The sequence below is a fragment of the Lathamus discolor genome, chromosome Z, assembly GCF_037157495.1.
Source record: "Lathamus discolor isolate bLatDis1 chromosome Z, bLatDis1.hap1, whole genome shotgun sequence".
Lineage (NCBI taxonomy): Eukaryota > Metazoa > Chordata > Aves > Psittaciformes > Psittacidae > Lathamus > Lathamus discolor.
In genome coordinates this window covers 61613139-61901496 of record NC_088909.1, presented here as the reverse complement: position 1 = coordinate 61901496, position 288358 = coordinate 61613139, and the positions used below count along the sequence as shown (strand labels likewise).

Sequence of the window (288358 nt, the reverse complement as noted above, 5' to 3'; positions counted from 1 at the left end):
AACTCTTCCTATTAAGAGAAATATGAGTATGATCACTACAAATGAATACTATTTAGCATGAAAAAGAGAAAATCATTGATTTACGTACAGAAAAGGGGTTTTGTCTGATAAAGTTGTTTAACAGCCTCTGAGCCCTTTCCCCCTTTTTTAAGGAAAATTAGATAATTATTACTGTGGATATTAATTCATAATATTGCTACTTGCATTATTAGAATATATGGGAGTTCCAAGATATGAAGCAAATTTTCAATAAGGATATTACTGTGCAAACATAAGCAAAAAGAGATCTGAGTCCAAATTAAAGGACAATATAAAGAATTTTCTTCCTGATGCTGTGACAGATTTGGTGTCTTGCTATTTATGGATAGTATAGACACATTATTTGTTCTCTGATATTATCAGTCCATATATTCTTCAGAAGAAGATGGCAATGATATAAGGTAGGAATCCTTTGTTGTGACACACCAAGCAGTTAACGCTCCAGTGTACTATGAAAAATATTTCCATCCAATGTTTAAAACAAGTTGCTATTCAGAAGACCAGGTAATCACTACTGATGGGCTCTGCATTTCTCAGTAGCTGCTATTGTACACTACCAAGAAACTTTGAAAACTAGCATCCTCACTAATCAAACACTTAAGCAGTATTGCTGCTACTGCTTTAACCTTTTTTAGTTTTGCAGTGAAGCCACATCAGTGGTTTTCTGTGGGTATTACTGTGTGTACTGGATTTGAAAGTAGGTAACTTCCCACAGCATTTTGTACTAGGGAAATATAGCAGTATGTGATAAAACCCTTGCATGGTGATGATAAAGCAGTATGTGATGTTTCATTTAGGTCGCTCACAGTGCCAAGCAAGTGTTCAGTCGCCCATCGCAGCTTGCTCAGTAATGCAACTTAGGGTGCACACAGAGGTCATTTGTATTTCTTCTAGATTAATTCATGCCTAACCTCTGCAGTCTCTCCACATCAAATTCATAATAAACACTTTCAAATGTTCATTACTGTAGGCAGCATTGTGGTAAATTACGGATATTCCCACTTCACCTCTTAAAAATAAGACTAGCCTTAGTGGTCTAGTATTCCTGCTGGTTCCTTTTGCCAAAATAACTCATTTCCATAATGCAGAATTTCTTGTTACTGAAAGCTTGCATTTTTTCTGCTGATCACATTGTGAACCTCTTAACTGTAAGCTATTTGTATATATGGGTAATTCACAAAGTGCGCTAACATTATAATCATAAATGAAATTCTTAATATGTTTCATTTTGCTTACCTGTAAAGGCAAAACAATTCAATTCCTTAGAAGGCCTCAGTATGAATAGATCCACATAAAAGTTTCTGCAGGAAAGAGAAATAATGGAACATGCATGAGGATTTTTTGGCTTTTTTGGTGTTATTTTCTTATCTTCCATGTAAGAAACAGTTGTGTCCCATGAGTCTGTGCACATACTTGAGAAATTTTTTATGTTACACATTGCAAAATTGCCTTTTATTGTGCATTTTATTGTGTAATAAAATTTTATCTTATTACAAAAATGCATAGCAATGCAGAAGAATAATTAAGGAATAACTGTTCTGACAGCAGTACTCCTACAGCATCAAACTGCTAGAAAGCTAAATTACAACGCCTTGACGCAGTTCTCTGTCAAAGAAAAAAATAAAGACATAGAGTGCTAATTTGTGAAAGTAAACTTTTAAAATGAAGGAAAAAGGAAATTGAAAATCATTTATAATCACTACTATTTCCACACACACTATTTAATGGTTTTATAATACTGCCATATTGGATATATGATATATCTTAAGGTGCATTAAATATCTTGGTTTCACTGAAGTTACTGTATGTTTCAAAACATATGTTCTTTGTTAGCTCTTACTCATTCAAAGTTTGATGTTAGAAGAGATTTTGAGAGGCTGCACGCTGGATTAAAGAGTCTCCTCTGCCAGAGAAACTACAAATAGAGAGACATAGCTAGCTGTACCACTTTCCTAAAAATGACTCAAAACATAATGTTGCAAACTGAGAGGCAAGAATGTATTTTACTCTTCTTGAGACCAGCAGTTACAGCGCAAATCGGTTTAGGTTCTAAGCGTTCTGAATGTACTCTGAAAGTGAAAAGAAAATCAGAACTCATACTAAGGACTTTTTAGGAATTGTTCTCAGTGCCTCACTTAGACTTCCACTGAAAACAATGAAAATATTTCATCAAACAGCTTACAGTGGTTCTGTATTGAGCTAACTTGGTGACCTAAAGCTCCACATTCTTCTGACTTTCAGCCCCAGATACTTTTTTTTCCCCATACAGTTATGCTCAGAACAAGGTTATGGTAATAATGATTCACAAAAGAGGAGAGTAATGAAAGAGAAGCAAGACATGAAAGCAACCAAACCATTACGTAACAGGGTCTGTGTTTCCAAGGACATGGTGATGAAGGTGAGAAAGGAGGACCTGCCTGATGAAAAGATGCAACATCAGAAAACCACAGCATCACTATCTCCTCACCAGATAAATTCTCTTCCTTCAGATCCTTTAGTGTCTGGGTTCCCAGACCTGTTACTCTGGTTTTGTCTTTCTCATTACTCTTTGTTAATTGAAAAAAAGACAAGATGATGCTCAAAAACAAGCTGTCAGGCAGGCTGTTGTAGGAATGCATAGCCTAAATACAGCTCCTCTGGTCTCCCAAGAATTAACTCTTCAGTCAAAAAATAAAGAACATCCAAGCTTGCCAAGTGTAATCAACTCTATTCTGCCTTTCAGAAAAGACTCCTGCTCCCTGAATTCCCCTGCCTGTGCATTTCTCAGTTTGCTTCCTCAGTGGAAGTTGCAAGCAAAGTCAAGTTTAATGGGTCTATTACCATCATAAAGCTGTAGGATTTCAGTTTTTTTTTTTTTAATATGTGTATTTTACTATTGGTGCTCCTGTTTTATCCCAAAAGAGTTTTAAATTTTTTCAAACAGGACCATTGTAACTCAGGTACTTTGGGAATCAGCAGCAGTAATGCACACAAGAAAATATTATGGGAAGGGTTCAAAAGGAAATCTCCCTCTTCAGAAAAGCCCTCTGAAATCTGTGCAGTGTGAGCAGGGAGAATCTCAATATTCCAAGATTTTTGGAAGGCACTATATGAAGTAAAATTTTGGAATTACATTGGGCTACCCCCTACCTTTTTCTTTGAAAAATATTGTTCTGAAGCTCAGATAAAGAATGAACAGAAAGTAGGAGAAGCAGCAGAGTATTTTCTGTGGGACCCCCTGTTATGTGCAAACTGCATGCATCTCCTCTCTGGGGAGCACTGATTCTCATAATGTCACTGTGTAGCTTCAGGCTTCAAATGCAGCTTGGAACAGCTGCTTTCTCTGTTCAAACAGAATCAGCATGTTGACCTGCAATATATCAGTACACATCTACAAAAGCAAGTTAAGCTGATTTTGTGTTCCACATAGCCTCTCGGCCCCACATGAGACATAAGCAGTAGATGTGAAGCCTAGGTTTTCAGGAATAAACAGTTAAATGAAACCTGCTAAAATATGAGTTGATGGTTGGTGCCTGTCCAATGTAATCCAAACCAGGAATACCCTAAAACCATATGGAAGCACCTCTGACATATATTGCTACATTGTCCATGGTTAGAAAAAATCTACTCTACTCCTACTCAAAGACCTTTCTACCTGCATCTGCGGACATGTTATTGCAGAAAGACGATCCATGTTTTAAATCCTTAGAGATTCTTGGCACTATGAGAAATTTACTTTCCTGTTATTTTCCATGTTGTCTAAATAAATGTGTTTTTCCTTACCCAGCATGCTAAATCCCATATCCTGTTTCCCAAGTCTGACTCTGAAAAGCTGTGGACTTTCAAGTACTTACTGCTGTCTGAGAATTTGGTTGCTGTGAACAAGTATTTCCCAAGTTCTTTACTAAATTTCCTTCAATTAAAGAACTTCAAGGAGTATTATAGCAGGGCTTCCACAGCATACTTAGGTTATATGCTGTGAGTGGTGGTCATGCACCTGAAATCCCTGAAAGTATACTAGTTAACACAAGAGAAGGGAAAGGCATATAAGTTAATTTTCTTTTCTTGCATTAATTTTTCAGGCAGCCTCTGTTTCCCAACTCCAATACTGTGCCCACTCGTCATAATTCTCTTACACTCTCAACCTCTTGTCCCTTTCTAGCTTCACTGAATTTGGGATGTGTCTCTCAGTCATCATCTTGCTACACTACTACCATGATAACTTTTCCCATTCTGCTGAGCTTGTGCTCTCTACTTCATCCTGTCTTGGTCTTCCTTTTGCTCCCTGAGCAGAAAAAGTTAAGTAGTGAGATTACTTATATATGTGGAACAGACACTAATGTTGATGACCCTTCAACAATAGGTGCCTGTACAAAGGGATTTACCCCATAGCTCAAGGCTGCATACTTGCAGCTGCAGCCTGCCACCACTTGCTGCCACGTAATGGATCTACAACAGACTCTCACACTCTGCCACAGCAAAAGAAATAATGTAATGTTAGTTTAATATTCACCTCCGCTATCATTTTTATTCTTTTCTCCTTGCCTTTGACACAGCATCTTACACCAAGAAATTAATTTCTCATGAAAGAAGAAAAGGAAAAAATCTGAACACCGTAACCATAAGTCCCCACATGCCCCAGTGGCATTAAATTTTATTATTATTTTTTTATTCCCCTGCTGTCTTCACATATGCCTTCAGGATTATGATTAGCATAGAGTAAGAAAAACCCGTCTAGCTTTGAACTAGTAATGTTAGCTATTGTAAATCACTTACAGTAACACAGAATTCAATGTCAACAAGAAAAGTATCCCAAAACTGAGCAAATGGTTGATTGGATAGATTATGCTGCCACAGCTAAACTGCTAGAGGGAATATCTCAGCTGTGGAGAGCTTTGCACTCTAACCATCAGAAATAGAAAGTGTAGTGAAGAGAAGGTGTGAGCGTTTTGACATTACCAGATTATACAAGTTGGTGTATAGATAGAGGTATACAAATGTCAGCAAATATATTTTCTACTGTAGATGAGGACAAAGTAATTTGCAGGCTACAATAGCTCTCACCCCAGAAGGAAAACTTATGCAAATTGGTGGATAAATGAATGAGATAAATATTCACTTGAAAAAAAAATTATAATATAAATAGTAAAAAAAATGTGTATACAGTTATCCCGCATGTGTATATGAATACATACTTAATTTGCAAATGTAATTGTAGTGATTGTATATGCAGATGTATGAGAAAATTACACAGTAACTTGCTACAGGCATGCATAAGTAAACACATCTCAGTATTACTAATTTGTTCATGTAATATATACATGAAATGCAAATGCAGTCTTGTAAACCTGCTTGAACTAGATGGTAGCAGACTGTTAATTCAGCCTACAAAAGGGCTACCTTTTACTTTTGTGCTTTATTTTCAGAAAATTAAGACTCATTTCGTTAAGAGCGGATAGGTTATCCAGTGTGTGTATCTTCTGTTCTAAAATGGAAACAAGAATGAACCCATACAGGTACGTAGACAACTTTGGCCCAGTCATGCAAAAGCATACAAGAAAGAGTTCCTGGGAGCTTTTGCATCCAGCAGCGTACTGCAGCACTGCATCCTTCAAGTTTGTTTCTGATACAAGACTGACTAGACTGTGGAGGGTAGTCGTAGGAGATCAGTGATGCTCCTGACCTTGTGTAGAAGACTGCATACACGTAAGAATGTACCAAAGTAACAAAGACTTGTTCTTCCATTAGAGGAGATTCTTAGTAGATTTCTTTTACTCCAATATAAGTAAGAAAATAATCAGACTCAGAATATCTCAAATGTACATCTGGGGTAAGCCGACCAGTGAGTGGCTTTGCTCTGAAGTGTTTCATGTAAGATATTGTCAGTGTTGGAAGATGAAATATATTGTGTAAATACCAGTCTTTTTAAACTGTGTACTGCTTCTTTTAAACAAAGCTTAAAATTTCTGTTCTTACGTTACCTGCAAAAGTGCAGTGGAACATATTACTGCTTGCATTCAATGGAAAAAGCACATTGATTTTTTCAGGTCTTACAACTGGCCCATGCTTAGCTTCTTATTTCAGTATGTTTTTATCTCAGGCAAGTTACAACTTCAATAGGAACAAATGCAGATTTCCAAAGGGCTATAGCTGTACAACTTACCTATGAAGTCATGTGAAATGCTATGATTTGGATAGCTAACACTGAATAATATTTTGGAAATAGTAAAAATACATCTCACTTAAAGCCTTATTTTACTTGTAACAAAGTTATGAGAAAAATGTGGAAGCATAGTTTTTCAGAGGAGTCTTATTTGCCACCTGTTCAGTTGCTGGTAACTATTTAGAACAGATTTTGCTGTTCTAAACATGCTCAGTTTCAAAGGGATTGCTTGGAGAATAAACAACTACCTTGTGGGAATACTGATGGCATAATCAGGCCCCTAGTGGATTTTTTTAACTTGCATCTGAGATATGTAAACTACACCTGGAGGTTTGTATTCATGGTTTCAAACTCTAATTGCTTCATAGGCTTCATGATGTTTTTACTTAAAAATCTTACAAGCTCAATTATTTATGTGCTTGACTAAGTCTCCCAATTTGTCTAACCCACCGATCTGTTTTAGAGAAATACGTCATCCACAATTCAGGTTAGAATAACCTCATAGGCTACTGTAATTGATGGCCTCAGAATTACATCTGATGTTGTTTCACAGCCCCAAGCCATAAACATGCTGAGTGGCAGCACTCTCTGTCTCTTCCCAGTCCAACCCATATCTACCTTGCTCCATTAGAGAGGAATTCTGTCTACACTATTTACTTTGGGAATCCAGCTCTATATTTAAGATGGAATCCTGACATTTATCATTACAAACAGTGATTAAAATATAATTCATTCAGTCTGAAACTTTGCCAAGGGCCATCTTCTGCCCAAAAAATATAGAAACAGCTTTCTAACAGAGGATAAAGATGAAAGGAAATCGCATTCCTGAAGTCCATTGGGGAGTGTGTAGAAAAGTTTGAAAAAGCTATACTGTTCTTGTACAGTTCAGTCTTAGAGATTTCCCTTATTTTTCTTTCCTTGTTGTACATTACTAAGGATATTTACTTGAAGACAAAGTCTTTGTTTAAGTATTCACCTTTCTGTTTCTACTTATTAAAAATCTGAAATCCTAATCTTCTGTTTGTGACAGCACAGCAGGACTGCTGTGGAAATTATTACGCTGCCAAAACTCAGAGGACTATGACACCAGGTAGAGAATAAACAGCAGAGGCGGATGAATTGTTAGGAAACAAGGATCCCTTTTTATCTAAATATTTTCATTAATAGAGAACAAGGGAAATGGAGGAAAATACATGATAGGTTTCTGAGGCCCAGCTGTTCTTTTAATCAAGCATTCAGGAGGACGCAGTGTGAAAAGGCCCTGCCACTCATAAGAGAAAAGTTTTGTGGTTGTTGTGTGTCTTGTTAGTTTTGTGTTTGTTTAGTATGGGCCTTTAGCTCCTATGATTTATTTACATACCTTGATATTTTATTCTTTGAAGTCCACAGGCAGCAGTTTCAGGAACAGTTACAGTCATTTGCTGTGCTGTGTTGCTAACTGACCTCGAGAAACTTCGGTCAAGGACACAGTATTGACAGTTATGTTCACAAATCCTGAGCTCTCTAAAAATAAAGAAACTACAAAACACTGAAATCTTCAACCTTTTCTTTCTGACTTCTTTGCTTCTACAATAATGTGTCATGTTTCAAACTTCTTTTTCGTAACTGTGAACATATATCAGACAAAAGTTTACTTATTCATTTGGCATTTAATCACAGAGAATGGGGACTTTAGTGTAAACTCTGAACATAAAGTGATAATGGGCAGGTTTTAACCCCTCAGTAGCAACCAATTACTGCTGGGTAATGGCTATACTAGACTTCCACTGTGTATTCTTTTGTTAATAGAAAAGTCACTGAAAAGGAAAATGGGCTGAGCTAATAGCCATCAAGAGTAGTATAAAACAGGGATACATAACAATAAAAAATTAAAAACATTATTTCAGGTACTTAAATTTATATGCAGAGCTTCCTGCCGAATAACAGAACAGCTAACTCTTCATTTGTCCGCTTTGCCTTGGCTGACAAAATAAAATAAAGCAATTGCTGGACTCAGTGATCTTAAAGGTCTTTACCAACCTAAATGATTCTATGACCCTATGATTCTAATGAACTGACTGGAAATGGAAGTTCCAAAAGTCCAACTGACCGTAAGTCTAGCAGACAGGTGGCATGAAGAAGCAGAAAAGAAGGACATGGACAACTTTTAATAAAAAAGTAAGAAAAATGCAGATTGTAAGGTAAATAGCACAAGAGATTGTAAAAAAGAAACTGAGATTTTAGCTAGTACTAGCCAACATATTTTAAAGCAAAGAAAGATGGTAAGAAGGATGTGTGTCCAAAGCGTACGCTTTATTTTCAGGCACCAAACATTAATCATACAGTGGATGTAGTTGGAAAGGAGTGTGTGACAGATTTCACAGTGAAGGAGAGCAGCTGCCTTGCAAGAGATATCTTCACAAGAAGAGATCATTATCACTGTGGTCCAGACACAGCTGTAAAATACTTACTCAGTATTGCTCATGAAGTATAGGTTAGAACATCAGATAAATTTATGCACAAAGAACAAGAGATAGTACTTTACCGGAAATTTTCATCTCCCATTTTATGGGAGAAAACTTTCAGGTTGAAAATACAAAAAAAAAAAAAAAAAAAAAAAAAAGAAAGAAAAAAAAGGAAAGACATGCACTCAGTTGGACAAAACCAGGCATTTGAAAGATATAAGCCTTACTCTAATTACTAGTCATGCAGTAGTACTTCCCAGTGGAGCTACTACTCTGTACACTGGAAACTGACTATATCAGGTCAATCAGAAAGCAAGTGATGAATCTCTAAAATGCTGAAGAAGGCAATAACATTCTAAACATGAATACCCAGATGTAATCTGGATCTGTGCTAGTAACTGAGCTACTCCCTGTTTTTTCACTCCAACTTCTTAGGGGTGTGTGTGGGGGGGGGGAATACAACTGTAATGTTTGCTTGAGTCAGCTGATGGTGAAAGCACAGCAGAGCAAAACTAATGAAGAATGAGCAGTCTGGAGCAACTAGATCTCGCAGGGAAGAACTCTTTCATTTGCATGCTTACAGCACAATGCAGGTTATGTCATGCCTGAGTGCTCTGTGGCCAGTTCATCTATAGTTAACTGAATGGCTCTACGTATGTCAGAGGAAAAGAAACATGGTGCCATAGTTTATTTTACTCGGCCTCAGGATAGCTGAACAACAATTAGTCTCCAACTCAGAACTCAAGCAAGACCTAACCCTTGTGAAGACTGCTAAAGTAGAAAATTCAAAGAACATAAGGTTCTTCCTCGTGTGCATTTACAAGATGTGAGAAGGGCAGAAACCACACAAGTGTTAAAACCAGGCACCTCTGTGTACACAGATAAGAGATTTAATAGAACTTTGGTGTCATAATTAAGTCCTAGTCACAGAAACATAGGAAATGACTTGGTAACATCCATTACTGAGTTCCGCTTTGACAAGTCTCTGAAAATACAGGCTTGTGCCTTCTGCCTGTATAATTTTTCCTTAACCTATCTCATATAGGTTTGGTTTATGAATCAAAAGTTTCTTAGCTGTCTCTCCATTACCCTTCATCTGCTTATGTTTTATGCTGTTTGGTCCTTGAGGGGACTGGATTAAGTATCTGTCTCTCTTCTTACATAGGCTAAGAACAGGGAATGGCATGATCTCTACAAAGATGTGGGACTAACATTTACACTAATGGTTGCAGAATGCAACAAACAGGAATTATCAGACTGTTCTGGAGGTGATAGACAAAAACTAAGAGACTTTCACCCATTCTCCCCAAACAGCGCTTGTTTAACAGTGCTGCTGGGAATAAAAAGTGATAATATTATCTATTAGATTATTTTGAGGTGTGAGGATAGGAGGGAAGGGTGTGCTTCTCTCTGTCCCTGTTTCTTTGAGGTGAAAAGCTCCAAAGCAATACTTTTCAATTTGGAAGCTTTACGGTATTCTACAAAGCATTTGTAGTCAGAGGTTAAACATTCATAATATAAAAAGGCAGGTTAGGTTTCATCTTCAGAGTAGTCTTCTTTCTTAGGGGAAAGGTTCTGGTGGTCTCAAGGCCACTAGGTGAACAGTGAAGTCAGAATGGGAAGCCCGACGCATAGAAAAGTCATCATGGTTACCTAAGCTACAGCTCAGACACTAGCCAGGCATTTCCCTATGTATGTTAACTTTTCCAGTTTGATAATGGGATGTTTTCACAGACAGCTGATATTTTCAAAAGCAAATCACAAATCATTTTGCACTGAAAAACAGTGGAAAATTCATAGAGGATTTTTATTTTGTCATAGTAATAATAACATTAATGATAAAATGTAAGCAAATAATACATGCAGGTATCAGTCCAGTTAAATGAGAATATTCACGTTTAAAAGAAGCAATAGAGCTGAAGTTAAAAGATTGAAAAGTGCTGTTCTTGGGTTTTGGCAAGGAAGATCTTATACTGCTATTTTTACTTGGAACATAGCACAGAAATTTCAGTCTCAGCAAGGGGTTAGGAGGACAGAGGGAAGCTACAGTATTTCATCAAAATGCAAGTTTTGTCTTCTGAACATCATGAATGGTTAAAATATTTTTCATTCATGTCCAATGCATTCAAGCATGTATAAAGCCAGAAAAGCCTTAATTTCTAATATGCACTCAGATTTGGGGAAAGAAGGGTATAATCAGTTATCAAATAATATGGTGTTCAATAGGGTGGAGCATCATTTTACTGAGTTTAGCCTTCAAAGGGCCTTCCTTCAGAAGAAAACCTTCGATTGCACCATAATACACTGGTCACTTATAGCTTTTGGCATATATTAATGTTTTGTTTTCTCTTTTCTTCAGAACCAAGCAATATTTTAAATTAATGGGATATTGGCTTAGTCTTTCCACTATTGTTCAAAAAAAAAGAACAAAAAAACTAAACACAAACAAAAGCCCTTTGAATTCTTGTGTATGGTTACAGCAAGTGTCCAGTCATTAATTAGTCTCACATTGCACTAACATGACATGAGGAAGCAATACAGACACTCCTTGCTGCAAAGATGACAGTAGAAGATGGTTGACTAGAAAATATATGTGTTTAAATGAGGCTGGACTGGCTCAGGAAGAAGTAAAGGTAAGCAGTTTTTTTCTGTATTTATAGCACATGCAAGTACTCTGTATTCAATTTAATGCACCTGGTGCAAAGAAAGAATAAAGCAACATACTACAAGAGGAAAAAATATTGTGTAATAAACAGACTGCCTGTTAACAGAGATTATCTTGATCAAAATCATTTATAACTTTTGTTGGTAAACCCCTGTAAAGTATTTCTTAATGCCAGATTATTTCGAAGCTAAATGACAGATTGTTCACAGCTGCATATACTTCATCACCTAAATGAAGGTTAAAGCAGATTTGAAACCGTCATTATGAATAATGCTTTGTTTTCAAGGAGCAAAGTGAATAATGCAGTTAGCCTGTATAAACCTGGAATAGGAAATTTTTCAATCAGTTGTGTCATTCTTCACAGAAAAAAAAAAAAGGACAACAGTTTCTTGAGATGGAGAGAGGTTGTGAGCATGAATGGGCTCAATTCCTTAGAGACTGCCATCCAGATGCAAGGAAAGGAGAACACAAAATTTTTGTGGAAGTTTCTCAGGTGGCACTGTGACGACATTGTCATGCAGACTACATCTTCACAAGTGTCAGTCAAGGATCAACAAAAATTGGAAATGAAGTAAAACTAATGATAAAGTTGAAATAAAGACAAAGCAAATTTAATTTTCACAACTTTCTACTCCAGAATGTCTTTCCATTGCACTCATAAACCTTTTTACTATATAAGAATTTTTGAAATAAACAACCTCCAAAAATCCAGTCTGTGAGTTTATACTGGTGGTCCTGTGTTTGATGCATTTAGAGATTCAATAACACCTTGAATATTAGAACCATGGATGTTCTAAGAGTTGTATCTTCCTTTTAACATTCACATCTAATAAATATTTATTATATAGGCAAATCTTCAGTCTTCAGTCAGTGAAAAGGTCATTCTGTACCTAGAATAAAACAAGTTTTATTTAAATAAAGATAGTGGATTAGTTATTTCCATTTGAAAATATTACGCTTATGTGTGTGTAATTCTAAAGAAAACATATATAATATAAATATATTAATTGTATATTTGTGTGAGTGCATTTTTTCCATGTATACAACAGTATGTCTACATACATACATACCTATATGTTTATATAAAACTTATTTATAATCCATAGATGTTATGGTGTAGTGGCTAGCATATTAGAAATAAGAATAAGCCCTTAAAAGCGTCTTTTGCAATCACAGTCATGCAGTGTACATTGTAATGAAACAGTTTGACCAATGTGAATAATGTGAATGATGTAAAATTCTATGCATAGTTTCAGTTGTTTTTCAAATTAAAATCTAGAGGCCTGTAGTCCGCAGAATAGACATTCCATCCCTGTGGCAAAAGTAACTGTGCCACAATATGCTTCAGGCATCTGAAGAACAACCAGAACAATAATACTGATTTGCTCTGAAACAAGATACTCTTTTCCTTTCAAAACCAATACTTTTTGAAAAAATACAGCTTGAGGTAACTTTGTTAAAAATCTGCATCAACATACCCAATGCCCTGCTGTAATTTAGAGAACAAGTATCATGTGCTACAGATCACATCAGTATCTACCATGTCATTGATCAGTCAATGATCTAAGTTACCAATAATGTCCTTAGACCTTTTCTGTGAACTCTGAAATTGATGGCTGATTGCATAACTGCTAGAGAATAACAATAACTAAGTATTCTTGCCCCAGTTACAGCTACAGGTTGGGCAGAAAAGTGATTTAGAGCAGCCCTGCAGAGAAGGACTTGGGGGTGTTGGTCGATGAGAAAATGAACAAGAGCTGGCTTCAGTGTGGCTCGCAGCCCAGAAAGCCAACCGTATCCTGGGCTGCATCAAAAGGAGTGTGACCAGCAGGCTGAAGGAGGTGATCCTGCCTCTCTGCACTCGTTAGACCCCACCTGGAGTACTGTGTGCAGTTGTGGTGTCCTCAACATAAGAACATAGAGTTGTTGGAACAAGTCCAGAAGAGGGCCATGAGGATGATCAGGGGGCTGGGAGCACCTCTCGTATGACGACAGGCTGAGAAAGTTGGGGCTGTTCAGCCTGGAGAAGAGAAGGCTGCATGAAGAGTCATAGCGAGTCATAGCAAGTCATAGCAAGTCATAGCAGCCTTCCAGTGTCTGAAGGGGGCCTACAAGGATGCTGGAGAGGGACTCTTCACTAGGGACTGTAGTGATAAGACAAGGGGTAATGGGCTTAAACTTAAACAGAAGTTCAGGTTAGCTATAAGCAAGAAGTTCTTTACTGAGAGGGTGATGAAGCACTGGAAGAGGTTGCCCAATTGAAGTGGTAAATGCTCCATCCTTGACAGTGTTCAAGGCCAGGTTGGACAAAGCCTTGGGCTCTGAGATGTCCCTATTTGTGACAAGTTGCAACTAGATGATCTGAAGATCATCTATGATCTTAACCATTCTATGGTTTTATGATTCTATGATTATTGTCTAAAATAGTTAAACCAAAGTGAAAGGATTACTGTCTAAATACCTAAGGCCATGAGTGCCAAGTCCTGGAGTACGGCATAAGCTCAGAAAAAAACACCTTTCCTAGACCTCTGCAAAGGACATTTAATCTTATCACCCTGTTCTTTCTGAGATAAAGGGGGTTTGTATATACGAAAGTTGTGCTATGAAGTGTGATAGCTTAACCATGTGTCATGCACCTGGTCCAATATTTGCAGCTCTCATGGCTAAATATGATGAGTGCTTTTAGAGTATAAAATTTCATAAATTCAGGGCGTGAGATGTTGGCGGTTGGAGTCTGATTGTGTTTATGTAAGAGATGAAAGAAGACTTCATAAACACTGTTTAAGGAAGTGGAAAATACATTGTTGTGGTGTTTATTTTTTTTTTTTTAATCTTCATATCATACTTATCAAGATCCAGATCCAAGGACACAGGCTTTAGTGTTTCCCTCTGTTATGTTTTCTGTAAATCACTGGAGATTAAAATTTCCTCCCTATCTTGCTCTCTCTCTGTTGTTTTTTTTTTTTTTTTTTTAAGGGAAAGTTAGTATTCTTTAGAAATTACCAATTGTTCTTCCACTCACAAAGGCTCTTGTGCCAATTTGGGAAATCATGCTGAAGTAAAGAAAAGACTAGTGACTTCTGTGTGTTCTTTAGAAACATTTAACAAGTAGTTTCACTAAATTGCTTTTCATTGTCCTTGGTAAATTTGTGGGCCACACAAAGTGAATGAAGTTTGTGGTTCTGAAACAGGTCAGGCATAGACCTATGCAATTTTACCCCAAATTTTGATCTCTCTTCCTTTATGCACACCTCATCCTCTCTCTCTCCCCTCTCTCCCTCTGCCTCTTCCTCTTTGTCTCCCTCTATGCCCTCTCTCCCTCTCTCCTCCCCTCCAACTTTTTACCCATTTGGCATGCCAAGGCATCAATGCACATTTATCTCTAGGGAAAACTAAGTAAAGATTTCAGATTCTGGCTAGGATCATCTTTATTTCAAATGTCAAAGCTTTAGAAATTATTGATTCATGTGTTATTAGGTACCACAAAACAGAATATTTTTTTATGTATAAAAAGGGAAAGTTTACCCTTATATTTTTAAATTGTAATTGTGACTACTTAAGTTAGGATTTGTTTGCTTGTTTTTTTTCAGCTTCCTCTTCCCTTTTAAAAGAAAACAAGTGTTATTTAATTATGTCAATAATAAATCAGTGTTCCCTCCTCCTCCATCCCCAAGAACGCAGAAGAAACAAAAAGTCTGCAGTCACCATGTTCTTTTGTAATTGAGCTCTCGCTGAACTCTTTGTAATCTACAGGAGACTTTGCCTATGATATCCACTTTTAACATGATGGACAGGGGTAGAGCAGTTGATGTCAGAATACCTGGACTTGTGTAAAGCATTTGACACTGTCCCACATGGCATTCTTGTCTCTAAATAGGAGAGACATCAATCTGATAGATGGACCACTTGGTGGATAAAGAACTGGCTGGATGGCCACACACAAAGAGTTGTGGTCAATGGCTCGATGTCCAGCTGGAGGCCAGTAACAAGTGGTGTCCCTCAGGGATCGGTGTTGCGACCGGTCTTGTTCAACATCTTTGTCAGTGGCATGGACAGTGGGATTGAGTGCGCCCTCAGCAAGTTTGCCAATGACACCAAGCTGTGTGGTTCGGTTGACACGCTGGAGCGAAGGGATGCCATCCAGAGAGACCTTGACACGCTTGTGAGGTGGGCTGATGCCAACTTTATGAAGTTCAACCACGACAAGTGCAAGGTCCTACACCTGGGTTGGAGCAATCCCAGGCACAGCTACAGGCTGGGCAGAGAAGAGATTCAGAGCGGCCCTGCAGAGAAGGACTTGGGGGTGCTGGTCGATGAGAAAATGAACATGAGCCAGCTTTAGTGTGCTCTCACAGCCCAGAAAGCCAACCGTATCCTGGGCTGCATCCAAAGGAGTGTGACCAGCAGGTCGAAGGAGGTGATCCTGCCCCTCTACTTTGCTCTTGTGAGACCTCACTTGGAGTATTGTGTGCAGTTCTGGTGTCCTCAACATAAAAAGGACATGGAACTGCTGGAACAAGTCCAGAGGAGGGCCACGAGGATGATCAGGGGACTGGAGCACCTCCCGTATGAAGACAGGCTGAGAAAGTTGGGGCTGTTCAGCCTGGAGAAGAGAAGGCTGCGTGGAGACCTCATAGCTTCCAGTATTTGAAGGGGGCCTACAAGGATGCTAGAGAGGGGCTCTTCACTAGGGACTGTAGTGTTAAGATCAGGGGTAACAGGTTAAAACTTAAACAAGGGAAGTTTATATTGGACATAAGGAAGAAGCTCTTTACTGTAAGGGTGGTGAGGCACTGGAATGGGTTGCCCAGGGAAGTTGTGAATGCTCTTCCCTGGCAGTGTTCAAGGCCAGGTTGGACAGAATCTTGGGTGGCATGGTTTAGTGTGAGGTGTCCCTGCCCATGGCAGGGTGTTTGGAACTAGATGATATTAAGGTCCTTTCCAACCCTAACTATTCTATAATTCTATGATTCTAACCTAGCTCTTTTGACCAGTGCAGATCTTTTTGTGATGATGTTTTCCTGAATAATTGTGTATAAACATTCTCATTTAAATATGCAATTTGGAGGCTTGATAAAAAAAATAGTATCTTTCCACCTTTATCCAGGGCATCATTTTAGTATCAGCAGTATAGTGCTCTCTGGACACTTTCAATCATAATATGGGAAAAATGTAATTTCCAGCCATGTTTTGAGAGAATTTGTGTTTGTTTCCTGTCACCTGCTGTCATCTGAGTTTTTCATTCACATATAAAAAACAGTTCCCAGGAGTGTTTGGACAAACAATCATTAGTTCTCTGCTGCTCTGAGAACTTTTACCCTAAGTATAAATATTTTTGCTGATAAGACTGTTATTTTTCATATGCCCAGTCTTGAGCTGGACACCTCAGTTACAATATATCAGGTCCAGGAGACAGAAATTTTCTAAGAGCTTATTAAGTCTTTACTTTTACAACAGCAAGCAGCATTTCTTTATCACATTCAGCAGTAATCAGGCTTGTCCTAAGATTTTTGCCCAGCTATCTGAGAGAAGCATTCAGCAGAAAAGCATGTGTTTTTATGAGAAAAGTCTTTTTGCTTGTTAAGCAAAGTTTGATCAAAATACGTCTCCATGGTTTGGTTATGTGCTTAGATATGAGCAGACTGTCCCCATGCCACCTACTCACCCCAGACTCCCTCTTGCTCTATAAACCCTTCCACTGAGTGCCATTATGCCTTTTGGATAGAGACAAGTTGGTCAGAACTCAGGCTTCCTCAGTGCTTCTGAACTCAGTCAACAACCCAGTCATAACTCCAGCAAATGCTACTGCTTCTCCAGCAAGTGTTACTGCTTCTCCAGGCCAAGGCAACCTTAAAAAATGCAACCCAGAACTCCTGGAGCAAATGTTAATAAAATCAGTACTTAAGCCTTTCTCTGAGTGTCATGGGGAAATCTGGTTTTTGTTTTCATGTGAGCTAATGTTTTCCATCAAAAATGTACTTCTTCATCTCCTGTTCCTAAAGTACAGGAACCAAAGCAACTGCCTTAGAAAATTACCACTGTTAAAGAAAACATTTAAGCACTTGTTTAAATGCCATTAAAATCAATGAGAAATAGCTACGTCTTCATAAATTCAATCCATACTGAATGTATTATAGTCAACGCTTTGCTCTTTCCTAGGCCTTGTCTTTGTTCATAAACCAGTTAACATTTGCCAGACTTAAATGTTCGTAAGGCTCCCGTCTCAGAGAAAACACACCAAGTTTCTTCTTTTCTCCTCTTCACTTGTATCTTCCTTATGTTTGGATTGGGTGAGGCATCATCGGTCTTTATAAATCAGAAGAACACATTTAACCCTTTCTCACCATCATCAACGTCTCAAAATTGGTGGCTGGTTCAGCTAATCACTGATAGTTTTTGCCAACTCAAAGTAAGTACTGAATTTCAGATACAAAATGAAAACTTATGGGTAATATGACCACCTCTCCTTTAAGTTTTATACTTCACAGCTTCCTTTAAGTTGTCCCTATATCCTTTAGTGAGCCCAGGACTTGGGATATAAGATTTCTGAGTTCATATTGTTTAATTACAATGCACAAATATAAGTTTAAAATTCACACTGCTTATGCTGTCATGCTGTAGGTCTTTTTAGGCCTTTGCCTTACAAAAATAGGAGCCTGTGTTGAGGCTACTTTAGTTTGATGCCCATTTTTATTGAAAAACAACCAATGCAATTCACGTTTATTTCATTGTCTGGGTTAGTTCTAAGATATTGAAACTTAGATAGAGAATTCTTACAGTCTATTTAGATCATATTTTTTCTCATAATCACCTTATTGCTTTTATAAAAGAACCTTGATTTTTCCATTCAGTAAAGAATTTGGTGGTTTTGGTGTTTTGTTTTTTTGTGTGTGTGTTTTGTGGTTTGTTTAGTTATTTGGGGTTTTTTTGAACTGTTCTTGACATTCACCAGATATCAAAGGCAAATATGCCTGATTCTGTCAGCTTTCCCATTACCTGGGAATACACAGGACAAGAACTCATTGCAAACAGGTTCAACTTCACCTACTTCAGTTGCAACCTGGTTTAGCTTAAGAGAACTGTGCCTATCTGTCTATTCTTCACAAGGGTGAGCAAGAAGATATCCAGACACCAAAATCACATGCAATGTCCTACATTTCTTCCATTAAATGAGTGAAAATTTTCACTTTTCACATGGCACTTCGAGATCTAAAATGTCCTAGCATAAAAATTTGATTCTCTGTTTAGATAATAAAGAGAACTGAGGGCTGCTATCAATTTCCTCATGTACCAATTTTAAACTCGTATCTCTTTTCTCCTACCAATGGAATGATTCATTACCTTACAATTAATTTTATTAAAATCTATTATAGAAAAAATAAAAGCAGACATTATATTATTATTATTTTGCTTTCTTTTTCTTCTTTAAAAGAGAACTCAGAGACTGTTATAATCTATCTAGTGAAGATGACCTTTTTTCTAATTATAAATTTGCATTGAACAGAATATATTCTAGATTTGAATTGAATTTACAAAGGAATAACTAATTTTTTGAAATGAAGGGCAACCTGAACAAGAACTAGTTCAAAGGATACAGCTAATTTAAACATCAAAGAAGAGAAGGGTAACTTTGCTTCCTACTCACTGTGGAAAATGGGAACTGACATTTCTTTCCTGCTTCAATTGCATATAGGAAATCCTGAAAACCTTACAAGCTTCTATCTTTGTCAAATTTCTAACTCTTCTCTCAATTTTTTTAATAGGTGCGAACTAAGACTCCAGATCTGTTCAAGGCCTACCCAAATAAGGGATTTCAGACTTCTGTGAAGCAGCTACATTCTAGTTCCTTTTCAGCATCAGAAAACAGTGACAGTGAAGACTTTCATAATAATTTTGGAGTTCTTTAAAAGGAGTCTTTTAAAGCCCTGCTTTATTCCCCCAGAACCTAGAATAATAGGCACTTGGATACTTTCTGGATTTTTGAAACATTATTTCACTATTAAATATAAAAAGGGTTGGGTTTTAGTTGGTTGGTTTGAGAGTTTTTCGGGTTCTTGAGTTTTTTTTCAAAGAAAATAAATTTTTGAAAGGAGGAGGCTTGTGTCTCTTGTCTTTAACACTCAGAACCGTCTTTCAGCCCAAGAGAACAGGTGTCTTCCCTACAACTCATTCCATCCTCTGGTGGGAAACAATATCCAAATGTTAGAGTACAGTGCTTTCACCTTTCTTCAGGTCTTCAGAATTAGTGTTTTGGAGGACTAGTTTAGATGACTCAAAAGCTGTCATTTGTCTCTCTGTTCCTGTGTAAAAGCATTGCTATAAAGTAAGCAAAAAGAATTACTGCCCTGTGCAAAACAAATATTCTAATGTAGATTTATCAGTTTCTTACCACGGTAACACTTCTTTTCTGGATCACATTTTACTGTGCTGCTGTACTATCCAGCTTCTTGATTGACAAGATTGTAGTTTAATTTAGGGGTGGGAGGCAACTGCATAAACTGGCAGCATTTCAAGTGCATTCCCTAAGGTCTTAGTCCCTAACTCTTGTTCTGTGCCGTGAGTTTCTGCAAGATGGTTATCACAGCTGGGTCAGATGGAGTTTGATACAATCCATGCTTTTCCTCTGGGAGAGCTCCTACAAACATTGGAAAAACAAGAACAAGAACAAGCAATTAAGTTTCCTTTCAAAAAAAAAAAACAGAGCTGTAATGTTTCTTCTACTCTAAGAGAACCTAAGGAATAGCAAGTTCAAGAATCTTGTGTATTGTGCACCCTCACCTGTTCTCTCTCTTAGATGATCTGCAGCCAAGTGGATAGCAGTCACTGTAACAGCATAACTATTACTTTTGAGATTTTGAGCCAGTGTGGACAACTTCTACCTTTAAAACATGTATAAAACAAAACAGATTACAGAAAACAATGTGTCAAGGGAAAAATCACAGCACCATCCAGTTCAGGGAATGAGGGAACCATTCTGCTCACCTATATTATTAATCTGTCTAAACACCCCACCATTCTGAGCTGAACAATGTGCCCTCTCCAAACCCCTGAATTTTCTGTCCAGATAAATATCTACACAGCATATTAAAAAATGAAAAGCGAGGAATTTTCTCCCTGAACCTATTAAAAGAACACACTGCATCTGAGAAGAAGGTGTTTCTAACACCACTGAACTCTGCAGAAGTCCCAAGAAATTCAGCAAACAAAAAGTTGGACTGCGCATGCTCAAGTGGCTGTACTGCCATGTCAGGGCTTTATTTTGACTACATAAGATAGTAAAGCCTGTCTTTCAGCGAGGAAACCTATATAGTGCTTCAGAACCAGTCACAGACTGAAAATTAAACAGCAGAGGTAGGGGAAATATAAATATTCTAAAGTTCAAGGACTACATCAGTGTGGCCAAAGCGCAGTTCTCAGATACCTGGATACACAAGTAAGACTGTATTTTCAAATCTGGAGGAAAGCTTGTGTGCCCATGAGTTTGAGTACTTTTTCTCTCTACTAACTAGCTAGACCAACCAATCTAATAAAAGATACCACCTTACCTAGAAATTTTGCCCTGCCACATATTCTGACAGCATCATGGCTACAATAGCTGTATCACTAAATAGATGTTATTCAAAACAACTATTTCATTTGTGCTCAGGGAAGAGTTCTGTCTTTCCTCTCTAAAGGAAAAGTGGTTAGTGCAAACTAACAACACGAACATGCATTTGGATTAAACATATCTGTATCTGAGGGTAAACAAAATTCTCCTGACTTGCTTTCTTCCTTTTTCTTCTGCCAGTACCTTTACAGTAAAGCGACTTGAAAAATCCCCAGTAGAAGTTTTCTGAAATTCTCCTGTTTATGTCTTAACAGCATCAGCATCAGCATCAGCATGAAATTCTCCTGTTTATGTCTTAACAGCATGATGAGAAGAGGGAGAGAAAAGTGCCTCTTCCTGTCAGATTTGCCAATTTTCCACAATGTAGATCCAGACAAACAACAAAAAAATGGGAGCCTGCCCAACATATCTAATGCTATACTGATGCTAGAGCAGTACTACAGAAATTACAGGAAAACCCCAACAAGCACAAATTCTAAATTATGAAGACTTCATAGTTTTTATATTATCTAAGAACAAGTGGGATGAAAGCAGAAGAAATGGTATGGATAAACAGAGCAGGAGGCAGTCAGATGTCTCCTTGTCACAGCTGAGGGTCACAGGCTCAGCAAAACCAGCAGGAGCAGCAGGTAGTTCTGAAGATCTTCCTGGCACATTTCCACTGTCACTTGTTTGCTAGATCATGCTGTATGAAACAATAAAATACCCTCACAATTTACAAGAAACACAAGTGTTCTAATGAAATAACCTGTACTAGCCAGAAATGGTTTTGCTTTGAAACTCGAAAGACTTGACCTAAGACATGGAGGAGATAACTGCAATGTTTCCAGTGATTCTGTGGGCTTTGAATCAGCATCATAAACTGTGGGAAAGAAGTGCACGGAAGAAATATCACCCAATGGCCTGCCTGGGAATCTACTCTCCCAAGCACTATGATTGTCACTGACCTTCACAGGGGCAAGCAACAAACCAAATTTTCATACATCTGGTTTCAGTTGATCTGTTTTCAGTCAATTTACTTCTCTTGAGGGCAAACCTCTTGCAAAATAATAAAGGCAAAACATATGAGAGACTCACAGAGGAGAAAGGGATTTCTGTAAGAATCACATATATGGAAAACTGTATTCACATAGCTGTGAAGAAAAATGCATTCTGAAGCTAGTTGGGAAAGTAAACAACTTCAAATGTGTCTGTCCTGTAAGTTTGCAGGCTTACAGGCTACCCATGAACAAATATGAGAGAGAAATCAGATCATACCTAAATTTCTATAAGCAGAGACCTGCTACAAAGATGGGCTTCTTGTAAAGAAAAAATCATATGGGAAAAATCAGGATCTAAATAGTGGGGATGCAGACTCTACTGCCTGGAGCAGTTTTTCGTGTCGCCATATCAACAGCAGGTTGGCTTCTGCTTTTGCCAGATAGACCTATGTATAAATTGAAGTTTATAGTTCATTGAAATCACTTTCTATTGCCTTTGGTTTTGTGTGCTTTACTCTAAATCCTCTCCTAATAGAACAAAGCAATTATAATAAAATATACCTAAAAATATAATCCAGAGTAATAATTATGAGGAAAATAAAGACAGCATGTTGTGGTTTAAGCTCAGCCATAAATCACACTCTGTCACTCTCCCCACTTTCCTTCCCCCGCTCCCAGACAGATGTGGAGGAGAATCGAAAGAATGTAACTCTCACGGGTTTAGATAAGAGCAGTCCAGTAACTAAGGTATAACACAAACCACTACTGCTACCATCAATAGTAATGGTAAGGGAAATAACAAGGGAAGAGAATACAGCTGCTCACCACCCTCCAACCGGTAATAGCCAGCCCGACCAAGCAGTGATCTCACCCTTCCGGATAACTGCCCCCAGTTTACATCCTGGGCATAACGTGCTGTGGTACGGAATACCTCTTTGGCTAGTTTGGGTCAGGTGTCCTGTCTCTTCTTCCTCCTGGCCTCCCCTCCTCCCTGGCAGAGCATGAAACTCACAAAGTCTTTGGTCAGACTAAACATTTGAGCAGCAACTAAAAACATCGGTGCTATCAGCGCTGTTCCCAGGCTGAAAGTCAAAACCACAGCACTGCATCAGCTACTAAGAAGAAAAAATGACTGCTGCTGCTGAACCCAGGACACAGCAGAACCAACATAATGCTAGCTCTCAGAAAAAAATGGATTTGTGTTTTTTTTGAGACACAAGAAGAAGACAGCTCTTTCTATTATTTATAAAAGCCAGTGAGAAATTTGAGATTCTTTTCAAATATGTGTATTACATTGTCAATATAATACATATATTTTTATTTTGTATAAATAAATTCTCAGAGTGCACCCTATAGTATATTAGCTAATATGTATAGCACCAATTTACTGGCAGACATTTACAAAGATCTTCTGGACTCTTTCTTAACTGAAAAACCAAAAGAAGAATTTAAACTTTTAAACAATGTCTTTCTTTCATTCCATTTTACCAAATAACCCTGCTAGAGGACCTAAAATAATAAGCACTGCATAAATGCCTGCACCTGGAAAGTGGCCTCTGTTGGCAAAAAAAGGTAAATTACTCTGCTGAGATATCCTCTTTAGCATGCTATTACAGCACATTATTTTCTATCACATGAATATATAGAAATCCTGCTGACACTTATAGCTCTTTACGTATGAAAGGACAACATATACAACTTTTTCAATCAAATGGTTCACGTAATACTCAGAACTAACATCTGTTGGTATAGTATAAAATAAATAGATATCAGGAAATTAATGGAATCATTAATGACCTTTTTCAGTTTCATTGATAACACCTGTTCTCCAAAAATATTTCTACCCATACTAAATAATATTTCAATTTAATAATATTTCCCTTCTTTCTAGCTGTTTTTTCCAAGTTCACATGTTGATCATCTCTTAATACCATATTGAAGTACTGTTGAAACAATTGTCTTGTCATAAACAAATTACTTATTTCAGTCAAAAAAATGAGAAAGAGGAGAATGAATTTCTGAATACCAAGAATTTCCTTTCAAGTATGTTTCCAACAATGGATATCAGGTTATTTTAAAATTTTAAATTTCAAAAATTTTTCTGCTGTACATTTAGTACCTTTTCCATTATCACTCACTGGACCAGTTCTGCCCTCAATTACACCAACACAGTCCTCTAGAAGTCAGGATCATTACACCATTGTAAAGCTCAGATGAGATCTGGTGTGGCCCTTCTTACTCTTTTTGACTGTATTACAGACCTTCTGTTTTCCTTCCTTCCTTCCTTCCTGCCTCCCTCCCTCCCTCCCTCCCTCCCTCCCTTCCTTCCTTCCTTCCTTCCTTCCTTCCTTCCTTCCTTCCTTCCTTCCTTCCTTCCTTCCTTCCTTCCTTCCTTCCTTCCTTCCTTCCTTCCTTCCTTCCTTCCTTCCTTCCTTCCTTCCTTCCTTCCTTCCTTCTTCCTTCCTTCCTTCCTTCCTTCCCTCCTCCCCCTTTCTGTCCCTCCCTCCCTCCTTCCCTCCTTCATTCCCTTCCTTCCCTCCCTCCCTCCTTCCCTCCCTCACTCTCTCCTTCCCTCCCTCCCTCTCTCCTTCCCTCCTTCCTTCCCTCCCTCCCTCCTTCCCTCCTTCCCTCCCTCCTTCCCTCCCTCCCTCTCTCCTTCCCTCCCTCCCTCCTTCCCTCCCTCCCTCTCTCCTTCCCTCCTTCCTTCCCTCCCTCCCTCCCTCTATCCCTCCCTCCCTCCCTTTTTTTTTATTCTTTCTTATTTTCTTTTCTTTAAACTCAGCTTCAACTTTTTTCTAAGCTCATTTTGCCCCGGGCTTAAGTTCAGTTTGGACAGTCTGATCTGAGAAATAAAAGCAAAACAAACACTGTTTGTCTCCTTTTGAAAGTTATTCAGGCATCAGGGGCTAGGTCTTGATTAATACCCTCTTTTGAAGCCATTGTTATCTAAGGTCTTATACAATTTGTTTTGGAATTTTCCTTGTGTTCAAAAGTTGTGTTGAAAACCTATGAAGATAACACAGCACTACTGTAATGAGGTGAGACTGTGTCACTACTAACAAAAGGGTTAAAATGAATTATTTCATACTCTGCCAGTGACCATCAGTGTTAAGGGAACATATGAACATTGAAAGTTTGATTCAGTTGCCTAAACACAGGCATCTAGTGACATTTGAGATGCCCTACTCCTTCCCACATGGCATTCATACACAAATGCTAAAGGCACAAGCTTTCCTTGTTTTCTTGGGGTATCATATCTGACAAGCTTATGGAAACTCTCCAGTGTCTGAAATGACATGAAAGAATTTTGCTGAGGCAATTGAATCAAGCACTAAATGCCTGTGTATTCTGTCACTAAGTCACTGCCACAAAAAATTAGCTTTCACTTTGTTGATAAAGAACACACCTGCTAAATACTTTGAACATACTTTGGAAAATCTGCTTAATATGAATATTACATAGTCTGCAAAGCATGAACATGAGAATAGGGAAGTCCCAGTACCTTTATGCCCCATGCTTTGTTCTCTTGGCTGGCAAATTATAGCACATTCCCATGGGGACAAATACAACTATGTTGTGGAACCGTGTAAAAACCAGGCGGCCAAATCATCTGCTGCATAATTAGATACTTTGCAAATGACATTTGCAAAGTTGCTCCTGTTTCATGTCATAGTGAATTGGTAGGTAGTGAATTCATTTGGGTTTTAATACAGTTACTGAATGTAGGCATTACAGGCTTTGGTTCCACCAACATTTGCAAGATCAGAGCACAGCCATATGTAAACTGCTTCCCAACCATATGTATTGTAGAATGTTTACAAATTAAAGTGAAATATTCTGAACAATTTAGTTTATACTATGAAATATATTTTCGGTTTAGCTATATCATCTAATGCTTACTTTAACCTTGCTGTAGCATTTGTTATGAATATTAGGAATGCATTTTGCCCTAGTCTTTCAGAATGAGTTTCCAAGTGATCTGTTTCCATTTAGTGTATGAGAAAGCTTCTTGTGAGACAGTGTTTGCAATACATAGACAAAACACAGTGTCTTGCTCTGTAGCTGTCACTACTATAAAGGCTTCAACCATTTAATACGAATAGCAGGTTCATTATGTATAGCAAGCTCTGTCACCCTGTCTAAGTCGCTATGACAAGCAGAGTTTCTTTTTAGCTTATTTTCTGGTTAGTTTCCATGTCCATAGCAAGCTTGTTTTCACCTCAGCTGATGACTCCCTCCATACTATCCTTAATACCTTACACGAGCTGGCATGCTCTTCACTGCTCGCTGCACCAGCCAGCCTGTTTTTGGAGGCACTCCACCCCAAGCTAATCAAGTCATTCCTTTCCTGCCTCTTTGCTACAAAGAAGAACTCTCAGAGATCCAGTTCTATTTGACGTTGTGTCCTGATGTACAATGATGGCTTGTAATTCCAAGAATTATTAGTAACATTCAACATGGGTTTAGCGGGGTCACCTAAGGACAGACTATAATCTAAACACAAACTCCTTTCTATAGTTGCTTTATTTTATTCTCAATGTTACTTATATTTCTCTGTGCTAATGTTACTATGACTATACTGACCTCTAGGGGTTTTCTTTCCATCACAGAGTCTTTAGTTTTGTTGGCTATAGAATAGTGAGGTCAGTTGCCTGTTCAAGTTGTGCCAGTGGAATTATATTCTCTTTTTTTTTTTCCACATTGCAGTTTCTTTAAAAAGTAAGACAGAAATGAAATGAACATTACAGTGACAGGACAGAAAAGCACACCCATCCATGTCTGCAGGGCTCCAAGTGAGATGCAACACTTTTATCTTCAGAGATAAAACAAGTCTTGGACAAAATTGGTACACTTTCAAGGCTTGCCAGATGCAATGGCATATAAATATAACAAGAGCAAAGTTATTCTTAAATCTTTAATTGTAGCTCACAGTCATCCTGCTATGTTTATAAGATTACCACTAATTTTTGTTCCGGAGACCTTGTTCCTTCTAAGAATCATTAACAAAATTTTTAGGAAGAAGCACTTGGATAGTTTTCAATGACAATTCACCTTTGTCAAAGATGGGCGTTTGTCAGACTGGCTGCTCTGAATGATAAAAAATTGACTTCTGAACTATGAAACTGATTCGTTATATCAAAATGCTTCATTCTAATAGTACAAATCCTTCTAAAAGGACTTCTGGTATATATATTTAATATTGTCTAGTAGTGTTCATCAACAACAGGGGTATTCAGCAAAAATATGGTAGCCTTAGCACCTCTCAGTAGCATGAGTTTTCCTAGAAAAAAGTCCATAACGTGAACACTAGAGCAGTAAGATTTCATTCAAACACTATAGGTCAGCAAAGGCAGAAATGAATGTTTCCTACTGCTTACAAATGTACTGAGACAGTCTTAATTACAGGATTGCATATAGATACATACAATTCTGTGTTTTTAACATGGATACAATCTCTTCCTTAGTGTACTCTACTTCATATTTGCCCAAATAAACAGTCAGTTCACAACTCACCAAAACTATTAGTCATGAGTGAAAAACAAGTTTCAAGCCATCATCACTTTTAACAAATCAGAAATGAGTTCTGAAAAACCTTAATGAATTCTAATTCTCACTGAATCTAAGTCTCATTGTTTTGATAAACAGTAAAGCAACTTTGACTCTTACAATTAGTGACCACTTATAATCAGAACAGAGGCCAAAAAGTTATTGTCTAAATTTGGAAAAACATACTGGCTTCGTGCCCAAAATAAAGCACTTCCAATTTCTGCTTTTGCTTAGACATCTGGAATCACCAGATAATCAGGAAATCCGCAGAAAGAAAATGGGAAATCCTATATTCTTCATCTGTGAGGAAGGGGAATTCCACTGTGGAAAACCGTACCAGCTATCAACAGGACTAGATTTAGTATATAAAAATAACATTAAAATTATATTTAAACTAGGAAAGCTTAAATAAAGGGCAGAAACAACAAGAAGGCATTTCTTAGCTGTCAGTTAACTTTGAACTTACTATAGTGTAGTATGACAAAATTCATAGCTGTTTTATAAATCCCACGTAAAACAGCCTCAAGCAGTTATATCAGGGAACATTACACCTGGAGAGAAATGCTGTATTTCAATCAAGGACTGGACATATATAATTTTCCTCATCAAATTTAAATTCATGGTTCTCCTTCTTTAGATTCTTTCAATGCTGTTTTAAATTTACTTTCTGTTTCCTCAAAACGTAAATAAACTTTGTATACTGATTGATTTTCTTTTAAAATTTCATTTGGGGGCTTCTATTCCAGGCCTGTATTTACACAGCCTTTTCCTCCCCTGCCCCTGAGTTCTCTGCATTGAATTATTTTATATTATATTTGGGATGATTCAGGTCCCAGATTTGCATGGTTGGCAACTCCTTAATCTTTTTTTGTTGCAGACAGATTCACTTGTGGTAGGCAAGCAAAGCACAAGCAATAATTCTATACAAGCCAATATCTATACACAAATATCTATATTCAAACTATGATTTCTGATTTCTTCTGTTGAACACCAAGGTGTCCATGCAGCTTCCATCATCCTATTTAAATTATAGCCTTTGAAATTCTGAATAATTCAGAATCATCCTTTTTTACTACCAATCATCAATACAAGCTCAAATCCTGTGTACATTTTTGGTAGAATGTCTTATAGAAATAGATACCTGATGAAGCAAATTCTGTCAAATTTTCCCCACATCATCCTATGAATGAGGTGGATGTTAATTTTTCAGGAAAAGAGCTACAAACCTTGTGGCTCCTACAAGAATCTTCCTGATGCTGTCAAGTTTAGAAGCTTCTTTTAGAGAGCTGCTCTGTAACAGCCTACTACCAAAAAGCAGGGTTAGTAGGTAAATAAAACTATTTCCTGATCTAAAAATGGCTGCAGAAGAAGTAATTCTATTTAGACCTCATAGTGCATTGGAGCAGCCTAGAAATGAAAAAATAAAAATTAAAAAAACCCAGTGATGGATGAACTGAAATGCAGCATTGTAGAATTACAGACTGGTTTGGGTTGGAAGGAGCCTGGAAGATCATCTAGTTCGAACTAGACCACAAAGCAGGCTAAAAGAAATAATACTGTTCTTAGCTGAGGCTTCATATTTTGGCATCCTTAGTAAGATATGATAGGTCTTGATAGGCAAGTGGAAACAAACTTCATTAACAAAAAAATAGAAAGAAAAAGGAAAAAAAGACAAACCCTGTGTGTTTCTGTGAATTAAATTTAAGCTTATATGGGAAAGGATTCTAGTGCTCTGGTGCTGTTTGCTTTGGCTGCTATTACAGAAAATATTCCAGTGGTGAAATCAAAGGTTAAATGAAAATGGCAGGAAGTTATAAAGGTGAATTGCGTAAGATGCTGCTGAATAACAGGAGTTTACAACTCCAGCTATTTCTTCTGTTCAGAGTGCTTGGAAGGGGTTGTAAATAGTAGATTGTAAAGGACAGATTTTAGATTTTAGTGTGATAGATTTTTAAGACTGAGATGATACACATTTACAGTAGTAATTTTCATTTAGAAGTGTAAATGGAGGCATTTCATCAGTGTGAACAACAGGGTATTGTATGTTGTTTTTTCTAGACTTGAGCTTCTAATAAGTTCCTTGTGTTAAAGCAGTTTGGGGAACAACTGGAGAAGCTTGTATATGGCTAGTACAACTTGTTGAAATTGTGGAATGAAATAGCTAAGCAAATTTATTTATGCTGCTATATCTCTGTAGTTTGCATAATGAATATGTAGCATGGCTATTTTCCATAGACTTCTGTACAAAACAGTCCAGAGTTTAGTCAACAATAATTCAAATAATGAATTTTCCACATACCAAAAATGCCATGAGTATATTCTGAATCTTTGTTTTTATTATATAATGTGAGTACAACTTGGGCAATCCATATGCAGAGTACACACTTGATAATTAAAATGTATCCTTGTGAAGCTTTTTCAAATTAAGTGCACACAGTTAAATTTCTCTTTTCTGACATAAGACATGTCACATTCAGAATTGTGGCTCAGTGTATGGGAAGAGGAAAGGAACAGGGATAATCAGGTCACATTACTTTGGAAAAGGCTAAAGTGCCAGATTATAGCTTAGCACTGCCATCTCAAGAATGGACCCCTCACTGTATAACTCACCTTTTAGTACAACACAGTGTAGCTCTGCTTTGTGACCTGGCTGTTCCATGTGACTTAGCTCAGAGATGGTTAGTGGATCACTGACTGGGCCACATTGCATGAAGCTATGTTGAAAGGAGGCCACCACTTGTTTCTGGAGATGAATGAGCCAGCTAATGAGTGGTGGTAAGCTGAAAAGCCACTACCTCTCTGACTTTCAATCTCAGTATGTGAGATATGCTAAGCTAGCATGACAAAGTAATTAAAAAAAAAAAAAAAGACATGCAGAGATCACACTGTTAAAAGGAGCACCTTTTTATGCTATTAAATGCAAAATTGCACCTTTTGAGATGTATGACAGCTATTAAAGAGCTTAGAAAAAATAAGGGAATATTTACCACTGAAATCAGTAAAAGGAATTATAATAAGCAAATTCAGTTAATTTACTAGTCATCTGTAAAAATGAATACATAAAAAAAGAATCATTGTTTAATAATCACTACTAAAAGTAAGAATGCAATATTAGCACTCTTTAGCATCTGGTTTAATTCCAGTTATCATGGACTTTGTGACTATAGCACACAACCATTTTATAATAAGCAAGACAAGGGCAATTTAAAAAGTCCATACAGAAGTAGTTGTAAACAGTTACAATGAAAATTATCAAAGAAGGTTGTCTCACAATTGTTAGTTCAAGTTCATCATAATTTTAAATATCCTAAATGTCTTTTGATGCATTCATTTATATAAATTTCACATGGGCTGAATGAAACTAAGATTCGTGTTAGTTCTAGTGATGGTATTACCATAGCTACACTGTCAGGAATTAAAATTTCTTTTAACAAGCTCAGATTCTAGAGAGGACCCTTCATTTAGAAATTACACAGTGGGCACAATTTAATTTAGAATACCACATTTGTCTCCTGATAGGAGTGTTTCATATTCATTTTTTTTAAAAACAAAATACCCCCAAGCAGACAACAAAACAGCAAAAAACCTCCAGCAAACAACAAAACTAACAGCTCTTAGTTGTACAGAATTTAAACACATACATTGTTGTATCAAAACATGACTTGCTGGAGACTGAGTACTGAAAGAAAGACTATTATTATAGTCATTTTGTAACTAAAGAAACATGCAGTGAAATAATTCTCAAGACAGTCATCCATTTTTTTTTTCCAGGTTACATATTCTATATGTACAGTTCATTAAGCTAAATATGCTCAGAACTGGCATTTACCAACAGTCATTAACAAGAAGAGCTGGTCTGTAAGTACTTATCATAAAGCAGTCTGCTTACGTAGCAAAGTGTGGCATATGAAAATATAATTTAGCTACTCAAACAAAAATGATATTTATAATATTGTATATTTGGTATACAGATCTTATAAAAATCATGTGTAATCATAAGGTTTTGTTCTTTATTGTGTTTTATTCCATTATCACCACAACTACCTTCCAGTTTTCTGCTGAAGTATAGACCCCTTTTTTTAAAGGTGAAGCTGTGAAAGTACACACTTCCTTCATTTAGCTCCCTAGGCAGTGTCAGAGAATGATTTTCAGGCTGTTCATTAAATAGTGTCTGCTTATTACTAATTCTAATTTGGACCACAGCAACACAGAGTTTTAGGCAGCACCTAGTAACATAATGCCTAGAATTACTGACTAAATTCCTCCTATGCTTACAGGAAGAGTAAAAATGCTTGTGCAAATCAATTCTGAGTGTGCAGTATTTGTGCTACTTTCTACTTCGGCCTTTGGATGAGCACAAGAGTATGCTATACACAGTTACATACAATACAAGTACGCATACAAGTTACATACTATAAAAGCAGGTCTGGCAGGCCTATCAAATAAAGATTCTGCATGGCTGTGTCCTTATTTTTTCCTACATTATGTACTGTTAACCATAGAAAAGTTGCAATCATGGGAAGTTTAGTACATCTGCAGGTCCTGAGGGAACTGGCAGATGAAGTGGATAAGCCAGTCTCCATCATATGTGAAATGTGGCAGTCCACTGAAGTTCCCAGTGACTGGAAAAGTGGATTGGATGGACGGACCACTCAGTGGATAAGGAGTTGGCTGGATCGTCACACTCAGAGAGTCATGGACAACGGCTTGATGTCCAAGTGGAGACTGGTGGCGAGTGGTGTCCCTCAGGTGTCCGACGCTGTTTAGCATCTTTGTTGGTGACATGAACAGAGGAACTGAGTACACCATCAGCATGTTTCCCAGCAACACCAAGTTGTGTGGTGCAGTCACCATTCTGGAGGGAATGGATGCCACCCAGAGGGATTTTGACAAATGTGAGAGGTCCGAACCTCATGAAGTTCAACAAAGCCAAATGCAAGGTCTTGAACCCGGGTCAGGGCAATCCCAAGCACAAATAGGGGCAGAGTCTGGATTGTGAGCAGCCTTGAGGTGCTGGTCTATATGTACCTCAACATGACCCAGCAATGTGCACTTGCAGCCCAGAAAGCCAACTGTACGCTAGGCTGCATCAAAACAATCACAACCAGCAGGTTGAGGGAGGTGATTCTCTGCCTCTATTCCCCCACCTGGAGTACTGCTGTGCTGCCCCCAACATAAAAAGGATGGGGACCTGTTGGAGCAACTTCAGAGGAGGACCATAAAGATGGCCAGAGGGCTAGAGCACCTGTCCTATGAAGAGAGTCTGAGAGAGCTGGAGTTGTTCAGCCTGGAGAAGAGAGGGCTCCAGGGAAAACCTATAACAATCTTCTAGTACCTAAAAGGGGCCTACAAGAAATCTGGAGAAATCACTACAAGGGCATGTGGAGGTAGGAAAAGGGGGAATGCCTTTAAACTGTCAGAGGATAGATTTAGATTAGATATTAGGAACAAATTCTTCCCTGTGAGGGTGCTGAGGCCCTGGCACAGGTTGCCCAGAGAAGCTGTGGCTGCTCCATCCCTGGAAGTGCTCAAGGCCAGGTTGGATGGGGTTTGGAGCACCCTGGTCTAGTAGATGTCCCTGCCTATGACAGGGGAGCTGGAACTAGATGATCCCTCAGGTTCTTTCCAACCCTGTTCTGTGATTCTATGATGCCACATTTCAATTCATTCATCTACTGGACATTCTGCAATTGAATGCCTTTGAACTCTGAAACTTGAAATTGGCAGTTTATTAATCTGATTTGCTTTTGCTCTAACTAGTGTATGTATGGTTTTAGAAAGATTCATTAATCTCCTGAAATGAATGAGAGCATACTTAAACATGTGTTGTGGTTTAACTCCAGCCAGCACCTAACCATCACACAGCCACTCATTCACTTCTGTCTGACCCTGGTGGGATGTTGGAGAGAATTGGAAGGGTGAAAGTGAGAAAACTCATTGGGTTGAGATAAAAACATTTATTAATTAAAAAATTTCATAATAATAAATAAAACCAAGAAAGATAATTAATGCAAATAAAACCAGTTGCCCATGACCAGCTAACCAATGCCCAGCCAGAGCAGTGATCTCCCTGCCAACCTCCCCAGTAGTGTTATTGCTGAGCATGATGTCATATAATATGTAATATACCTCTTGACAGTTGAGGTCAGCTGTGTCCTCTCCTAGCTCCTTGTGCACTGTTGGCCTATTCATTGGTGGAGTGGTGTGGGAGGCAGAAAATGCTTAGACTGTGTATAAGTACTGCTCAGCAAAAAGTAACACATCCCTGCATTTTCAACACTGCTTCCAGCACAAATCCAAAGCATAGACCTATACTAGCTACTATAAAGAAAATCAACTCTATCCCAGCCAAAACCAGCACAATTTGCATACACTGTTGAATCAAGGTTGAACCAAGGTGTATGAAACGAAAAAGGTTTAGTTCTGATCACCTGAAAGACGTCTGCATGATCTTCTTTCTGAGCTACTTCAGTCTGAACTAATTGCCTCTTTACCTGGAATTGGAGGGGGCTGCTCTGCACTGTGTTCTTTGCCAGTTCAGCAGAGCCCAGGCTGGATATACTTTGACTACTTACTTAAACCAAGGGCTTTCCCTAAACAGTGCTGGAAGGCCCTTCAGCAGGCATCTTGCTTAAGGATGGAACAGAGTATGGACTAACACATTTGTGTTGCATATTTTAGAGTTCTATTATGCCAGTGGCACTTATAAGTATGTATTTTCTCAGAAATTTATCTCTGACAGTTTGTCTACTGTGCTGCAGTAACAACACATTTGGGCCAATCTGACAACTCTACAAATAGAAAATTCCTACTGAATTCATTGTGAAATTATATATGTCCCAAAAGGCAGTGAACAAGAATGAAGGCTTCTATAGTGTTAGCACTTAACTTGGCTCTTCTTTTTCTTCTGTGCTTTAAACAGAGCTGGAGCCAACAGATAGTAAAGAATACTCTTTTCCTACCTTAGCAAAATCTTTTTGATATATTTTTGAAACATCTAACATGTAAGTCAGTCATTCCAGGTCACAACTGTGGCAATATGAGCAAGTTCCACTTTTAAAGTCTCTCGTGTTCATGAAGGAAATAGTACTTTTTTCCAAGAAATACAAAGCCCTTCATCAGTAGCCTCATAATTGCTTGGGTAGCATTCTTTGTATTATTCGAGGGATATGAATCTAGCATAAGTTAACTGAAACCTTATTAGAAGGGATGTCATATCAAAAACTCTAACTGTTAAGATAGAAAAACAAGTCTGCATGAGGTACCTACAATCTGTGTAGTACCCTTAATCTGAGCGACTGAATCTGTTTTGCTTAGACAACGAAGAACTATTGAACTACTTTGCTGAACTGATGTTATCAAATAACTCAGTGAATGGTAAGAGTCAGGAGGGGAAAATCAGAACCAATTTACACATGGTTTAACCTATAATTATTGTTATAGTTCATACTTTGTTTATCCACTTTTTATAGAAGTGAGAAGGGAAGGAAACTACTATAAATTCATCTCTCCTGTTCATAACAAACTGTGATCAGCCTCAGAGTTGGCTTTTTTTGCTTCCCTTTTTCACTCAAACTGCCCATACTCACAGGCCATTGTTAGAACTCCACATTAATTAACCAAAGGGTAAAGGACGTGAAAACCCTCTATGAGTATATAATGGCACAACTAAACTAATGCTTAGGTTAAAAACATTTAGTGCCTTTTCAGCTGAAGGGAAAACTAACCTGAAAAGGTCAGGTCACTGATAAAAGTTGTTGCATAATTGTGTACATTCCTGTTCTAATGAAAGTTTTGATCTATCTTTGCTTGTCTGGGTCCAGCATGGAAAGTAACAAGCCAGACAGTGTTGATGATACTTTGCAGCCAAACAAGTTCTCCTAGCCTCACCTAATTCTTTTACAGTGGTTAATTTTTTTAGGAGCAGAAGGGTTATATACCAACTCTGTTCGTAACCCTTTCCCATCTGCTTGGTATTTTAAAATTTGTTAAGGCTCAAAAGATTTTAAGACTAGTTCCTCATCAGAATAATGAATACAAACTAAACTACAATGTTGAAGTCATGTCTATGGTAGCCTGTCTGTGACACCCAGACTTTACTATTAATATAACTGATTAAAAAATGTCATGTCGTTTGGCTTTGTTTTTATGTGATAGGTCTTATTATACAGTATGATATAGAGCAGTGGGAGGATTGAGATGTTATACTACTGACAAAGAACCATGTTATAATGGTCTTGGGTTAGTAGAGAAACCTAAAGCATTATTAATCTTATTTAACAAATCCCTTAAACATGTAAGTATAGAACAAATTTTCAAAACCATCCATAAAGACACTCTTCTTTGCATTTAAACCTGTCTTTAATCAGGCTGTGCTACAGTGAAGTGAGCAGGAGGGTACAGAAACTACCCTTGTACTCATTTCATTCATAACTTTGGTGCCGATTCTTGTAATAATAACTCTTCCTGAAATGGAATGTAATCTTTTGCATATAGTAAGCACTGATGCAGATCAAGGCAAGTAGTGATTTATGACAGTGGCAAAGTTTAAGTCTACTGTCACAAGACAAGAAGGGCTTTGATCTGATTTATTCCTGCTTTCTTTGAGACTAAAGAACTTCTCTAACAGAGGAATAGGAACGAACAGAAGGAGGTTAAAAAGCAGGAGTGCTGGTAGTTTAACAGATACTTCTCTGGGATGGATGGGGAATAGAGACTTTCCTTATTCCTTAAAGTTAGCAAATTACCACAGTACAATCCAGTAAAGCACTTTAGCATGTGTAGCACTTTAATAATGTAAATAGTTTAAATTGGTGGAGCTTGCATTCTTCAGATGACATAAATTCATAAGCTCTTTCCTGGAGTAAAGAAGATGTTTATTATTTTTCATGTTGACAAAGGGAAAAGTTATGATTGTCTCAAACAGCAAAAATGCTAACCTCACACTTTAATCAACAATGGAATAGTCACGGCAGTGTTGTGCTAAACTGCACACCAGAAGACATTTACGTCAACTTGAATATTTTTGCTTGCAACAGAAGGTTTCAATCCAAGTAGTATTTAGTGTAGTACTATTGCAAATCCTTACTCTAGCTCCTAAGCACTTCGAACTGTGATAAAAAGTTATGTTCATCTCTACTGAATTCTAGTTTGTTGGGAATAAAAAACAAGAACTTCTAAGTAAATAATCCCCAAATTTATAGTCCTCTGTGCTGAAAAAGGACAAAAGATACAGTATATCGTTATTATACAATTGGACATAGAGAACTAAGTTGGGCTAGCCTCTAGGCCAGGTTAGGACATCAGGAAAAAATGGGAGAATAAAGGCAGAAAAGAGTCCTAGTGTGCAAGTTTTAATAATTGGGCAACTTTAAAAAAAAAAAAAAATAATAATTGCTAATGATCTCTTCCTAGACAAAAATCACCTTCCAGTGAAATCAGCAGAAGAGTCTCGATGATTTCAAAGGCAACTGGGCCAATCTCTTTCCTAAAATCTTGCAGGGTCTTTTTGTTGTATTTTTTTCATGCTGTTACACCACTTGACCAGCTCAGGCTGGCTCCTATGATTTTTGTTGCTGGCAATTTGTCCCAGACATTCAATGCTATTGAATATCTGCCAAGAAGAAACCTCACATAAAAATCAATGCTTGAGTCAGACTTAAGGAGAAAGAGTGAAAGCCAGGTGTTTTATTAACACTGTATTGTAGCTCTCTATATTTACAAAGTCATGGGGTGCAGATCCTACCTCTGAGATCCCTGCTACTACCAGCAATTACCCCCACACATAATATGTATATTAACTCACTTAAGCGAGATGTTAACTCTGACTTTTTTTTGCTGCAGTTTGGAATAGTCGCCTGCACCCGCAAACTTAACTTTGAAAATTCAGAATTCCCTTATGTTTAGTAATACATATAAAATATTTTTAGCTACCCTCACAGTTAGTAATTAACTGTAGTTGTCTCAATTGCTTGATTTTTTTTTTGTTTTTGTTTTGTTTTCAATTATAAAAAAAGATCAAGTGGGCTGCTCAAAAATAAGAAACTATAAAGGTCACAGGTACTTCACCGTCCTGTTCTGACAGTGCTAGCTTTTAATTGCAAAGTGGGGTTTGCCCTACCATAGGTAAACGTCTGACATTTACATAAGTCAATATATGTATACTATGTGCAGTACCAGAGAAATGGGCTTAATAGCGCAGGCATCAATATATCTTCACAAAGATTAATTTTATTTCAAATAAAACTGTTTTCTTCCACCATTCTCCTTTCTTGCACTGGCAGAACCAAACAGTGGTTAAAGCTGTTGCAGGATAAAAAATTTCCTACTATTCACATTGCTCACTGTTTGCTCAGCTGTGGTGCTAGCTAACAAAAGATAGTCATTGTAATCTGTGGTCCAATGAGAGGCTATGGGAATAACTTTTTCATTCTGTTGATACTGTTGGAGATCTTGCCCTTTTGTCTTTCCACTGCCAAACAAAACTCTCATATCCAGATGAAGTAGCATTGCAAACAGAGCTAACTGGTCTCACTGGCTTTATGACACAGTGATAAGACTGTTTAAACTCCGCCAAATGTGCAGTAAAGATGCACCATAAACCCTTCAGACAAACAGATTTTAAGTGCCTTCCCAGTTTCCCTGTCTTCAACAAAGCAAAAAGCTTCTCTGACTAGTACTTGAAAAATAATCATGAAAGAATCATCTTACTAAAGTATGGACATCTATACGGTATGCTGCACATGGTAGTGACATACATTCATTAGAGGAAACTATGTAATCTGATAACACAGGCTTGGCTTTTGTGTAATTTACAGCTTTGAAAAATTTTCTAAGTAGTAGCTGCCTGCAGTAACACTGAAGCATTCAAATGTTTCAGCCTCAAGCACTCACTGTTAGACAGGTGCATATTTACTGCAGTGATTAAGTTGCATTTGCAATACCCTCTGTGTCAAATGATGAAGGGCTGAGGGCTGTCCTACACAGCCCCTCCAAACTCTAACAAAAGTGTTGTTCAAAATCAAATGTCAGCAGTACTACAAGTATGTGTAATATGAGTGTTTTACAATAGCATGCCTCTGTCTTCAAGCAGCACAGAAATGGCTTGGCAACAACCTGACAGCCAAACCAGACTCTTTGGAATTTCCTTGTTACAGCATCATAGCTCTTTGTATTTAACAAGTCATGGGCTGCAGCTCCACATCTGAAAACAAATGGAATTTTTTAAGCAAACTCTAGCACAAAAGGGGGTGTGTGAGACACAAGAGAAGTATATAACCAAATTCTGAAATCAGAATACTTAGCACTAAATTATATTCTATACTTTTTTCTCCAGTAAGCTCCCCACAAGCTGAAACTTTGCTTTTCTTCCCAAAGAGGTACTTCTGTGGCAGGAGGACTGTTACGTAAGCTATCTCCTGTAAAAATCTTGTGGAGATAAGGCTGTAGTTTTTGGCACAACATAGGTAGATCAGTTCAATAATTAATGCAGATATTATGTTGGATATAATGTTGAAATTGCCCAATTATATCAAGGTAACATGACTGCTCTACCTTCAGAAAAATCCTAGTGGATTTTAATAATTCTTGTAAATTACGTCATCACAAGACAATTTGTTAAAAGCATGTTGATCAGTTACATAGGTTTCCCTTCCACTAGGAGCATGTATGTTTTGGAGTCAAGAAACAATTCATATATTTGGAAAGAAATTGCATATAGTGTCAGTCAGGACAGAAAGTGGCCTAGTGTATTATATGTATGTCTTTGTCTCATATACTTGCTTAATGACCAGTGAAGATAGGAAAGTATTAACTATATGTAGCACTCAACATGTATAATTATACCATCTTCTGAGCGTTTCTGTGTGACTGTTGTTGTGGCATGATGGTGGTATTAGTGTTCTACTAATTAAGAGTAACTTGTCTACTGAAATGAGCAAAAAGCCACAAATAAACACTGTTTTACTAATTGCACAATAGACAACCATACAAACCTCATTAATTAGTAGCGAAAGTAAGGCTCGCTTTAGTTCTGCATGAGAGCTCTTTACAGAGATCTTTTTAGAGAAAATGAGTTCTTAGGTCTCACTCAGCATGGTCTAACAAACAGATAGATGGTAAGAAAGCCACAAAGCTGCATCGTAGGCCAAAGCAATTTGAACAAAAACAGACTAAAGAACTTTTCAGTAATGAAGATAATTGTCTGGATCTTTTGCCAAGAAATATACCAATATTTTTTGTTGTATATTTCTTCCTTGTCTTAACAATATAGATGCTTAATGCATGACAAGAAATGATGATATAAGGATAATTCTATGCATATAAACTCGACTGGAGGGCGTATTCTTTCCCTACCTTATCTGACTTATGTTTTAGAAGTATTTAGTTTGCTTTCTTTTTGTTATGAATGTGCTTAAAGTGAAGTAACAAAAGTATGAAGTGCATATCAAGTTTTCTCTCCTTCAAGCATGGGTTTTGAGAGTCAGGCCACAGCTCTGACTTCTGCTTTCTAAGGGCTCCTGATCAGAGCAGGCTGATAACTAAAGCTGTTGGAAAAGCCAGTTGTATATCCACACCTGTCTTTTTTATTCTTATTACCATCATAGCCCATTGAAGTGATAGTACCTAACCTTGATTATTGCTATGGTACTACACAAATGCAGAACCAAAATCACTTACTACTTTCTACTTAAATTAGAGAAGCAATATCTACCGACTTCATCTGTGGACAAGAAGTATTTTTCAGGGTGTCTGGTCCAACCTAAATAAGCATCTTATCTAAGACAAGCCTATATTTGTGTTCTTTACATACAATTCTGCATTCAGACCCTCCAGGCTCATACTCTTTCTCTACTAGGGTAGACAAAATAATGCAAAAGCCAGCCTTATGCTTGTCGCAGTTTTAATGTCCCTTTGTTCTAAAAACAAACATTCCCCTTTTTCCCAAGTAGTCCACTGCACAATTTTTACTTCCTGCTGGGCAGGATTCCTTCAGCTGCCATTGAATCTAGTTTAAAATTGATTCCCAGAATTTTTACTTATTTCCTGAAGTTCTGGGGTCTTTCCCTTTAGATATCAATGAGATAGGCAATTCTATTAATCAGGGCTTCCAGCATTTGGTGTTGAAAAACTTGTCTTCTCTATAAAGTTACAAAGTCGGCAGTGGCTTACTTGGTTTAGCCACACCCTTTAAAAAAGAGCAAACACATGGCATAACCTCAGTTTATACAAACATTACAGTATGAAAAAGAAAAAATCCAAAATTTTATGTATGTTTAAGTACTAAAGGAAACAGATGCATTTGCAAGCACTTTTCCTTTTTGGAAGCTAAAACAAGTGGCAATGATTTCACATACAGATACCTGAGCTAGTGGCTAAAAGTCCCCTTCCTTGCAACCAATCCACAAGAATTACAAAGCAGCACAGCAGAGAAACTTGACCTTCACAGAAAAGTGGTTAAGAAAAGGATGTTGCTAGGAATGTGAGGTCTGCATGTTGTTTAATGCACGCAAAACAGATTGTTATTTATAGAGCATTAAAGCAGTATCCAGGTCTCTAGAGATTATATACAAAAGGGAGAAAAATGACTGGATGCAAAGAAGACTTGCTTCTCTGAAAGTCAGTTCTGGAAGTCTAAGCTTTCCATTTGAAATGATGGATCAGCTGCAATAGTGCAGTTTGAGGCTTTTTGACCGCTGATAGAAGTCATATTTGCTAGTCTGGAAGTTTGCTGAAATAAATATGCTTTGTTTCAGTTTGACATTATTCTGTCTGCATGAGGTTCTACAGTGCTTCTGTCAAAAAATAGTTCAAATTCTGTATTTTCCTATTCTTCTCTTTTAAAGTTAATATGCCATACCCATCTCTTCTATACTGTGGCATACAATGACAATTAGGCCAAAGAGGCATTGTAATGCAGTATGAAAACAATAACCACACAGAGAACCCCTTTTAGTAGATTTTTCACAGAGAGTTTTGATACCATTCTGATGTAAAACCAGTTATTAGTGCTCTAGACCTGCACAGCTCTGAGAATTCTATTACAGTTGTTCTTATTGAACACTCAGTGAAAAATACAAAGTTAATTTCCTTGTAAGACAGAAAAGGAATTTGCCCTGAGGACCTCAAAGGAATTTTAGATGTGACAAAAGACCACGCAGGTACAATCTACAGGTGTATCAAAGCGTTATTCCTCTCAGCGAGAATATCTTTGTCTCTCTGAAGTGACAAATTCTGTAAAAAATGTCTTGCCCTTATATCTCAGAATAGCATACTTTCATTTATCTTCTGGACAATATCCCATGGAAATGAAAGGCTACCTGCATTTTAGGACAACAGAGATGACCTTTATAGTTTGCATTATAAAGCCCTGCCATTCAGACTTTGATGCTTTTAATTTAGGATTTTCTATATAGTAGAATTTAAAAAATGTGGGCTACTGTCATATTATACCAATGTATTTGATGACTTGGGCTTATCATCCAGAAAGTTTAGCTTAAAATTTAGTGTTTGATGATTTCATTAGTGACAAACATTACAGAAGAGTTGAGTGTGAGTAAAACCATGCAGGAAGAGAAACTTCACACTGTGGAATATAACAGAAATAAAAATTCATTACCTTGAGTTGGTGTGCAATCATATAGTCACTTTGCCCTCAGTCTTTATATTAAATTTTAGCTAACATAAAAAAATTGTAACTGTAGATTGCAAACACACAGAAGAATTCAATTTTTTAATTCTAAATTTCTGTATATTAAAAAACCCAAAACTATATTGTTATTACAATTATGAAAATGTTATAACTACATAGATGTGCAATTCTACACTTTAAAGCAAAAAATCCCCAAAATTATTATCAAAATGCAGAGGCTAAGATATAAGGCATTTACAACAGAGAATAAGAACTATATTTTTATATTTCGGCATCTTGAATTAAGAAACTAAAATCTACTGTTCGGCACTGAAATATATGCTGTAATTTTAAGTGCCATGTATTTGAAACTGCTATTTGATTTTCATGAGTATTCTTCTATCTTTTACTAGCAAGACCAGAACCAGTTCCAAAGGTACGCTCTTAAAAATGCTTCAGGATTCAGTCAACTTCAATGCCATGAAATTCAGTGTAAAAATTCTCCAATCTTTTTCAAGGAGGGAACACTAAGTTTAGATTATTTCTAGTTTTCTACCTAGCAATTGCCAAATATAAGAGATAGAAGTAAAGACATACCTCGTAAAGATTATAATGTGGCAGTACAAATCAGTATGTTGCTGCAACCAAAGCAACTTCAACCCATCCTCAGCCTCTACTTTATATACATTACTTACTGGTCTGTAAGCATCTCTCTTCCCACCTTGCAAGTGGAAAGCAAAAGCCCTAAACTTGGTGTCCTCTCTGTAAAGATAAGCAATACTGCTCTGAATAGAAAATACATTTTCTCCTCTTTATGCAGAGTTTGGATTTTCTTCTGCTTGTATGCTTTAGAAATCATCCAGTTATTTATCAGAGATGAATAAATGGTAAAAAGAATTTGAATACTCAGTTTAAGTTGAAAATGCAATTCCACTGTATACATGTCTTTTAAAGACTTCTAATTTGTAAGAGGTTACATCTGGGTGTATGAGAGAAAACAGCTTCTTACAGTTTTTGTGTTAAGTTTAAATCACTATTTTCAGTGTTAATCCAATGCAAATTTTAATGAAAACTTTAAAAATAGATATTCAATGCTCTAAACATTCGTTATTTATATGATTAAATTTTTTTGGATTACTTTAAAGTTTTAAAGCTTTCTAAAGTATTGCTCCAATTATTGTGAAATTACCAGTTCTTCCCTGATTCTCCTGTTCATCTACTGTTATATTTTTCATTTCTAGGATCACTAAGGTTTCTTAATGCCAAGTAGATTTCTACTTTCAAAAGCTGTGACAGTAAAACATTAATCAGTTTTCTCTACTAAGGCAGGAAATCTTTCCAGGATATAAATGAGAGAAAAATGTGGGGATAAAAAGATCCCAGTCCTTTCATACAGTGACATTGCACTGTTTACTCAATACATGATCTTTGAATACATATACAGTAAGGAAAGCAATAAGTGTTTATGGTCATAATAAAACTTCAAAGTGTGTTTTGCATCAAACACTTTAACATTTGAGACTGTTTGAAGTATGGAATCTTTTATAACCAGAGCTAATTCCCAGACACATATTGATAGAATTACAGATTGTGTTGGCTAGATAAGGTTTTAGCTCTTGGTAAATCTTCCTTTAAAATTCGTGAGCATTAAAAAGAGTATTTAAACAAAGAAGAAATGTTAGTTTAGGACCTTACACAACCTTCACTAGGTTTGACAACCACTCAATTTGCAATGACATTGTGAGCAAATTACTCGGTGCTGAGAGACTTCCAGTACCTTCCCCTGTTGGGAGTTCATGACAACAGAGAAATATCCCACAATAAATTCATTAAGAGTTACAGATAGCTTATCATGCCATGAAGAAAAGGCATATGTCCTAATACCATGGGACACACTATTCAACGTTAATAAATTATCTGAGAAAAACAGTGACACTGAAGTGACAAAGTTTTCTGTTTAAACTACGGTTATCCAGGAGAATAAAAATAAGCTATAAGGAAATAGAGAAGGAAAAGGGTCACCGGGTAATAAAATAGCAGAGGAAATGCGGTGTAGATAAAAGCAAAGTGAGGCACAGGGAAAGTATAATCCTAAATTTACATATACAGCATGTGACTGCGAGTTGAGTAATAACAATCAGGATTGGGATTTTAAGTTTATAATAGGTTATATAGTTCTGGGAAAACATTGCGTCAGTTCTTGATGATAGAAAAACAAAGTAGGGAACAGAACAGAAAAATCTCATAGTTTTACCATATATAACACAGTATTACAATACCTACCATTTGAACATTGTGTGTATTCCTTATGATTCAAAGATGTTAACCATCTTTAAAGGATATAGTAGAACCAAAGATTATAGAGAATTGGGCAAAAGAATGACCAAAGATAAGGAATAGTTTTCTGTGTAGATATATCATCTTGGAAAACAAATAACTGAGGAGGGGTATGATTAAAGAATATAAATCCATGCATTAAATGGAAAAAGCAAATAGAGAATGATTATTTAATGTCTTTCCTAATGTAAGAGTGAATGTGCAATAAATGCAGTTATAAAGTGCTTAAGAAAAAAGAAGCAGGTAGGTTTTTTACACAACATGCAGTGGAACTCAGTGCCACAGGATGTTGCACCACCCACCTCATATTAGTCTAAAAGAGATTAGACAAATGGACAGGAAATATCTCTCAAGGACAATTAAAGAAAAGATATCACTTTTTATAGTGCATCTGAACAAATGACACGTGAATTAGCTGTTACTGCTAGCTGGGAAATATTGGAGAACTATGGCAACAATATGCTGTCATACTTTTCCCAAATATTTCTCCGATTGTGAATACTGAACATAGGACTCTGGGCTAGATGAAGCATATGTCAGAGTGCAGCCATTTCTTGTCCTAACAGTGATGACAATACCAGTGACTTCCATACAGCTTTGCAATGTGGGAGACCACAACTGTCCAAGCTTAGTAGCACATGAGCTAAGTTAATGCAGCAATGAAGACAGCCCCTGAGAATCTGATGAAAGCTTCATCCAAGAACTGCCATAAAGTATCAGCTTACACGTACAAGGTCAGCTGAGAACTTTAATAACATGACAGTAATGTTATAAAGTGCACATTATATAACACTGTTGTTTGATTTTAAATCAATTATAGATAATCAAAAGATAGTGTCAACAGAATGGTTGATGGTTCCAGAGGCTAACTGAATGCTATTATTTTCTCATAATATCGTAAAACAATCCTATTCTGCTCTTAAAACAATTATCACAACAGCCAACACTAGCCTCCAGCAACACAAAGGCAGGAACTTTGTACACTATGTTCTGAAATAATAGCAGCCTTCCAGTATCTGAAGGGGGCTTATAAGGATGCTGAGGAGGGACTCTTCATTAGGGACTGTAGTGATAGGACAAGGGGTAATGGGTTCAAACTTAAACAGGGGAAGTTTGGATTGGATATAAGGAAGAAGTTCTTTACTGTGGGGGTGGTGAGGCACTGGAATGGGTTCCCCAGGAAAGTTGTGAATGCTCCATCCCTGGCGGTGTTCAAAGCCAGGTTGGACAGAGCCTTAGGTGACATGGTTTAGTGTGAGGTGTCCTTGCCCATGGCAGGCAGGTTGGAACTAGATGATCTTAAGGTCCTTCCCAACCCTAACTGTTCTGTGATTCTATGAAATGTCACAAAAGCCTCTCACCATAATGTGAGCCAAAACAGTCACTTTTAATCCCAGTTATAACTCTGATGTATTTTTTAAGAATTATATTACCATAATAGTAGAGAGACTAGACATAATCATTCACATTTCTGCTAACGTCTTAAGTTAGCGAGAAATTTTGTGCAACAGGATTCAAGCAGTAACTCAAAGGTGCTGCTGCTGAGACCCCCAGTCCTCAACACGATGAAGCTTACAAGTTTTGCTTTAGACTAAATTTACTCTGCCCCTCTGAACTTAATATTCACAATGCACATACAGCCCAAAGCTGCACAAAGTTGTTGCTTTGAACCTGACATCCCCATTAAAGGCTGGTGTGCATCTTGAGCACAGATTACAAGAATTGCTGTTTGTGCATACCAGAGCTGCTTGTGAAACAAATTGATGTGTAGTGTAGGAGGCTACAAGTAGGGAATTCTCTTTATTGTTGCTCCACTCTTTACAGTTTGTAATACAGAGAATTCTTTAACTGCTCATTGAAACCAGTTAAGGAATTGTATTGGTTAAGTATGAGAGAATCAAAGAATTGTTGCTAGTGGAAGGGACCTTTGAAGGTCTCCTTTCCAAAACCCCTGCTCCAGCAACGTCATGTACAGCTGCTTATTTGGGACTGTGTCTAGATGCTTACTGAGTATCTTTAAGGTTGGAGACTCCACAACCTCCCTGAGCAACCTATTCCAGTTCTCAGCAAACCTTACAGCAAAAAAGTGTTTTCCAGTGCTCATATGGAACACCCTAAGTGTTTCGCTTAGTGCCCATTGCCCCTGTCCTGTCACTGTGCACCACTGGAATGAACCTGACTCTGTCTTCTTTGCAACCTCCCTTCAGGTATTTAGAAATATTAATACTAATCCCCAAAGAGCCTTCTCTTCTTCAGGCTAAACAGCCTCAGTTTGCTCAGCCTTTCCTCATATGTGAGTTGCTCCTGTCCCTTAATTATCCTTGTGACCCTTTGTTGAACTCTTTCCAAAATGTACTTGTACTGGGGAGCCCAGAAATGGACATAGCTCTACAGGTTTGGCCTCACCAAAGCTGAAGAAAATGGAAGGATCACCACCCTCGACCTGGCAACACTTTGTCTAATGCAGCCATGGATACCATTCTTTGCAGCAGAGACATATTACTGGCTCATGTTCAACCTAGTGTTCACCAGAACTCCAGGGCCTTTTCTGACAAGCTGCTTTCCAGCTACGTGCCCTCAGCATATATTGATACATGCGGTTGTTCCCCCTCTATGTGACAGACTTTGCATTTCTCTTTCTTGAACCTTCATGGCAGCTCATTTCTCTAGCCTGTCAAGGACCTTCTGAATGGCAGCACAACCCTCTGGCATATCAGCCACCCTCCCAGTTTGGTGTCATCTGCAGACTTGCTGAGGGTACTCTGCCCCATCATCCATCTCATTAATGAAGATGCAAAACAGGTCTGGACCCAGTATTAACTCCTGGGGTACAGTGCTAGTCACTGGCCTCCAACTAGACCTTGCTTTGCTGATCACCATCCTCTGGGCCTGGCCATTCAGCCAGCTTTCCATCCATCCCACCATCTGCTCATCCAGCCTGTATGTCAACATCTTGTCTATGAGGAGCTTATGAGGCATAGTGTTGTAGGCTTTTTTTTCCTGTCCCCTCATCTATGAGGCCAGCCACTTCATCACATACTTTTATCAAGTCGTTCAAGCATGACTTCCTCCTTTTGTGTTTGAGTTTGCTCAGGAGCTACATTTTTGTCAACAAAGGACATCTGGCATTTTTGCCTGAGTTTTAATTTGTTGGGGTGGAGTTTTCTTGAACTTGGGAGATGATCCTTGAATATTAACCAGCTTCCCTGGGCTTTTATACCCTCTAGGGCCTTATTCCACAGGACTCTTGCAAGCATATCCCTGAATAGGCCAAAGTCTGCTCTCCTGAAGTCCACGGTTGTGGTCATGCTTTTTGCCCTGCTCACTCCTTCCTCTCTGGGTCCTGAATTCCATCATTTTATGGTCACTGCAGCCAAGCCACTCCTTGTTGTTGAGTATGAGGTCCGTCACAGCACCTGTCCTTGTTAGGTCCTCAGTCACTTCAAGGAGTAAATTATCGTCAATGCACTCAAGGAACTTCCTGTTTTGCTTATGTCCTGCTGTATTGTCCCTCTAGATATTAGGGTGGTTGAAGTCCCCAGGAGGACCACCTGTGAATGTGAGGCTGTTACTGTTTGTCTGTAGAAGGCTTCACCCACTTCTTTCTCTTTGAATAGCAGACACCTACTATGCTGTCACCTTTGGTTGTTAGATTAGTCTTTTCTCTAATCCTAACCGATAAACTCTCCAACAGCTCCTTTTCCATCTTCAGGCAGAGCTACATACACTCCAGGTGTACACTCACATAAAGGGCAAATCACCCACTTCTTCCTTTCCTGTAACAAAAATGATCATAAAATTGCTATGATGTAAGAAAGTTCAATAGCCTCAGCCTATACTTTCAGAAATATCTGCAGCTCTCAGGGTCTTGCATTTTCAGATAGCAGCTGTTATCTTCAGACCAAAAAGGGAGTAACTCACAAAGTATGATTCTTGTCACTGTTTTTTTGTACATCTTCTTCATTGTTCTGGAATTTCCAGTACATGACCAATCTGGTGAGGAAAGAGTTCCTTCTGTAGGTTTTGGGGTTTTTTTGTTGTTTTTTTTTTTTTTGCTTTTTAACTCAACATGGTTATGGAAAGCCACCTTGCTTCCTGCTGCCTGTAAGTACGTTCCTGTACTTACAGGCAAGGTTTGGTTTTGTGGGGGTTTTGTGGGTTTTTTATTTCCTGAGCTGCCAACTGCCCATGCATAAAACTCAGGATATTTGAAGACAAGACTACAGAAATTCCTAGCTATTTTGTCTGTACATTTGTTCTTTTTTTCAGCTTTCGAGACAATGCTGCATTGCTCAGGGGAAAGATGTTTACAAAATTGTATTGGTGACTAAAATGATAGCCAAGGCTGCTGGATGAGAAGGAAATTATAAATAGGTGTCCCTGAAAAAAAGCAAAAAATAGAACTTCGTGTACAAAATTCTGTTCTTTTCTATGCCACATGACTCTTGAGTTATTAGACTGATTTCTGTGGCATTCCTCCAAGCTTAAACCAATATATCCTGAGCAGACTTCACCTCACACTAATTAGCTGGTTTTCTTTAAATGTCGTGTTCTAGGGAATGCAGTCAGTTGAATATGCAGCTATTTTCCCAATTTTTTTACGCCAGTTTTGGAGAAATATATAACCTATGAAAATTATGGTATTATACTTTTCCAATAAGGCACGTTTGAAATACTTTTGACTGTCAGATTTTAATATCACATATCCTCATGACATATTAAACTTGCATTTGTTGAAAACCAAGTGGTGATGACAGGCCAGAAACTTGATAACATAATACCTCTTGAGATCTCTACTATATATTTACCTTGCAGAAAGTTTTGTTTGGGAAAAAAAAAAAAAAAGATAAAGAAAGGAGGAAGTGGTTGAGGAAATTCTTTTTTAGCCACTGAAGTACTATTAATGATATGGAAAATTTTTCCATCTCCCTCTTTACAGACAAAGGTTGCTATAGTAAACAAACATCTCTCTCCAACTCTCGTGCATGTGTTTTCTGTATGTCCAGTCCCAGTCATCACATTAAGTAATGAAAGTCATATTCTGCCTCTTCTAAGATTCTCCAACTGCAACCATTAAGCCAGTTCTCAAAAGTTTCCTTTTTGCTGCAGTTAATAGTACTTTTTTGTTTGCTCACTGTGAGAAGCATCTTTACTTTCTAGTTTTATTACACTCCCGAAAAGAGAGTTCACTGCCTGTTCTTATTCTGCAGGTAGCAAGATATATTTTACCTTGGGCTTTAAATAAATTGTTTTTCATTTTTACCTTACTGTTGAAATTCAGAAATTAAATTGAAAAAGCTTTATGAAGGCTCTGAATCTAAGGACTTTTTTAGGAATTTATATCCCAGTTAATTATGTACCTTGATTTAAAGCAAGCTGTCTGCATATTTTGACTAAGATTCAGCATACTGTTAAGTTTTCAGTATAAAGGATCTGATTTGATTCTCATTAATGCCAGCAGTATTGACTGGCTGGTACCAATGAAAACACATTCTGATTCTGCAGAAAGCAGTAGTCTTAAGAAGAGTGTGATTTATTCACTGTTATGTCAAAAAAGATCAACTCTAGTTACAGCATTGAAGTCATTAAGACTTCAATATTTTTCACATTTATATGTAGATTATTAGATCATTTTTTTAAAAAGGACACTTATATGATCTTTAAAATCTTCCCATGAAATTTTCAGTTCATTTCATCTTTTTTTATGCTGAAAAGACAGGAAGTCAAATACTGACTTCTTGCTGAACAATGACTTTTACATCTGTATGTATTTTAGATAATAATTCAAGTGTATGCTTGCCATGACACATTACAATTAAATGGACACAGTGTATTTCTTGAAGTTTTATGTCCCTTTGCTTTGTGTGTAGTTTCACTGTGAGAACTACTTTATGCTTGAAGATCCCCAGAGACTTTTAAATACTATTCCAGCTTTACAGATGGGCAAATTGAAGTCAGAGCTGCTAAAACTATGCTAAAACCATACAAATACTAAGCAGCAGAGCAAGAACTAGAACATACTGGTCTTGACTGCCAGACTTCTCCTCAAACTAGAGAGAATGATGCAAAAAGCAGATTGAAAATAATAAGCCAGAACAAAAAAAGCAGAAAATGATCTGAATAGATGAGTAGTAGCACTACTGACCGGGTAAATTATATTGTACATGCACAGCCAGAAATCAGTATGTTCAGTGAATGAGTTTATCAAACAGACAGAACAATCCATTGTGGTATGTCTTGATTGTTAGTGGTGCTGGCAGCTCAGCTGAACCTTACAGGGTAATTAGCTAAGGATAAATTAATCTGTTCTCAAATGTGGGCAGCTGATCTTTCCCAGGTTGTGAGCCTTGCTTAAAAGCATGTTTGTTTGGTTTTTTTTTTTTTCTTTTAATGATTCATTTAGTCTTCCTTAGAACTTGAGTAAATAGTTGCATCTGCAGCTATGTAATATTACTTTAACATTTTTAAAGAATTTTTCTGAGTAAAAAAGCTGCATATGTTGGATTAATGTCAGACCATTTTCCAGTTAATACCGGATCTTTAGATTCTTCATGCTGCAGGAAATATCACATAGCTAGTCTCAAGGAAGACAAATATTTAGTTTTTGCAATACTGTCCTTAAATGGCTATGTGTAGCTTAGGCAAAAATGGTTTGGCACAAATTTCTTTATTTTACTCAAGCTGCCATAAATGAGGTTTGTTCACAGTTCACTGTTTTTTAAAACTTGAGGTCTTGTTTCTTTTAAGCTGTCCTGGAACATACCTGGTTTCTGGCATATGTTTCTGTTTCAATGGTTCTGCTTTAAAGGCATCTATTCCCAAGTACTCTTTGTGACACCAGGTCTTCTAGCTCTGCCTTATTAGAGCTGACAGGCTAAAAATGTAATTGATATTTTAACTTTCTGCAAAGTATTTTTAAAAGGAAATAAAAAAAAGAGAGAAACCACATTCAGGATACTTATTTTCTTTTAAAACCTGTTGAAATCACTTGCCATTAGTCCAAACCAGAAATGACACTGTTCTGCATAAAGAACTAGTATAACTGCCACCCTCATTCCCCACATACACCTTCATTAAAAAATTAAGGTTTATTCAAACTAATAAACATTTAAGCTGATTTTTTTCACCACATGAATTCTGTTGTGCATCCCATAGAAACCTGATTTTCAAGTATTTCAGTTCTTAAATATGGGCTATTTTATTTGAACAAATTCTTGCTGTACACATAACCTGCTGTAGATACACATCCTGGTATGTGTCTGATGATGGTGGATGTAGTGTTGGTTAGAGGACATTGACCTTTCCTGTAGTGCTTCATACCTTGGGATGAAGGTTGTTCATGGTTGAGGAAAACTGAGGAGGAGCGCATCAGCGCCTGGCCTCACAGTGGAGTGCACCATCTCACCTGTAGTCTGAGCAGCTCCCAGCTGCACAAGGCTGTCAGAGAAGAAACAGAAGCAAAAGCACCCTGAAAGGATTCTCTCACCTTGCATTCCAGGTCACGTCCTTTCTCGTGGCTGGTTCAAGCCCAGCAGCTCAGGGTCTCCCTGGATTGTGGCAGATTCAGTGCCACTGCAGCCAGGTGCCCATGGCCGTCTCCTCTCCCCTCTGAGGCACCTGGCTGTGTACCTGCCTCCTCCTCCTTCCTGTGGGTTGGCGAGCTTTGCTGTGCCTCAGGGTTCACTCCTCACTTGGTCATTTCCTCACAGTAGTCCCCCCACCCCCTGCTGCCAACACCTTCCACAGTGCTCCCCGGGGAGGAGGGCTCAGCCCCTTGCTCCATCAAGAGGCTTCGACCTTCGCAGCAAGGACAATCCGAGCTTATGGCCTCCTCTACTGACAAGCCACAACCTTGGATAGGAACACAACAGGCTACATGAAAGAAATGGTGAACAAACAAAATAAAAAGATATGGTAGAAATAAAATAGATATGGAAACTGCAGCACCAAGGGGCTGGGGAGTGGGAGCAATTCTGAGGTAAGGCAAATACCCCCAGGCCTCAGCTGCTGTCCCCACTGCCATGGCAGGCAGTGGTGGCTCCATGGTGTTGGTTAGCAGCGAGCTGTGGGGAAGAAGGCATGTCTGGGCACTAAGACATCCATCTCTGTGAGTGCTATAGCAGACTTCAGCTGCCTTTGGCAAACCTGTCAGAGTATTCCTGTAAGATTCACAAGACCACTCCGGCTCCCTTTGCAGCGCCTCTTCCCGCACTTCAGGTGTGGGTGAGATGGGTCTCATGGCAGGACGCCTGAGCCAGAACAAGCAAGAAATCACGAGCAGTGGCTTTTGCACAGGCACCCCACCTCTGCCCTCATGCAGGGGAAAAGCCCTCCACATTGCCTGGTTTGAGAGAGGTTTTGCACATGCTCATCCAGCTTTTTAAAAGATGTCTACTATTCACCAGCAGCTTTCTGGGGCTGCAGCTCAAGTGCTGAGATCCATAGTGATTTTGCTCATTGATTTTGCTGTAAGAGAGATGTTGCAGTAGTTTCCCACTCCCCTGAGCAGTGTGCAGAAATCAGGTGTCATGTTTTCACGAAAACCCAAACTTAAATGAAAACTACTAGTGAGTTGCAGGCTTGGAGACTTATCTCACCACTGGTGGTGTGTCTGCCTGAATGACCACTCAGTATCTCCTTCAAATAATTCACCTTTTTGCAAAGTTAACAGCTTCCTACTAAAGCACATGCCTAGGCTGTTGTCAGCCACGAAACTGATTTTCTTTGAAGTTTGTGTTTGTTCTGACGGAGCAGCTTGATTAATGGCAGCCCACTGTCACTGAACATAGCAAGGCCAGGAAAGGCAACATGCTCCTTTGGTTCAGGGTTGACTGGTGAACCAGAAAAAGCTGCAGTGAATGTAGTTTTCCTTTTACATGGGGCTTGCAATCAAAACTGTTTCAATGCATATTGACTAATAGCAGCAGGTCAGACAGTTAATAAAACCTCTGCTTCAGAGGAGAGATTGGGTTAGAAAACAACAGCACAACCTTAGTTTTCTTAGCCTGCAAAACCACTGCCAAGCTGATACTTTCATATATCACTCTGGATCAGTGAACTGATTATGAAACATAATCAACAAGGAAAACTAGATAATATGTGACTTGTAATCAGGATCTTCTACAACAAGGCTTATGAGATTAATTTTTTTTTTCTAAGATATGAAATGGGTTTATTTGGGAATGTTTAGTTAGTAATATGTGTTTATTATTATTTCTTAATAATTATTATTTCTTAAATAAAATCATCATGGTGACATGGGATAAGAGGCTAAAAGGTTAATTCAAGCTGGGAGGGAGCTTTAGAGGTCTCTAATGTGCTGCTTAGAGCCATAGTCAGATAAGGCTGCTCAGGGCTTCATCCAGCTGGAATACATAACCCTCTGAGGAGGGAGGGAGCCTGCACAATTCCCTTGGGAAGCCAGTGCCACTGATTGCCTGGGCTTCTAGTGGAAGGGCTTTCTTACAGCTAGTCTTCACTTTTCTTGTTGCTTACCCTTCTGCCATGCCCCTCTAAGAAATGCCCAACTTCATCTCCCCTGTAGCCCCTCATACGCTACAAAGGCTGCTGTTAGGTGTCACCTGAACCAGCCCTTCTCCAGGCTGAATCAGCCCTGTCTTTCCCGTACTGAGGCCTCAAAATGGAACGCAGTATTTCAGTGTGCTCTAGTGAGGGCTGAAGAGATGAGGAGTCTCCCCGGTTAATTGAATGGGCATGTTCTTGTTCATACAGTCTGGGACACATTTGGCCTCTGTACCTGCCAGAGCACACTGCTGGCTTATGCCCTGCTTGCTGTCCATCCTGACCCCTGGGACATTTCCATCAGAGCTGCTCCTCAGGGTGGCAGTCCCTAGCCTGTATCACTGCAAGGGGTTATTCAGTCCTAGGTCAGGACTGTGTGTCTGTTCTTGTTGATTTTGTAAGGTTCTTGTTGGCCGTAACTCCAGCTTGTTTAGGTCCTCCAAGTGGCAATTCTTGATATAGAACTTGGTTCAGGGCTACTGAAAGCTAAGAAAATTAAGTGTCCCTTGCTGTAAGAGGATTTTAGCAACATTTAATAAAGATTATGACTTAAAGAGTGTATGGGCCTCCTGGAATTGAGCTTTAATTCACGAAAGCTCGGACACCATTCTGTATACAATTTCTTTAAGCTTAAAATCAATCTTTGTGCAGTACGACAAGCAGATCAATGTCACCTCTGTTCAAAAACTTTTTTAATTTAGAATAATTGGAATAATTAACCTGTAAAGAGATAAATAAATACATAGCATTGTATTTCTTAGCTTATGAAATATTAGGTCACTCAGAAATGAGAGACAGAGTATTCCTTCTCATAGTTGCATTTTCCTTTAATTTTAGAGACATTACTACATCTTAATGTGATAAGCTGTTTAATATTTATATCCCCTTTGATCTGCACAATGATACAAGTCTGTAGATATCCTCAGGTACTGAAGAAGGACCAGATCATTAAAGAACAAAGAAGAATTTTTAGGTATCAAGTTCCTTTTTATTTTGTGAACCAATTTTGATAATTTTCTTCATTGTTGGCAGACAAAAATGTGGTCTGTACTGTCTTTAAAATCAGATAAAGAGAAGGCTCCAGGCAAGTCTGGGAGATGTTACACCACAGGGAGGGAGTGGATGACTTTTGAGACAAATACAAGTCTCAGCTAAACCATACAGAGTTCACAAATCTCACCCAGGGTTACGTTACACTAGTAACTACCTATGCTGTTGGCAGTGTAACAAATAAAAGAATTTAAAAAATACTGGCTGAACCCCTGCATAGAACAGGTATTTCCAGACACAGAAGTATGTAGAGTTAGTCAAACTCTTTTAGGTGATATGTCTAATTTATGAAAACAGCAAAAAAGTATTTCTTTCCCTTCCCTCCTCTCATCTTCCTCCCCACTTTCTTTCCTCAGCAAGCTGCTTTTAATTTCCTGGAGGTTTTAGGTTCAAGTGCTTCAAAGTAAGAAAGGACAAAGTAGAATCTAATCAAAAGCTGTCATGCAAGGCACAGTTTCCATTAATTCCACTGATAGCTGAATATTGCCTGTGTTTTGGCTAGAGCATGAACAAGTCAAAGAATCATTGTGGAAATAATTTCAGTAGCTTCTAGACTTTACTTGTGCCTTTGAAAGACATAATAAAATTTCTAATCACTCCAAACAGATGGAATCCCAAAAGTCAGAATCAAGAAACCAATGCTGCCAAGACAAGATCATTTGTATTTCTTTCTCCACCATGATTATTTTCAAAAGTGTTTTTGTTTGTGGTTTCTTTTTATTACTGTATGTGTTATTTATGTTATACTGAATAAGGAGCTTTGACAGCCTGTTCATTTTCTATTTTACCTCTCTCATAGTCCTTTGTGCTAAACGTTCTTCCATGGTGGTCTGTCTCTTCTGTATCTTAAGTGTTATAATTTATAAATGGAAATCTCTATAGGGTTCTCATTATAAAAAACATTCTTGGCAAAGTATTTGTAATGGTGAGTGTGGCAAAGTTGCATAGAATCCTGAAGTATACTATGTCTCTGTGTTAGATCTACATGAAGTACATTAGTTCACCCATATGGAAACAAAGATGTCTCTTACCTTGAGCACTGAACACAACTCTTCCTAAATTTGCACCAGGCCAAAAGATGACAATACTCAAAGTGTTAATATTGCTGGTATAAGAAGATTCAATGGTACTGGTCTCTGTCACACATTATGTTTTACTTTGCATCAGCCAACCTAGAGAAACATTCCTGCAGTGTGAATCTGCTTACTGTATGAACCTGCATACTGCGCCTGAAACACTGTATGCAATTTTTTTTGCAGGTCATAAAATACTAGATTTCCTTACCCTGTGTCTTCTCAAGAAAAAAACCTAAAACTAACATTATTTGTCTGTCTTCTGTTATCACCCCAGTTATTGAATCTGAGCACATGTTTATTCTCACTTGCCCATATGAGCAGTTGCTACCTGGTTTAAAAATTAAATTCAGTCTCTGTTTATAATCAGCAAAGACAAGTCCTTAATAGTGAAAGCAGAATAAGATGATTGGACCTTTGGTTCCATCTAGATCTCTCCATTGACTGGAGATGGAACCTACATAGATAATATGAACTTTTATGTCTACCTTTCAGGCAGCTAAAGTTAGGTGAGATTGTCTTAATTGATTTCTCAGTGGATTAGTTAGTTTTTTAATCTGGAAAAACTGTATTTAGAGTTCTTCTTTTATTAATAAACCTTATTTTATATAACCAGACTTTTTATATATATATGACTACTAAATGAAGTTAGACTTACTTGCTAAAACTCATCTGTATGGATCAGGTAGGTACCTGATATATTATTTTCTTTAGTCATTCCACTCTGTGAGTCACATGTCTGTGGCTTGTGTTTTAGTCCTATTTAGGCAATATATGTAAATTTATTATGTAAATTATTTTATTATTTATTGTATGTGATGGAAGTCTCTCGATGCAAGTGAAAAAACAGTATTATTCTGAAATAAACGCTAAATCACTGTTTATTAAACATTACAGGATGTTGTGCTCTAGATCATCTTTCAGACCAACATAAAAACTAAGATACTTATTATTTATGGACATTTAAGTTCTTACTGTTATTTTTTTTTTCAGTGCTATAAGATACATGTATGTATATCCTGGTCTCCTGTCTTCATTCTACCTCATTCTATTTGCTAAAATTACCCTTCTAGTTCTATTAACGTGTCTCAATTGCTATTATGTAGCATACAAGGCACTGAACTTATGCGACAGCTGACTGCATACAGTGAAGTGATATTTAATTCTTGTAGATGTTATGAAGATAAATTGGTTGTTTTATGATTCTGTCTTTACTGCTGCCTTTTGCCCTAAAATGATCTGTGTCTACCCAGCCACCATGCCTTGACATCTAGGGCAGACCTCAAATTACTGTTCCTGAATACTGATAGCAAAAGATAATCACTGTGAAAATGTGCAGACACAGCGACCACAAAACCTGATACCTAATTTTCCTCGCAACCCTTCCATAAGTTTCTCCAAGTACACGCTCCCAAATACACAGTCCTCCCCTTTTGCCGTACTCTGATTCATCCTAGCTTGCCAGCAGAGACCTTAAATTCATATGGGACTTCACCATTTTCAGTCCTGTCACCGGCTGTCAGTTTCTCTGCTTGCACTCTTCTGTCTGTTATTAAGTAAAACAGAACTAATACTCTGTCTCAAGTAAAAAAAAGCAATTAATCTGGATTTTTTTTTTTCACATAAAAAGGAAGATTGTATCAGAGTCTAGGCCCTGCACTAGCCCGATATGAAGGCTTTAGCTCCTTACAGAGAAATTCTGAACTGTACAGTGTTGTGTCAGTGTAGCAGGAACTGGTACCAGGATCAATCAAACCAGCCAGCAATGCACAGAAGCGACGACAAAGCTAAGGATGACAGTAAGTGATCAGGTGCCACCACACTGATCTGCCTTTTCCTGACAGTCTGATCAATGTGGACACCTTCAAAGGGTTGTCACACATCTGCAATGAAGAGGTCTCCTTGCTTCTCCTTATAACCCCGCAGTCTCTTCTACATTTGGTACCAGACAAACTGACAGATACAGCTCTGGTAATAGCTGCCATTTGGCAAAGGCACAGTCAGATAACTGCTGCCTAAAAGTTTAACAGCTGTCAGTTCTTTAGGGAAGAGCAGATCTTAATAGTAAGCATTTAACAGTGCTGTCCGGGAAGCTAGGGACCAGGTTAGGAAAGCTAAGGCCCAATCAGAATTAAACTTGGCTAGGGATGTTAAGGATAGCAGGAAGGGATTCTACGGGTACGTAGCAAATAAAAAAAAGACTAGGGACAACGTTGGCCGCCTGAGGAAGCTCTCAGGAGAACTGGCTACACAGGATTTGGAGGAGGCTGAGGTTCTGAATGACTTCTTTGCCTGAGTCTTCACCGGCAAAGGCTCTGACTGCACCACCCAGTTCTTAGAAAGTAGATGCAGGGGCTGTGAGAATGAAGACCTTGGGCCCACTGTAGGAGAGGATCTGGTTCGAGACCATCTTCAAAATCTGAATGTGCACAAGTCCGTGGGACCTGATGGAATCTATCCATGGGTCCTGAAGGAGCTGGCAAATGAAGTTGCTAAGCCACTGGCCATCATATTTGAAAAATCATGGCAGTCAGGTGAAGTTCCCAACGACTGGAAAAAGGGAAATATAACCCCCATTTTCAAGAAGGGGAAAATGGAAGACCCGGGGAATTACAGACCAGTCAGTCCCACCTCTGTGCCTGGTAAAATCTTGGAGCACATTCTCCTGGACAACATGCTAAGGCACATGAAAAACAACAAGCTGCTTGGTGACAGCCAGCATGGCTTCACTAACGGGGAATCCTGCTTGACCAATTTGGTGACCTTCTATGATGGGGCTACAGAACTGAGGGGCAAGGGTAGAGCTGTTGATGTCATCTACCTGGACTTGTGCAAAGTGTTCGACACTGTCCCACACAACATCCTTGTCTCTAAATTGGAGAGACATCAGTTTGATATATGGACCACTCGGTGGATAAAGAACTGGCTGGATGGCCGCACACAAAGAGTTGTGGTCAATGGCTCAATGTCCAACTGGAGACCAGTAATGAGTGGTGTCCCTCAGGGGTTGGTGTTGGGACCAGTCTTGTTCAACATCTTCGTTGCTGACATGGACAGTGGGATTGAGTGCACCCTCAGCAAGTTTGCCGATGACACCAAGCTGTGTGGTTTGGTTGATATGCTGGAGGGAAGGGATGCCATCCAGAGGGATCTTGACACGCTTGTGAGGTGGGCTGATGCCAACCTTATGAAGTTCAACCATGACAAATGCAAGGTCCTACACCTGGGTTGGAGCAATCCCAGGCACAGCTGCAGGTTAGGCAGAGAAGAGATTCAGAGCAGCCCTGCGGAGAAGGACTTGGGGGTGCTGGTTGATGAGAAAATGAACATGAGCCGGCTTCAGTGTGTGCTCGCAGCCCAGAAAGAGCGTGATGCTGCATGTTGAAGGAGGCTGCATCAGAAAGAGCCTGAGCAGCAGGTTGAAGGAGGTGATCCTGCCCCTCTACTCTGCTCTCATGAGACATAACCCGGAGTATTGTGTGCAGTTCTGGTGTCCTCAACATAAAAAGGGCATGGAACTGTTGGAACAAGTCCAGAGGAGGCCACAAGGATGATCACGGGACTGGAGCACCTCCCATATGAAGATAGGCTGAGAAAGCTGGGGCTGTTCAGCCTAGAGAAGAGAAGGGTGCGTGGAGACCTCAGAGCAGCCTTCCAGTATCTGAAGGGGGGCTATAGGGATGCTGGGGAGGGACTCTTTATCAGGGACTGTAGTGACAGGACAAGGGGTAACAGGTTAAAACTTGAAGAGGGGAAGTTTAGATTGGATATAAGGAGGAAATTCTTTCCTGTTAGGGTGGTGAGGCACTGGAATGGGTTGCCCAGGGAGGTTGTGAATGCTCGTCCCTGGCGGTGTTCAAGGCCAGGTTGGACGAAACCTTGGGTTAGATGGTTTAGTGTGAGGTGTCCCTGCCCGTGGCAGTGGGGTTTGAGCTAGATGATCTTAAGGTCCTTTCCATTCCTACCTATTCTATGATTGTATTCTATGATTCTAACACAGTCACAGCAGATTTTCAGTCTAAACTCAAGTCAGTTAAAATACAGCCTGAGGGTCAGCTCTAGCCTTTTGTTTGATTGTCTCCAGCCAGGCACCTTTCGGCAAGAGGAGAAGGAAAACAGCTGTTTAGGCAGGTAACACGTTGTCATCCTCTGTACAGAGCAAAGCAAGACCCCATTGCCTGCATGATTCCCAGCCAAACTGACTGTTCCCATGGGGATATGGCATTCCACAGCGGGAGCGGAATACCTTTGGCTGTTGAGAGCAGAGCCATTCTGTTCTAGAGCATTTGTTTCTTTAATCTCTTGATTTGACAGGCAGGATAGTTCATCATCTGCAGAAATGCATGCAATAATACAATGATTTGCTGTTTTAGAAATCCTGAGATATGCTGCCTGTTCTACTGATCACGGCCAAAGGTCAATGTATACATGGGGCATGACACCAACATACTTATGTGTGGTTCCACTGCTGCAGGTTGAATCACTACATACAAACTGGCAGTTAGTTACCTATGATTAGTTTCCTATGAGGATACAGCCTACATAACCCTTTGAAAAATTTCTAATGGAAGATGATATAAATTATTTGTTCAACTGCAAAAATCCACAGGAAAGTAGAAAGAAACATAAACTATACTGTGTATTGAAAGCACAGGCGTATCTGTGTGCACCATTCACACCATGACATTTAAGATTAAGCAAAGCCATTGGTTATGTAATTAGTTAGCAGAGGCAAACATCCTGCCTGGAAAAACAAGAACAAAAGCTGATTTGTTATATCTTTGCTATTCTCTTTAAGCCAGCATGCTGCTCCAAATACAGCACTGCTGTACCAGTGTTCGTGTTCCTTCCTCACTAACAAAGCTGAAGTCATGCTGTAGAACAATTCTCTTGTAGTGACATCAGATGCAAATGGGCTCAGAAGTAACATATTTGTTTGAAGAAAGTCCCAGATGCTAAAATTAGCTGTATAACTGCATTTATCATGAAAGAGTATGCAAGTGATGCCATGCTGCTCCCTGGTAGACTTATGTAATAGGTTTTTCTATCACTAATAATTCTGATCTTGGGATTCTCTGATCATCTGGATATAACACCAAACTTAAGACTGTCTTCAGGCAGAATTAACTGGGTAGAGATGTAGAAAGTTCCAATTACTTACACTAGCTGTATGACTGCATTTGTTATAAGAGATTACTGTGTCAGTGATGATGTGCTGGTCCCCACGGGACTTGCCTAATACATTTCTCTGTCACTAATAATCACGATTTTGTGATTCTGTGAGCAGCCAGGTATGACACCAAACTTAAGCATGTGTTCAGGCACAACTAGCTGTAGAGAAGAAATTTCACTTTTGATTGCAGAAATAATAGTGTTCATACACTTTCACATATAAACACTGCTGCTAAGGCTACCTTACTTCAAATAAACTTATCCTCATTAGATCCAGTGTTCTATTTAAACACAAAAACACAATAGGCAGTGCATATTTGGGCAATCATTGAATGCATTGAATGACGCTTAACCACCCATCAAGTACAATAATCCCCTAGAAATGCATCAGCTGAAATACAGTATTGCTTTTATAGACCTGAAATCACAAAGAAATAGAGGGAAAACAGTCTACGTGGGCACTGGTCTGAATAGGGTACATCCAAGCACAAATTGCTGTTTATAGAAACTATTCTGGAGCCATTACACAATTGGATGAAGTGTCTGAGGTATGCTCAGTAATCTCCCTATGCAGGGCTAGTTCAGCAGTATAGTAATATGGCACAATGTGTTAGGTTTTCAGCATTTAACTAAAAATCTGATCAGTCTATATCTGTATAGATTCCATAATCATGTGGAAAGATCTGCAATAGGGAGCTATATTTGCAGGAGTCTGGGAGAGATAGCCTGGTTTAAATGTGGAGACAACTTGTTAGTGCTAAAGTTACTTCTTTTCCTTATAAACTCAGATTGCGTCATGAATTGAGATCAGGAAAAGAGGAGAAAGGAGTGATCTTACTCAGATGTTAATAGGGACTTGACCTTGACTTTCACCATTGTTTATATTGACACAGAAAGCAGAGTCAACATAATTCAAAGGAAAAATCAGTTGAACAGCTCACAAATCAGGCAGTTCTCAGGTTACTACTGAAAAAGAGTTCTCTCTTTGTGTTTGTATTCATTTGAACTACAATAAACTCAAACTTTTAAAAGAAAATAGTCTTGGGTTGAAAAAGACACAATAGAGAAGAACTAGATAAACACGGGCTACAGTTATCACACTGATTAATACACATCTATGTGGGCATTTTGATAGCCTTTAATGAACTGCATACATTCTACATGTAGATATTACTGCCTTGTATCTGTTACCTCGTACCAGGGCCTTGGTTAAGACTTCAGCAGTCTGATGCAGGTCCAAATTCATGATAAAATCAGAGATAAGGAAGATTCCATTATTACTTTTCTTAGCATTTGCCTTCTCCGTTTGACAGTGGTCAAAGATTAACAGGAAAAAAAACCTTCTTGGATGTACTTTCTGAGGCTCACAAATGCAAAAGAATTTCTTGGAACTGGGTCTGCTTAGATCCATTAGACACAGACTGGAGACAAAGTGGATGATATAACCCCATGCTATTTAGTCATTCTGAAGGAAGATATATATCTTGGTAAGAAATCATTCCCCTCATTCTTTTCATTATCTTGCCTTTCCCTAGAGGTGAATTATTAGTGGCTTATTAAAAAAATACAACAAACCAAACAAATGGCAAAACAAAACAAAAACCACTTTTAGTTTGATTTGGACATTTTCATAAACTTAAATGTTAATTAAGAGTGAACAGACCAATTAATTAACAGGTACACAGGACCAGCTGTCTACAATAGCATAACGTATTTTAGTTACAACCTCTGTTCTACATTTGGCAGAGTTTTATGAGTATAAAACAGTAGAAGGATTTCAGGACTAGGACACATGTTATTCCAGGCTTTCTTCTTCCTGGTAAAATGTTCTCCCAAAGAGATATTCTCTTTATTTTCCTCCTCAGGCTGTCTATTAAGATTAGAGCTCCAACTACTTCTCTCACCAAATTGCTTTTACGTGGGAAATATCTGATAAGCAATGCTGCACTTTACTAGATTCAGACCCAAATAATGTAAGGATGTTATCAACATGCTATCAAAGACCTTTCTTTTAACAATTTTTTTTTTTGGGGGGGGAATAATGCTTGTGTGTATATTAGCAATCTAGAAAATAAATATTAGAAATATTTAAACAAGTGTCAATTAAGGGTACAGATGGTTGTTTCTAAGATAATTATCCTCCTTCTTGTTGTCTGCCTTTTATATGATAACATTTCATCTTTTATTACTTAGCAATCCAAAACATAAGTGAGCCCTTCTGGTAAGAAGGGAACTCAGAAGCGCACAAGCAAGAAAGCAAAATACTCTTTTTTAGTGTGACTTAATTTTGGGTTTAGAGAAAAAGCACAGAGGTTATAAGCCCTGCAGAAACAGTCACATAGTACTTATTCTTTGCATTCATTCCCTGCCCAATGGAAAAAATGGGACACTTGCTTAAAATCCTCAAGAGCTCTTCTCTCACCACTTCTACAATGACTCACAAAGATTTCACTACCTAATTGCAACTCTGAAAATGCCTAGTGGCATCAAGGCCCATTCTGCTTTTTTAGAGAACCCAAGGGTAGCCCCGGATGTAACGCTCAGATCAGTAGGTCATTTCTGATCTGAATTAGACTAACAAGGCTGAGATCAGAATTTGGGATTATGTAATAGTAATGTCTCTACAGTGGTGTAAAATTAATGTGAGGAGAATTGAGCTCATTGATTTCAACAGAGCTTCTCATCAGAATAAAACCGTCACGATTGACCCTGGGAATCTTGTGACACAATGTTCCAGGAAGCAGCCTTTGTTTGCACACACTGTGGCTCTTATTTATTAATATGCAAGGCCAACAATGACTTTTGTCTCTTTTCATATTAGAATGTTGTCTCATGAACAGTTCAAGTGACACCAAGGATTGCAAGGCGAAGACAAGTGGTTCTATCTGGATCCAACTGGAAGTCCTATATATTTGAATATATTAATACTCAACAAATAACCCTTCAGATTAAATCAGTCACAGGTTTGGAGTTTTTTTAATTAAAAACTACACAAACAAAGGAAGTTTACCTACCTTAATGAAGCAAGATTCTATTACAAAAAAACAGGCACAGTAACTATATTTAAAAAAAAAAAATTAACTGCATGATCTGAGTATCTGAAATTAGGTTACAGGTTATTTAGTATGATAAAATTTTGAAAATACCCCTTGTTCCTATGCCACTTGGAAATTTTAAGTGCAGAAGTATAATTTTCATGAGCAGTTTTGTTCTGCTGTTTGTAAGACTCATTGTTTTTGTCCCCTTCTCATTAATATAATTTAGTCTCATAAAATTAAAAGCCAGTAAAATATTTAATCTTATTTACATAAAATGTTTAACTTTATTTATATGAGCCCTGTTATGTATAGTTTCATTAGTTTCTTCACTCCATAAACTTAGAACAATTCTTTCTTTTTTGACTTACTTACAATTGCTGCTTTCTCCCCATATTTTAAGTGAATCAGTCTTGCATAACTGCATCTATTATTCTGTTCAAGAAAAGAAATGAGGACTCTTGCAATTCGTATCAGGCTAACTTGAAATTAATACAGCTAAGCCTTCAGCTAGTGTTATGGTGCAAGGAGTAACTGGGCTCCTATACATTTCAGAATGGAATAAATGAAGAATAACCAAAAGGAGACAATGAAATACAGAAGAATTATATCTGGATTGTATTTAAGACTATCTAAACCATTGGCATACACTGAGGAAATACTCTGTCCTGTGAAAGATAGGAGCAAGTACATAGAAAGTATTTTTAGAAATGCTGAAGTACATTCTCTTTTGTAAAAATTTATTAAACACATAGACTCCAATTGCCATATAGTCCCCAGGCACTGCTATTTCAATAGCAGTTATACACCAGGCATTTAAAAATCTTTACAAATCTAGCCTTACATTGCTTAGTTGCTAAGGTACTTCTGAACATTGCATTTCTAGTTTTGCTGTACCATTTAGATGATATTGCATAACGTACAGATCCAGAAAAGATCTCTCAAATACCAAAGGAATTTAGCATTAACCTGATTTTAAAAACTTAGGACAATGCTCTCCCTTTCCCTTTCATGACCTCGGGTTCTGTAAAGACAGAGAAAGGCAAGGCATAGAGCCAGGAAATAGATTATCTAAGTACTCTGAGTCTTTCATAAATCAACAGTATTACCATTGGAGAATGAAGCCAAGTGAAAAATAGTGCCAGTATGACTAAATTGCAGCCACTGTGCATCCTCCTTGATGGAGGAGGTAGGATTGTTGCATGGCAAATACTGCAGCTTAGAAGAAATAGAAAACAGAATTTCAGTTTCTAGTGGATCTTCTGAAATGTACATCTCTCTGGGCGAAAGGAGAACTTAAAGCTTCACTATACATATGAAGAACTGTTTTCTAAGATGATGTGGTTCTGTTAAGCTGAGCAGTGGATTTATCATTGTTTTCTCAGGAATTCAGGACCAGTGCATTAATTTTTTTATATACCAGATGCTCACTAACTTCTTTCTTAGAAGCCGCTACTGTCAAAAAAACATGTACAGCAGTGGAATAAAATTCCACAGATTTTTTGTTGCACAGAAACCCTACCATATTTTATAATAATTATGCAACAGGCATATCTCTGTTGAAGGGCCATGTTCTTTTACATTCTCATCACGTGCTGTTGAAGTCTTTTTGAGCTTTGCCACTGACTGAATGGGCTCTGGATCATGCCTTTGCTGCTAAAATAGGTCTGCAGTGATAGCAAGATAGCTGGCAAGGAAGAACAGTGGCACCCAGTGGTGATTTGCTTTTCTTTTCAAAATACATTCTCTTGAAAGACCTTTTCTTTAGCTTTTTAAGCAGATGTCCCTTCATAAAGTATAACCTAGTTTACACAAGGTTATACTTTATACCGCTGTTATACAACAGTATACCTACATGCACATGCTGTAATTCATAAAGGTGGCTTTTATAATTATAATTAATTATAGTTTTAATTTTAAAGGAAATAACCAAATTAATTGCACTTTAGAAAAAAATCCCTTCATGTAAAGTATTTAGTATGACTTTACTTGTTTAAGGGTAATGCCATTTCTGCAGCAGTTAAAGAAACTGTCCTAATGAATTATTAAAAATTAATACAAGTTGAATATTTAAGTGTAGGCATCTATTCTTTATCTTTTACCTTATTACAATACATAGGTGGTGAACATGTTGTCACTTACTCTGGATGCCAGCTTCCATTTCTGCTTTTTCTTTCTCCAAACTTAGCAATTTTGCAAAGAGCTGTATGCAGCTTCCTGTAACAGTGCAATTCGTGTTTAGAAAAAAAGTAATCTTCTTTGGCACTGATTCATACTCCAGGTTTTTAACTATTCAATACAAAGTATGTTCATTTGCTAGCCACTTTGAAAATTGTTCTTTGGTCTCAGCTACTGTAGTCACACCTAACTTCTCCTGAATGTTACCTAGTTTCTGCATGTATTTACATGGTGTACTGCAGGAGGCAGTGGGTTGTCTACATTTTTTGTTACATGGTCATCTCATTAATGTGATGTGTGGAGGCTGAAGTACGAAAAAATGAGAAGCCCTGGAGCAGAAAGCTCTAGACTGGTAAAAAAAATAGATTATTTTTTTTTTTTTTGGCCCTTGGTTGAGGGATAGAGCTGTAAGTTAAAGTATCAAAAAGCAAATGTTTCATTTTAATTTTATGTTCTGTTATAGTTGCAGCCCTTTGCTTAAAACTCCCATGGTTAATAACATGGATAAGATTGTATTTTTGAAATAGTGCATAAAGGTTTGGGCAAGCTAACTACTCTGTCAGGGGGGAATAGTACTTAAATTGAGTAGTAGTTAACTTCACCAGTACATTGCAAAATCACAGAGGAAGAGAAGCAGCTGCCTGGGCTGGGTATACAGCAGCTCATAGCACTGGGTCACATGCAGCTTATTTGATCCTTTGCCTTCCAGCAAGATAGATAATAGAACCCTGAGATTTGATACCTACATTTTGTAACTGGAGCATTACTAGAAGAGGAGGAGGGGAGCAGACAGCTGTCCAAGTAGTTTCATGACCAAGATTTCAGAGGGCAGACTTACTTTAGGAAAAGAGTTGGCACACTGCTTTGCTTTTATAAAGCTAGTATTGTAAAAGATGTATTTTTTTTTTTTTAATAATTTAATAATGAGGGTTTGTAGTTGACTGACCACCAAGACAGTCTTTCAATTTTCCAGCATTTTCAGAAGAGGAGGTTCAGCTGCTGTTTGTCAGAAGCCGTTCACTGAAAATTGTCAGAACCTATTGAATAAAGTACTCATTTAATGAGTAGACCACTAGCAAAGTAATTTTATGTGATTTCTTTGGCAAAATTATATGAACTCGACATCAGCTGTAGCTTTTTTTTATTTTGATTACATTAGTCCCTTTGTAAAGTGTTAAACTGTTGTAACATTTTCTGCTTCATATGCCAAAAGCTGCTATGTTCTGCAGCATAGATAGAGCATGTACATCAGTTCAGTGAGACATTGTTTATTTGAAATGTTAGGCTTGTTGTCCAAACAGCAGCACGTAAGGAAAATACCAGATTTGAGTAGGAAGTGCTATGTCACATACATATTTTCAATCAGTCTTATAAGACCTGGTTCTTTTACTTACAGAGTGCCACAGACATGCACAATGTCTGTTACTCCACTGTGCAGAACACCAAATGCTAGGTAATTGTGCTGACAGCTTGCTAGAAGGCAGTGCTGTTGACCCCAATTACTACAATCTGATTAAGAAGCAAACAAAACAAAATTTACTCAAAATCTAAAATTTGTAATGTCCTGTTAGTTTGAATTAACTGATGCCAGCCATTCTGGCTAAGACCACTGCAAAGCAGTCATGTTCAACCCAGAAAAACCTCTTTATGAACCTCGAAAATGAATCTCAAACCTCTTTATGCAACATCAAACTTGTCATCCTGACACTGCTTTGGTAGATTGGGATTTCTCGTACCTTGATAACATACTGCTTTCGAAAGCAAAAGTATGTCCAAAAATATGCAAAAAAAAAAAAAAATCTTGAAGGATGTATAATAGACAGCTAATCTCTATATTAAAAAGAAAACAAAACAAAACAAAACAACACTTGCAAGTAGAATACCTGTTAAACTAAAAGATCTTAATAGAAAAATCTGAATATTCCTCTGGTTCTCTTGGGCATTCTCACAGCCAGTTATGTATTTAAGAGTTTCATTATGCTCAGACAGAATTCCAGCTTCCATGAAAGCCATGAGCTGCTCTTCTTCCATTGCTGTTGGGGAGAGTTAGCTTTAGCTGACTCCCCTACATCCAGGGATGGAGCATTCACAACTTCCCTGGGCAACGCATTCCAGTGCCTCACCATGGAAGTTTATGAAATAGGTAAGGCATTAAATATTACAGAATGATCTTCTAGGAACATATGCAGTAATTTTCTATTATTTGCTGCTGTATTAGTAACTTTACTGAATACAAGTTGATTTTTTAAAATCTAATAAATGAAAGGATTATGCATAAAGAATAACTCAGTAATATACAGCATACATTTTAAATTATCATTTCATACCTTGCTACAAGATAGAATGATAGAATTATAGAATTGTCTGGGTTGGACTGGACCTTCAAAGATCATTTGGTCCAACACCCCTCACCATAAGCAGGAACATTTCTCACTAGACCAGGTTTCTTAAAGGTCCCTCCAACTTGACACTGAATATACCCAACAATGGGATACTCATGACTTCTCTGGGCAACCTGCTCCAGTGTCTCACCACCCTCATCATAAAAAAGCCTTTCTTCTGTCAAATCTCAACTTACCCTCTTTCATTTTAAACCATTGCCCCTTGTTCTGTCATTACAGACATTGGTAAAATGTCTCTCTCATAAGCTTTCCCATAAACTCGCTTTATACACTGAAAGGACACAATAAGGTCTCTCTGGAGTCTTCTCTCCTACAGGCTGGACAACAGCAGTTCTTTCACCCTTCTTCACAGAAGAGGTGTTCTACCCCCCAACAGGAATACATAATACCAATTAACTTTTTTTTCTTTAAAATTAAGATAAATGGAAGGACTGATGTTTTCCGGCTAAATTTTTGAGTTTATAGGACTAAATTGCTTTAGAAATTGAAGCATATATATTAATAAAATCAGAGAATAAATTTTCAAAGTTTAAATTCATCAACTATGCAGGAATATGTACACACTGACTCTCAGTTCAAAACATCCAAAGTCTGAGATGTTCAGGTCAGGCCCTGAATTATTCAGATCTCTCATTAGTAAAGTAGATTTAGCAAATATAGAACATTGGCCTCTATCAGTGCAGAACAGAAACAATACTCAAGAGCTGGCAAATCAACAGAACTGCATTTGAAAATATGTGCAAAAGCCAAACCAAAACCATGGGAAGCTTTAAGGTTACTGAAAACGTTCCCTAAGGGACTTTACATCACTAAAGGATTTAAAAACTGTCAGTGCTGTGAAGAGTGGCCAGCTGAAAGTTTGTAACAGTAAAATACCCTTTCTAGCCCTTTTAAGAGAGCACTTATGCCAGAAAGAAACAACCCTTCTTTTTCTCTCTAGGGCAACTTCATTAGACTTAGGTCAACAGTATAGTACTCACAATATAATTACTATGATTCATACCATTGGAAGAAAGAAAGAATTAGAAATATGGAGGCCTCCTGGATATACACATCTGGAGGAAAATAAGGCGTAGGTTGAAAGCCCCACAACACAATACTGATCAAATGCTTGAAAGAGCTTAGAATGGACTAACCTGCATTAGCAGAAAGATAAAATAGACCGCTCAAAGTCTGTAGATCTGTCAGCAGTGGGTGATTACTGAGAGAATTTGACTAAACTTTAAAATCTATCCTTACCTATTTTTTTTTTCAAATTCTGCTTCATGAAGTTTTGCTCCTTGATGCTGTTTTATAGTGCAGATAGTGGAGTAGAGTTTGAAGTATAGGCAAGGAAAGGCAGCATTTGAAAAACGTTACATCTTTGGGGGGGGGGGGGGTAATTGCCAAATAATCCTTAAGGACCATCACTTTATTTTATGTTTCTGTCTTTAAAAACTCTGCATTGAAAAAAAATCTTGAAGTAATAATGACAAGAAATGCTGAGTCTGAAAATTAAAAGTAGAACCGTTTGCAAAAAAGTACTTCTCACGATGAAGTCTATCATTTCTGTTTGGGTGTGAAAAGATAAATGATAAATTATATAATTACAAAGAAGATAAATAATAAATTTTAATTTCATTATGTCAAGACCACACAGACATGCTGTCACTGACCCCACACATTGGTAGCCATGTTGTCAGGATTTTGTCATTTCTCTCCCAATTTTGGTGCTGAAAATGATCTTTTACGTGAAAAACTCCACCAGACAATCAAATTGAAGTTCAAAAAATGAGTCCCATTTAGTTCTGCACTTTTCTACATATCTCTGCTTGGAGTACTGCAGTTTCTTTGCAAGAAAAATTTCTTACTTTCTGTCTTAGTCTTCAAATCTGCTATGTCCAGTAGAAACAGGAATGCTACTGACATCAGTAATTTCAGCAAAGGAAGAAAGAAGATGGAATGTACTTTCACGGCAAAGAAATTCTATTAATCTAGGAATCAGATGAGGTGGAAGGAATTTGGCTGCATTTGAATGACACACTCAGAACCTCCATGTTCCAGTGAAGAAACCATGTACAGAGTGGAATAAATTTGGCCTCTTTACAAGATTATGGACAAAATCAAAGGATTCACAGGATTCAAATAGACTTGTTGGGTATAATATTGTCACAACACTGTTGTCCTCCTGCTCAAGTTTTTCACAGAGCTGGGACAGTTAACTCCATGCGGAGAAATATATTTCAATGTTATCAAAGTGCAAATACCCATTATTACATATGCAAAAAGAGTGAAATTCCTCATACTTGGTAGAACATGGTGAAGAAGAATTTAATTGAATCAAATAAAGGGGGAAAAAAAAGAGGAAATAATAGAAGTTACACATTTTAAGGCATAAGATGTTTGGAAAAATGATGACCCAGGAACAAAAGAAAAGAAAGATTTAGAAATGAACCATAAATAAAGAACCTGAACTGCCTTAATTGCATTGTGGCAAAAAGGGGCTTCATTGGGAGTAGGAACCCTCATTTCAAGAAAAAGTTAAGGATCCTCAAATCTCCCCAATTAACCCCTGTAACTCCCTCAACAAATAAACTAGAAATCTAATGTAACATTCCTCATTATTCTTCTTCTCTGGAGTTTTCTGTTGTCCCTCTAGACCCTCCCTACCCCTCCAAGAAAATAATGCACATACTGCTATCTTGTCTACCATATTAAATGTTATCACCAGTGTAGTTAGAGGATATTTTGCCTTCTATAAGTCACTGAGCAAAAGACAGCGGTTTGACAGATCCACTGTTTGGCTGATAAAGATGTTGACAGAATATGCTTTAAACTCTTGATGCTGATACTTTAAATTCTTGAAGCTGTACAACTAAATACAAGGCAGTCAAATGAAAAAGGCTGTACAGTACAGAGATGGAACATACTGCACTAATATAACTTGCATTGTTAGTGAAGAACAATTCACTATTGACAGTGTTTCTGTTAGAATTAAGACATATATTGTCTTGGGACTGCTGCTAAACTTCTTACCAATAATACAGTACATATTTTGTTGATAAACTCTGTTTCTCAAAAGCAACTCTCTTCATACAGCCAAAAAGAAAATGTCTATATTTGGAGATGAGGGACATAAACCGCTAATAACAGCGGAATTATACCCTCATCAGAAGATCATTAAAGCAACTAAGAAAAGCGTGCAGAACTGAGTGTGGGAGCTCTGTATCACATAGTATTCATATTATTCTGGTATTTCTGTTCTGTGAGGTATCTATATACCTAACTATCCTGAATAATGTAGAACTAACTATAGTCTCTTCATTTTATTTCTTTAGTTCCCCAATCATCAGGGTCACCAAGAAACTTAAGCCCTCTTTCCTATTTCTCTTGCATTGGATAGAAAAACTCAATTCCTTGAAAAATGCATATTCCAAATGTCTTCTGACACAACTACTCAACATTTTCTCAATGTCAAGCTCTTTATAGAATGTCTTATGCTGGACATTGTATGTAGCCAAGACATTGCCAGAACAAAGCATTGTAACCCTTCACATCTTCCAGGTAGCAATACCATTAATACACAGGAAATGTCACCTCTTTTTTAACTAACACTTTACATATTTAGGTTCATTTGTTTAGTAATCCACTATGGCCTGCACGTTCTTTCCTATGGCACTTCTACCTAGGCAGTTGTTTTTCATTTTCCAAGAGTGCTTCCTAGTTATAGTATTGTACATTATGTGTATACAGCTTCTTTTATTAATATCACCTACCTGATTTTACAGCAATTTGTAGTCAGTCTCTGCCTTACATTGTGCTTGTGACTCCATGTATCTTATTTTTGCTCAGAGATCATAAATGCACTCCTCTGTCATTACAGCAGTTAGTAACAATGTGAACATGACATGGAAAAAAAAAAAAAGAATTGTCTTCCAACTGATCAGACTGTCACCAAAATCCATATATTCCTATAAAACTGAGATGTCCCCCAGCCTGACAAGAACTAATTAAAAATTTGCTGAAGTGCTGTTTTACAACAAGGTATAGTTCTGGTTTGTTGTAATTTCATTTTATTGTAATCTCCTTCGTTTACCAGGAAAATGTCACCAAAAAACCTGTTATAAGTCTTGCTAAAGTCAAGGCAGACTTTCTCCTATTGTCTTTGGTAAATTTTTCACCAAGAAAAGCACTGACTATGATTTTTTTTTTTTTTTTTATTTTTATACAAGTATGTTGACTATCTTTTATGCCTTTATTATTCCCTAAATGCTTGCAAACTGATTCATATCTTTCCAGTGTATTTCTGGATAACTAAACTGATTGGCTTGTCATTCCCAAGATATTTCTTCTTTTCTCAAAGTGTACTGTTTGTCATTCTTTCATTCACAGGCAGCTTTCTCTGACTTTCCTGAGTTTGGAATGTCTCATCCAGTTCTTTAAATTTTCTGACATAATTTTTTTGTAATCTTTCCTTTTGCTTTTTTTCTCATCTTGCTCATTTTTTCCTTTATCTCCATTGAAGATTATACAAACATCAAGCTAACCTACATTTTTAAAGACACATCATAAATTGTTATGTTTTTATCAGATAAATTTTATTTAGGCAAATCTGAATGATACATTAGACTACATGTAATAGTAGATCAGATACCTTATCATAAATGTGATTGCATTGAAAATGTTTACAACCAGAAATTAAAAAAAAAAAAAAAAAACAAACAAGCTGTAGATGGCAAGTACTACAGTGGCTAACTACTGTCCACATCCAGACTGGCAAAACCACTTCCCTGCCTCCTCACTTCCATTTTCTTTTCTAAAGGTCACTCAGATGGTCACAGTCAGCCAGAATCAGGACACAGAAATATTTCTGACTCACTAATCTCTTCTGGCTGTCTTTCCCAGTAATGTTATTCTTCCATCCCTTTCCTGGTATAACCAAAGTGTAGGCAGCTGAGTAACACAATCAGCACCCACAAACACACAGGGAACCTAGTTCAGAGGACAATATGACAAAGATAAGTTTTGTCATGTGTTTGTGAACGCTTGTTTTGGTCTAGCAGTGGGCACAAGGACCTAATTTTTGGAGCAGATACACTTCTTTCAAGCATTTCATAGAAAAATATCTAAAGCAGGAGGAATAAAAAATTTTAATGATTGTTCAGCTGATGGAATTACAAATACCTTCTTCAATAAATCCTTTTTTCGTCTGCTACTATTCTTAAATCATTAACAGTTTGGCTAGAGCTGAAAAATCAAGTCATTACTTTGTGAAAAAATGTTCCTGGCAAAATAAACTGTAAATGAACAGCTTACGTAATTTGAGATAATGAAGGTTTATACTTACTTATTGTTCCACTTACACATTTTTTCCACACTTGCATGTCAGTTAAATCCAACATTCTTTATAGAATCCAATGAGTTGAAAGTTAGCAGTGCTTCACAGAAACCAGTGACTCTTTGCAACTTTAGAAATCATATGATAGGATTATTTTTTGATAAGTTGTATGAACTATGAAGGAGGAATTTTGGCCTGATCTGAAAGTAGTGGAAGAATATAAGTAAGCAGAATTCATCTGTAACACATAGCTGTGTCAACTGCAAAGATACACAATTGATAAATAATTCTTTTAAATGGAAATCATCCTTTCCTTCTTCATATGCCAACACGAACAACAAAAGAAATATATTTTAAACATCAAAAATCTGTCTGCACACCTGTTTATGCAGAAAAAATACCATAGCAGCTCAAAGTCAATGATTTAAGGATAGACTCATTTCCTGTATTTGCCTTGTTTGTCACTCGCACACAGTAATCCCAGCAATTCGATTCATTAAAGTTTAAGCTGTGTAAGTGTCTAGATACAGGCTGCTATATGGCAGGTCTATACAAGAAATGGCATTACTCGGCTACCACCTATAACAAAAAGGAGGATGCTCCCACAGTGACTGTAGCCTCAAGACTCTGCCACCATATGATGTGCTTGAGCATGACAGAACAGTAATATAGTTCTGAAAACCCATGTGTTCTAAGCAGTGTGCATGCAATTGACACATTGCCTTGTATAACATTAAGCACAAAACTAGATGTTTACAGCATCCATCACACTGAGCTTGCAACGGTGAGTTTCCAAGTATTTTTGTCAGAGAATTTAGTACAAAAAAAATTATTTCTTCAGTAGTACACACAAAAGGTCAGTATTCACACTGAATAACAAAGAGAATTAGTTTATAATGGACATGGTCCAAAACAAATTTCAGTAAGATGCTTCATTTACCTTCCACAGTCTTTGGATGAAGTCTGCTAAACCACTAGACAAACAAAATCTGTTTTTCTCTGTTGCCTTGTTGTAGTTAGCAGTTGTATCTAAGGAGGGTTCTTCCCACTGGTGTTATAATCCCTTTTTAAGATAGAAACTATTTTGCTTAGATTTTCTAGACTTAGTTATATTTCCACTGTATTTATGTGACTGTATTACTCCAGACTTCAGTTTTTAAAACACACTAAAGTTCAGCATTGTTGCCTGAAATCATATATTTAAGGACATTTTTGTAATTAGTTATAGCAAAGCTTCATAATTAGCTAAAGCAAAGATCAGCTTTCTTCTGGTATCTTATTTTTATGGGGCAAAGAGTATTTAATTTATTCATTGTGTTACTTTATGGAAGCAGTGTTTGTATTATATTGACATACCCAGAGTTCCACTATAAAAGCCTAATTTGTTTACTTCTTTATTTTTTTTTTTTTTTGTGCAACCTTTGAACTTCATATCTACAAAAATGTTCCTTAAGTAACTGAATAGTGTGAAATTCTTTTAAACTTCAATTTATTTTTTTTCCAGTTCTCTTCACTCCCCACCCCTTTCCTGTGAAGAGATAGAGAGTGGACCTGAAAGAAAGCTCAAACTACTTTAACCCTGGAAAGTAATTTGGGCTTTTTTCTTTGTGCATCCACAAAAGTAGAGCAATGAACTACAGTATTTCTCTTACCAGTTTTAAACAAGTAAATCTCCCCACAAAAGGATTTAGATCTCTCTCCATTCTTTTGTGTTCTTTTTCACTTACCTTCGAACAACCACTCTGAACTACGTAAATACAGCACTTACTGCATATGCAGTAATGTCTGAACTTTCTGGGGCATTTCTTTGAAAACTAATTTTCTTCAGGAGTTTAATTTTCTCCATTTTCTTGAATTTCATGCTGTAATGTTCAAACAGTAAACTGTTTACTACAAATTCAACTGTTATAATAGAAACAGGAATGAAAATGACTTGAAGATAAATGTAAAATTCAACAGAAAATAGAATAAAACCCAGAAACATTTTTGTTTTTTGTTTTATTTTGATTGTTGACAGGTTTTTTGTCAAAAGAAACTTCTTACAGGGTTACATATATAATTCTGATGCCATGGAGTGAAGGGTGAGATATGCCACATTTTCTCTAACGTAGATAAGACTAGACGCCACCTTATTGGTGTGCCACATTCCATTTTAAGTAGGTAATGAGAATCAGAGTTATTTTGTCCTTAATAAAGACGTTACTGTCTTTGGGTCTGTCAGATCATTAGTGTACTCTGAGTTGATCTTTCCTCTGCTAAGCAATATGGAATAAAGTAAAACTACAGAAAATGGTGGTGATGGTTGTTGTTAAAGTTATCACTTCACCTTTAGATGACCACACAAGTGAACTACACAAAAAAATTGAGTCGACCCCTGTGAAAAGGGTCTGAGAGACATTCTTAAATGTGCCACAACTGATTATTAGAATCTCTAACGGTATAACAAACAACCCCTTGAAATCCAGCTATCTCACAACACTAGAAAAACAACAACAACAAAAAAAAAATCAAAATATCAAGACCACCCATCCTGGGCTATGTAAGGCACCTATAACAGGCATGCTGGGCCTAACACTTGGCTGTATTTCGTGTTCAAATGCAGAAGGCAAAGGAGGTCTGCTGCCTGCCTGGGGCTCGGATTAGAGATGTTAAAAAGAAGCTCTCTGAACTGGTGCAGCCGTCTGACTACTACCCACTGCTGGTTTTTCAGGTTGGCAGTGACGAAATTATTACGAGGAACGTAAGGGCAATGAAGAGAGACTACAGGGCCCTGGGACGGCTGGTTAAAGGGTCTGGAGCGCAAGTGGTGTTTGCCTCCATACCTGTTGCAAGCGAGGGTGAAGGGATATATAAGAAGACTCTGCAGGTTAATGTATGGCTACGTGACTGGTGCCAAAGGCAGGGGTTTGGGTTTTTCAGTCACGGGCTGCTGTATGGGACACCTGGTGTGCTGGTGACAGGCGGGATACACCAGTCCCAGAGAAAAAAAAGGGTTTTGGGGCAGGAGTTAGCAGGGCTTATTGACAGGGCTTTAAACTAGTTAGGAAGGGGGGAGGGGATTTAACTGGGCCTGTTGGGGACAAGCCCAAGAGGAACATGCTAGGGATTGAAGGATGGCGGGCTAAGGAGGACTATCAATCTCTTGTTTCACTTGTGGGAAAGGATAGCTCTTTAGACCCTGTCCCCCAGGGGAAAAAGGGTACTAGGACTGGCTCCCTGAAATGCCTGTACACCAATGCACGCAGCATGGGGAATAAACAGGAGGAGTTAGAAGTCTGTGTGCGGGCTAAAGGTTATGATCTAGTGGCGATTACAGAGACATGGTGGGACAGTTCACATGACTGGAATGTGGTCATGGATGGCTATGTCCTTTTTAGGAAAGATAGGTCGGCAAAGCGAGGTGGTGGAGTTGCTCTTTACGTGAGAGAGCAACTAGAATGTATTGAGTTCTGTCCGGGGTCGGATGAGGAGCAAGTGGAATGTCTGTGGGTACGAATCAAGGGGCTGACTGGCACGGGTGATACAGTTGTGGGGGTCTATTACAGACCTCCTGATCAGCACGAAGGAGTTGATGAGGCTTTCTACAGGCAACTGGAAGTAGCCTCGCGACTACATGCCTTAGTCGTCGTGGGGGACTTTAATTACCCCGATATTTGCTGGAAGACTCACACAGCCAGTCATTCACAGTCTAGGAGGTTCCTCGAGTGCATTGATGATAATTTCTTAATGCAAATGGTGGACGTACCAACTAGGGGAGCAGCGCTGCTAGATTTAGTACTCGCCAACAAGGAGGGTTTGGTCGAAGTGGTGACGGTCAATGGCAGCCTTGGCTGCAGTGACCATGAGATGGTGGAGTTTAGGATCCTGTGTGGGAGGAATAGAATACCTAGCAAAGCCACAGTTCTGGATTTCCGAAGGGCCAACTTTGGCCTCTTCAGTCAACTGCTAAGGGAAGTCTCATGGGAAAGTGTACTAGGCGGTAAAGGGGCTCAAGATAGTTGGTTAGCATTCAAGGACCGCTTCTTCCAAGCTCAGGATCGGAGCATCCCAATGAGTAGGAAGTCAAGTAAGGGATCTAGGAGACCGGCGTGGTTAAACAAGGAGCTGCTGGGCAAACTCAAGTGGAAAAGGAGAATCTATGGATTATGGAAGGAGGGGCTGGCCGCTTGGGAGGAATATAGGACAGTTGTTAGAGGATGTAGGGAGGCAATTAGGACAGCTAAGGCCTCCTTGGAACTCAATCTTGCTAGTCGGGTTAAAGACAATAGAAAGGGCTTCTTCAAATACATAGCAAATAAAACTAAAACAAGAGGCAATATAGGCCCACTGCTGAACGAAGTGGGTACCCTGGAGACAGAGGATATAAAGAAGGCAGAGGTGCTGAATGCCTTCTTTGCCTCTGTCTTTACTCCTGCAGACTCTCCCCGAGGGCCCCGGATTTCTATAGCCCCAGAAGGAGTCAGGACAAAGGAGGAGTTTGCTTTGGTAGATGAGGATTGGGTTAGGGATCAGCTATGCAAACTGGACATCTGTAAATCGATGGGTCCGGATGGAATGCACCCACGGGTGCTGAGGGAGCTGGCGGAGGTCATTGCTAGGCCACTCTCCATCATCTTTGGTAAGTCGTGGGAAACGGGCGAGGTGCCTGAGGATTGGCGGATGGCAAAGGTCACACCAATCTATAAGAAGGGCAAGAAGGAGGACCCGGGTAATTATAGACCGGTCAGCCTTACCTCCATCCCTGGAAAGATGATGGAACAACTTATTCTTGACTCCATCACTAGGCATATCAAGGATGAGGGGGTCATTAAGAACAGCCAACATGGTTTTATGAGGGGGAAGTCATGTATGACCAACCTTATAGCCTTCTATGAGGAAGTGACTAGGTGGAGGGATGATGGTAGAGCGGTAGATGTAGTTTTTCTTGATTTCAGTAAGGCATTTGATACTGTCTCCCACAGCATCCTCATAGATAAGCTAAGGAAGTGTGGGCTTGATGATCAAGTAGTGAGGTGGATCGAGAACTGGTTGAAAGGAAGAAGGCAGAGAGTTGTGGTCAATGGTGCAGAATCTAGCTGGAGGTCTGTGACTAGTGGAGTTCCTCAGGGGTCGGTGCTGGGACCGGTGCTGTTTAATATTTTCATCAATGACCTGGATGAGGGAACTGAGTGCACCCTCAGCAAGTTTGCTGATGACACAAAACTGGGAGGAGTGGCTGACACACCAGAGGACTGTGCTGCCATTCAGCGAGACCTGGACAGGCTGGAGAGTTGGGCGGGGAGAAACTTGATGAAATTTAACAAGGGCAAGTGTAGAGTCTTGCATCTGGGGAAGAACAACCCCATGTACCAGTACAGGTTGGGGGTTGACCTGCTGGAAAGTAGTGAAGGGGAAAGGGACCTGGGGGTCCTGGTGGATAGGAGGATGACCATGAGCCAGCAATGTGCTCTTGTGGCCAAGAAGGCAAATGGCATCTTAGGGTGCATTAGAAAGGGAGTGGTTAGTAGGTCAAGAGAGGTTCTCCTCCCCCTCTACTCAGCCTTGGTGAGGCCGCATCTGGAATATTGCGTCCAGTTCTGGGCCCCTCTGTTCAAGAAGGACAGGGAATTGCTTGAAGGAGTCCAGCGCAGAGCCACAAAGATGATTAAGGGAGTGGAACATCTCCCTTATGAGGAGAGGCTGAGGGAGCTGGGTCTCTTTAGCTTGCAAAAGAGGAGACTGAGGGGTGACCTCATCAGTGTTTACAAATATGTGAAGGGTAGGTGTCAGGATGATGGAGCTAGGCTTTTTTCAGTGATATCCAGTGACAGGACAAGGGGCAATGGGTGTAAACTGGAGCATAGGAAGTTCCACGTTAACATCAGGAAGAACTTCTTTACTGTAAGAGTGACAGAGCACTGGAACAGGTTGCCCAGGGGGGTTGTGGAGTCTCCTACACTGGAGATATTCAAGGCCCGCCTGGACAAGTTCCTGTGTGATGTACTGTAGGTTACCCTGCTCTTGCAGGGGGGTTGGACTAGATGATCTTTTTAGGTCCCTTCCAACCCTTGGGATTCTGTGAATCTCTTGATGACAGCTAAGGCATGTTATGGACCCACAGCTGTTTCCTCTCTCTGTAAGTAGCAAATTTCACACAGGGAGCTCCAACCGTCAAGCAGCTAGTTTTGACAGTATGTGAAGGAGAAGATAGATAGGGCTTATAAAGACTAGAAGTAGAAAACATTGGTCTTCAAGACATATAGATTCTACACCTAACAAACAACAAAACTGAAGATCTTATATCAGTCTATGAGATGCACATAGGCCAAATGCTGATCAAAGCAGGACATAATACTGTAAGGAAAACTTAAAGGTAAAAAATTTAGCTATGTCAGTCAGTTCTGTTCTCTGGGAACCAACAGAGCTATGTCAGCTCTGCAGCAGCAAGGAGCTAGCTCTAAAACCTTATTGTTATATTTAGTATTACATTAAAAGCTAGATTTCCCATAACCTCCAGTGGTCTGGTTGTCACAAAGCTATCCATTTTGACTTTTTCCCATGAGAACAATTCATTTGTGCAGATTGTTTACAAGGCAGGACAGTATTTCAGACAGGAACATGGGGTATGGGAGCAATGACTGTCCTCAGAAGGCAGTGTTCACTTTCAAATTGAGCGAAAGCAGAGAAGGCATGCCAGAAGGCAGTTCTTAAATAAGTTACAGGCTGTGAAGTGTGAAGTAAGACAAGTGACTTTTCAGAAGTCTCAAATATCATATACTGAACATATGTCCCGTTATTTTTGTCTCCTTCACACTAGCTACTGTAGCATGATCACTGGCCTTGCACTATTATCCATGTTGGAGAAGGGCAGACTGATTCTTAAGGCCAAAGATGTTATGCCAGTACTACATGCTTTTAAGTGAGGAGATTTGTCTTTAAAAGTTGTATACAATTCCATTCCTTATCTTAATGAATAGAGTATGAGGTAAAAAAATGCAATAAATCTCAGTGTATCTATCCCATGAGTTCCCTTGTTTAAAAAGATGTCAGTTCAATAAGAAAAATAAATGTATTTGAACTTATTTTTTGCTGATGTATGCACAATTTGTACCTTCAAAATTTACTCGTGCTTTTCCCTGAAATTTCAATGACTTTATAAAATTTCATATATTACCTGATACCAACAGTGTACCAACAATTACAATCAATTTAGCCTATGACCTTCCAAGGTAAAAATAAAGACCACCTTTTATACCTACCTGCAATAGCCAATTGACAAAGAGGAAAATTCAGGTTAACCCTTTTGAAATATATGAAAACTTTTCATCTTTATGTAATACATGCTTTCAAGATATGAAGCAATTCTACCAGTCTCTGTTCAGCCCTGAAAAACATAACTGTTAGAGCAGCAGATTAGGATGAATCTTTTCACAGACGAACTCCACTGCTTCTTGAAATTGGCTAATATCAATTCGACTCAGTTTAGATCAAATGAGGAGGTATAGGCATTTATTGTAATTATGCAATAAGCAGCATTTGCTGTCCAAAAGTCTCGTGCAAAACCTTTTCCATTGTTCAGTAGTCTGATTACTCCAAGTATTTGGGATACTATTTCTTAATTATAAATTATTAGAAAGGTCATATGCCAAATTAAAAGGTGGTGAGGGATAGTATACTGAGGTGATATTTCATATTCATGTCCATGAGCTAAACTTGTCTTGCCTATGTATAAAGAAGTAACCACTGTAAAAGGACTTAATCAGTTAAATACTCAGATTTAAAATTTCGTCTCAGATAAAGACTTAAGATATCCCAAATGAATCAAAGTGTCAGAGAGTATAGAGGTCCCTATAACTTGTCTTCACAGTTTAATTATCCTTCAGCGTGCAGTCGTTGAACCTCCTGGAGAAAAGCAGAAGGCGAAAAGCAAAAGTGAAAAGTAGAAACTTTTAGAGAGGACATGCATTTGAGAAGTTATTTCAGAATTATTCCCAAGATTTTTCTGCCGTTAGGTTTAGAGGTCTTCCTCGGATAATTTTTTACTGCTTTAGTGGGCTAGTGGGAAAAATACCCTGGAACTTTTAAAGGATTTTTCCTCTGTTCATGGACTGTGGGAATATCACAAGACAATAGAATGGCACTGGCATGACTGCATGAAATATTGTTTCCCATGGGCTTCTGGGTGAACAAGGACCATGCTGCTTTAGCAGAATACCCTGTAAGCATACACATTATTGCATCACATGGATGTTTGCTAGAGGTTTACTGTTCCAGCAGCAACTTGCATGTTTTAACTCGCTTTCATGCACAAATCTTATCAATCTGTAATCTAAACATTACATAAATACTGCCTGTGTTAATTTATTCTTTCCTTGTGAAGCATTCCCTAACTGGGAAATCTTTAAGACTATAATATTACAAACACTTTGCTGCAGACTGCCTGTGGCTTAGTTAAGATGGGTTTGGGGTTTTTTTGTTTGTTTGGTGGCAGAAAATTAAATGCAGCATCAGTTCAGAAGGGAGCAAAACCACCGCACTGCTCACAGAAAGTCAGCAGGGTCCTAGGATGCCAGTTTTGGGGTTTGGTTTTGTTTGTGTTATTTTAGTCCATAAACAAAACATTGACAAGTTTGTTTAACACTTCTCAATACTAAGACTATTCAGAATATTTCCTTTGATAGGTACCCTCTTCTACTCATTTCTGCCAAGAGAATTGCTGCAAGAATGATGCTTTCTCTGGAAAAACAGCTTTTTTTGGTGAATGCTTCAGTAGGAAAGTCAGAACATATTTTCTTTCAGATTTTCTTAAAATAAATCAATATATATCTCTATTGACTCTGAATTTTCATAATACGTACTTGAACTACTTTAGTGATTTGTATATTTTTCTTCAAAGATCTGGTTAAATAACACTGTAAAATTTGAGCAGCTGTAAAACGATCTTTTTAAATTTGGAGTTGTTTGCATCTTAATACACAGATTGAATTCAAAGTAACTTGAACTCAAAAAGTGAAAAATTGTATAATAGATTCACAGGGAAAAATAAGGATTTGAGAGGCTTTTTACTTTATCCCTGCCCCTAAGCAGGATTATACCTAAACTATTTTTAACTTGTATATAAATGAAAATTAGTGGGAAACCATTGCTGGAATCACACTTTTTACAAAGTATTTTTCAAGTTATCACACTTCTCCAAGCTTTCTGAATTAAGTCTTTAGCAGTTTCAAAGTATTTCTTGTGCTGGTCTGAGTCAAGAGAACTGGGTAAGCTACAGGGATTCACTTGTTTGCAAGTCATTGCCTAAATTTATAGCTCCATCAAAATAATGTTAAAGGGAGACAAGCATTTTCTCATGTAGACTTAGTTCAGTTACTTGCTAAGAGGGTAATTTGCGAAAATTCCACACTAGAAGCAATTGCAACTAATTTCCCCTTCTTATTTCACTTCCATATTAAACCAGTTTCCTTTCAGGTACTCAGAATTAGTTTATTATCAAGTCATTTTAGGCTAACACTTTTACTTTGTGCATGTGATCAGTGCAGAATATGCCTCCCTATCTGTTAAACATGTGTTTGTTTGTTTGTTTTTTAAAAACCCACATCCTTACAATTTTGTGTACATGCACTTGTCTGGTGTGGACCAATTCCAAGTAATTAATTGATTTGCTTTATACATGGAGTATCTACAACAGTTCAAATGAAATATTTTCAGATAAATGAAAAACAATAGAAAATAAAGCAGAACTTAAATGCATCCAAGTAAAACACCTAAGGCATCCACTAATTCTCAAACTCTCTTTCTGCAACCAGTATTGAATCTATCCATATCTTGCCGTCTTCAGGAAGACAGCAGATCAGATTTAGTGACAGTTTTCTCTTTCTAAATCAGGGTCGCAGTGAGGCAACACCTTGAAGATGCTTAATTCCTTTACCCAAAGGTTGTAAACATTTTTCTCTCTTAGAAGCATACCCCATATATTATGGAAAACCTTCTGTAAAGAAAGAGATACTAAAAAATTGTTTGCATGCTACTTCAACTACTGCAAAAGACTGCTACGAAACTAGATTTGTGCATGTGAAGGGCTTACTTTTAGCTAGGCATCACTCTACACAGAGAGGTGGATGGACGGGAACAGGACTCTCTTTGCTTTTAAATAGCAAGGTCTATTTAGAGCCATAACAGAAATGTCTTTTCCTCAAATAGAATTGGCAGATGTTGTAGTAGCCTGTGCAGTGAAAATAATTCTCTTCTCTTCAAACTGCCCTCAGGTTAAAAAGGTGAGATTTTACAATGTTCTTTCATATTAAATAATAATAAGTTGCAAGAATTGACAAATATGAATTTACCTGAATTGTACTTAAAATAAACCTGAGACTGAACTAGAAAACAATCTTAGTCTACAGCTTAAACCAAGCTTAGAGAAAATCACCTAGTACTTTCCCTGAAATCTATATACCTAATAAAGATAGGTATATAGATACCATAATTTAAAGCTTCTAAAAGAACCAGTCTCCAAATCTGAAATTAGATTTTCTAAAGATTTACCCTCCTGTTCATGTTCTGGAATAAGCAACAAGATTTCTCAAGAGAGAGAGGTATCTGGCATTTGGTCACTATAGTAGGTCATATAAGGAACCTGGATAAGACCTGGACTTCAGGAAGCTCATTGAAAGTTCCAAGCAAAGATTTTAATTGCAGTAAACAATTAAACTATGTTGGGGAAAGGGTTGGTTGGGAGAGGGGAACATTTTGTCTTAGTACTGTGATGTCATTCATTGTCAGTTACAAAGTGTGCTATTTAGCTGCCAGAGCAAGTAGAAGGACATGGGATGATGATTGGTCATTATTCACACCACCTCCAGGCAGCCCCTGAAATTCATATATAACTGACCTGGCATGCCACAGCTAAGATGAAAATATGCTTTTACAGAGTGTAAATAAGCACAGAAATAGAGAAATACAGTGTTCCTTTTGTCAGCAGCTGAATCCTAAATAAACTTAAACAATAGCTTCTTTGAAATTTGGCTAATGCCTGTAAAGAAAAAGAGGAATGCAAGCCCAAAACATCCATCCACAGTCTCACAAGCTGATAATTAAAATCATACTTGTTTACCATTCCAAACTGGTTAACCTTTTTGTTTTGCTTACCCCTCCAGACTCCCACATATTTTATTATAAAAACTGCTCATTACAAAACTGATTTATTAATTTAGATGGACATGGTTCTACCGCCTTTGAACTCAATATAAAATTTTCCATTGCATTCAGTGAGGGTAGGATTTCCCCTAAATCTGAGCTATGTTCTTTAAAATGTGATTTTTATGTGTGAATATATATATTTATGCACAAACACATAGCCACATTCCATTGGGTTTTTTCCTATCTAAATACATAAAAAAACTGTCCCTTAAGATAATACTACAGGAAGTCAGACATATATATTGCATTTGGTGGTGCCCAGTGTAAACATGACTGAGGTTGTCCACTGAGGTGACTGAAAAAATATTTCATTTCTCAGAAGAAATTGAAATATATAAAGATATTCTGAACTTCCTCACCATGTTTTTTCTCCTCTCTGAATGAATATATTCATGCTAACTGCAATGAAATCTTAAAGAGACTAAGAATTCACTTTTTCAAATATACTTCCAGACAACATATGATGTGTAATTGCTATGTAATATTTTTTTTAAGAAAGAAGTGATAGAATTAAAATTGTGTATGAAATGAATATATCCACACTTTCAGCAAAGTCTGTAATGTAGTTGAAGGTTCTTGATCCGAAAGTTAGATTCCTAGTGAGTTACTATTTCTCAATTTTACCCTAGTACAAGCAGCTCAAGTAAATCATAAAATAAAATTCCTTCACGTATTAAAAGGCTCAGGAACCCATTATAACTCTGTCTTGGCTGACACAAATTTCAGGGACTTTGAGTTGGAATCTATTTATATGAGATGGGTATAAACCTGAAAGCAGCATCTGTTGGGTGGTAAATGATCATCTGAAAAATGGTTCATTTCTCATCTGCAAGTGCACAGCCTTCAACATGCACAAGTAAGGCAAGACAAGCTGCAATTTTGACAGATAGATCTAATTGGAGTGTTATAAAATAGCTTCACTGAAAAAAGGATAAGATAATAACACACTCCAAAATTAACCAGAAAGACTGTAGGAAACTGAAGAACAATTTAATGAAATTAAAATTGCCTGTTATTATGCCAGTGAGCAGAACTTCAGGCAAACAGCTAAAACTCTTACATTTTCTGCTTGAAATTAATAATTATCTAGGTGTGATTGGTAGATGGCTTGTTTATGCTGAGAGATAGCACTTCAGCACAACCATAAATTACTAACATTAAAAATAAAATATACTGAACACAGCAAAATAGAACAGAAGTTTAAATGATTGATCCAGAAAAGCTGCATTTTAGTTTTTTTTAATCTCTTTCTTACCTTAAAATGTTATTCTGTATCATTTGCAATAGGTGTTTTAACTTCTATTTATATATTTTACTATCGTGATGAAGGTAATTTCCTTTTCCACTCAAAATTAATTTACCAAATCTGTGAATTGGAATCTTTTCATACAAACTGTTTTAATGAGCTTTTTATCTTGTCTCCTGTAAAAGAAGAGCAAAATATGAAGCAGACGTAGTTCCAGGTTTTGAAGGGATAATTATGAAGGGTATTTTACTTTCTTCATATTCATTTTAATAATAATCTTTTATGTTCCAGAATAGTACAGCTATGGCCACAGAAGCCTTCTGCCAGTGAAGTAAATGAGAAATATTGCACCATGGGTAGTAATATTTCTGATGGGTTTTGGATAAAGCCCTCATTTAGCTGAACAATCTCATAGCCTCTTCCTATTAAAATAGGCTATTTCAATAGAAGGAGATCAATAGTCATTTGCACTGCCACAGCTACAAACCAAAAAGATCACTGAAAATACCTATTTTATTAAAATGATACTTTGCAAAATGTGAAACAGTTGGATTCTTGAAAAATTATTTCATTAGTGCTCACATCCTGACAGCATGTCAATTCCCAGAGGAATTACAGCTCACCAACTGTTTGACGGAACCTGATTTTATACACAACACATTATGTGCACATTACAGGTGTCTAAGATAATGCTTTACCTCTTGGGTCTTCTGTAACAAGAAGCTAAAGGGACACTCTTTTGTATGATATTTACCATATCTGACATACTGGACAGTGGCATATTATGTGCATAATGACTTTGTTAGAATGTTAAGAGAAACATTCTCAAATGAAAGGAAGGTTCACTCTTTTAACTATTTTATAATCACCTCCTCTTGCTTTCCGACCAGTGCTTTGTTTTTGCTGTCTGCGTTTTTGGTATCATGGTGACCTTGCAGTTATAGCCTGTTATCACTGGAACTGCAGCTCCCATGCAATATAACCAGACATGTCTGGTTAACAAGTCACCTTTGCTTTTAAAGTCATTGCAGTTTCAGAGTGTTATGGTAGTTTCTGATCTCCTAACGGACACCCAAGGAAAGACAGCAACTGTTATGCAGCCAATGCAGGGTTCAGGCTCTTAACAATTAAATGTTTAGCAAGAAAAATGTCTTCCACTGCTCTGGGAGCCTCAGCGTTTCCTACAGAAAACAAAAAAACAAAAACAAACCCAAAACCAAAACAAAGCAAGCAAACAAACAAACAAACAAACAAACAAACAAAAAAAAAAACCACCACAACCCAAAAATGTTATTTCCTTGTCTAATGCTCATTCTCCAATCCTTCTGGCTACTGAAGGTGAAGTTTTCTTAATTTATCTCAGGATATTGTAATTTTAAAACTCAATGCAAATTGTCCTCAATGGGTGATAAGATTATGATTTTAAACCAAGCAATACTTTGCATGAATCTTTGCCCTGTGAATCTGGGCAGAAACTATCTCCCATCTGTTCACAAACAGAAAGGAATCAATTGAGGCTATGGCTTTCAACCTAGCAGATGTTTCAGCTCCTCTCTTTCTAATGCATTGTGAAGGGCAAGATAATAACTAGGCCAATTGGGAAGGTATTCTTATTCTACCTGGGTAATGGAAACCAACTTCTTTTCTATGTGGTGGAACTGAATTGGAAGGTGTCGTGGTTTAAACAGAGCCACACAGTTTGTTCACTCACTCCCCCTCCCCCCCGCCTTCTTTCTCCTTCCCCACCCCTGCCCCCTCTCCCGGAGGGATGGGGAGGAGAATCCAGAGAATGTAACTCCCATGGGTTGAGATAACAACGGCCCAGTAACTAAAGTATAACACAAATCACTGCTGCTGCCACCAATGATAATAATGATAAATTAACAAGGGAAGAGAATTCAATACCACCCGCTGAATGAGTTCGACCCCGCTGAAGAGAGCCCGTACCCTTCCTGGTAACTCCCAGTTACCTCCCTGGGCATGACGTGCTGTGGTATGGAATACCTCTTTGGCTAGCTTGGGTCAGGTGTCCTGTCTCTGCTTCCTCCTGGCCTCCCCTCGTCCCTGGCAGAGCATGAGGCTCAGAAAGTCCTTGGTCAGACTAAAACATTTGTGTTATTGGCTCTGTTCCCAGGCTGAAAGTCAAAACACAGCGCTGCACCAGCTACTAAGAAGGAGAAAAATGGCTGCTACTGCTGAACCCAGGACAGAAGGATAAGCAGAAACTGCTATGCATTACAAATGCATAGTACCTCTGTGGAGTAAGTTGTCCTGAAAAGGATTAGGGGAAAAGGTATCATGAGTCAGAAATATAGCTTCAAAGGAAATCTGAAATTCAGGCAAATGCTAATAGCCAAATTGACTCCAAAACATGATTTATTTAAAATTTAACCCATGGGAAAAATATGCCAAAAGTGGTTGTTTCCCCACAGTAGGTACTGAGGGAACATTAATTTTCATGAAGCAAAATATTTCTTTAGAACTGTTTTGAGCTTTTATAACAATGAGAAGAACTGTCATGACTCAACCCACACTCACAGACGGCAAAGCTCCTGAAGACATTCAGCTTCAGTATTATATCATTTTGCTTTTGGGGAAAACATACTTAGGACTGAATATTTAATTCTGGCTGATCAGAGCCATGTGTCTTTCCATTTGATTCAGTCACTGATCTGCAGCATATGAATTCTCAAAATATCTTAGAATGAAAAAGCAATGTATCTGTTTCCAGACGTGTTTCAAGACAGAAAATTTTTCATCACAGGCCTGAGGTATCACCTCCTTCAAATAAATTATGTAGATATGTTAAATTTTTATAAAATTGGGATGTATTTTTGTATATTTTGTGCTTTGAAAAGCCTTTTTTAATATTCATTTCTATTTCCTGAATATACTTTTTTAAAATTGTGTAGCTACAGACTAAGAAAACTGTAGTCCAAAATCTCACCTATCTTTAGGCTGCCTACTCCATCACTTTTGGGACAAATTATAAGCAAACAATCTACCTTAAGAAAAGAATATTGCTGTTGTGGAAAATCATATTCTACCTTCTGTTGCTGTGGAAACTTATATGTAAGGTTTTTTGTCCCATTTTGAATTTCATTGAAAATTTAAATCTGATTTTAAAAGTCAAGGGAGATGGATAACAGAACTGCAAAAGCTTAGTTTCTTAGCTCAAGTTTCCTGCATTAATCAGGTGTATTCAGTCAAAACACTCTCCAAATGGCAAGCAGCCATTCTGGTTGTGAAACCTGGATTAAGCAATGTGTTAGCTCAACAGACAACTTTTTTTCTGAGTTTCTGTCTAAGGAGAGATTTCTGGCAAGTATGTGTGCTGGGCATAGTGTTTTTTTCCATGCCTTCATAGAAATTTCTAAAAATACAACATCATTTTGTTTCCCACCCCTTCCTACCCCTTATTGGTTGACTTCTCAGGGGGTTTGTTTACATTTTAAGGAATTAATATTTCATTGACATAGTTAAGCTCTATTACATTGTTCTCTCTAGTTAATAGTTTCCCGCTCCATCTTCAAGGCAACTAGACTAAAGTGCATTTTTAAAGCAGGGGCTTATGTAATAAATTGCATAAAACACAGGCAATTTATATAATTTATCTGAACAGTGTCTGGATCAGCAATTCTTTCAGTCAGGTTGCGTCCCTGACCCGCCTAAAACACAGGGATCCCAAAGGTTCCTCACATACAGGCTTCTTTTTACTTCGCTTGAAGTAAATCTACGGTCTTAGGTAAAAAGTATCAGCATTCTTACCTAGATTACAGGTAAAGAAGCACAGCTGTTTAATTGCCTGATTTGATGTCTGATTTTCCTAAATGACTGGAAAGAAATTATAGCAATAAAACCACTGAAGTCTAGCAGTACAAAGGAAGAAAATTGTTGTTTCACTTACTAAGGACAAAAGCAGCACTTATCTCCTTCCTCTTTTTCTATGTCACTGTATTACAAAGTTTTCAAAATCAGATTTTCAGTAGCTAAACTACAACCACCTACAGCAGCAAAATTGAGATTCAGCTTGCAATGGCAAGTTCACAATTTCTTTGCAACAGACAGGCATTTATAATATGCTTTCACAGCATTAATGTTATTGCCTTTTCAACTTTAGAAAACAAGTTTGGCAGAGTGATTTTACCTGTGGAGTTTTACATACAAACAGAGTTCAAGTAAAAAATAGTCAAAACACCAGGTGACATATAGAGCTTTAGTAAGGCAGTCTTCATTGCTACATAACACTAGTTTAACTATTGTTGATACAGCTCCAGTGATTCATTGCTTTTCCATTTCACTAACACATTTATTTATAAAAACTACAAGCACACGTTTGCATAGCACAAACAGATTACAGGCCATATGGATGGGCATTCAATGAACCACCCTTCATGAAGGTTAAAAAAATCACCTAAAAACTTTACTAATTTCAGTAGGTAAAGAGCCCAGAAGAAATGGCTTTACATTCAAGCATTGGTGCTTATACTTTTTTATTGAAAGGCTTAGAAAATTATGTGTCCTCTTAGACTAGCTCGTATGTATAGAAATGCTCTAATTTAAAAATGGCACTTATTGTTTGCAAATCAAGCAGGGATTTAAAATGTTTGTTCATTCATACCCCACCCTTGGAATTAATTATTTAAACTCTCTAGAGAAGCATCCTAACATGAATTATGAAAGTTCTTTGGCTCTGGTCTTTGGAAGACCAATAGTTACTTACCACACAAACACCCTCACTCACATACACCAGTTTTGCCTGTCCATAGGGCAACATGAGTAAACTGGGAACTCTGAGATGGAAAGTTAGCCATCGTAAGATTGAAGCAATTTTGTTTGTTAGAAACTGTAGTGCTTTCAAGCTGCAAAAAAATTCTCAGACAAATGTGTATACATATGGGCCAAAAATCCTGCCTGTTCCTGATGGCTGTGGGCAGAAGGACCATTTTCCACTCCAGCTTTACCTTTTAAGATTTACATAGCTTATTAAGAAGTGGAGGAAAAGGATTGTCTCATGAGCTTTATGTAGAAATCTAACGATAGAAGTTATAGCCAGTAAAAGGTCCATATACAGCACATTCTTTTGACCAAAATGAAGAATTCATCTGAAGTTCAGTGCTAAAAATGGCTTAACAAGTACTACTAATAGTTCATTAAATAAAATTAGATATGTGCAGGGAAAGATAGATTTTGTTTTAAAATACTATTTGTGCTCATTCATATCATCCTGTTGTATCTTCTGCCATCTTTAGGCATATTCTTTGCTGAAAGCTCTCTTTAGGTGACTTTCAACATTCCAGCATTTAGGTGACATTCAACATTTCAGCATGTCCGGTAGAACATGTGTGGGATACATATATTTTCTTTTACCATCATCATGAAAAAAGTATGCCCCATCAAATTCTTTATCCCTCAGCTTTCAATCTCAGGAAGATAGAAGAAGGATTGCGTAGCTAGATAAATACTCACTGTTAAAAGAGTAGAAAATCACCACTAATGTTTTAAACACAAAGAGGCACTTTTATAGTAATTATAATAAAAGTTAAAAAACAGCTTGAAGACAAACAACAAGACAGTGCTTGAAGAAGAGAAGGCAGGATAGAAGTATTTCATAGAATAATAAAATGAGAGAAGTTGTAATACAGCACGTAAGAGAAATATTGTACATTTAAACTGGAGCACAGTGTAGAAACCAGTGTTGAACAGGACCAAGTAAAAACCTCAGCAGACACTTCTGTGTAAAAGTCATAGCACAGGCACCATAAATGATCTTCTACAAGATTGTCTGCTAGTAAGCATGACAAGAATGTTGTGCTAAACAAAGTTTCAAAGTTGTAAGTCAATTAAAAAGCTAGAAACCTATTCACTTGTGAAGAAAATTATGAGGATAGCAAAAATGGAGACCGTAGGCAGGTAAAAGAAGAATAAAATGCCATGAAGCACTACCCATGCACATCACATTTCTACCCCTAAACCAACTGGGATTTGCACTGTTCTCTTCTTTAAGGATAATTTTCACTGAATAATCTGTTTAACAAGTGTTCACAGCTCAGTGGGGGATCAGTCACTCTTCCCTTCCTAGTAAGTTCTTTTCTGTGGGGTTTATTACTCTGCCCACTGCAATTGTAGTTATGTGCTCCAACAAAGATCTTTTTAAATCATCACCTACAGAAACTGTCTGGCTTTTTGGTAATTTGATACAGGCTATTGCGAAAAATGTAGCATCCTTGTATAATACAGAATACTCCTCACACAGAGGAAACAAGGATTCATTGCAGACAAGGCATAAGAACAATAGACTCACTGTTGAAGAAAGGCATAAATAATTGAGAACGTCTGCAAAGGGACTAAGTTCTGAAGGAAACTGGCTCTTAGCCACTTGTAAATTAATTGTGCAGCACACAGAAGTAGGAGGCAAACAAACCTGAAACGGTTAAGCAAAGAGCAAATACTAGTCTCGGTCAAGCAGTCAGCATGTTAGCCCCAGCTGTAGGTAAGGCACAGCAGACATTTTGTATGAGTTCATAACAGCAGGCTGCACTCTTGTTTCACTGCATGACCTAACTATCCATGACCTAAGTACGTGCATGTGAATACATATAAACATACACACAAATGCATGTGCACACAGATGTATACATAAAATCAGGCACACTGAAGAATCTGTGCATCAGTACAGGACACTACTTATGTCTCCAGACACGTGAACACGAAAATGATCTACCTAAAGGAACATATCTCACAACATCTGTACATTCAGTTTGGTATGTACCTTCATACATTCAGTGTTCAGAGTTCCTTAACATAATGCAAACCCTCAAGGTCCCATAGCCTTTTTCTTCCAAAAGCTGCAACTTGCCCAGTCTCTAACACAAGGCACCATCTGCTAGGACCTTCATCACCTTAAGCTACAGCAAATACGGGACTGTCATTTCTCCTGGAGTTTATACGTCTTTTGCTGATGCTATGAAAATAAAAACAAACAAGTGTAGATCAGTTCTACGTTTCTCAGGAAGATTCTTTGAGTGGGCAAGTCCACAAGCACTTTTCTTTTTCCTTGTTCTGCCTCCCCGTATGGGAGTGAGGAGGAGGAAAAAGAAAAAAAAAGCAGTCTCTGCCATCTCTGGGGTGACATACCCATTCTGTCTGTGGGCCACAGTACTGCTACAGATGGTGAGCTTCCCTTATACAAGAGCAGGTGGAGCTTAAAATGGTGATCAGGCACTGGCAAGCCTCTGTCAATGAAAACTAAATGGTTTGCAATGATGAGAGTGATCTCTCAGTGTAACAATGCAGTTTCCTATGGTTTCTTTGTAAAGAAGTATACTTCTTTTACTCCACTTCCTCTCTTTTTTTGTGTGTATACATCTCAGGTTTGGTCCTGTTGCACACTTCTGTGTGTGTAAGATTGATTGTTTTCCTTTTCTTTCAATCTACGTTTCTGTTTCTGTTGTTTGTTTGGTTGTTTGTTGGTTGTTGGTTTTTTTTTTTCCTGACATAATGACATGGTCTTTTTGGCTTCTGTCTATCACTTTCCAAGACTTTGCAGTCCTTACTTCTTAAAGACAGGCCACTCACCCCAGTGTGTCATCCTGTTGATGTTCATGTTCCAAGTATGATTGCAGGAATTGCTAGCACTGTTCTCTGGATCATGACTGGGAAAATTAATGTTTCTTATTCTTTTCTGTTCAGCTTACCTTGTGTGACATATTTACATGCCCTCAGAAGAGACCATGCCAGAGAATTAACCATTTTCCTAAAAGCAACTCTGAGCAAAGGACTATCCTTCTCCTGGGACTCCCAGTACACTCCAGCCAGCCAGGGAGCAACCTGTGGCAATGTTGTTCTCCTTGCTAACTTTTGCACCCAGGAAATATGTGGTTTCAAACTAATCAGCCTGCTGTCAACACACAGAAATCTATTTCACACACTGTCATGCATCTGTACTAGAACCTAACTAGTTCAGCATCTCATTGTTTAATAGAAGTGCATGCTTCTGAAGTGCTACAAACAGGACTAGCATCGTTGTTTAGGATGGATACTCTCATTCACTTATTAAGTTCAGCCACCTTTACCATCAGTAAAGCCTAAGCAGTACTTCCAGGAAAGGTCACCAAAACAATCTTCATGAGCCTAAGACTTTTTCCTCCATGCATCCCACACCTAACCTACTGCCAAGAGTAATTTAGATGACAGTTACACTAGCAAGTAATTGCACCACTTTACACTGGTGTATCTATCTTTCTATTTCTTAATTCATTATTGCAACCTTTTACTGAATCATAAAATGAGCCAATTGTCATGTTTTTGTTGAAATTACTGTACTGCTGAGGTAACCATTTGGGTTTGAATATGGAATCTTCTGCTCAGGAAAGACTGAACATTAGTTAATCTCATAAATGTCAATGACAGGCAAAGAAACTTTGTCTAAAAAAGAGCATTAAATGTCTCATACTTACAGTCCAGATGTAGCATCATCAGTTTTATATTTTGTAAGAACAGGCTGATAAACAAGGAGAACATGCAGAGAAATCTTCTAATAATAGCACATACACAATGCATCCACCCTGGACAGCATAACTACCTGAGGCAGCTGATGCCTGCTGCCTTGTCCCTTAAGCCAAGGTTTCCCTTCAATGATTTTGTTTTATCTTATCCTCAATTAAGCTTAAAAAGATAATAAAAAGCTCAGTGTGAACTCAGAGTATAGGAAACAAATGTTCAGAGAAATTGCTGGCATAAACACACAGAAACTATTTTCCATGGCACAGTGCTACACTTCTTTCTGCAGCAGTTAGCAGCAGAGCAACGTGCCTTCTCTGCCCTCCCAGCTGCTCCGCTCTCCTGTCAGCTGAGTAATTCTAACCTGTTCCTGCAGGTCTTTCCTCCCTTTCTTCAGGCCATGTTTTCAAGAGCGTCCTTTCTCTAGCAGGCGGCATGCAGAGGAACACTAGTAGCAGCTGTGAGCCTCCTGGGCCTGATCCAGGCATGACAAGTTTGATTCACCACTTCACTGCAGCATTCCCTTCACATGGGAGGATTAAGTGGGCGTATGGGCTCTAGCTGCTTTCCTCATAGCCTCAAGAGGAAGGTGTGTGTCTGACAGTGAGGCACAGCTGACGCAGTATTGCATATGCTGTTCCAGCTACTTCTGACTGACAAAATTGTTCCTTGGAGCTATAGAGAGCTCTAGAGAAACTGAGGCAATCTACCTGCACTTCTGTGAACCAAAAGAGACGCCAGTTAGTTCCATTATTAGAAAGATGTAAAAAAGTCTTCAATCACTGGTATTTTCTGTCCCAGGTCTTAAAATATTTCTAGTTTCAAAGGATAAATCTGGAGTTGTTAAAAAAATCCTGTACTCAGGGACTCGGGGACTTTACTACATATTTAGCAAGAACAGGGAAGCAATTCTCAAGGAAATAAGAAAGGGAGTCAGTCATGAAGCAACAGGGTCACAGAACAGCCTTGACATTTGCACCAAATGAGGTGAGCACCTCCTCAGAAGTCAACTGGGAGACCTCAGACGATGGTTGCAGCAGCCTCACGTCTGTTATGAGTATGTATTTAGTTTTTCAAAGTCTGTCCCAATCCCAAATATAATCCCACAATCAGAAAAATTTGTAAACACCACCCAATTTTGAAAACCAGCACTGTGAAGATTGAAAGTTGGGCAACATTTATAGATTTATAGACCTATATTTTCCAATTTTGCACAATATTCTAAAGATAGAAGTTAGTTACATAAAAGAACACCAGACATTTTTTTCTATTTCAGTTTCAATTTTACATTATCTAATTAGAATGGGTATATCTAGCACACCCAGCTAAACATTGCAGAAGTGAAATATTGTAATGTGGAGGGGAAGCGCATAAACCAACTGACAACATCATATGAAATAGTTAAATGGTTCAGATACACTGGAAGTTTGGGGTTTCTTTCAGCTTGTTTTCCAAGTTATCACCAATGTCAAAAGAGCTATATTATTTGTAAATTTTAAGAAGCAGGAAAAATCAAATTACTGGGTAATAACTTGCGCATTTTAGCCACCTGAAGTGTTCATTATGGCTGATACTAACCTTTGATCTGCCCCGTTTACTTTCCACACAGAATTAGTACAGTAGAAATTGTTTAGTTTAAGATTAATTGTATACTGCATGTCAGTGCAGCTAGCCATGTATGATAAACAAGCGTGATATAACAGTGTTTAGAAAACAAACTTACTTTGAACTGAATTGTTAGACAAGAACAGGAACAATTTCCACAAATTATAAGCTTTTTTTCTGCATGATTTTCACTGGTAAACTGAATAAAAATGAATAGTCTGAAATGGATTCCACTGCACATGGAATGATCCCATTAATTTTAAATAAAACAGAGCTGTTTTTTTTAAATTACACTTTATCTTCTGATTCCATCAAATTTTAGCATTGCAACGAAGTGTCAAATGCAAATGTATGTTCCTGAAGTCTTGGGTCAGCTAAGAGCAAAATAGTTCCCTTTCGAAGGCTGAGTATCGCATTCAACACCAACAGTTCTCTGTGATCTATCAGGTTGTATTGTATTCTGCTGCTTAACACCTCTGTAATGTCCATTGTGTGTAGGACGCAAGAGCCAGTATTTGTCTCTGCCTTTCTCATTGGTACATGCACATGTCAGAAGAGGTTTTCAATTGTTTCACAGAATATTTTCCATCCTGATTCATGCTGCTTCTAATACATCTGCTTTAAGTTGGCAGTTTGATAATACACTCCGGTAGAGCTCTGAAATAATGGTTTATTGATATAAAGCTGGAAAAAACAAGCAATCAAATAATTGATACTTTGCAGTTATCAAGATGAAAAAAGATTGCTTGATCTGGTATTGAAAGTTGAAGAGAGGATTTTTTGCCTTAATAATAATGCTTAACTACTTCAAATTGTACAAAACCTTAGTTTTAATTACCAAGTTCCCAGCTGCCTTTGTAGGCCAGCAGTTTGTATCTCCCTGGATTCTATCATTAAGCACAGACGGATATTTGTGGAGTCCAATTTTGTTTTATTGTACGCAACTCAAAGGAACAGATGTGTGAACAAACAGAACAGAATATCAGTGTTCCCACCTCTACAATAACCCTGACAGAAAACACACTGAAAGCTCTACCGTATGAACGCCTGAAAGCATTATAAACATTTTGGCTCTATAAAGAAGCAACCCTTGGCCACTTTTTAGAAGACAGGCAACACTATCTGAAAGAATCATGGTACTCATGTCTTAGGGTCCCTCTTAGGCTTTGTACGTGCTATGAATTTCAGGTCTGTAACTCCCAGCATGTCCAGCTCTGCAACTCCCAGCATGTCCAGCTCTGCTCTTGAATCTGTATCAAGCAGGGCTCAGCTGGCAGAAGGTACATTTTATTCACCAGCTATCTTGTGTAAGTTCCTTACATGCTCCCATCTCTGCACATACTCTCCAAGATAGGAGTTCAGCCTCTAAAAATACAATTTGTATTCAGCATGAATGCTGAGGGCATTCAGCCTTAGCCACACAGAACTGATCTTATGTGAACTTTCTTTATCCATAATATAACTGCATTAGTTATATTATTAAATATCAGTAAAAATCAGATATAGTAAAAATCAGATATAGTCCTGGAATAAGCAAAGTTTTAGACTGGATATAAGGAGGAAATTCTTTCCTGTTAGGGTGGTGAGGCACTGGAATCGGTTGCCCAGGGAGGTTGTGAGTGCTCCATCCCTGGCGGTGTTCAAGGCCAGGTTGGATGAAGCCTTGTGTGGGATGGTTTAGTGTGAGGTGTCCCTGCCCATGGCAGGGGGGTTGGAACTAGATGATCTTGAGGTCCTTTCCAACCCTAACTATTCTATGATTCTATGAAAGTTAAAATACAGACCTTAAAGACTCTTCTTTATTTTGGAGCAAAATTTTGACAGTTAACAACTTTTTGAAAGTTGTCCAATGGTGTAGCTCAACAATAACAATTAAAAAAATAAGCTCAATAAAATTACATCAGCAGTCCACAGCTCATGAGCAGACCACCCTCTATTAGAAGCTTCTGCTTCGCAGTGTATTTGGTTAGCTTATTGATTTTCCTATGGTTCTATAGAGATTACATTTCTTGTCAGTGGCGGGCTTGCAGATTTCAAAATTCCTTTCCCAGTGAAATAATGGATTTTTACAACTAATGAAGGGGAAGGTGGGTCCTAACTGAGACATCTCCCTTCAATCCTGTTCTCAAACCCATGAAGGATTTGAGAAATACCCACCTCTTTTCTCTTCCCTTCCTATTCCAAATTTTTGAAAGAAAAATAGCAGAAAATGACAGCTTCTCAATAAAATACATTGTTTTCTCTGAAAAAAAAAATGCATGCTGGAAATCCATAGAGCAAAACTAATTAATTCTCCTAAAACTCAGGTATGTGGACCTAGCTTCACTTAGCACAAATCTTTCTTCCTAGTAAATCTGCTATTAGAACTACAGATGGTAGCTGTGTTTCTTCACATTCAACAAATGGCACTTTTGCTGGGTGCATAGAATCTTTGACAGGGTGGGGAAAACAGCTTTATGGTTACTTCTAGGTGGATTTACATTCCAGCAGCAATAATGACTTGTCATTAATCCTTGGTCTCAAAATCTAACTCCTGAAATGCAAAGGTACATAGGCAACACCCGTAAAATCATTACATGGGAGGCTCTGCTATTCTGCTGTGCAAAAGATCGCTTCTGTCATCAGTTGCTATGTAATACCTTGGCATTTGATAGCTTTAGTGTTGTTTATGACAAAATGGTCTAAGGATGTGCAGAAGAATACAGAAAGAGGTAATGAGCTATACTAAAGTAACATAGTAAGGTACTCAAGTTTTTTGAAAGAATTTACCCAATAGCTTTATGAAGAGGGAGTAAACTATGAATCAGTCCTCCCACACAGCCATGGAAATTGATTGCAGAAAAGATTTTTGTTGTTGTTGTTGGATTTCTCTCTGTGTTTGGGTTTTGTTTTTTTTCTTAATGGGTAGGGACTGCAAGGAAGATTTGAAAGAGACTGTAAGTAAAAATGAAATAGATTTATTTTCTTACTGCCATTATCAAATCATCAAATAAGTTCTGCTGTACTTTTCCACAAAGAGAAAATTAGAGAATTTAGATTACCTACAATTGTCTCTCTGGATTTCTAATTTGAAAACTTACACATGAATATTTCAAAGAAAAAATCCGCCTACTATTTCATTTTGCCTATGTGAAAAAATAAAAGCAACCCAGAAAATAATCTCAGTGACAGCAGACCTGAGGCAGTTGAACTTTCAGTGTGATCCTTGCACTGCAAGGAAAAGCACTTGAAGTTACAGAACGGGGTTGCTGTGAAGAAAACCACATAAGCCATCAGTGTGCTCTTGTGATGAAGGCAGCCAACCGCATCCTGGGCTGTATTAGTAAGGGTGCAGTCAGCAGGTCCAGGGCACTGATATTTCTCTCTTCTGCGCTAGGGCGACCATGTCTGGTGAACTGTGTCCAGTTTGAGGCTCCCCAGGAATGTACCAGAGCAAGTCCAGCAGACTCCAAGCTGATCAGAGGGCTGGAGCACTTGGTGTGTGAGAAGAGGCTAAAGGAACAATTTGTTCAGCCTGGAAGAGGGAAAGCTCAGCTGCTTACAGCTGACACTCCTGGTGGATGCAGAGACAATGGAGTTGCCCAACTGAAGTTTGATAGATGATAACACACATTTCAGCATGGAAAATTTCAACAGGATTTCTCATTTTGCTTTGCTTTGTTTTTTGACCTGAGGACTATCAAATAATTATATGATTCTAATTGGTCAGGTTGCCCAGAGAAGCTGTGGGAACTCCATCCTGGGAGATACTAAAAAACCAGCCGGAGACAACCCTGAGGAATATGGTATAGCCAGACCTTCCCTCGTTCTTTTTAAACTTTTGTGATTATGTAACTCTGCATGTTTGCCAACAATTTCTGCTAATGCTGCTACTAATGTTACATATATAAAAAATTCCTTTCTTGGTCTCCTGTGTTGATGCATCCTTTGTACACCAGCATAACTCTGTAATTCTCACTGTTTTTGTTCTATGAGGAGAATGAATGGTTCTTTTCAAGGGTTTGTTTTGTTTTGTTTTGTTTTTACATAGTGACAGCCATCCAAATATACAACTATAATGGAGTGAAGGCACAGAGATATTTTACTCTGAGAGGTAAGTACTACAGTCCAGAGGGATAGGGATGCTTGTGAGGTTTATCCCATTTAACTGCAAACTCTTGTATCTCTGTTTCCATTATTAAGTAATGACAAAATGCTTAGGAAGGTCTGCTGAACCTCTTCACGATCTGTTCAGTGCTGAGCCAAAACACAGCTTTTTAGTGCTGTGGCTGGGCTACTAGAAGTATTTGATCTTGTTACTCCAAAGTGTAGCTGTGTTTTCCTACACAAACTGCAAGCACAGTAGACATACTATATAAGTCTATGTAATGCAGGTATAAACTCCACAATGAAGAGCAGAGGAGTGATTCCAAGTAGATAGACTGAGGTAGCAGGCATTGTGCTTGTTTACATTAGGATTTTATGCTGCTCACTATCTTCTTAGAGAAACATGCTCTATGGATTATGTCATAGCGGTGATTGCTTCAGGTGATACTGTCACCTGTTTAGTTATATGTGATTAGCCATGTCTTTATGTAAACACAGTGGATTCTTTTTTGCATTTATGCAATCAGAAAAATTGAGTCCTTTAGTAGTGAGTTTGAACAGATTAAGAATTTCAATACATGAAAACTAATTTCAGCCCACTAAATAGGGGCTTACATACCCGAGTGTCAATGGAGTGCTTACATACCCGAGATGATAACAATTTTTTTAAAATGTAGTAACTAGCAATTGTGAATAATTATTTAAACACACAGGAGACAGCCTGGTCTTGATACGTCATTCTCTATGGTATTTCTACATAATCCATTTGTTTTAGGCATGAACTTTCTCAGTCCATGTCTTAATCTCCAGGCTATATTTAGCACATTATGATTTTATTTATTATTTCTGTGTCTGCTGCTATGTAACCAGCAACACATGCACCAACCAGTACTTACTGTCAATTAAATTTCACAAAATTCTACATTGTACTCACCTCAAAGCTTTCATTTTAATTGTTGTATACATAAGTAGTGTCCTACTTTAATTACACCCATTTTCCATATGGACTAGAGAAAAGCTCCAGAAATGTTGGAAACATTGCGTCATATGGCAGCTTTACACTGTTCATTGCTAGTGAGTTATGTAGGGACAACATTACAACACTTCAGGGGAAGAAGCTACACTTTTGTACAGAACCCACCATCTTGTCTTCTGAAGTTAACAATAATTAATGGAAGTTGTCAGTCAGTGTTTGTGGTAAAGAGCTATAAGGGCTAAAAATAACACTCTTGACCAGGTCATGAGGATATGGAAAACAGAGATAAAAATCACAATTCTTCAACTGTTTTAAAGCTCTGATTGATTGCTGCAATTCTTTCATTGTATATTTTGTTACCTTGCCACTGCAGCATGACTTCTTGCTTAACTACACCTGGCAATGACCCCTTCTGGGAGAAGTAAAGCTTTAGCAACAAGCAGAGAGAGGCATCTGAGCTTGGAATCCCAAACAGAAGGAAGAACAGGGGAAAAAAAATCCCACTAAGGCAGAAAAATCTGAAATGATAGGGTAAGAAGAGAAAAAATTATCTTATTTCACTCGTTTGTAAGAAAGAGAAACAGCCATGTGTAATGCAGACTGTTGGCATCAAGAAATACAGATAGTAAAAAAAAAAGATGTCTCATTTCACACAGCTGCCACATATAAACAGTAATGTTTTAAGGCAAAACATTTCTGGTTATCAATCTCAGCACTCTGTTGTTCAACAAAAAGGCAAAATACAGAAAGCATCAGCAATTTTTTTCTTTCAATAGATAAGTTTTAAACAAGTGAGACATTTTATATATATCCAACTTGATTAGAAGGCAGTATTATGTTCTAATAACCTTAAATCAGGATTCTATAGGAAACAGAACAATTTTTAAGTCTCTGCAAAAACTTTCCAAGGTCTAAACAAATAAAAATGCAAACCAAACACCTCAACCAGTTGTAAAACATAACCAAAAATAGAGTGATAGAATAGAAATGCTGCTATCAATGGTAAATTCAATGTCTGCTTTATGAGACTTTCCCCTTAATTAGCGATCAGACACCAAGAACAAAGATATGTTCTGGCACATTAGGAAGCCCGTGAAAGCACGTTGTCACCATATTACTGCTATGGCAATTATAGGACCTGTTAAAGCTTAACAACCAATGAAGTTGCTACTAAAAATTATTTAAAAAATAAGTAAAAAATTGACAGCACATGTATTAAGCTTCAGTGCAGCACTACCAATTCTTTGATGCAGCTGTATGTATTTCAAAATTTGGGGTCTGATTCTTAGTTACACTGATGTAAATCTAAAGTAATGCAGCTGAAGTCTATTGTATCAAGCCAAAGCCATAGGGAATCAGCTCTTAAGAATATGACCCTCCAACTACAAAAACTTCATAAACACACTTACTTTTTCTGTTGTAAGGTCACTGTGACTAATGTCACATGATTTAAAGTCCTTTAGGTCTGCTTTGATTTACACTAGAGTCTGAAGTGATTACCAGTATTAGCCATGGAACTATGAAGATGAGGAGCGTGTTATGTCTGAGTCTTTCTCCTGTCTCAGGCTGGGGTTTATTAAACATAGTTTAAGATGTAATCCCCTAGATGTTCTGACTCTGGCCCTTGCTATTTTTTACTCATATGGAACAAGTAGTCAAAAATACTAGTTTGGTTTGGTTTGGTTTGGTTAGTTTTCGGTGTTTTTTGCCATGGCTTCATTGTGTAATTCTGAGTATCACTTTTCTGTATTCAAAATGGTAATACCAATTCTAAAAGGCAAGTTAAGAGTTTAAAGCAATGCAGCTAAAAGTAGAGAATCTCTCTAAAAATCAAATCAGTATGACAGAAGTACATTCTAGTCCAAGCACTGGTTATAAAGTTGGTGGGATAGCAGCACTACACGAAATCCCCCAGTTCCCTTGGAGAACTTGCAGTGGTCTAAATAGCAGGTTGGGAGCATCTGCCTCACCACCAGCTCTCCCACAATAAAGCAGCACTTATACAAAGTAGAAGGAAGTGTGATAGGACTTACTATATTATAAAATTTTATCAGAAGTGAAGGATGCATTTTCTACTCCTGTGTTAACTAGCACAGTGACCTCAAGACGGGACAGAAGCCTATGCTTCACAGATCCTACCTTAGCACTGATAACTTCAGAGATGAAATCTCCTTTGTCTCTGCTTCCAAAATGACCTTTCACTCTTCGCTGCTCCTTCTCATAAAGGTAACAATGCACGCAACTCATGATGGGCATTGATTAGTTAGTGTGCCAAGAGGGAAAAAAGAAGAATTACTATAGTGTCAGCTGCTTTCATTGTGACCCTGACAAAAGAAGGGCCGTGACAGCCTCACATACCAAAGCCGCAGAAATGATACCAAATGTACAAAAAAAATAACAGTCCAAAACTTTGCTGCAGAACTCCAGAAGCACTGACAACAGGATGTAATATGTGGGAAATCAATCGCTTTATCTTCACGCAAATTACATCAGTATGATTAGACACTTGCCACGTTTTACAGACTAATCACATTTCAATAAAACAGGATGAAAAACCAAAATATTTTACGTTGGAGAAAATTCAAGTCATGGCCGCAGACCCAGACCCAGTCATGCTGTAGATTAAGGGTTTTCAGTTTCTTTTCTGCAGTTTTTGAAGGCTTGCAGGCTGCTTCTCAATGGTCACTGACACAGGCAAGTTTGTTGACCTTTGCACCAAATGGAGTATAAATTCCTACCAGATAGTCTAGAGATAAGAACAGAGGTTGCAACACCTAAGCTAGACTTCTTGCAGGTGTCCCAGGAGACTACATCTGAGACATGTAGACCTAGTATCTCTCTGTAGAGCCACAAACCTGCAAAACCCCTGTGTAACAATTATTAGACTCAAAGGGCCATGGAGCCACACATCAGATACTTCCAGGCTTTCTGGGGGCATGTGTGGTGAAAGCTGACTGTGCTATGCTCCACAGATGGCCCTCTCAAAATCAAGCATTACACATTTGCTCAGAATACATAGCAGGCAGGAAAAAAAAAAAAACTCAAACCGAGATGAGTTTCTATTTACATTTCCTCTTATGTACACAAAAAAATCCTCCTCTTTGAAACTTTAAACTCCATTCAACTGTATAAACTCCATCTTTGGCAAGGGAGAAGATTGCTCTGCTGCCAACTGCATCAGTTGGTGTTCTTTTTCTCTCTCAGCACAGCTGTACTGCTGGATCCCAACTTCACCTGCCTTTAAAAGAGAGCCCAGATCCTGCTAGCTGCACGGCAATGACAGATACATTTCACTGGAAGTCCAGGACATGCATACATATCCAGCAGTAACCCCTACATGGCTCCCGCAATGTGCACGGAACTGTGGATTTCTGCGGCTGTATCATTCCTGACACCTGAGCTACTTTAAAGATAGTTCATGTCTGCACAAGTTGTACACAAACCTCTGACTGCAGTGCAGAAGCAGCACTGAGGCTGTACTTGCACACATGCACCCCATATGTCGCTGAGAACAGACTCCCAACTCAGCTCTATGCTGTTAGGTCAGCACTTTCATTTAATGGTCATGTCCAAGATGAAAATTCTTGAAACCCCCATTGGAGTTAAACAGCTTTACTCCGTGGCATCTACCAATACAGAATTTTATCTCTGTCCTTATTTGCTTTGTCTCTCCCCAGTAGCCCTTCGACTTAAACTCCTTGTAGCTAGATTGAACAAACTAACATAAATGCATTTATTAAAAAAACACACATATTCCTTCTTTGAGTGCAGTATGTAAGAGTGTATTTGTTTAAAACGCATCAAGAAATATTCTTTTCAAAGCATTTTTAAAGATAGAACAGGATTTTCTACAGAAGCTGATATATAAAAGCCTATACTAGAGTGATGCACAGCTGCAGGGCTGCCTGAGCAGATCTGCATTAGCACACAGACCCTCCCTTTCCAGGCTCATTAATATTTCAGTTCACTCCACAGTCAATACATATTTTTGTGAGGCACAGTGATATGCCAGAAGCTACCTTGTGGACTGGAATAATAGTCTTTCCATTTGAAATCTGGTCTGGTCTCTCCAAGCAAATGAAAAGTGAGCTATCTCAAAACTGAATCACCAGCATGTCTTTAGAAATCTTCTGTTAGCCTTTGAGAGAGCAAAGGAAAAAGACTGCTGCAGGGGGAAACTGGTGTGAACTTCCTATCTTTGCTATAGTCAATTTAGCAATATCCACAGATAGGCTGACTTAAAGTGACTGCCCAGCAGTATTAAATTCCCCTTAACAGACTGACTTACCCCAGTGGTTTACAAAAATATCTCTCTGGAATGCTCCCAAACATACCAGAGATGCTGGCTGGCTATGTATCCAAAATAGTCCTCAGTTAGCAACTTCCAAACTCCACATAAGAATCAAATTGCTTCACTTGAACACTGTACTACATTCCCTTGATCAAAGTCATCATCTCCCTCTTTGGGTACAATTAGGGAAGAAAGTCTTTTTCTTGTGTCAGATCCTGACACAAGAGAGAAATATTAGAATCACAGAATCATAGAATACATACTCTTTCAGTGTGGCCTCATACTCAAATTCTTACAGGATCATAGAGCACTTAGGGTTGTAAAGGACCTTAAGATCATCTAGTTCCAGCCCCCTGCCATGGGCAGGGACACCTCACACTAGACCATGTCACCCAAGGCTCTGTCCAACCTGGCCTTGAGCACTGCCACGATGGAGAATTTACCGCTTCTTTGGGCAACCTGTTCCAGTACCTCACCACCCTCACAGTAAAGAACTTCTTCCTTATACCTAACCTGAACTTCCCCTGTTTTAGTTTAAACCCATTGCCCCTTGTCCTATTGCTACAGTGCCTGATGAATAGTCCCTCTCCGGCATCCTTCCCAGGTCATAGACAGAAATGCAGTTACTGCTGCTTCATAAATACTGACAGAACACTTACAGACCACTGGTGCAACAGGAACCTGTCGTTACCTTTGGGAAGTCATCTGAAAGTTTGATTTTGCTTTGATTTAGGTGCCATAGGACTATACATAAGTAGCTAAAGCCGATATCCCATGGCTTCCAGAGAGCACAGCCATGATCCTGTTTCCTTCTGCCCAGTTTACCTCAAAGGTTACCCCCCCTGGAACAAGCTGCACTTGTATTTCAGCAGTGACAGAGCACAGCCAGTTTACTTCTGTGAACTGGTCAGGGAGCTGTGTTTGGGGGTATGGTTGCCCTCCTGTGAACTGTGATAACCAGTGTGCAGAGCCACCCCTCCTTCCACTGCCTCTGCTACAAATAGCTGCAACCTTTAACCAGTGGACAGGACAAGCAGCAAAGGGAAACAAACAGCTCTGACTGTCACAGCTAGAGTCAGAGCCTCAACTCAGATGTGTCAGCACAGCTCCAGCTGTACTAGCTATGGGCTGGCTTTGTTTCTCCACTTACAGGCTGCAAGCCAAAGCACAAAGGAAAACTTCCCAACTGCTTGTCGTACAACAGCTAAATCTAAAGCCTTATCTGAAAACAGGCAGCATGCACCTTCCCTTCCTCACTCCATGAGATGTTTAAGAAGCCTGGCAGCACTAGACTTTTTTCAAGACTGTTCTCTGTTCAGGAGCGTGGCCTTTTCCCTCCTGGCAGTACATCAAATGTTCTTACCACTATAGTATTTCAATGCTACTAAACAATGCTTGCAAACATGCACTTGGACTCTAAGCAGTTCTACTAAGTTTTATGTAATCTTTAAAATCATTCTTTCCCTGATCAATCATGTAGGTAGGTTTTTGTTTATGTTGACTTCTAGGTATGGATTTTCATTGTACAGATAAACTCAAAGACATAGGTGAAGAGGGTGGTGGCTATTTATTGATTCTTAGCATCAATGTTTCAGTGAACCAATTAGAAAACAAAACCAGTGCAGTGTAACCTACACACCAACTAAATATGAACCAATTAGAAAACAAAACCAGTGCAGTGCAACCTATACACCAACTAAATACTGAGTGAATGCTGGAAATCATAGCATCATAGAATCATAGAATTTGGGTTTGAAGGAACCTTCAAAGGAAATGCAGGGTTTGAAATACATGCAAGACTGAAATCTGTTTGCAAAAGCTGTTGTAAGAACAGTGCAAAAACCTATCTTAACAGAAATTAGTTTTGGCACAAAAAGACAAAGAAAAGCCAAAATCATTACATATTTTATTTCCAACAAAGATTACAGTCAGTTATTTGTCAATATTAAGAATGCTGAGCACTGGTTAATGCTACGAAAGATCATCTTATTGAATATCTGGGAAAACATGGAGGAATTTCTTTCTCCTGAAGTTCTCCAGCTCTTTCAATCTTATGGTATGGGAATCTTACTCATTTGTCTTTAGAGCAAGCGCGACAGATAGAGTAAGAAGAGTCTTGTGGAGCTTGAAAAGCTAATTTACTACATTCAGCTCATAAAAACACATCCTTACCTTATCTGTAAGACACATTCCTCCACAGGCTCGTGTTAATGGTAAAAAGGCTATGAAAGAGAAGATGTGCTCTAGTGTCTTACACTACATATTGTTCCAGTGAATTCCGAAGAAGAGTTTTGCTAATGCAACCTTCATCTTTTTCCCAGGGAGGAGATCCAAAAATTTAATTTGCTTTGGTATTTAATTAAAATAAAATTCATTATGTGCACATTTGTATGTTGCAACTCCTGTAATGTTTAAAAACTACAAACCAGAAAAAAATACAGACATTCCTGGATTTTTTTATTTTTTTTTTTTATCAGAGTGATAAATAAGCCTACATACTTCTAAGTCTCTAAGCAAGAGCATAGTCAAACTGGCCTTTCTCCAGTCCATCACGTCCCTCAGCCCAGGTTGAGGTTGGCATACTCCTGTAGGGGTCGAGGAGAATTCGGAAGCAGCGAGCAACGAGGATTCCCAAGAAAATAAATAATAAAATCACAAAGGCAAACGTTGTTTTCTGTTCCAGGGTCATGCTGGAATTTGGTGTCATGTTCCCAGATGGCACAAAAGTGGCAGTGAATACCTCTCCATCCATCATCAAGAGAAGGTGAAATGAATAATCCCACAGTTGCCTTCTTTTCATTGTCATTTTGCTGAGGTCAGAGTAGAAGCCATTTAGATGCACTCTGCTATCTGTAGGGCAAAGGGGAAGCAATGTTAACTGCAAATAGCCCTTTTGTTTGTTTACTTCAATATAACTTTCTCATAATGGAGAAAAATTAAATGGAAAAGTACTTGACAGCAGGGTCTGCTTGCCTCTGTGTCATATTTGAGACAAGTTAGAAATCCTGCAATGTTCTGTCGGCAGTACAGAATCCAGCCACAAATCTTAAATGTCACCTGACCAGAGCTGGCAGCAACCTCTTTCTAACCTACCACGTAATTTGGACTGGAGCAGAGTGTTTGTTTCCTGCAAGGGGAAAAATGAGGGGTTTAATCACAGTGGGTAGCACAGAGAAAAGACAAATTTTAAGCCTTGCTGCAGGACAGGCGAACTGTAGTTGATGCTACTCTAAGGTGGGCAAGAGGGGTCTGAAAAACACATGTAGTTATGATTTTACACAATGACCAAAGATGTTTTCAGTTGGGATGGACCATGACCCACTGCAAGCCAATAAAATGTGTGTGTCCCCACGACAGAAAGCAGCAATCATTCAATGCCTGAAAACATTGCAGCACTGACGAAGAAAAGCCATAAATAATTTGTGTTTCAGAGATTTAGAAAGGCAGCTTGAAGTAAATCAAGTAGAAATTTATCTCAAGGGCAAATGTTTCTAAATGTTTTCTGACTTAAAATCAGAATCAGGCTTACAAACACAGCAAGAAAATGTTTTTTATGTTAGCAGCTCTGCCACCTCAAGAGAAATGCCAGGATTTGGGATTTGTTTCTAGACAGCAGCGTATATGCTGTGCTACTTCCTGCCTGGCACATCTGCTCCCTTGACTGCCTGTCTGGGTGTCTGTCTACCATTATTTCCTCCTCCTCTGCACGCTGGATTTTCCTTCCAGCAGGAGGGAAACTGGATGCCACAGCTTAGGCCTGGTCATCAACACCACTGAAATTACCTGTGAAGTGTCCTTAGGAAAAGAAAGGCTTCAAAACTGATTGAATAGACAACACTGTATCGGCTGAACATGTTGAGATAATGGAAAGAGGAAGAAAAAGAAATAGAACAACACAATGCGGTATGTAGCACACACAGAAAAAAGCTTCACATCATTATAGCCTTCATATCATATATGCTTCATATCATTTTATAGATGGAATCATTATACTGATTCCATCACTGGACTGCGATCAGTAATTAGGTGTAAGTAGATTAAGAAAACATGGCAATACTGGAATATTTCTAGGATTATCCTAAAAACTGTACCTTAAACAAAATAGAGAAAGTATTAAAGCAACAAAAAATTGGAATTGCATGGCTGTTATTGTCTGGTGTAATGGAAATGATGGAAAAGATAGCAAGATCAAAACTCTCAACTTTGTCTTTTGAAAAAGTGTCTCAGCTACCAGCTGATAAAGTAATGCAGAGGACTGTAACACAGAGAGCTAAAACTTAGGAACAACTGGTTTAATAAAGGCAACAGACATTTAGGGATGGGGAGGGAGTAATATCTGGTGAAGGAAATAATGAATTATGACAATAAATAATCTGATTATAAAAAAGAAGAAACATATAAACAGAGACAGAGTGTACCACTGTGGCACTGATGCTGCAGTGGAGGCCAAAGGTGATGGTGTCCCATTCTAAAAGGCCTCTGGCATTCTGATTTTGGAAAGCTTTTCTGTACACACATTATGTCATAGTTTCTAATATTTTTTTAAGCACATGTCCTCAGCTAAACACATATTATACACATGTAACTTTAGTCTTGCCTAAAACTGTAATTACACAATACAGTAATTATGCTTCCTTCCACAGATCAGAGTGTTTTAGGAAAGCTTTTCTGATATTTTTCTAGGCATTACCTGAATACAGTTAACAACCATGGGAGAAAATGAAAAAGATGGAAAATCTGTGAGCGTCAAGGAAGATGGACTTTCGATACATTTGTTTTAAAAGCCAGACTTAGAACAAAGTATTATGTACACAGTTTCGAAGATACTTGATTTTAAAAATCGATGAGCTTATTAGCCACTTCTTTTATGAGAAAATTATGTTTAAATATCCCCACTGATATAAGCACATGAGTACTTGAAAGGAGAAGTTAACTAGCTAAAGACATTAATTGGGCATATCTACAGACACAAGTAATAAAGCTTGGAAGCATCCTGGCCACATTCCTGGCTTCTGGTCATTCACCTGGAGCAACATAAGGGAGCCCACAGGTCCCATATCTTCCTCCTTGCCCATCATTTTCTATTGTGTCAGCAGACCTGCCCTGGCACTAAGCATGAGAGTTTTCTTTCCAACTGGAAACATTCCCTGTACCATGCACACTATACATGGCAAACTATTTTCTTGTATGAGAACCTCTGCACACCTTGCAAGAGTTCCTCCATCCTGCCTGAGCTCCATCCTGCCTTGATGGCAGTTATAGCAGGCTGACAGGGAGGACAGGAGCCTGGAAGAGGGTGTTGAGGAGCTGCAGAGAGAGGCATAAAGGCTCTTCCCCATGGAATGAGGGAGATTTCTGCTACAGCTCTAATGCAGATCCCAAGAGGCCAGAGACAATAGCATGAGTGAGATGCGCACTATAAATATCCCCATTACAGCACAAAAGCATGCATGCAGGCAAAACAAATAAATAAAAAATACAGATCGTAACAAGGGAAGTGGTAGAAAACAGATAATAGTAATAATAACAACACAACCTGACTGTGTTTCTTTTCAGCTTGTTCCAATCACTAAATGCTGAGCCAAGTTATAGCAGGGGTGGAAGCGCCTCAAGCTTGTTTAAAAAATCATTGATGTAATCAAGATTCCTGTAGGTGCAGACCTGCTGCTTTCTCTTTTATTTCACATCTCAGGTAAAATCATAACTGACAGAAAAAACAGGTTATCCTTCACTTAAATGTCTAGCCCTGATTTTTTTGTTTGTTTGTTTATTTGTTGGTTTTGTTGTTGTTTTTGAAGGCAGATGTGCCCCCTTTGGTTACTTTCTGTAATGGATTCCTTGCAGATGTGTTTAATCCTTTGTTTAGTGAGCAAACAGTTGCACATCACTCCATCCACATCAGGTTGTTAATATAATTTCTCCTTGCTAGTGTGCACACATCCATTAGATAGTTCAATTATAGCTCTCCTTGAGGTGGTGCTTACAGTCTAAGATAGTAAATTTATAAGGAAATAAAGAAACAGAGTAAAACTTGCATATCATTAGTGGTGTTAAATTGCAGGTTAGTCTTTGGCAGATCCTAAACCTTTATAGCCTTCACAAAGTTTCAGGTATCCACCTGTAGCCCTGTAGCTGAACTATGACCACAGGGCCTGGTCAAATGTCACCAAAATGTAACTTTTCTGGCCAAGCCACTAAGATATTTGACGTTAAAATGTCACTGGATTAATTAGTTGATAGAGCTATCTGCACATTCATCTGAAAGATACAAATTCACAGGACTCTGAATAGTTAAGCTTATTCAAAGCTCCTTGAATTGTTTTTCAGTTCTTTTAGCATTTCTTTTGTTTCAAAGTTGACTTTAATTGAAAATTGTTGTACATTAAAAAGATTTCCTTAGGGCTCACAGTTTAAAGCTTCTTTGAGAACAATAGGACTAACAAAAGAATGGCTTTAAGATCTGCACCTCTAGGAAAAACATATTTACAATTAAATGTGGTTTTGTTTAAACTCCTCCCTTTTTATAACCATGTACAACATAAATTGCATTTTGCATCAATACCCATATGTTTATGTTCTTACTATAAAATTGCATGTTGGTGAGTAGTCACAGCCAAAGAGACTGTAGGATATCACATTCCAGTTTGCTGAATAGAATCTTACTTCTACCCATTTTGCCAGGTTCTGTATCCTACCTGCTCGTAAACTTGCATATCATCCCATCCCTACAGGGATGACCTTCAGTTGCCGTAAATTGTTCCAAAACAGTTGGAGATATACACAGATTAGAATTATTGACCCTTTGTCTTTCAAAATACTGAGGAACTGGTAATTCAAGAAACCATTGATGACATCCAGGCTGAACTGTGACATCCACAATCTATGTGCGCATGGATTCAAAGCAAATGTTTTAACTAAAAATATTAACAATCAAACACCATATAGAATGACAGAATCTGTTTATTGCTGTTTCTTGACAAATCATTCACTCTACACTGTTCAATGTGAATCACATAAAACAAAGAGAAAAGCTTCTGAAACAAGCAAGGTCAAAGGAGTAATTTAACTAGCAGAAAACTCTTTGAGTCACAGGGGCCTGCAGCCATAATAACTAGACACAAGGCCAAGTTTCCTGCTACTGCAGCAAGCTATGCTGTTCTGTCAACTTAATCACCATCTTTCCTACTTACACCTTTGGTCCTGCAAAATTTGCTTAATAAAAGTTACAGTTAAGCAACAAACAACAAGACATTAAAGATCAAGACGTTTACAGAGTTTAAACATGATATTTTTATATCTCTCTTAAGTCAATACCCAGGGATTTTCTTTCACCCTTCTTGTTCACTCAGGATTTACTGGCCTGATCTGTAACATCCTGTAACTTAACTGGGTGCTTCACCCCATATGCTTGATATGCGGGTATCCTATATTAGTGGAGCAATTGGTTTTCCATTATGAAATATCTTATGGAATGTAGCAAGCAGACAGCTGTGCCAAGACCATGTGCATGATTTTCCTATACCACCCATACTAGTTTCACTGATTAGTCACTTCCTTAGCTACAAAAACACATGGCAAGTTTCTTCAGGCTCAAACATCTGTATACAAAATATTTGAGAAAAGATATTTCCATGCACTCACAGCTCAGTTGCTGTGATTGCATTTTAAACCTACCTTAAATAAACAAAATTTGATTACAAGAAGTACCAGGCTAGCAGATTAAATTACATGTGCACTTCTCTTGTTGCTTCTTAGGTTCCTTCATACTGTATCCTATACTGTTGCTTGCTGCACCAGAGTCTCTTTCCAACTGTATATATTGGATATATTAGCAATGCCCTTTTCACCTATACTTCATCCTTTTCTTCTTACAGATTTGATACCAAGATGCCATTGCGCTTTCCCTGCAGGCACATATCCTCATCATCTCTCAACGGCTTTTAAGGACAGATCTTTGTGTGCAAAAAGAGCCCCGTGGTGCACTATTCAGTAGTTAACATTGTTAAAGCAAGTTGATGGGGTTAATTTTAGCAATAAAAAATGCCAGAAAGGGGTCTGTTATTTTTTTCCACAGACCTTCTCTAACATCATGCACATCACTTTTACTTAATGCACCATGGAATGTCTAGAATGCAAGCTCACCTTTAATGTGTTAATGTACACAAATAATACTTTGAATTCCTCTACATAAGCTGTTTAAGGATGATTTATACAAAAAAGTCAAGGTTATTATAAAAACTTGAATTACTCACTGCATTTTCTAGAGTAATTGCTAGCTTTTCCTCAGTGTACACCCTTCTTTCACAAAGAGAGTGTACTGATACAGAGGCAACAGTAATGCAACCCTTCTCCACAGTGAATATTTTAAAGGTATAGCAGTACTAAGACAACCAAAAATGCTAAAGCTTTTAAAGCCAATAACATGGCTAATATCCTTATGGGCTGCATCCTACATGAATCAGCAAGTTGAAAAGTTGTCGTCATAACAGTCATAAATTCTCAACAAAAGAAATATTTCCAGCTCAAAATGACAAGAAATAGATTTTATACTAGCCTCACATCAGTAAAAGATGAACTGTAATATACTTTTCAGAAAGTAAATAGGGAATACATAACAATATAGTCAGTATATAGTAATTTAATCATTGTTATTTTGAAGTCTAATGTCAGTATTCCGGACCTGGTATGGAGGACGTAATAGAGAATATTAGCCAGGTATATGCAATATAAAGATTATAGCTTTATTAAATAAATGAAGAAAACTAGACAATCAATTTCTATGAAACAAATACCTTCATCTAGTAGAGGGGGAACTTGACCCATTTCCCACTGCGGCAGTTACAGGTTGTTACAAGTATCTTTAGTTTCCATTCTTCTGCACCTTTCTTTTATTTCTAAGCATAAAAGATCAGGGACAGCCAAGAAACTAGCAGATACCCAAGTTCAAAAGATGCTGTTTGAAGGCTTAGAATTTTACATGAAAAACCACAAACTCGACTGAGAATCCTACTTGTGTGTTAGAAGTAATTAGCTGACAATACTATTGTTTTTTTAAAGCGAAGCTATAATTTCAGCTCTGCCTCAGCAACGCTTCAATGGATTCTGCTTGGCTGAGTACAGCAGTCTCCTTGCAGCCTGTCTGAAACCATCTTCAGCAGAACATTAACATTCAAAAGGTGTGCCAAAAAATAAACCAACCAAAAAAACAAAAACCCTACAGGATACTCCCATGCCTTTGCAAAAGCAGACCTATAATCTGCAAGTGCTTCATTCTTCTCTATAGATTGTGGTTGCTAATGTTTCTTTTTAACTCCAATTAACACTCTTTTTTCAGTCATACCAAATAATTATTATAATATCTTAACATTATAATATCTTAATCCTTTATACATCTTAAAATGTAGTGGATTCTATGAATGCCGGTGGTATACTTTCTGTAGAAAATAAACCAACGTTACAATGGGAGAGGATATAGTCAGTAACATTTACTGCTTCTGAACTTTTATCTAGGGATTTTTGCCCTGGGAGTTATACTTGTTTCCACATACTAAAGCTGCCCTTGATAGAGTTGCTTTTTATTTTGAGGGAAAATATCTAACTAAAGCAAGAAGGTTCCTGTTTTCCTTTCCCATGAGAAAAATGAAGTCAGTTTTAGAATGTCAGTCAGATAGGCTGATTAAAAAGTGTAAGGGTTGTTTTTCTGAGAGTTTTTACTTCAAAAGAAGCAGGCACACACACACATACATCCACACCGAGACCCCAAACCATTTTAGTGTGACAGAATATAATTTGTTTTGATTTCTTACAGGGAACTTTAGTTTTCAGATATCCCATATTTTCATAGACCAGAAAACAAATATTGGATATTATTCTGCTCTCATATTTCCTTCAGACTTCTGTTATGGACAATGGATTTAAAGCTCACAAGAATTATCTTCCTTTCTCTACCCCTTGAGGATTTTCCTGTGGAAACATCCTTTATCTTAAAACATTAACCTTGCCAACCACATTGTCTTTGGCAGGGTCAACATTGTGGTGCACGGGACTATTGTTTTCTGCATGTAGAAGGACAAAATATGCTTGCAGGGATGACGCAAAGCTGTCACCCAGATAACCACAGTGCAGAGACGGTCATTTTGTGGACACCCATGCGGGCAATCGGAGACATCCATGCACCCTGAGGGTGGTCTGCCTTAAACCCATTGACAGTCTGGCTTTTCATGCCTCACAACCAAAAGAAAGAAGGAAGCACCTCCTCTTGCTGTCACATAAAAATCTCCATGCGGGGCTCCCTCAGAACCTCGCTCATTGCAGAGTAAGCAGGTAACAAAAGCTATCCAGGGACCTAGGACTGGCACACACAGATACTCTGTATGTGAAAATTAGATGCCAGCAGGTTGCTTTGCAGAGTAGCTATACCTCAGCATAAGCCACAAGCCAGCCTGCAGTATGAATGCATTATGCTCACACCAGGGTATACCTCTGCCACTGCAGGAAAACATTTCAGGAAGGAATTTTCACCTCCTTGTTCTCCTTTGCACATGTGAGCATAGGTCAGTCTGATGTTGTGTTCTTCACCCTCCGAATCCCTCAGGATCTATTCCTCTAGACTAGCTTTAAAAACGGTGTCCTAGAGCCCTTTCCTACACTTCTCTGAATCCCATCAGTATCTCTTGTTCTGTGACTTTAAAGAGCCAACTTGTAATTTCCCTTTTTAAATCTTTGGGGATTTTCCACTTTCCAAACCTGAGCTCCACACAGCTAGATTAGATCCACCCCATTGCTGTGCTGTGCAACTTTTGGAACAAAAATTGACAAGGTTTAGTAACCCCTCCTTGTCTGGAATACTCATGACAAGACTTGACATAAGAAGCTGGATTACATTCCCAGAAGATTTCTGGCATAGGAATTTCATAACATCAGCCAGAAACTTTATATTTTGCGTGTAAGTACTCTCAAAGTCTTACAGACCCAGTAGCACATTACTGCAGCAGCGCTGATCTGTGATCAAGGCAAGCTGGTGTGCTTTCTTGAGGTGTACCTTTTTGTCATGAAGAAACTCTTCATCACACTTTTCCCTTTAAACAATTCTCATTTTAATAGAAGTTGTCATCCACTCAGCTTCCAGAAACTGAGCAACTCTGCAAGGAAAGAAGGAATGATTCGTTTCTTAGAAGAAGACAGATCATAAGAGTGTGAATCTGTAATTCAGCAATAAGGGAATTCCCACAGAATGGGAGGCTTTCTCCTCTATCACTTTATATGCATTTTATGTTAAGTAGACATTAGATTATAAAAAAACCAACACCTGAACCTCAGAAAAATCAACCTGGTTTAACACATAAAAGCTCAACGCTCAATGCTGTTGCCACACTGTTTGAGTTGGTCTCCAGAGGAGGCATATACACTGCTTTTGCTAGGTTTTGGTCCCAGTAAGATTAAAGCAGGAGCCAAGAATTAAGTGGAAAAGCTCAGGCATGTCTCTGACCAAGTCAGTCAGAGAAGGAAGACAGGAGGAATGCCTAGTAAGGCAGCTATTAGCCAGGGACTGCTTTGGATGTCAGTTTCAGAATTCAGTTCTTGTAGTCCCTTTAATGGTGCTTTAGGCAGCTTAAGTTTTTGGGTGTGACTTTCAGTTTAATGGATGCTACAGGGTCAGTTCTTGTAGGGCTTGCAATGAGTGCATCATATCCTGGCTTCCAACCGTAGAGGCTGCAAACTCCTAAATTATTGTATTTGAAAATCGTATGCTTCAGATGTGCCTTTGAATGTAAATGATGTAAAATTCTAAATAAACACCAGAAATACATTGATATTTCAGGTAATTTCCTACAGCAGTGGTAATGGGATGTATTTGTAGCTCCAGCTATTTAATAGGGAAGCTCCTTTAATTCTCTTCATAGGGAGTGTTTCTCAGCCAGTATCATTAATTTTCCACAGCCTTGGCTTGCTTTGCTGTAGGGTTGTGTTTTAACAACTTTTTGAAACAGGAAATATGAATATAATTATATTTAATATTTAGCGCTCCAGTTCCAAAATTGCTGTCGATTTCAGAAAGTGTAAATAAGGGCAGCCTTTCAGAAAACTATCAGGTTTTGATTAAAAGCCATGAATGCAATCCTGAGACATTCACTGCAACTCAAAAGAGACTCCTGCCAACTTTTTTGTGTGCTTCTATTTTTGTCTACTCACAGATCTGTTGCTTACTTTTGAGAGGTGGAGATGGGGGCACTGAAGTCCTGCATTGTACAAAACCCATCATTGTACAGAGCAGTGACATGCCACATACTCAGTAGTAGGCATCCGTCTTACAGGTCTTCTGCCACCATACTTAACACAAATGGGTAGTGCAGACTTACCTTTTCCTGTAGTTTGCTCTCACAGATGTTTATACTGAGCTCCCGTAAACCTCACAGCTAATGTCAAGAACTGACTTTCTGAGTCAGGTCTGTAGAGATAAAGTAAGGTAGAAAGATTTCAGCTGATTCAACAGGATTTGCCGCCCAGCACAGCTTCCTCTTCTTTTGCAGAAAAGGGGGGTAGGCCACACATGTTTGGCCCAAGGGTCATGTGTTAAGTTGCTTAATACACTGAATTTTTATTTTCCCCTACAGGTGAATTTAATTGCTGCTATCATCTGGAGGCATCCTTCCCTATGACGTGTATTTGGCTGGAAGTATGGTCTGATTCTAGCAGGTACTGTGAACATTCTGACCACAGAGTCAGATCAGGCATCTCTTAAACAACATAGGGGCTCCCATCCCTGGTTTCCCTCTCAGGCCCTGCAGTTCTACCATTGGCACTCCACCACCTCCATCATGAAAGACATCCTCCAAAATAAGCCCATTTACTATATTCATGCCCCCACTGAAACCACCCTGTGTTTTCAGGGTAACTGCATTGCTTTTCTTGTTTTGTGCACGCATGGGGAAGTTTTCTTTGGCACTCATGTGACAGTGCATGAATATCCTCCTTAACATAGGTCATTCAAAATAACTGCAGTTTAAGACATTTTCTGAGAGCAGCAGGCAAGCAATATGACTGCTAAATTCTTACTAGTAAAGCTATCTGGAGTGCACATGGGTTCCTTATGGTAATCTCAGAAGAAGACTTTGACATGGCACAATCTATTTCCCTGCCTTCTCTATTTAGTACAATTCTACACTGCAATTTCATCTCTGTGATCCAAATATTAGCCAGCGTTTTCCATAGCAATTACTTGAGCTCTCACATATATGTTTCATTTGGCACATCATTAAAACTATTTTTGTGTGACCAAGTAAAACTGAAAAAAAAATAAAAAACCTGGAACATTTCTAAAGGGTGCCTCAGCCTAGACAGCAAGTATCTACCATTGCCAGGGCAAAGCAGGAAGTATAAAATGTTGGGTAGGGTAGAATATTCAGATGTCTGAAGGAAAAGTGGCATTATAAATGAGATTTACTTTGCAGACTGTGTGGCTTCCCTGCTTTCCTGTCCTAACATAAGTGGTTATCTCATGTTTGCATCTACTGCTGTAATCTTTAGCAACAATGGGTGCACAAACCGATGAGGCTGGAATCCTGGCTTGGCCAGAGAAAGCCACGAGAGATTTTGTTTTGCATTCAATATAAGTATTGTCCATATTCTGATGGTCAACGCTGACAAGTTTTATGATCCTAACCTAAAGAGACTTCTAAAATCTGGGTAAGAACACAGTGAAAATAGCAAATATGCGGCAGGGAGGGCTGTTGTATGTGGAGAACGGAGAGGGAAAAGGGAACAAGGATAAGTTGCGGGGTGACAGCACCTTCTCTGGAGGAATCTAAAGGATCCTAAAAAAGTAATAGATTCCTAAAAGAAATCTAAAGTATGATACAGATAGCTCTAAATCAAAAGCTCTCACATTCCTATTTGTGCTGTTTACTTGTATGCAACCATGGCCGTAGTGTTCATTTCATGCATTTTATCCTGAGCATCTCCATCATTATTATACTCTGTTTGACTTGATGAACTTATGGGTTTTTTCCAACCCAGTTGATTCTATGATTCTCCGATTGATTATGGTTTTGCCACAAAAGTTGACAAACCACATCCTGCTTCAACCTTCTTGGAAGTGCACATTGAGTCCCTCACTTCTGACATTGAAGGATGCAGCGCTGTGTTTTGACTTTCAGCCTGAGAACATTGCTGATAACACAAATGTTTTAGTCTGACCAAGGACTTTCTGAGCCTCATGCTCTGTCAGGGAGGAGGGAAAGCCAGGAGGAAGCAGAGACAGGGCACCTGACCCAAGCTAGCCAAAGAGGTATTCCATACCACAGCACGTCATGCCCAGGATGTAACAGAGAGTTACCCGGAAAGGCTAGGGCACTGTGGGTTTGGACAAAGTATCAGTCGGGTGGGGTTGGGCAAGTTATCGGTTGGCTGGTGGCAAGGTGTTGTATTCTTTTCCCTTGTTATTTCCTTTAACATTATTATTATTGGTGGTAGCAGTAGTGGTTTGTGTTATACCTTTAGTTACTCAGTAGTGATTTGTGTTATACCTTAGTTACTAAACTGTTCTTATCTCAACCCATAGGAGTTGCATTCTTTTCAATTCTCCTCTCCGTCCCTCCAGGAGTAGAGGGAGGGAAAGAAGGGGGGGAGTGAGTGGATGAGCTGTGTGACACAACAGGTGTAATGCATTTCCGTAATGTCAGTTAAAGCACATTTTATGTCTAAGTATCATTAAAAAAAACCCAGCAGAGTAACAGCACTGAACAGATTTTATTGTTTAAGAAATTATAAATGCTACCTAACATTCCCATTCCCACAGTTGCTAGCTCGCCTTAAGAGTCACCTCAGAATAACATAAAGAAGTATAGAACACGGAATATGAAGAGACATGAGAACTTAATGAACAGGTTGCTGGCTCTCTTGCTGCTTGATTTTGTCCTGATTTTCAGTAACTTTGCAGAACTGAGAGATACTGCTGAGAGGGAGACAGGATTGCCTGAGCAGAGAGGTTGAGTGTACAGGGATATAACTGCTGACCTTTAGAGCAATTTGGGATGGTATGTATTTCCCTTTCAAGAGCCCTGCTTCCTTTATAGAAGCTGCCCCTTTTTCAAAATTAAGTCAGCCTTTGAGAGTGTGTCATGAACGGAAGAGGTAGATCCCTTAAATAAACCCGTACAGTTAAAATTTCTATACAATGTGCTAAAGAATTCCAGGCAAGGAAGCTGGTAACGCCCAAGTGATTCTTATCCACTGTTTTGGTTAAATTAGGGCCTTAAAGGAATGAAAACCATCCTGTTGGCTAACCCAGAAATGCCAAATGCAACAGTGCTTTTTCAGTAAAAAACACAGAAATTCCATAATGAATGTTTTACACACCCAGCAGTGCAACAGGTCACACTGACATAACCAAAATGGAACTTTTTTCCCCACAGCTAAATGTTGCCATTGATCTAATATTATACACAGACGTTATGTATTTGCATCAGAAAATAGCAGAACATATTATCAGGTAATTTAAGGAAATGTTCATAAAAACAGTTATTTAATGTGAGATTATTTAATGTTATTAGTACTTGCACAAAGGCTGGAAACAATACATTTCAAATATGAGCATAATGATTTCATGTGACAAAAGATTAGTTATGCAATTCTCTTTTCCAAACAGCATAATAACTAGCATATTGTAATGCTACCTCTTGCTGTCCTGTCTCATGGAATTTATAATCCTCAAAAAATAAAATTGGTCTCCTTAGTTAAAGCTAAAAGCATGTGAGCCCATCTAAAAAGGCAGACAATAGAGCTATTGAATACTGCAGTTACTTTACATTCAAGATATGTTCACATTTTACATGATTGGGGCAACTGATTTAATCCTATTTTAAAAGGTGGTAACAAATATAATGGGCTTCATTTGAAATGCCCTCAGCACATCAATTAAAATTAATCTGAAGGATTCTGTACAAAAGATAGCATGCTTTTGATCTGTGACAGACCAGGCAGGAGTATGCCAGGTCCTCAAATGTGCATTGGAAAAGATATTTCAAAAGCATGAAAGCTCCCCAAAGTAGTTCTGCTACATTTCTTTCATGTCAACAATTTTGTCATTTACTAACAGAAATATACCTAAAAGTTCATAACCTTTAATTTGAACCCATCTATATTCTTATTTTGGAAAGTGATTGGTTATATAGCCTTCAGTTTTTTTATGCTGATATTTCACAAATCATGAACTCAAACTACACCGGGTTTTTTTCAGCCACTTTCCTTAGATTTGAAACACTAATGAAACATTACCAGAATCACAAACAGAATCTAAGCTTTGCAGACTGCTTTTGGATAGGCAGCAGTGAAAGGAAGTTAACACTCCTTTCTGCACCCTCCTACATTCTCATTCAGGTTGCTCATATCATCCCTTGGCACTTTCTTCCTCTGTAGCCACCAGGCATGAAGAACTGATGACCTTTTCTCCTGGGAAAATCTGTAGCCAGCCATTTATCTCCCTACTTCTTGATTCAAGAGAGACTTTTTATACTGCAGCAAAGTCAGTGTGTGAGCTACTGCCAAAAAGGGGCAAATCTGCACACCCCCACCTTCCAAGCCCTGAAAGTTGCCACCCCTCCCTTTGCATCAGACACAGCTATTGTGCAACTACAGCATAAATCAGGTGTGGAAAAATCCATCTGGGGAATAAAAAATTAAACAAAACAAAAAAAGTTCTTAATCAGATCAGTTAGCCTCTCAAGAGAGATGGGCACAGGGCAGTGAACCTGAAAGCAGAGGAGCACGGCTGCCTCTTTCAGCAGTAGCTTATTATTAGATTGGCTTAGCCACAGCTTGAAACTGCATCCTAAAGCTATCCACAAAGCTGGGGAGGAAAATCACTATGCAGTCATCTCGCCCTAGAGACAGACAAAGGGAAAGATTAAAACAGATGGGAGGAACCACGGGTGTGCCACAGCTGTGGTTACCTCGAGGAGCAGATATGCGAATAGGACTGTAACAGATCAAGGTTGAAAGGGAGTTGGTTACAGATGGACCAGGGTGATTTCAGCAGTTCACAGTTAGGCTGCACATATAAAGAGAGGTGAAAGCAGCTGTAGAGGGAGATAGGGAGAAACTGTAGGAAAGAAGGCTGAAAAGAGGGAAGATTTGAAGGACAGCTAATTGTAAAATTATGGTTTCAGTTAAGTGCACATGAAAGCAAGAGAACAGTCTAATGACTGAAAAGAGAGAACAGGAGTTTTCTGCATACCAGCATACTGGGAAAGAAGCCACAAGACAACATCAGCTAATAGGATGTGTGCATACATGCAAACACAAATGCATATTGAGGTTATTCAGATTGTAATCATGCCATAAACTGAAGACATTTCTGGTAAAGGAGCAGAATTCTTATGGTCCCAGCCATCCATGCCCACACCTCTCTACACTATTTGTACATGCTTTGTCAGCACCAGCTGTCATATTGCCCACTATAAAGTGCCCTGGTCCTGGTGGAGCTGTCTGTATACCAGCTGTCATGCAGAAGAATAAAAGATGGAAACTCACCTTTTCCTAAAGGCCCTGTTTTAATTATATTCTCATTGTAAGGTCACAAGTACAAAAGTGAGGGGAAATCTCCAGTGCAAGATTTTTTGGGAGGTGGCTTCTCTATCACATACCTTCAGAGTGAAAAATGGGATGTTTCTTAATTTAATATCATATGCTAAATCTAAAGCTAAAGAAGGTCACTTTATCCATTTAAAGAAAACTAAAAGGAATATCCAAAGGTTTTCCTCATTTCTCTATCCTTCTTCAATTACTTTAATAGGAAATGGAAACCATTCCATCTGAAAATAAGTAAGAATTTTTTTACAGTGAGAACAATCAACAACCCCCCATGGATATGGTGGAGTCCCCATTGCTGGGTGTTTTCAAGATGTGCTTGGACAGGGTGCTGGGTAATCTCAATACTCCCTTTCCCATAAAAGGATACACCAAATAATTTTCTAAGGTCCCTTCCAACCTGGGCTAGTCTGTGATTCTGATTCATTCGACACATCTGACATGTCAAAGATGTAAAACAAAGTTAAAAAGAGAGAGACAAGCCTTGTTCTGGGACACTGCAGTACACACCATAAAGCTACAAAAATACCCACTATATTTTTTAAATCTTTTCAATGATTTTAAATTATTCTCATTAATCTCAACCACTGCATGATACAGTATTTTGAAAACCAACTCCCAGCATCTGGGCATTCAGCCTTGTCAGAGGTAGACTGCAGCACCACTAAAGGCAGGCACAGGAAAGGTACTGGGCTGATTTCTAACTGCAGGTTGCAGCAATGAACACTGAAAGTGCTACCAAAACAGCATTTCATTGCCCTCGTGAGCACAGCCTTTGTGAGTACAAGCATTTGTGAATAAACCTTTCCGGTGACATTAGGCCTGTATAGCCCTTAAGGCCTTCCAGATGATAAAACCCCATTTAAAATGCATTGTATTTAAACCTAAGATATAACCGTAAAACAATTGTGAAGCTTATGAAAAAAGGTGGCTTAACAGAACTGGAGGCTGCAACCTTTTGTCTCTCAGGCTTTGCAATGGCATGAAAGTATCTCTCCCATGCTGCCTAACAAGGTAACTTTGCTCTGGTTTCATGGGACATCCAATGGGCACAAAAGAAATTAATACCGATTCATTAACTCTAATTCACTCTTCATTGACAGCAAACAGTGAGACAAATGAGATACTGCAAAATCTTTCCAAAAAAGCTTCAAATAGAGACCTCTGTCTTTTTGTTTAAAACAAAATGTTCATTGGGATACATACTGTATAACTAATAGCGTGAATCTCAGAAGGCAGTACTGCTATAACACTGATCAGCCAGTTTGTTTTACAAATTTAGTCTTTGTTCTGATAAAATAAATTCCCTGAAATATCTTTTTAAAGGGGCGAGCAATAACAACTAACAGCTTAGCTGTGCCTGGTCACATATCATAGCTTCTTCTCCTAGACTCAAAGCAGTCAGTGGCAGTGCTTCTCTACCTTCTCTGAATAGTCTGCATGCTCTGAGATCATCCCTCCAAGGGTTTTGCAATTACTCATTCAAAACAACAAACTTATTGCTTTCCATTTTCTCCTTTTCCCCAGCCATTCTGAAAATCCACATGCATAGACACCTTGTCTCATCCTGCTATCCCACCTTCCCCGCCATCTCAGAAGCACTGCCTGATACAAGTCCTATCAGAAAGCATTGACAAAGCTGCCATCCTTTGAAGGATTTTGCCACTCACAATTGCATCTTCTTCTAGTCAGCAGAGACACCTTAGCACCCTCTTAATTTATACTTGTAGTACAGAATCTGTGCAAATTAGCTGCACTAGAGTAATAATTTTCAAGTTACGCTTAGCTTGACAGAGAGCAGCCATCATGTAAAAAACCAATCTGCCGTTTGTTAGTCCGTGTTGCACTGAGATGTGTGAGGCAATGAGGATGCCTTTGCAGGACTGACACAGCAATTCTGCTTGTGGTGTAACTTGAACTTTCCCAGGAAAGGCACTGAAGAGCTAGTACAGCTACTGCACTGGTTGCACTTCACCTGAACTAAGACTGTCTGCTTTTTAGCAATGAGATGCCCTTATACCACTAAATACAGCCTTTCTTTGCCACAGCTGCAATAATTCTAGATATTAGAAACGGCTGAAAAAAATCATTCATTTCTGTTGCTTATGCTGCTGTGTTGCTTCCCTAAGTGTCTTTCATTTCAGTGAATTCTGACTGCTCACATATTTTCTCTTTGACTTAAATTTAATTTCTTTAAGTTTCATCCAATTACCCATCACAGCTGAAAGTGCATGTTATTACATTCTCTCTGATTGTTTTTCAGCTGTAGCTCAGAAAAATCTGCTGCGCACATTTCTTGGTAGACTTCAGCAGTTTCATTTTTCTGCAAATGATCCAAGCAAACTGTTACAGAGAGAAGCCCTCTTCAGTAAGAAGAGAAGGAGATTCTATTTAGTCAGATAAGAGAAGGAGATTCTATTTAGTCAGATATTTATAATGACAAAATATAGGGAGGGAAGTGATACTGCTTTAAAGAAAAGAGAGCCCATCCTGAAGCAGTCTGAGAAGGAGCCCAGGTCAGATAAAATTCATCTAAGAGCAGGTATGTGGGCTGGAAACCCTTACTTCTCCAGAAAGCGCATTGTTCTCTGATGGAAAGCTGGCTTGTTTGGGCTCCACGACACCTTGTTTCTGCTTCATACTCAGACTTACTTCACAGTTCTGGGGCAGTCGCCTTTTTTCTCTTTTGGTTTTCTGTCCCATGTGACCATCTGCTTAGTTTCCTTTTCCAGTCTATCGAAATCCACCAGGCATTTGATCCCTTCAACATCCTGGACGGGACCCAAAGTTCCCAACATTGGAGAACCCTCCAGGTATTTGTCTCTGCTCACACCCCAGCTAAAGAAGATATATCAAAGATGACAGAGTCCTGCCCTGCCAAACCCTATCTCAAGAAAGACAGTATCTTGCCTTTGTCATTAGGCAAAGGTGAAAGGATGATCCTGTGTTCTGTGGAGTCTACTCCAAGATCACACGTAGATTACATCAGAAATTATAGATCTATTTTTATCTTTAGCTCAGCTATCACATCCCCACAAACCTCTTGTTCGGTCACTGCTGACGCAGTCAGAAGACAGAAGATATCCTTTTATTGTGGCAGCGAATGCAGGAGCCCAGGAGTCACAGGGTTTCAGCCAGTAGCAGGGAATTGGCACCTACAACACAGTCAGACAGCACTGATAAACCCTTCAAGGCAGGAATAGGTGGGACTTGGTTCCCCTTTCTCCAGGAAACACTGTTTACAAAGAAATTCTTTTGCGCCATGAGAAGAGAGCTGTGGCTGGCATTGGCTCTGCTGCCTTTTCCCCATGGACGATGCCCTTAGAGACTTGTGCACGTGCAGAGATCCAGAGTGCCCCTGTGCCGTGCAGGCTCAGTGGGGAGCCCATGGGGAGCTGCCACTGAGTTCTTTCTCCAACCCTTGCTGTCCCTTGCCAGGGAGTTGGGGTGGGCTCAGAAAGGTGTTCAGAGATGACCAAAAGATGGGAGGCAGAGCCTGCTACACACTCGGGCTTCTTGACGTGCTGGACTTTCCTGCATTTTTGCAGTTCCTCTCTTCTTCCCTCTTCCTTCTTTTCTTTTCTCCTTGGCATTGCCTCTTCCTCTGACCAGGCCTCTTGTCTTTTTCTTCTGTTTTCATGTTGCTGGGGGGAGCCTGCAATCCTTCCCATCCCACAGTGTGACCAGAAAGGTAAAGCCAGGATGGACTGGAATGCACGGATTTAACCGCAGCTGACCCATTTCACCTTCTTTCCTCTGAAAGGCTCCTTAGCTCTTTGACACGTGCCAGCGAGCCTGCCCTGCCCTTGGGGGTGGTCGGAGGCAAAGCAACGGGTGCCTAAACCGGAGACATTGGTGTCAGCAGGTGGCTGGGGATGCACTGGGGTGGTAAGTGATGGTGTGCCAAATTGCTGCTTCAGCTCTACAGAGAAGAGCCCTTCGGCTGCTTTGAACAGCCCTCTCTGCCAGGGATGGGCCTGGCTTTGGCACACTGTGCACACACAGCGGGCTGTCACTCCGTTCCTTGGTGGCGGCCGTTCAGCAGGGAGTCCAACTCCAGGCCAGAAAAGGCCGGCACGTTCTGCTCTGCCAGGGTTTCTTCTGCCCTCCCGAGGCAGAGCCCTGAGGTTACCTCCCTGGTGCGGCATCACCGTCTGTGGTGGCAGGCTTTGCTTTTGAAAGCTGGCTGTCTTGTAGGTGTTTTGTAGGTGTTTGCTTTGGTGAAGCACATAAGTCCTGTCAGTTGCCTCAGAAGTCCATGCAGCTCTTCGAAAACACAAGATTGCTGGAGGAAAGCAGAACTGCAGCATTAGGAAAGAGCCATACTTTCTATCTCCCAACAGTCTATCCTAGCAGCCTCTGCTTAATAAATTAATTAGTTTATTTTTTCAGTTTTACCTATGAAATTGGTTGAAATTGTCAGATTGTCATAATTTTAATACATTAAAAGTAAGCTAATGGAAAATTTGAGATGCAGATTGGTGCATTCTGATTTTATACTTGTTATTGTAATCAGCGGATGACAGATCGAAAATTCTGCAGTGTCAGCATGCTAAATATAGATAATTTGCTGTTGCATACTGATTCTTTTTTTTTTTTTTAATTCTTTTAAAACTGTTTCATATTTCCCTGTTTCAAAGTATTGGAATACTTCTTGTTTAGCATTTCTTACCAGTACTTGTATGAAGCAGTGATATCCAAACTCTAATGACAAACTGAAGAAATATCCAAAAGGGAGTAGGCTGAATTCTTTGTAATGCTCTTTCTGGGCTGAAAGAAAGAGTGCATGAGAGGGGATATACAGGTTTGCTACCATAGATATATAACCAGCAGTAGAATGAATCAACTCATGGTACAAATTTCTGTCAGAATAAGAAATTTGTTGCAAAATTCCTCTGTCTTCATATATGTCACTTTTATTTTGGGAGATTGCTGTGAAGTGTATTTTTCTTACAGAACTTCCCTCTGTGGAGAATTCAGAGTCTTTGTTTTGCATTCCTACCCAAGACAACATGACATTCTGACTTGAAAAAATGCACTGGTGTAGGATGTGACTCCCATCTTCCTTCTCCCATCTTCCTCTGCATTCCAACAAAGACACACGAATCTAAAAAATAATTTTAAAAAAGGCCAAAATTTGGCATGTAATTCAATTGTGTGTGTTGGGCATGGGTGTTCCCAATGGAGAGAGACGTTCTCAACTGCATGATCGCTGGCATTTTCCCATAAGGACAGTGTTAGGAATAAGGTTTCCTCACAACCACTCTGGGATCAGGCAGCACCTCAGTGTTTGTCTGGAATGGACAAGAGCCATGTATTTCCTTGCCGGCTGTGCTTGGATCCAGGTGTTTCCTCTTGTTCAATGACTGTATTGTGACTTTTCGTTAGCCATAACTTATATTTCCACGCAGTGACAGGATGGAAATAAATGCCACAGATAGCGCCTGAAACGTTCATTTTTGCATTGTTTCCCAAGAGTCCCAGTCCACACTGAAGGAAGTGGAAGTTTTGTATCAAAGTGTACATTCCTGAGCATGAATAGGCATGGGGTCAATAGCAACAGAAAATAACCCAACATTTACTTTTTGATAAACAGAGAAATAATTAGCCTAGGCTAATGACTAAGCTCTGAATAACATTACCAGATACATCTGTCAAATGAAATGAATGGGCTATCTGTAAGCTAAAGGCACACTATCTAAATATCCTTGCAAACAGCCTCAACACTAAGATACGAAGTATCTTATGCTTTTTCCCATATATGTTTCTTAAAAATACTGAAAATTGTGGTATTTTCTTTTCCATCTAGTTCACAATCTGAGAAAATAAAGTCCCTGTTGTACGAGAGAGAAGAGTTTTGCAAATTTCTGTGTATTATTTCACTTACAGGAGAGTCATTGCTCATGTAGTGAGCCTGCCATTGTCACAGCAGTTGGAAAAGAAAGAAGTGATACTGATCAATATGATAAATATGATATATGATAAATATGGTTAGGGGAAGTAATGGGCATGAATTTTATGCTACAGCATCTATGTAAGACCTCCCAGTACAGAAGCTTTATCTCCAGTAGTTTCTCCAGAAGCCTGAAACAATGGGCTATATACTCTGTTGCTGTAGATTAGTTATGCTTTCCTAACTTTATGCATATAATCTTCCTAAGGTTCTACAAGGCAGTACTTTGGAGTGGGTTAAATCTGAAATACAGAGGGCTATTAAAAACAGCCTTTTATAATTAATTTCTTTCATTTAAAAATGCCTGTCTACCATGGTTGACACAGTGTGATTTTGATTCTTTGAAACTACATGTTAAAAATTAAAAAAAAAAAAAAAAAAATCCAAGAAGGAAAAAGGGTAAGCAAAAACACTTCTGAGGCCTTGAAAACAGATGATTGTTTCAATTGAAGCGATTGACAGAAAACGTATTCCTTCATGGAATGAGGGATAAGAGACTGGAAGATTTCCTGCAGGAGGGAAGTTGTATCATCTTGGGGGAATGATCTTTTTCATTTTTTTAAAGAAAGTAAAAAAAAAAAAAAAAAAAAAGAAAAATCAGAGTTTTTGTGCTTGTACAGCTATAAAGCAAAACTGACTGAACACCCCCAGTTTTACTTATAAAACCTTCATGCCCAGATGATAATTATCTGCCCAAATACTTTCAGTATTTTAATGTATCTTCTCCCCAAAACTTACTTTCTGGGCATTTCCAATACATTTAAGAGAAATATTCCATAGGGTTTTACTACATTCCTCTCAAACTGCAAAAGTACTTTTTACAAGTAGTTGATCTTGGTTCCAAGCTGAAGGAAAGGGCATAGATACCTGAGTTATCTTCAAGGTAATGTTTCAGAGGGCAAAAACTCCAGTGGGAGTTGAAACACATAAAAATCTTAGGCAAATGTCACTGCAATGCTAGCATTAAAAGAGGCTAAATGTACTTTTCTATTAGCATTATGGAGCATTTCTGTTCAGATCCATGTCTGACCAGGAGATCTCAAGCTTTTAAAGCATGGTTAGCATGCATTTGTTACATTGCAGACACCTCTTTTCCTTACTAGCTGGTTAATGAAAGTTGTTTATTCCTCACAAGGCAAGACCCTGCTGTCCACTGACATCTAGTGCCATCATGTGGAGGCATGGACTGTTACTGTCTGACTGCAGGCCTGCTTTGGTTTGTAGATGCAGAGATCCTTAAGAAGCATATTTGTTTGTGGCACACCTCCCAGATATATCTTTATCACTAGCCAAGACCCCAGGACAAAGTAGTACATCTACTTAGAAACTTCTATTTGCTAAATGAAAGCAAGGGGGGCTGGGAGGGGAGTTATGGGAAGGGGGGAACATTCACATTAGTAAAATACTTGGCAGTTAAGATCTTCTGTGACTATTAAGATCATTGTTAACCCTTGAGATCTGTTCAGCTAGCTGCCACATCTTCCCCCTAGATTAAACTACAACAATCCTTTCTCAAATGAAGATGGAGTCTCTTTTGCTCTAATTGTCTAACAGTGTGAAAGCATCATCCTCTGGAGTTTACTGGGTGCTACACTTTTCGGTGGCTTTCCTCAAGGACAAGACTACAGATTCCTTTCTCAAGAAGAAAAACACAAATCAGTTTTATCTTTCATTTGTATATAAATATACACACATATATACATATGCATACATACATAAACACACATGAAAGAAATATTTAACCTTCAGACAGAATTTAAGGGAGATGCTGGTCTTCTTGTGATCACCAACCATTTTGACTTTCCTAAGCCAGGATTTCAGCCTGTGTGGGTTCCAGAATAAATCGTGGCCTAAAAACATATCCATATGAAGAAGTAGAACTAAACTAGCAGGAGAACTAAAATAGTTTGTGATCGCTTCTAAATTGTCATAAGTTACAAGTTTTGTTAGCTGAAGTGCTAACAAACACAGGTATAGTTGAGTGTCCTATTAGCAAGTGTCAGACACTGCTACAGACTGACTCTTTTAGCCCATGTGTTTCCTGGCAAAGAACATACACCTTTGCTGATAGCAAAGATTTCTAGGGAGGTCAAACTGACCTGCAGACAAGCAAGATACCAGTATTTCTTTAAAGTAGATCCAGGATGGCTTTTCCTGTCAGAATCCACTACTGAGAATAGCAACAACACATTAACTCTATTCAAGCCAATAGTCTGTGGTCTGCCTCCTTACTATGTCTCAAACATTCGATTTGAATCTATAAAACAAAGAAAAAGAGTGGCTGTGTCATCATGTGTCAGACACCCGTAAGATAACTCTGATTTGCCACATGGTTTTAGCAAGAGTTCTTTCAATTAACTAGGGACTGAATTAGGGTCCAAACCATATGTTGGGAAAAATTAAATATGAAATTCCTGCTGCAGTGCTTTGTGCTCCCCCAAGTGCGTACGGCTGCTATGCAGAACATGGTGTCCCCTGAAGGACACCACTTGTCCCTGGTCTCCTGCCATTTTTGCCCGATTTCCTCCTAGTCGGGACACAACACTCCTGCGCTTGTAGCAGGTGATCCTTGAATATCAACCAGCAGCCTTGGGCTCCTCTGCCCTCCAGGGCTCTATCCCACAGGACCCTACTGAGCAGGTTCCTGAAGGGGCCAAAGTCTGCTCTCTTGAAGTCCAGGGCAGTGAGCTTGCTGCACGCTCTTCTCACTGCCCTGAGGATCTCAAACTTGACCATCTCATGATCACTGCAGCCAAGGCTGCCCTGGAGCATCACATTTCCAACCAGCCCCTCCCTATTGGTGAGCAGGAAGTCAAGCATGGCTCCTCTCCTTGTCGGCTCCTCTATCACTTGCATCACTTCCTGATGAGAATACGTTTTCTGCTCTGTTTTGCCTAAGCTTCTATCAGTTTGGCAACTATAGCCTCTTCATTTGTTGGGCCAGTTTAAACCAGGCCAGTAAGTACCAGTTGTCAAGGGTTGTGTCAGTGGTAAATAGATTAGGAGGACTCTCTGTTAAAGAAGCATCAGTAAACTGGTCTGTAAGCAACAGTTATATTAGTAAATAAGCAGAATTGAGGAAGATGCTCAAGCACAGCTCTGCAATGAGTTTAACCCCTAGAACACCCACAGACATCACTGGCTTATGCCATACAGTGCTCTGCCTCACGATGCCTGACACAGTTTATGTCTAGCATGTGAGAGCCAAAGTGAAGAGGTGTTTTCAATGGACGCTCTGTGTTCATCGATGAACACTCTGTGTCCTGTTGCCTGCAGGAGGCAATCCTGCCCTATTCATTTTGTGGTGGAGAGGAATAATTTAACATCTTCATCACTGACATGGACAGTGGGATTGAGTGTGCCCTCAGCAAGTTTGCCGATGACACCAAGCTGTGTGGTTTGGTTGATATGCTGGAGGGAAGGGATGCCATCCAGAGGGACCTTGACACGCTTGTGAGGTGGGCTGATGCCAACCTTATGAAGTTCAACCATGACAAGTGCAAGGTCCTACACCTGGGTCGGAGCAATCCCAGGCACAGCTACAGGCTGGGCAAAGAAGAGATTCAGAGGGGCCCTGCACAGAAGGACTTGGGGGTGCTGGTCGATGAGAAAATGAACATGAGCCAGCTTCAGTGCGTGCTCGCAGCCCAGAAAGCCAACCGTATCCTGGGCTGCATCAAAAGGAGCGTGACCAGCAGGTCGAAGGAGGTGATCCTGCCCCTCTACTCTGCTCTTGTGAGACCTCACCTGGAGTATTGTGTGCAGTTCTGGTGTCCTCAACATAGAAAGGACATGGAACTGCTGGAACAAGTCCAGAGGAGGGCCACGAGGATGATCAGGGGACTGGAGCACCTCCCGTATGAAGACAGGCTGAGGAAGTTGGGGCTGCTCAGCCTGGAGAAGAGAAGGCTGCATGGAGACCTCATAGCAGCCTTCCAGTATCTGAAGGGGGCCTATAGGGATGCTGGGGAGGGACTCTTCATTAGGGACTGTAGTGACAGGACAAGGGGTAACGGGTTAAAACTTAAACAGGGGAAGTTTAGATTGGATATAAGGAGGAAATTCTTTCCTGTTAGGGTGGTGAGGCACTGGAATGGGTTGCCCTGGGAGGTTGTGAGTACTCCATCCCTGGCAGTGTTCAAGGCCAGGTTGGATGAAGTCTTGGGTGGGATGGTTTAGTGTGAGGTGTCCCTGCCCATGGCAGGGGGGTTGGAACTAGATGATCTTGAGGTCCTTTCCAACCCTAACTGTTCTATGATTCTATGATTCTGTAATTTGAGCCTATAACCCAAGAACAGCTCAGCATATAATGCTGCTTCTTATGCTAAGGCCTCCCCTTGTCTGACAGATACAGTTTAAAGATACTGTTATATATGTATCTTTGTGATTAATAGCAGTTTGTACTCCTCCATTAGTCTCTTTTTGACCCCAATTATACTTGCGGATTTACTACAGGATTTAGTTCACAAAAGACTATTTGTTTTGACTCTGCAGTTGATATGTATGGCTGTTCTGCTGGCTATTCAACAACAAAAAAAAAAAAAAAACACAATTTCTCCCTTTGTATCACCCTTATTTTTCAAGAATGAAAAAAGAATCCTCCATAAAATAACAAAAAGATAGTTTTTCTGCATATGTTTATGATATAAAGGATATGGTTCAAAAATCCATCTAGATAAAGACATACATGCATCTGCTCTGGAAATTCTCAGGTTTTATCCTCTTGCTCACTTGGCAGGTTTGAAGCATGGAAGCCAAATACAAGTAGAAAATGAGTGAACGTAGTAAAAACTTTCAAAATAGTACTTTTTTTAATCAAATACATGTCTTTGACTGGAGCCTCATACTGTCTCCTGTGCATACTCTATGTAGTGGTTACACCCTGAACAACACTGCCCTCCTGTATATGAAATCACAACTCCTTAGCTGTACATCCCACTCTTGCTTTAAGCAAGTGACAGTGGCTCCTTAAAGACCTCCCCAGGTAGATGACAAAACAAAACCAAACAATAATAAGCAAACATCACACAGGAAAACAACATCAGGACAACCTGAAGCTCTATCTGTGACTGTCAGATCAGCCCTCCTCATTGGTGTTATAAGTAAAGGCAAAGGCAGAGGGCCAATAGGGCATGAAGCTTTGACTGAGTTATTGAGTTGTGCCCCAAAGTATAAGGGTACAGTGAAGCACTGTCAAAGACTGAAGGAATCAGAAAGTCCCTAACAGCATCCAAGGAGAGGATGAGATGTACCACAGCAGTAGGACTTCCCTAAAATGGAAGAAAGCCAATAAAACTAGGTGAAGAGAATTAAAAGAAGAAAAGGAGGTGAAGTAAGGGAGCTTCAGTGAATCAGACTAGACTGAGGAGAAATCAAGAGAAAGATAAGTGTCTTTGGGTACTCAAACACAATAGGATGAGTATAAATAAATATATGGCAGACACAACTTCTCTTTGTTCTGATAATTTTGGAAGCAACAGTCACTTTTATGTAGCTACCTAGGTAGACTGTGCAAAACCAGATGGTGTTTGTGACTGCTTGTAGACAACTGTTATGTTTTCTGCCTCTGAGCTGTTTTCCTACAGTTCCTACTGCAGATGTGAATAATATGCAATTACATTCTTTACCAAGAAATGCTTTCCCCTGACTATACAATCCTAAATAAATAAAAAGATTTGCACTGAAACTCTTACTGTAACTGATTTATTCATACCCATCTCGTAGGAATGTGATAGAATTTCCTCTACAAGCAGCAATTTTGTGAGTAGGTGATTTAAATGGCTTCAAAAAATTCAACAGAAATATGCTTTTATTTTAAAAAAACTGAATTTAAATGTAATTAGGAAACCTCACAGTTAGAAGGGTATTAATGTTGGTAGAGGCAGGATGTTCTGCTCAACACTGACTGGAGACACCTGCTCTCACAACTCTCTGAGTGTTTATTCAGCTCTACTTTTTAATGCCAGATGAGTTCAGCTAGCAGTAACTAGAAGGGTGGTTTCGATCACAGCCAATGAGGAGCCAGATTCATTTCTGAGGCTGCAAAATAATAGCCAGAACATGAACTCTCTTCAGTTTCGAAAACTATGAGACATTTGCAACCTCAGGTTTCTTTGGGCTTCATCTGATTTCTTGATCTGTGGATTCAAATGCACTTTGTTTTGGTTTTGCCATAACACAAAAGTAAAGACAAACAAACAAAAACAAACAAACAAAAACAAACAAAAAAAAGAAAAAAAACAAAACAAAAAACACCACCAAAACAAAACCAAACAAACGAAAAAAAAAGGCAAAACACTGCAATACACATTTTCCTATTCAATTATATGTATGGAAGCAATAGTTTGGTATTACTGAGTTCTGCAGAACTCTGAAAAAGTATCCTAGAACCTCCCATCTTTCAACAAAACCAAATCAAATAATGAAAATGTGGTGCTGTTTCATCAGTCTGCATGAACTGCTATGTTTCCACTTATGTTAGGAGAACAATATTGATTTAAACTAGCGAAGCATTGAGACTTTGACTAAACCCTGCTCATGCAGGGGCTTCCAAAGTTATCTTGGATAGGCACAGTAGCAAGAGAAGATAAGGCATCATCATCATGAGTGGCTGGATTTTGCATCAGCTCCGACCCCCATGCTTACACCCCAACCTTTACTTTACATTCAGTTCCCAAAATACATCTTCAGCTCCTCATCCTTACTGTTTTAATCTATACCCTCTTAAACTTGGTGTATATCCCTCCTTCCCTCGTCAGTTTTATGCCACATGCTTCATCATCAGCTAGGTCTTTGGCAGCTTCCTATGGCAAAAGTACTGTTCCCACCTTGGATGGATTGCTATAGAGCTACTGTGAACCAGAAACAAACTCTGAAATCTACCTGAAGAGAGCCATGGCATCCACAGGAATCAGCTTTTGTATCTTACTTGCACTTAAGAAAGTAGAAAACCAGCAGAAATTGGGAACTCACTCACAAGTTTACAGCCACTCAGAGCTGCTCACTTACTAATTTGGCTGTCACTGGCAGTAAGAGAACCTGCTCTCACAGATTCATAGGATCTGTAGCACCTAAAAATATAAACCCAGACCGAAATACCTTATCTCTAGTAATAATTGTAATGTCTTAGATTTATCAATTTAATACCAAATTGTGTATGTCTGGTAATATTGAGTTCCAGCGTCCAAGAAAATAAGCTCTGAAGATACAGAGGACTGCATCTATATAGGACATAAAGAACCTTCTAAGTATGGGTATGTGCATTTTTATAAATACTCCGAGATCCACAGATTAAAAGACCCATGTAACAGTGGGTTATTAATTTAATTATTAAGTTATTAATTACAATAGCTCCCATTACATTAAAAACAAATATTCTCCTGTCCTGTCCTCTTCAGGCACATTTTTATTTGACTTTGCTTTGGTCTTAGTACATTTTATGAGAAAATAAATTGCAGTATCTGACTTGCATGTGCACAACTGTACTCGTTCATCCCACCACAATACATCTCAAGTATGCTGTAGATTGCAGGATAACTGTTTGGCCTATCTGGAAAGATTTCCTAAACCTGTTGCTCTACAAGATACTGGTTTTCACTCCGGTTGGGTGGCATAGCTATTTGAGAATCCCACTACTGGTCAAAACACTCTTCCTTACACAAGCTAAAAATTCCTGCACTTTTCCAAGAACTCATGGAACAATCACCACCTGTTTGCAACAGTTGTTCCTGCAACTGTAAGATACAGATCATGAAAATGATCCCTAAGTACTACGAGTTCATGTGTGGTTTATTGCAAAAGCAAATAGACTAGCTCTCTGTTTCATATCTGAGGAAGAAATAAATCAGGGTGGTTCTCACTCCAGTTAAATGCCGTTCTCTTCACGGCCTGTCCCAGGTTGACAAATTTGCCAGTCAGGACAGTTTAATTTACTCTGTATCTCTTATTTATTATTTTTCTCACCAGAAGCATACTTTTTCGATTTTCAGCATAAAGCAGGGCTACAGCTATAGTCTTTGTTACCGAGCTGAAAAAAAAATCCTGAGTTCCCTCTAGTATCCTGTTAGGCAAGTGTTTTCTTCCATTAGGAGATAGTCCTATAACATTCAGAGTAGAATTGACTCAGGTGCTCACTATGGAAGGCATAAACAGATACTCAAACTATGCCTTTTCAAGTGAAAACTTAAAACTCAGAGAATTTTTGATGTAATACAAGAGAAAATTGGGGGCAGAATTTGGCTCAGTGGCTCAATGCATTGCTCAGAACAAAGCTACTAGTTAGTTGATTTTAAGTTTGGTCTATACCAAATACATGCTGTTTGCATTGATCTGACAAAGAAGTCTGAAAGTCCTGATGCATAATTTCTAGCACCAGCTCTCCATTAAAAGAAAAACAAAGAAAAAGATCACATTCACTCCTGTTGTGGGAAATACTTTTACATGAAGCATGGTTTTGTGATTAATAAAATACTCCAAAACCCAGACATAACATAGATTTCTATGTAATTTTCTATTAAAGAAAGCCAACGTAACTTCGGAAAGCCATCTCATCTGCTCTCTCCCCTACTATATGAGGTACTTCCCTATTTCAGGGAAGTTCATGCATACGTTCACTCGCACTTGTAGAATGCAAACAGTTGGAAATCACTTTCTCAGCACAAAATATTTTAAACTGGTCTGTAACCTTTTCAAGCTCCTTCGACTTTGATTCTAGTATATGAAAAATCACTGTGTTAGCTCAGAAGGAGCAGTTAAGTGGTTTTGAATCTGTTACTCTTCTGCTGCGCTGTGTAGTCACAATTTAATTGCCAGGTCATAGTCTGGCTGCTTTACAAAGTCAACTGGCTGGAATATCTAAAGCTTTAACAGAATTCTGAACAATGAGACGATAAATCAAACCAATCGGCATTTTTTCCTTTTATGAACTGTAGCTTTTTACAGCATTACTCTTAAGCAAATAGTTTTTCCTTAATTGAATAACTATGGATGGAACAGAGCCATAAAGTCAAAGCCAAATGGCTCCAAGATCCAGGATGTCAAAATGTGAGTTCTTGATAGATTACAGCAGATTTAATTATTAAAGTTAAACTCCACACTGGAAAATTAACCAAGTTTGAAGCTATTTTATTCTGGTTTTCAAGCCTGTTGACAGCTTTTGATGGGGTACAGAATGTTCTCATTTCCTACTTGTTCCAGTGTTTGCTAACAGTAGGAAATGAAGAAAAGCTTTTTAGAGATTTTTTTGATTTTTTTTTTTTTTTTTTTAGTTTGCTTGGTCAAAAATTCTTATTAAAAGTAACAGTAAACTAGGCCCACAGAGTTCCTTCAGACTGAATACCATTCAGCGGTAAAGTTATTTCCCACCTGCAAACACTACATCAGATCATACTACTAAGAAAAAAAAAGGTTACTTTTACAAATATCAGTAAGAATTTTAATAAAATCCACTTTTTCACAAACTTAAATATGTAATTCTTCAAAATCCTCCCATTTGAAAAACTGCTCACTGAAAAACCTACCCTGTGCTGCATGCATGGGTAAACTTCAAAGGCAACTTGTAAACTTCATCATATGCTAAACATCTCTACTGCAAGACTTGGCACGTATGTGTTGGTGGTCTAAAGCTAGCCCAAGTCAGCAGTAGCAGACACACACAAGTTATTCCATATTCCCATAAGATTTTTCAGCCACCCTATACCATCTCCTGCATCCAGGACATTGAACAAAAGACAGTGAAGATGCTGATCCTTCTCCTGCACTGCTCGCTAGACATTCTGACTTCTGTTGTACTCTCCTGATTGCTTTCACATCCTTTCAGATTTCATTTTTTTCTTTGACTGACTTCTGCCATTGTTCACTCTCTTTCCCAAACTGAGCATGTGTCTGAAAGAGAAGACTGGTATTAGAAGGTATTTCTAAAATCCTTTTGTTAAAGAACATTCTGGAAAGTACAAGAGCAGCCATCAAGGCTGTTTTGTTTCTCATTTTGGATCAATGTGTTCCACCAACTCCATTTGCTGTTTCAGCAGGCCCCACATGCTCCATCCTTTCTTCACAGATGTTCATGGCAAACCTTGAGGGGGGCAGCTGTGTGAAAGTTATCAGATTAGTTTCAACAAATGTGTGGGGAGTTTTATAACCAAGATTTTCCTAACAGAACTGTGCCATTCTGAATGGTGCTGTGATGAAGAAGCTGAGGCCAGGCCCACAGCAGCAGCTTTTCAACCCAGCCAAAACAGAGTGTGAGAGCAACCCCAGATCACATCAGCTGATTGTGAGTAGAGAGCTTATTATGCTAGAGCACCTGCAGGGGCAGAAACCTCCACCAACAGGGCTCTACACCACCTTAAAGCCACTACAGCATAAGTACAGTACAGCTGCTTGTCAAGTCAGTCTAGCTAAAGCCACAGCATAAGAGCTGCGATAGGGATAATTATATACTTTCTAACTCAAATTCCATCCAGACCACTAACTCTGTGCAAATGAAATCCAGGAAAAAAAGGTTTCATCTGAGCAAAGCAGCTTTTGCACACTTGAATTTCCAGCCCTTCTCTACTGATAACCCCATCACACTCTCCTTTAGAATCGTTATTAGTGACAGCATGCCTAAAATTCATCTATCATCTAATCTTGTATAGAGTGCATGCCAGTGTATCTGTGGTAGAAAGTACTTCTATATTAAGGAGTTGAAGAGTAGTATTATTTGCTCTTGTTCATGGTGGGGATGCAGAACACGGCCCCACTTCTGCCACCTGCACCTTGGCACAATTGGCAAATGTTTTGAAAAAGCAGTGCCAAGAGTTTCATTGCAGAGTATCAACCAGTCCAAAAGTATCCAGAGCCAAAATAACAGCCCTGTTTTCCTTTCCTCATCTACACTAACTAGAATAAAATCAGCACACGTAAGCTCATCTCCATGCCCACTTTGTTGCACAGGTACAACTGCAGCTGGTAGGCACTTGTTTCCCTTTTTAGGATATTACAATCAGGGGGGTTTTTGCACAGCTTTCAGCTTGGACCTCTCCTGCATTACTTTTAAGCAGTCTACAGATATTTCTAAAGATACAGAGCATACTTTGTTGTTTTGGTTTTTTTTTTATGGAACAGATATACTGACTGTGGCACCGGGATACTGGGAAAACACAACAAAACTAAGTCTAAATATCTCAATCTCTCCTTAACAGTCATTTTTGAACCACACCGGCAGGCAAACGGAGTGAAACTGAGTGCTTGCAGCACACCTTTGAGTACCTTCCTTTCTCAGTTCTGGCATCCCAGCTTTCCAGTCATGCAGTTGGGTCCAACTTTCACAATTCATTCATTCTGCTTCCAGGAACCTCTCAGCCCGTAAAAGTTTTCAGCCTTATCACTGCATAGGAATATTTGTGGGGATATTTCTTAGCTGAGCCATCCTATTACATTTTCTGCTTAGTTTCTTTTAAGCATTACCTTCTCTTGAGGGGGTTACTTCTTGTGAATTGGACCAAACCGAGTACTTTCATTAAAAAAAAAAAAATAAATAAAATCATAATTTCTTAAGCCACTGATAATAAAAACTACCCAAAACTCTTAAGACAAGTGGGAAAGCTTGATAATGGCCACTAGGAGTAACTAAAGATAAGTACATGCGACAAGTTTTTAACTGGATGGCAGTTCACATAGCGCATCTTAAAGAGTCACTGCCTTGACATCTACAAATGTCCTGGGTTCAGCTGTAGCAGTCATTTTTCTCCTTAGTGGCTGGTACAGTGATGTGTAAGGAGGGGCACAAGAAGCTGGGAGGAAGCAGAGACAGGACACCTGACACAAACTGGCCAAAGAGGTATTCCATACCACAGCACGTCATGCCCACTATACGAACTGGGGCAGCTACCCAGAAGGGCTGGATCACTGCTTGAGTGGGGCTGGGTATCTGTTTGCTGGTGGTGAGCGGTTGTATTCTCTTCCCTTGTTATTTACCTTACCATTATTATCATTGATGGCAGCAGCAGTGGTTTGTGCTATACCTTAGTTACTGGGCTGCTCTTATCTCAACCCGTGGGAGTTACATTCTTTCGATTCTCCTCCCCATCCCTCTGGGACTGGGGGGAGGCGGGGGGGGGGGGGGCAGGAAAAAGCCGGGGGAGTGAGTGGCTTGGTGGTTCTGAGTTATGGCAACAAAGCAGTGCATGTAACACTTAGCATGAGCCTGGCTGCACCAAGGCAGCAAATGCTGCTACCCAGGGCACCAGGCAACAGCAGAGATAATGAGCTATCTCCAACTTTTTAAAGACTGCCTCTGCCTGAAGATGATGTAGATCTGCTTCAATTTAATGCAAACGCGGAGAATTTGGCTGTGTCTATATACAATATACTTTAAAAAATGGTGGTCTAGGGGACAAAATAGATATTCTGGCTTGCACGCAGGCATGTGAGGGTTTTTAACCAGAAAATCTTGTCAGAGTCATGAAATGGTGATTAGGCAGCGCTGAGATGCGCTGGTGCAATCATCTGTCACATTCCGGCCCCAAGGAAATGAAATGATCACATGCTGGCAGTGAGTAAAATTACAGTATCATTACAAAGATGTGCAGCAAAAACCATCAGCATCACCACCAACATAGCAGAGCATTGCTGTTATTACATTTTGGCTTACCTACAGTTGCAAACCACCTCTCACAGCCTGGCCTTCTGCTCCCTGGCAAGTACAGTGCTTTTACATTTGAATACTACTTCTACTATTGTAGAAACTACAATAGAAGTGGGCCAGGCCAAAATATGTTCTTTTTACGAAAATATTTATCAATGTGCACTTCCTTGCTGAGGCAAGTACCTCTAAAATGTCATGAGAGTACTGAACTAGCCATGGTCATGGGAAAATAGCTGTCAGTACCACTTGCTGCAAACGATACAGTAAACAAAACAATTAGAACAGCAATCCAAAATAAAAGACTGCAGGTAGCAATAGGTGGTCAATTTCCTTCTGGAGGTATCCCCGTGACCAATTTTAGCGATCCTTGATATCCTCCGTCTTCAAATGCGGGAGCTTTCCTGATTTTTGCTCATGCTCCTATATTTGAGCAAATGCACCTATTCATAAAGCAGCAGAAATGGCTTCTGCAGCTGTGTCCGCAGGGATGACTAGCAGTCAAGAATTGTCCTTACATTTCCAAATGTGTTCAGATACCTGCTTTTCTAAGCTGATTTCAATATAAGCTGCTTAACACAGGATGTCAGTGTCCTACCTGCCAAGTTTCCTCCTCCTATTACAGACCACATTACAGCCCAGCAGATGGTAAAAAGCTGAATGTTGTCTTAACTTGCTCCAGAATTCACCCATGCCAACTCAGACCCTAAGAAGGGCCTTCACTTAGGAAGTAATTCCAAACTGTATTAGCATTCCAGAGTTTACTGCAGACATTTTTCCTTTCCTTGGCCTCTCAGAAAAGCAGCTGAACTCCTGGCTTTCATGTGAGGATGGGCGGTTTTTTTTAACACATAAACAAGAAATGCTCAGTAAAGGAAGGAAACTCAAAGTTACCAAGATAAGCCGTTTTATTTCTTGGGTGAGCTGTCAAAACTACATCAACAGATCTTTATCAAGCCAGAGACCATGAATGGAGAAAGACCACTTCACTTGACCATGTCATATTCCAGCACCCAACCACATGGAGAAAGCACGCAGACAGAAGAGTGTGCAGATACTCTCATTTTGGCATAAAGCAAGCAAAAGAGATGTAAAAGTTCTCTAAGGCAGGCTAAGGCAGCCTTGGAAAATGCCACATTAGCAGCCATGTAAGGTATCTGGAATGCTGGGCCAATGTCACCACAATGAACCAGATGCTGCAAAAATGAGAAGCTGCCTTCTGTCTCCACTCTTACCACCTCTGAAAACCAGTGAAGACCAGAGCCAGGAAAGAGAGAAAGAAAACACAAATTCTCCTTCAGTTTCTTCAGTTTTAATTTTAACTTAGGCCAGGGCACATAAACCTACTGATGATTTCATGTCCTCTTCATTTGCATCATGGAGGATGCTGCAAGCAAAGGATAAAAGCACAGCATTCAACATATTATACACTGCAAACTGAAATTACAATAAAAGTGAAGATGCCTTTAGCAAAAAATGACAAGCAGAAGTCCCTGTATCATCATTCTAGTTTATGATACAAAGAAGTGCTCCCAACAAGAGATCTCAAGACCACAACAGTCAGATTCTGTTTGTTTCATTTTTTCTTCAGACAAGACAGGCATTTAAGTATGTGCCAAATTCATAATTTAACCATGCAAACATCATTTCAATAAACAGATGTTCATCAGCTATATTAAAAAATAAACTTCTAAAATGGATACAATCCTGTAGGAAAACCATTTATTCAACTGATTTATGGAGTAAACCAATTAAGGCAAAATATATTATTGGAAATAGGCTTTCCCTGGGTACAAATATGAGCTGGCTTAACATCTTGTTATATATAAAAATGTCATTTGAAAGCATCAAAGAGCAGTATAAGATGAAAAACTGCTTCAAGGCAAACAAAAAGTATTTTTTAATTCTTCGTTTCTTAAAAAAGTATTATTACCAAAACATTTTCTTCACAATTACTTCCATATTTCTAAATACAGGTTTAAAATTGCATAAGCATGGATAGAGGGCATTTGTAGCCATGAAAAAAATCAGACACCACTGAAGCCTTACATGAGAAACAATGAGCTCATGATACCAGGAAGACATTTAAGATTTCAAAATACTTAGAAAACCCAGGAAAGCAAAGCAAGTGATACAGTTCTCACCATTTTCATATCAAACTGATGACAACCACAACTTCATAGAAGAAATTACAGAATTCCATATAAAAGATGAAGTTTGGAAGCACTGGAGTAAATTACGTTGTTGAAACTGCTGAGATAATTTCATGTGTATGTGGCACCAGATCTATGACCCACTAAAGTACTTGAAATTTGTCTAGTGTTTTAGTTGGACATGCATCTCATCACTGCTACAAAAAAAAAAAAATAGAAAAAAGATGCAGCATGGAACATGAAATTTCAAAATAATTTAGCAACAATTTCAACTAATGAGGCATGGATTTCTGCTTTTATACCAGCTGACTGGTATGTGTTGAAAGGGCTACTCAGCATCACTCCTCAGAACTTGTATACAGACATGAAAACATATCAGGTGTTAAGTATCATCTAAGCACAGGCTCCAAGAAACCATCTAATACAGGAGATAGACTCTGGATTGAAATGCATATATAACATACATTTTATGCTGTCGACATGTGTATATTACTAATATAATAGAAATAGCTAAACAATTATCCCCTTCTTTTAAAAAGTATACTAACTAAAATATCTCAGCAAATGCATAGTAAGGTCTCAAATAACAGCACATTCACTATACAAACTGTAATGCTATTTGTTCCAATTATAAATATATATTTGTTCTCACTTCCCATTTTGTGAATCATATTGGAAATCATATATTAGTTAAAAATTGCAATAGCTCATTTCTGCTATTGGAAATTACCTTCACTTCTTAAAAAGTAAAATTCAGTTTAAAGTTAGATTACAAATGTGTGCTGCCTCCACTGAGAATTAAATGTGTAGCTTTCACTTCAATTCTAGAATCACAAAGCCAGTATTGTCTAGTGTCATGGATCAGCTTTCTTTCAAACAGTCCTGGGTGGTAACTGTTGTTTGTACATTCCTGCTAGAGCCTTAGCTGCACTGTAGATCATCTGTCGACGGGACATGCCAGTGAATACCACGTGCCAGTCAGTCCTGTTGACATTCTGTATGTTCTTCTCAAGCACTTCACCTACGGTCACCAACAGGCCTGACCATCTCAGACTGTAGTCCTCAGGAGTGAGACTCTTTGCCTGCGTAACATTTTGAGAAGTGATTATTTAAAGTTTAAAAGGAGGTTTTATTTCTATCTTCACCATTACCAACTTTGATACATCAACAGAATGTACATAGCAAACTAAAGGGTATCAGAATCCAAATTTCAGACTACCCCATGATTTGCCTAGCCAATTAATACTTTTTGGATTTGTATTTATCATGATCCAAACAGAACAGTGTAAAGCTAAAATATGATGCTTGAAAGAGTAAAGACATTCCACCATTACCAGGAAGTAGTTTTCTCTTCTGAAGTAGCTAACAGATGGAACCAATTATATATACTTATACAATGACTCTTACCTGCCTAAGGTTTCAAAAATGGTTAAAATGTCCCTCTGAAGCAGGCGAGTAGCCAAATATAAGAAGAAAGCTGCAGCTGGCAGAAATGGAGGACTGAGCTATTTGCATGAGACATAGGATTACACACATGTAATTCCCTGAAGCTGGAAGCAGAAGGGAAGCAGTGGGGGAAGTATCACTGCACTTAATGGCTCTGATGCTCATCCTAGGCAAACACCTCTGGCCATTGTCACATACAGTGAAGTGTAGAAGACTTTTAGCCACACTAAGTCTAGAAGTGTAGAAGACTTTTAGCCACACTAAGACTTCTTAGTATTATTCAGTTCTTCATAGGATTGCATGGTGGGCCCAGTTCTTCATACAGACTTTATTTTGACATACACAGTCTGTTTCCAGTGCCTGTACAGCTGGTGAAGCTCATTACTGTGTTCCATGCTTCCTCAAACTACTGTCTTGCAACAATAACAGGATACGTAAATTTGTCAGAAAACACAGTCTACTCCAATATCAGAATAATTTGTGATTATCAAAAGGCATGTAAAAAGCAGATTTCTTAAGCAAAGGAACAGGACTGGGCCTTACACTAGTCAAAACAGTGGCAGCAAGAAGTAAATAACAGTGCACCTAGCTGCAAGTAGGGACTTAGTATCTTATATCTCCACTATGATCCACAATTGCACATAACTTCAAAATTAATTATTTGGTATTTTTATTGCTAAAAATTTGAAGTGAACTTAAAAAAGATCAACCTTGCAGTAGTTTCCCATCACAGCTCCAATTTCTGCCTCAGCTAAAAACAAGATGACAGCTGGTCTGTTAACAGAGAAAGTTTCTCAAAACAAGCCCTCCAGTCCATCTTTTTACCTTCTCAATTCAAGCAGTATTTTAGAGGTATAAACAGCCATAAGTCTCATTTTATGTGCTCAGAAAACTCCATGCTGTTGGTAAAGACATTAACAAAAGAGCATCAATTCTACAAAGACAGGTTTTTACCACTATTTCCTTATACAGAACAATAGAACACATAGCTAGCAAGAATTATGAGGAACGTAGCTGTTTTTAATAATCAGAGAACTACAGAATGGTTGGGGTTGGAAGAGACTTCTGGAGATCATCTAGTCCAACTCCGCCTCCAAAGCAGGTTCAACTAGAGCAGGTTGCCTCTATTAAATCTTTTGTACTGTGAATAAAAAAATAACACTGCCTGTCCAACACATTTATTCCCTGTAGTCTGAAATACAACTACACAATTGCTGGGTTTTTTTAACCTGTTGCAATTTTGATTTTGCTTAAAGATACTGGACTGCATTTATACCACTGTGTGTTTCTTCGCGCCCCTGAGAGAAACTTACTCTGTTCGTAACAGAGACATAATAGGAACAAAGGGATGAAACAAAGCTATGTTTTGCTGTTGACGTACATACAAGAACAGTTTTCTTTAAATACAAGAATTCGATCTAATTCAAGTTTAAAGACTTACTAAATCTGTGCTGTACACCAAGCTATACACCAAATGGGCTGCACGGAAGTTTAAACAAGAATGTTTTCTGCTATCACAAGGTAAATACTAATTTTCAAAGTTACAAAATATGTTTACACAAGAGAAAAGAAATACTCAAAAGGTTACTATTAACTTATAGTTTTTAAATGGCACAACAGAATATTCTGTGAAACAAAAATGAAACATACCTGTTGTGCTTTATGTTTAAAAAAATCATTTGGTTCATATTGGTGCTCCACATAGAATGTGACAATAATTTAATTAGTAACTTCACATTGATTTCATAGCATCATAGAACGGTTTTGGTTGGAAAGGACCTTTAAAGATCATCTAGTCAATTAAGTTGTATCTGCATAATCATTATTTTTTCCTTAGCTTCATACCTTTCCTGACTCCTTTCGAAAAGGATTCTGGAAAACTAGAGATACTGAGCAACAACAACATTTCTCCTTTTGCCACTTGTCAGCTTTACAAAATTGTAAGAACTCTGAAATATAAGAACTAAAGCCAGTCTCAAAACGTTCACTCTATTGGAGTTTGTAGTAACAAAAAAAAAAAAAATATATAAACAGTTACTATTTGTTTTCTCAAAACAGTCCCCTGAGGATCAAACCCCAAACAGTTTGTTTTGAAATTCTTCACAGAAACATTCATTTTAAAATAATTCTCAGAGCAGAGTTAACTAATTTATGACTCATATGTTCCTTCGGGCAACATGCAGTGACTGGAGTTTGGAACAATTCCTAGTGCACGTCCAAAGAAATGTAAACAATCTCATTAAAAACTTCTGTTGGTGATATTTAAGACCTGCATACTACTGCATTATTTTAAATAGGATGAACCATGACATTTCCAAGATTAAAATCTTTCTATTTCAGAAATTCTGGATCCCTGTCAGGGTAGGATAGTCAATAAGAGGAAATCAGCCTTGAATTTTAGGTAACAGTCTGTGTGTTCATAGTGGAATTAAGTCCAAGCCCAACTCTGAAGAAGATGTATCCTTTATTTATTTATTAGGGATGACTTTTCAGAATACTAATCAGTACAGTATGCAGTCTGTTTGGTGGTAAATAACAACACAAATACCAAGGCTTTATGAGCGCTAGTAAAAATTGGTGGCACAATCTCAATTTAAAAATTTCTGCCTAAATGAAGTGTAAGGTATGTCACTGAACTGCTAACACGTACATGTGTGCACACAGACAATTGACTATTACGCAGTTTTGCTGGCATTAACACTGCGATATATATGTAAGTTAAGAAAAGAAAACAAAGCCTTTGGATGCATAAAAGTGGTTACTGCACTTCTTTGTGCAGTTGCTTAGTGCATTTTGTAAGGTGCAAAGAACTCCTTCTGCACCTGAGGAAGAATGAGTATTCTTACCTTATCAACATAAAGATTCACGAGGATTAAGTCTGAAGTCACTGAACCAGACTGATGATGATATATTTCAATTATTAAAATTATATTTCATTTTTCATGGAGTGCTTCTTGGTGGTTCATTTCTTCTTGGGTAATATTTCCTTGATTAATTTCTTCTTGGAATATTTCTTCTTTGTTATTAGAAAAGTAAAACTAGTGCTTTCAAGAGCCATGTATTTCAGAATGAGACTACTGATCAAAAATTGCTTTGCAACAAATGCCTGACAATTTTTAGGTAATACATAAATATGATTAAAAGATATTTTATCCTAATTTCATAAATTAAAATATTCAAGTGGAGTGACTGCAAGAACTGACATCATAAGTGAAATTAAACCTTAAGCCTTATGTCTCAACTGTTAATCCAACATTTGTAACAAAAGTGGAAACTCACCTGCTGAACGTACTGCAAAGGCACAGGTGTTGCTTGGGTAAAAGCTTCAAGGTGAATTCCATGAATGGGATCCTCAATAATCAGACATCCAATGTCAAACCACCTGCAATGATATACAAGCTACTTTATTTCTGAGTACTGAACATCACCCAATTGAAAAACAATGTGCTAGCAGTTGAACTGTGACCATTTTACAAATTCTACCACAAATATAGTAATAATGAGTTTTATCAGTTTTCTAGTATTTTTCAAGTAAAATTTGCACATAGGTATTTTTTATATATATAAAATTATACTGCATATGTATGCACGTGAAATACATTATCTGATAAAATCATATTGCTACAAACGAATTACAAGTGACAGAACATCTCCCACTGTACTTTCTGAACTGAATACAATTTTGGAGAAAGTGAAGAACTACGAGTTTTACTCGTAGGAGTGAGCAAACCACTAGCTAAATTCCAACTTTTACAGCTATTTAGTTTTGTCATTTCAGTGTAACTTCATTACATTTTTATATTGTGAATCTTGAAAAAACTGACGAGGATTTTGTATGTTAAAGTCTCAAGGACAAAAAGCCGCACATCACCAAACTCAAGTCTGCCAGACCAATACTGAAGACAAACTCTCTCCTTTCTTCTGTTCAGAGTGATTCTGCCAGCAACTCTTTTTTAGGCCCCTTTGAGTCAACAAAGAATATTTCTTTCCCCTGCATCCCACCCTCCCCTAGAATTTATCTGAAGTTCTCACTTGTCAGGAAGCAATTCCTCAATGAAGCTTTCTGCTGATACAGCGGGCTGTTTTTCATGTATTACTCCTGTCCGACGCAAGCTATCTATTCTTTCTTGGGCTCCCTAAATGATAACAAAAGCTGTTAAAGACAGCATTCTCTTTGAATCACAACATAGTACAATGCTTGCAGATTAATGCAAAAAGAATCCTAGAACATACTTTTCAAGTTAAACAGAAAACGTGAGAGATTTTTAAAACTTACTCTTATTTCAACATTAGAAAAACAAACAAAAAAAACCCTAAACCTCATGAAAAGCCACAATGGAATCCCTAACAGCAACAAAAACTATGATAAAACTGATTAAATATTTTGGGTTTATTATTTTTCCCTGAAAAAGACCTAGATCGCTAACATGTTACTGCAACAAGTTTCGTTATTAGGTAAAGCATCAGTATATATGACTATTACTCACATTGACATTTTTGCAGATTTGCTGGGTCATTTAAGAGCACTGGACCAACTTTGGAAGAGTAAGGGAGAGAATCTCTTTCTTGTGTTATCTATCCAACTAAGATGAAGGAATCATTTGCTCCAAACCTCTCATCACTCTGAAGTTACTATAGAAATACTACTACTGCACTGCAGTAGCTAAACAGTTAAAGGAACATTATACTCCTTACCTCAACATAAAGTTGTATCAGCTAATATGCTGCTATGAGGATAGGTTGTACTCATCTGCGCACACTGCCACAGCCGTTAGGAGAAAACTTTCTTTTTATTGAGTAAATGATTTTCTTGTATTTAAGAAGCAGAATACTAAGTAGTTGTTTTCAGGGTTTTTAATTACTGGCCAGGGAGGTAGTTACATATAAATATACCTGATGAACATGTACGTTTTTAAAATCTGGTGAAACAACTTTTGATAACACAGCCAGCACAGCGGTTTGCAAAGCTGCAGAGTGAATTCTCACTTTTAAAACACACCACGGATCTGGTTGAGAAGACACCTGACAAGTGTTGATAAAACTATTACTGATCTACCGAATCAGTGGGGAGAACTCAAGTTCCAAAGAAACTCCTTTCATTTCTAGCATTTCCCACATGTGTGCTAGTAAGTCTAAGAAATGCCTGCTATACTTTGAAACTACAGTACTATCACAATGCGTGACAGATATGATGGCAGTCGATGACAGTGTAAGAAAACCGACATGAATATCATTCGTTGCAAATGTCTTTGAAAAAAAAAAACCAAACAAAACAAACACCACCACCCTAAAACTATTTCATCAAGTAGCTTCAAACTGATCTAATGACTGAGATGACAACTAAAAAAAAATTAAAAAAAAAGTATACTTATCTCACAATGGCCCTCCTCTTTACAGAAAATCACATTTTTGTAGGTGAACGATTCCATGCTCTCTCTTTGCATTGGAGGTACTTTAGTACTGTTGCATATGAACTTACTTTTAAACCTGCAGCATAGCCCACAGGTTGGGGTGCAATGTTAGACTGTGCCGCCTCTCCAGTAACAACCGCCATTCCAAAGACTTCTTGAAAGGCGTCTCGAATTGCTGCAACCTTTACCTCTTTATTGGAAGTAACCACTATGTCCAGTTCTCCCCCAGTTTCTGTAAAATACATATATATATAATCATAGAATCAGCTAGGTTGGAAAAGACCTTTAAGATCACGAAGTTCAAACATTACCCCAGGAGTGCCAAGACAACCACTAAACCATGTCACTAAGGGCCTCATCTACATGGTTCTTCGAATACTTCAGGGACAGTGACTCCACCACTGCCCTGGGCAGCCTGTTCCAATGCCTAATCACTCTGTGAAGAATTTTTTCCTAATGCCCAATCTAAACCTCCCCTGATGTAGCCTGAGGCCATTATTTCTTGTCCTATTGCGCTTGTTACCTGTGAGAAGAGACCGATCCCCACATCATCACAATCTCCTTTCAGGTAGTTGTAGGAAGTGATAAGGTCCCCCTGGGCCTTCTCTTCTCCAGACTAAACAACCCCAGTTCCCTCAGATGTTCCTCATCAAGACTTGCGCTCCAGACCTTTCACCAGCTTTGTTGCCCTCTTCTGGGCACACTCCAGCACCTCAGCGTCTTCCTTGTAGCAAGGGACCCAGAACTGAACACAGTATTCTTGGTGCGGCCTAGTAACGGATGCTCATGTATTTTTCCTCATTCATATTATAAACTAGTTCAAATACATTCTATTTCATATAAAACTATGCTTCAGAGTTGGTCTCCTCTTTCTTTGCCACTGTATAGAATTAACTTAGAAAATAGAAGTTAGGTGAAGAACTAAGTAATTCAAGAATGAAAGACAGACAACAGCAACTGATGTTTATTCAGCAACTGAAAAAAACCCCCATACCACTCATTTAAGATGACAATGGATTTAGAAAAGTAACTTGGACATCCATTTCTGAAGATATTTTGGTGTTCTGCAAAGGGGTAGAGAATGTTTATGTGACACACAAAGTCTTTCTTATGAAAGAGATAAAGAATACAGATGTAGTTCACAAAATCCTGTGAACAGTTGTCAACCTTTAAAAGAAAGGCTCATATTACTTTATAGGTGTCTGTGGACTGTGAATTTTATTGCCTGTCTGCCTCCCTACAGCTTTATCCTGATTTAGATATTTATGGAACAAAATGTATGGAATACCTATGGAACAAAAAAGTTGTATTTCTGAATTATTTCCATATGACAGTCATCTTCATAAAGAGGGTGAGTTTTCACTAAGCTTCGTTAGACTAAAAGAAAACAGTTAATGAATTAAAACATTTCTAGAAGGAAGTAAATACTAAGTTTAAAAATCCCTGCCCTATCTCCACAACCTGCAACTACAAAAAAAAGGCAGTATTTTAATAGCCAAGATGCATACAGATGCTTTCCCTAACAACATGGCTTCAGAGAAGTTTGATATAACTACTGAATTAATTTACGCTAACTGAATCTTACAAGCAAAGCATTTTATTAGAATTACTTCCTCTAGGTAATTGTTCCATTCAATGAATAGTGTATTGAAACATCCAAACCATAACTGGATACTGTCAGATCCTATTTTAAAAAGGGATGGTCATGACTGCAATAGAAATCTTAAATACAGTTTGCCAAATTGTACATAATCAACATTTACTCTGGTTTTGCACTATATGCCTCTACTCAAAAACTTTCTCAGTTGCTGGCTGGCCTTCTCGCTGATTTCATATCTCACTATCTCCTCAGTACTCAGTTGCTGAGGTATTTTCCCTTAAATGTAACACAATAAACTACTCAATAATTCAGTTATCTTTCCCTTTTACATCACATACTGTCCATTGGATTAGAACAATAGTGCAGAAATGCGGTTAAACAGATCACAGAATAAGTCCACCTGAGAAACATCTTAGAAAACAAAACGCAAGAACATTTTAATAGTTTGTTCTCAGTCTTATCAGTTTCATGACCAGTTTCACCTACATCCAGACAAAGAGAGGTACTGGCAGAATCAAAGAGGAAGACTGCTTACAAGACTGCTGGAAAAAAACCAAAACAAAGCCAACAAAACAAAACAAACCATCACAATGGACAATTTATATCTGTTGCTTCACCATTATAAAGAAGTAGAAATTTCACATTGTCTATATGTCACATGTAATGTACTCTAGTAAAAAACGCTGAATACCACAACAAACTGTAACTGAAATACTATGGTATTCCTTCCTGGCTCAATGCATTTCAGACTTCATGAGACTATTTTAGAATTTTAAAGTTCCTACTAACTGAATTAGAAACTGCTTCAAGTTTGATGCATTTCTTAAAAACAGTGCAAACACTATTAAGTAGAAAAGTGCAACAGTGAAAAGAAAGTCTCAAAAGCTATGGAAATACCTCTGTTCTATGCCTCTCAGAGTATGCCTATCTTTTGGCTTGTTTTAGCTCTGATGCGACATCTTCCACAGTACTATTTAAGCATGTGATCCAGCAGAAAACATATGGTGTGTTTAAACTCGGCTCCATAAGGCTTAAATAGAGACACAGTGGGAGAAAATAATATGCCATAGAGGGATTATAGGGAAGTCTCTTCACCTTTTTTTTTTTTATTTTTATCTTCCTCATATTTCACTATCTGAAGCTGAATTAAAGGGTATTACTGTGCCATTATCTGAACTACACCAGAATACAAAAGGGAAATGAACCTCAAGACACACATACAGCCTTCAAAATGAGTTTCAGCAGACAAATCACTTGAGAAATCAATACAGTACTGTGACTGTGAATTAATATACTACATATACAAACTTCAAGTGTAAAAGTAGCGTGCTATTATATTAACCTCTCCAACATTTAAAGGTATTACTTAATGGTTTGTCACAAATACTTACTGATATATGGAACCATGCCAGGATCCAGTGTTGTGATCATGGTCTCCACCGAATGTTTGGTTTTATCAAGAACAGACTTCACCATGGGATTCTCAGCTACACCCTAAATTTAAGCAAAACATATTTCTATATTATCTTTTGTTTTGTTTTTTTTTACCTTGAGAAACTCAAAATGTTACAGATAAAAAAAAATCCCAACACAAATAAAAAGCAAATATTAAGCTGTTTTGTGTTTTTCTTACCACATTTACACTTCAGAATACCTACTGTATCTCACTCCTCAGCACAAACACTACAGAATAAGACTATCACTGCATGAGTTTTCAGTTAAAACATGAAGTTCAAGTATCATCTTTACCATCCTTTTCTGCATTAATGTAGAAGCAGTACCACCGGTGATATTTTGGTCGAAGTGGTGACGGTCAATGGCAGCCTTGGCTGCAGTGACCATAAGATGGTGGAGTTTAGGATCCTGTGTGGGAGGAATAGAATACCTAGCAAAGCCACAGTTCTGGATTTCCGAAGGGCCAACTTTGGCCTCTTCAGTCAACTGCTAAGGGAAGTCTCATGGGAAAGTGTACTAGGCGGCAAAGGGGCTCAAGATAGTTGGTTAGCATTCAAGGACCGCTTCTTCCAAGCTCAGGATCGGAGTGTCCCAATGAGTAGGAAATCAAGTAAGGGATCTAGGAGACCGGCGTGGTTAAACAAGGAGCTGCTGAGCAAACTCAAGTGGAAAAGGAGAATCTATGGATTATGTAAGGAGGGGCTGGCCACTTGGGAGGAATATAGGACAGTTGTTAGAGGATGTAGGGAGGCAATTAGGACAGCTAAGGCCTCCTTGGAACTCAATCTTGCTAGTCGGGTTAAAGACAATAGAAAGGGCTTCTTCAAATACATAGCAAATAAAACTAACACAAGAGGCAATATAGGCCCACTGCTGAACGAAGTGGGTGCCCTGGAGACAGAGGATATAAAGAAGGCAGAGGTGCTGAATGCCTTCTTTGCCTCTGTCTTTACTCCTGCAGACTCTCCCCGAGGGCCCCAGATTTCTATAGCCCCAGAAAGAGTCAGGACAAAGGAGGAGTTTGCTTTGGTAGATGAGGATTGGGTTAGGGATCAGCTATGCAATCTGGACATCTGTAAATCGATGGGTCCGGATGGAATGCACCCACGGGTGCTGAGGGAGCTGGCGGAGGTCATTGCTAGGCCACTTTCCATCATCTTTGGTAAGTCGTGGGAAACGGGCGAGGTGCCTGAGGATTGGCGGATGGCAAAGGTCACACCAGTCTATAAGAAGGGCAAGAAGGAGGACCCGGGTAATTATAGACCGGTCAGCCTTACCTCCATCCCTGGAAAGGTGATGGAACAACTTATTCTTGACTCCATCACTAGGCATATCAAGGATGAGGGGGTCATTAAGAACAGCCAACATGGTTTTATGAGGGGGAAGTCATGTATGACCAACCTTATAGCCTTCTATGAGGAAGTGACCAGGTGGAGGGATGATGGTAGAGCGGTAGATGTAGTTTTTCTTGATTTCAGTAAGGCATTTGATACTGTCTCCCACAGCATCCTCATAGATAAGCTAAAGAAGTGTGGGCTTGACGATCAAGTAGTGAGGTGGATCGAGAACTGGTTGAAAGGAAGAAGGCAGAGAGTTGTGGTCAATGGCGCAGAATCTAGCTGGAGGTCTGTGACTAGTGGAGTCCCTCAGGGGTCGGTGCTGGGACCGGTGCTGTTTAATATTTTCATCAATGACCTGGATGACTGAGTGCACCCTCAGCAAGTTTGCTGATGACACAAGACTGGGAGGAGTGGCTGACACACCAGAAGGCTGTGCTGCCATTCAGCGAGACCTGGACAGGCTGGAGAGTTGGGCGGGGAGAAACTTGATGAAATTTAACAAGGGCAAGTGTAGAGTCTTGCATCTGGGGAAGAACAACCCCATGTACCAGTACAGGTTGGGGGTTGACCTGCTGGAAAGTAGCGAAGGGGAAAGGGACCTGGGGGTCCTGGTGGATAGGAGGATGACCATGAGCCAGCAATGTGCTCTTGTGGCCAAGAAGGCAAATGGCATCTTAGGGTGCATTAGAAAGGGAGTGGTTAGTAGGTCAAGAGAGGTTCTCCTCCCCCTCTACTCAGCCTTGGTGAGGCCGCATCTGGAATATTGCGTCCAGTTCTGGGCCCCTCTGTTCAAGAAGGACAGGGAATTGCTTGAAGGAGTCCAGCGCAGAGCCACAAAGATGATTAGGGGAGTGGAACAACTCCCTTATGAGAGGCTGAGGGAGCTGGGTCTCTTTAGCTTGCAAAAGAGGAGACTGAGGGGTGACCTCATCAATGTTTACAAATATGTAAAGGGTAGGTGTCAGGATGATGGAGCTAGGCTTTTTTCAGTGATATCCAGTGATAGGACAAGGGGCAATGGGTGTAAACTGGAGCATAGGAAGTTCCACGTTAACATCAGGAAGAACTTCTTTACTGTAAGAGTGACAGAGCACTGGAACTGGTTGCCCAGGGGGGTTGTGGAGTCTCCTACACTGGAGATATTCAAGGCCCGCCTGGACAAGTTCCTGTGTGATGTACTGTAGGTTACCCTGCTCTTGCAGGGGGGTTGGACTAGATGATCTTTTGAGGTCCCTTCCAACCCTTGGGATTCTGTGATTCTGTGATGGTGGACAACAAACTTGATCTAGTTCTATTCTGGAGCATTTAAAAAACCTGTAGATTCCTAATGCTAATTATAGGCATCATAAGACTAGGTAGCTAGATTTAGACTGTGATAACTCAAGCTGAAGAATATCCTTTTCTAATGTTCTTAAAGACAATAGGATCTATTTTTGAATGGCTCATTACTAATAAATATTTCTAGAGCAAATGAGCTGTAAGTCCTCAGTTTATAAACAGATTTTTAACATTGCTGGAAAAATGTTCTACATTCTCCAGCCAAGTCTTAGGTGGAGCTGCTGACAGACCTAAAAATTCATTAAATATAAACCCAAATACCACCCTTAATTCATGTCTGTATCTCATCAAAAGTTTATTTAAATTCAGATAAGATCACAGGGTGAAAGAAGAAAAATACCTATGCTGAATCACTGAAAGATAAAGCACTGGCAACTATTTCACAGAAATCTTTTAGCAAACTTCTTCAGTAAACAGGCTGTTTTCAGTCCAATATTAAAATTGTTGTATCTGTTTCATTAAATGACAAACATTACACAGGACAGCACTGTGCACATACATCCTTCCACTTGCTTACTATACTACACAGTATTCCAGAGAACTGCAGAATCAGAGTAGTTTTAGTTATTTCAGAATAAGTTCTGCTCAGCAAAGCTTCTTTCCCGTAAACAATATGATGGTTTGGGTTGGAAGAGACCTTACCTATCACCTAGCTCCATCCCCTCTTCCATGGGCAGGGACACCTTCCACTAGACCAGGTTGCTCAAAGCCACATCCAACCTTTGAAAGCTTTCTTTGTAGCAAGCTTAAAAAAAAATCCCAAACAACCAACCACCTGAAAACAAAATATCCCACACTTCTACAGACACTGCAACATTGCTTGGCTACTAATAATGATGATTATCTTATCCTATGTCTCACACTGAAACAGTTTACCACTGGGTTTAGGTACTCTTCACTGGAACAGGCTGCCCAGGGGGGTTGTGGAGTCTCCTACACTGGAGATATTCAAGGCCCGCCTGGACAAGTTCCTGTGTGATGTACTGTAGGTTACCCTGCTCTTGCAGGGGGGTTGGACTAGATGATCTTTTTAGGTCCCTTCCAACCCTTGGGATTCTGTGATTCTGTGATTCTGGATTCTGTGCAGAACACTAAGCCTGACTGCAGAATTTGGTAAAGAAAACAAAACAATTACTCACTCATAGACAATTAAGCTTTTTCAAGCCAGGGCCCACTATAGCCACTTGTTTCTCATGAATACAAGACTTTTCTGAATGGTAGCATTAACTGAGTAACACATAAACTCTTGTGACTACTCATGTACCCACAGGATGCCATCAAGAACAAGGAAGTTTAAATCCCTCCTTCAGCTCTCCCACAACATGAAGTTTCTCTGTTGTTTTAACAAAAACTCAGCACTATGAGATCCTCAGAAACATTTAAAGTATGAATTTCCAGTTCTGGCATCATTCCAGTAATGCAAAGCCAAGCAGTAGTTCTTCAATCAGCAGTTTGCCTGCCTAACTAACACAGTCATTATACAACTTGTAAAGATAATCAGATTCCTGAGTAGCAAGAAGCTGTTGCTTCTACCCGTGGAAGATGCCTTTATGTTCATCAGCCTAGCACAAATACGGATGAAAATCCATAGTTTTATACCAATACAAAACATTAAGTTAGCACAACACTGAACCAAAATGCAGTTTAGTTTGGAATTTCTACCTAAATCAATTCTAAGTCAACATAAATCCAAATGGTTCAAATACAGAATCTTCCAGGCTGGCAGAGCACAAACACAAATCTTTTGAAAATTCAGGTCCTAGCTGTCTTCATTTCTCAAACAGTTAAATACACAAGCTGTCAGGTGCAATTACTGCCACAGTACCCAGCTTTGCCTTCTACTATTTAGAAACCCATCTTGGAACTGACAGGAAACTACTCAGACACCTTTGATGATGTTTCAAAGGAACTGAAACAGTCTCGTTCAATCCTAGACAATTAATTTGTCAATTTTAGATTGCCAAGAGTCTTGGGATATTATCTAGCTTGAAAGAAATCTGGAAAAAAGGTGTATGATTTCTTAAGAACACTAGAGAAAAAAGGGTAGTTCAAACTATCTCAACAACAGAAATAAAGATAACTGCTGCAACTACTGTGTAAGCTTTTCCAGGGAATCCAGGATGTATTTCTGTAATAATTACCAGTTAGTTTCCCACATCCTAGCTGATCTTCAAGAAACACAGATTGTGATGTGTGCTTACATACATCAAGAACTTGATGGTTCAGTATAATTAATGACTCTGCATTCTTCCACCGCAGCCATTCTCAAAAACAGGTCATCACTGAACACAGAGAGCACATGGAATGCTTAATACTTCAATAAAAACCTGTATTTTATTATTCAAATCAGTGATACGGACTTTCTCCATAAATAAGAACATGACACCTTTTGGATCCTACTGGTATAAAAGCAACAGTAATATGGATGAGATTGGCTTTTCAAGTAATTTGCAATGGCAAGCTCTGGTACTTTCAAAACGGCTACAGAATCAAGTTACCAAAAAAACGTTCACTTCTGTAACATTACTATCTATTGTGAATATTAGGAGGTGCACAATAACTGAGAGAACGACATTATTAATGGAAAACAGAAGATGTGTTTTTATGATCATGAAAAGACATCTCTCCTTGAAAAGGGCAGCATGACAACTTTGTTTTCACCATACTAACAGAGGATTATTCTTGCTCTTTAAGACTGTATCACTGCCAAGATGTGTATTCCTGGAGGAAGGAAGGGCTCAGTCTGCAATAACACACAAAACTTTTTCTCCCAGCTCTTCATGCTCAAAAGGGCTTGAAAGCCACTTCAAAATTCTGCAACCCCGTTATCAATCTTCTTGATTCTTCCTTCACTTATAGTATGAGACAGTACAAAAAAAACTGTTGCTCTTGAAGATATTTCAGTGTTCATTCGTAGCCCTTACACCTTTTTGTCACAATCTTCATGATCCTACTTACATGTATCATTTGTCACAACTCCAAAAAGGTTATAGGCTAATGAAATTCTAGTAAGTTGATCTAGCTGCTTATATCTTCTGTATGATTAGATCACATCACAAGGAGTATCCGTTCTGCACTATATATTCCATGCCTTGCAGCAGAACAGAAAAGTCCTACATCTCTTAAACACTTCTTTGGTAAACTGTTCTTTGATTGAAGAATTGAAGGAAATGTACTTTCCTCTCCTTGAAGAGACATTTTTGTTCTGTAACAGGCGAGACTGTATCCCATACAAATCAAACTCAGTTCATCAGGGAATAATAAAGAAACATAATATACAAAGAACTCTGGTGAGGTAAACCAGACTTTTTCTGCATCCAGTCACTGTAAAGTAAAAATTAGCTTTCAGGTCTTAAAGAGGTCCTAAAGCTTCCCCAATTTAAGAACATGTGACGGAACTTGTTAGGTATGCATATCTTCCTGTCACAGCAATACATTAACCTGAAACACCAGCATTTGTACACTCCTCCATCTTTCATACAGAGGAAAAGCAAAAGCGTATTTTCAGCCACCTTACACGAGGCCAGAGAGAGATTCATAGCAACATGCATTTAAAATATATGTCTTCTAGTCAGTAAAAACAGTAATTCCTCATGAAGTGTAACAGGCAAAACCCCATACCTTTATAAATCCCCACAGTCCTCCTGTGGTAGTTGATACTCTGGGGTCATCATGCTCCTCAGGAAAAGTGATTGTAGAATCAGTTCCAGGAGCCAAAGCTGATGACAGATTTGCTTGTTGAGTAATAGGATCTGCCAAAGCATCTAAGAAGGGGGGAAAATAAATCACAAGTGTTCTCTTATTTTACTGCATTTAATTCATTGTACTGTAGGAACACACAATAGCTTAACAAGAAAATAAGCAGGAAGAACAGAATACTTGGCTGATTCACTCCATTTCTTGAAGGCCCCAGAACAATTCTGCTTATTAAAGGTTAGCAGATATAACTACTCTAAAAGACTTCAACAATACCTGCTATTAGAACAGAGACTGCCTGTACATTATGTATAAAATTAAACAGTGATTTTTTCTTAGTAAGTTAGTCTAACAGTAGTGCTTTTTATTGTAGTCAAATTTTCATAATAATCCCTCATTAGAAGAAAAAAGAGGAATGGGTGTTGCTCTCTGAACAAAGAGATAGGAATGATCTCACACATAATAGAAGAAAGAGAAGTAGGAAATTTTCTAACCCTGAGTGCTGGAAATCAGTAGCAACAGAAAAAGGAGCAAGCAAATGAATAGCTTGACATAATTCAAAGGAAAACAAAAGAAACTAAAAATGTGTAAAATTTAAGCATGAGCCTTTGCTCCATTACTCAAATCTATTTTAACAGATTTTCCAGTCTGGCTCTCAACTGATGCTTAGATAAGCTAATTTTGCTCTCTAAACCAAGTTTGGCTAGAAAATTAAGTCAGAAAAACAGAAATTACCATTTTTTGTAGCAGCAACCTACTGGATCAGCTCAAGCATCTCACTAGTCTCAGCCTAAACACCGATGACAGTAAACTATACACCAAGCTGCACTAATGCAGTGGTCTTCAAACTTTACCTCACACACTTTTCAGTAAAAAATTTGTGAGTGTGCAAATCCCATGCAATTTCTGACTTATTTACACATATCACTATAGCGTAGTATATTATGCGTATCACAAAACATACACAATACAAATTGTAAAAGGATGTGATAAAGAGGAATTAATTTTTTTCATTAACAGTAAAACTTTTTTGCTTGCACTAAAAATTGTTTTATTAATATACTATCAATATAATAATATAAATGTCAATAACTACTTACATGCTATATAATACAATTATTATTAATAATATTTTATGTGAGCAATGTGATTGAAGAAGCCCCCTTATTTTTTAAACCTTGGTTTAACACCATGATCTGAAAGTTTGGTTTGATGTTCAGACAATTATGACACAGCTTTAACGGCTGTAATTGCTGAAAAAGACACCTCACAAAACTAGAGAGATCTACATGGAAGAAGTGCATCATCTGTGCTTACTAAATCATGCTACTTTTTTCCACTCCCACTAACCAGTCATGCAAAGGTTTTCTTGAAATTCAGCTAGCAAATTCCCATCTTCAGTGACAGCAATTTTCTTGCAAACTAATCAGAAGGTATTGCAACTTACTATTTTTAAAAACGGGTTTAAGCCCCACTGAAACTCTCTGGAATGTTTTTACATAGGTCAGGAAGTCCTCTTTGCAAATTTATGTGTACAGATGTGACAGCTTTTATATGACACTTGCACTGCTTATGGCAGTAGAACTGCATAATGTTGGAAACATTTCCAAGTATGAATTTTTAAAATGCTCTCTCAAAAGCATGACTTTCCTGCAAAAAGTAGTTACTGTGTCACTCCTTGTTAAAATATTACCTTTACCTTGAAGGGACAAAGTATGAGTGCATTTTTTATTTTTAACAGATACCAGGCAGCACAGTGGTGACAGCTACTTGTCGTGACAGGAAACATCAGCAAATCTGGGAGACTTGTCTTTATGTAAAAGAAAATTGTTCATTCCACCTTTAAGTTCAACAACTCTTTTAAACACCTTGCCACATGGCAACCAGCAAACCCCTGTGCAATACCAAAAAAAAAAAAAAATTCGTAGTCTCTCCCTATCTAAAAAATAATTACTATCTAATTTTCATTAAATTAACCACACTGATGACATCCTGTAGCACTTTGTGCATTTCTGGCTCTTGTTTCTTTATTGCAATAGCTTGCTAAATAATGAGGCAACAAATAAATTTAACATGTGGCGGTATCTCTGTAACATTATTCCAGAATCTGTTTTCATCCTAGTCAGAGTAACTGCTCCATCTGTGGTTATAATCACACAGTTTTAATAAAAACTTTGCTCTTATTGAAGAAGTCATTTACTGTTGAGGATAAATCTTCTCTGGCACATCCCTCCTTTAGCATTTGACAATAAAATAGTTATTTCTGTACTTTATTACTGAAACAGAATTTAGCAAAAGCAGTAAGCTGAGACATGTTAGAAACACCTGTACTTTCAGGCAACTTTACAGGAAACCTGCCATGCTGTGTCATTTCTTCTAATACTTGTTTCTTCAAATCTTCAGCAACATTTTCTATGCTTCTTCCAACAGTATCTGCTGATGAATACATTTTAGTTTGTCACCATACTGTTTCCCATGTATTATTTCAGAAATTTTAACCATGTCAGGAAGAGCAAGTGTTTCCCCAATGTAAACAGCTTTTTATCTTCACTATTAAGTAAGCAATTTCCAAAGAAGCTTATAAAGACTTATGAGAATGCATACTATATGACTTGAAACATTAATAATAAAAAAAAAAAAAAAATTGGCTTTCATGTTCTGCTTAGTTTTTAGATGTCTTGCTAATTATAGTGGCTTCATACTATCCTTACCTATTATCTCAAGACACAATGTACACTTAGAGCAAGGTGCATCATTAACAATACCAGATGTAAATATATATTTCAAATAGGTCTCAAAAAAATTTTTTTTTTGCCAACTTTATGTCAGATCCAATTAGACTGTTAGCCATACTAGAAGATAAAAACAATGGCAAAGAGCTCGTATTAGGAGTCAGAGAAGTCTCAAATGTTTCACTTTCTTCTGGTTTGTCCATGCTTGCATTATTAGTAGTATTTTCAATGCACTGTCTCTTTGCAGGAACCTTTTTTGACTCACTTGTCCATTTCGTGAGGGTTAATATAGTTAAAACTAGATAATGTAACCCATAAATTGTCTTGAGCAGGCACACAAACTGCAAGGCATTGCAGCATGATTAAAGTGAGCAAACGAATGATGGTGACACTGTCAACCCCTTTGCATTGTGGAACACCCACTCTTCCCTGAGGACATGTGAATGTCCCAACATACGAATCAAATGAAGACACTAGCGTCAAGCTGTATGTTAAATATCAGCAAAGCTTGATTTCTTTCTTATTTTTTAAAGAACAAGAAATACTAATGAAGGTCTAGTACTTTTTCCCACACCCCTGTGGATGGCTTTGCACACCCCCTGGGTTAAGGGCACTACACTTTGGAGTCCACTGTACTTAGTGTGACTCATGAGAACAATACCAGGTGTGACAGAAAATAAAGTATTTGGTGTTCAGATTCTTGAAAAATGAGGTAAAGTGTTTTGATTACCACCCACAATATTAAAAACCAAGTGATTATTCAGGTTTACTACAATCCCCTACAATACTGTAAATTTCTTTGGTTTTAAATTCCCTTCTACAATGCTCATCTACATGTGCGCTGTAGTGGAAGGTATTATTTGCCCTAAAAAACACAGATGCATCCACAAGACTTCATTAAAAGGTTTCAAGAATAAAAAAAATATTTAATATAGTCTGTCAGATGCATGTCAGATAAGGAGCACACTTGCATGATTAAGAAACAATTTAAATACTTCCAATTAGTCTGGAGAAGAGCGCTGTAACTATGCTGATTGCAGCGTTTTTGGATGAATTGCTGTGCTTCAAAAAGCAGGAATAAATGTGACCAAGCTGCTGAGAAAATTTTTGTACCTAATGAGACAGGTGTAGCAGCGGCAGCAGCAGCAGCATCCTTTGCTGTGCTTGTGCTTGGTGGGGGTGTGCCTGGTGGAGTTGCTTCTATACCACTCTCTTCCATCATTTTCTTTCAGCTACAAAAAGCTGTGAGAAAGAAAAAAAAAAAAAAAACAAAAAAACAAAAACCAACAAACAAACAAAACAGCATATCTTGAGAAACAAGGGAAAGATTTTAAATTAGAATGTAAAGGCCACAACACATAATTTACATTCCTGAACAGAGCAGGTGATTAAAATACCAACTCTAGAAAAAAGAAGAAAAAAATTCTCAAGTACATAATTATCCACTATGTCTGATTTCTCCTGTATCTTCCCTTTACTTTTACCACCGCAATAATACCTCAAACTCCAAGCCTCTTTCCAAAAACCTTATCATGCATGCCCAGTTACTGTTTCCAATATACACTGCTGGTACTTAGGTGAGAAATATCAAAGAAGTAATTACACTTCACAAAATCCATATCCCATTGCAAAAAAATTAACTCTGGGGTAGTATTTTGCTGCATTATTGAGTGGTAGTAACTCAAACAAGGAACTGTTATTTTCAGAGCTGATGCATGACAGAATGCAAACTTGGCAAGAGGCAAGACAGAGGATCAACTTCTCCCTCTTCTGACAGTGAAGAACCAAAACTACCCAAGAAGCTGTAGCCTTCTAAGGCTTAAGCACTTCAACAGATGCTCCTGAGTATCACACCTGAGGGCAAACACCTTACTGAACACCACAGACAGCAACATAGTTAGCAACGGCCCAGGCACCCAGACTGGCCTACGCTGTAACCATAACTTTGTCCACCTTCAAACAGAACTGGTTTTGGGGCCAGCTGAATAAGCCTCCCGAAAAGCTAAACAAAACCAGATGAAATTCACTTCTAGCATAGATTAAATTACACTGAAATTAACTTACACTGAACAAGTTTTCCAGTACAAACACTTGCTGTAAAATGCCATACTGTTCTGGTGACATTATCAGAAGTGAAAGTACTTGAAACCTTTGGCTTTTATTTTGAAGGCCAGATTACGTCGAAATTATCTTCTAACATCTTTTGAGTAAACCTTTAAAATATACTACTTACAGAAAAGTAAAGCTATATGCTTATTCAAAAATGTTAAGTATGCTTATTTAAAAACTAATGTAAAAGGGTATAGGAGAAGGGAAAAAACTGAGACTTTAATGAAGACGTGGAGATTTTTGTTTGTGAAGAGGCAGCTAACAAAACCCTGTGCTTCCTCCTAAGTCTGTCAAACTAGACAGCAATGATTTGTACTACTCCAAGGTGACATTTCTTCATGAAATAACAATCCTGTATGAAGTAATAATACGTATGAAAAATAGATTCAAACATTTTCTACCATATCCATTACATCAGCAGCAACTGAGGATTGCCAGCTTTATACCCTTTAACAATTTAGAGAGGAAAAGGCTTAGATAACGTGTTGAATAAAAATACCCATGGGTATATAAAAATAACTCCACTTACAAAAATACCGGTTTTCCTCTTTCAACCCCCTCCTAATTGCCTCATTGTTGATTTAAATGTATATACAACTCAAGTTCGATATGGAGGAAAAATTACCACTGTTGCCAAACTGAAAAATCCAGAAAGGATGTCAATGTTAATCTTGAAAAGCTTAGTCTCAAAAACAAATGCAAGTATCAAAATCGCAAATTATATCTCCCTCTGACAAACCAGTATGCTTTGCATAAGCAATTCAAGATTAAATGTTTCAGCTCGGCCTCAGAAAGCAAGTAAATGTGGTTTATGTGTAGCTTATGTGAAAACTCTCATCACAGAGGGATTTTAGGTTCCGCATACCTCTTCAATTTGTTTAAAAGCTTCTCCTCCAATAGGATGCAAAGGTCAGTAATTGCTTGGTGTGGCACTGACTGTCCTTGAAGAACGAGTACATCTCATCATCTCTTCAAAAAGAACTGTATGGTCTTCTGTTAAACTTCACTAAGTGAAAGAATCTGCAATAAGATTATAATAAGATTATGTTTTTAATCAAGTTAAATGAGTTTACATTCCCCTTTCGAGAAGTATTTCTAAAGTCATTCTTTCAATTATACACTGCAAAGCAAGAAAGAACTTTCCATTGTGCAGCTGAAGTAATCACTGATCAAAACCTCCCAGACCCATTTTATTTTATCAAGGCTCTTTCAATCTGCCCCTTTATTTCACCTAATGCCATGATTAAAAACTGCTGAGAGGTGCTTACTACTTAAAATAAATACTGTGGCCATGTAGAATGACTGGAAAAGTTCCAGGCTTTTCAAAACACTCTGTACAAAGCTTTTTTGAAGCTTCACAGAGTTATTGGAAGGATGAGGGGCAGAACAGGGGAGAAAGGAACAAGCTACCCAAAATGTAATCTGACATCTGCAAAGTAAGGAAATAGAATAAATGGAAGTAACTCTATAGTTGCTTCACTCTATTAACTTTACAATGTGAAAAATGAAGCAACTATTAAATACAGCAATCCCAAACTTGCAAAAATTATGAGTCAGTTGCTGGAATATAATTACAAAAAAAAACAAAAAAACCCAAACAAAACAAAAAAAAAAAAAACAACCAACCAAACAAAAAAACAAACAACACCAAACATAGAACCAACTTAAAATTTTAATCTCCTCTCATTTGTAAGCCTCTGAGAAAGCCAGCCATCTGTAAATCCATCCTGGACAGGAGATGGAAGCCTGGGAGGGGAACCCGGCCAGTTGTAAAGCTTATTTCCATTCCCTCAGTCATTGCAGGCTCAGGTACATACCATTAGGCAGTGTGTCTGAGTAAGCTGGATACTCTCAGAGTGATGTCCAGTCACAAGCATACTGATATTTCTCTTGTGTCTGGCTTAAATTTATCCTATGACCCTAGTACTCTTTCATATATTGACCACTATAATCAACTGGCTTCCTGCCACCAGATGGGGAAAAGATGAACTCTACTTTCCACTGAAATAGCAGACAAATTCCAATGCACAACCACAACAGCCTCCCGTATTTTCCTCCCACTCTCAATTTTTCCTTCACTCTTTTCCCTTACCATCTACCCATCCCCATACCAATTAGAGAACCCTGAAGCCAAAATGCCCCTATATTCTTTTCCCTTTACTTTACCCCCTCACACAACCATCAATCTCACTGTGAAGTCCTGACATGGCAGGGACTAACGTGAAGCCTGCACAAATAACAGCTTTCTATACACTGAGCTCTCAACGTAAGCTAGTTGTAGTCTGCATGTGCTGCAAGAAAACACACAAACAATAACAATTATTAAAAAGAAGTTTAAGGAGAAAGAGAAGATATGGAAGAAGGAAAACACAAAAGGAAGAGACAGCAAACTGCTCAATAGCTGTAACTGGAAGCTAATAGCTCATTGTGTTGAAAGAATCCAGCATTACATATAATTAAAATTCATCCTACAGGATGTATGGTTTAACACCTGAATCTAAATGGCCTATGAAACCAGTTATATGTGAAAAATAGGGAAGCATTATGGTGGAAGAACAACACAGCAGTGGAAACCAAGCAATCCACAGACTTTTAATAGGATTCCATCCTCAGCAGTTTCCAATGAGAGTTTCTAACTTCTCTGTGGAGAGATGCAGGAAAATATTCCCCAGTAAGATCAGCCTACCAATCCCTAATGCCTGACTGGTGGGTGTGGAACTGGTCTGTCTTCTCAGTCATTATTAAAAAAGAAAGAAAAAAAAAAACCCACATAAAAAAGGAAGTAATAATACTTCATAGCCCAAGCCACAACCACCTAATTTGCAGCACGCGGCATCTGAAAATTCAGCCCAACTTCTTAAGAAAATTACTTTTTTGCCCTCCTGCAAACTAGAACACTTTGTATTACTAAACTGAAGAAACAAACGAGAAACTGAGACAAGCAAACTGAAGCAAGTACAATTAGGTGAAAATAACAGCAGTACTGCCATCTAGTGATTTGTGACCATAAATTAATTTCACCAATTTGATAATCTCACATTTAGCTAGAAGAAAATCCTGGTTTATGCAGATATGGAATATAAAAATAGAGAAAAGCATAGAAAAAAACACATTCCCAATGATCAGTCATTCTCAAAATAACCCACTGAAGATGTAGAAGCATGAATTTTGTTAGGCTTCTATCACTTACTTGGTTAAAACATTGATCTTTGTAAGTACTAATGAAGACACTACAAGGATAATGTTAAACCCACATAACACAAAGAATAGGCAGCATACGTAGTATATCACAATCATAGAACAGTTTGGGTTAGAGGGGACCTTCAAAGGTCATCTAGTCCAATACCCCTGCAATGAGCATGGACATCTTCAACTAGCTCAGAACCACATCCAGCCTGATGCTTTGGGATGTTGTCTCTTCTCTGCTCCTTCACCATTGCACTCTAGGAATCTGAACCTGAAAAAGCATCCTTGGGGTTTTGCTCTTTTTTAATTACATTGACCTGTACATCAGGAACATCTCTATAGCTTTTGGTGGGGTTTGTTACTACATGAAACTTAAAGCTTTTTCTGCTTTTTTGCCCTGATTTTGGAACTTGCCAGGCATGCGCTTAATTTAAATCACAGAATCATTAGGTCTGTCCCATAGCTGTCTAGTAACTATACAGACTCCTACCAGCTGAAATCTCATCCATTAACCCAATTCCCAAACGCAAGGCCTGTGGAAAACCAGGCTAAATTTCCAACTGAAACTTTTAACACAGCTCATGTTAAAATAGGAATGAAATCATTTGATTTAGAGACTAAACTGAAAAATTACTCATCTTTTGACTTAAGTTTCATATGGAGTAATCACCTTTGCACTAGTCTTTTGCAATTATCTTAATAGCTTAACCATATTTGAAAGCATTCTTCAGGTTGTTACTCCAAAAAAAAGATATTCAAGGTTAACAATATGATTACCTATAAATTGAGATTAGCAAATCTCACATGGATAAAAACATATTCTCTAGAAATAATTCATACTTTAGAATTTATAGTGAAGCCATATTTTCAGTCACCCTTAATTAACCCTTTCTTGTATTTTTGAAGACGCTTCTGCTAATTAAAACAAAACATACACACACCAAAAAAAACCCAAACCAAGAAACCCACTCCACAATACTTCAGAATTCTAAGACGCAAAACTATTCCCAAAACTGAGCCTAAAGTGAAAAAAAAATGGAAAACTAAATTCAAATGCTGTTAAACTTCTCCTGAAAATCGCTCTGCCTATTAGGATTAATTAAGTGTGCATAACAGTACTTGTTACACAAACTGTTAATGGCTAACCACAAGTTGAAGCTGTTCAGAATAAAGCACATTTATTTACTTATTTGAACAAATAAATTGTTTGGAGCCATTCCCAGTGCAACTATCTCTTCAAATAAAATGTTACATCAACTGATAGATTCACAGGCACATACAGGAGATTCAACAGGAGAGATCAAAGGGGAAATAAAGCCCACCAACTCACAAAAGATAAAAACAAGAGAGAAAAAACAGAATGCCTAAGAAGAAAGCAAGAAAAAACACGACAAAAGAAGTCTTCAGCTATTAAGCTGAAGCTGACACCTACCAAAAAGATAACACTCTAAAACTAAACAAAACCAGAGTTGAACTGTTAGTCATTAAAGTTCCATCTGAAAAACCCTTCACATTGGTTTATTCCATTTTAGAAAGGGACAGCACAGAGACAGGGATAAAATTTTCATCAGATTCGAGTCTGCTAAATGCAGGCAAGTTCCAGAAGACAGAGTCTCCCTGTAGCCAAAAGAAGGGCATAAGGGGATCATCAGTTTAATCACCTGGTGTTAAATGACTTGTTCTAAAGTCCAAAGCCTTAAAGAGTGATATGTAGGCAAGGAAACAAAAACCAACCAACCAAAAAAAAAAATAACCGCACACACATAAAAAAAACCAAACCAACCAAAAGCATAAAAACCACACACACACACAAAAAAACCAAACAAAACAAAAAAAAAAAACAAACAGAACTTTCCTATACCTGTTTTATATTCATAGCATACTATTAAGACTTTTTCACCTAAAAAAAAAAAATTTATCAAGCAGAATCTAGTAGATTCTGCCACAGACTTTATACACAGCAAGAACCAAGATACCTCAAAACACCAAACATGCCAGAAGTGGTTGGTCTTGAGACTACTGCAGACAGTTATCATAGTCCATAGATATATTTCATATGAAATAGGAAGTTCCACTGTTTTAAAAGCTTCCTAATTAATCCCTGAGGATTATTTTGTTTCCCACATTCTTAGTGCCACTCTCAACCATCAGGATTTGTTCTAGACCACATGCACCCTTCCTATCAAATACACATTTTCAAATATCACAAAGATTATATAGTTCCATGGACTAATGAACCTCATGAAACATCACTTCTATCAGATACTAACAGATCCTCAAATGAGAGGATTTCCACTATCATACTAATTCAAGCTCAGACCACAAGGGTTTACCAAAACCAGCATTTCCATCCATAGCTGCAAGGCTGGAACAAAAGAGCCCTGAGGCCAGATATCCAACTTTGTACACAGTGCCTGCAGGAAGGTTGGTCGGTATGAGAATGACTCAAAAGAGCTGAACAGCAGACATGGCCTAGCAAGGTACGAGAACCAGCCAACCGTAAATTCGATGCAGCGCTGGCACATGCGTTTGCTTGCAATGCCACCAGTCACTGAGGCAGCAAGGAGTCCTCCTATAAGGTCTGTTACTTGCCCACAATCCCCACCTTATGATAAGCCCCAGGGCATGCTCCTGTCAGTAGGCAGGACAAGAGCCACTACTGCCCTAAAAGGGCAAGATGATTCCAAACATGCGGAATAAGCTATGGTGCCTATATCAGGGTCAGGCTTCTGGCTGCTCTCCAGGACTGAGCCCGGTGAGGGGCGTACACTGTGCAGCCTAAGCATGCCGCCCAAGAGGAAAAAGCGACAGGTAAGGGCGTGCCTGTATACGGCTACCGGAGCTCTGCCCGGGGCCTCTACGTGCTCAAACACATGCACACGGCGGCAGCGATGACAGGCCGCCGGAGCGGCGCGGCCTAGGCCGGCAGGTCAGGCGGAGGGACGCGGAACGCGCCAGCAACACCCCCCATTGCCGCCCCGGGAACACCTCAGCGGCCCCCCTGCCCCACGTGCCTCCCACCTTGTCCCCGGCCCCTTCGCCCTAACCTCCAGACGTGCCCCAGCCGCTCCGGGACCCAGTGACACCCTGCTGCCGCAGCCGCCACCCGGGAGCGCGGGGAAGGCACTCTGCCGCACGCCACAGCCCGGCCCTGGCCAGCCCGTCAGCCACTCCTTCTCCGCCGCCGGGGACGACGGGTGCCAGTGTGTACGCTCTGCCCACCGCGACACGCGACCCCACCGGGCTCAAGCGCCAGCCCCCGCCTGCCCTCCCGCCGGGTACCTCCCGCCGCCGCAGCCCACCAGACCGCGCTCGTTCCGCAGGAACGCCACAGCCCCGGCCCCGTCGGCGACGACCGGCGGCACCGACGGGCGCCAACTACAACTCCCAGCAACCTCAGCGCGCGGCCCCGCCCCGTCCTGCCACGTCTCCTGCGGAGCTGTCTAGCGGCGCAGTGCGCGTGTGTACCCGCGCGCCCCCTGTCTTGCCGCCGTGCAGCGGGTCGCCCCCTGGCGGCATGTTTCTCTACCCCGAGCGCGGGTTGCGCGGGTTGCGCGGGTTGCGCGGGTTGCGCGGGTTGCGCGGGTTGCGCGGGTTGCGCGGGTTGCGCGGGTTGCGCGGGTTGCGCGGGTTGCGCGGGTTGCGCGGGTTGCGCGGGTTGCGCGGGTTGCGCGGGTGCGTGTCCGCGCTCTGCGTTCCTCGGCAGCGCAGCGCTGCCGACACCCAACATGGCGGCAGCAGGGAGGGGGAAGCCTCTTTCGCCACGTCGGCTGGCGGCCGCTGGGAGGGGCTGCGGAGGGGGCGGGCTCTGCTCGCCGAGGGGTAGCGGCGGTGGTGGCGTGGTGGGTTCCGTTTGTGAGCTCTGCCCCGCTACATTTGCCGGCCACGACAGAAGGGGCTGGAAGGGAGCTGGTAAAGGAAGAGCCAGGTGTGTGGCTAGAAGCCACCTGGGCAGCTGATGCTCAATAAGCCATCCTTCTGTTGCTGCAGGGCGGGGAGCAGCGGGATGGTTGCGGAGCTCCTGCATGGCGGCCGGTGACGCGATGCCGCAGACGGTGTGACAACACGCTCTTCAAGTCGTCATCAGCCCGCACAGAGGGCATGATAGAAACAATCCTTCTCTTGCAGAGGGGGCAGTCAGGCTTGCTTTCAACCCAATGCAGGATGCATGGAAGGAAGAATTGGTGGAGGCATGGCAGTACATAGCTGGCCTCCTTCTAGCTTTCCAGGCATATTGAACAGCAGTTGTCCAGTTCTGCAGCCTTGCTCTTCATGGGCAGTGGTGAGCTGGTGGGGGGGTGGTGGTGAGGGTGTCTTTCATTGCCACTGCAGCAGGAGGTATCACACTAGAAAGGAAGAGAGGCCATCGTCACTGGCTGGCCTGGGGAGGGTGGAAGAAATGCCCAGGTCCCTGTAAAAAGGCAACATACCCAGCTCACCACCCCAGGTGAGGATTCCCCACCCAGCTCACCTCTGCTGCTGCAAGTGCAGCTTTGGGGGTCTACTGGCTGCCTGAACCTGGCACGGCTGGGGAGAATCCTCTGACAGCGCTGGGGTCAGGCATGGAGAGCTGCACTGAACAGCCCCCAAGCACACCAGCACCAAGGGCTCACTCAAGGCTTCAGACCTCCCCAACTGCTCAGCTGAAGTGAGGGCACAAGCCATCTGTGTGAGGCTCAGCGATCAAATGCAGTGAGGGATGCGTAGTCGCAAAACATCACTTGGGGACACCAGAACCCATCACTCAGAGATGTCACAGCAGATCATTCATTCCCATGGCACTCACCCCATTAACACTGCAGTCCCAGCACATGCAGCTGGGGTTACTGCAGTGCCACTGACTACTCCATCCCCCTCTCTTTTGTGCTTGGCGTCAGTACTCCATGCTGATCAGCAAGGCGTCGGTTGTGTCTTACCAGACCACGTCAGGTCACTGTGGCCATGGCAGACGTCTCCAGGCACATCTGGTTCACTCAGCAACATCTTGAGCTTCCCTGGGTGGCTGCAGGACAAAGTCCCACAGGCCCTCCATGCACTCCACCACTGCTCGCCAGCCATCTGGGCTCCACTGCTTACTCCCACAGGGTGTCACAGGCTTGGTGTGGTGGATCTCCTACCTTCCTCTCCTTCCCATCCAAACCACTCTATGTTTCTGAGTTCTTAATGCCAGCCTCTCATCCTTAAACTGTGATAGGAAAGAAAAATTTCCCACCTCATCTATCTGTAGTCAGTGTTGTAGATCCATGTTTGAGGGTCAGAGTAATAAAAAAGAAACTACATGTTACCCCTTTTAAGTTGTGTTTGTATTTTGGTTAACTGTTTTGCTAAGGGTTAATCCAAGGCTAGTACCCTAACAAAAAGGGAAAATGCCTTGCTTTTGGCAGGTCTCCGTATTAGTCAAGGTTAATACCTTAAGTATTCAAGGGACAGGCTGGAAGGCATCACCCTGTTTACATAATTAATTCCTGCAGGAACAGGCAGTAATCACAGAAGTTCCATAGTTCAATATCAGCCTTGATTTTCTGCGTAACATCTCATAAACTACTTGCTTTCTAAAAAAAAATTACTTGGCGGTCCAGCATGGACGAGGGTAATATTTTCTGTATTTCCCATGCTATTTGATCCTAAGGAAATGGAAAACAAAGGAAAAAAATTCGAAGTATTTCTTTCATTAGAAACTTTATTACATTAACCTACAGGTATGTGAAGTGAAATAAATGGTAGTGAAGGGCAAAATGATGAACATCAGTCATCTTTGGAAAATAGATATCTTCTCACAACAAAACACTTTTTTGTTACAGCTAAGAAAAAAAGCCAAGCATACTTGATAGGTTTTCTTTAAAAATACATTACAGTTCAATCATATCAAAGTGAAGTCTTGTGGGCTAAAAAACTGGACATAGAAGAGTTAGGTTCAGTGCTCTAGCACTAATAGGAGTGTACCAAATTACATGATTTTCTGTACATTAATTAACAAACATGCACCCTTGTGTCTTTAGTAATTTTAACTACTATATATATAATCTTTAATATAAAGCATTTTTGTCAAAATTAGCTCTGTATTCTTTAGTCTGGACTTTAGAGCTTCAGTTTAAGGATTATTATTTGGACACATATCTAATAAAAATTTCAATTGAAGTCACAGTACTTGAAAAATTCACTGTATTTTAAACAACATGTTCCCCACTTTTGATTTTATCCCAACTTCACTTCAGTATAAACTTGACTTTGCAGATTGTCTCAACAGAAAGTATGAGTACAATGAAATCTTTCCCCTCTAATCTGCATGTACATTTCCAATTAAAATTAATGGGAGTTTTTTGGTATGTCAAGATAAGGACAAAATTTTATGTGTAACAGTGTGTTGTGATTAAAAGTCTTTGATATAGTAAAAAGCTTTGAGGTTTACAATGCTTCTAAATGACCAGAGTTAATATGCCTACATTATTTAAAACCTAAAGTTTATACTCACTACTTACTTTAAAACCAGCTATTAATTTTGTGCAGCATTTTGCACTTCATTAAGCTGATAACAAGTTGCTAAGGGATAGCTATCTATCTCCATTTTCAATGCTATGTTTCTTGTAATGTGAATATACAGAGGCAAGGCATCTCTTTCTATTACTGTCTGTGGTGAAGCCAATTCTCTGACTAGATGGTGTTTGCTAAAATTATTGTATCCAGGACAGTATAGTATGTATGCTCAAAGATATTTAAGTTCTCTGAAGAGCATACTGTGATACAAAAAGGGCTGTGTGTCAGTCATGAGGATTGAGTTGGGGTTGTCTTAAATCAACTGCAGAGTATACACACCCTAGCCACACAGGAAACAGCAGGATTGCTAATGTGAGTCCCATGCACTTTTTTCCTTTGGAATGATACACCGCCATCATTTAACAAGAATACATTACCCCTGCAGGCAGTCTGTTTTCTGAGTGTCTATCAAAGATCATTCACTGAAATAAATTCACAAGTCATTTACTTGACCAATGTGTATTGCAAATCCTGCTCAGATATATGCAGGTATTGCTTAATGCTGACTATGCAGCAGGATTTTAACCCAGAAATAGAAAGGCAGACTTTGGTAATGTGTATATTTAGAACATACAAAATAGGCAAAATTGTCAGAAACTCATCTTTTTTCACAAGTATTTGGCTGAATATATCACTTGAGGATAAGTGACATACTGGAAATTTCCAAACAATTGTAATCTGTTCAGCCCTTCACTTTTTCACATGAAAAAGGACCTGGTTATATTATGAAGATCATCTGTGGTCTCCAAATTTTACACAGAGGAAGAAAATAAGGGTTTTTTTTTGAGCTCACAGTCGCTAAATACAGCATTTGCTATTCATGGCTTGAGAGAAGAAAGGGTTTATTTTAAAGTCTGTTTCATAAGGTACAAACACAAGTATATACCAGTAGCTCTACATGTTTCCTATATGCACACAAACCAAATCAATTCTTTTGCCTTACAGAAGGATTAAATTGTAACTGGCTTTTGAAATCTTGTAGTTAATTTCTGTACTTGCAAAATGCAAAGATAATCAAATTATTTATTCCAAAGATATATAAGAAATGCCCAGGGAATTGCAAAAGAGCCAAGTGCTCATGGCTAGAAAGAACCAAGTATGTCACGGTGCACTTTATGCAGGCATATACATTCTCAGGCTTGGACACATCCGCAATGATGTCTTCAGTTGCAGATCTCTCATTTATCACCACTTCAGTGACAACAACTAAAAGCAAACTGTATTTCCATTTCAGCTCTGGGGTTCCTTTTAAAAAAAAAAACAAAAATAATAATCCAATTTTTTTTCCAGTTTTTCTTCCAGTTGATCCTCTGTTGCATTTAGTATTCCAAAGGCAACTGGTTGTGATTTTCTTCAGGATATATCAATGCTCTCACAATACTGATAATACTTTGTCTCAGACTGTATTACAGTCCAGATGTAATCATAAAAAGTGTTGTGGCACTCCATACACTAAGTCGGGAAGCACATACACTGAATTCTTAACCTATTGACTGCCTTTCCTGTCATCATTATCACAGGTGTCATGTGCCAAAATGTGACCCCAAATGCAGAAAGAGGACTAGTGCTTTCCATTATATGTCGTACAATGCAGCCACTTGTGTCCTTTCCTCATCAACTGGGGGTATACCAACCCCTAGGACAAGCTATTCACAAGAAGCTACAGAGTACCACCAGGGCAGGGTGGAAAAGCTTGCCAGGGTAATGTTACTGCCTGCTAGACCGTGTTTAGCAGGTAGCATCACATCATTTTTAGGTTTCCAAAGGTAACTTTCCACTGAAAGAGAATGTCCAACCTATATCAACAATTATTTCTTTTTAGGCTGACATGTCTGGGCAACAATTTTCCCTCAATACATGGATACCTTGGCAAATTTAATTTCCACTGAATTGTGCACTTAAAAACCAGACTCTTTTGAAGGGAGAAAAAGGAGCCTTTTGGAAAGATTGTCTCCATCCATACAGTCAACAGAATGTGCTAAACTTCACAGAGGGACTGTTGTTTACATTTTTTCTGAATTCTTGTTATTATCCTCAACAAAAACACCTTGTTGGTTTGGATTTATTTTTTTTTTCCTAGTTAATTTGTTAAGTTAAACTACTATGCTAACTACCTCTGACAGAGATCAGTATGACAGGAATTCTTACTTTAATCCTCTACTCCTGCACAGAGGTGTCTATCACCAGATAAAATAAAGTCCAGTTAGCAAAAATGCAAAAGAAATAGGACACACAGTGGAGTACTTTTGCAGTTACAAGCTAGATCACTGAAAACACAGACACACAGCGTAAAAATGGAGACACGAGTTAATGAAGAATGGGGAGCACGTTATTAGCAATGCAAAAGACCAGCTTAAGCATGTTTCCCTACATCAACTATAAAAAAGAAAAGGTGCCTTTTGAGCAAATATGCACAGAGATTGCTTAGTTATTTCAAAGAAAGAAAACAGAACACTTTACTGTTTATATTCTATATTACAGTCATTATTACTATCTGTTTATAAAATGTAAACCCTTCCTTGCAGTTAAGATTTACAGCAGTCATCACCTTTGTCCACTCCTTACATAATCAGTCCACGGTGACAAAAATAAACTGATTTAAGTTATATATTTCTGAAGTGATTACTGATATGTTACGGATTATTTGTGTACGGCAGAAACAGTGGTCAGAACTGCAACATATGAACAGTAGCGAAAGATTCGTTGAAGACTGGTGCTGCAGTACCAAGAGATCTTGAGGCATGTAATATTGATGTACACAATGATTTTATCTGCAAAACTGTTCAAGCATGGTATGCCTACCACCAGTAATGGACAAAAACATGTAATGATGGATTTCCCAAACTGCAGAGTTGTGCTTACTTATCCCCATCAGATCTTGTCTCTTAGTATGTCTTGACTAAAGATCAGAATGGAAGGTAAAATTTGGCAAGGCAGTTTTTCTTCTACATAACTAGTAAATAAGATCACCTATATGAAGTGGTATTTGGTAAATTGCAGTGTCCTGGGAGTATTTCTACTCAAACGTGACAAACATGAAGTCTATATTTAAAACTGTTGAAATGGGTTGTTATCAACACTGATCTGCAAACTATAAGCCAGTATATTTCAGTATAAATGTGTTGCATACCTGTTTCTATAAAATTTACTGCCATGAAAAAAAAAAAAAAAAAGTGTGAACAGGATCCCCAGAGTGTGGCATTTGTCCATCTGTCACTTGTGTACACCATACAAACCTCATGTTGAGATTCTGTTTAATGTACAGCAGTTGTCTGCTGGACAGATTAGGAGCCAAACATGATGGTAAGACTAGAGGAAGGAGCACAACCATGCCACTTTGCCCCTTCAGAGTCCCACTGTGCTAGACATCAGCTTTTGGGGTCATTCACTGCTGACCCCTTTTGCAGAGGATTTGGGGCTATCTCGAACTGGTAGCAAGTCATAATGACATGGAATATGGCTGTTTTTTGGAAGATCATAAGGATCCTGGCTGAAACGTCCACTGCTGCTGAATGCTCCCTGGACAACACTCACCGTAGGTTCTGTGATAAAATAAAGCACATACTTTTAACACCAGAAGTGGCAAAGAGAAGGCAAACACTGTATTTTATTTCAGTTCACATTAAAATATATACCCTCCTTTCTGCATCAATATAGAGATTCCTTGTTTAGTCCTGAAATACAGGTATAAAAACAAAGGCTGATGCTTAGGGGTCTTGGCTTTAAAGTAAGTTACACTTGTGGGGTTGCAACAGGGCCCTGCCATGAGTATATTTACTGATAGAAGCAAGTGGACCAGCATCTGTTCTTTGTGTGTGAACAAACTAAAAAAAAAAAAAAACCACAACCAAAACCAACCAAACAAAAAAACCTAAAAAAGGAAACAAAACAAAACCAAAACCAAACAAAAAAGTCCCAAAACACCCACAACTTTTATTCAAGATTTTATAAAATTCCTTAGAAACACTATTAGGACAACTACCTTTCCGCACAACCCCAAAGTTGTCTGTAACAATACTAAAACAGTACCTAGACGGGGCCCATATCAATTAACTACTAGGTCTGCCATTGAAGATGCTGGTTTTTCTGACCAAGGGGAGGAAACAGGTCTTTCTATTCCTCCCATAAACTTAATCCAGCTGTATTCAGTACTTGACAGCCTAATCTAGCCTTGAATTATACTGCAGTCAAATGCTAAGCTTATCTTATGCTATTGTTTAAACAAAGGCTTTCAAACCAGGGAAATTCAGAGGTACCTCTAGGTTACAGAACAGAGCCGAAGGTGTTTCAAAGTCTGTTCCTGTGAATTATAATGCTTATGTCAAAAGAATGAGATTGTTACATCTTTTGAGCAGAAAACAGAATCTGAATGCATCATCTTTTTTCAGTAATTTTTCATGTGTTCTGTTTAGAATGATTCAAAAAATAAAAGCTCTGTGCTCTTTGTTCTTAACCTTCCAACATCTAGAAGCAGATTTTGTACTCACCAACTTCATAAATGTTCTTGTTTGCTGAAGCAGAGCCGGCGATCTCAGCATATGGGGAGTCTCTGCGTGCTGGAGACTTCATTTCAACGTATCCACATTCTGAACTTTTTGGTACAAGAGCCGGTGGGTCTTTTATAGTAGCATATGGGTTCTCAGAACTACTTAAAGAGCAATTACTTAAATTGTATTCTGAGTTCTTCACTAGATCTGCAAAAAATAAAACACATTGTTCTCTCAAGCATGCTACATACTATGGACATTGCTGCTAACCAGGGCATTCTTTAATTTTTAGTTCAAAAAAGTTACCCATAAATGATTATTTAAGTGGAAACCAGTCATAGCACTTCAAAATTGTTATACAGCACAGTACCTCTAATGGTGTGCTTTTTTATGGGCTTGATCTTGCCAGCAGGAAATTTCTTTTACAAGTTCTGAGAACCTTCAGTTCTAATTAAAATAGTAGCCAGAACTAACTACAGAAAATGTGTAGAATCAGTTTTTAAGAGGAACTTCAGAATATTTTTTGTCTTTCTAATTGCTCAACTCAGAGCACTATTAAAATATCTAAGACTGTTCCCAATGGCAGCATCTGGGCAAATGGTAAGGTGAAGTTAAGGATGGCCAGTTTGATCATCTTAGGAAACTGAATGTGCACAAGCCCATGGGACCTGATGAAATCCATCCATGGGTCCTGAGGGAGCTGGAGGATGAAGTTTCTAAACCACTGTCCATCATATTTGAAAAATCATGGCAGTCAGGTGAAGTTCCTGACGACTGGGAAAAGGGAAATACAACCCCCATTTTCAAGAAGGGGAAAATGGATGATGTAGGAAACTACAGGTCAGTCTCACACCTGTGCCTAGCAGGATCATAGAGCAGATTCTCTTAGAAACTATTTTAGGGCATGTGAAAGACAAGGAGGTGGCTGGTGACAGGCAAATCCTGCCTGACCAATTTGGTGGCCTTCTATGATGGGGCTACAGAACTGATAGTGGCAAAGCAGTTGACGTCATCTACCTGGACTTGTGCAAAGTGTGTGTCCCACACAATATCCTTGTCTCTAAACTGAAGAGGCATAAATTTGATAGATGGACCACTTGGTGGATAAAGAACTGGCTGGATGGCTGCACGCAAAGAGTTGTGGTCAATGGCTCAATGTCCGGCTGGAGACCAATAGCAGGTTGTGTCCCTCAGGGATTGGTATTGGGACCAGTCTTGTTCAACATCCTGTTTTGGTGACATGGACAGTGGGATTGAGTGCGCCCTCAGCAAGTTTGCTGATGACACCAAGCTGTGTGGTTCAGTTGATATGCTGGAGGGAAGGGATGCCATCCAGAGGGACCTCGACACGCTTGTGAGGTGGGCTGATGCCAGCCTTACGAAGTTCAACCACGACAAGTGCAAGGTCCTACAACTGGGTCGGAGCAATCCCAGGCACAGCTACAGGTTGGGAAGAGAAGAGATTCAGAGCGGCCCTGTGGACAAGGACTTGGGAGTGTTGTTAGATGAGAAACTGAACATGAGCCAGCTTCAGTGTGCGCTCGCAGCCCAGAAAGCCAACCGTATCCTGGGCTGCATCCAAAGGAGCATGACCAGGAGGTCGAAGGAGGTGATCCTGCCCCTCTACTCTGCTCTCGTGAGACCTCACCTGGAGTACTGTGTGCAGTTCTGGTGTCCTCAACATAAAAAGGACGTGAATCTGTTGGAACAAGTCCGGAGGAGGGCCACGAGGATGACCAGGGGACTGGAGCACCTCCTGTGTGAAGACAGGCTGAGGACGTTGGGGCTGTTCAGCCTGGAGAAGAGAAGGCTGTGTGGAGACCTAATAGCAGCCTTCCAGTATCTGAAGGGGGGCTATAGGGATGCTGGGGAGGGACTCTTCATTAGGGACTGTAGTGACAGGACAAGGGCTAATGGTTTTAAACTTACACAGGGGAAGTTCAGGTTAGATACAAGGAAGTTCTTTCCTGTTAGGGTGGTGAGGCACTGGAACAGGTTGCCCGAAGAAATGCTCCATCTCTGACAGTGTTCAAGACCAGGTTGAACACAGCCTTGGGTGACATGGTCTAGTGTGAGGCATCCCTGCCCGTGACAGGGGCTTTGGAACTAGATGATCTTAAGGTCTTTTACAACTCTAAGCGCTCTATGATTCTATGGGAATTTGCGTATGAGGCCACACTGAAAGAGTAACCAGCTTCTTAAAAGTTTCTGTAAGGTGCACATAGAACTGAAAAGAAAACATCAGGTGGCTTGTTATTTCAGGATTTAACTGAAGGACAAATAACTGTAGTTTAAGAGAAGATGTGTTTTCTTATGCTGGGAGGAGATTTTGTGGTGTCTGTGTTCCTTTGTTTTCTGTGTTGTTCTGTTTTATGCTGTGTTACTTAAGCTTTAGAGCTGAGACTTTCTTGGCTTGTTCCTGACTCTGAATATGCAGCATGAGACCAACCTTTGTGAACCTGTCAGCGGGAAGATGCTTAAATTTGTGACTGCTATAATATATTTTTAATTGGACTTCCCTTAACCATAGAATTGTTTAGGTTGGAAAAGACCTTTAAGTTGATTGGGTCCAACTGTTAACCCAGCACTGCCAAGTCCATCACTAAACCATGTCCATAAGCGCCACATCTACACATCTTTTAAGTATATCCAGGGATGGTGATTCCAGCAATTCTCTGGGCAGCCTGTTCCAACGCCTGATCACCGTCTCTGTGAAGAAATTTTTCTTACATCCGATCTAAACCTCCCCTGGTGCAGCTTGAGGCCATTACCTCTTGTCCTATTGCTTTTTACCTGGGAGAAGAGACCAACCGGCACCTCACTACAATCTCTTTTCAGGTGCCTAGAGAGCAATAAGAATCCCCCTTGAGCCTTCTCCTCTCCAGACTCAACACCCCCAGGTCCCTCAGCTGCTCCTCATAAGACTTACTCTCCAGACCTTTCAGCAAGCTTCATTGCCGTTCTCTGGACCCACTCCAGCACCTCTTGTAGTGAGGGGCCCAGAACTGACCACAGGATTTGAGGTGCAGCCTCACCAGTGCCGAGTACAGGGGGATGATCACTGCCCTGGCCCTGCTGGCCACACTATTGCTGATACAGACCAGGATGCCATTGGCTTTCTTAGCTGCCTGGGCCCAAGCTGGCTCATGTTCAGCTCCATCAGTCAGCACCCCCAGGTCCTTTTCCACTGAGCACCTTCCCAGCCATGCTTTCCGAGGCCTGTAGTGTTGCATGGTGGTGTTGTGACCCAAATCCAGGAAACATCAGGTATAATAAAACCAGTCCTTCAGCTCAGTTGTCCTGTATTATACACAAGGTGACAAACCAGCTGCTTTTTGCCTACATACTTATTTTGTCTCCTTATTCATATTCATATTCATATTAACGCTTAGCTACACCTTTTTCATTTTCTGGATATCCAGGCAATTCTAGTCACCCTTGGCATATCTGAATCATATAACAAAAATAGTGACACATACCAGTATGGTCCAGGATGAAATCTTACAAGAAAATCAGATAATTCAAAAGATAAAAATATCATCACTACCCTGAATTTCTGAAGCTTTTAATTCCTCTCTATTCATATTTTCATATCCTTTTCAAAAGCCTGCAGTGGATGTGATGAAGCAGTGCAGGCTTGTACTCATGCAGTCCTACCATACCAGTTGCAAGAGGAATTGTATCTTAATTAATCCCTTTCATCAGAGGCAGCATGCATCCTTACCTGGCTCTCTCGGCTGAATTCAAGGGCCATCCCTGTTCTGCTGTCTATTTAGAATAGAACCATTTTGTGACTCAGCTGTTACAGAAATATTTGATGGATGTGACACACAGGAGGCTTAAAAAGGCTTGGCTTGTTTTGGTTTTTTTTTTTTTTTTGTAGTTTGTTGGGATTTTTATTTTATTTTATTTAAACCTTCCCCTCAAAAAAAAAAAAAAAAATTCATGCATTGATTTAATGTCTAGGAATAACTTAGTCCAAAATTATTTTATGTTTTCTTTACACAGAAACCAAAGATAGAAGAGTAAACTGAATCTCTACACTATTCACTTAAATGCATCAGAAAATCACCTCACCTTTCAGGGACTTTCCCAAATATCCCCTATCAAGCCCAAAAGCACCTGAAAAAAACAACACAAATAAACAGAATAGTTTTAAAACCAGAGAAAAATTATTATGTAACAGCTTCTAAAGCTTTTAAAATTGCTTTGGGACTAATTTCTACCTCAATAGACTAATTCTCTTATAAGCCGTGTGAAACTGCCTGATACAGGGGTACAGAAGCGTTGTTACTACTTGCTTGCATGCTTTTAAACAGTAGCTTTCTGAACAGGGAAAGTGGTTAAGGTCGTAAGGCACCGTGGAATAAATGAGTTCAACCTCACATATGTCATGGGCCATTAGTTTTACCCAGTTACTCTTGTATGAGCCTAATAGCTGCTGTTTGTTTAAAGAGTATTTTTAGTCTGGATAAACCATATCTACCAGAAAGGCGTCCTGTCTTGACCTGAAGATCACAGAGTATGTAAAGTTTGCTCCATTTCTTGGTACTTTGCTTCCAAAGTTAACCACTCCCATTGTGTTGCCCAAGGTCATTCTGTTCCAGTCCCTTGGCCTGCACAAATGGCCTAAACACCTATTGTCTAAGTCTACAGCTTTGCAATTATCTGTTGGTAAGAGATCTCTCTCAATATAAATCCCAATGTAAACATCAGCGATCAGCAGTGCCTGACAGCTGTCTTCAGAGACCTGGCGCTTACTTGGTTACTAATCCATATGCAACCCCTAATTTATTTAAAAAGAATATGTAATTTTTGTACAATGTAAAAACTGTACAAAAAGCAGACCCTTACTGCACAGTACCCATTCTTTTATGAAACTAATTGATAAACAAATCTTTTCATAAAAATGAGATACTTTGCACATGTTGTCTCCATTGGGCATCAGACTGATTTGCTGTGACTGATTCACCGTTCCTCAAAAGGAGTTACTTTTTTATCTCTAAGCATGCTGCCTTCATGGAAGGTCAAATCCATGACCCTGAACCTCACACACAGTCTAACAAGCCTGGCGTTACCCTAAGTGGAGAACCAGGAAATCATCCCTGCTTTTCAGCACATCCCAAACACACCAAGTAACATTCCACATTCTCCTTATTGTTTTATTTTTTCTTCTTACCAAGCTCATTGAGGTAGCCACCATGTTTCCAGTCCGCAGGCAGTGTCCCTGTGTAGTCCATTATGTTGCCTCGTTTTCCAGGTTCCACATTTTTAAGGTTCACAAACAGCTGGTTGGGTTTTGCCTGTATCAAAGAAAGATACGCTATAGAAACTGAAGCTGATGGAAAGTTGCTGAATTTCCATGTGATAATCAGGGAAAGTAAAACTAAACAAGAAACATTAGGGAAGCAAATCAAAGGCACATTTACACAAAAGGATCCAGATTTTTATGCTTTACCTTTGCCAGGGTGAGCCTGTCCATGTTGTTGACATGAGGTGGGGTAGTGCATTGAGTTAGAGTATGATAACTAGGATTAGAGAAATAGTGACTGTTTGCATTTCCACCACTACCATGAGGAATGGTTTCTGAAATGGAAAAGAAATACAAATAAACAAGTAAAAATAACATGGCATTTCTTTCTCAGGATATGTTTTTGACAGTACTGTACTGATTCCAGAATCTGATTTAGTTTCTTGGGAAAAAAAAAAAGTTTAAAAATCTTGCATTCATTTGAAGAAACTTGAGGTAGCAACTGACTAGTCACTGCCTGAAGTTTCAAATCTCAAATTCTCTGGATTGGAAACAGATGGTGGAAAAGAGAGTACGTTAAAGATCTATAAAATCATAAAAATATACAGAAGGCAAAGAAAGAAGTACTCACTGTTCTTCCTAATAAAAGCAAGGGTACCTAATAAATTTATAGTAAGTGAGTTTAAACCTAACAGAGCAAGCAGATTTTCACTCAACATACAAAGGAGTAGAAGCAAAGAAACAGAACAGGTAAAAATTTGTTCTCAATTACAGTAATGGTTATTAAACACTGTGATTTAAATACGCCGTTTGGTTGAGAATATTTCTATGTTGATAATTGTATATTTACGAAGGTACTGAAGGCATATCTCTATACTTGTTAGATATGCCACATAGTTTCATGTACCCATCCACATGCACTTTCATAGGTTGAAAACTCCTGTTTCAGGAGCATTGCTTCTTCTCTTAATTTGTTTTATACTTAAGCCACTCTGCTATCTGCCTCTGTGCAGAATCTTGCCACAGCTGATGTAAAATCCTGATTTTCTACAGCTATAAGTCTTTCTGTACTCAAGCTTTGGCATTGAATTTAAAGTCTCAGTAGAAACTATTTTTTGCCACACTTTTCAGTTCTATTTAAAAATAAGCAAAGAGGAGTAGAAACATCCACACTTCCACTTCTTAGTGCAGAAAAAACATTTGAGGGTTCAAAAGGTTACACAGTAAAGCAAGGTATATAGGCATTTGTTCCTTGCAGTTAATGCGTCTTACCAGGGTAAGCCATGTTCATAGTATCAAAAGCAGAGATTAAAAGACTATGATGCAGAACAAGCAAAGCAGCTATAGATGCTGGCACAGACTCATTCTGAACTCAGGTGAACTGTCTCTGATAGCTGAAAGGTAAGCACACAAGTCTACTTTTGCTTCCCACCCGCCTTGTGTGCCAGTTCACCAGCACTGCTGTCAGTGTGGTCTCAGGGGCTTTTCTCCTGTGAAAGGCAAGTGAGAGGAGTGTCTCACTCTTTCCCTTCCTAAAGAGGGAAACCCTCCCCAGCCTCTCCTTCCAGGAAAGCTTCCAAGGCAGAACTGCAGTCATCCTTTTTGAAATCGAGTATGTTCCTGCTCACAGCAGCCCTTGCTAATACAGAGATGTGAAACATGCACAATTAAGCCCTGTTAGGGGCACAGCTGAACCACTTCAGAGCTCAGTTAAAAAAGCACAGGATCAAGAGACAAAGCCCTGTTCTAAATATCACTTACCTGAAATGGTGTAATCAGCATTGATGACCCTCATAGCAGGGGTATAGGTCACTGCAGGCATATTTGTTTCTTTTCCTTTCTGCTTTTGTCTGTAAATTATGAACAGCACTAGCAGGAAAAGCACAACCAGGACAAGAATAATGATGCCTGCTATAGCCCCTATCTGGTAAGAATCAGCAGGGATGGCAGTACTGGTACGGCTTAAACTGTTCAAGTTTCCCACTATAATTACACCAGCTGAAATACAAGAAGAAATGAAAATACGTGGCATAAATTCAGACGCTTATGTGTCAGGAGCAGGAGACAATATTTCACTTCTAAACTTTTCTGCTAATTTAACTGCATTTAATAATGCCAAAATAGAACTATGTCAGAAAGCAATATGAAGACAATCCTAGCCTTAAGGAAAAGTATTCATCTTCTCCAAAGAAACAGATATTTTCATGGATCTGGAAAAGTAAGAACACTCACTAGGCAAAAGCAGAGAGCAGGTAAAGCACATGCTCCATCAGCAACTTGCTACAGCACAGCACTGCAAAACATGTTATGAAATCTACACTTGAATGCTTTGCTCCAACAAACTATCACTGAGGCATTTAATATTTAAAAAATCTACAGAACATGTATAATTTAATAGAATGGACTGTTTAAACACACATGCCTTATCAGGTTAATTTAATGAATAATATAGATATGGCATTTAATATATTAATCCAAGTTTTATATAAAACAATTACAATAATTTTATTGCATCTAGGTTTTACCTTGATCACACCTGGCCCCTTTCCAGCCTGGGCTGCAGTAACATGTTCCTGTGATGTGGTCACAAGTTGAGTTGTTCAGACAGTCACATATCTGCCGGCATCCATACCCATATGTTCCTTGAGGGCATTCTGCACAAAATAAGTGCAAATAAATAACAGACACAGTACTTCTTAAATATTTTGGTATTACAGATCTACAGCTCTTCACATGCTACCATTCATTTCTAACCTCATACGCTTTTGTACATGGCCAGCAGATGGCAATATGTTATTAGTAGTAGACCTAACAAGATGTTCTTGAGAGGTCCTCTCGGTGTAGGTGTGTATGCGTGGGAAAGGAGATTGTATTCAGATGTGATTTTCCTTTACTTGTAATGTTGCTGTCTCCGAGGCAATGAAATTAAGAAAAATAAAAAAATAAAATAAAATAAAATAAGAAAATAAATAAAAAAAATGAAACAACAAAATCTTACCTCTGCCCCAAACAAACAAAGAACCCCCACAAACCCCAACATTTAAAAGGTAAAAGACCCTTTAAACTGGCAACAAAGTGCCAGTTTTACACCAGAATGTCAAGTCTCACAGGTTACTCAGATCCCTTCTCGAAATATCACATAAACATGAGTGGAACCAGACATCTGGCTGGTGTTATGTCATATGACAGATGTGCTGATGTGGTAAAAGAGTAAGAGTATGCCTACAGCATCCTTTGGTACTGCAATGTGTACATTAAGGAACTACCTAGAGGAGAAAAATGGTAAATTATGAAAAATAAGCTCATTGGAACAGGTTTATGTAATTTTTTTCTCATGCAAAATGACTTCAATACAATAATTAATTACTGATCAAAGTGTCTTCTACATCGTGTAATCAGCATGATAGGGAATTATCTTACACTGATAAAAATTATTTCCTCTGTACCACCACCTCTGTTAGTGTGTGGCTGGTTGCATTACTGTAGTTCTGATGGTTCGAGGAATTTGTGGTATTTCTTCACCTTCTGAGACTCAATTTCTGAAATCTCTCAGGAGTTTGTAACTATATTAATTTGGTTTTCATCTTTAAAAGAATATATCTCATCTTTTATGTATTTCTAACTTAGAATAATTTACAAGATAATGTAACACAGTGGGTGCCCGATAAATATTCTTACAGTCTTGGTAAATCTAGACTCAAGTGGAATTTTATGCATATATGCCTTCTCCTTCTCTTGGGTATACCCAGTAAAACAAGATTATGAGTAATGAAGACAATGTCTGGGCAAACCCCATCACACTATAATGTATTTTGGCATTTTGAAATCTGAATTGGAACAAAAAGTCCATTTTTAAAACTTAAATTCAAATTCAGAATTGCAAAAATGTTTAATACTGTTAAATCATTATCAGATTATACTATGAATTATAAAATCTATAAACCTTAATTATAAAGCTAGATTTCCTGAAGTATTCAGAATTATTTTTTATAACATAGCAGGTTGAATAGACTGCTTTGCACTGCAATATAATGCATGAAGTGTTGGAGCACCACTCGGTAGTGTTAGCAAAACTTGGGCCAAAAGCCCAACTATTCTTTTAATATCGTACAACCTTGTAACACCATTGATGTCAGTGGTGTTATTCTTGTTTTCCTGGATTAAAGAATCAGACACATATGAAAACAAAACGATGATGTTTTTATCATCAGATTGTTTTGTAAAACCGTATCATAAAATTAATTTTGTCCTCTAGGATTGATGTACTTCTTTACTTTTTTATTAGTTTTCGTTGTGGTTTATGCTAATGACAATTACTTGGATTCATTTGTTACACTTACATGACAGAGTTGTTGGGGGGAGGGGTTTAGCACTGTGTCCAAAGCAACTAGAATGAAGTACAAATGTCTCTTACATGTAGCTATAAATTGAAAGGAACAGCCACTCCAATAGGAACCAGTCTTAATAAATAATTCTGCAGGCTTTGATCTGTTTGGAAAAAACTTAGGTCCAACTCCTGAAGCTCTTTCCCCATCAAAATTCCCACTAAAGTGAAGAGGTTGTATCACAACACCAGCCAAAACAACAGAGGTTTGGCTCAGGGTTTAATATTTGCTATTGTGCATGGACAGTTCCCGTCCTTACTCACTCTGCTCACAATGCTTCCCCATGAACCCTGTGCGGCAGGTGCACTGCCCACTGATGTGGTCGCAGTCGGCTCCATTCTGACATTGGCATATCAGTGCACAGTCCTTCCCATAAAATCCTAGGGGACATCCTGCAATACAAAAAGAAGCAGGGGAAAAGGAGTGAAACAACTGCTCTGGAAATGAAATGCAAATATCCTTGTTAAGTATGTTATTGAGAAGTCGTATCTATAGCCCTACTATTCAGCATGGCATTCTATAAACATAATAGATCAAGACCTACCCTATTTTAAGTGGTTTAAAACACATGTTAGCAAAAAACTACATAAAAATGAGGTTGAGAAATTGCACAGACAGCAGATGTTCAGGAGAAGGCCGCAAGAAAGTCTCTTCAAAGAAATGGATTTAAGAAGACATTTGAAGGAGGAGAAAGAGGGCAGTTTGTGAACCAGAGCAGGGAGTCTATTCAGTGATAAATGAACCCTTGGACATATTTTTGCACAGTTGATGTTGAAACATAAAAAATAAAAATAATAACATATTGTATCTCAGCTCCTTGCCAAGATACCATTTCAGCATGAAGACATGTCACCACAGAGAGATCATTATTCATCAGCAGGAAGCAAAATAACCATGATAGCTGACAGCTGAACCAGTATAGTGAATGTCTTCCTGAACTGCATCCATATGGCCCTATAATATATCGGTTATTTCCTGCCACTATGACATTATTCACTTGAAAAAGGAGAGTTCTGATTGTATGAAAAAGTGTACTTAAGAACTGAATGCAAACCACAGCAGTCTTAATTTTCTTAAGTTCAAAATAACAGTTGCGCACAGATTACAGACAGCAGGGGTGCCCAGATTGAAGGTAAACCAAATTCAAGCTGTAATGTGATAAAGAAGCCAACGTTATCAATATCTATCTCTAACAAATGCTTACTTCTGAAACTTAGTATGAACTCTTACCCAATATACAATGAGTTTGCAGGCAGCCACTGCATGGCTAGTATTTTAATTTTAATGAAAAGTTCTTGGGAAAAAAAAAAAAGAAAAATCAGATCAGTGTATTAATTACATGAAGAAAATTTAAAAAAAAAATTGTGAGTCTAGTGAAGTTAAGTTTCTAAGTTCCAAATAAAATATCTTTATCAGTGTCTGAATTACAGGTGCTGAGCTAGAGCTGTTGTTGCAATTGGTCCTGGAGATAGCAGTTACAGATACAAGATGTACTGTGTGATCATTTTGCAGTGACAACAGGGACTGTGCCTCAGCAGACTACAGCCACAGCAAAGGCAGAAGCTATTCTCATGGCTTCAAGTCAGCTCTATGTTATCTTACAAGTCTTGGTCATCAGGTTCCTGCTACTAGAGCACTTCCTAGGGTGCTTTCAGAGAAGGAAGAAATTAAATGGTACCATCATCCCACCCTGCGTGGAATGGCTGAAGAACTGACACAGTCAGTGCTTTGGACTGCAGCCAAACCACATATACACAGTGTCATTCTGTGTGTGCACGTGACAGACTTTTCCACAGGGATGCCCAGCTGCAGCCAAAAGTTGTCTTCTTCTGAAGGAATGCTAAAGAGGATCCCAAACCTAGTGATCAGCACTGACAGTGCGTATACAGGGCCCCCCCTGCAACCATGGGGGCAATGTGTTGCATCTTCTGTATCAAAAAAGTTCAGCAGCATGGGAAGAAATCAATGGTTAAAACATGAAAATGCTAAAGAAAAATTCTGTCAACAGCTATAGATGGATGGAGAATAGACTATAACAACAACTATAGATGGATAACAGAAGTCACTTACTTTGTGTACAGTAAAGGCCAGTCCATCCTGGGGTACATTTGCACTCCCCATCGTAGGCGCTGCAGTAAGCTCCATTATGGCAGTTGCAGGTGTGGATGCAGTTTGGTCCCCAGTGGGAAGGTGGGCAAGCTAAAACAACAATTAATCTCAAATGACAAAGATCCTTGATACCCATGAACAGAGTTGCTTACATTCATATATGAGCACTGCTTCATTTGGGGCTTGCTTTTCTTTTAAACATATTTTTGGGGCTGCTTCATTCTGAGAAAAAAATACAGGCTTTTTTTTTTTTTTAACTAAGAAAGCATTTTAGTCTAGATAGAAAGTGCTGGAAAATAGATAAAAGATTAGATGTGTGAAAGAAACCAGTGATACATACTTGATGCTCAGCACCTAGGACACTCATACCAGCTTTCACATAGAGAAAGCCATGCAAGTTTCCTTTCTTAACTAATTTTTTAATCTGCAAACAGTTCAATAAGCACAATTAAGGGGATCAGCCTTTTAAGCCTCAAAAGTGAAGAAGAACAGAGAAGATTGAAACATCTTACAGCCTTAGACCCAAGAGCAATAGACACATCTAGTGCTTTAGACCCAATACTAAGCTTATTTCTTTTATTTCCACTGTATAGATTCTACACAGTTGCCTAGACATGGTACATATAATCAGGACCATACATTAATCACGTTAATTCATTTGCTTCTGTGGGTCCATTAATCGATATAGTATTTCTAAAACCCAAGTAATTCTATATAAAATGGAGATTTTTTTTTTTTTCATTCACAGTCATTTGGACATGTTACGAGATAGAATTTTGCTGTAGATTTTGGACTGCTTTGAAAATGTCATGGTAAATGAATTTGATACTATGTGCTGCCATTAGAATAGTGAATGGTTCCAAAATGATAATTACTACTCAGACAGAGCAAAAGATAGTTTTCTTCATGTCAGAATATCACTAAATGCAGAAGGTACTCTTAAGAATAGTCCCTTTCTGCTGATTAGGATTCACATCCTGAGGGTTTTATTTGTTTCTTTAGTTAAAGAGGTGCATAAGCTAGGAATAGAATAGTAATATTCTATAGGAATAGAATAGCATCATGGAAGTCCAACATGAGTATTTCACAAGAGGTAAGAAAGAGATCAGACACCAAAGCCTTAGCTTTATATCTGCGTAAGTTTAAAAAGTCTGGTAACTCCTTTTGCTGGCAGTGATTTTGTTGTCCAGAGACCTGTCTGACAGCAGTAAGAGTTGCTGAATCCTTTAAATGTTTGCATAATGATTCGTCTATGTGTAGGCTGTATTTTTGCAGTGTTCTCTTTGTCCAAATTTCACTTCATTAAGAAATACACTATGTTGTATTGGAAAAAAAGTACTAAGCTTGTTTTTTGTTCTTTCCATTTCAGTTGTGCCACACAATGATTTTTGTTATTGTTTTGTATTTGAAATTATGGATGGAGAAGGAATGTAAATCACATGCAGACCAAAGGTTAAAAGTTTCAAAAAGGTCACTGGTTCCAAAAGAAATTAAGGGAATCATTATTTTCCATGTGAACGAAAAGCCTTTATACAAAGCAAATAAACTTCCTCTGTTACGGTCCATGAGCGTAGCCTCAATAGGCGCTCCCATTCATATTGCTGGCACCATTTTCTTGTTATTGATTCAGTAAGTCCCTCCTCCTCCTAAATACCCCTATTCTGCTACTCTCCCAAATACCTACTTATTTTACCATAAAAACAGGGACCTTTGTTGCTACTGGCTTCCACAGAAACAGGCCCAAGATTTATTTTGGTATCATATTGACTTGTGCATGCTAATCACTCCACAGAATGTAGCCAGAAAAGCTTTTTTTCCAAGTTGACCAAATGTTACATCACACTGCTACAGAGCCCATTAACCTGGACCAGTCAAACCATAAATGATATAAAACAATGTTATTAGGGATGTTATTAGGAAATGCACCTCCCTGGAAACGCCACCACAATGTCTTTTGAATTTTGACGTATCAGGGTCTTGTACAGCTACTTTTATTCATAAAAATGGGTTGGCTGAAATTTTGGCATGTCATGTGATCCAGACTGTATGGATTTTGGTACCTTACAGATTTGGATATGTTTCTTGTGAGAATTTTGCTTCAGATATTTATTTCCTGACATTAGTAATTTGCATAGGCTAAGGAAGGCATCTGGGAGTGCCTAATTGTTTAATAAAATATGAAACAATAAAATTACCCTTCTTTTTAAGTCAGGAACAAAGTAGTCCCTGAGTTTAGCGTACCAAGACAATATTCAAGTGAGGTAGAATGACACTAAAAATATGTATCTGTGAAACATTTATAAAAAGAAGAAAGAAAAAAATCCATCAAAAGTTGTAAGTACTTCAAAAAGTCATGGTGAAAAATTTGTTAACAAGATGTTCAAAGGCTTAACAAGAATGAGGATGATCTTGCAGCCAGAGCAGTAAATTGTATCTCACAAAATCTTGACTCTGTTCTGGGCCTTGCCAGTGGCTCTATATGCAACCATGTTAAGAAAAAACACTGCATTTAAGTGCCTCAGCTCCTAATTTGTAACATAATACTTACGTTAAATGTAAGACTGTCCTGAGAATACAAGCCCTGATATCTTCACATTACCATGGAAAGACTGAATAATTACGGACAAGCAAACTACAAGTCAAGAACCCTCTCTTCAATGCAAGATTCATCAAGTCACATACTTTTTCATGGTGGGAGAGACCTCTAGCATCACCTAGTCCAACATCAAAGGATCTTCAACAGTGATAATTTCACAGCCTCTTTCAGGCTGGAGACTTAAGAGCCTCTGTGGACAATTTCTGTGCTCGATCACTCACACAGTAGAGATTTATTCTTTTTTTTCTTTTATCTAGCACAGGTAACCTTTGCTGCCACTTTTGAAATGAATCTCATGCAGCTTCTCTACAACTCTTCTTTGGACAGTGGAAGAATGAAAACTGATCCCTTTCTGTCATATGCTCTACCCCACTTACTAGGGAAATCGTAGTGCAGATGTGTTTCTGATAGCGCTGATGAAATGCAGAAAAGTTTAGGATCTCTTCATTATATACCATAAAGTCTTCATTTCTGAGTTAAGCAGTGTTTTTTTACCAAAAAAAAAAATAGAGAATTTAAATAGCCAAATCTTGATCAATTATTTCAAAAATAAAGGAAAAAAAAGATTATACTTACGCTGAGAACAGTCACTACCAATCCAGCCAGGGTAACACTGACAGGATCTATCAATAGGATTGCATGTCCCGTTATTGGTACAGGTGCATATGCCAATGCAGTTCTTGCCAAATCTGCCACTGGGACATACTGAGAGCAAATTGTCAGAATTAGAACTCCTAGTCATGAGAACAAGATTGTATTTTCCTTATTTCAAGAGAAAGCAACTGGTACTTGGATCAAGAAATGTGTTGCTTAGTATAATGTAAAAGTAAGGTTTTAAAAATTCTGGTAAGACCAGTATACATACTCATTATACAAATAATGCAACCAAGAATACAATGGGGCTTATACTTCAGGATCAAATGTTCAAACAGCTTAAACCTGCTTAAGATTTCTAATTTATAAGCTGCACATACTAAAACAGAAACTATTTTTGGTTTTATTTCCAAATTATGAAATTAAAATTATTACAGTGCTTGGTCTGCATCCCATAAAGTCTTTATTATAACATGTACCTTCATTACAGAGGGCTCCTGTAAATCCAGGTAAGCAGTCACATAAGCCAGTAATGTGGTGGCAGGGACCACTGCTGTGTACGCACTGCGGGCATGTCTGGCTGCAGCGGTGTCCGTAAAACCCAGGGGAACAAACTGGAATTAGAAAGAACAAATTGTCATTGCTTCCTGTATTTTCCCTATGGCTGTGAACTACTTTTCAGTGCATGAGTTCCTAACTTTGAATTAGCTCTTCTTTCTAAATACACAAGAATTGTAATGGTGGTTGTTATTATTTATAAAGTCCCACGCTTTACTCACAAAAGGAGATTTGCTTGTCTTCCTCAAGGGTTTACTATATTCTAGTTAGTGATGGTTTAGTTGCATTCTGTTACCTGTCAGGCCTCAGTGCCTTTGAGTTACGTTTGAAATGCATGTATACTATACATATTATATGTATTTTGCTATACATTACATGTCCTCTGCAACATCAATGTCTTTTAAAGCACCTTTGAAGACAAGTAATTAAAAAAATTAGAGTGGATAGTTTCATCTGTAGATGACTAGGGTCATCTTAGTTCTTGACTTCTGTGTTTTCTAACTTAAAATACAAATAGCCATTACTTCACTGAGAAAAACATACAAATGTTTTCCATTCATCCTTTAATTTAGGTATTCACTGTACTCATTACATGGTACAGACAGCTATGCATCACCTAACTTTTAGGGAACCTTAGAGCAGAAATACAGAGTCATCTACTTGATTCTTACACTAAAGGCACTGATTTCTTCAAAAAAAAAAAAAAAAGAGAAAAAAAATGAGGTGGAAAAAAATTAAAGACTGTTGCATAAAATCTCCTTTGTTGCTTTAATCCCTTTTGACATTTATTTCCTGATAAATTAGAATATTAGGTAATGCATCAAGAGAAATACCTGTTTCACAGCAGCAATTAGCACTGATGAAAACTAGCTTGGAATCTTTTCCATTTTAATTTCATTCAAGATTCAGTCTTTTAATTATACACTTGAGAGAAGTTATGTGGCCAGACCTCTCTAGAGAGATTAACTTTTCCAAGTGAAACAGTGCCAAAAGGTCTTCCTGTTTACTGAAAAGGCACTTTCTGACTGGGATCCAAATTATTCATATGACCTTTGTCTTCCCAGCCTCCAGACCGTACATCAGAGAGGGACTCTGAGAGTCACTGGAGTGGAAGCCTCTTGTCCAGGTTATAGGCACAGTTCCAAAACACAGGGAACATTTTTATACGTAGTGTTACACTTAGTCTGCCTTTGGATTAACTGATTAACTGCTAGGCCTTTAGAGATTAGATAGTAAGAATAATTTCTGCAGTTATTTAAAAATGCTTAAGGAATGCTAATGCTACACTAATGTGGGATTTAGCAGTGCCATAGGCAATTACATTTTTCAGCTTGAGATCTTGCCATTCATAAACTGTAAGACTTCGTCTTCCTCTGGTTCTCCTTCTACCTTCTACTAAGACTTTGTCCTCCTCTGGTTCTCATTCTACCTTCTAGTAACCATTTCATGTCATCTCCTGCCTTTAAGCCTCTTTTGGAGAGCCTATAAGCAACTCCACTTGGCCTACTACACCTGCTTCTTCACCCTATTTCTGGAAGACCTCCTCTCAAAACAGGGTTACCCTCCAAGTGCAGAGGACTCAGTTTCTCTTCTCTGAACACCTTTTCCTCACAGCTTCAACAATTCAGACTGAAGGCAGCTAGATTGCTGACAAACTGCGACAAATCTTGGAAGGGTAGATATTTTGTGCATCAGCTTATTTTTGCCTCCCTGGTTTTGGTATCATTTGCCTCAGTTCATGTGTGTCTCTTCTTGTAACATTTAAATTTTACAGAGACAATTTTTCCAAATGCAGCTATGGGTATACGTGATATCATCTACTTACCATAAGGCCTTATCCCTCTGGCCATTCTTTGCTGCTTCAAAATAAGCGTTAAAAGAAGGCAGTAATTTAGCCAATGATTAGACTCAATGGAAAGCCTGAGTGTCTAGCTGCTGAATCTCATACGTGGTTTATTTACCTACTAATATTTTTGTATCACAAAGTTAATGTTCCTCAAGCACATTTGGAAATGCTTACCTTTAGAATGGAATGCTGTACTGAATTTGTTTCTTTGAAAGTCATGTGCATAACAATGTCACAGCACAGAGAGTAAACAAAAGTTCTACAAGAAGAGCACTACTAGTTGGAAACACTTTTTAATTTCAGGTAACACTTATTTCTGTATATTCATACCCTTTGACACAATATCCAACCAAAGAGTGTTTCATAGTACTTCATACTACAATTAAAAAAGCATTATGGTATTATATTCCAAGTAAGGGAGGGAGAAACAGAGATTTTAAAGCATTTATTTTGTCCTTACTTCTCTGACAAGTGGTGCCTCTATATCCTGGTGCACACTCACAGATTCCGTCATCTGGAGAGCAGGACGCTCCATTTTTGCAGTAACAAGACAATGAGCAATTTGGACCCCACTGTCCCTCAGCACACACACTGTCACAGTGAATGCCTGCAACCATAAACAAACAAAACTGTCAGCCTTTGTAAAGAACTCTTACATGTTACTTTAAACCTTTGGTCCCCAAAGGACTCATTTTTAAGACAAAGCTCACAAAACTTTTTTATGAAAATATCATTAACATCAGGAAGATATAACAAGGTAAACTTGCACCTCTGCTCCTGCCTTCCCCCAGAACAATGAATTTCTTTCATTTTCCAGTTTTGAAAGATGTACATAAGGGCTGATCCTGAGTTCTGTAACAGGAAAGCGCTTCTGCAGATTTACAAGGAACATAAGAGCTCAATGGGATGCTACCTCCAGGCTTCCTGCTTGCAGATACTTTAATATCTACAAAGAAGAATGCAAAAGTCTGAATAGGATGAAGAGTTTGATAATTTTCCAAGACCTTTACACATATAAAAATTTAGAAAGGTCTTTTATTTCTCTCACTTTCACCATTTGTGTCAGTAAATAGTATCAAAAGAAGAAAGTAATTTAAAGGCAGCAAAATAATGGCTTTTGTTTCCTCCATAATGGCTGTTTCAAAACAGCAAAAGCTTATTTTCAATTTTTATGTTAGGGAAATGCACAAAAAATGTTTTGCAGAAACTTTTCCTCTTCAATGTAAAAATACTTAAGGTCTGACATAATTTTATTTAATAATAGGGTGCAGGACATGGAATGATTTCTAATTAGTCGTGAGCTGATTACTGCTCAGCCTCATACCAAATGGAAAAATGTAGCACACACAAAGGCTTCCCAAACACACCATGTGAACGTTCCAAAATGCTTAGCTGCAACAGTGTTAAGGATGCTGGTCAGTCAGTGCTTTGTTTACCCATTTTTGACACAAAATTTATTATAAAATGGCCACAACGTGAACCCCTATACATAAATCATAATACAAGTTGCTAATTGGAATCATCCAGTCATGCAATGTTTTATTTCTTTGCAATGCAGCAACATTAAATATCATTTTCCTGTTTGCTTTTTCCACTATCTGCTTTCTAAAAGCACGCTGCATGTTAAATGCCAGCGGGCACCACTGTGGAACTCAGACCGTATTGTGTCTACAGTACTTTGCATTAACAATTAAGTATTATTGTAATGCCTCTACTGAATAAAGCCCTTCGCTAAAGGAAAAGTGGACTGGATCCAGCCACAAGCATGTCTTGCTTTGTAAGTATTTCCAGCAAAATATGCCACAGGTTCACTGGCTGCCAGCGTCATAAAAAAGCAAAGCAGTTTCACATGTGACACTAAAAAGTTCTTTTAACCTTGAAGAGCAAAACCTACTGTTTGTAACAATGCTGAAAAAAAAATTATACTGTTTACTGATAGCCCAGACTTAGAAGTGATTCCTCAACCCTTGCAGTGTTTGCTTTGTAAAGCTGCCTATATCCAAATGCCTAACTCTCTAACTAGAGGAAAAGTGAAACTCTAGGCTCTCAAATTGTTTGCTTCTCTGCAACACAATCAACAGACTGAATAATCAAATAATGTGCTTCAACAGATCTCACCAATTTACGCCAGTAAAGGAGAAAGGTACATGCCTCTTAGAATTCAGACACCAACCAGCAGCAGACAGTAAATGGGCCACCTAAATGCCACAGCTGTACAATGACCACTGATTAATACTGATCTAAACCAAATTTATTGTCAGAAAATGAAAGGTCTCTTATATCACTACTTTTTTTTCATTTTTGCCTGTGTAAGTAATGTCATTCTCCTGTATTCATCTACATTTGAGAGGCACTGTAGGCTTGCTTCTGAGTAGCGTGGGTCAACTTTTTCATTAACTCCCTGTTTGTGGATAAATAGATAAAATAGAGTGGTTTAATTTTGAGAAATGCTGATGCACATGAGCTGGATGAGATCACAGTGCTTTTTTTAGAAACAAGACCACTTACATTTCAATTTGTAAGAAATTGCTCTGTTTTAGGTTCCCAAATTTAAGAACTCAGGTTTGTAAGTCTGTGAAAGCATAAGTAGACACATGCAGAGCATCTCAGTATTGAGCCTAGCACTCTGTTCACATGAATGTTATCTGTCATATCATACATAGCTTCACTCACTGAACCCTGCTAGAGAAAAGACATTTTTCACAGAGCTTTCATGGGTTTCAGTAGTGTTCAGTATACAATGGTCACTATTAACAAGTCAGCAGTTGCCAAGAGTTACCATAGTGCATTATCTGAGATTATGTAGACCAGTGACATACAATAACACCAGGCTCAATTATATCGTCTTGATCTGTGAACAGAGGATGCTTTATGACAGCATGGTGTCAAAGGGTGATACTGGGCACACTAGGATAGAAAAGACAATGGGCCCCATACTGTATAGACCCACGATACTTAAAAGAGCCAACAACGACCATTAAAAGTAAAAAGGAAAATTTCCTTCAGTACACATCAGGGAAAATTACCCATTAGGGAAACTGAAAAAAAAATATCTTTTTTTCCCCACTTTCACCCCTTATAGTCAGGCAAAGAATGGTATCCCCCTACTTAGCAAAGAAACAGTGCATCCCGAGTATCACTGCGTAATAACTATGAGAGTATAACACACTGCAAGTGTGCTGAATACTACTTCTGTTCCCCTGCAGAACAAATTCTATTCTATTCATTATTGATCACAAGCAAAATTAATTTCACTCCTCTGTATGCAAGCCAAAGAACGTATGTAGCAGAGCCGAAAGACTAGTACATTCAGTGATTTACTGCATCTCTACTTTTAAAAATATTTTAAAATCTCACTAACTGTTATTTAGATAAGTTCACAAGGCACTTAGAAACAAGAAAATGCATTTCACATCTTAGAGCTGTAAAAATCAAATATGTATTTTTGAGAAATAATAGGTTAGAAATATTAAAAGGATTAAAAAATTGAAAAAAGAATTGTCCAGACTGATGCTTTATATGAAATTTCAGCAAAGAAATTCTGCTTTTATAGAAGAGCTAAACATTTTTGAGGAAAAAAACACTTTTACTGAACTTACAAAGCAAGATTAGACTCAGCTTTTATAATAATGGTATCAACATTGTACTGGCTTATGATTGCCACAATTTCAAGCGAGTATTAGTCTAAGATTATATTGTTTTTTATAAGTTTTTTCATGTTGATTTTGATAGTGATAAGGATATATGAGAGGAAATGTTTTTGCCAGAGCTATGGACAAAGAGCTCTTTGATGGCCTTCACAAGTTGCTAGGCAATAGCTGAATGGTCATGATAAACTTCAGCTAAGCTACTCTGAAGAAATGCTCATGCATTTAATGCCCAGTGCTTTATGCTGGGGGCCTCACATCTAAATCAGCATTCCCCCAGCATTCGTAATTGCATGAATTAAGTAAATAAATTCTTTAGGCATACCATAGTTTCGGCCCATGCCAGTGGAGTGTTTACATACTCCCTATGCTATATTTGCAAGTTGAAACTCAATGATCCACCCAGTTCTGATCAACAGAGAGCTAATTTGTTTTAGCACTTGAAGGCGAAAAAAAATCTACCAATTATTTCTTACAGTCTTCCCAGGTAATTTATTATTGGACTAAGTGCTATTTTACAGCTTATTAGGTTTCCATTAGTCTGATAAGTAGCTATCCAAACTTTAAAAAGATCTTTTTTTTTTTTTCACGAAGAACATATATTTGCTATACATATCTTCACAACACATGGAGCCTTCCAGTATAGACTCTCAGAATTAAAACCTATTTGTGTGTTGGTATACTTCGCCTATATCAGAGCTAAACTGGATATACAACAGCCTAAACAAGAGAAAGATCAAGCCCTCAAAACTGGGGGAAATTTTTGTGTCATTAAAGCTAATGATATATTTACGTTATGGTCCAAGACCTCACCCTTCATATTCTCTCTTCGTATGAGAGATACAAACACTAGATCACATCTGCTCAAGGAAACTGAGATTTCTGATGTTTGCAATTACTCCCCTCCTTTTCTGTCAACTGATGGAGGAGCAGCTCAAAGAAAGGAGAAAAACACTACAAGGATGTGGTGAAAAACTTTGTAGGCACTATTTAGAAGTGAATTGTCTTTAAGGGAAGAGAAGTCCAGATGTAGGGTAGGCCAAACCTCTTACTGAAGAACTCATCTCCCTAGGTTTGGAAAGTAAATATGCTACTTATCAAGACACAGTGCCTGCATATAATTGCATTCTGTGGCACACTGAATATTCATCACAATAGGAGGGACCTCACGCATCAAGAGCCATGTGGAAATCAGCCAAGGTGGAGGGAAACCCATGTTCTTGCAAAAGGTTCTCCTCTTGGGTTGATGAGAGTGCCAGCACCACACACACGACTCTAGCAGAGCTTGTTTCTCACTCTTAAGGAGAGGGAGACCCATGAAAAAGTGCTGGTTTATATCTTTCATTCTGCTGTGTAACGGGAAGAAAATGCATTGGACATTAAAAGCTAAGGACCGAAGGAGAGTTGTGGTTACACTTCCCAGGGGACCTGGTTATTTGCATCAGTGTGGCAGGTGTCAGATGACAGTCCTCCCCTTTATAATCCAGCAACAAATATGCCTCTTAGAAATAATGTCAGGAGCACATGGAAAGGCACAGTACTTCCTCACAGAAACAGCACATCTGGTGATGGGCAATCTGACTAGTGTCAGCAGGTGTTCAGCACAGCAAAAAGCCACCAACACACTATCTGCTGCAGCATACAAATGAATACTATGGACGCTGGTAAAATGAAGGCTGATATTACTGCATCTGTTTTTCCCATAAACCAACGCTATTGTTTTGTTACAGATAGCAGACTAGCAGTGTTTATTAATCCCTGGCACCACCTAACCTTTAAATTGATTTTAAAAATAACAAATGTGGTATCAGTATGACATGGCATTTCTTCACAGAGTAGTCCAGAAGAACTGCACCCAAAAAAGCACAACAGTAATGTGTTATGACACAGAGTAACAACCACATTACTGTAATGCAAACTGTCAGGAGAAAAAAACTTCGTTCTTTTTACAATGCTTTAATGTGAAATCTCAGTTTGCAAGAATGTGAATTTTCTAATCTTTTAGGGAATTTGGAAAGACTGTATTTTGACAGCTGCTTGCAGAATTAAGGGATGAAATGAACAGTTACCATGGATTGTGGTCCCTGAGAGAAATGGCAGAGGTGGCTCTTCAAAGTTCTATAATGTTTTGGTATAAATTACTAGAAGAATTGCTAGAAGAATTATCATTGCCTATTGCAGGAATACATTTTCTGTGTCTTTTGTCTGCTTTCTATTTTAATGGTTCTTGTTCTTCTCCTGTCTAACTATTGCACTCTCTCCAAATGAAGAAAAGTTACTTATGAGATACAGTGAAAAAGTCAAGGGACAAGAGTGTTTGGGGCAGACATCATCCTCAGCGTGGGCAGTGTTTCTCGTTTGTGCCATCCTGTCATGTGGCTCCTGGAATGTGATGGAATGGTCAGATTGCCAGGAAAAACATCACCCTTAACTTGAGCTTTTTTAAGCAGAATAAGACTGCTGTACAGGGAGCATTTGGTGTAAATTAGAGAGAGTAGGATTCCTAACAAGAGTCCCATAAATGAAGTCACTTCTGTTTAGATGAAAAAATCTAACTATCCTCAGATACCCTAAATTAAAATAGAAACCAATGAAAACAAATTTTACTTATTTCTTTAATTTTATAGCAGCTCATGAAAACACAATAGTCAGTAACTGAACTTATATGTAGGACCTAAGAAGCAAAAGTTAATATATTGGGCCTCTTAGAAACAAAATAACACACGTAAAACCCCTAAACTATATAGCATCTTATTGTTTTCCAAGTGGTCAGCTGCAGCTGTATCTTGAGATGAACGTAAAGGGTAGGATATTAGCAAGGCTACCCCTTTGGTAAATGGCAGTAGCACTTATGTCCACTTCAGCAGCTCAGAGATCCCTCCCTATGCAAGGGAGCATGCGCAGTACTAGGCCAGTGACCTTCCTCCCTGTGCATCATGTTTCCTGTTCCCCAGCATTATGGTAAACTTTGTCACCCAGAAAGGGAAAAAATCTTCCCCCCTTTGCTTATTTTCGCAAAGTTACAGAAACTATTCCCTCTGATTAAATTCCCTGGACAACTGCTCTGTGCACAGGGCTGAGAAAAATACTACATTTAAAATATGTATTTGGAAACTTTATACAATTTTGGTGGCATCAAAACATCTGAGGAAGCTCACCTTGCACTCATCAATTTATTCTAGTTGAAACAGGAAAGGGACTCACTAACTACATTTCTAAGCCTCTTCAAATGTATTTATTTTTTAACATTACTCTCTCAATGTTTTTTGAACAACTGAATCCTTCATTTGTGTTAGATAAGCATCAGACTGATCCAAAATCAGTTTCTTTCTCTCTTTGGTTCTTTTTGGTAGGTACTACTAACCCCCAAAAATCTATTAAGTCGGATGTTTACTTTAACGAATTTAGCAGAAAATAAAATCTAAGCTATTCTAACATAATTTGTTTCATTTTAGTACCTTTCTATATTTTCACAAAGCCTCCATTTGATTCTCCAACTATTATGCATACAAATACACACAGCACCTCCCTTAATCCTACAATCTAATGCTACCTCTGCAATGTAACATTACAGTACAGCTATTTGAGAACCTGTTTCTAAAGTATTCTCTCTTTTTTTAATCATTCTAAATATAAGTACCTACACAAAGACCAAATTCCTCATGGATATTGCTCTGACATGTGAAGTGTGGGAGGAGGATTTTTCCAGACACCGAGTATAAAGCTAACTATGCCGTTTATGTTATATTGTCTGTCTAGACACCACCAACATGTTGAAACTAGTCTGTTACACACACTGTTGTGATGACATCACCCAGGGACAGATACCCAATTTTTATCTGTAATCATGCATGAAGTGTCTTTCTAGTGAAATCTTTTTCCTTACTAAAAAATGAAGACAAAAAAAAAAAAAAAAAAAAAACAATTTCACCGAAGCAAAAATATTGTCACATTTTTCAATACCTAAGTTCAAGCACAGTCAAGGTTTGTGCTATGCTTGAAGCCGTTGTCACATCCTAGGTTAGTTACAGCACACTGGCTAGGTAACTTTTATACCTCTTATAAAAAGTTGCTACATTTTTTGTACAGCCTTTCCAAGCTGCTTATTTTAATATGGCTCACTCAGTTACATACTTTCAGTCTCAGTTTTAGAACACTCACAAGATGTACATCTGGAAATTGTGAACAGCTCTAACTGCCTACACTATGGCTGCTCAAGATTAGCAACTGTTCACATGTTTTTATGTGAGTATTTTTTGCTTAATACATTTTTTAATTTAAGGAATCTTATTTTGAGAAGATCCAAATACAAGTTTGAGGAAATTGTCCAAACACACACACACAATTACCTGAAACTAGCTGTAAGAACAGTCATCAAAGGCTATTAACATAACAAAATAAATACAAAGTAGTGTCTCACAAAGTAGTAATAGATGGCATAATGCTAATAGTATATTTTTACAATTCGCTCAGATAACTTTTATTATTTTTGCATTCTTGTGGTAGTAACATCCTAGAGGTATCTGAGTGGCTGATGTTAAGACAACCTGCAGTTTATGGAAAAGGATTAAAACCAACAAACTGCTGGCACAGTTGAGTTCTGGCTCTGGAAGCCTCTCTCTTTCACACTGGAAAGTGTGACAAGTGGGAGACCCAACGGTTAGACAGGGCTTCTCAAAGAACTTGGCAGAAGCTTAATATGCAGACAAATTGCACAAATCATAAATGGGTTTGGACTTCCAAAACAAAGCAGGAGCCCTTTCTGCCCACGGCTGTATCCCTGGAAGATATTTCTGACCCCCTTCCCTCCCAGTAATTACAAAAGTCATGTTTATCTGAACAGAAAGTATTAAAAAACACCAGGTAAGCTGTAATCAACTACAACTAATCAGACCGAACTACAGTCTTTCAAGTATTTTACACTTTGAACAAAATGCCTGTGATCCACCTACAGAGCTACAGGGGTTAGGGGGAGAAAGGCATACAAAAATCAAAGTTGGACCAAAACTCAGTAAAGACTGTACCCAAGGAAGTCATAAGCTCTACACAAACTCCTGTGAGCACAATCATTTGTTAAGCTTTTCAAATAAATGACTTGCTGCAGATTATCTGCTCACCTCCACCTACTATGTCTGGAAGCAAGCAGCAGAGAAAACAGAAAACAATTATATCATGAACTCGCAAGTTACTTAGGAAAAATATTTATTTATACATGAGTGGACAATAAATAATAGTAAATTATATCTGAAATCACAAAAAAAAAAAAACACCCCATCTCCTTTCTGTTCACAGCAGAAACATGCTTTGTTCAGTTAATGTGTGTTCTTCGTGCTAACTTCTCATTATTAAATGGAACAAGTCCACGCAGACAGGTGATATGAAACCTGACCTACGCAACACTAACAAAATCCCAGTAAGGCAAAGTCCTGAATGCTCGGAGAGGGCAAACTTACAGTGTCAGTTAAACCTTACAGAAGATGGAAGAGTTTTCCAAACACTTACTGCTTAGAAATCTATGTGAGCACTAAGACTACCTCCTAGAGATAAAGGGAACATTTCATGATAGCTTGCCCTTGCATAGCTTCATCAGATTTTAAAAAAACTTTGCTTTCCACAAAGGAGTGAGGGTAACAACAGTGTCAAGTTCACATTTTGAATAGTAATTAAATACATATAGTGATTAAAACCACAATGAAAATGTTGGAGAAACTTTGTGAAAAAAATGCAACAATTTTACATACAAAAAAATATGTGGAGAGAAACAAATTTTTTTCAACAGTTTGAGAAACTCAAATGGCAGCACAGCTTCTGCACAGTTTATCCTCTTTTTGGCTGCCTGAGCAAAGCTTTCTGAGTTCCTGGATATGATGCTGTACTTACCAAAGATTCCAACTCAACCTTGAATATTTAGGTTATCCACCACTTTCATAAGAAATCATACGGTAGAGGTGCCCAAGTGTTAAGATTTCCCCTTCTATTCCCAGTTATCTGTGGATCCCATGCTCAACGAACATTTTATCTATGTGAATCACAGATGGGACACAGCAGCCACAGAACTGTCCCTTTTCTTCTTCCAGCCCCACATACTCCTCCATTCCTCCCCTACCAACAAAACCAAAATACAAGACCAAGCTCCAAACGTGTTGGAAACTCTCTTTTTCTTCATGACAGTCTCTTTTGTACCTGACCATCCTGGCAGACAGCGACAGTATCCTGTGGTGGGATGACAACCATCTGCATGGCTGCAGTCACAGCGCTCAGCACAGTCCAGTCCATATGTGCCATCCTGCGGCAACAAAAAAACCAAATAACCCAGAGATGATGACAACTGGAAGTTAGAGGAGAACGAGTTCTGGTCAGTCCGGCCTCGAAAAGCAACCACTGATCATTCCTGCATCCATAATCTGCTTTCTTAATGTAAAATGGCTTTTCGAACATTTTAGTGGCCTTCAACTCCGTTCTCCATTTAAAAGGGGAAGATAAGAATTTATTACATTCTCCTGAAAAATCCCAGGCTAATGAACCTGGAGATAACGATTCAGAACACAGTAACCGGCTGCAATGAAAACTTTCTTTTACTTGTACTTGTCCCTCTAATTTCTCTTACAGCTGAGTTCCTATTCCAGGACCACAATGTCCCTTGATAGAAAAGCAATTTAGTCTCCCTTCTGCCTCAGACCCTCAGCACTTTATGTGTTGGTCAAAACCACTATTGCATAAAGCCACAGCTTCTAAACAAGAGTAGTAAAACATTAGATTAAAATATGCCTTCAGTGTGAATTTTATTGCTTGAACAATGCAAACTGCATCACTTTCTTTTGATTAAAATCCTTCCTTTTGCATTACAGCATATATTATGTTAAAAAAAGAAGCTCTTTGGCTATGAGACAGTGTACAAAACAAAATTATTTTTTGGCTATACAACATTTTTTGAACCACAAGAGAGATTACAGTTACAAGTTGACACCCGTCTTGGGGTATTCAGCTGTGCCAAAAGAACACAGCTGATTTTCATAGAACTACATCTAAACACTTAAATTTGCCTTTTCTGCTTCTTCTGTAGAAGATGGCACAAATGTTTGGGGGTAATTCCATCCAAAATCCATCTGAGAAACTGAGAAGAGAAAAATCTTTATAATTGCATTTTCAAAACAAGGCAAAGTACAACACTAAATTGATTTTACAGAAAAAGTGTCAAAATCAAATTAAAAAACTATGGAAAAAAACCAAGTATAATTTAACATAATATAATGTGGGACTACCTACAGCAAACACAAAAAGGAAAAAACATATCAGGTTAAAACCCAAACATTTAAATTTGAGGCTAAAAATTGGTCTCACCCACATTAAAAATCAGAATAAAACCTGTATGAAAATATATCTGCTGTTCTGCAGTATTTTTAGTCTGCTATGTATCTGGATTGAAGTTCAAACTTCAGTCAAATCTTGGGTAACAATCTGGGCAGTGATACTAATTTTCTGAAGTTATTGAAACAAATTGAAATATGTTAATTTAAATAAACTTTGTTCAACAAGAGAAAAATCAGACAACACTGGACACATCTGAGTTAGCTTTCTGTTTATCCTCCTGTTCTGGAATTTTGAGGCAGAAAAGGCATTTGAAATATGAATATGTCATTTGACATAGAGCGAGCAAGACAATGAGTATGTGCTTGCTCAACTAATAAAATAAAAATGCTTTAAAGCATTATTTTGCTAAATTTGGAACAGTGAAGCCAATCCCATGAAATAATAACTTTTTTTTTTAATAAATCAGTTTTGGAAGAGCTAATGGAGCTTGGGAGACAGAATCATCCTTCAGAATCAAGGCACTAAGTGATAAACAAAGCTGCTTTAGGAAGAAGAAAAATTAGTCTTCTGATGGATATGCATTGTTGGAAACACTGCATTGACATGCACAGATGGTACTCTAATCAGCTTTCCAGAATATTTTAGAATTTGCTTGCCACTTTACTCACTGGATCAGTGTACACTATACCTCATCTTAAAACAAACAAACAAACAAAACTCAAAGAAAAATATTCCTTCTGAGTATTCCAAGAGCAGTTTGAGAGTGCAAATTTTCATTCAAAACAGAGGTTCAGTTTCCCGTCTCACACTGTGCATAGGTCAGCCTCTCCGTATCATGCTACTGCTCCGTAAAGCAAGTTCAAACTGACAGAAGCCTGAATGCAATATGGGAGTGGAATTTACAAGGTTTATGTTCAGTTCAGGTAATGCCTGAATACAATCCCTAAAACAGTCATATTAAACCAACAGCCTGCTAAGCAGTGAGTATCACAAAAGCAAAGAAAAGACAGTAGAGAAGAAAAGGAGAGCCAACAGAAGTTCTCTGGCATGCTGAGCAGCAGAGTTCTTGAAGAAGAATTGCTGGTGCGCGTCCCTGATCTGGAACGCATTGTATATGGACTACCAACTGCAGTGCTCTTAATTCCCATGAAGTCAGAAGAACAAAAAGAGCATGCCCCTGCCCAGCATTACCCCACAGTGCAAAATTCAGTGAAATTATTAAACTACCTGGCAAGGGAGTTCACATTTTTCTCCTCTCCAGCCCGGGGCACAGGTACAGGTTCCATCCAGAGCATTGCAAGCCCCTCCATTAAGACACTGGCAAGTTAAGTTACAGCCAAGTCCCCAGGTGCCACTGGGACAATTTATTGAGCAATCTACACCATGCCAACCTGCCAAAATTAAGAAAGTGACAAATTAATCAGGTTTTGACCCATTCTTCTCTGAGGATGTTTCCCTCTGTCTACATGTGGCGTCTCTTGGAGATGTGTGGTAGTGGGATAACATTAACTACAGGCTAGTACCAGCAGTTTCAGCTGAGAATTTGTCCAGGTTTGAACAAAGGTGCTCAAGGGCACCTTGTAACATCTGTGCACAGCACACTTTTGCAGATCGGTGCCAGCATACAAAAGCAATTGATGGGAGATCTGAAATGAAAACAGAGACACCTTGAAATTTCACTGACAGGCACTAAACTATACCGAAAGTTTTAAGGCATACCCTGAAAAAAAAATTAGGAATATTTTCCCTAGAAAGCTGCTGCTGTCATAATTCTTCCACCAGTGTTCAATACAGACAGTTCTGCAATATGGTTTTAACAGAAATCTTAGACAAAAAAAGTGAAAACATCAAAGTAGTGTGTAAGTTGGATTTATCCAAGGATACATAGAACTTTTAGATGATTTCTGTGCTTCTTTCCAAATACTAAAAAAAGAATAAAATGGAAAAAGGTTCTAAAATGCAGCATTCACCACTGATTATGCCTGATAGCAATGATTCGTAGACTGCTCACTGTATAGACAGACGTGTAAATAGATTTTCTAAAACGTGATCCTCTATTGGATACAAGAGGAATGGCATGAACCGGTCGTACGTTATCATCAGGAATGACACAGACTGAGTTTCTAATTTTGTACCTTGTTTACAGGAAGCAAAAGGAAAAATAATTCCACCCTGAGCCTAATCAATAGACTATGCAAAACACATGTATTGAAATGAAGCTGCCTCGTACCCTGGCTTGGTAATTTTGAATTTAAGGGTAATTTCAGGAAAAAGATATTATACTACCCTCACTAAAACCAGGCATTTTTTCTCAGGTGTTCTTCCAGAACTTATGAACTTCCTTCACTTACATGACAAATACCTAGGTTTTGTTTAATGTCACCATTTGCTGTCCTTTTTCATCACAGTATGACTAAAACTGTATTATGCACTAGAATATAGGATTATGCATGGCTCAAAAAAGTTTTTCTCCTCATGACCTAGCTATTTAGCATAGCTATTTAACAGAGCTGAATCAGCTCCACTGTCTATGGCAAAAGTAGAAACTGGAAACTCCCCACATTCCTACGCAATAGATTCGTTACCAATCCCTCACAAATTTGATGGCTATTTGTCTAACTCTGAACACCTCTCCCCTACTCTCAACCTGTATGTATTTTTTAGAAAAAGACTTTTAGATGGGAGGGGGTGTCTGTAACATAGGCTGGGCAAGGGATTTGTTTGTCTCTACAAAACCAGCACTGGAGGGTGTCTCAGGTATCTTTGCCCCAGCCAAAGGCATGTGCTACTGGGAGATGGAAAGGTGGACAGGCACATACAGTTGCTAGTGGGAGGTATGATGATTATCAAAATTACTGTTAGGAGGAAAGAGCCAAGCAGGGGGGTCAAGGAACACTGGTCTGCTCGCACTAATACTGGGAAATTCAGAAAGTTTCTCATGGAAGAAGGGAACTGTAGAGGGCACAGACTGGGAAAGGGGGTAGGCAAGGTTTTGTCAGACAATTTATGAAAGAAAGAATATTCAAATTAAAAAAACCCAACAATCCAATAGATGTCAACAGCAGTGCCGGACAGTCAGGAATGTCTGCATCTCTGTAATGCCGAGAGGGGCAAGGGTGACAGCCAGAGGTAGTAACCCCTGAGGCTGAGGTATTTTGACTAGGAAGGCTGACATCAGATAAATGGTGCACCAGCAACCTTCTAGCAAACCACAGTGCTACCACAAGAACCAGTGGTGTTCCATCTCAGATTAAGCACCAGTGATTTGCCCAGCCAATGTGCCAAGACCACTGAGAACTGCATGGAGGAAACATGAACACGAGACACGCATACTCTTCTCTGAGCAGATGTTCTTGGTTTTGCCCCCTCAGAGGAGCTGAAGCATAAAGTATCTAGTGATACGGTCTTCAAGATGGTCTGCTTTTCTATTAAGTTTTTATTAAGTTTCTTTCTTCTTTATAGGAAAAGAAAATTAATCATAAGGGATACTTACCTGCTTTGCAGGCACAAGAACCATCTACTGGTGAACAGACGGCATCGTTTTTGCAGTTGCATACAGATGAACAATTTACTCCATATGTTCCCGGAAGACAAGGAGTACCACAGGTAGCACCCTGAATTACACAAAAATAAGAGTCTATTTAAGGAGGTTCGGACAATACAAGTAATAAATGACCGTGACTGACTCAGATGCTACAAAAGCCAGAAAACGTACAGCCCCTGACTGTCCTAGGCTGTTACTAAGTTATCCTGAATTTAAGGGACAGAGAGTCCTTAATACTTTTGAAGTCTACACTAAGCATTAGTTTACTATTAGCTGCTGTGAGAGCTCAGGTCACATAGGTAACAGCACTTGGTTAAATCAATGCACAGGATTTTCAGCAATAAAGCTCTTTGTGAAAACAAAACACAATATGGCAGCAGTTTAATGGAAAATAATGTAGATATGTGAACTATTTTTAAGAATTAATTTGGCTGAATTTTTCAGAGTTACTATTCCTAGAGAAACAGTGATACAGTAAAATGTTTTCTATGTCAGACTAGCATCCAATGAAGAGGTAACAGTAAGTGAGTTATAAAAGCTTCAGAATAGTCTGTCCTGAACTATTAAAACAAATGTCTTTGTCCAGAGTTTCTCTGTATGGAGCACGAGGCCTTGGTACAACAAGATAATGATTGAAAGCTATTGCTCTTCCTCTTATTTACACCTCAACAGCACACCCTCACTATTCTCTATGTCTTTTAGAGCAACTAACTTTTCTTTCTTAAAATGGCTTCCTTTCAGTACTGACAACCAATCACAAATTTTGCTTGTAGGACACGCATTGGTATCTAAGTGTCTTTACCCCTCTTACTGTGGTGGAGAAAGGACACTCGCATCTTGAAGAATTTGGCACCTAACTAAAGGCTGTTGTGAAATTGAGACTTATTTACCTTAAATCCAGGGGCACAGGTGCATTTTCCAGTCACACTATCGCAGTCAGCACCATTTTGGCAGCTGCAGATCTGCTGACATGACTCGCCATAGAATCCTGGAGAACATGTCTCGTTGCAGTAGAGCCCAGACCAACCGGGCTTGCAGGAGCATTCCCCAGACATTGGGTGACAGCTGCCAGGGGGTATGAAAGGATAAATAAACTAAACATGACTTTTTTTTTTTTCCCCCAGATAAAAACATGTTGTTATAGATGGGTTGCTTAACGTATCTTGTATAGAGATAGGTTTACTCCTCAAACCACAAAGCAAAGGGTTCTGTATATGTATGTATAAATGCATACCAATTAAAGGAATGCAACGACATACAAATTACAGACATTTTGGGAGGACTTGGAAAGAAAAGAATATTTTTCCGTAAAATAGATATCCATGGTTGCAAATATCAAGGTGATGAAACCACTGCATTTCCCAGAACGCGTTGTGCCTCCAAGTATAATAGGATCACTTTCATAACACTCTTATGTTACATTCAGCAGCATATTGTCTGACAGATACGATGCTTTGGAAACACATCCAATGCAAAATAACAACACAGTACCCAGCGAGTAGCAAGCATGCTCTTTTCTTTAAATTATTGGCCGAAAAGAGGACAACTGGCATTTTTCCGGGAATGCTACAAATTCATTTGCATCGGGTGGAAGTCAGATATACCATCAGTGCAGTGACCTTCTGGAGTCTTCCCCCTGTGCTGGCCATACCTGGTGGCAGACCAGCTGTCTCTACCTGGAACAGCAGTTTCATTGAAGGGCCAGACAGACAGCTGCTGTCTCATAACAAATGGGCATCATCAGCTGTGCAAAGATATATGTGCTGGAAAAGTGGACACAATGGGGTACTCTGTAGCACTCTGGCAGACAAAGCACTTGCTTAATTCACACCAAAGGAAAGCCTTAATATCCAAATCTAATATATTTACAATGGGAAGACTGTTTAAAGATATTTGTGTGCCACTGATTGAAGTTCCTTTAAGTGTGCTGGAGAAAAGAAGTGCCTTCATCCAGACATATTAAATAACCCATGACAAGACCCTGATTTTGCAAGATTTCCTGACTTCTTGTGGGGGTGTGTGTTTGAAACTGAGTATTTTTCTGACCATCTGAAAAAATAGCTACTGCACATTTAGATGCTATAACATAAGTAACAACAATATGTTAGAAAAAGTTGAAATGTAAGATAGGAATACAGTAGTAGTTGCAACTGCATTTGGACTCTAAAACTATTCAGCAAACTAAGAGTTCCCTGCTGCTGAATACAACCAACTGCCAACATACTTCTGATCAAGGAAATTATTAATTACAAAGGTTGGAATGTCATTCTGCATTCTTCTCACTACATATTATTGCATACATAGAATCTGGGGGTCTTGAAGATACTAAAATCTCTTTGACAGTATCAAGCTTGTTTACATAAAGTGAGAGGAAAGGTCTTCTCAACTAGAGAACCAGATGCAGAAATGGTTCAAAACTTATGGTGTTCTTAGTCAACAGTCCTTGTTATTTGTTCCATTACAAAAATACCTGCCATGAAATAAGTTGAAATGGAACTATTCTCATATTAAATACATACAAAATTATAAAATAATTTTCCTAACTTCCTGTAGGAATTCACTGGCATTTTGAATCCAATTCCCGTGTTTCTTAGCAGTGGAAGAATACGGAGCAGGGAATATAAAAAGATTTTTCAGTCCAAAACTGAATAGTCACTAGGATATGTATTAGAATATATTTATAACATAAAATTAGGAGTACTGTCATTTTAAGACATAAATCCCTGCATTGTTTGTTGTTGGGTTTTTTCCCTTTCAGGAAAGGGGGAGAGCACACGCATGTGTAAGCATTGGGTCTGAAGCAGAGGCATTGATATTCTTTGCCCCCCCAGTGAGTGTTAATAAGGCATACTTGCACATATATTGATTGACACCAAAATTAGTATTCTGTAATTTGTAATTAGATGTAGGAAGCTGAAGCACTTCTGAAGCTTTTTGATGGGTTCTCATGCAGTTATCTTAATTGCTAGCAACATTTATATATTAAGATGGGGAAATAAGAGATGTTTGAGAGATACTGCCAGTGCATCTGCTTTTATTCCTGGTCTTTTGTTCACACTTTCTGGCAATACAACCCTACTCTGTACAAAGACAAAAGAAATACTTATGGGTAGTTGATGTTATATATTTGAAGGACTTAAATGAACGTAATGATTTTAATGTGATTTATATAGGTGTTTCACTATTACAATTTCCAACTAAATTCTGTAGCACTCTTTGCAATGTAAGATTTCCATTAACAGCTCTTGTATGTACATACAAGATCATTAGAAAAATGCAAAATTGTAAAATACCCTTATCTTGGCTTTAAAACACACAGCCTCAACTATACCAAATTAGTTGACAGAATGACTCAAGCTGATCTCACCTGCTACAAGTGTGAAGCAGTTTTGGAAGATCACCAGAAAAAGCTTACAAGAAAAAAATCAGGGACATCTCAAATTTAGCTTGGAGATCAACCTGAAACCACTGCATATGCTGTCGGTAACACAGGTGTAACAAATATCCTTCATAAACTTTTTAGAGAAATATACAGCTACAATTTGCCCTTTTTATATTTTCTGAATGGTCATCAGTTGTCACTTGAGCAAAGGAATAACAAAACACAGTCTAAAAGTAGTTTAGGCTGGAAGATCATTCCTATACAAAACCAAGTAACAATGTTGATGAAGGCAGATCGAGGTCTTTTTTACTCATTCTTGCAAACTGGATCTTCAGAATGACAAGTGTCTGTAAGCCCCACACACTGTGGATGGCAATGGCAGGACATATGGGTCTGCTTATTCCGGTTCACAGCACTGCGGTTGTACCCCACTGAGGAAACATCTTTTACATGGCCATAGTCTTAGCCAGCTTGCATTCACTCTATTTCTCTTGACTATCGAGTAAAAAGGGAAAACTTGACAGTGTAGCCTAGTCATGGAGAATGGAGGTGTCTGATTTGCACTCTAGCTCAAATCCTCTCATATATATCAAAAGATGCAATAGCAAAGAACCATGCGTGAAAAAACTCTTGGCACAAGATGGTTGTTACCTGCCACTGTCCTCTGGACCTCTCAAAAAGAATAAAATCTCTCAAGTGTATCTATACCTAACCCTTTATGAAGCTTTTAATAGAGGATGTTGATACCACTAAGAGCAAGGATGGATTTGCCTTCCATACCCAGCAGCTGCCATCAACCAATAACAACGGCAAAACCCCTATAGCTTAGACTACCCAAAATGCAAATTATGAATTACTGCCAAAGCTGTTTTGATGAAAAGTCCTCAATCATTAAATAGTAATAGAAATTTGTATGCATTTTTGAACTATGATATATCATGATGTTTTTGTATCTTCAAGTACTTGAAGAAATTGGCTGGACATACACTTGTATACTATAACATATGTACACATCTATTACAGCATTATTTTTTGGTGCTAAATTTGTGGGGTTTTTTAACTAACCTTTAGTTCATTTCCATATCTGTAAATACTAAGAACATAAGTAATAACATAGGGCTCTAAGCCTATCAACAGCTCCTCTTTGAGGAGATCTAAACTAGTGGTCATACCCAGATGAAAGAAACTTTTAACAATACCAAGGCCCCCAGAATCCCAGACCTACAGATACACAAAGTGTATTTGAAGAAGGAATTGTACCCCCTTTTTCATGCCCTGGCATTATTGATTGTTACATTGCTGCTAAATGGGTTAGTGCTATGAAGACAATCCTTTGGCTGCTGTCAGCCCAAACAGTACCTGCGGCAGGGAAGTAAGTGATGAGCATATTCCCTGATATGCTTAAAAAGTTGTCTCCTAGCGGACTGACATTTAATAAGAGATGAAGACAGCCAGATAGAACTGGCTTCTCAAAAAGCTCTTAGAAATGTTAAGTGTCCCTTTTTATCTTCTGTACCATTATTCAGATGTTCTTTGATTTCTGTTATTTGGTAGTCAAAACCACTTCCTGACCCAGGGGAAAGGAACCCATATACAAAAAATACACCTGTGAAATCATGAAAATCTTTGTTTTCCTTACGGATCATCGCAAATATGCTCCTGCACCTTCAGAGCTGTTAAGTGCCTTTTGATTCGTCATACAGAGGGGAAAATGTTCAAAAAAAGACCATCCATATGCAGCTGTTTACATGTGAACATTTGTGATCTGATTTGACCACAAGCTGTCTTCCAGTTGTATAAATGAAGGAACAGCTGTGTTGACCATGAATAAGAAGTAATCCCTGTAATATCAGAAATACTATACAGTGTAATACATTCCTGTTAAGCCTGTAGGGCTGCTGCGACAGTCTGCAGACAAATTTTCAGGAAAGCAGCTTGCCGTAACTTTAATATGAGTTATTATTTGGTCTGCTAGCATGATTTGAGAGCTAGACAGGTCAGCATTATGGTGTCATTTATTCTTGAAAGCATTGTCCAAAGAATTAATTTCTTGATTTTATGTCAAAACCTGTATTTTTCCAAAAGACATGTCAAGCAATTAGGATAAACAGAAGCACAAGCACACAACTGTAAAAGCATATGAATTGAAAGGGAAAAAATTCAGTTTGCTGTCAACATGGTTGGTCAATGAAAGGTATGTTGAACAACTCAATCTACAAAGTAATTTTTCACAGAGGCCTAACAGCATAGATATTTCCATATATGTGCTTGAGTGCTTTAACACCACTGTTAAATTCTGGCTAAAGGCTTTTGGTTTATCTATGAGGTATAAAAAAATGCATCGTATATACAACATATAGCAGTATTCTATGTGACAGTCAACAGTTCCTACAAATTTCTTTCACAGCGATTTTCAACAGCAGAAGTTTAAGATAGCGCTCACAAACCTGGTAAAAGGTACTGTGATTAGTAATGCAAGTAAGTGCAAATGAACAAGCAAATATGTCATCAAAACTGCATTTCATAACAGGAGAAAGCTGTCCAGAATTATTCAATAAATATGTTGGATTGCCTCAACTCACATGTGACATTCCTCCTCACAGCTGAAAGTTTGCCTGCAAAAACCTAGTATTCAGATTCTCATAACAACATGATGAAACATTACAAAATCCACAGACAGACAAAACTCAAAAAATAGGACTCTCCACCTGAATAAGGAGAGATAGTAAAAGGTAAGCTAATTGGAAAACTATTTTCATTTGATTTCCAGGGATCATTTGATTTCCAGGGATCATATTTTACCTGCTTTCTAGAAAAATCACTGAAATGACAAAAAAATGTATTTTTCAAATCTAGATTTAGAAAAATCTAGGTAGGGCTTCGGAAATTTTGTATTAAATTGGTCACCTACACTTATTCTTATATATTTATATACAGAGAGAAAAAGAGAGAAATAGATTCTCCTTTCACACCCAGCTCTTTAGGCAAGTTCTCATCTACAGTACACCAGAATATGCGAGACGTATGATTGTATACTGACTTTATATGGTGAACAATATAATGATTTATTATTCATGTGGTAAATGCAGACAAAGATCACACTTTGTCTTAATGTTTTTTTTCATAGGTCAGAGATCAAATACAACAGTGAATATTAAAATCAAATGTAGCTGCAAGCACTAAAATTCAGAAGCTGTTTTGAGCTGGTATTTTCTTTCTTGATATGGTTAGAGAATACCAACTACTGCTTCCGTTTGTATTAAAGTACTATAAAAATCAGGAAAAATGTATGTGCAGATTTTATTCTGATTTCTATTCTCTATGTAGAAAAAGGAAACAGGCTAAACCCTGTAAAGCCTACCTCCAGGTATTAGACATGTGGCAGGGACACTTTTTATCACACTTGAGACCATAAATTCCTTCAGGGCAAAGCCTTGTTTCACAGTGCTCTCCAGTGTATCCTGGTTCACAGATACAGGCACCACTAATATGGTAACATTTCCCACCATTCATACACTTGCAGGTCTCAGAGCACTGCACTCCGTAAGTCCCCACTGGACACTCATCTTGGCATCTGTGACAAAAACAAGCAAACAAAAATTAATTTTATTTCCCATAAACTACCACTTTCGGAGATTTAAGGGAAACATAGTTTTTAAGGAACCCCTTATACTGGCATAAAATGCTTCTTAAGTAGAGCCAAAATTTATGTAACTTCATATTCAAAAGTGCCTCTCTCTGATTTCTTTTGTTGTTCAGCTAGACAGGCTTAAAAACATTGGCTTTGCACATTCCTTTGGAAAAGGTGTCCCTTTAACAAACGAGACAACTTGTATATACAGACATTTGCACTTCGCATTGAGAACCCAGAACAAAACCAAACCCTTTTAAATCAAACCTGAAGTATGAAAGAATAAATTTTCAAGTATTTGGTTTCAAAAGCCATCCATCTGTAATTTTTGTAAGCGATCTGGATTCTTCACTTGGCAATAGTGTGAACAGCCACCAGACACACGTGCTCGTGCAGATGCTTAGGCCAGGAAGTTCCCTGGCAATGATGCTCAGCAGTCTCTGAAGAGAATATTTTTTAACTGTGTTTCCAAACACATGATGTTTCCAGAATACCTTTCTTTTCAGAATTTCATTCTGAACATGTTTTTATTTTGCCCTTCAAAAGTTCACAGCATAACATGGAAAAATATTCTGGAATACAAACCCATTCTTTTCATCTGACTTTTCCCATAGATTAAAGTGAAAATTAGTAAAGACCCATATGGGAGAATAGCAATGATTTTTGTTGCTCCATAAGGAAAATATATTGTAATAAAGAGACTTCTTCACCAAACCTCTCTGCTTTTCATTCACACAGATTTTAGAAGACAGCTGCTTTGGGTAACAGTCTTATTTTCTTAATGTTTTACATATGAAAAGCATTATTTGAGTTAAAGATCACACTGTATGTTTAGCTGTCCAGTCTAAAAGACAATTATCAGTATCCTGCTTCTAAAACTTGCAACTCATTTACTAAAGAGTTTCCAGATAGCAATTTCATTGACTATGTATTTAAGAGATACAATATGAGCTTGACGTTTTCAAGCTTTCTCTTTTTCTATATATAATTTAATTGTTAAAATTTGGAACGGCAGCACTACTACAGCATTACTAAAGGCTCCAGCTCTAAGTGCACATAAAATATTTTATTGTATGCATGAGACCTCTCAGCTCAACAGGTTTGTATCTCACAGCCAAGGATGACAACATTTCATAGCTAATGTATCAGGGAAAATCCTCATACTTTTCAATATAAGTATCCTATAAGCTCTGAATTATGCTGACAAAACAGCTAAATTCCAAAGCTGTAGAGCCAAAACACACTGACATTGAAGTCCTGAAGTGTGCTGGGAAATGAAAGGGCACAAGACATCCTCTGCAGTTTGGGTACCTGTATGTTTTGCCAAGTTACAGATTGTACAAAAATACTGTTTAATAATACAGAATATTATTAATGGTTTTATCAGCTTATAACCTGCTCATTTCCCCAGTCCTGTAAAAGAATTTCCTTGGCGGAGTCTTTCCATTTTTCTTAAATAGTTGTCTTTCTTTGTTTGCTTTGGGATGGGTTTTTTTGTATGACTGGTGGTTTATTACAGGAGATTTTCCAAGACGTGATACAAGTCACTGCAAAATGTGCAGAATTTAGCAGAGCACTCTGACTGACATAAGGTAGGTACACACATTCATTTCACATTTCTGCAGTAACTGCCTCAAACTGATGCTGCTATCCAGAAGTTTCAAGGTATTCATAACTCTGCCCTGGCTGAAGCCAGAAATAATATCCCCTTTCCTTCAGAGATGTAGCATAATAATAGAGCTAATAACCCTGTTTAAATGTTTCCTAATGAAGTTACACAAATAAAGCTGAGAATGAATTTTCTGAAAATGACAATCAGGAATCCCAGCCAAATTAGACAAATTTGACACTAAAATTTTTATATTATTTTAGTTCTATCCTCTGAAAGATCCTTTTCCACTTCATGGTGAGGACAGGCATCAATCAAAAAGTATTAGACAGAAGAATTATAAAGGCACTTTAAATTAGATTTGCATGTGTTAACCCTAGAAACTGTTACATGCTCTAAGAGTCTCTTTTTCTTCCTGTATGAAGCAGTTCCAGGAGTCACTACCACACTGAAATAATGTTGTGGTTACACACAGAAGTGAACAGTTTAGCACTTTTAAAAAACATTCTTTTTGCTGCTTTATGTAAGTGCTAGCTCAGCCAAAGCCCGCACATTTCTTTTAACCCTACCCTCCCTTGCCAGTCCACTGACATGAAATAAGAACCAGGTCTAAAACCTTGCTTCTGACCCATTCCTGCCCTTGAAATACCTTGAAAAACAAAGGAATTGCAAATACAGTCTGTTTTGCAGGAAAAGAGGAAGCTCAGATTTGCAGAAGTGATCAACATGGTGCAGCCAGTAAGGCACTTAAGATTAAAGTCAGATTTAAATTCCAAGGAGAAAAAAAAAAAAAAAAAAGCTTCTAGAAACACCAGCGTAGTGCAGTGCATGGACTTTCATATGGATATTCCTTCGATTTCCCTGCTGACTCGTTTGTGTCTCTTTAAATGTGTCTATTGCTGTCTACACTGTTTCTTCACAGATGTGAATTTTATTCTGGCATCCAAATGGTTCTGGACTAAATGTTTCCCTTCTTCATGAGGTTTTTTCCCACTTATGACTGGTACAGCTCTTGCCATGTCCTGTGAACACTTGTGTGGGAAGAGCATACGGTTATAATGCCTATAAATTGTTGGCAGAGGCCCCCTGGCTGACCCCAGTGATTAAGCTGCTGCTGACTTCAGCAAATGAGTTGTGTGCTGTTTTAAATACTTGCAGGAAACCACTTCTTTCACCACTTGCCACTGCCTTCAAAGATTACGTCTTGCAATGCTACCTTTCCAGTCTACCAAAGGTGATTTTTAACTATCAAGTCAGAAAATAAAGAAGATTAAATTCTTCATTTGAATGAAATACTTTAGGTAACACCTCTCCAGCCTGCTCAGTCTGAAGAATTGTACGCGCCTCCCCTGCTACTATGATTGCCAAACATCTGCACAAAACCAAGAGCTTCCCTTCTTATCCCTTCACCATACCCCAAAATGCGTCACTCTGCAAACCACTCAAGTGAAGACGCGCAAGACACTGCCAGAGCAAGGGCCACAGCAGGAAAATCCTGAAACCAAGCAGTTCCCCACAGAAGGCTAGTCGCATAAGCACTTTTAACTAGTGACCCAGCATCAGCTATGTGACATGACAAGTATTTCACGGGACTCTTTTAATAGTATCACAGGTATTTTCATTCTGCTTTCTATCAGCTTCTACCAGCCACAGCAGATCCCTTGCAAAGTTCAGCAGTCCAGCAAAAATATGTTTTCCTTACCGTTCACCTGTGTAACCTGGGCTGCAATGGCATTGACCTGTGGCGGAGTCACAGGTCCCTCCATTGTGGCACTGGCACTCCTGGGAACAGTTTTTCCCATAACGACCCTCAGGACAAGGCTGACCACAGACCATGCCCTGTGTGTGCAGAAAACAAAATATCTTAATGTTAGATTTGGGATTACAGCTTCAGTGGGCAAAGAAGAAATGTTTGTAATCAAGGAAAATCATGGAGAACTCGTGTCACTTGTCTAGCGCCCATCTTGGAAATGCCAGAATCTTCTCCAGCTTTAAACACAGACTATGTCTTGGCACTGGGGGGACCATCTTCTAGGATTTCCATTTGGAAGCGTAAGCTAATGAAAAACGCTATCTCTAAGCAACAGTGAAAACACTTAGACATTTAAGACTAATTGATATCAAGATCTTCCCAATTTATTTACGAGGAGTAGTATATATCAAGACATCCGGAAATGCCCTCCAATAAGTAGAGGTGTAGAAATCAGTAATTGCTGTAATGCCCCAATTATACTACTTTATGATAAGTTGTTTTTTTCTGATGAAAGGAGAAGCTGTTTGTAATTTAATTTAAAGAAGCGTATCTTAAAAGCTTACATAGGATGCCTGCTTCCCTTCAACGGGTTTTGAATTTCTGCACTGCTATTTACATCCTTGGAATTAATTACACTTGTGTAGTGAGGGGAGCATCAGATCTTAAGACTTTCAAGAAGCCATTTCAAGAAAAACATCTACAGGCAGTTCATCAGACAAAAGACATGCAGGTATTTCAGTTAACGTGAGATACTGCAGAATTTATACCTGCCTACTTTCAAACTTCCTTACGTGTAAAGCAAAAAAGGTTACATTGACAAAATTGTGTTTTACAGAATCAAAAAATCTGGATCTAATGACCTGTGCTTAAATAACTACTTAGAATGGAAAATTAGCCAAAGGGCTGACCAGTAAGTTATTAGTTAAGACATACACTGGTATAAAATTTCCATCGCAGCTTCACATGTGCACTCATTTTTCATTACCTGTATTTAGGCAAATAAAGGGAGTTAGGAATTTATGCAAAAAATTGTATTCGATAACAAATAATTTCATTCTTCTAACATGAAGTGGAATGAAAAATAAAAATGGCCATAAGCCAAGTTAGGCAGCCAGGATCTGCGGTGCTGTTCAAACACACAGAGACTATCATTTATAGTTATGCTGTCTAGTTGGTGAAGACCTGACCTCTGCAATAGGTTATCTCAATGTAATATCTCAATTATCATGAGATAATTAAAAGCTCAGTAAATCTGGATTTTCGCTCAGAAAGACATTTCAATTAAAAATAATATTAACAAATACTATTGATCAATATTATCTGTGAATGTATGTAAAGAAATTATTTGGGCTTTGATCACCTTCCAGCCTTTTGATCATATTCCAACTCCATTATTTGCTAGCTTAGAGTTGGCTGCCTGGTGTTAGAGGTGACTGCTTGCAAATCTAAGGTAATTCTTCTTTCCCTATCCACTTGCAAAAGGCTAGAAAGTCTAAAGATAATGTCAAAGTTCTGATGTCCTATTTCCAACAGCAACATTTAACACAATATTTAAAGGTCTGGTGTTTTTGTTGTGCATACTATACATATGAAAACAGGCACAAAACCCACTGCTAAAACATATAACAGTGCCACCTCCCTATAACATCAACTTCTATGCAGAAATTAATGGCTTCCAGACAAGATCCAAACAATGTTGCCTCATCACAGTATGAATCATATATTTTGCTTCTCAGAATCTGATAGTTAAAAAGGCAGCACAGAACTGGAGGATTTTCAGTAACAGATGGTTTTGCAAGTATTTTGTTCCAGTCCTTTAAAATACGTTTCTCATTACTCCTGGCAACAGGCAGGCTGCATTTGCTATCCTCATTTGCTACCCTTTTCTGGTGCTGCCTTAAATCTACAAATATGGAAGTTTTACAGGGTTGTGTTGATTTCGGGAAGTGTTTTTACCGTCCATCCTGGTGGGCAGGCACACTCCCCGGTGACGTGGTGACAGATGCCTCCGTTCTGGCAGGGGCACCTCTCCTCGCACTGGGGCCCATGCTTCCCGGGGGGACAGAGGTCCTCACAGCTGGGGAGGTGGTGGTGTACAACAGAGACAACTGTTACTTCAGCACACACTCCAGTCTCCAGCCACCTCTCTATTTTTAATGCAACCATTAATTTTTCCAGGCAAAAGTATAAAACAGAAAGCAATCCAACAGAAAGAGACGCACGGTGAATATTGTACAGCGTCTATGCAACAAATCTAAGGAAACACACCTGGCAATCTAGGAATTATTTCTTCTTGAAGATATTTCTTTCTACACTGGCTGATGCTCATTTGTTGTTACTGACAAAGCTCAAAATCTATTCTGGAATGACAAAGCTAAATAATTCTATGTTTCACTGCAATTTCCCAAACTTGTAGCCAAACCATTTTCATGTGGTCACGACAAAGCTCCTGCTGCTACTTCCTGCAGCTTTTACTTAGAAGTTCAGATTAATAGGGCTTTCAGCTACACATCTGAATATGCACTGCAACACAGTTTGCCCAACTGCTTCTTAGCCACCAGTCCCACTTCCCTGCACTACGCAGCAGCCAAACTAACAGTGGAGTATTAACTTAATCTAAACTTCTTTTCTCTTGTTAGCACTATTTAAGACTTGCATCTTTCCCCCATAAATAATATACCAATGCTCACAAGGCACCAGTGTATCCAGGAGGACATCTGCACTCTCCAGTCACGTGGTCACAGGTGGCTCCATTTTGACACTGGCATCTTTGATGGCAGTCATTTCCATACGTTCCTTGATCGCAGTGCTCCTCGCAGCGCCAGCCTTTGAAACCTGATGCACAGTGGCAGGCTCCAGTGATGGGGTTGCACAATGCTCCATTCTTGCACTGGCAGCGGCTGCTGCAGTGAGGTCCCCAGTGGTCACTGTCACATGCTGACAGGGTTGAAGGAAAAAGTTACAGCAGTTTTATAATAGCTCATGTTACAGCAATGAAGATACTATGAGTCAACTGCAAACAACCAACCAAAAAAGTTATAAAATGGAAATAGTCATGTAGTACATCCTCAGTTCTCTTTGGTCCTCAAGAATCTTGACAGGCAGAAAGAACTTAATTTATGCACAAAAACTGACTTCTTAAGCTGTGAACTAAATGCAAGTTCTAGTTCCTTCATTGTTGAAACTCTTCATTATGACTCCCTACTATCAACTAGCAGTTACGGCTGCAGTGAGCTTCCATTTATACAGAGAAGTCTTGCAAACTTAAAAAAGTAAAAAAATGCAGTCTAAATCCATAAATAACTGTCTGAATCCCACAAGGAAGTTGTAAAACTTACACAAGATTATGATTTTATTTCAATTCAGAAGTTCTTACTTGTTTACACAAGTATTTCCTTTTCACTATTGCAATATACTGATAGGGTGAAAGAAAACACAAGAAGTGTTTCACCAAACAATAGAAATTAAAGATTATATGGCTAAATTTCATCTGGATATTACACATTTTGTTATCCAATGTGTCTTCATGATAATTCAAAAGCTTCTCTTCTTGTCTGCCCCAATGAAGCCCATTAAACCCCTGTGAGCAAACCACACAGCGGTTATTTCAGCATCCAAAGAAAAATTTAATGCTAAGGAAGATATTTTTTAAGTGAGAAACACTGGAGTTCTCTAAAGAGCCAGAAGATGAAGGTCACTTTGAGTTCAACAGGAATGCTAATCACATGGTCAAATGATCTGATTTTATTTTTATGTTCTGTTGATAACAGCAGTACAACAGGAAAGCCTCAGTTGCACCAACTGACTATCCTCTGGGAGACTGACAACCATTGTTCTCTCAGTCTTCTCCTGGGGCAAAAAAGCCAGGCAGAAAACAGGCACACTTTCCTAGACTAATGCAGAGTAATTCAAGAATCCTCCTCAGGGCAGGCGCTATTCAGCTATAGTAACTGTTCACTCAGGCTACACAAATAGAAAGGGATTAAGTCTTTTAAAGAACCTACTCCTTAAGATTTTTTTATTTTTTTTTTTCCAGGAGAGGTCACTAGAACATAAATCGATAATGGATATATTGCAAGCACCTAAAACCAATAAAATATAGAGCAACAGAAAGTACTGCATGTATTATAAACACCCAGTAATACTGTCGAACTGTCAGAACAACTGTCCATCTTATTATTGGCCTCGCTCTAAACACATTGTGGGTTTTGTTCTGGACTACACTACAACGCACTGCTGTCTACAGCACACAGTATCTCACAAGTTGCCTTTCCCCATAATAATTCACATTCATTCAGAACTGCTATATGTTTATTTTCAACACATCTGCATGGAATAGAAAGTGTAAGTGTCATGCTTAACCAGTCCTCAAATTATCAGGAAACTAGCTATTTTGGGATATATATAAATACACGTATGGGCAGTGAGATGTCTGAGACATTCACATATTCTGTCTTGATTGGGCAGACACTCCTACGTTTTATTCTGTGCTTAACACATTAGTCTGGTTTCAGATTAACAGTTGCCCTCCTGCTTCCAGGCAAAAGAAACAATTTCAATTTCATCCATTTATAATGGAATAATTGTAAAATTAAAACAAACAAACAAAACAAAACAATGACAAAACCCACTAACAACAGCAAAAAAAACCCTGCCCTGGCATGTCTGACAAACAGAACAATTCAGACTGACTGCCAGACCATGAGTATTCCAGTGCAAAGCTCAGTCAAGGCTGAATGTGGCCTGAACACACTTTAATAAAAACATGACAGGCAATAGACTTCAACTTGGTTGCTAAGTGCGAGTTTCTGCTCTTCCACCAGTTACTGGAAATGGAATATTTGGTGCTGTGCAACTATGTTCATATTAGCTGCTTGAAGACCCAGCATAATGAGTCTCAGAGCCACACAGACCAGAAACACTTACCACCGTGCATCTGCTATTACATCCAACATCCAAGCCCCAAAACTGCCTTGCTAGAAACCTCTTCATTTGTGAAGCAGCAGAGACCTTTTACTCTCTGTGCTCCTTTTACAATCCCATCACCAGTCTGCCTCCTGGAGATGTGCCTGACTGTCTCCTAAAGATTTACTGACATCCAGGGTGAATGACATTCACATGCTGTGTCTGTGAACTTGAACCTTTCTCAACTATTTTACTGTAAGAGCATGTACCACACAGTACATAATAATATATTAGCTTCCCAGTGTGATCCTCTCATGTTTGCGGGAAATCATTAAAATAAAAACCATCAATACAGCTTCTGATAGGATTTCCAGTCTCACAACCATTCCCCTGGCAATGGCCAGCTGGATAGCAAAGGATAGCAAAGGCTGACTATGCAATTTTTCACTACAGCACAACTGCAAAGCATTCCACCAGGACAAAACCATAGTACAACCGTATAATAGTCTTTCATGAAATTCTCTCACCAGCCTGTGAGTTATGGGAAGAACCATGGAGAAATTTGCAGGATTAATGGGAATAAATAATAATTTAGAACAAGATGGATAAATCACATATTTTACTTCTCTGTCCCCTGACTGATAATCAATAATGTTCCCCATAGGAAAATAAAGTTATTTGTCAGAAACCAATGCCCAATTTACTATTAAAATAGAATTGGTCAAAGCATAGAAATGTTTCCTGTGGCAAGTTTGGTTTGTTTTTAATTAGTTTGGAGGCTAAATTTATGAACTATTATATCAGACTATTTCTATTGCTTCCTAGTATTCAGACACTAAGAAAGCTGGGCTGGAACTCACACAGCTGCTAATCTGGTGGAATGGGATAGTCTTTGAGTTAATGACTATCATCAGGTTACACACTGTCAGCTGGAGTTTAATCAGAATAGCTGCTCTGACTGTCCTCACTGGACCAAAGTCACAGGCACACGCACATATGCAAACATTACATGCATGCACACGCAAAAGCATCAGCTTCTGAACAGATTTGGGGCTGTAAATTGTCTGCCTCAGGACAGATCTGAAAGGAAAACAACGTATAGACGAGAGCCCCATGTTCAGCATGGTTTTGACACCACTACAAGGACAATGCATCTCAGCCTCAGTAACTCCTGGAAGCAGTTTGAGTCATGTAGAAATGCAAAACCCAATTAAATAAACCAAAGTTAAGTTTCCGTATTGATCATACAGAACTGGCCTAATGCTGCCCTGTTTTACACAGAGCATCTTCCTTAAAAAAGTAATTCTTCCTCTTTTCACATATGTTATATTCATCCTCAGGTTCTGCTGTTTTAAACAGAAGAACCAGATAACTTAAAAAATAATCAAATGAAATGTTTTACAAACACCATGGTATTAATGCCACATCTTGTCTTTTTTCTTTTTATCTGTTCATCAGGGAATATCTTTTCTTGTAACCACAGTGCATGCTGTGCACATCACACAATGTTACAAATACAGGACAGAGAGAACTTTTCTCTAGAAGGCCACTTCAGTGAATGCAGAAGTTTGATTTGGGAATAAGGTCACGGCATTATACAAACCCTTATTTTAAATGAGCATGTATGGTATGAAACTCTTAAGACAATATGGTCTATCCTTGAAACTGAGGGCCAAACAACAACTTTAGAAACAGAGAAGCTTAAGTATTCAACAGTGCAAAAATCATCTTCATGAAGCAATTGAAATCTGTGATGCAAATTGCTATCATTTTTGGGCCTTCTGTAGCATCTTTGAAGAAGTTCTGTACCTCCCAGTATAATAATTTCATGGCACATCATTATTCCGCTGGGCTAGATGTGGTTTCATGTATATGGTTTCGGTGAGCAGCTGGTGATTTGCCAATTACAATGGTGGGAGCCCTGATATTTTATATCACAAGATATGAATTTTTATAATAATCTGAAACACATCTGAAGAATTTGGCAACTCTTTTATTGCTCCCTATAAACAAAAACATTTTTAATTAAATGTGGTCACATAATTGTTAGATTTTTCCTGCCTTTTTTCTTTTTTTTTCCTCATTGATTTCATTAAAAGGCAACAAAAAAGTGCAAACGAGTTTGAGTTTATTCCTGACAAACCCACCTTGATCACCTACAGTTCTGTACTTCTCTAAAGAATGGCCTATAATGAGAACAAAATAAGGCTATCAAATCAAGTCAAAGAATATTTCAGAAGAAAAACCTCCTCACAACTTCTGACTTGCAACTACTACCTTTTAAGTGTGCTACAGTTTCCTTTCTAACATGATATTCAGGCTAAACAATGTGTATTGCAATGCTTTTTTAAACATTTTTTCTTTTGTCTTTCTTTTCTTGCTAATGAGGATGTGGAAGTAAAGAAACACAGCAAAACTAAGACTGATTTTTCTTGCTATCTTTTGTAGCTGTCTGAATGCAGCACCAAGACAACAGGATGACATTTTATTCTGGCATACACATCTTTCTGTAACAAACACTGTGTGTTTCTGGAAATACGTACCACTGTTGCCAAAACAGAAGATTCTTATCACAGTATTAGGCTTATGTATTTTTATGGTCCTTTAGAACAACTGGAAACAAAAGTCTGCGCCACTGACAGCAGAAACATTGTGTACACTCCCTCACTTGGAATGAAATATTGGGAAGCATAAATTTAAAATAAGCAAACAGTGATAAACATGCAGAATTCCTCTCTTTCTCTCCCTTTCCTCACAACTCCAGCATAATTTCCAGATAGGTTCAAGGAGCCACAGCCTTTGGTAAGTGAAAATTTTCCTTGCTACAGCATGTATAACCTAAGCTGCCCATACCTTCAACATCAACTTTGACTGACCTTAAATCCTTTCTAGGTTGTCACATCAAGGACAAGTCTAAATCTGTGTGCCTTCTTTTGCATCCCTCCTTTGATTCTCAGATCTCTATTGCCTTGTCCTTTCATGGCCTTTATGGTGTAACCGTCATCTATCATTCCTCATCCAGTATTCAAATATCAACCCCCACATTTACATCGACCATGACATTAGCACCCTTGTGGCATTCTCAGACTATCATCTTCCTTGCTACTCCTCAAGTTGCCTCTACAACTTGGCACAGCTCTCCATACCCTAAGCCATAAATCTGCCATGATGTCCTCCTCTACATCCCTACCTTATAACTCCTCCTTCCTGTGAAGTCCACAAAAAGTTGATGCAGCAAGGCACTACCTGCCATGGTCATTTATCAGTGTTTGTTTCCTTCCTCATCTCTTCTGTGTTTCCTCTTTTCTTTTCCTTCAACCACACGTTCTCTGGTGCAGAGGCAGCTTTCTGTCGTGCACTTTTACTTGCAGAAGGTGTCCACAAATCCCCAGCAGGGACAGCCATGAGGCCCACCAAGGAGCAAGAACAACCGTCACCTACAGCTAAAAGTAGCCCAACTGTAACATGTTTTGCTTAAAATCTATTCCAGTCTTTAGGAGCAGAAGATATAAATAAGAGTAACATTTCTAGGAGGGCCCACAAGTGACTTGCATTATCAGGGAATAATCACCGCTAATAGGCAAGCATAATCAATGCAAGTAAAATAGGCCAATATTGTAAATTACAACAGCCAAATAGGTCCTATATTACATTAAATTTCTGAGAGTGTGTTCAGAACAACATTCACTTATCCACTAGGCAAAAACTATTAAAAAACCAAGAATGTTGCCATTAACCTAAATCCACAGCATCCTCACTGGAAAGTTTAGAGAATATTTTTGAAACTGCTCTCTGCTATTATGATTTGCTTAGCTGCAGATCTAAACTGATGGCATTTGTTTCCCATAGGATATTTGTGCAGGACAGAAAACAGATAATACTACTCCCACCTGAAATTTAAGCCAAATAAAAGTAAATTCCCTCTGATTCTAGAAGCTATAAATACCTAACTGTGTTCAAAATTCAACAAGATGCATTAAGCCCCTTGTGACATCAACCTGTATGTCAGCCTGGATTGCAAATAGTAAATGTGGATCATGGCAAACAAAAATTTCAGAGATGAGTCAAGAAAGCCAGAAAACAAAGACAGCTATTCTGCAAAGTAGAATAAAAACATCCTTTAGAAAAACATCAAAATCTTATTTAATAAAAAGATTATTCTCCATGTATTTTTAATCTGCTCAGGATGTGATGAAAATATGTGCACATGTGTATCAGAAAAAAAAAAATCTTTTTCCTTTATAGAATAATTCATAATAATTATAAAATACCAATTCCTTTTAGTAAACACTTGTTTTACCTACATCCCAGACAAAAATGCTTAGTAGTGTCTGGGGTTTTTTTTTCACAATGCACTTTCTATTAAATCTGGATTTTCTTTCAGTCTTTTGTTTCTATCTGACTTCATTTGTCATATTGTAGGCTTTTTACCCTGTGGCATATTTTTCATTCTTACTTTTTGTTTTGTGTATAAGAAAGGATTTTTATTCAAAATGTTAAGCTTTAATTTAATTTAGGGATTTTTCTTTTTTTTACTTTGTAAAAGCCTTTTGATCCATGAAGTGGAAGAACAATGAAAATGTGTTTTTCAGATCCTGTAAAAGACTGGAACTATATGCCTTTCACATGCCATAAATTTCAGAAAACTCCTTAAAGTGCTTTGGACAGGAGAACACAAGGTTGGATAATTGCTGAGAAAAACACACACAGATGGTTCTCGGTGTTCATTTTGTCTTGCTACTAAGATAATATCTATTAAAAATATTCACTATTTAAGGAAAAGTTACAAAATTGTAAGAATCTGATTATACTGATTATAAAATGGACTGTTGCCCATGATACTGATGTTGCACAGATCTCCTTCTAGGACCATAAATTAGCCTTTTTAATTTTTTACAATGACTTGACGGTCATCCTCATTTTAAATTGGCAACAAATTTTATTCTTCACATTCTTGAAAACCTGCTAAGTGAGCCATTGACAACATGCAAGTCGGCCAATATATAAAGCAGATTGAAATTAAACTGATGCTAAAAATACGTTCGCATTGTTACCAGAAGAAAAAAATTACATACGTATCATTTAAGAAACCAACTTAAGTAAATACGACAATACTGAGTTTCTGAAATCAGAAATGAAAAGAATCTCTGAACTGAAAAATGTTTACAGATCAGTTACACTAACACTCTTTCCTGCAAAACTTTCCTTCAGTAAATCTCAACATAAGTAAATCCTATTTTGTAGAAAATATTTTTTCGTTTCTGCTTTTTGCTTAAAGGGTTGAAACTGCAATTCAGCAAAACGCTGACTCTAAAAATAATCCATAAAAATCTATTAATTACCCTAGAACTTCAAAACCAAAATGCTTTATAGGACAGAAATGATATTAAACATAACAATATTATAATTTCAAATACATCTTTGTAATGAACTCTAGAACTAAAGCACAGGTGCTGTGTAGCCCTGAGGATTTTGGTACCAGCTACCACAGTGACACCATAGTTAGTGACTTTGCCAACAACGGTGATGGCAATTTCCATTAATATCTATTTTCCCTATTTTCACCTGACAGAACTTGGTGGGTTAGTTTCTCAACCTAAAGATATTCAGCCTTGCTAAGACAAGAAAATAAAGGGTTCAGCTGGCAAAACTGAGAAGTCAGGTAGGGGAATTACAGAAGTAATAGTTACAGAATTAAGGGTAGTGAAGATTTTGGGAAAGACACATGTAATAAGACAAGGTTAAATTAGAGACTGTTTATGACCTGCTGCCACTTTTGCTAATAGGATGCATTTGCATATGTGGCTGTTTGAGAGCTGTGGTGGGTGACAGTTCTGAATTACTTGAATGAGCTATTCCGCTGCATTTCCAATGAAAGCAAGTAGCTCTCTTTAAGGATACTCTGCAGTTTCACTTGTGTGTTCTGGGAATTGAGCCTTTCTGGTGCAAACCAGAACCTATTTCTAAAGCCTGTTGAATGGCTTGGAAAATTTAAGGATGAGCTAGCTCTTCAAGCATATCTTGTAAGATCTGTCAGTCAAAATGCTTTCAGCAAACAAAAAGGAAATCAATGCCTTGGTCACAAAAGCTCAGTTTCAGATCCGCAAACTGTGCCATGAGATTGTACAAGATGTTCCAAGGCACCTTGCCTGGTACCTGCACCAAGGGAGCTCTTTCATTTGGGAGTGCAAGTGCGTCCATGGAAAACAGTCACAAATCCATCTCTGCAGGGTTAAGGGAAATTATAAACTCTACTGAGAAACTGGCAGTGCTTGTAACTCACGTGAGTGTCTCACACCAGCTGTGCCAAGGGATCCAGTTTCTGCCATATTCTGCATCTGCCAACTCCCATGAAGAAAACAGCGAGATTTTAATGGAATTTGCGAACTTTACAAACACCCATGGCAGTAAAGGAAATCTGATAGTAGCAGAGTGACTGTACTTTAAAAGTTTCCTTAAGATGTGCTTTTAAAGGCAAGAAAATGTTCTTCTGAGATGCCAGCTTTAAACACTCTGCTTAATGTATTGAGGAAAAAGGCAGTCCTCTTCTGATGCTTTATAAAACTCTGGAGCCAAATTATGCCTTAATGCCACTTGTTCTACTCCCATTCCCTCAGATTATAGCCCCACTGAAACTCTATTAATCACCAACAGAATCAAAATACAAACTAAAATCCTAACATACTTGTCATAAACCAAACCATATCATTCCCCTTTTGCTTTACTACTCTGGCCAGCTTGGGGATCACGAAAGCTATGACCTTTGCAGATTAGTCAGTGTAATATTGATTTTGGCCTTTTGCCTCTGCTCCAGTTTATTCAGAAAGTGTCCTATTGATTTTGAAGGAATTAGTTTTGGGCTACTAGGCATGAGAAGAAAAACAAAGTGAATGTCCTGATTGCTTAGTGTGGCTCCACGCTAAGCTGCACGTGTTACCTAGCTTGCACACATATTCAAAACTGACAATCTGATCCATATATTGTGTATTACAGCAAATATTGTTACATGAGTGTGAGCAGAAAAAAAAGCAGAAAACTATCTAAAAATGTAAAACATGGTTTGATCATCTCTTCACATCTCGACAGTCAACTATCACTATGTGTAGCAACATTTACGGAAGACTGCTTTATACACAACCTGTATTCACATTCTTGCAATCTCTAACAATCCAACCTGACACATGGAAGTTAAAAAATTGATATGAACAATGATCTAGTTTGAGAGGGAAAGGTTGAGTTGCTTTGTTCATTTCTCAATAAATTCTGTTTGTTTATATTTTTATTTGAAAACATACCTATCTTTACAGCTGTGTCCGTTTTGTTAAATTGTTTCCTATCCCCATACCAGAACTGATCAACTTACACTCCTGAAGTTCACAGACACTTCCTCAAAGGGGTGCTGACAGCGTGTTGATTATGCTGATTTGGTAACTCCAGCGGACAGGTTCAACACATCTTCTGTCCACTCATTTGTTGCTGACCTCACTACTGTGTTCAGTCAATAAATCTTTAGTAGAATAGCTTGTTCTGCGTGACTGTTATCTCTCCCACTAGAATGGAAGTGTTTTGCATATGAGTGATGTCTCAATCCAGGTAGTATTTCTTTTCAGATATATATACATTGTCATAATCTCCATCACCTCACATTGAAATTCACTGCAAGCAAACACTGCCTAATACAGTGTATTTATCTAAAAGGAAAAGACCTTTCCTTTTAAAGAAAAAAGAAAAAAACCATAAAATCTCACATTGGAAATGTTCCCCAAAAGGGTATTATGTCATTAGCCAAATTCCAAGATCACTACTCAGATTTTACTGACAGAAGAATACATCCAATACTATTTTCCTCTCATGTGTGACATCAGGTTTCCAGAAAGGCAGGTGGAGAAGAGTTATAGGTTGAGCTAGAAATAGCACTGAAAGAAGAAAGCCCTCCTCTTCCTAAACTGAAAACAGCCAGTAGCATACGCTATTAGGAATTGGGTAAAACTAATCAAAAAAGGAGGTAATGTTTGCTACAAAATCAAATGGGAGTCTCCTAAATAGTTTAGTCCCTGGAAAGGTTCTTAAGCAGTAGCACACAGTGGTGTGCAAAGACAAGGAGGAAGCTTGCTGATTCAGCTTTTACTGCACAACACATGAATTTAGTCCATGCAATCACTATGTCATTTTTGGAGAGAGCACTACAGCATTTAGGAAGCACTTGTCTGCAATTACCACCCAGAAAGCCACTGTCACATATAGGCTGTGGCATATGGTTTAAAAATTCATTTTAACACAGAGGATAAATACAAGCAAGAAACAACTGATAAAATCAAGCTGGGGGTTGGCAGGTGGACAAATGCTGCAATAGGACTAACTCTGTTCTCAGATACGTGTGGATGAAATTCCTATGTAAGGAGAGTAATCAGTCCTAATAGAGAAAAGATAGTACTTCGAAAGAGAAGCTTAGTTCTGCAGTTTTACAAAAAGTTTCATGCTTTGGTAGAACAGCTGCTTCCAACATGGTTGTGTCCATGTAAATAAACAGATTCCTAAACTGGAAGTTTGACTAATATCTCACACTTTGAGACTAATCTCTCCCTTTCAGTCACAGTATTTTATTTGATCATCAGTAACCGTTATATCCCCAAGTGTCTGCCTTACAAAAATACTGGCCTGTCTTGTAATCATTGTTCCTTCCCCATTATGCAGCTAAATAGTTACATACTTAAAATGTTTATATGATAGACATTATTACAATTAGCAATTTGCATTGATTTTTCAAGTATTAATAACTTGCCATATCAATAAAATTAGTATTTTTTAAAAAAGCATCTCTTTATTTTAACTTATTGTACCTTTCTGTGACTAAATCCACTAGGGGATCCTGCAGAAAATACAGTTAAAGGCAAAACATGAACGTCTCCTATATGTAGGGCAAGGACCAATAAAACTGTGTGTCAGAGTGCCTAAACCCTATCACTTACAGTCTTTCCAACATCATCCACTGTTCTTCAACTCAATTTGGTTTGTGCTATATCTCTCAGACACACAGATAAGGAAATCATGCACAGATAGCAACAAACAGCCGTGCCCAAACTTGGAAGGACAGTCTGGTGAAAGCAACATTGTTCTTAAGTTTGTCCATGCGGAATGGGATGAGAAAAACAAAATGTCGCTGCAGCACATGCACAAAAGTATCCTCTTCCTCAGTCTACCCCCCTTCTCGTAGGACTACTCTAGTGATCCGAAACAAATTTCGGCAGTTCCAGTTACCTCTAATGTCACACAAAAGCCTTTAGAGGATCACCAACCCCTCCAGAGATCATACTGTTTAAAGATATGTGAACAAAGGCTCTTTCAGTTTTGGCCCATTGTGTACACACACCAGAAAGTACTTTTGCTATTGAGGCTGCTGTTAAAAGCAATCAAAGGCAACCGAGGATGAAGCAGAGGAAAAGAGCTGCACATGCATTCAAAATGATTTATACCAGACAGGTAAGGGAAAAGGATTCTAGAAAATCCTGTGAGAGGAAGGATTATTTCCAAAGGCAGATTTAGAGGTTCCTGTCTTGCCTAAAGAGCCCTTTCAGCAAGTTTCGAACTTTGAAATCTCAGTAAATAACAGTATCTCCCCATTCTATGTTGTCTAGAGATACACACTTCTTCTTCACATTTGATTAATTAAAGAATAGCTCAATACATAAGCTTTTTGAAAGATAACATTTTTGACGATTTCTTTGGACAATTCCGCACACTAGATTAAGATTGGTATTACAGTATTACTGCATTGTTAACTCTTTCAGTTTTATGCCTTACAAAAAAGCTGATGTTTCTTTAGAGCTGTTTAGGGAAAGAATCACATTTAGGTATATACAAAGACTATACATAAAAAATGTAATTATCTTTAAACGGTTAAATTTTCCCTCATGTAATTTATTATTATTTTTATTCACACACGCTCTGTGTCAAATTTCACCAAATATGCTGCCTGAACAACAGATTTGTATCACCTGCATGTTTCTGAGCACAAATTAACTCGTGGCATTTAGTGTTGCTGCTACAGGTTAATACTGTTTGCAAGCAAATGAAAAAAATCAGGTCACGCAGGGGAACCTGAAAACTCAGAACAGCCCCCTGACCAGAAAGAAGGAGCCCAAGCACAGGATCAATGGTTATCTGCCCAAAGGAGAGGACAGCACTGTGTAAAAAGGATGAGACAGGCAGAAGCAGGTGAAAACTCACCACTGGAGCAGTTGGGTCCTCCCCAGCCAGGCTCACACTGACAGGTGTTCGGAGCAATACAACGACCGTGGACACATTTTTCAGCACAATGAGCTGTCACAGGAGGAAATAAAAAAAGAATTAAAGAAGGCCTATTAACAGGAAAATAATATTCTAAGCTTATTACTAATCCAGACCTTCTTGTCTCAAATATCTTTTAAAAGTGAAACAAACATTTATGTATTAATGTTTGATGTCATCTCTGCAAAACAAATTTTCTTAATGCGCCTGTCTCCTATTTCTCCAAAGTCTGAAGGCTCCAACTGAAACCATGTTCGTCCTACTAAAATATTTTGGCATTTAATGAAGCATAATCATCCACATTTAATGAAAAAAGAGACACAGTAGGACATAGACTGGAAACCCATCTGAATACGATCCTGGGCAAGAGGCTGCAGGTTGCCCTGCCTGGGAAGCTGAAGAAGATAACTTCCACAAGTCCTTTCCAACTGCAACTACTCCCTGATTCTCTGAAGCAAACTCTCACATAAAGAAAAAGAGGGACTGCACTCATAAAAAAAGGGATTCTTTTGCAACAACGTGGGTAAAATACAATTCACAACAGATCAGTATTTTAGTATTGAAGCAAAACAAAACAGTGATGTTGATTAAGGTGAAGCACAAGATATAAATTGTATGAATCACTGCAACCTTTATTCTAAGTGCTAAGCAGAGCTGGTGGGGATTTTTTGTTTGGTATTTTTTGGGGGTTTTGTTTTGGTGTGTTTGGTTTTTTTTTTGCAAGCATGTGCTTCTACAGTTAAGACTTACTTTGAAATAGAGCTTTTATTTGAAACTTTTAAGAACAATTTGAAATAGTTCTGATACCTGGTACACCAATGTAACTATCTCAGAATACAACTCACTGAAAGGAAGACTCTGCAACCAGCAACAGTTTGCTAGCATCATATTCATCGCAAAATACCCTTAGGCGTTCCAAAATATACACACTGTAATACTTCCGTTCTAGCTTGAACAACAACAAAACCTAAAAAAATGTACACAGTACGAGAATTTTCTTTGTACTAACACTTCCAGAGAAACTACTATAGGACCCTGATTAGTATTCCAATGAATACAAGGTGAATGATGGGAAAAAGACAAAGTTGGTGTTTATAGTATGTTTAATGGGACTATACATGAATCAAATTGGTTATGAATGGATTGAAAATGCTCTACATTAATTAGGAAAAATACTTGAAAAATGTCCCGGTTTTTTTCCTAATTAAAATGATGTAGCGCGTTGGTCATTTATGTATTTTGTGTAGCCAAGAAAAAGGAAAGCCATACAGCAATCAATCACATATATTATTAAAATCTTTCATTATCTAGTATCTCAGCCACTAGTTGCAGAATTGATTTTTGTTCTCAGTTTTTATTTCTACTATTTTTCAATTATGCATTAAAATGATCTTCATTAGAAATGAACAGAGAGAATAGGCATTTTTAAATATCAGATGATACAAGAAAGCTAGCTCATTGTTCTCCATTGTGAAAATTATGATTTTTAATAATACATCACAATTTTCAATAAGTCTTATACCTAGACATGAATTACTTGTATCTTTGAAGATTCTTGCCTAGTAAGTTCTACCTTGGGAACTGAAGCTCTTGCTAAACCGTGTGTGAAAAATCTTACCTTTTTTATTAAAAGATTTTTTTTATTAAAAGATCTTTTATTAAAGATTAAGACATTCCGTCACATAATCTGTGAAAAAGACGGAAAAAAATGCAAAAATAAAAACGTTATAAGGAAATGGACCAAGTGTGAGGTACCAAAGAAGCTTGTTGAGCATCTCCTTGCACTGCCCCTCATGCCATGCTGAGCACAGAGGTCCTTCCTACAGTCCCTGTGTAACAGTGCATACTATGGCACTGTGCAAATAATCATCAATTACTTCAAATAATAAAATAGAGTTTTCTTAGAACAAATGTATAACAGATGAAACTTTGGGTCAGAGTCTTCACCATGTAAAGTCATCTCACAAATTAGACCTGTATTCTTTTCTTAGCCACAACAGCATAAACCAACAACTGCTCTTCAGACACTGAAAAGGTGTTTCAGTTTTCCAGTAGTAGAAGGTAAATCTAACACAACTCTCCAAAAAAGTCTACAACTACTAAGCCTCTACATAAGTTATCTGTAGGTAACAGTGTTGGGAGTTTTGACAGCCAAAAATCTGTTGACTTTAATAATGAAGAAATATGAGTTAAGGAGCACTGAAGGAAGCTGTATAATACAAATATTGCTGCTTCAAAATAAATTCAATAAAGGTCAATTAAAATTTTGTATGTGTGTGTATATATGAGACACACAAATACACTTTACAGGGTAACTGATTCATAGCAGCTGAATCATAGCTAACAACCCTAAGGGACAACATCTGTAAGAAAATTATTACACTGAACATGGGAATAAAAGAACTTGTATCTGCACATAAACTGCATTCAGATCAGCTCAGAAAGTCCATCAGATCTAAACATTAATTTTTTTTTTTTTTTTGGAAACGCATGATGACTGTTCAGGGGTGGTCTTTTCCATAAAACTCTTAACAGGTATCTATTTCTACTGTGACTGTCTTCTTATCAATTCCATTAGTCAAAAGAAGAGGATGTTGAAATTTTGTATCAATTTGGACAGTTTACAGGAAAAAAGTTATCTTTAATTTAGAGAAGAACGAACAAAACAAAAATTTTCATGTGAGTGATAAAAAGGCCTGAATCCAAAGACAAAGACACTGAATCCAAAGACAAAACACAAAAGGAATTTTCATCAAAAAGTGAAAACACAAGTTTCACCCATTGAAAGTTTTCAGGAACGGGTATGGAAATCAGAGTCACAAATCTTGTATCCTAAGGTAAATCCAAATTCATCTGTTAGACTGGACTCCAAAAGACTAAAATTACCCCCACTTATATTTCAGCTAGTGGTTTTCTCTGGCTGTTAGTCATTCTTTTCCTTTGCAAATATAACATTTACAGACTCTAGCAACATGAGGCTGGCACATTCTCGCAATTCTTTATGCAGTGACAACTAATTCTCTTCCCACTGTAGGCAGTGAAGTGGTACTGCCGCTAGTAAGTACTACCTCTAGTGGAACAGTGAATGGTGAGTATTCACACTGTAGATTTCTGTTATTTTAAGAAGAAAGACATAAGATTTCACTGAAGTGTTAAGTCATACCAAAATCACCTACCAGTAGAATTTTCTAATTGAGCTTTCTAAATTAAAAAGTCAAATAAAGAAACGAACAAAACACAAACAACACCATAAGTATTTCAGCCTTTTAGATGCATCTTACGTCTTCCACTAAGAAAATAATAATCAAAATTCCATGGAAAATAAAATTACCGTAATGGCAGCACATTGTGGAGCAATAGCAGCATAAATAAAGATATCTGCAACACTTCAGATGGCTTTGGTTCTCTTCTCTTTTTGTATATAAAAAAGGGGGAGGTGAGTTCTTCAGTGTGGTTGCCATTTTCTTGCAGAAAAAGATATTGTGTTGGCTTTCTGCCATTGATATTTCTGCTATGATGACAGAAAAAGAATCCTCCCCATATACTATCTCTTACCGTTTGATCTCGGCTGTCAGCATCACACTTGTTTTCAAAGTTCAGCTGGATGACTAGTAACAATACTAGTGAATACACAGTGAATGCAGGCATCATCTATTATGTACAAGCTCACTACAAAGAAAGCTGGTTGAAACAATGGAAAGTATGAAATATTTGCCGCCTTCCACTAACTACTGAGTTCCTTCTTTGCCTTGAATCTGCAGCTCTTCTTGAAGATCATGAGGACTGAAGGTCTCTCAATGCCTTCCAGGGTCAACCATTACAGCACCAAATAAATGTAAAGTTAGCTGCACTGAACGATCTTTACTTTTAATGTAATTTGAAGTCTGAGGCATTCCAAAATTCCTTCAAAAGTCAGAGCAGGTTATGTCCTGAATATCAGCATTTGGCATCTTTTATGAAATAAAAATAAAAAATTGCTCTCATGGGACCTCACCTGGAGTATTGTGTGCAGTTCTGGTGTCCTCAACATAAAAAGGACATGGAACTGCTGGAACAAGTCCAGAGGAGGGCCACGAGGATGATCAGGGGACTGGAGCACCCCCTTTATGAAGACAGGCTGAGAAAGTTGGGGCTGTTCAGCCTGGAGAAGAGAAGGCTGCGTGGGGACCTAATAGCAGCCTTCCAGTATCTGAAGGGGGGCTACAGGGATGCTGGAGAGGGTCTCTTCGTCAGGGACTGTAGTGATAGGACAAGGAGTAACAGGTTCAAACTTAAACAGGGGAAGTTTAGACTGGATATAAGGAAGAAGTTCTTTCCTGTTAGGGTGGTGAGGCAGTGGAATGGGTAGCCCAAGGAAGTTGTGAATGCTCCATCCCTGGAAGTGTTCAAGGCCAGGCTGGACAGAGCCTTGTGTGGGATGGTTTAGTGTGAGGTGTCCCTGCCTGTGGCAAGGGAGTTGGAACTGGATGATCTTAAGGTCCTTTCCAACCCTAACTATTCTATGATTCTATGATTAGTACAATCAATGTGATCTGAATTTACTGTTTTCAGTAATACTAAGTTAATACAGAGTTCATTTACTACATATACTATGCCTATGCAAAAGCTGTAGTCACATGAGGCTCATCATTATACTTCTCACATGATCAGTCAAACTGTTCTATACTTTAAAAAGAATACTTCTTAATTAAAAATCCAATATGATCATTCAGATGCTGTACAATAACAAAATATAGTTCGAAAACAGTTGTTGTAAATCTAATACATACACATTAAAAACAAAAAGGTTAAAAAAATTGCCAATATGATCTCAGATACATGCATTATTAAATATTTTTAAAAATATCATTTTGATCCTGCTTTTCCATGTGCAGAAAACAGATTAAATCAAACATCTTACTGTTGCATTTTCAAATTCCAGGAAGTGCTGTAAGGTAAAAATATAAATGGGGATAGTGTGATGTGTTATGACATTCACAGGTTATAATTGCCAGGGATACAAATAAATCCTGTTGGTTACTTCCAGTACGCACCTCACAACAAGCAGAAAGGCGTAAATTAAGAAACTGTTTTCTATTTGTATTGAATAAATACATTTAACGTACATACTGATATTGATTTTCAGACTGATTTATTGGTAAAAACCAAAGACCTATCCACTGCACTGCTGTCTGCTAAACTGCAAAATCCAACGGCAATGACAAATCTCATTATCTGCTATTTCATAGAATGTTTTCCTGGACAAGTTTTGCCACACTTCGAATGCCGTGCTTCACCACTGTCATCCTAAGGCAGACAATAATGCAATGAAAGTATCTCCATATTTCTCAATCTCAACTGAGAAAAAAAACACCAGGTAAAGCAGTGTGCCATAGAGTTACACAGAGCCAGTCTTTCACATGTGCCTCGGCACAAGTCCTGCCGCAGAGGGAGCCTGCCAGCAGGACCTTACACATACCAGCCAAGCCAGGGTTTGACTCAGGTGTGACACAGAGCTTCAAACGCAAGGAGCTGAAGCAGCCACCAAAAGAGCTCACATGCGATGGCTTTCCCAATAAACTGTGGGTTTTGGTTTTTTTCTCCTGGCAAGTCTTGCCAACTGGTTGCCTGTCCAGAAACTAGGCAGCAAGCCCAAGGGCAGCCCCTGCAGTCCAGAGGCTCCAGCCCATTTCTGGTCTGCTCTTAGAGAGACCCACATATCCAGAAAAAAAAATTAAATACCTCACCTCAGTCCCTCTGACATTGTTCATTAATGGTTTTCAGGTTTTTTGAATCTCTTTACTAGAAAAGCTGAAGCCAAGGAAAGGATATAGTATTTTTTTCATTATAATGCATGCCTTTTCTCTAAAGTTAATGAAATTATATGCACAGGTCAACATCACAAATGATGTTACAGAAAAAAAGATTGCCTCTAATGAGCCCATTTCTAAAAGGAGATGAAAAGATGAAGAGATTTGTTCTCTGGCTTCTGGAAAACTTACCACAGCAGTCCATGCTGCACATTCACAGGGACAAATAATTCGAAATACTGTTGAATCATTTTCATATGTAGCCCTACACATCTGCCTACCTGCAAGGATATGCTGTCCTTCTCAACTGCATGCATATCACAAGCTCCCTGCCTTCAGTCCTGCTGACATGAGCATGTAGCTACCCAACCTGCTGTATGACTTTGAACAGCCCTATGTTAAGCTACTAATCACACACTTCCAGGGCTCTGGGTTCTAGGATTTTATGATTAACACCATCTCTGTTTTTATTCTGCCTTTTTACTACGCTTTTGAGCTAATACCATTTTAAGAGTCAGACCTTCCTGGGTCTTTACAAGGCTGAACAAGAGAAAGAGCTGAGCACAAGCCACCACCAGGCTCTGGACACACCTTTTCCCCCTTTAGACTTCAGAAGATACAGAGAAAGGGATGTGCCACGTGAAAAGGTGGTGCTGCCACCTTTAAACAGCTGTTACAGCTCTCTGTATCTGCAAGACCAACCAAGCATAGGGTTCAACCAGAGCCCACACTAAGGACAAAACCTTGTATTTCCCTTCTGGTTTTGAACCTTGTATTTATTTACTGTGCTGGAAAATGCACTGACACTTGTGCTGTGCATTTTCCATGTGATCATTACTTAGAATCACATCAAGGTTGGTTACTTAGACATCTGAGATCCAATTATAGAATCATAGAATCATAGAATAGTTAGGGTTGGAAAGGACCTCAAGATCATCTAGTTCCAACCCCCCTGCCATGGACAGGGACACCTCTCACTAAACCAATTAGCCTGTCATTTGCATATGTGCAACACCAATTGACTTCGAGAGCTGCACGTGCACCACTGATGAATAACTGAGCCCCTACAACAGCTTCCACAAGTCGCCCATCAAAGGAGAGCCAAACCAGCATTGTGATAAATGTATGGAAATTCAAAGCAACTAGAAGCTAAACTTACGGACACACATTTCCCTGCTTTCATAAAATCCAGGGCAGCACTGGGATTTACGCCTGTACATCGTTTTTTCACCATGTCTATAGGCGGTACGGTAACTGATCCTAGAGAAAAGAATGAATGGTTGTTACATACAATCCATGGCTCAGAAACAAAATAATATATATTCTTATATATTTTAAAGAACATTCTGGTATCAGTAAGAGGAAAGAAAAAAAAGTTCAGAGACCTTGATTTATCTGTTGCTGAGTTTAAGACTCCTAGTGGTTCCACAACAAGCCTTATGGCTGTAGGTGGCCAGACAGCAGGGAAAACAGTTAAGGATTTTGACTACTTAACTAATATGCAAACCAGAGCATCACTGCCTTTGCCATTAGCGTTCTCTATGGAGGCTAAAGGCTGGCAATACTAATCAGTTTGCTGGATCATTACAGGTATCAGTTTCCAAGAGAAAAACTTCTTGGGATCATCCTCCCAAGGGTGAGTCAGGTTTTCTAGAAGCATAGATGTCATGAGAACAGTCCTTTTTAAGGCAAGAGACAGGAGGGCAGGAGGAGAGCTTGGGCCCCCTGGGCAGCTGGCAGCACAGCATGCCTCTGGCCATGAGGATGACCGTGTTCTGTCAAATGCAGCCCTGCAGGACTATGGTGAGCAGTACACAGCAGTATCAGCACATAAACCCATCACGAACTGCAGAAAATACAGCTTCCTTCTGACATGAGCAAGTAGTATTTATCAGAAGTGGTCTCTTTCACCATTCTCCCCTCTCTGCTCCTCACTGTGTCCATAAATCTCCAATCCTGCCTCTCCTAGCTGCTGACTACATGCTCCACCAATGAGTAAATGCATCTCCACAACATCTGAGACAGTCTGAACTCCCAGTAAAGAACAGCTTGTATATGTGTCAAAAAAAATTAATCTCTCTTTGAATGCAGTATCTGCTTTTTACTTACTATCTGTACTGATCTGTCTCCTCCAGCTGTTGTACTCCAGGGAGCCCTTCCCACTGCTGACAGTTAATACTTATAAGGACATTCTCTGGAGAAAACGCTTTTTATAGCTGTCACCAGTTTTTAATCATTCGCCCCTCACTTACTTTCTGCAAGCACAAGGAGTTCTCTTTAACAAATATTTTATTTTCCTGTCAAGTATCATACACTTGCCCCAGAACATAAGGTTGCAAGCAGCAAAAGGTCTCGCATGGTATTTCTCTACAAATACACCTCACAGGGTCTGAGGAATTTAATTTTGTACATTGCATGCTTTTTCTCAAACTGTCTGTTTTCTGTTAGCACTCCATGGGATGTTACTCCCTAATCTGTTGATAAAACATATGTGATGCTGCTTGGACAAGCGTCTTCCAGCTGGTACAGACTGTATCAGTTAGACAGACTAGTCACCAGAGCTAAAATATCCTACTTTTGCTTGAGTTTGCCAGGCACAAAATCTTTACAAATATCTATAAGATCAGCAGTTGGACAATATCAACAACTATACATCACCTGTGTCGTGTGCACTTAAACCAGTTTAGGATGTCAGTACAGCTGGTGTAGTAAATTTGATCAAAAGGGTGAGGATATGACTCTTGCACTGTAACTGAGTAACTGGGAAGAGAAAGAGAGCAAGCAGAGAGATTATGAAGCAAGTCTGATTTAAGTGTCTTTTACAGAGTCCTAGTACAGAAAGGAATAAATATAACAAAATATTACAATAAAAAATAACAAAAACTCACAGAAATTTCAAGTAAAACACAAACCACCTAACTTTATAATACAGAAGATATCAATTAAAAGGTTTTTCTTCCATGAAGCAAAGAAGCAAGTTTATGCAGAGAGCCATCATGTCTCTACTGTGTACTGCATTTGATAAAATGGTACTACTAAACATCTGAAGAAAAGTAATGTAAGCCTAAATCTAAAAAAACCAAACCACCTGTCTCTCGAATGAGCAGCAAATTGAAGTAGCATGTAGTACATGTTCTCCTGTGGCAATAAACTTTTACTAATCTCACTGGACATCTGGAAAACAAGTTAAGAGCCAGCAAATGGGGATTCTTCTATCATACAACATACATACGTGTTGTTATTATCATAAAAAAATATTATTTTCTGCCAAATTATATGCATAGTGCCCTAGAAATGAAGCTACACTCTGAACTCCAGAGCCTCCAAAGTTGTTAGTGCAGGAAGAGGAACACAGCCCTCTTGCAAAAGGGAAAAATACTGAATCATCCTAGAAAATTCTTCAGCAAGCTGATTGTGCTGGCAATCAGTCAGTTCTTGATTGCACAAGAGGGTTAGAAAATAGAGGAATGCATAGCAAGTTCCTGCTGTAGGACTAATTCCCAGGACCAGCCAAAATACTAAGTATGTAGCCCATCCGGCTTTCACTCACTCTTTGACCTCTTATCACCTTTTGCAGGCTAACAGCCACAATCTCCTCTTCCTCCTGTCATCACCTATACTGAGTGAAAACACATCTAGACCCACTTACTCCAACTGCCTGGAACTTACTCCATTTTTTATACGTCCAGTTGAAGGAAAGCAATGTTAATCCATCCAGCTGTCCAACCTAGTCTGACAAAACACTGATGGGGTGCCGATGCTTGCCTGAGGCTCTGTGCTCTCTGTTCCAGGCAGGGCACAATCTCCCCCTTCTTGCTGTGATCATGGTTCATTTGTAAAAAACAATTTATTACTGGCTGGGGTAGATTTATTTAAACCATACAGCACTGCCAGTGACACCAGCAGTAAATAGCTTGTAGCTGGGGTATACTATCATACTTATGTATGAAATATGTATACTTTCATACTTTCATACTTTTTTCTGTATACTTTCATACTTATGTACCTTTGTCACTTGTTCTGAGCTGCTGCATGAATGTTTCAGTAAGTTTACTTGGAGTTCCTCCCTATTCCTGAGAATCAGCAGATGGAAAAAGTTCAAGCAATAAAATGGGCCAGGTATACTTTGCTTTCTGTGTATCTTGATTAGTTTGCTTTAAAATACGTCATGCAATGTAAATAGTTATATTGGGGGGGGGTTTCCCATTTTGCTTTTGCTACCTTATAGCTTCCATCAAAACTGCTTTTATCACTAAAAGCAGTAAATAAAGCCCATAGGGGTAAATACTGTAAGCAAGTATTTGTATGGTTTGTATGGTAACTACTTCATATACATATTGTTGCATAAACCAAATTGTACACAACAGTAGGGGCAAAGACTCCTAATGCTTCACATGAATCTCAAATTCCTGGGGAAATTCTTTTCGCGGGTTTTTTTCTTCTTTTTTTTTTTTTTTTTTGTGTGGAAAGACTTTATTAAAAAGTGAATACAGTTTTCAATTGTAAAGATTCAGCCATAACAATTGCAAACAAATGTATAGTGTCTTTGCAACACTCCCAGTGATTAAACCCAAAATACAGTTTACCGTAAATGCAAGAAATACTGATGTCCTCAAGTGAACAGTTAGACTGTCTCAAGGACTAGCTGATCAATCATAATAATAATAATAATGAGACCATAAGGCTTGATTTCACTGCTATAACCTTTCCACAAGAAAAGAAATACAGCAAATGCTTGTGGTTCAACTTCTCCTACCCATTGTGGTGTGCAATTCATGTGAAGCTAGGTGAAAGAATGGGCCAACTAAATTGATTCATTTCTTTCTGTATGTCAAAAATCTCTGAACATCAAAAATAAAAAGCAAAAAAATCCCCAACAACCCAAACACAAACCAGATCTTAATTCAGATTCTGTGAATGAGAAATTGAGTTAGAAAGAATCAACATAATCAAATTTTGGCCAAACTCCAATATGGTTAATTATATTTTGCATATGTAAAGGCTTCTTTTCACTTAAATTGAAAAATCTACTTTTATTCACTTCTTGTACCCAGGTGGTTGTGTAACACTGCTGGTGCCACTGTAGTGGTTTTTGCATCCTAACACCCTATTGCAAAAATGACTGCATTTCAGCTCAATGTGAAATAGTCTTTTACTTATCCATGAACTTACCTTGCCTATGCTGTAATGCGAATTTTTTTCCCCAGTTCATTACTCAACTAAAAGCTTTAAATCATTTAAAATGTGCTAAGTAAAACAAACCAAGATTATTACAATCAGAATTCATGTCATGTATTTTCCAAAAGAAAATATTACCTTTCCCAGTGGCTACACACATTGGGATCTTCCAGATTCAAAGATAAAGTTGTCCACATCCAATGGTACAGGAGTATGACAGGGAAGCCAAAACAGGAGCTCAAGTGAAGAATCATCTTTCCAAAAAGGTGGCTGTATGAAAAAAACATTTATAATATGTTATTATACAGATTATAAAGGAGGTAAAACTGTTGACCCATATATAATCAGTATATATGATATAAAGCAACAGGTACTTCAAGAAACACACACTGCTTGTCCAGCAGTAGCAGTACCATGCCTATTTTGGAAGAACCCAAATGGAATAGTTTCACATGAATGGCAGGGCAGCCAGCTGGTGAACAAACTACATTTTAGAGGTCCCACTGTCCCATCGAATTGCAGGCAGCCACACTCAGAGGCTGTTTAGTGACAGTCTGTCCACACCAAATGACAGAGCTACAGTTTAAAATAAAGGCTGACATTTGCTCAAGAGAGCAAGAGTAGAAAGGTTCAGCTGATGACACACCACCAGAAATCTTGCACATTATTTACAGGAGGAGTCTGTGCTACTCCACTGTCAACAGCATCCCCAACTCCTGCAGCCTACACTGGCCTCCTGAAAACACCACATAACACTCCACCTCAAGCAGCATCTTTCGTAAACAGCTCTTCCCACTGCCTTCATTACGTGGCCTCCCTAAGGAAGCGCTTGCACCTGGGGCCCAGGCCACCAAGGAGGGGTAAGGCCCAGGGTCTCCTTTGAAAAGGCTGTACCCTAACACCTGGGCACTACCTTGACCTCAGTATCTCCAACTGCTTTCCTACAGGACCCAGGCAACAGCATAATATGGAGACATGCAAGTCAGAGCAACAAAATCCAGTACAAGATATTCCGTAGGACTCAGGGAGTGGTGGTGTTCATTTTTTAATGCAAACATATAAATTAAATTATATATGTGCATGAATACTTATCAGTACTTCAGGATGCTACACTACTGGAAGGTGCAATGCAAGGTCATGACTTGAAAAAAATGGCATGGTTCTCTTATTAAATAACATGAATTTTATATATATATATATATATATATATACAGTAATTTTCATGGAAACAAATTAATTAATCAGGTGAATGGCTAAATGACTCGTCTGCTCTTTATAGCTGAATGCCCAATACAGTTTTGCAAAAATACCCCCTCCTCTACCAGTTGTACAATTTCCAAACAGACTAAACACTTCGTTAATAAAAAAGTAATAACATAAGAATCTAAAATATTGTCCTAACACTCTGACTAGGTCCATGTTTTTTTTCAAGCAAACAATTTTAGTTAGCATATTGAAATACATTTAATCCAACCTGCCATTAATCCACAAATGCCAGACTGAATGCTAGTAGAAGGCAATTTGTAACAACTTAAACTGCTACAGTTCCCTTTCAGCGAACATTTGACTTTATATCCTCGTTTTCACACAAAATTCAACAGTATGTGGCTACTGAGATTTTTTTTTTAAAAAAGGGTATCATTGAGTCTAATCTGTAGTTAAGAAAATAAATTCTAATAAATATGTCTGGTTTTAAATAATACAAGTATCTTTAACAACATAAATTAATCAGAAGTAAACATTTCTTACTTTAAATATTATGGAACAGAATAAAGCAAACCACACCAATAACTTTATTCTAAAAAAATGTCTGCTGGGCAAGGAGACAGATGAAATAGTCTTACTTTACAATACCTTCTTCAGAAGTCAACATAAAAAAAGCTTACAAAAAGAAACTATCATGTATAAGGTACCTGAGTATACAGAGATGATCCCATTTTGCTAAATCCCTCTTGAAAATTCAGGGCTGCTGAAAGACATTTCATGGTCTGTAACTGTTTCTCTGCATGCACACTGCATAGCAAAGTAGTTAGTGTGCAGTTGTTTAAAAAGCAGTAAAAGCAGCTGTGTTTTCATCTAATAATTTCAACAAAGTGGTGATTTCCCTCATTGAGAATAGTCACTTTGATTATGCAGACTGTAAACTGTATTTCCTTTTTTCCTTTAATTCTCAACTTCAGCAACTTTCCTATTTGGCTGCACTTAACAAAATTAAAAAAAAAATTATATTTAAAAAAAATCATTTGCATGAACCCCCTAGTGTAAAACTTGATTGCATTCCAGATCTTTGGCTTAATTATTAAGGAAAATCAAAACAGAAAATCAGTACAACTGATTAGCATTGCTAAAGTGTTTACATTAGCAATAAAAAATGTAGATGATTCATTTAACTCTTCCTGTCTACAGTTTGCACCGACATACCACGTTCAGAGACTCACTTTTCATATTATATATTGTTTACGTCACTCAATAATGCATCAGTACCTTCACTACCTATATATACCATAGAACCTGTGGTTTGAGTACTGAAAATGCTATGTTGGAGAATGCATTCTGTATGCAAATTAGTGATCGGCATATGCCTGAGAGAGTATATACCTCATGCTAAAACTGAAAACTCCGCTGACCTCCTACACCACATTGTATAATTTATGTTCCTGGGCAGTAAACAGGAATTTTGCTACCAGGCATTGAGCTTTCTACCATGAGTAGCACTGTTAAACTCCATGAAAAAGAACTTCAAAGCAGAAAATGGTTGTCCCCAAAATATTTTCCAATATCCAGCAACATGTTTGCATATACAGGGGGCAAAGAAAGAAAAAAACAGACGTTTTTTCAAGTTTCATACTGGAGTGAGCAAAATACATTTTCCCATCATTTTGAGTGTTAACCAGCGCGTATGACCCCTTTAGCGCAGGTGAAGTCTCTGACTTTACAATCTGACTGAACACACAACAAATTCAAACTAGCCCAGAGCATTTTACTGCCAGGTCTTTCTTCCACTAAAGTACATCACAAAACACATATGTCTTAACAGAACACTAAAAATCTTATCATCCTAACATTTTTTATACTATTTGAGGAAAAGACTTTAGTTGGCAAAGCTCCGTCATTATTTTCATTTAGGCAGGATCTTTAAGGAAGGTTCTGAAGGTTCTAAACTAAGAGGTAAGTTTAGCTTACAGACTTCTCTGTTTCCCTAGACTTTAAGGCAGGCCCATGGTTTAAAAATGTTGACAGGAAAGCACTGAAACTGCATGAAGCAACCACAGACTACTTCCCTAAAACTTTGTAATCTGATTAAGGAAAATTAACTCATTATATGCTTACTACATCAAAGGAAGATATTAATAGTCATCAATAAGTCATATAAAAAAATTAACATGATCATCCTAAGGCATACTATAATTACTAACAAGCTGATTTTAAAATGGAGTAACAGGTGTGCAGGTATCCCAAAAATATACTCCTGCAAGTCCCCTAAAATACATTTTAATGGCAGTAACTACACAAACTGCATTTGTCTCACTAGTGAGCAGTTGAAAAAACTGTATGTGCACCATACAGACACAAACAGTTAACTATTACTACCCATCATCTGAGATTTGTAGGCACTTTCTGTGCCGCTACTAAATATGTTAACAGTTTTGCGCATGTTTTGCTTTGGTTTGTTACTTTTCCTATAGAAGTCAGGATCAAAACCAGAGGAGTAGGTAACTATAAAAGGCAAACAAACGCTTCTTCTTTAATCAGTGAAAACTGAGACACAGTTACAAATTAATGTCTCCACCTACACACAGCAGAGCAACAAGCAAACCTCTGGACACCCAGCTCTCCCTCAGATTTGTCATAACAAAAGGTAAATACAAATGGAAAATGCAAAATGTAAAAGAAGCGAAGATTGCTCAAGGCTGAGAGCCAAGTACTTTTGGGTCAGCAGAATCAAATGGTGCTGGTGAATTAAGCAGGATTAGAACTGCATGAGCAACAGAGAATAGTACGATGCAGTTGCTAACATGACATAATAGACCCAAGATCAAGGGAAATGCTGATGTAGCTTTCTCATTACAGTCGCAAAAGCACTTTTACCAATGCAACATAAAAAATGCAGCAGGAATATGCCAGTTAGTTGTAAGATGAAGTACAGACTAGTACTTTCCATATTCTGTCATGGTAAAACCTATATGGTTTTACTTGATGCATTTCTGCTTTCTGCAGTGATACTGAGTGTGTTGATGATGAGTATGTTGAACAGCTCTCTGGGCTGTAATCCCATGGGCTGGTCTTAATTACAGTACATTGCATTCACCAGCATGTACTGCAAATGCTAGTTTAAAAATTCTTCATTCTTTCCACCATAGTTAAATTTCTAGACTGAACTGTAAACAACACAGTTGTTACTGCAGAGCCCATTGCTGCTGCCTCTGCTTTCATGCTGTCCAGAGCATGATCAAGCCAGCATCCCATAACAGACTTCGCGATTGCTACCTAAAACTGGAAATCATGGCCCCAGAGTTTTTCCTCAAGATTTTCTGGGGAAGATTTGTTTGGTCCTTCACTTCCTACACAGTGTTTTTCATAGCACTACACTATTCTCAGTCCTGAGTTTCAGCTCCTCTATCAGAGGCACAGTTTGTTTATAAAAACATCCTATACAGTACCGATGTCAGGCAAAGCAAAATTTGAGTCTGACCTAATCTTGTCAAAGATGATTAGTCCCATGTTAACTTCCATGAAAAGAACTGATTGCTTTTATTGATTACATTAGAGAATTAATGGGCGGAGAGCAGAAGGCGTTTTTCCTTTGGAAATCAGTAAATCAGTTTGATGCTGTGTCACATGAAACCTCACTCATAAGCCAAATATGAATTAAACTGAATAGGAGCATTATCATAGAGACCCTAGACTTGCTGATGAAGTACTAAATATATGACTAGCCACAAACAATACTAACTCAATCACTGGGCTGTCTTTCAAAACGTACTATTAATTTCCTTATTTCATACCCCACAACACAAAATAGTCCCTCTAGTTTTCCTCTTCCTATATTTATTCTTCTGCAAGCTTTTTCACACCCAAGGTCCCTTAGAGGGTTGTAGCCATTTATGCCAATAAAGTCAAGTTGAGGCACACAAGGCAACACAGCCGCATCTCAGGCTTCCCTTCCCAAACACTAGCTGGTCTTGCATGAAAAAGAAACTACCCCTAAGTCACTCAAAAACAGTTACAATGCAGACAAAGTCTCAAATTCATTAGTTACTGAGATGCAAAGTGAAGCAAACTGACACATTTGAAGAGTCCAAAGGTATTTAAAATAGACTAAGTGCGTGAAATGGAAAAACAATTTAGACTGGTACCTGAAGAACAACCAAAACAGAGACTAGATGTGTTGGAGCAAATCTTTCATGGAGACAGATACACTTCTACTTTTTCAAAGTGCCATGTTACTAACAAAAATAAATCATTGATGAATTGCCATTTTTCTTCCATTAGTAGATTAGATAATTTTTATTTTTCTGTCTAGCTATCAGATATTTCTAAGAAAATTAGGTTTATGAAATCACAATGTTTGTGTATATGTTCTGGCCTTATGCCCAGTAATTTCTAAATCCAGTGATCATTTAAACTGCAGTTTACAGAAGTGAAGAATTCTTGAACTCTCAGGTTCCAGTGAACCCCCTGATAACCCACAAGTATGGAAGACAGACAGCTTTATTCACTCATAAGTCATGGAAATACCTGTTTTGAAAGCTATGGCATCACGATCCTTTAAGCAATGTTATCATTTCACAGGCGGCTTATCTGCACCATTCCTTCCAAATAAAAATGCAACAGTACATGATCTGCTCTTAAATAACAGAGAGCACCTGTTAATCTCTATTTTGGACTAAGCACATTCTACTTGAACAGGAAAACTTTCGGGTGGAAGCCTGGAGAGATTGGGAGCCATTACACTATATATTGTTTTCTAAGTGTCAAACAACCTTTTGGACTGCAATTATAAGGACAGTTCCACTTCCAAAATGACATAAGGTAATTCCAAACAGTGGACAAACCAGAAATCTCTGATTCTCAGCAAACATCTAGCCTTATTCTAGCAAAGCAACCCAGCACCATGGCACAGTCCCAGATGGCTGACCCCTCCACACCACTGCACATCCCAGCATCATCTGCAAAAGCAGAGCAATATTGCACAACCAATACAAACAGGGTCCTCAAGGACTCTGTATTCACTTGCAAGTCACTCAACCGTACCTTTTACAAGATATTTTCTTACTGTAAAAGATCAGATGAGAGTTTCCCTGGGAACTTCTGGCCTCTTGAAAAGCAAGACTCCTTTTGGCCCACCAATCTCACTGCCATGCAACACTCTCATGATATAGTGAGAGTTTCTATAGCCACTAAACTGGCAGAGAAGATATATCCATTGATCAGCCCTCTTCTCCCTCAAATCAGTATTAAAAGGAGAGGGAAAGAAAGTTCACTGGAAGTCAAGTTTGCACAAGGCAAGGAGACATGGTAAAGACAAATGCCAGTATGCCAGATCCTTTGCAGATGGACTCATTATTATTCCTCAAAGGCAGGCTGCCAAACACCACAAGCATGGGGTCACTTCACTGTAGCTGTCATTGTCCACTAAATCAGAGCACTGTTCACATTGAAAGATTTTTTTTTTTCAGGCAGATAGCTAGTACAGGTCTTGAACAAGCAAACCTGTGATCGTTAAGGTTATTTACAGCACATGGTACTGTGTGTTTATTTACATGGAAGTCAATTGGATGAACTGTTAACAAAAATCTTTTGGCTAAACCAAAATATTATCCACTTATTTTCCACTCAGATGAAAAGTTACCAAACAAGACAGTTAAGGCTGTCTAGAATCCAAATCAAACTATCAGAAAAGCACACTTTTAGAAGATGAAATAACAGCAAGAACATAAACCCTGATACACTTCTTTTACACAAGACACTTTAAGTGAACCATGTAAGTATACTTATTATGTATTTCTGGTCTGGGTATTAGAGAGCAATATTTTATTGCTTCAGGCTCTCATACCAAAAAAAGAAAAGGGAAATTCCTCAAGATGCTTAATGCTGCTTCATCCCAAGACAAATAATGAAACAAGAGTAAGCACTGGAACAGAAAAGCTATACATGAGGTGAGAAAGGGGAAATAAAAGGAAACTTTTTCTAAAAAGAGTTTATAATAAACCAATTTTATAAAGGCAGACCACTGAAAATCTGCACAAGATGTGTCTGTATTGTGGATGGTAGCATTGCCTCAGAGTCATATTTTGGGGTAACGGCAATGTTCTCCTTGTCACTGCAGGACAACTTGAAGCCAAGAGTAGATCCCCTTCCACACACAGGGAATGGCATCCAGCAGCCTGGTTTTAGAAAGCCTGCCCTCAATCATCTCTTCAGTGTGTGTAGATCTTTGGAGGTTGCCATTCCCCAGATGACTGCCTGTTTGCCAATGAACTGTTGCAGCTGTTTGTTGTCTGCACCCTCCAGTCAGACCTTCCGTGTCTTCCTCCTCCCCTTCCAGCCACTCTCCACAGCTGCAGACTGCCCTGGGGCTGGCCAGCTGCCCCAAGGGAAGCCACAGACCACATTTTGAAAGAAAACAGTGGTGGGATGCAGAGACATGCAGGAGCCAGGGGCTGCCTGGTGACTCACCCAGCTGGGACAAGGCTACTGATGCAGGGACCAGCGACCTTCACGCTGTGCACAGACAGCGCCTATCAGCCTTGAGCATCTTCCCAGGGTACCTGTTGTCAGTTAATAGACAGTAGTGAAAGCAAGTAGGCTACATGATATAGGGCGTGATACAAAAATCATATCCACACAGGCTTTTTTTCCCTCCCCTCTTGCCCTTTTCTTCTTAATCAACTTACTGAACAAGTGATATTTTGTATTAATTCCAGGGGTGTTTTAATAGTGAAGGTGAAGCCTACAAGGCTTAAGAGTAAAAATGGCCACATACATATGTTTAAGGAAAGTTATTTCTCAACTTAGATGTTAAGTGGCAGGACATGAGAAATCTAGGTCTGTTTTTTACCATAGTCCCTTAAGCAGACAATACCACCAGACATCTGCTATTTCATTTTTTCATCGGGAATCATAAGAAAGGATACTGTATTCATGGATACAACTGTGAAAACTCTGTGGTTGCTGACAAGTTGCCCGGGACAATCCTGTGGTTGCCTAAATACACCAGTGCCCTGGTTCCACTGCTGCAGAAAGTCTCATTCATGGCTTTCCCCCCTCTTGACTGTAGCTTTTGTAACCCCTCTTTTCCTATTATGTCAAGTATCAGCCTTCCAGACACTGTGCCACTTCCAGTTTATTGCCAGCATGTAAAGGAGTACAATCACCAGACTCAGACAATTCCTTTAGCTTGATATGTAATTTAGGATCCATTTCAAAGGGGCCCAACTTCCTTTAAATGTCTTCTACTTTCTTGTTTCATCTCTCTTCAAAGACTGCCTCTGTTTCTTTTCTTCCTTCATTACATACATGTTCTTTTTTTCCACAGACATTTCCATCATACATTAGATTCTTCCCTTTCCCAGACACAGCCTCCATTATTATTGGCAAATTCTTCAGTCTGCAGGTCCCCACACTTGTCACAGCCTTTCACCAAACCCTTCCATTATGAAAATCAGACATATGAACACCCTCATTTGTTTACATCTTCTGATACCAAGTTGTTAAAATTTGTGAACAAATTTGTTGGTAACACTGTTTTGGTTTGTTTATCTTTGTATATCGTGCAAGGAAATGCCATTTTGCATATAATGCCCACAGAAAATAGAAGCTGTCATTCCAGTTAGCTCCTATTGTCATGATTTAGACTGAGCATTTCATTTACTGTGTACATCCTTATCATAATACTTTGTTAAACACTTTCATTTTCAAATTACCGTTTTTTTGGGGGGGGGGGGGGAAGTTAATTAACTCTGATGCCATCTCATTTTAAAGCTTCTGAACATTTCAATGTATTACTTACCAGCTTTTCTTTTCTACTTCCAGTGGTCTAGTTCAAAGCACCTACGATTCATTGCATGAGCTTTCCCCTCCGCCCCCTCTCCCAGTAAATCCAAAACACTCTAGTAGAAGAATGGGGAACCCAGAAGTGTTTTCTTTGACACTTCATTCATTCATTCAATTCTTCCATCTTTTATTTTGGCATTTGCAAAGGTTAGAATGAATGTAGTATTCCTGCATTCTTCCCTCAAAGGGGAAAACAGAAAACCATAATGCAAAACTGAGAAAGAGTGGTCAACTCTAGCTTTTTAACCATAGTTAAAGGGACAAATCCTATTCCCATGAAAGTCAAAGGGAATTCTGCACTGAACACCTATTAGTGAGACACTATAACCTGATGAGGCCATCCAATTAAGAGAGCAACATATAAGACTCTGAGTTTCAGTAAACTAGCTCAACCACATTGGAAGATCCTTTCAGTGCATCTTTTGGATTTGCGGCTAGTTGGAATAAATGGAAGGAACTCTACAGAACAACACATGCAAGACCAGAACCATCTTCCCACCAACTCACTTCATTTCTCACCCTGTCTACCGCAGTTAATTTACTACTGCTGAAGGCCTTAACGAGATGCCATCAAGTGATCATACTGTATCCATTTACACTTTTAGCAGCTGTATATTCATTGTTACTGCTCCAGAAGAACTGGGGCAAGGCTCGTTTTATTCTAACTCTATACCTTTCATAGAAATTCTAAGAATATGTTGCTATGGAAACAATGCTTTTCTCTTGGAGCCTTCTCCTCCAACTCTAGTTACCAAGCTTTGATCTGCTCTGCTCCCAGACATTACAGGGTGACAATTTGGTCTCATTATCCCACCTGTGACCTGAAATATTTACTGACATAGTATGATAAACAAGTTAAGGAGTAGCTGAACACTTAAGACACCTGAACTCTATCATAGAATAGTTAGGGTTGGAAAAGACCTTAAGATCATCTAGTTCCAAACCCCCTGCCATGGGCAGGGACACCTCACATTAAACCATGTCACCCAAGGCTCTGTCCAGCCTGGCCTTCAACACCGCTAGGGATGGAGCATTTACAGCTTCCTTGGGCAACCCATTCCAGTGCCTCACCACACTAACAGTAAAGAATTTCCTCCTTATACCCAACCTAAACTTCCCCTGTTTAAGTTTTAACCCATTACCCCTTGTCCTATCATTATAGTCCCTAATGAGGAATCCATCCCCAGCATCCCTATAGCCCCCTTCAGATACTGGAAGGCTGCTATGAGGTCTCCACTCAGCCTTCTCTTCTCCAGGCTGAACAGCCCCAACTTTCTCAGCCTGTCTTCATACGGGAGGTGCTCCAGCCCAGTGATCATCCTCGTGGCCCTCCTCTGGACTTGTTCCAACAGTTCCATGTCCTTTTTATGTTGAGGACACCAGAACTGCACACAATACTCCAGGTGAGGTCTCATGAGAGCAGAGTAGAGGGGCAGGATCACCTCCTTCGACCTGCTGGTCATGCTCCTTTTGATGCAGCCCAGGATACGGTTGGCTTTCTGGGCTGCGAGCGCACACTGCCTGCTCATGTTCATTTTCTCATCAACCAACACCCCCAGGTCCTTCTCTGCAGGGCCGCTCTGAATCTCTTCTTTGCCCAGCCTGTAGCTGTGCCTAGGATTGCTCCGACCCAGGTGTAGGACCTTGCACTTGTCATGGTTGAACTTCATAAGGTTGGCATCAGCCCACCTCACAAGCGTGTCAAGGTCCCTCTGGATGGCATCCCTTCCCTCCAGCGTATCAACCGAACCACACAGCTTGGTGTCATCGGCAAACTTGCTGAGGGCACACTCAATCCCACTGTCCATGTCACTGACAAAGACATTGAATAAGGCCGGTCCCAACACCAGTCCCTGAGGGACACCACCTGCTATTGGTCTCCAGCCGGGCATTGAGCCATTGATCACAACTCTTTGCGTACAGCCATCCAGCCAGTTCTTTATCCACCGAGTGGTCCATCCATCAAATTGATGTCTCTATAAACTTACAACCATGTTTGAATTTCTGTAGTTTTAGTGCTTTATCTCCCTGTCTGTTAGCAGAGAAAGAAAGTACTCCTAGGGAGAAATTCAGCTTGCCAAGTGTCAGTGGTGTCTGCAGGTTTTCTGTGTGTGCATGTGTGCATGCACGCACAGTGATGCATATATGTATACATGCAAGTAAATGTACACAGAGACTGACAGACTCCATGTACTCCTAGATAAATAGTTGAATCTTTTAAGACAAGAAACTGCACTTCAGTGAAAAGACAATACTTCTAAGAAATAAAAATGCTATCAACACTTGTGATGGGCAGTAAAAACACATGTTCTTTCCAACAATGACAAAGAAAACAACTTTTAATTTCATGCATAAAACCTCTTTGATACTAAAAGAATAATTCCATATCAAAGTTTCCAGTTCTGATTTATACCAGCTTCAATTTTCTTACCATAATTTTTAAGACATCTCAAATCATTAAATTCTTAAATTAATTTATTTCAATAATGAATCAGACTCTCCTTTCAAAAGAGTGCCTTGTACATCATTAAAATAAACTAATGAAGCCAAATGCCCTAGAAGCTCCAACAATCAAAAGAAGACTTTTTTTGGTTGCAATTAATATATTTTTTCAAGATTATTTTTCTTATTAAAATATGTTAATATACTTTGGTTACAGGTTATCTGAAACTTTCCTAAGTGTCTGATGCTAGTTCCAGCTGAAGACAGTGTAACTTGAACCCAGAAGAATCAAGACCACATTTTTATTAACTCGAGCACAAGGCCTTAAATCCCTCAAAATGTTATCCTTCAGGACACATGTTGCCTTCTTTAAACCTGTACCTCTTTGCAGTATGGGTTGTAAAAGGACAGCAGTAGCACAAGCACGTATCTGTCATTACAAAAATAGTCTATTCATAGCATTGTCTGACAAAGCACCTTTAATAAGTATCCTATTCAGAGATCTAATTTTTGCAGGCATTTGTATGCCAAATTTCAAAAATCTCTGTGATGGTGGGTTTAATGAGGTACTTGGTTATTCTCTGTAATAAAAATTAAAAGAGAGACAGAATTCTTCAGCTTAATTGCCACATCTGTTATTAGGCATTTTGCAGTGATTGACTGGAGTGTATGTGTCAGAGACTGTGCCAGAAAACAGGCAAACTTTGCTAGTAGACGTATAACTTATAGCCCAACTGGCATCAGCAGCATCTCTGTTACAACTTCTACTGCCACTCAGTTAAAATTACAGGAACGTTGTTGGCCATGCTTCAGTCATTCATTAAAAATAAAAACAAGTATTGCAAATTGTGCATGGGCTTTTTTTAAGACAAATTAAAAGCATTCACTGTTTTCAGAAGGAAATGGTCATCTGAGTGCGTGAGTGTGTCATCCCTCATTAATGGATGAGAGACATAAGCAATCCAGGGTTTGGAAATTGCGCAGGACAGAATTTCACGTTCAGTAGCACATCTGCTGCTTTATTGTGCTAACAGACGAGCAACCAGCTAGGAGGACATTGCAAAACAGCATTTGCAGAGGGACTGGATGGTCACAGAGCTTCTAGGAAGAGCCAAAATGGAAAGGGTGCTCTCCTCTCACCTGTGTGGAAATCTGTGGTGAAATCTGAACTCACTCATGAAACTGCTTGCTCTCTCTGAAATCCAGAGCAGCCCAACAGCTCAATGCTGCCTGCCTAGTCATCTCGTTAGCATCAGCAAGGACACTGCAAGCAGTTTAGCAGGGTGTTTCTCACAGAGATAGCAAATCCAACTGCAGCTCCCTGGCAGTATGCAGTACAAACAAGGAGAAATCAAAGCCAGTGTAAGAGTAAGAGATCAGAGGGGCCACCCCAAAGGATTGTGTAATGCCAAGAGGAAGCACATCCCTTCTCCTGCCCATGGCCCTATGCTGGGTGCTGCTGCAACCACCTTGATAACTAAAGGCTGATTCATGATCATGACACCTTGTGAAACTCCATGCTTGGGCTGGCCAATAACTACTACTGAACTGTTTTTACTACCAGCTGATCTTCTTTTTGCTCTAAACCCCAACCTTTTAGCATCTACCAGTCCTGACATAGCAAAACAACTCTGACCTTCACTCACGTTTTCCCATGATTAAGTGGGGGGGGGGTTCAGTTTCATAGAAGCTTTCTACTAAGAGCACAGAAATGTATGTAGCTATTGTCAGCAAGGAAGACAGACAGACCAGCTGCCATACTGCTTAAAATTACTTCTTTTCATCCATTTCACCCAGTAAGCAGCAAGGGATTACTTGACCTTCCTCACCAATTTTCTGCTGCTCTAGAGAGTGCGAAGGAAGGTAAGAATGTGTAGAAGAGCAACAAAAACTGTACTGATACCCCATCCACTCCTGAAATGCGGAAGGATGCCCTTGTGTTTGAAAGCCAAAGCAAAGCTGTCTACCAAGGGCTGGGGCAAGCAACAGTCTCTTTGTCTGACCCAATGTATCAGCAGGCCGGTAAACTAATCCATGAATAAATCTTTCTTTTCTCGGGACAGCAGAGTGGGACACTCCAATTCCCCCCCTCCATGACAACAAGTAACCAATTTCTTGGAAGGAGTCTCCCTCGATGGGTGAGATGAGCCAGGGCAGATGCTATCTGTCACTGTTCAAAGGTCTTTGTTGTGCCCTCAAGAGTCCAAGGCTGCTCCATGCAGCAAGGGGTTCCATCAAGTTCCCATGTGGCTCTCTGTCTCTTGGCTCTCTTTCCTCTCATGTGCCTTTTGCAAATACCTGATCTCCCTCAGACTCTAATTCAGCAAAAAGACAGACTTCACTTACTTAAGCACACTCACTTTTAGGTATACGTTATGTCATAATCTCACATACAGTATTTTTATCAATGTCACTCCCTGTAAGATCTGCAACACTTTTTCTAACACTGTAGGGTTTCTTGGTTTTAATGCTACTCTTCAGACGCACACTGTTCTTAGGCTCCTGTCTAAATGTCTTATCTCATTAAAACAAAAAAACAACAGCAGAGCTGAAAACAGAATTTAAGTCTGCTAGTCTCCATTTTCAGCCAACCCTTAAGACCCACACCTCCAGCTCAATATTTTGTCACCGTGGCAATTACATGCATATCATGCTTATAGTACTTACCGTGGATGTAGTATTAGCATCATGAAATATGGACTTTGGGGTCAGAAACATTTACAAAGGAATTGCCACGCACAATACCACAACTGAGAGAATTTTTAACACATTTGGGTTACCTCTGAGGAAGCCAATAATGCTCTCTTCCCTGTCTGTTTTTTTATTTATTTTCCCATTGGTATTCTTGTGAACTGCAATGAAGAGAAGCACACATATGTGCTGAAGAGAAGACCTAGTTGTACTGAAACTTTGGTATTTCCCTGGAGATGGGCAATGCAACAGAAATCAGTGTCATTTTTGGAAGTGTAGCAAAAGACTGACTACCACAGGAAAAGAAGAGAAAGCTTAAAGTACATCCTAGGATGCGACCTCCAGAGATGTTTCTGAATGTCACTGGACATTTTTTGGATGACTGCAATGGATTTCTATTTAATTCCAAAATCTTCCTACTGCAGACCAAGATCCAGTAACTTCAGACGTTTTATTCTTACATCTTCTCTCATTGCCACATTCCTGCACTCCAGCAATACTTCAGCAAACAAAAAAACCCTAAAATTTATTTTCTGAAGTTGATTCACTGTCAAAATAAAAATCAACTTGTAAAATGGTGTTGTACACACAGAAAGGTTGACAGTTTGTGAAAACACAGATAAATTCCTCCATATTTTAGTGGTGCAAACCAGAACCCCAAATCACTGCATCCTTTGAGGTTCACTTGCCATGAAAGCATATCCTGGCTGTTGTTATTCATACATAATGCAAATTGGCATGAACTAGTGTTCAGCAAGAAAGAATGGAGCCTATGTTAGAAGTGCATTAAAGTTGCAGAGAAACAATATTGTTCCAGAGAGGAGATTAAGTCTCCCAGCTCTCTGAAATGGGTTATGGAGACAGAAAAAAAAATCTACTACACAGCAGCAGGGATACTTCAGGCAAGGAAGTCTCTCTCTTCCTGTGTTTTGCTGGTTTTTTATTTGTTTCATTCTTCAATAACTGCTCTCCCAGTCTTCTTTTTCAATAATGAAAAATTCACTCTGTTGCAGGATCAAAGTTTAAGCAACTTCCCCGGAACTTGTGAAACTTCTGTTCAGTACCATCTTCCATCTTAAAATGATGAAGCCCTGTGGCGTACCTGCATAGCAGTATCTGCAACTGGTAATGCCTTATCCAAAACAACCCTAAAGCATAAAGAGCACTAATGCTGCCATGCATTCTCAGCAGAGGCTATTACAGAGCTTGCAATCCAGCTTTTTTTCCGAGAGAAAATTTAATGATCAATTAAAAGAGGCCGGTTGTTCTGGCTTTAACGGAGGCAGGTTTGGGATAGCTGGATAACAGAGACATGTATACGTTCACAGGTCCTACAATACATCTCCCAGGCAATGCACAAGGGATCTGTGTCATGCACTTCACCTCATTTACTCTGAATCCCTGATCTTACTTGAGTTATTCCTAGTTTACTCAATGCAAGTAGGAAGAACATATTTCTGTTCTCTCATGCCTTTTATTTTAAAAGAAATTAAACTAGCTGTAATAATTCACAAGACAGCACGTTCTTTGCACACAGCTAAAATCTTCATGAAATCTACCCCTCAATTTAAAATACGCATTTCAATCCCACTGACAGGTACCCTTCAGAAACAGTTGTTATTTACAATATCAGTCTGGGGAGTGAAAAAAAAGGAAAGAAAAAAAAAAGATTAAAAGATCAAGTTACTTTTCACTTCCAAACAAGCCCGGCCACAGCTGTACATCAGCTTCCGAGCAACTGCTCCGCAAACACACAACAGGGCTTCTGTTTCACCACAGGGTTTGCTCGGGTCACCCGCATGTGGCATGGATTAAAGCAGCACTAAAGCTCCGTTACAGGGCAGGCGGAGCCGCGAGTTCCACGAACCGCTGGTGAATGAATGCCGCTGCCCGGCGCTGTGCCCGAGGGGTCTGCCCCGGAGCCAGGAGGAGCCCGCACTTGGCCTCGTACGGCCCACGAATGGGGCCGAAAAAAGAACCCCAGCGATTTTCTGCTTTCGCATTTTCAGTGTGTAAGCAGAAGAAAATTTGAGGGAAGGCGATGAATGTGTTAAGGGGGCGGAGGGGGGTGATTGGGGCAAAAAGACAACAGTGAAGAGGCAGCCTATGATTTTGGAGATGACAGAGCAATGGAGTCAGGCAGCCTGTGCAAACTGGGAAATTTTCTTTAGAAGCACCATTGCCAAAACTGAAAACTAGAGGAAAGAGCAGCCCCCATGTCAAACACTTGAGTACAGAGTGCAGAGGTTCCCCATATGGGCATACCTCCTCAACCCACTGAAAACAAAGAGCTCATCCCTCAGTCCCAGGCTGGCTACAGCTGGAGCACCCAAGCCTACATGGAGCCCATACCCTTGCCAAGGGTTAAGACCTCAGTCCGCTACACAGCAGGGGAAGCAGTTAGTTTGACCAGGGCTGTTACACTTGGTAGGCCACCAGCCTTCCTGCTTCTCAACAGGCAAGAGAAACAGCCAGCAGAGTGAGGAAGCTGTTTTCTTTACTACCAGACTTAGAGCTCCTCTCTTCATAAACATGACATTGAGAACCTGCAGAGTGTTACATACTTTTTTTTCCTCTGGGTCATGCCAGGAAGACAACACAAGCACAAAGCAGCAGCAGCAGCAGCCATCAGTCCACAGGTGCCCCAGATCTTTGACATGGCAAGAAAAAGTCCATACCTTAACTCACATTCTTATGAATAGAAAAGCAATCATGTGGTTAATCAGAATCCACTAAAATAAATTACATAATAATAGTAATAATTACATCATCACAATAATAGTGTCCTGCAGCCAGTGAAATACTTAGCTGCTGTGTACCAAAACCTCCCACTAGCAGGAAAGCAACACCACCCTGCAGGAATTATGGCAACAGGCGTTATATTCTGCCTCTCTTACATGCTCTCTAACCAACACACAGCCAGTGTGGACAAGTATTAATTACTTAACTGCTTCACCTTAGCTGCTTTGAGGAATGTGGCCTCTGTCTGGCAGAAGGGTCTGTGAAGTAGCAGCAGGGGACATGCAGTCTCAGATGGAAGAACTACCCTGGGTTGGTAGGTATTCATTGGCTTTCTCATGAAGCACATAGGAACTCATAAAACACGAGCAGCATCACAAAAATCACAGATAGGACAACGGTACAAATGGGCAAATCATAGTTGCATGCAGGTGTTGACAAAAACTTGGAATAAACAGACACAAGTCTGAACATATTACAATTATCTAGAAAGGATATAAGCTAAGACTTGCTGGACACAAGTGACAAACCTCCCTCCCATCTTTCCACAGAACCTTCTTCAACTGGTGTTTCAGATTCCTGAAAGTCTCCTAGTTGCACCATAAAAAGCAAAAATTCACAAGTTTCCAAGTTCCCATGTTTTGCAATTTTGTGTGATTGAATACCTTAATTTGGATGCATCAGAAAATACCAAAAGTATGGGAGGTCCTGAGAACATCAAACAGGACTGTAAAAGCTTACATCATGAGAGACAGCAACACCTATACCAAACCACATGTAGAAGGCAGGAATCACATAGCACCATCTATGCAATTAAGACCTACCCATCATTTTTAAAATATATACTCAAATATCTATGTCTTTTGTGGCCCCCAAAACAAACATGGTACAGCAGGATGTGATCTGAACAGTAAAGCACACCTGTGACATGAGTTCATTTGTACAAATCCAAACATTAGTATTTGGAAGCAGTAATTTCCTTTCTAAGTAAAAGGGCCACATAAGAGATGGGATTTCAGATCTGGAGAAGCTGTTTGCTTTGTTGTCTTCAGGAGATGACAATGTACCGTTTCACATGACACATGCTTTTAGAACATTCATAGTGACTTTATAATCAAAGAGATTCCCATACAAAAAAAGCAGTTATATGGATAATTAAAATCTACTACTGTCATGAAGCTGTTCAGTGGCCTACAAACATCCTTTAATAGCTGCACATACAGAGATCACAAGCATCACTTCCATAGAGCTTGCAAGAGAAAAGGGAATACTTACTTCCATGCAGTCTAACAGAGTTTAAAAAAAAAAGTACCAATCCTTTTATTCAGGATTGTTTGTGAAAAACAGCCTGACTGGCCCAGCTGTACCCTTAGCAAGCATTTATTCATCTGATGCACTGAGACAGATCACTGAAAGTCTTAGGCTAACAGCTCAGTCTCCTAATACCAATTGGGATGTATCCTTGGATTTCTTTCTATTTAAAAGATTTACTAAAATATGTAAGGTAAACACTGAAGGAAGAAGCTGGTCAGGAGTCTAACTCTGCCAACTGTGCTCCCGAAACCAAGAACCATCCTGTTTTTTTGCCAGGGGCAGTGAGACTGTTCGAACACACTGTTAAAGAAAGAAGCAACAGCGACCAAAACCCCATCAAGTGTCAGACCAAAACTGGCTGGTATTTTTACTGACATGTAGAATTCAGACAAAACCATTAAGCTTTCTAGTTTTGATCGTCAAGCACCAGCAACTTGGCATTAAAAGGAATTTGTGAGCAAAAGTGCCAAGTTCATACAGAGCTTGCAAAAACTCCTGAGAGTCATGTTTTTGGAGTGGTGGGGAGTGACCATGCAGAAGGGCTCCTGCTGGAGGCAGCCCTCAGCACACTCTGGATGGAGCAGGACTGAACTTGGCTTTTCAATGGTGCAGGTGAGAGTAACAAACTCATCAGCTCTTCGGGCATTTGTATTGTGTATTTAAATAGAGCCACCAATATGCTAGGCTTCTTGATTTATCACTTGTACCTCAAACACAAAATACAGCCTGACCCTCTTCAGAATACTTCTTGACTCAAAAGTATAGACAATAAAACCCTTCAAAGAAAAGCCTAATGACAGAGTACTGAATAAATAAAAATGCGAATTATTTAATACTACTCCATCACCAGTTGCAAAATAATGCCTTCTGTTCCTCTACACTTCAAAAGCTTCTCTAAAATAGAATACTCACTAGGAATGTGTAAACAAAGTAGGGAAAAAAGTGTCAGTATAAACAAAACAACTGCAGAATATGAAATCATTTCATATTTTGAACTTCTGTATTCAGCAAGCGTAACAGAGCAAAATGAAAAAAGCATATTTGAACCTTACATAAAATTAAAGAAATTGAACTCACGGTGCTTTGGTTTTATACCAATGCCAGTATATCAACAAACAAGCAAAGACTGCTCTGTAAATAATGTTCTTCCTGTAAGCTAAGTGTTTAGCAGGGAGCACTATTCAAAAGCAAACACTATTTTAGTAAGGTCCTCAATCAGAATAAGAAAAAAGAAAAAGGAAGAGAGAGAAAAAAAGAGAAGAGGAAGAGCAAGAAAGAAAGAGGAAGAAGGGAAAAAAAGGGGGGCAGTGAGGAGGAAACAAAATACAAATGGAGAAAAAAAACCCAACATACAGCAGTAGATGGGGAATGAGGCCAAAGTGCCTTTGCTGTGTGAGACCACCAGCGACTCTGGTCATCATCAGGTGCCACCTCCTGTGTGCTGGAGAAGATGGCTCATCTCTCAGGGGTGCAAAGGTGAAATAGTTGTTTTTAAACAAATGCATTTCTCATTGAAGAGCTTTCCACTCCAGCTGCAGTATCTTATTTTTTAAGTAGATTTACAATGGCTGACACAGGTCTGTGGCCTCTGGGGCCAAGATTGCCCCAGCTCACAAGTTGTCAGGGACATTTGTTCATGTACCAAGTGCTCTGATTCTTTCCAGTGGTCTGGAACCCTTTGAAGGGGATTTATAAGTCACCAAAAAAATGCTTCCCACAAATGCACATAAGCATTATTTGTGCTTAAGTTCCAGTGATCATAACATGTGCACCGACAGTCCTGTGCAGTCCAAATTTTTGTAAACACTGTAGACGAAACCAAAACTCAATTACACATGCTCCAAAGCACACTGTGGCAAGCAATCTTGTAGCAGGGCACAAAAGAACTTAAGATCTACTTGGTCTGTTGACATACTCTGTCTTACTCCCACCTGGTCTGAACTCAGTGTAGCATTACATGTAGGTTTTTCAACATCCACAAAAACATAAACAAATCAAGTACTTCATTTTGTACTTACAACTTAATCAGACCTTGGTGCACACACACGTACACGCATGCGCATGCACACACACACGTTTTCTTCTTTTTTAACACGAGAGTGCTTCTAGCGTATTCACGTTCTCAGGGCGACCAAGCTTAGCCTGACTGTTGGCTTTGGGAAGATCTGATGCTAGCCAGCCGTACATAATGGCCTCTTTGTCTGGCTGTCACATGAACAGCGTTGTATTACAATCACTGTCACTCTGGGTTTAAACTGCAAGGCATGCTTTCACACAAAACATTCACTTTGGGGGCCCTTTTTGGCAGAGCCCTGTGATCGAAACTCTTTCGCTCAGCAGTGCCGAAACTTTGGAAGTCAGGATTCAGAAGCTCTCACCCAAATAGACTGATTCTGAAATTTCTCTATAGACCACATGAAGAAAGGGGCAAGCAACATAATATAGTCACCATCTAAATCACTATGTAAGAATCAACAGCAAACTCAACTGTTGAACAACATGGTTAATAAAAAGTAGACTGCCATAGTATAAAGGGTCTGAATGAAGCTAATGGTAGTGAAAACATAGAAATAAGTTTGATTTAGTTCATCTTTGCTCTATGTGATGTCAGAAGGATACTAGCATGGTGATGGGATCCTCCTAAAGCCCATTTTAGGAGAAGACAAGCACAGCATCACAGCTGCAAATTCCTCTCTACTGTTCCACCAGCTAACAACCTCACTGTTCCCACCTCTGTCTACAGTGCAAGGGAGATGCACCCGGTAGCCCTGATCACTGGATGTGAATTATGACAGTCAAAACTGTATGTCAAAAAGAGATTGCAGTGTAGAGCTTCCTGAAGCACATGCTGGCTCCCCACAAGAGTATGAGCAGAGCCAGAGCTGGGGAGCAATCAGGCAGCTCCCACACCCCGGGCTGGCACAACTACAAGCTTCAGCATAACTGCAGAGTACAAGCACTGCCACATCCACTGTGAATTATGGATGAGGATCTCATCATGACTTTCCCTGAGCCCTGTGACAGCGGAGTATTTTGTTCCAAGTAGCAGCTGGGAACAGAAAAAATCCCACGTCAAAGTTGTCGACACCTGGAGCATTTTAATCCTGTACTTCAGAAAACTGTCTGCAAGATAAAAGTCAAAACATCTCCATAAGATAAAGATGAGCAACTTACCAGGTGGCAATATTATTATTTGCTATGTCAATCCTTTAAATTTATCAAGTAACCCAAAAAAGTCCTGAAAAGTAATAAAACAAGATTTCTACATAGGAGAAATTTCAAAAGATTCTGCACACACGCTGAATTCAAGACCCTGCACGGTCGTCTTTGTTTTCATTAGTGAAAAATATTCTCACAGAGCTAAGATCAAAATATGTTAAGAACAACATCCTCTCACCCTTACTGCCTCTCTGAATCATTTTCTGTTGCATGTATTTTTCTTGTACTGTTACTTATGGAACACAGCACTACTCACTTTGAAGAGAGCTTAAAGGATCTACCCTTGAAGGACATAAGCATGATGTGACAAGGTCGCATAGAATAATGCTTGCAAAGTACGGAAAACTTCACAAAGCAATGGTTTTTTTCTGAAAGAAATGGGTTTGTGCATGGAATAACTACCAGCCCACTTCTTGTTTTGTGTCCTGTCCATTTTTTGAGAGAAAATCCAACTGCAGTCCATCAAAGTAACATATCTTCTCTGCTTTAGTATTCCACCCTGCTATTACTCATAGATGTGCTGGTTGCCCAAAACACACATTATTACTCTCTTGATCAACTGTCTTTCTTGAGCAGCCCTGACTATCCCTCCTTCTCTATGTCCTGCACCAGTTTTGATCACACCCTTCCAGACCAGTACCATTTATGAGAGACACCACCAGGCTGGGCCAGGGCTTATGCCTGCATAACTTTACTCACACCACAAAACCCTCTGAACTTCTCTTGTCCAGCCTGACAAATCCACCTCATAGTCTAAAGCCCCGACTTCTCTGAGCCTCTCCGTGCCTTTCATGGTCTCTTCCCATGCCCAGCATTTCTTGAACTTATCAAGATGTTGACCTCTTCTTCAGCAAGGCCATGGCACCAGCCCTCACTGGTAATACACCAGCACTTCAGAGAAGCAGTTCTACATTGCCTCCTATTTGAAGACTCTCCCCTGAAAAAAAACTATTATTAATCCCTTTAAGTATTTTAATTTCCATATTTTTGATGAATAATGATGACTCTGCTTGACAGCTGTTTCAACTAGTTTACTGTCCTTCCTTGCTTCTTATTGACTTTTGTCTTAAATTTTAGGTTGTAACAGGCAAGATTATTTTTGCTATTGTTCTGTGCTGTTGTACAGTCACTCCTGTGTCTGGAGTGGTGGGACAGTAAAGCCATACAACCTACAGCTGTCAGTGCTAGTGTTTCTATTTTAAACATGGCACATTAATATGAAGTCTTTGTATTCAAGTTTCCTTGCAGGAGTTAACTTGCATCTTTGAGTGTTCAACAAAAATAATTTTTTGGGCTTAGAAGAGTGTTCTTGTACAGCAACAGAAAAAAGATTTAATTTCTTCACTAAGGTCACACAATAAGTCAATGTCAAAGGTAAAATAATGCTTTTCGCTTCCTAATTTATATTCTTTCATTGTCTTGCACATCAAAAGAGGTCAGAATTAGCACCTCATTGATGACTATTGGCTACTTTATCTGACAATCAGATACAAAACAGAGATAACAGAGATGTCTACAATTTAGTATAAACCTAATGTGTACATCCAAAGGCATGAACTACGAATCCTTACACAAGCAAAACATCAATTAAAGACCAGACAGTTTGAATAAGTTAATTAACAAGAATGCTGACACAATCAATAAAGCTTTTCTAGTAAAGCAAATCCCTCCCCAGAATACTCTTCCTGGTTTTCTGACAGATGGCTTTAGATGATACATATCTTTTTTATAAGAAAAAACATTTGGAATATTCTCCTCATAGATTAAAGAATAATGCAGTTATACCCAAGTTCTTGATATGCTGATTCTAGCACATTTCAAATCTTTAAAGCAGAATATGAGTGCCAATTACTGTCAAACGCATCTCTTGATATTAAAAATTAGGGTCAAATTCCATTGCTGATAGCGAGTTGGTAACATAACTACTATAGAGTGAAATCTGATGCCACTGGCATCAATCATCAACAAGGACACCACTTAATGGGAATAACGATATAAGAACTTTGACTCTAATTTCACTACTCCATTCTACCACCAAAGAAAGGCTTACAATGGGTTTTTACTTCTCTACACTGTCTTGTATTTAAAAAATTAATATACTGGATCACATCCAGGTTACAGTATTCTCTATGGAATAATCAACATATCTTTGTTTTGACTAAGATTGTTGTATATATGCAAAGAATCTGTTTATGTTTTCTCTTCCTCAAAACCCCGAATGAGAAGAAGTGAAAATACCTAGACAAGTAAAAGGTATGTAGAAACACATTACAAATCTTCTGCCAACTAATCTGAATATAAATTCAAGGGATCCTCACCAGCTGCAGCCAAAAGCCCACTCCAAATTCTGTTAGATGTTCATCAAACTTAAGTATGTTAATCCATGGTTCCTGTGGTCTTTGCATAGATGAGTTAACTGCTTTTATTAAACTGCATTTGCCTACCTAGGTGTATGCCCCCAGACAGCAGAATACACCCTTTCATGGAAAACAAGGTTATGAGAATCATCAAAGGACTGCTCACTAGGTCAAAATCTTCTGTTCACCTGCAGGGCAGGAACAGCTCATTTAACACTGTTAACCTCTGGACAAGTCCACCTGTGAGGACACAACCCCACACCTCCAGCTGCATTGTGTTGGCATTAGCTATGCATGTTTGAACTAGAGCAGCTAAACGGTAAAATTCAGGGTAAATGAAGGGCTAAAGCATCAAGTTATTGAGGCAAAGGAAATACAGGTTATGCCTACTGGGGGTGTCCATGGGGAGTTGAAACTGGCACGCAGAGCCCCACCCCTGGAGAATAGCACAGACTCCAGACCTTTTCACCACCTGGTATTCGAAATAGGGTAACTCTGATACATGATTTCCAAGGAAATTAAATAGATACCACCAGTTTACTCCACACGGGCCACTGAGCAGCCAGCAGCTGAGAATTTTTTTGCAAGATATGGATTGCAGTCACTGACATGCAGAAAATTCATTGTCAGTCCTGTGAATGGCTTCTGTTCTAGCAGAGACTTTTAACATTTCAGACCTAAAACTGCACCATCTTAAGAAGCCAAACACAAAGCCATGCCTTCTCCACAGCACATTAACTATAAATACTAACATGATGCAATTGATCCACCTCTTGTGGGAGTGATACCATTTAAATTTGATTGTCTGACAAGGCTGTGTGGCGATTACAATTGGCTATGTAAGAAAAATTAAATTAAGTTTACTATATAAGGTCCTACATTCTGATGCTATGCAGGTGATGACTTGCATGAGCAAACAAGTAGAAATGTGAGCCTAAATTACGTTGTTTATCCAGCTTATTAAAAACCTGCAGCACACCTGCCTGGCTGACCTTTCTGTCTTGAGACAGGAAATAAAAGTAGGCTTCTTAATACAGTTTCACTTCCAGAGCCACTGAGTAGCAATTGATACAGATAATTTGGCCACCCAAGCTGTTATTTTCCTAAATTCTGTCTCCAGCTCAGACAGTTGGATGCCCCCCTCCACTTCAAGAAGAACACACATACCTAATTACGTATGCTTTCCTCATGGTATTGTGTTATTGGGCACAAATGGCATTTAGGGGTGTTGACACGGAAACTGAAGCCAGCTTTCAGCTTCAGTCTCACATCAGACATGCTGCTCAGTCAAGGCATCTAAGGCTTTTCACCGTAGGTCTGTAGCTTATCTGCTGGGAAACTCTCCAGACTTGGCTTTTCTTTTTCTTCCAAGTAGCTGGATAAAACCATTTTTCCTAAATAGAGTCATTATGTTAATCTGCTTTCCAAACTGCTGCTGCCAAAGCTCAGTTACAAACCTGAGGAAGTATGCCATGGAACATCTTCAGTACTGACAGCATTGGTCCAAACTGAGGTTTTAAACTTGCTCTATAACCAAAAGTTGGTACTTGAGAAAAACTTCAGAGATGTGATTCTGTGAAATACATGTCTGCTTGGACTGCATCTGATTTCTCAATGACTGGCAGCAACATTTAGGTAATTTGTAAGACTACCAAAAAGCCTGCATTACTAGCTCATTCTAGCAAAAGCAGCTGCCTATTTTTCCTAATTGATTTGTGCCTACATTTCCAGATCAAGCCTTCTTCTTGGCTGGAACACAAAATAGGAAATATTTACACTGCTATAACTGTCGCCAAAAGAAAATCTGTACAGGACACCACACAACTGAGAATTTCTCTAGGCAGCTTCTGCTGAAGGACATAATGCTGGAACAAAGTCAAGTTATGTAACAGATGTGCATTTTCACGTGCAAGTCACACTTATTTACATACATATACAAACATCCCTCTGTATCAGTATCTGTGCTATATCCAGTCTCTGTTTAGAACTGTCAAAAACTTTCCATGAAAACGAACGGCAGCCTTTAAAAAAAGATCTTTCTGCAGCAATACGGGAAAGCCTGAACTGACTCGTCCTGGGAAACGGCGGCGATGCGGTTTGGGGAGAGCGGGATGAGCCTGGCCGGAGCCCGCTCGCCCACCAGCCTCTACACGGAGGGAAACACGCACGGGCGCCCGGATGCTCTGGAAAGCCGGCGGTACCGAGTTACAGGACGAGGGGGCCGGCATCGCACCTCTGCCCCGAGGCCACCTTTGCCCAAGGCAAAGCCCCCGCCCAGCCCAGCTCCGTTTCGGGAGCAATGCCGCCCTTGCCGCCGCTCTGCTCCGCGGCATCCAGGCACCGCGGTATTCTGACACCTCGGCACCCCGACCCTGCACCTGCGGAGAGTGGAGCGATGGGACGGGGTGGGATGGAATGGGATGGGATGGGATGGGATAGGATTGGGTGGGACAGAAATGTCCGTACCTACCTGTCCCGCGGGCGCCCTCCCCGTCCGACCCAGCTCCGAGAGTCCCTCCGTCGCTGCGCCGAGCGAGGGGCGATGAGTGCAGCGGGACCGGCGGGGTGCAGTTCCTCCTCCTTCTCCTCCTCCTTCTCCTTCTCCTCCCCCCAGCCCGGCGCGGCCCGACCCGCCCCCGACTCCGGCCCCGGCCCCGCCGTCGCAGCGGATGGGGAGTGGCGGCTCGCAGCCACGACGGCCAGACAACTTCACCACTTACACGCTTTGTGGGGGCGCTCCCCAGGGCGGCTGTTGCCTTCACCTCCTTCTCCCGAGGCTCTCCACGCACCCCAAAAATAGCCTTCCCCCCAGTCACTTGTAGGCAAAGTGAAAGCTACGCAGGAGCCTCAGAGGTTACTTCGTTCATCCCAGAGAAGGATGGGCTCCCACCCAGCTCTGACCGAAGAATAGCATAGTCAAAGCTCCTTAGGTCCCGAGAGCAGGAGACCGAGATCCAAAGAAAAACAAATATCACGTGCTCCCCTCCGGTACTGCTTCAGAAAGGATGGAAATCGTTTATTTCGCACTTACATATATATTTTTCGTGTTAAAGTAGAGGTGCAGGTTAATATTCCCCTAATATTTCAGGTCAGTCAGACCGGTGAGCCTGTTTCGTGACTGAAGTTGCAGCATGGAGCAGGGGAAGGAGAATGTTCTGTGAAAGCAACTGCTACTTGTCTCCTTACAGAAAAGAGAGACCAGAAGAGACCAATAAATGGCGCATTGTGTGTATCCCTCGTGAGACAGCCTTTGCACGATAAACAAATGTTAGTATGTTTAAAACAAGAAAAGCTATCACAAATAATAAGGACAGCAGCTAATCTACTAAATTATCTTTTCAAGGGGGAATCAGCCCTGCATAACGGGTTAAGTATTATTTTGCCTATACATCTATTTTTGCTCTTTCTTACAATGGTTGTGCCATTACAGCATCTTCTTTACAGAACAGTGTGTAGGGTCTATTGTTTATTGGAGCTGCTACCTCAGGCGGGGAGTGAAAACAGTGTGCAGGGTGCGCAGGGTGGGTTGTGGGGAGCCGGGTCCGGAGCTGAGTCCGATATGCGGGAAAGCAGAGACACCTGCTGTTAATAGAAGCGTTGTGGGGCTGAGGAACTTCTTCAAGAGCAGTACTGCAGCTACACAGCTGTAATAGCGGTAATACTGCCTGTAGATAATATCTTCCTTTCACAAAAAAAAAAAAAAAAAGAGACAACCATTTTTTTTATTATTTTTTTTTTTGGCAGGTGTAAATAATGTGTGTATCTAATCTGTGTATCTAACCTTATAAGGAATAATGGCAGTTTTGCTCTGATCTTAAGCCTAAATGTTTAAAAACCACTAAGAAATAGCTCTAAGATTGCAAATAAAAAAAAAAGGGGGGGGGGGAATATCTAGTTGATTCAAATTAAGTGTTCTAATTACAGACAGATTTTTTAAGGCAATCCAGAACGAAATGGTAATTGTCTGCACAAGGAGCTGATCTATACAACTGAAGACCACCAGTGGCACTTGTATGCTTGCTGATTAAATTTGGTTAACTTTAGTATCCTTCTTGGGAGCATGTATCTGTTCACTCCTTCTCAATGTGTGTGCCTTCAGAGTTACTAGCATGTTGAAACACTGTTTGGAGAAACATGTTTCTCCAAAGCTTGTAATTTATTGCAATCACGGTTCCTCCAGTTTTAATGTCAAAGATACATTCATTCTGAGATCCCAAATTAACTTCATATCAAATGAAGAAAATTGAAGATGAGCAAAAAAGTTATGTTCATATCAAATGAAGTTATGCCAATTGTGTGTTACTCCTTTTTGACATCTCTGGCAACTTGAACAACATCCTCCCCGTTTCCTTTCATCATTTTTTCATCTGTAATGTATGCATATAAATGCGTAAGAGTAAGATAATATATATCTATTTCTCTCTCTTTTTTTTTTTTTTTTTTTTCCCTGAGAATGGCATTCTTTTGTAATTTTCATTAAGGGAAGTTCTGGAAGAATAAGGAACTCTGTTACAAGAATATGGCCCTAAGTGTTCACTTGAGGAAAATGTAGGACACTTGTAATGGAAATACACGTACTAGGTAGAAAACAAACAAACTTCTCAGCAAATGATGCAAAGAGAAAATGCTGTGCCAATTTCCTGAATCACCCTTGATAAGAATCATAGAATCATAGAACAGTTAGGGTTGGAAAAGACCTTAAGATCATCTAGTTACAACCCCCCTGCCATGGGCAGGGACACCTCACATTAAACCATCCCTCCCAAGGCTCTGTCCAACCTGGCCTTGAACATCGACAGGGATGGAGCATTCACAACTTCCTTGGGCAACCCATTCCAGTGCCTCACCACACTAACAGTAAAGAATTTCTTCATTATACCCAATCTAAACTTCCACTGTTTAACTTTTAATCCATTACCCCTTGTCCTCTCATTACAGTCCCTAATGAAGAGTCCCTCTCCAGCATCCCTATAGCCCCCCTTCAGATACTGGAAGGCTGCTATGAGGTCTCCACGCAGCCTTCTCTTCTCCAGGCTGAACAGCCCCAACTTTCTCAGCCTGTCTTCGCACGGGAGGTGCTCCAGTCCCCTGATCATCCTCGTGGCCCTCCTCTGGACTTGTTCCAACAGTTCCATGTCCTTTTTATGTTGAGGACACCAGAACTGCACACAATACTCCAGGTAAGGTCTCATGAGAGCAGAGTAGAGGGGCAGGATCACCTCTTTCGACCTGCTGGTCACGCTCCTTTTGATGCAGCCCAGGATACGGTTGGCTTTCTGGGCTGCAAGCACACACTGAAGCCGGCTCATGTTCATTTTCTCATCAACCAGCACTGCCAAGTCCTTCTCCGCAGGGCCGCTCTGAATCTCTTCTCTGCCCAGCCTGTAGCTGTGCCTGGGATTGCTCCAACCAAGGTGTAGGACCTTGCACTTGTCATGGTTGAACTTCATAAGGTTGGCATCAGCCCACCTCACAAGCATGTCAAGGTCCCTCTGGATGGCATCCCTTCCCTCCAGCGTATCAACCAAACCACACAGCTTGATGTCATCGGCAAACTTGCTGAGGGCGCGCTCAATCCCAATGTCCATGTCAGCGACAAAGATGTTGAACAAGACCGGTCCCAACACCGATCCCTCAGGGACACCACTCGTTACTGGTCTCCAGCCAGGCATTGAGCCATTGATCACAACTCTGTGTGCAGCCATCCGGCCAGTTCTTTATTCACAGAGTGGTCCACCCACCAAATTGATGTCTCTCCAATTTAGAGACAAGGATGTTGTGTGGGACAGTGTCAAACGCTTTGCACAAGTCCAGGTAGACGACGTCAGCTGCTCTGCCCCTCTGCATCAGTTCCATAGCCCCATCATAGAAGGCCACCAAATTGGTCAGGCAGGATTTCCCCTTAGTGAAGCCATGCTGGCTGTCACCAAGCACCTTGTTGTTTTTCATGTGCCTTAGCATGCCTTCCAGGAGAATGTGCTCCAAGATTTTGCCAGGCACAGAGGTGAGACTGACTGGTCTGTAATTCCCCGGGTCTTCCATTTTCCCCTTCTTGAAAATGGGAGTTATATTTCCCTTTTGCCGGTCATCAGGAACTTCACCTGACTGCCATGATTTTTCAAATATGATAAACAGTGGCTCAGCAACTTCATTCACCAGCTCCTTCAGGACCTGTGTATTGATTTCTTCAGGTCCCATGGACTTGTGCATGTTCAGGTTCTTAAAAGGGTCTCGAACCAGATCCTCTCTTACAGTGTGCCTAAGGTCTTCATTCTCACAGTCTCTGCATGTGCCTTCCAAGACTTGGGCGGTGTGGTCAGAGCATTTGCCAGTGAAGATTGAGGCAAAGAAGTCATTAAGAACGTCAGCCTTCCCCAAATCCAGGGTACACAGTTCTCCTGATAGCTTCTGGAGGGGGCCTACATTGTCCCTAGTCTCTACCTATAAAATCCCTTCCTGTTATCTTTAACATCCCTAGCCAAGTTTAATTCTAACTGGGCCTTAGCCTTCCTAACCTGGTCCCTAGCTTCCCGGACAACATCCCTGTATTCTCCCCAGGCCACCTGTCCTTGCTTCCACCTTTTCTAAGCCTCTTTTTTTCCTTCGAATTTTCCTCAGCAGCTCCTTATCCATCCAAGGAGGTCTCCTGGCCCTCCTGCTGCACTTCCCTCTAGTTGGGACGCAGCACTCCTGAGCTTGTAGCTACACTCCTGAGCTTGTGAAAACAAAAGCTTGTGTCGATTGCTGATTCTGCATAGATCGCAGCGAGGGAGCTGCTCTCCTATGTACAAAACCCTGACCCAGAATCAGATCATCTACAAATGATTTAGCACTGGGTGCCCCGTGACCATGCGGTATGCAACTGGGGAGAGGCAGCGCCACATCCGTCCTCCCCTCCAGTCCCGACCACACGCAGCGCTCCACACCGAGCCCACCGAGGCGCCAGTGGCGCTGCGGTATCACTACGTCTAGGCAGGATTCTGACTTAGAGGCGTTCAGTCATAAGCCCACAGATGGTAGCCTCGCGCCAGTGGCTTCTCAGCCAAGCACACGCACCAGGGGTCTGAACCTGCGGTTCCTCTCGTACTGAGCAGGGTTACTATTGCAACAACACATCGTCAGTAGGGTCAAACTAACCTGTCTCACAACAGTCATAGAATGGTTAGGGCTGGAAATGAACTTAAGATCATCTAGTTCCAACAGCACTGCGATGGGCAGTGACACCTCATACTAGACCGTGTCACCCAAGGCTCTGTCCAGCCTGGCCTTGGACACTGCCAGGGATGGAGCATTTACCACTTCTTTGGGCAGCCTGTTCCAGTGCCTCACCATCCTCACAATAAAGAACTTCTTCCTTATGTCTATAAAGAACTTCTTCCTTATGTCTAACCTGAAAAAAAGGGTTTTTTTCTCTTTTTTGTTGTTGTTTTTGTTGTTGTTGTTGTTGTTGATTTTTTTGTTTGCATTTTTTTGCTTTGTTTTTTTTTTTTTTGGGGGGGGGGTGGTGGGAGGGGAGAGGTGGGTTAGTACCTCTTAAAACCAAACTCTTCAAAGTAGTCCGAAGCCAATACCCTCTCTTACTGTCAGGATAAGAATTAGTTTAGAGATGAACAAGACAAACTAACCAGGGCCAGAGCCCTGTTAAAAGCTCTAGAAGCCAGTTTCCACATCCCTCCTTAGTCTAAAAGTCCACACTCTTCTCTGTTTCTTTGGAACATTATCCTCACTGATAACAAACGGCAAACAATAGCATGTTTTCATTTCCACCATCCTAAACTAATCTCCTTAATCAGACAAAGCTGAAAACACTGTTCAGTGAATACACTCTCAAACAATCTGAAATACAGTTCAAGTGTCTCTATGAAAAACTATGAACCTGCAGAGGATCAAATATTATACTAGTATATAGCTGTCCCTAAAAGTTAAGCATCAAGTTAAGTTAGTCATCATTAAAAAGGGAAATTAAGCTTACCAGTGGCAAGGCACCTGTCTTGGGATGGGGTGGACTGCCCTCTAAAGTTGTTTGTCCATCACTACTGACTGGCCATGTCAGTACATACAGTTTCTAAGCTATTGTAACTCTGAGACTTCTAGATAGGTAGTGAGAGATGAAATCCACGCTATGGTGCATACTCAGGTATGTGCTAGGCAGTGTATCCAGATTGTTGACCAGAAACAGACACTGAGCTGCACAGCCTTTCTATGAAGAGGCTGCAATTGCAAGGTCATAATTCTCAACAATGAATTGCAATAATCAAGAAGTAATTCCTGCTCTGAAAGAGAGAGATATGTATCTTGAATACTGAGAGATGATAAAAATGTCTGACTTGTTAATGAAGCCTGAACACTCTTAAAAATTCTGAGGACTACTGGACAAAGAATGACAATTAATATGTCTGTACTTTGCTGTTATCACTACTGCTTTTCAATTCACCAAATAAGGCTTAATTTCTAAATACTCTAAATATTTTAAAGTCTTATGATGCCCATATATGGCCCACATAATTTCTGTGTAAGCGCAGCTATTTCTGCACACAACACCCTAAGTAATAGTTCGTCGTGCTGTCTGACTCCCTAAGAAAAATTAGTTGTATGATGATGTCTTTGATCTGTTTTCTCTCCAGTATGGAAAACTTTTAAATTAGCATGTGGAACATCTGGTTTCTAGACACTAAGCAGAAATAACAGGGGGGTGCCTTTGACCATATGAGCATGTCAAGGCCGTTGGGTGCATCCACAAGAGGTGATGAACACACATAAGTGACACTGGGTAGTAGTAAAGCTTCAAAAGTAAGAGCGTAGGTTCAGAAGAGGAAAGGTGTTGAACTCTTTGTGTGTTGAGACAAAGAGCCATGTAATCATAAAATATGCACGTGAACAAACAGCAGAGGAAGTGTTACCTACAGATACACCTACCCAGTTTTTCACGCTTCAGTTTATTACCCAAATTATTTGATATGAAATTACCTAGCTATGCAAGCACATAACATGACTGATCCAACTGATTCACAGAAGTAGAACTGCATTAGAACACAAAATTTGCACTCACAATCTGACTTGTACCTACAATTTCACAATGTCAGGATTTTAGAATGAGTTATTCCTCTGAAATTCTCTCAGAAAATGAGGTATGAAGGAGAGAAGTGGTGTGACTATGGGTTACAAGTGGTTTCATCATTCTTTAACTTTGAAGGGATGGGAACACAAAGTAACACTGCTGCATTCCTTGAGTGACTCAGCCATACGCTGTTTTTCAGTGATAAAGGGACAGCTATTTGCTTTCAAATCATAATTTCAGGGGAGAGAAAAAGTGAAAAAAGGGGATCACTGCAATCAGGATGATTCCTCTTGTTTGAGCTTTGGCTTCTAGAGAAAAAAGTGAGATGAAGGGGTGATCGTAGTCTGGCCCTAGACTTGAAAGTAAAAGGTTTTGTGAATGGAAACAGGAGACTGAAGAACAAAAACTAAAAAAGCAAAGAAGCAAGCTGGGGAAAATACAAAGACAGTAACAAGTAAAAGCCAAAGTAAGTAAAAGCCAAAATAATAAACAGAATTGAGAAGGAGAAATTAATAAGCAAAATAATATGAAAGAGATGATGCAAAAATAGTTTTTGAATTGTTCTTCAAAGACATCCATCCTGCATTTCAAGACAGGCAATATATTTAACCAGTCATCATCATTTTATAACAAAAGTATTTTGGGCCTAGCTCTGGGTATGAACACTGGTGGTAATCCTGCTATGACATTTGATAGCAGAGAGAAACAAGACAAGCGCAGAGTTAAAAAGAGGTATGTAAGACTGAAATATATTTAATGCAAAAGCATGAAGTCCATTTCATTAGAGTTCAGTATTCCTGAATACCAAAAGACATGCATCCATTTTTGCAAGCTAAGCATCTTTTAACATACTCTTCATATATTATTTTTTCTGCTAGATTTTAAACTAGTTTCTGTTGTGCAAAATAGTCAAGTCAATGTAAGCACAGTAGGCTTGTATAAGAAAGAAACTATCTCTAGCTTATGCAACCAAAACAGTTGTGTCCTTTGGAGCTATTAGGCCATAAATAGCACACAATCACTGACACAATCAATCAGATGTTCCTTACCACATGTTGAGTTCTACTGTTGAAAGTAAAACTATCATACCTTCTTCATTTAATAGCTGGGACTATGCCTGTAGTGCAACAGAAATAACTATCTATAAAGTCCAAACATTTACAAGAATTTATTTTAGTCCATCAGAGCCCACAAATATATATAAATATATATTATTGTGTATATATGTTATTTATAATATTATATATGAATATATGTTCAACATTTCTGCAAAGAATTTATCCTGGTCAGTGCAGCATCCATGGATTTCAAATATGCTTTTGAATTCAGAGTCCTGATACAGAAAAGGAATACAATACAGTACCACTTTCAGTGAAATAACATAAACAGCAGTTAACTACATACAGAAAAGAAAACTACACACAACTGAAAAATAAAAAAAAAAAAAAAAGAAAAAAAAAACCCCTCCATACAGCTGCCTTCTACCTTTTTTGGTAATCTCTTATTTTGAACCTCCCCATTTTAAAGTATGGCCCTGAGGGTACTTCCAGTTAAAATCAACTTTTTTTAAGACAGTGTAGTGTAAATTAAGAGACAATTGAGTAGAAAGAAATGCAATAGAGTACCATCATTGCAGAAAAAAAGAAAAATACTGAATTTTCGTTTCACAGTTTTCCAATACAATTTCTTAAAAATAGTTTTTATGCTCATGTCGTGGTTTAAGCCCAGTCAGCAACTCAGCCGTGCAGCCATTTGCTCAATCCCCCCTCTTCCTCCCTCAGCTCCCAGAGGGATGATGGGGAGAATTGAAAGAATGTACCTCCCACGGGTTGAGATAAGAACAGTCCAGTAACTAAGGTATAGCACAAACCACTACTGCTACCACCAATAATAATAATAATAAATGATCAGGGAAATAACAAAGGAAGAGAATACAACTGCTCACCACTCACCAACCGATACCCAGCCCAGCCTCAGCAGTGATCTAGCCCTTTCAGGTAACGGCTGCCAGTTTATGTAGTGGGCATGACGTGCTGTGGTATGGAATACCTCTTTGGTTAGTTTGGGTTAGGTGTCCTGTCTCTGCTTCCTTCCAGCTTCCCTTCCTCAATACTTCTGGGTTTTCAGCCTGACAGATTACACACGGATGAAAAAAAATTATGTGAAGGTCAACCATACCAAGACGCAACTCCAATCCCAGAAAGTAATTTTCATTTGCATAGTGACAAGAGATGAACCTCTGCTCACCGTAGTTAGAATCACAAAATCATCTGGGGTGAAAAAGACCCTTAAAATCACAAGTAATAATTAAATGTTGTCTGCTCAAACAGAGCAGACAGAGCAGCAGACAGGGCTCAAACATCTCTAGTTACAAACCAGGGACTTCTTGTATGTGAGACAAATATGATGACAATTACACTATGGAAATGCTCCCTATCTACTTGCTCACATTCTCTGGGAGAAGTGCCTATATTCAAAACAGTTATGGCATACAACTTTATTTATTCAATATCTAGTGCAAAATTATAATTTCTCCCCTTCAAATATTATATCCTATGTGTATAAATGGAATATATTAGTATATTTGTTTGAGGTGACAGAAATAAGCTTTAAAAGTTCACCAATGTGGCTCAATACAATTTTCAACACAAAACATGAAGTTAGCATTGCCATACCTTCATTTAGATCCCACTAAGGAAAAAGGAAGTAAAAAAGACATTCATGTAAATGAAGAGCCTTATTTGAAGTTAGATCTGATTTGTGTAAGTAACATTTAAACACTTAATGTTTGTCACACTACTGCCCTGGTTTCAGCAGTAGCAGTCCTTTTTCTCCTTCTTAGTAGCTGGTGCAGTGCTGTGGTTTTGACTTTCAGCCTGGGAACAGCACTGATAACACCGATGTTTTTGGTTGCCGTTCAGTAATGTTTACTCTGACTAAGGACTTCCTTAGTCTCATGTTCTGCCAGGGAGGAGGGTGTGTGGGACAGTATAGGTGAATATCTGGTCCCTCTAGTGCTTTGGAAGCACTGGAGATAGAAGGCAGCTGTATGGACTCCCTGACGACAAGTTGCAGAAACTGCTGAAGGGGAGGGTGAATTACTTTGAGCCTGGTGGGCCCATGACACTTCAGGCCATCAGGGCAGAGATGCAACATACAGATGGACTCAAGGTTGAGGGGTGGACTTAGCAATGGACACTATTGCCCAGGTTATTTACTAATGTGAGCACTGCACACAGCCTCTCCTGCTCTGAAAGACTGTTACAAGGGATGGAGCCAGACATCATGGACTGGATGGGCTCAGCAGCTTTATAGGGATTGATCCATGCACTAAGGAATGATCTCTCTCTCTGTGGAAGTATATATATGGATATATGGATATATATGATAAGGGTGATGATATATTGAAAATATGGGATCTGAGTATGACGTGAATGCTACGGAATAAGGGGAGGACACTGTCCTGGGTTCAGCAGTAGCAGTTATTTTTCTCCTTCTCAGTAGCTGGTGCAGTGCTGCGGTTTTGACTTTCAGCCTGGGAACAGCACTGATAACACTGATGTTTGTAGTTGTTGCTAAGTCATATTTACTCTGACCAAGGACTTTGTGAGTCTCATGTTCTGCCAGGGAGGAGGGGAAGCCAGGAGGAAGCAGAGACAGGACACCTGACCCAAACTGACCAAAGAGGTATTCCATACCACAGCACACCATGTCCACTATATAAACTGTGGGCAGTAACCCAGAAGGGCTAGATCTCTGCTCAGGTTGGGCTGGGTATCGGTTGGTGGGTGGTGAGTATTTTCTTTCCTTGTTATTTCTCTTGTCATTATTATTATTGGTGGTAGCAGTAGTGGTTTGTGTTATACCTTAGCTACTGGACTATTCCTATCTCAATCTGTAGGAGTAACATTCTTTTGATTCTCCTCCCCATCCCTCTGGGAGCTGAGGAAGGAAGAGGAGGGGAGTGAGCGAACAGCTACATAGCTCTGAGTTACCAACTGTACTTAAACCACAACAACCACATAAAGGCAAACAATTTTCTTGATCCCCCAAGAAGATATAGGGCTTCTCTTACAGTCTTTAGCACCTTATAAGAATAGAAAATTAAATTTTCCAGTTCATTGTGACCTCTTGATAAGGTAGATCTCATTTGCATATAGAAGCAAAGGAAACTGAGATTTGGTGGCATAGGTATTAATGTGAAAATCTTGACATATAACTCTGCTACAAAACCTCCAAGGTTGGCATGTTGAGTATTTTAACATTAAAGACAACTTAGAAAAGAGATAAATGAGGCAAATCCATATGTAAATTGGCTGTTAAGAATTTCTTCAGTTTATGCTCCTTTTTTTTCCTTTTAATCCAATCTGTTTTACAAAAAAGTAAAAACAAAATAATAAATTATACCCTTTTAGACAAATTCATCCTCAGATTTCAAAGCAGAAAACTGAGATGTTCAGAGCCTCATAAAACTAAGTGCAGTTTAAATCAATCACACCTCTTATGGGCAGCAAACAGAAGAAAAGCATCATGCAATTATGTCCACAGTCTCTGGAGCCCTATGTGCTGCCTGGCGCTGAATGCTGGCCTACCAGCTTGCATTGGGAATTGTCAGAAATGCCTCATATGTCTATCTCAGAGTTTAAATATAAAGATCCTGTAGCATTTAGAAGAGCTGGAGGGTTTAATTAACCCTCCTTAAGCATTTAGTGGTTTCTTACTTAGTTTTTTAAGAAAATCCTGGTTTGGGATTACTTCTTTTGAATTGTAAATTTAGCTTAAACAGCTTATTAGTCTTCCTTAGCAAAGGGATGTTCTTCAAAGCTAATGCAAGCTGTATTAGCAGCTATGTTTTCTGTCAGAGCTGGGTATTTGAAAGACTAGGAAAGCCTGCCAGGCTAGGAAAACAGAAGTGGGAAATAATGCCACATTCCTTCCTAATGTAATCAGGTAGCCTGAAGTTCAGTTAGAAGCCACTGGTTATTTGCTGCCAGCACTTTGCTTTATCTCAACTCCTGAACACTCATTTCATGCATGTCCTATTTTTTAGCACGGTGGGCATCTGGAAGTGCGGCCTGCCCCAGTGAATGCAGCCTATTAGGGATGGTTGCATTGCAAAGGGTATATGGAAATAGGATTGCCAAGAAAACATGCAGATGTTGCCTGCAACAACAAGACATTGCAGATGTGTCTGTGTTCAGCACAGCTCCCCTGTACTGCACACATTGATACCTAAGAAAAGAGAAATCAATAAGGCAATTATATTTGCAGCTATGTAGTCTTGCTATCAAGATCCTTATATTGTTGAGGACAATAGATAGAGCACAGAAGCTCCTGTGTGTCTCAGACTGGACACAGCAGCTCAATATGTATTTATAGCATTATTAATTACCTTTGGATTTTATTTATGGTTGGTTTGGGGTTTTGTGGGGGGTTTTTTGTTGTTGTTTTTTTTTTTATGATGTAGTCTACCCTCAAATTCCACTGTTGTTTTCTTCCACATAACAAAGCAGAAATGACAGATTATTTTTATACTTCAGCATTTGAAAGATGCAGAAGCCAATGTGGTGCCTGTCAATGTGCGGCCCATCAATCACGTTATAGATCCACAAGCAGAAAAGGCATAACACAGTAGGAGGGGAACACTTGCATGGTACTTTACTCTGTAGTTCACTGCACAGTCTCAAGAATGATTGCAGCCACTCCAGACAATGTAATGTACACATAGCAAGCAAAGTAAATGAAAATCAGAAGTCCTGGTGGCAAAGGAGACTCTTTCTGTAGATTTTTCTAGGCAAAAGAAGTCAAGACTATGATGCAGTTTTAGGCACTCCCAGATAATATATCGCTTCATATCCATCAGTGCAATCAATCAAAAGCATCTAACAGAAGTAATAATATCAACATTAATATCTTTGAGTTTTAGGTTGACACGCCAAACTTCAAACTGAAATTGTCCTCCTCTGCCTTTGCAGTGCACACTAAGGACCCTGATGTTTGGAAGGCAGAATAGTGATGTAAAAGGGACACTGTCTCCATACTTTCTTTCTCTTGGCCACATTCTCAATATGAGTTTAGATGAGTTTAATGTAAGGCTATTCAGGGTATGACTGCACAACATCTTTTAAGCATTGTGTAGGTGTAAAGCAGCCTATGCACATCAGAACAGAGCTTTGTAAAGGTCGTTCTCTGTAATAGGATGTATTTGTCTAAGTAGAGCTTTGGATGAATATGAAAATTATTAGTATGCACAAGTCTGCCTAGACCTATCCCAGGTATGTATGCACAGCCGTGAACTGACAATGAAAAAGATTCCTTGATCTGTGTACCTTGCTAGGTGACTAAGCAAGGCAACAAGAGTGGGTCAAGCACTTACAATAGTACTTGCCCTGTAAGGATGCCAGCAGCACCCATGTACTCCAAGACTCATTTTGTCACAGCCTTTTTCCATAATGTTACCAGAAATCTGAATTTTAAAAGTTACCTCATATCCTGGTCCTTTGGGCTGTATAGCTTCCCAAATGGACCTTGAAGGAGATATTCCTGTTTCATATGGAAACCGGGGTGTAAAAAAAGTATTTGAGTAAAAGAGTTCTTATTTTGAAAGACATTTATTTAGCATTTTAATATCTACGGCAAGGATAGTAACGCAGCTTTAGTCTCAGTTGTCTGCAACAGTTTATGAACAAAAGATTGCTACTGATAAAGAAATACATTAATGCTTATAAAATCACTGTTATGGTGAAGCAGAAAGGAGTCTATAGATAGAATTGTACTCTATTAAGCAGCTATTTACATTTGACTTTTGCAAAATGAATTATTTCCTCTTGAAATTCCTGAGTTACAGTCTTCTACTGATTAAAACTCTTGTGGAGCTATCTTTTAAATTATGACAAGACTTTTCCAAACTACCAGAGTTCAAGGAGCTTTATTTTCCTCCTTCAGAAAAGTTTTCTATGCTGTACATGTATGCAAGAAGAGCAACTGCTTCTGCCTAAGATGTTTCTGTGCTTCACACGAATAGTTTCCATTGAAACCTCTACCTGTTTCATGCAGTTGTCAGCTTTCCTAAAGCTGGATGTCCAGAAAGAATGATGATCTACTCTCCATAAACAAGTATCTGCAAATATATAGACTTTTCCAGTTAAAAGGCATACAACCCATTATAGTAGTATATCTTTTTACAATCAAATTGGTGAGGTGGTGATATTTTATATAGCTCAATATTTTTTTCCATAGAATAACGTGTTAAAAAACTAGCCGAGATTATCAAAGAAGCAAAGGTAATACTTTTGCAGTTTTATTATTTATTACAAATTTTTCAGAGATAACCTAAGAGAGTACAGTTTACAAGTATTGTTTCTATTATTAAAAAATACTTGAAGGTTAGAAAGAAACTGATATGTTTATGGAACAGATATGTATATAAATC

General features: G+C 38.9%; 3 protein-coding genes and 1 long non-coding RNA gene across 13 annotated transcripts; all 4 read right to left on the bottom strand.

Moving 5' to 3' along the window:
- Positions 1-10448: 10448 nt before the first annotated feature.
- Positions 10449-95497, bottom strand: LOC136004932 (uncharacterized). Its single transcript, XR_010608619.1, has 3 exons — positions 95430-95497; positions 19680-19925; positions 10449-12180 (listed from the first exon to the last, which is right to left on the bottom strand). It is a non-coding gene; the product is annotated as an uncharacterized LOC136004932 (long non-coding RNA).
- A 12982-nt stretch (positions 95498-108479) lies between these two features.
- CTXN3 (cortexin 3) lies at positions 108480-108828 on the bottom strand. Its single transcript, XM_065663183.1, has one exon. The coding sequence runs from the start codon at positions 108821-108823 to the stop codon at positions 108533-108535; it is 291 nt and encodes a 96-aa protein (XP_065519255.1). The 5' UTR covers positions 108824-108828; the 3' UTR covers positions 108480-108532.
- Positions 108829-143077: 34249 nt separating this feature from the next.
- Positions 143078-172064, bottom strand: PRRC1 (proline rich coiled-coil 1). 8 transcript variants are annotated; one of them, XR_010608598.1, is made up of 11 exons: positions 171936-172064; positions 166333-166487; positions 164472-164600; positions 162952-163062; positions 160552-160694; positions 154189-154291; positions 151266-151429; positions 149819-149922; positions 149066-149168; positions 144332-145422; positions 143078-143574 (listed from the first exon to the last, which is right to left on the bottom strand). XR_010608598.1 is itself a non-coding variant. In XM_065661679.1 (10 exons), the coding sequence occupies exons 3-10, from the start codon at positions 164578-164580 to the stop codon at positions 145213-145215; spliced, it is 1047 nt and encodes a 348-aa protein (XP_065517751.1). In that variant the 5' UTR covers positions 164581-164600; positions 166333-166487; positions 171936-172064; the 3' UTR covers positions 143078-145212. The 8 variants fall into 8 exon arrangements, 7 of the variants coding, with proteins under 7 accessions (XP_065517751.1, XP_065517755.1, XP_065517756.1 ...); XM_065661679.1 differs by having other exon boundaries at positions 143078-145422; XM_065661683.1 differs by having other exon boundaries at positions 143078-145422; positions 162958-163062.
- Positions 172065-174315: 2251 nt separating this feature from the next.
- Positions 174316-274414, bottom strand: MEGF10 (multiple EGF like domains 10). 3 transcript variants are annotated; one of them, XM_065662586.1, is made up of 25 exons: positions 274339-274414; positions 248188-248319; positions 245530-245631; positions 244031-244131; positions 237023-237115; positions 224581-224827; positions 223847-223967; positions 221840-221976; positions 218259-218471; positions 212406-212580; positions 211465-211585; positions 209199-209362; positions 206844-206946; positions 197474-197620; positions 195089-195223; positions 194592-194720; positions 191381-191509; positions 189574-189702; positions 187451-187579; positions 186687-186923; positions 185133-185260; positions 184854-184977; positions 183752-183796; positions 179675-179881; positions 174316-178729 (listed from the first exon to the last, which is right to left on the bottom strand). In XM_065662586.1, exons 2-25 carry the CDS (start codon positions 248301-248303, stop codon positions 178569-178571), a joined length of 3393 nt encoding a protein of 1130 aa, XP_065518658.1. In that variant the 5' UTR covers positions 248304-248319; positions 274339-274414; the 3' UTR covers positions 174316-178568. The 3 variants fall into 3 exon arrangements, with proteins under 3 accessions (XP_065518658.1, XP_065518657.1, XP_065518659.1); XM_065662585.1 differs by lacking the exon at positions 274339-274414 and adding an exon at positions 248811-248890; XM_065662587.1 differs by lacking the exon at positions 274339-274414 and adding an exon at positions 248696-248759.
- Between the last annotated feature and the right edge of the window lie 13944 nt (positions 274415-288358).

Coding starts and splice junctions, on each gene's coding strand:
- CTXN3 (XM_065663183.1), bottom strand. CDS start 108,823: ATGAAAAGAAGGCAACTGTGGGATTATTCATTTCACCTTCTCTTGATG.
- PRRC1 (XM_065661679.1), bottom strand. CDS start 164,580: ATGATGGAAGAGAGTGGTATAGAAGCAACTCCACCAGGCACACCCCCA. Junction 163,063..164,471: donor TGCTACACCTGTCTCATTAG/GTACAAAAATTT, acceptor TGTATTCATCAG/CAGATACTGTTGGAAGAAGC. Junction 154,292..160,551: donor GACTGTGGGGATTTATAAAG/GTATGGGGTTTT, acceptor GCTTAAATTTAG/GGTGTAGCTGAGAATCCCAT.
- MEGF10 (XM_065662585.1), bottom strand. CDS start 248,854: ATGAAGGCAGTGGGAAGAGCTGTTTACGAAAGATGCTGCTTGAG. Junction 244,132..245,529: donor TTTAAGTGCACACGACACAG/GTGATGTATAGT, acceptor TCTTTTCTCTAG/GATCAGTTACCGTACCGCCT. Junction 179,882..183,751: donor TTTGGGAAAGTCCCTGAAAG/GTGAGGTGATTT, acceptor TATTTTTTGCAG/ATCTAGTGAAGAACTCAGAA.